The 243,793-nt window shown below is 38.1% G+C and overlaps 12 protein-coding genes across 21 annotated transcripts; 4 read left to right on the top strand and 8 right to left on the bottom strand.

Moving 5' to 3' along the window:
• The first annotated feature begins 5,268 nt into the window (after positions 1 to 5,268).
• LOC134679988 (pancreatic lipase-related protein 2-like) lies at positions 5,269 to 9,029 on the top strand. Its single transcript, XM_063538956.1, has 6 exons — positions 5,269 to 5,309; positions 5,998 to 6,184; positions 6,836 to 6,984; positions 7,520 to 7,765; positions 8,286 to 8,616; positions 8,935 to 9,029. Exons 1-6 carry the CDS (start codon positions 5,273 to 5,275, stop codon positions 8,978 to 8,980), a joined length of 996 nt encoding a protein of 331 aa, XP_063395026.1. The 5' UTR covers positions 5,269 to 5,272; the 3' UTR covers positions 8,981 to 9,029.
• A 27-nt stretch (positions 9,030 to 9,056) lies between these two features.
• LOC134679979 (sodium-coupled monocarboxylate transporter 1-like) lies at positions 9,057 to 20,714 on the bottom strand. Of its 3 annotated transcripts, none has more exons than XM_063538941.1 (13): positions 20,248 to 20,710; positions 18,100 to 18,259; positions 17,187 to 17,252; positions 17,003 to 17,054; positions 16,788 to 16,855; positions 16,173 to 16,327; positions 15,307 to 15,447; positions 12,844 to 13,062; positions 12,505 to 12,644; positions 11,926 to 12,053; positions 11,319 to 11,485; positions 10,777 to 10,954; positions 9,057 to 9,146 (listed from the first exon to the last, which is right to left on the bottom strand). In XM_063538941.1, the coding sequence occupies exons 1-13, from the start codon at positions 20,454 to 20,456 to the stop codon at positions 9,105 to 9,107; spliced, it is 1,725 nt and encodes a 574-aa protein (XP_063395011.1). In that variant the 5' UTR covers positions 20,457 to 20,710; the 3' UTR covers positions 9,057 to 9,104. The 3 variants fall into 3 exon arrangements, with proteins under 3 accessions (XP_063395011.1, XP_063395013.1, XP_063395012.1); XM_063538943.1 differs by having other exon boundaries at positions 18,100 to 18,248; positions 20,248 to 20,384; XM_063538942.1 differs by lacking the exon at positions 9,057 to 9,146 and having other exon boundaries at positions 10,814 to 10,954; positions 11,955 to 12,053; positions 20,248 to 20,714.
• A 1,634-nt stretch (positions 20,715 to 22,348) lies between these two features.
• Positions 22,349 to 32,562, bottom strand: LOC134679953 (sodium-coupled monocarboxylate transporter 1-like). The gene is made up of 14 exons (XM_063538905.1): positions 32,102 to 32,562; positions 30,527 to 30,686; positions 30,322 to 30,387; positions 30,073 to 30,124; positions 29,147 to 29,214; positions 28,524 to 28,678; positions 26,657 to 26,797; positions 26,143 to 26,251; positions 25,905 to 26,014; positions 25,573 to 25,715; positions 25,142 to 25,269; positions 24,583 to 24,752; positions 23,351 to 23,576; positions 22,349 to 22,467 (listed from the first exon to the last, which is right to left on the bottom strand). The coding sequence occupies exons 1-14, from the start codon at positions 32,311 to 32,313 to the stop codon at positions 22,399 to 22,401; spliced, it is 1,809 nt and encodes a 602-aa protein (XP_063394975.1). The 5' UTR covers positions 32,314 to 32,562; the 3' UTR covers positions 22,349 to 22,398.
• Positions 32,563 to 35,975: 3,413 nt separating this feature from the next.
• On the top strand, positions 35,976 to 41,500 carry LOC134679989 (exosome complex component RRP42). The gene is made up of 6 exons (XM_063538957.1): positions 35,976 to 36,124; positions 36,547 to 36,743; positions 38,718 to 38,883; positions 39,573 to 39,752; positions 40,230 to 40,450; positions 40,882 to 41,500. The coding sequence occupies exons 1-6, from the start codon at positions 36,068 to 36,070 to the stop codon at positions 40,982 to 40,984; spliced, it is 924 nt and encodes a 307-aa protein (XP_063395027.1). The 5' UTR covers positions 35,976 to 36,067; the 3' UTR covers positions 40,985 to 41,500.
• Positions 41,501 to 42,347: 847 nt separating this feature from the next.
• Positions 42,348 to 56,941, bottom strand: LOC134679981 (protein ref(2)P-like). 5 transcript variants are annotated; one of them, XR_010100421.1, is made up of 10 exons: positions 56,852 to 56,940; positions 56,023 to 56,200; positions 55,032 to 55,193; positions 53,688 to 53,866; positions 52,864 to 53,245; positions 52,171 to 52,539; positions 51,312 to 51,446; positions 46,104 to 46,250; positions 43,073 to 43,139; positions 42,348 to 42,525 (listed from the first exon to the last, which is right to left on the bottom strand). XR_010100421.1 is itself a non-coding variant. In XM_063538944.1 (9 exons), exons 1-9 carry the CDS (start codon positions 56,855 to 56,857, stop codon positions 42,377 to 42,379), a joined length of 1,707 nt encoding a protein of 568 aa, XP_063395014.1. In that variant the 5' UTR covers positions 56,858 to 56,941; the 3' UTR covers positions 42,348 to 42,376. The 5 variants fall into 5 exon arrangements, 4 of the variants coding, with proteins under 4 accessions (XP_063395014.1, XP_063395016.1, XP_063395017.1 ...); XM_063538944.1 differs by lacking the exon at positions 43,073 to 43,139 and having other exon boundaries at positions 56,852 to 56,941; XM_063538946.1 differs by lacking the exon at positions 43,073 to 43,139 and having other exon boundaries at positions 46,104 to 46,235; positions 56,852 to 56,941.
• Positions 56,942 to 58,418: 1,477 nt separating this feature from the next.
• Positions 58,419 to 59,939, bottom strand: LOC134679950 (uncharacterized). Its single transcript, XM_063538902.1, has 2 exons — positions 59,258 to 59,939; positions 58,419 to 58,822 (listed from the first exon to the last, which is right to left on the bottom strand). Exons 1-2 carry the CDS (start codon positions 59,937 to 59,939, stop codon positions 58,500 to 58,502), a joined length of 1,005 nt encoding a protein of 334 aa, XP_063394972.1. The 3' UTR covers positions 58,419 to 58,499.
• Positions 59,940 to 59,944: 5 nt separating this feature from the next.
• Positions 59,945 to 61,248, bottom strand: LOC134679951 (biogenesis of lysosome-related organelles complex 1 subunit 5). 2 transcript variants are annotated; one of them, XM_063538903.1, is made up of 4 exons: positions 61,191 to 61,248; positions 60,749 to 60,831; positions 60,471 to 60,659; positions 59,945 to 60,118 (listed from the first exon to the last, which is right to left on the bottom strand). In XM_063538903.1, the coding sequence occupies exons 1-4, from the start codon at positions 61,210 to 61,212 to the stop codon at positions 59,945 to 59,947; spliced, it is 468 nt and encodes a 155-aa protein (XP_063394973.1). In that variant the 5' UTR covers positions 61,213 to 61,248. The 2 variants fall into 2 exon arrangements, with proteins under 2 accessions (XP_063394973.1, XP_063394974.1); XM_063538904.1 differs by lacking the exon at positions 61,191 to 61,248 and adding an exon at positions 61,030 to 61,181.
• A 506-nt stretch (positions 61,249 to 61,754) lies between these two features.
• On the top strand, positions 61,755 to 151,070 carry LOC134679974 (arfGAP with SH3 domain, ANK repeat and PH domain-containing protein). 3 transcript variants are annotated; one of them, XR_010100411.1, is made up of 17 exons: positions 61,755 to 62,090; positions 83,399 to 83,471; positions 102,783 to 102,931; positions 117,256 to 117,510; positions 129,668 to 129,913; positions 130,633 to 130,894; positions 131,472 to 131,696; positions 137,694 to 137,916; positions 138,204 to 138,384; positions 141,946 to 142,227; positions 142,659 to 142,778; positions 143,945 to 144,131; positions 144,820 to 144,948; positions 146,737 to 146,846; positions 147,814 to 147,861; positions 149,205 to 149,590; positions 150,755 to 151,070. XR_010100411.1 is itself a non-coding variant. In XM_063538934.1 (17 exons), the coding sequence occupies exons 1-17, from the start codon at positions 61,965 to 61,967 to the stop codon at positions 150,953 to 150,955; spliced, it is 3,009 nt and encodes a 1,002-aa protein (XP_063395004.1). In that variant the 5' UTR covers positions 61,755 to 61,964; the 3' UTR covers positions 150,956 to 151,070. The 3 variants fall into 3 exon arrangements, 1 of the variants encoding a protein (XP_063395004.1); XM_063538934.1 differs by having other exon boundaries at positions 149,205 to 149,396; XR_010100412.1 differs by lacking the exon at positions 147,814 to 147,861.
• A 10,379-nt stretch (positions 151,071 to 161,449) lies between these two features.
• Positions 161,450 to 167,536, bottom strand: LOC134679949 (uncharacterized). The gene is made up of 2 exons (XM_063538901.1): positions 162,348 to 167,536; positions 161,450 to 161,562 (listed from the first exon to the last, which is right to left on the bottom strand). Exon 1 carries the CDS (start codon positions 166,727 to 166,729, stop codon positions 163,538 to 163,540), a length of 3,192 nt encoding a protein of 1,063 aa, XP_063394971.1. The 5' UTR covers positions 166,730 to 167,536; the 3' UTR covers positions 161,450 to 161,562; positions 162,348 to 163,537.
• LOC134680435 (uncharacterized) lies at positions 166,857 to 168,045 on the bottom strand. The gene is made up of 2 exons (XM_063539567.1): positions 166,935 to 168,045; positions 166,857 to 166,900 (listed from the first exon to the last, which is right to left on the bottom strand). The coding sequence occupies exons 1-2, from the start codon at positions 168,043 to 168,045 to the stop codon at positions 166,857 to 166,859; spliced, it is 1,155 nt and encodes a 384-aa protein (XP_063395637.1).
• Positions 168,046 to 173,994: 5,949 nt separating this feature from the next.
• LOC134679995 (probable hydroxyacid-oxoacid transhydrogenase, mitochondrial) lies at positions 173,995 to 186,794 on the top strand. The gene is made up of 9 exons (XM_063538965.1): positions 173,995 to 174,110; positions 174,429 to 174,507; positions 177,493 to 177,701; positions 179,886 to 179,973; positions 180,069 to 180,177; positions 181,661 to 181,974; positions 182,376 to 182,557; positions 185,415 to 185,685; positions 186,515 to 186,794. Exons 1-9 carry the CDS (start codon positions 174,058 to 174,060, stop codon positions 186,596 to 186,598), a joined length of 1,389 nt encoding a protein of 462 aa, XP_063395035.1. The 5' UTR covers positions 173,995 to 174,057; the 3' UTR covers positions 186,599 to 186,794.
• A 65-nt stretch (positions 186,795 to 186,859) lies between these two features.
• LOC134679977 (leucine-rich repeat-containing protein 15) lies at positions 186,860 to 229,910 on the bottom strand. The gene is made up of 3 exons (XM_063538939.1): positions 229,771 to 229,910; positions 192,940 to 192,981; positions 186,860 to 189,786 (listed from the first exon to the last, which is right to left on the bottom strand). Exon 3 carries the CDS (start codon positions 189,771 to 189,773, stop codon positions 187,182 to 187,184), a length of 2,592 nt encoding a protein of 863 aa, XP_063395009.1. The 5' UTR covers positions 189,774 to 189,786; positions 192,940 to 192,981; positions 229,771 to 229,910; the 3' UTR covers positions 186,860 to 187,181.
• Positions 229,911 to 243,793: the final 13,883 nt, after the last annotated feature.

The following is a 243,793-nucleotide window of genomic DNA, read 5'->3' as shown; positions in this document are numbered from 1 at the left end:
TCGGAATCCAACTGCAAAATATTGCAATTTCTTGCATTCACGCACACTTACGTACTTAAAGTCACCTTAAAGTCAGTGTCAAATGTCAGCAGATTCGTAATGTTACAGTAAACTAACCTAGAGGGCGCAACGGATGAAATGTTTATTGTTGAAAAAAGATTGGAAATTAAATAATAAATTCTTGTTTGAGCAACGATTAAGAATTACAAGGCATTCAGAAGCAACTAATGTTTTCGACCATCAACTGTCATGTGCTCGTGGCACCCATAGCCTCTATTTTGAAAAAAATCAGATTGTAGCTAAGATACATGGTTCAAACCCCGACAATGCCAATTTTTTTTTATTTTTTAATTATTTTTTAATAATATTATGGGAAGGTTTTCAAAGGATATAAATAATGATTAAAATAATTTAAAAAAAGTCATGCATGAGGCTAATTAGGATCGCAGAATATACATAAGAAGTCAACTATCGACGAAGTATAGCTGGTCAAGCAGATCTTGTCAGTAGAAAAAGGCGGCAAATTTGAAAAATGTAGGCGGAGGGATATCGTTCATAGAACAATTGGATTTCGTGCCTTTTTTTACTGACAAGAATTGCTTGACCAGGTATAAAATAAAAGTTTCCAAAATTTTATTGAAATGATATACCTACATGAAATAATCAAATACCTACAACACATTTACTTATAATAACTTTTAAAATAAGGCATATAAAATTACCAAAAAGATGAAATAAAATAAATAAATAAATACAAAAAGAAATGAGTCTTTGTTCGTGGTTTGAACCCTGTCATGCTTGTTCAACTTGTTAGACTTATACTCAATAGCTAAAAGCCACTAGACCATTTGACCATAGTAGACCCGGGCGAAAAATGCCTTCTTATTTAAGTAACCCATTACTGTCAAAAATATCAAGTTTGAATTGATTTGAAATATAATTTTTCATTGTCGACTTATTGACATCCAAACGTTGCGAGCATGTTGTACTTTAAACCATTTGGCAACGTCGCACGGGGAAATCTTCTGAAAATGTATGTCCTTTTATATTTTGATATTTATGGATATATGAGGATTCTTCCTTCTACTTATGTTGCAAATTGATTAAATTATCGAGAGAAAAATGCTAATGCAAAGAAAACACAATTTATCCGTTTCATTTCTCATGCTATGAAAGAGGGTCATTGTTGTTGTAAAAGGTGTGCAGGAAATGATACTTCTGCACTAGAGCAGTTTAGGATCCAATTCCAAGTAGGTACGATTTTATTATTCTTTTTACAATAAGCAATTGAAATTTGGGTATAAATGGATTTGTTATACAATTTCCATTCTGATATTTGACTCCCCATTCCATAAATAACGATACTTTTGGCCATATTGTTAATTGCAGTACCTACTCTCAAAAATACCTACTAGGGTAAGACCTCCAGTGAATGAACACTTATGGAATTATCCAAGTTTGAAAAATCATTTCTTAGCATTATTTTTTTTTTTCAATAATTATCTGCAATGTAATTAATCCTCATTTAATAAATAAGAAAGTCATTTCTGCGATTTTTTAATACTTTCATAGTTTTTGAGTTATAGCAGAATTTATCAAAAACTACCCAAAAATCCAATGAATGAACATAAAAACTAGTGAATGAACACCGCAAAACCCAGTGAATGAACATCATTTAGATCTTTTTAATCAGCTTTAAAAACATTTTTAACACTAACACCATTTCCAGCTCTATTCTAGTATGTATAGCGAAAGCGTTCATATATTTTTTACCCCTCCATATTGATTTCAAATAAATTAGAATATAATAAAATGAGGGTTATTCACCAGAACCTATTACATATTTATAAGATAAAGAGAATCAATCTTTAAAACAAGAAACAACGAGCATATTCTGATGAAAAAAGGTTAGGATGAGCAAATAATGCTTAAAATAATAAACTTGTCATAGCATTGTTCATATTATATAGAATTGGTAGACATCTAATAAATGAACACCCCAAATTTTGTATTGTTCATACATAGGTATGAAAAATCCAGTAATTGAACTATAGAAATTTTGTTTGTTCCAATACTGGCTGAATGAATCAGAATCGTTTTCTATGCAGGATCACAAAAGCAGTGGCGTAACTAGGGGGGGGGGGGGTTGGAGGGGGCACGTGCCGTCCAAGGGGGGGCGCCAAAATGGGCTAAAGACTACCTCTCCGCCTTGCCAAAGGCACAGCAGGAAAACTTTTGTCAGTCGTATTTACCACCACTGTGAAGTGTGAAATGCAGATGGTAATCTGGCCCACAGCTCAAAAGAGAAAGCCGATCTTTTAGGTACTCTTTTTTGCCTCGAACTCGACCTTGAAAGACGACGATAGCGCCCTACCGCCCACCATCCCGCAGTGCGAATACTCTATGCCAGAAACTTCTATCAAGCAGAGGGATATTCGGTGGGAGTTGCTATGCTTTCATTTTATAAGGCGAGCGGGCCGAGTGCTTCAAGAGTTGTATTCCGTGTTAGCGCGTCTTTTCCCTCAGGGGTCTCCTGGCGGGAAGTTACCATCTTATGGACTGTCCAAGAGACTACCTATGCAAATGGATCGCTAGCCCTTTGTCCGGCAGGCGCATATGAGCCGTAGTAGACGGAACCTACTCCAATAGCTGCTGCTGCATATCTGTGACACTGACATGTCTATCACTATGGTACTATGGTATGTCTATCGGACGACAATAGGTACCGGGGATTCCTATAAAGGCTGGTTAAAAATAACTACATTCCCATTGCCAGGGAGGTTTTGGGATTATACTGAGCAACTTTTACTACGGGACCAACCCCGAAATCGCAAAAAAAAGTTTACCCTCCCATAGAAAATGGACCAACCAAAATGTATGAACCAGCCAAATTTGTTTTTCGCGACTGAGGGGTTGGTCCCATAGTAAAAGTTGCTCATTATAAACCCAAAACCTCCCTGGCAACGGGAATGCAGTTATTTTTTAGCCATCCTGTATACCGGATACAGGATGTTCTCTACTGCTCGTAGATAAGTACAATGAGCTGTTGTCTGAAGAATTGTTTGACATGCTGCCTAGTTGCCAACGGTGACAGCTTGCCATCACTGCACAGCTCGCTGTATTAGGATAGGCAGAGTGTTTATCCTCACATCCTAGAACCTAAATGGTCGCGCACGCGCACTCTGCGGTTTAAGAGGAATTCCTTTCACAGCGGGCGGGAGGAAATTTGTCGAAAAAAGGGAGCTCATTCCACAATAAGTTGAATAAGTTCCCGTTTCTCGAGAGGCTACAGTATAGAGATCACCAAAAAAGAAGTGCATAAGTTTAAAATGGTCGGCAACGCGCATGTAACACTTTTGGAGTGTAGGTAGACGTCCATATGATGCGGTGACCGCTTACCATCAGATGGGTCGTAAACATGTTACCCACCGATGTACTAAAAAACACATATACACTGTATTTGTCTAAATTAAAAGTAAACTTATAAGAAAAAGTAACCCTTTTGTAGTTCATTTCGTTTGTGGGGCGGGAGCGCAAATTTGGTGCCTGCCCCGGGGGCCATATCCTCTAGCTACGCCACTGCACAAAAGACAAGCTCAATACCATTTCGTTTACATATAAATATAGAAAAAAAATTAAATCTAGATGACACCAGTAAATGAACACACCGTTCATTTACTGGTTTCAGAACATTTGAAAAGCCAGTATTGGAACTATAAAAAATAAAGACTTAATCACATAATACGCTGACAAACTGTACATTTATAGAATGTTTATCTCTTAATCTAACCAAATAACCAAACTTTGTACAGGTAAACATTAAATAACTTCATATGTTGCTCCAAACGTACACTATTCTTATCTGGGATGTAATTATTGCATACAAAACTTCAAAACCAGAAATATGTAAACTTCAAACGCCAGTCACATTCAAACTGGTCGAAATTGTCGAAAATAAATTTAACAGGGGTTGAAATTGCATAGGAAGTAGAGTTATTAAGAAAAAAAATACGACAACTGGTAGAAATTGCGATATTTCTTATTTTAGACAAAACACTTGATTTTGTTCATTCACTGGGGGGTGTTCATTCACTGGAGGGTTTACCCTATAAAAATTTATTTAAAAAAACACATGCATTTTACTTTCCTCGTATGCGAAATGAAAAGTAGAGTGTTTAACTCGGGTGAAAGGGAACATTTTTGAAAAAATATCATCAAGAAATGATCACTTGGTTAACAATCTACTAATGTTATTGTTATGCACAAGCAGAACATATAGAATCTTGTTTATTTACAAGAAGATGACATTTTTCTCCACATACCTATATATTTTTGAGGAAAATATAGCTAGGTATTTTAGTTTAAAAATCATTGTTACAATAAATATAGGCTTTTCCAGAGAACATTTATATTTCTGCCGAAACGAAAGCAGAATTCACAAGGCTTTTTGGTGGACGACCGTTACGCGAATGATTATTTGGACTGACCTTTCTATTAAATGTACCTATAGTTATATAAATGTATTTTATTGTGTAATAATTATTAAGTTATATTAAATCTGGGAATGAAATTATATCAGAAAGGAGACTCTTAAATGAGTATACTCGTAACATGCTTTGTGCATTAAATATATCTCCCTCTATTGAGTGAAAATAAAACAAAATACACAGGTAATCTGTGTTGCGGTTTTAAAGTGCCATCTATTACACCTTTGATAAATTAAAAATGATTGCTTGTCAAATGAAGTCGCCATGTTAGAATTACACCTACACTATAAGCATCACTCACACAAACAAGCAATGGGGCAAAATTTTACCAATATTCAAAGGCTTTTTTCTTAATAATTTTAATCAAAATCTAGTAATTTTTACGTTAAGCGAAGACAGAAATATATATACTACCCAAACATTACATATACAAGTGAAGAAACCCTATATAATAGGAGCTAGGGTGCCAATAAGTTTGTATGAAATTCGAGCAAGGAGAACCACCTTAAGGCCAAGATTTTAGGGGCGACAAGATATTAGGGGCGGCATTTGTGACAAAAAATTCGCCACTGTTAAAGGTAAGGTAAAATTAATAACAATTCAAAACTTGGCTAGAGCTCTACAGTGTACCTACGTAAATCTTTACAAAAGAAATAACATTCGTCATGTTATCATTTAATCAACATCGATAATCAATAGATAATCTAATTAACAAGGTACTACTGTAATTATAAAACAATGGAAATGGAATAACCTAGTCGTAGTTTCTATCAGCTTTCGTGAAAATGAAGTGGTTTGTCCTGATATCCGTCGCTATAGCAGGTAATTTAATATTAACTGATTGTTTGGCAGCATTTTATCATGGACAATTTATGCCCTCCTTAAGCCGAATAGCAGTTTCTCAAAAACAAATGATTTTGAAAATGGAACTGCAATAGAAACTAAAGTACCTATAAGTTAGCTATGAATTTTCTTTTGAGATAGCGCTATTTGGCTTAGTAGGGCAGAATACGAGTAGTCAATTTACTTAGCCACTCTTGTGAATAAAATGCAACTTTCTCATCGGTTTTTGAAGAATAATGTGAACCTTTACGAGGTGTGGTGAAAAATAATAATTCCATTTTCAAAATAATGCAACCTCACCAAAATAGTTAAACTAGTTACAGCATTTAAGAACAATAATGGTAACATTCCATTTCTGGCTGCAGCTGCACTACTAGTACTGAACGCGTCGCTGTTATTGTCAATTTCCATAGTAAAATGAACAGTAATGCAGCTGTCGTTGGAAATGGACTGTCACCTTAAGTGGGCTTCATAGCTATAAAGCTAAAAAAAAAGTATCATTACCTATTTAAAAATGTTTATATTAAAATTCGTTTGCTTACAAAAACTTACCTGTCAAATTAAAAACTTTAAAGTGACTTAAACGTGCTTAAGTACCTATGGTACCCGATTACGGAAAGGTATAATTTGTTTAAGTAAAAAACTTTCAAGTTGCAATGTTTGCCAGTTACGTCTGCGAGCGTCATCAGAGACCTTACTGAGGGTTATCAGGATGGGGACAGATACTTCCTCTTTCCGAGCGACGACGGGGACAACGTACTCCATCTCGTCGACGCACTAGAGCCCGTCGACGAAGAATTCATCCGAGACTACGCGCGAAACCCAGATAACAACGGCTACTGGCTGTTTACACGGTAAAATTTTACTAGTTGGCAACCCTGGCTGAATTGCAAGGATGGGACGAGTATTAAGGCCTCTACAGACCTTAGAAACAGGCTTACAGGCTAAGTTATTCTTATTAGGCGCAACGAATTCAATCGATAAATATTTGTATCTACCTTATAAATAAATAAATCGATAAATCAAATGCCGCAATCTAAAGTACAATGCAACTATCGGTGCCCTGCCTCTTAACCAGTTTGAGAAGTAAATTTTTTTGACAATATCTGCTTATTATGTAGTTTTGTAGAGCATTGTCTTTAACAAAAAAGTTGGAACTTCTTGTATAATAAATAAATAAACAAATAATTTCCATTGACGAATTTCAAACGACTCGACCAATTAATTCTAAATTATGCATCCACTTAGGTATGTACCATCAAACATTGCAAAAGTTAATATAAATATTTCCCTGTTCCCTAAAGGTAATAATACCGGGGTTTACCACACTGATTTTAATTGACATCAGAATAATATCCTCAAAAATAGCAATAGTCAGCGTGATAAAACAATAAGTAAAAGTTAAGTCAAGAAGTAAAAATTGTATAGGCCAAGGTCCAACACCCTTCTGTGCAAGGTTTCTGTGCAACTTTGACCAGTGTTAATTACCATTTGTTTTCATCCAGGGCAAATCCTCACGTGGCTCAATTGCTGCTGGATGGAGACGTGAACAGTGTGATGCAGTCCAACTTTGATTTGAGAAAGGAAACCGTTTTCCTAGCTCATGGATGGAATGGTCATGGTGGAAATAATATGAACGCACAACTCACTGAAGGTAAGGATGCCTCACGTTAGAAAGGGCGAGCCGGGACGGCACTCCGGGTCCGCACTTTGTCACTTCAGAGCCTCAGTGATTACTTAATGCTTTATGTAGAAAACGAAGTGTCGGACCCGGCCCGTTCATGTTTTATTGTTTGACACTTATTATATTTACATATTTTATCTTTCCTTCTGATCGTTTTGATATCAGTTGAATTTCTACAATCGACTATGACACTTAAAAACTTTGAATAAGAAACAAAATGTTGCTTCTACTGAAAGGTAACCCATAGCTAGGTATACGTCTAAAACGACTAAAGGATCCATAACAAATTATAAATTTCATTTTTATGTAGGGTTCGTAAAGACATGACTTTCAGAATTTCACATTTTTACTTTTGTTATCATGTCTTCACATTCGCACACTAGCGCATTATTACTAAGGTAAGTCTCTATTAGGTCAGCAGCTAAGGCTTAGGGAGAGGTTAAAAAAAGTATATCATCCGTATAGAGCTTCGCTTGGACCCGTTTTGAACGTATTTCTCTTCCAGCTTTCCTTCAAACGGCTGACGTGAACGTCATCGTCCTGGACTGGAGCATCCTCGCCAATCGCAACTACATCACGGCGAAGAATGGAGTCGCCGCAGTCGGCCGTGGACTCGGCCAGTTCATCAGCTGGCTCAGCAACGGCTTTGGGCTCTCGCTGGATAAAGTGCACTTGGTTGGGTTCAGTCTTGGAGGACATTTAATGGGCAACGCGGGTCGAGAGCTGCAAGGCCAAGTTAAAAGGATCACAGGTGATTTTAAACTCATATTCTCAACAAGAGTTTGATTGTTTTCTGTTCCTAAAACTTATGAAAATATAGGTGATATACTCGTATGTATATAAATGTCCACAATTTTGACACTTCCGAAAACTACATTGGGACCGAGTTTCGAAATTTCCCTCCAGTATTTCATTTTCTTTAAATTTTCCTAGCGTTTTCACTGGCGATGACCGTCATGAGCGTATGAGAGCAATTATGGATATGTGTGTGTTGTAATCCATCCTTTAGCAATCCTTTGGTAGAATTAGGGTCGGTTACACTAAACCATCTGTCAGGGTTAAAGCGTTCGCTAAATATTCTATGAGAAGTTTCATAGACATCTCCTGCGTGACGTTGATCATTCTGTTAAAAAAGGGTGGTCCAACTGGCCTTTAGTCTTATGCTATCGTAGTTTTAATCTTGCTCTCTGTTTAGCTGATCCAGAACCTAGCGTATCTCTGATAGAAATCAGCCTAACTGCAAAAAATATTTGTTTTTTTTTTTTGTTTAGCTCTTGACCCGGCCGGTCCCCTCTGGGGCAGCGACAACAACCGCATCGTCCCAACCGACGCCCGCTACGTCGAGGTCATTCACACCAACACCGCCATGTACGGCTACTCCAGCCCATGCGGCCACTCCGACCACTACCCGAACGGGGGCTCAAGCATGCCTGGTTGCTGGCTCAACAGCTGTTCACACTCGAGAGCCTGGGAATACATGGTTGCCACGGTCAAGTATGACCATCTATTAGGCAACGAGTGCGAGACCCAGAGAGATGCTAGCAGGGGCAGATGTACCGGCCAACTTCAGTCAATGGGCAATGGAGATATCAATAAAGAACAGTGAGTACACTGATTTTACGTTTAGTAGGTCTCACCATATAAGCGTAAAATTATTTTCGTTCCTGGCCGCTGCGTAAATTGATTAAGTATAGGTATAGAAAAAAAGGTGGAATGTTTTTGCTGCATTCTTATGCAATAATGTCAGTCCTAGGTAATTCGCAACTCGTGTCGATTTAAAACAATCCCTTCGGTCGTGTTTCAATTTATCGCCACTCCTTGCGGATTTTCCACTTTTCGCACTTGAATCGTAATGTAGGTACTATTATGAAACAAATGAAATTGATGTACCTATGCTACATATCAAATGTTTTTTTACAGGCTCGGCATCTTCAGAGCAGACACAGCAAGAAATTACCCGTACTAAATCATGTGATTAATAAAACTATTTTTAAATAATATTATAGCACATTTTGTACAAATTATCAATAATAAAGTTCCTATTATCATGTAAAGCTTATTTATTTACACCAAGTATAATTTTACGAATTTTATCTCTTGTGTAGTTCGACATCCCCGTTGTTCACTTTAATCTGAAATAAATAAACAAAAATTAACTAAGTATAATTACTGTCAGTACAAAGACTCAAAAAAAAAATTAAATCGGCAGCCTCGTTATTTATATATTTTACCTTAATTTCTAATATAATAATTATTATTTTATTACTCATATTCAAGCATTCATTCAAACGTAAGTATAGGCAGGTATAGGTGTACATTACTTTAAGCCAAGGATTTCATTTTTCGAACTCTAAGGTTATAAATATTTCTTATAATTTTAAGTAATTCTAAGGGTTATTACCCCAAGCAACAATATTTCTAGAAACAGATATATTTAGTTTATGACGTACTATATGTTTGATAACATAATCTAATCGGATCTGCACAGGAAGGTGTAAAATTTAATGTAATAACAATAGAATGCGATTATAATCCAATAATCTATTGTCGGCAATTGACACGGTTTTCAATAACTGTCTGATATGTAGGTATATAAGTTCGAATTAGCCACCTATTTGCTAAATCATTGAACACAGAAGTGGAATTGATTGCTTCTTGCTTGATATTTTGTATGAGACTAATATATTGTCTAAGTAATATAAAGGTGACTCCTGGTTACTAGTGTTAGATACTGTTTGCTTGCTTTTTCTTTCCTGCTAGAAGTGAATAAATAAAAATACCTACCTGAAAAATTACTAAAACGTTAACGATACTCATCGAAATAAAAATTAATACATTATTTAAAACCGATAGTCCGTTTCATTTGACGGTTCGCTAAGAAATAGTCATACATATGTGATAAAAACATACATAGTACCTATCTAAGAAATAGCTATACAATATATTTGTGACTGTAAATGTATTTAATTACGCGTTGTCTCAAAATTGACTGGAAAAAAAGTGACGTTTTTGTTAGAAGAAGCGTCACATATGACACTGACATATCTAATCCATATCGTTTCTAGATCTATTAACTGACTTAAGGTGACAGTCCATTTCCAACGACAGCTGCATTACTGTTCATTTTACTATGGAAATTGACAATGACAGCGACGCGTTCAGTACCGGTAGTGCAGCTGCAGTTAGAAATGGAATGTTACCAATACCATTATCTTAAAGTTCGAATTGGGCCGATAGTCATGATCTTATGTAGGTACTCGTTGGGTAAAGGTACCGCAACATGGATCGGTATGGAGATCCCTGGGGGAAGTATTTATCCAACGCACCGGCAGTGGGGACACACTCCTTTTGGGCAAACACGGCTCCGTTCGGCTCGGCATTACTCCGAGCAATTATTAAGCCCCCTCCAGACTATGCGCGTGAATCGCGGGCGAAGCCGCGAACGCGAGTGTGGGTGGAGTCGATTTCGCTGTCCGCGAAAATCGACACCACACTCGCGTTCGCAGCTTCGCGCCGCGATTCGCGCACGAGTGTGGAGGAGGCTTTAGGGTTGGCACTTGACGTCCTCTTGCGCGTACGACCACAGATAATATAATCACTTTTATTTTGACAATACTAAATATGTAGCCGAAAGGGATAGTGCCATACATTAGAAACCGATAGCATGGAGCACATGATACGTCCCTAAATCGCTGTCAAACTTCGGTTTTATAGGATTTGTCCTTTCTGTACGTTAGCTAACCGGCTAACAAAATGATATACCTGATATTTGTTTGCAATCCATCTTCTTATGAAAGGCGCGTAAAGTCTCAGCTCGTTGAAGTGTTTTTCTTTTTTCTTCTGCGGCCAGAGGTTGATGAGACAGGCCGCGACTATGGTTACGATGCATCCGAATGCAGTGTACCAAAAGTACGATATCCTGTATAAGTAGGCCACTTCACTGGAAATTTGAAAAAAGTTTATTAATAACGGCCGTCATCATTATAATTGCAATATAACTTCATCATCATCATCATCAAGCTATAGTAGTTCACTGCTGGACATACTTAGCCCTCCCCTAGAATTATTAAAATCTCTATTAAAAGAGAGATCGAAAGGGCCATACCTACTTTTTATTTCTACATTTTATTAAAATGTAAATAGATGTAAATAGACTTGGGGCTGATTTATACGGCGCGTGAACTCGCATGCGATTTTAGTTACATTGCGGACTGTTGATTACGTCAAATTCAACCGACCAATCAAAACCCGCAATGGTATGAAACTCGCATGCGAGTTCTCGCATCGTCTAAATCAGCACTTACTCCTCGGTCGCCTCCAGTACGGTTTTCTCGGGGAAGGTGTAAGTACAGTTGTGGAGAAAACGGGGTTTCTCCTCGAAACGCAGGGAGCCGCGCGCCTGCGCGAGCTGCGCCTGCGCAGCCACCCACCAAGAAGTAAGCAGACCAAACACCCCCCCGCTCAAGGCGCTCTGGAAAATATAATGTTATAAACGAACTATCGGCGCGATTCGGCAAATGAATTAGACATTCACTAGATATGAAATAGTAAAGATATGTGACGTTCCATGGCAAAGGTACCTTTATGGCGGCTGGCGCTTCCGCTATTATTAACTCCGCTCCAATATTCAGCCGGGGCAATGGTACCATGGAACGTCACATATCTTTATATAGTGAATCTCTAATTCATTTAATTGCCGAATCGCGCGTATGCAGGTACCAAACCATTTTGTTATTTTCTTAAGTTAAGCCTTGTACATGTGCAAGCCACCATCCAGTAAAAGCATAACGACTCTAAACTTTTTAGAGAACAGGAAACGCAAATTAGAAAATATTTACATCGTATTGTTCTATTACTACTTTATTTTCATTATACTTACCTAGAAAAGGACTCCAGTAGGTATATACTTACCGTAGAATCAATAAACGGTAAGAACAGACCCATGAGGAATACACCAGTCAGAGGGCCCATTGATGCAGATGACAAGCTCATCGACAATTGTAGAACGGATCCCAACTTCTCAACAATAAACACTAGGCCTATAAAAAATAAACACAGCTGTATACTACAACATAGCACGCAGTACTACTAAAACATGCATTGCGATTTCATTAATTTACAAAATTAAGAGATAAGCACGTACTCGTCCATACAAAAAGAGAAAATGTTTTCCCACTTCTAAATATGTTTAATTCTCCATGATTTTTTAGTATGTTATTGACACAATAAAAAACTGGGTTTATATGATATCAATTTTTTCAAAATTTGCAGTGCATAAAAAAGGGAAACCTATAAACCTAGAATTAATTAGTGGAAACCGTTTTCTCCCTAAATGGAGCTTCATAGAAAAAGTACCAAGGATCGCAAAGCTATTCTTCACTCTTAAGTATTTACATAAAAAGCCTGCCCTACAATGCGAAATTTTATTTACAAAAAACTGTATTTTATACATAGTTAGAAATCAATCAGATAATCAAAATTTTTACATACCGACACATACGCATCCAATAACTACAACCACGGCGCGCATAAGTATTTGTGTCTCCTTGTGTGAAGGCTGCCTGAAAAACGGTTTCCAAAAGTCCTCCAGAACCACAGCAGACATTGAATTAAGCCCAGTTGATAGCGAACTGAAACAATCGAAGCGAGAGAACATTTAATCTTAGAGGGAAGTTACCGAATCCTGTTTAACCAAAAAGACCTTACCTCAGGTCGTATAAGAAAGGCTTTAATAATAACAATATTTCCTACATTATAGGTTGAAACTTCACTGGCAAATTTTGGACTTTTGTCTTGTATGGCTGTGGCTTAGAAGGATATTCGACCAACCTGAGTGCTGCACTAAACACTCCAGCAACAAAGATACCAGGCAAGCCATTCCATTCTCCTAGGACGTCCATAACCAACAACGGCAAGATCTGATCCTTGGCCAGAGCCAGCTTGGAGTCCAGGGGATCGCAATCGTAGTATCTAGCGTATGCTAGCATCCCGCTGAAGGCACAGATTAACACTATTAGTGCTATTCCTCCTAGGAAACCCCAAACTGCCCTGAAAAATAATAAAAACATAGCTATAAAAATATGATAATTTGTCAAAAGAAAAAAAATGTGAACATTAGCTGTAAATTCCTACAGCCAAAGTCAGCCAATATTCCAATTACTTACCTTATAGTTTAATATTTTCAAATTATTAGTAACAGCACCAGTCATGGGACATTTAAGAGGAAATTTGGAGTATTTATGATATTTCCCTTATACATGTAAATGGTCTACCGCTTAGCGTGTTAAAAGATGAAAGTCCTGTCCGTCTTTCATGTTTTAGGCGTGTTGTACCAAAGATACTGCAACTAGTTTCCACACATTTAACAAATTAAAACTATGCTTTTTTTCTCCAGTCATGGACACCAAAGCTCCAGTAATGGGCCCCCGGTAATGGACGTGGATCCAGTAATGGGCCCCCTATAATGGACATTGCTCTATCAGTATAAAATATTGAAATGGGGAATAAGTTATGCCAAAAAAATCAATTTTTGGTATAAGCTTTTATCGTTGAATGTATTTTTCTTTCCACAGCCAATTATTATTTTATTAGATCCATCGAGACAATTCTAATATACCCAAACACAATTAGTTAGGGTTTATCGCGATAAAGTTCCCACGGCCACCTCCTGTCTCCATCGTCAGATTAGGTCCATGTTATCATAATATTGCATTATCATTCGATTTGCATACTTAATTACATACTTACACAAAATTTCAACTGAATCGGAAATCGAAAAGTGGCTCAATTTCAGCTACCAAGATTGGACCCACACTAACTAACAGGGCAAGTTAAATAAAAGTTTAGAAAAACGATATTAATTTATCCGAAGTCCGAGAATACCTCCTGATTGACATATTTCGTAACTACATTTTACTTCTGTATTGTTTAAACATGAAATTATGGCATGGCAAGCATCATTCTGTCAATTGTCCCATCATAGGAGGTACGCAGTTTTACAGCTCCTATAATGGGATTGGGCCAAATACCACTATTTTTTTACATCTGTGGAGTTGTCGCAGTCGGATCGTATAATCCGCCGTATTACATTACGGCTAGCCGTTTTCAAAAACAGGGGCGTTTTGAAATGCGGCGGTTTAACGATTAGCCGTATTGAATGCGGCTGAATGAGAATCCGCCGGAATGTATTCGGCGCCATACGTTCTTCAACACGGCTAGCCGTAATGTAATACAGCGAGTCATTAGCCGCCACTTTGACAGTTTTTAGTTCCCATTTTTAACACTCGTGGCGCTGCCTGACAAACGCTGGGGTGTCCATCAAATCTGGAGTTTGTCGGACTGTTTCTTTTCAAAAAAAAATTTCCTTCGCAACTTAACTAGACGGAGCCCCGCTTCGCGGGGCTCCTATTTCTGAGCGGTTTGCCCTTCGGGCATCTGAAGCTACCTAACGAACCTAACCTTAATTGATTAAGTGAGACGTCCGTGAAAACATTACACTTTGGGGAAAAAAGCGTAGGTAGGTAATTAGGTTAGGTTCGTTAGGTAACTTCAGATGCCCGAAGGGCAAACCGCCCAGAAATAGGAGCCCCGCTTGCGGGGCTCCGTCTATTTAAGTCGTGAAGGAAATGTTTTGGAAAAGAAACACATGTAGTGCGGTGGGACCATGGTAGAAATAAATTAAATTGCAAACATTGTCAAACTCCGGTTACGTAGGCGACCGAAAGAACTGGTCACTCTACAATGTACGAAGCGGCTAAACGTGGGCCGCCTTATTGAAGAACGTATCGCAGTGACATTCCGGCTAATCGTCGAACCGCCGCATTTCAAAACGCCCCTGTTTTTGAAAACGGCTAGCCGTAATGTAATACGGCGGATTATACGATCTGACTACGACAGAGTCACAACATAGGTGTGTTGCATACCTTATCTCATGGTAAATGCATTTAACAAATCACATTCTAGTTTTCATCAAGTATTAATTAATTAAAATTTAATAAATTAACTCACCTCTCTTAGCGAAGTTGTTAAGAATTCGTAGTGGTATTTTTTTTCAGTGACACGACAACTTTTGGGTTGACGCCAATTTCTTAAAAAGCAACCAAATTTAATGAAACTTCAAACTGAAACAGCTCTAGGACTCTTATTTATGATAATAGACAGCCAGTGTTTATAAACTACTTTTAGATACTTATTTTAGAGGAATTATGTTTTTTTGTCCCATTACTGGTTCCACGTCCATTATAGGGTATACTACTATATATGAAATTTTTCAACATGGTGATATTTGCTTACCTTTTTGACGACTTTAAATCCGGTAGGGACAGGAATCTCTGCATCATAGATTGATTGACCGCTATATTGCCAGTCCAATAAAACATGGACCCAATGGAGACGGACCAAATAGTATGTCGATCAGTCAAATCAAAGTGAAGTCTGAAAAAAAATCGTGTTAATTTAACCAATTAAGTATGGTAGAAAAAATGCTTTGGGTAAGGCAAAGTGGGTATTTACTATAGGTCAGATAAGCCTACAGTTTGCCTGATGCGGATGGTAAGAAGTTATTATGGTCAGCAGGATTGATTGAAAACTTGGCTAAATGAAGCTGATTTGCATTATGTTAAGTAAACTCGAATATATTAAAAACTAGTTTTAGTCCCAAAATCCCAGTAAGTACTTAACTTCCGCAAATCTTTGCCAACTGTCTGAGATAAGTGGTAGACCATTAGATTTATAATTATGTATAACCCACTACCCGGACCCGGGTATGTCCTTAAACTACGTCCAAGACCACCGGTGGACGGGCAGCAGCGTCCCTTAAATTCGGTGTACTCGACTGCGATCGCCAACCCGCCTGCCAAGCGTGGCGATTATGGCATTCACCCCCCATCAAAGGGGAGGCCTATGTTCAGCAGTGGACGTCTTATGGCTGAGATGATGATGATGATAACCCACTACTACCCCGATACTACTTCTGGTGCTACCTTTAGCCCGCTTTTGATTAGCTTTTGCCCACGACATTGAGCGGTAATCGTGAAGAGGTAACAGACATGCACACTTTCGCACCTTTATAATATTCGTATGGATTTAAGAAAACATGAGATTCCAGATTCAGGATCAAATCAGATCAGGAGGTTACGGACAAACAAACTAATATTTACGAGGGCATTTCTATCCTTCCTGTATTCCAGTTCCGTCGCCAGACCTCGCCAGGGCCACCAACAATGATTGTCCCTTTAATGATGACTAAAATCATAGCGCCAGTCATCACTATAGTTTGTATCACATCCGTCCAAACCACGGCTTTTAAACCTCCCTGTTAAATAATGAAATAATGTTAAAGAGAGGAAATAGCTAGAGTAGGTAGGTATGTACCAACTCTATGAGGTATTGAGTATGTACTCAATTCAATTGAACTTAGGTATATATATATAAGTTAAACCAGTTAATTTTTACTTACCTAATTAAAAAAGAGATAGCAACAGGCGGGTTAATGTACGAAAATCTATATGTTAAGCGTCTCTGCCTTCGCAGAAGACTCATAGCTACAATAACGTAGCTATTTGAGTCTAGATTGCAGTGAAGGAGTAAATATGTTGCAACTCTATTCCTATTTTAATACGGTTTAAATATGTTGCAACTCTATTCCTATTTTAATACGGTTTAAATTTCATCGAAATGATTAAGTATTATATGTAGGACCTTGGGCCTTAGGAGGATATACAGTGATCATTTAACAGTTAGTTTTGTCAGTTAGGTAATAAAAAAGTTCTTACCAATGATGTATAAAATATGCAAACAAAGCATACGATTGGTGTGACGATATGGATATTGACACCGGTTACTGAAATGCAACGGACAGGAGACATTATAATGAATTCGCGTTACAAAAGCATGATTCAAAATGCATCACTTACTAAAAGATTAATTTCCCGGAATTAATGATACCTAAAAGATGAAGTTACTAGGGACATACACTTAAGCAACGCACCTTGGTTAAATGCTAAAGCCGGCACGTATATTACAATGGGTAACCACGCCATCTAAAATTAAAAACATAATTATAATTTAATCACAACTTAAAAATCAGACATTAATTAAATTCATTAGTTCATTATTTCATTAAATACATGTTTGTTATTGAATTTAAGTTTTTTTATTGAACTATTACTCACCAAATAAAAACTAAATATGATAGAACCAAATAATCGAACCCGCTTGTTGTAACGAAGTTCTAAGTACTGAAATAAATAAGTACACATTTAACATACAATTATACAGAAGACACCTAAACAAAACAAAGAGGAACAAATCAGAAGAGCATTTCGAAATCGTTGGATCGTAATTAACTAATATTTCTAATAATGCATATTTGTACAGTTCAAGTTAAATTCGAATTGCGACCAATTGCGAAGACATTGACATAACAGTGATGTTTCGTGGGAAATGAAGCCGACAGCAATGTGGCGTGGCAAATGCAAATTGTAACCTTGGTAACATTCCATTTCTAACCGCAGCCGCACTACCGGTACTGAACGCGTCGCTGTCATTGTCAATTTCCATAGTAAAATGAAGCCGACAGCAATGCGGCGTGGCAAATGCAAATTGTAACCTTAATGGTAACATTCCATTTCTAACCGCAGCCGCACTACCGGTACTGAACGCGTCGCTGTCATTGTCAATTTCCATAGTAAAATGAACAGTAATGCAGCTGTCGTTGGAAATGGACTGTCATCTTTAGGTGACATTGGGATGGAAACTGCAACTGCATTACTGCCGCGGCGTTAATACGGCCGGTGTCACTGTCAATTTCACTGCAGTGGCGGTTTTGCAGTCTTTGCCGCCCTAATAAGTCCCAAGCCCTGTAGCCATCCCTTTCTCACCACCCATCATATCGACTCTATTTGAGTTATTCTTGCTTTTATCAGCGAAATTTTAGTCACAATTTGCCGCTTCTAATATATCTAGCCGCCCTAGGCCTGAGGGCCGCGTGAACGCTGCCGCTGTAATGTTGCAACAGTAATGCAGCTGCAGATGTCGTCCGAATGTCACCTTAAATAGTCCAAAGAAAATCAAAACAGTACACACCTCATAAGCCGATGTTATTTGCAAATCGTGTAATACTGGCATGAAAGTAAAAGAGATGACGACTGACATTAGGCAGGCCCCGATAAGGAAAAAGACGTACGATGTCCCGTATAAGTATAGCTCCGTCGGTGTACCCAGCAAGGAAATACCTGAAATAAAGCTGTAAGATATTTTAGTACGTATAGATGTGGTACTTAATCAAACTCCAAAGCGTCCATACTCTCAGACAGTCTAGCACAAGTCTAGCATGAGTTGCGTTCTCGCACGCTACTCTTTACATCAAGCGCGACTTCTCGAAGTACTGGACTCGCACGCGAGAACGCAACTTACGCTAGACAGCGTTTCGTTTACCTATAGTTCGTTTTTTTTAGCATTAGAAAGAACTTGCAAGAAGGTAAGCGATCTTGACATGTCTTTTAATTGAAAAACGCTTTTTAAAAATCAGTAACGATTACTTATGAAAGCAGAAGAATATAAATGATCGTATTAGATTCATAATTGTTACATATTTGTCGTAATTTATTTTTAAAATGTGTTTTTCAATTAAAAGACACATCAAGATTGTTTACCTAATTTCTAATGCTAAAAAAAACGAACTATAGTCCTAGTCAAACTTAGTATAAGTCGAAAACAGATGACGTTTTCCTACAGTGTACTGTAGGAAAACGATCCGTAATGCAAACGATCAAATCGGGGCTTGGCCAGATAATTGATAAAACAGTTGACGAATACCTGCTTCGAGGGAGGTATTTATTTGCAAGCGAAGTTGCAGCAGAACGGTACCTAAAGTTACAAAAGCCATTGAGCGAGAGCTTTAACGATGCTGCGATTTGATTGTTTTGCGTTTAAGTGTTATTATACAAGTTGTTGACTTTAAAAGTAAAACTTAATAAGTCAGTTACATAATTAGTAAATATTAGCTGTGTGTAGGTTGTTATGTTATCATCTCGTAGCATACTTGTTAAATTAGGATTTTAAAATTTAGTTGGTCTGAAACCAAAGCCATAATTCTGTTTATACCCTTTTTTTAATTTTACGGCAAGCTGCTAATCAATCATTGCCGAGTTTCAATAATTATTTAGCAGTCATCCTCGCCTAAAATACAATATATATTTTAAACGACAGTATACGTAGTTATGACGCTTTTTACGCATAGGAGAGGATTATATTTAATCTAGAGATCTTTATCACTTCTTAAAACAATTAATTATCGTATTACGATATACGATAGATAGGTATCTTAGTGTGATAATTTTTTAATAAATAGTAAGTGTAACGTAACACCGAAGTTCCCATTAACAATAACTATGAAGCTGTTGATGGTACTTTCCGCTCTTATAGCATCTTAGTAATTTAATTAATAATTTCAACACATACGATAAAAGTTTTCCAAATTTAGAGCAGGTCTTCTAAATTTGGACTCCCTCATTAAAATCAATGTACTCGATTAAAACAGCGAAGTTTTCAGTATGTACAGACTTTCCAGAATTTTCAAAAATAAATATGAAGAAGTTTCCTCTGACAATCTAGGTACTTACTAGACATGCACCGGATATCCGGTAACTATCCGGTATCCGGCCTATCAGGCCACTATTTTACTATCCGGCCGGATACCGGATAGTGGCCTTCTATCCGGCCGGATACCGGATAGTAACATTGCTTGATTTCGGAGTAAACAAATTGGATTTAAGAAACAGACACAGTCATAATCGTGCTTTTTTATTATTTTAAAACAATTTAATCATTCCACTGACTTGCACGCGCACTCATTTCGAACCTAGAAATGAGCCCGCGCGAACGTTTACTTGGAAACAGGTCAAACCTTCAGAATGCACACCTGAAAAACCGAAATGTTACCTACGAGTTCCGCCGGACGAATATCCGGCGGCCGGATACCGGATATTCGGCCAGTGTCCAGGCCGGATATCCGGTATCCGGTATCCGGCCAAACAACTATCCGTTGCATCTCTAGTACTTACATGAATTCGTTGAATGTAGAATCTTGCCATCCTAGCCGAATAGTTAGCGGTATCACAAAAACAATTTAATTTTTATTTGAGATATCGTTAATTGGCTTAGTTGAGATACCGCTAATTGGCTTAGCAGGGCTAAATAAGTAATAAGATCTGATGTGTTTAAAAAGCTTACCTTGCAACCAAAGAGAACGTAACAGGAACGATGCCCATATCCCTTCCACCCATCAAGTAATCCTGCGCAGATTTCTGTTTCTTTACACAGCCAAAATATAGCCCTATTCCCGTGCACACGCCTAACATTAAGACGAACACTGAATAGTCAATCATTGTGAAATGTTGAAATGACTTTCTAACCACTGAGACGTCTATTGGATCATCCATTTTGTGATTTTTTTGCACTATCTTTTTTTCTTATCCAAGACACTTCTGTTCCGTAGGGGACGACGCCGTATGAATGAATTTTCCAATTATACGCCCGCGATTTTTGTGCACTACTCTGATGGACTATTTTAAACGACAAATTGCTGATTTCCTGTCTGGAAATAGACCTCAAGCTGGCCTCAGGTTTGAGTGGGCGTGTAATCATCAAGACGATAAGCCGTCAACATACCGGTACTCGCACTTGTAATGAGTTGGACTTCCTTCGGATCAGGTGCTTAACGTTTCCTTTAATGCTTGCAAATGTGACTTAAAATAGCCCTTCTATGGAATAAAAAAATGCTTTCAAAATAAAGACATTATGTCATGAGATGAGGAGCCAATATTAATTCATTGTCATCATTCATTACGTCTCACTCACCTCATATTGAAAACAAACAAGAAAGAAGAGACATTTTACATTCTGAAAAAATAGTTTTCGTTGCTGGAAATCGTTGTAAAAAATTAGAGCTAGTAGAATTTTTGCATAAATATATTATGTTACGTATCTCTACTTCAGACTCGTATAGGTGTAACTTATTGGATGTAGTTTTAAAATGAAAGTGTAAGTAACTAATATATTGCATGGGAGCGGCTTTTAGGCGGCGGGTTCGTGTAACTCTTAAGCCCTTACTGGCTTAGTGCCTATTGAAAACTCCTCACTGCTTCACACATTTTAATTTAAGTGTAAAAAGCTGAAAAGCTAGTGAACAATTCCTTGATACGTGAAGACGAGACTAGGCGTGGGTCGCCCCCCTAATAACTACGAGATTGGCTGATGACCTTGTTAAAAGGTCACTAGAAGATATTGCTAACCGGAGGTGGATTCTAATTTAACAATTTGTATTGTTTTTGAACTGGTTTTGACATGGCCTTGACAATCGTCTTGGTTACAGGGCTAGAGGAAGATCGCCAATGAGACGGACCGACCAAATCAAAGCCAGTGTGTCGGCCACAGTAAGCGAATGCTCGCGGAAAGCAGTTCTACGGGAGGAATGGCGACGTGTCTTTAAGCAAGGCGCTCAAAAGTTTACATAATGGCCTCATGGACTTTACATTTTTATTTGTAAGCTTTACAGAGTGGTCATCGACTTTGTAAAGAGTGTAACGAAGAAGACTGACTCAAGCACGACTTTCCCGACTTGCACGATCCTACGGGTCGGTCACGACATTACGCGACTAGCGACGGCGGCAGCGACAACCATAGGTGGGAACAAAAGGTCCGATCGCTGTGTCCTGCTCCAACCCAACCTATGGTTATCTCTGCCGCCGTCGCAAGTCGCTCAATGTCGTGGCCGAGCCGTTAAGTTCGTATCAAAATAAGATCAAAACTGTAACACGTTGTTAAACTAAATCGGGCCCCAGTCGTTAGTCGTCATTGGGCACTGTTTATTTTTAGCTAGTCTAGTTTTTCACAGTGCTGGGATGCTGATCATGACCCCTTCTTGTTATCATTATCACTCTTTAAAAAATGATTCTGGGCCAACTATGTTTTTAAAAGCCGATAGTTCTTAGATCATGTCATTCATGAAGACGCGTGCTTTGACTCGTATTGACATATTATTAGAGGTTATATTTGACAAATCTGCGCGTAATCGTGGATGACACGAACTATATCCGGTTTTATAATAAATAGCGCCCGGTAGGTGTACTTAAGGTTTACTCGGATAATTTCGAATGTCGAAAACTGTCGGATAATTCCGAAAAGAGACTTTTAAATATTATGATGGAATTAAGGGTGATTTTCATCTGAATTTCGGAATTATCCGACATTCGGTATTACCCGAATACACCTTAATGCAATTTTTGGGGATAAATAAAAAAGTGACATTTTGGTAAACAAAAATGTAGAAATAATTTATTACAAATTAATTGCTTATAAATAATACAAAGCTTCATTACAAACTCAGCTCACTTCTTCGCATTCAGAGATGGGCTTCATATTTATACAGGACGAATTCACTTGATTGGCTTCCTGGCAACAAAAAAGAAATCAATTTGAATTTGAAACAAACACAACTTATTGGAAACCACGGGTGACCCTAGGGCTGGCTCATTCCTAGGCCAAAGAATAGGCATAGCTATTCAGCGTGGGAATATAGCCAGCCTTATGGGTACCCTTCCGCAGGGGACAGATCTGGGGGACCTAAGGTAGGTGGGTAAGTTTTATTTATTTAATTTATTAGTTTTAGTTGTAATTTATTTAGTTTATACTTAATTTTAATAATAGTTTCTATAATTTTGCTATTGAATAAATTACCACTTATTTCAAGTGTTCTACATCAGTTACTCGAGGTTTGACGCTTTCTTATTTTAATTTGTTTTATCATTGAAGCCATACTAATAGAATGACTAATATCAATAATTATATAGGTACTCGTATTATAAACTAAAGTAACAATTTTAGAGTTAGACCAAGAAAAGTCAGACTTCTCTCGATCGTACTCTAGTTTTCTGATGACATTCATCTCATACTTTCAAAAGACATATGTAGTATATAACTACTTATAGTACAAATATAAATAGATAGAGAAGAAGAACAACAATAGAAAAAGAAGTGTTGTTGGTTCTTTGGGGAGTCGGAGACAAACAACGTGTGCTTCTTATGGAGTAAGTAAATTGAGAAAGTAAAACAAGTACCTACATCTAAATTCACTAGCCTAAATCTTGATTACAGCGGCACCTATGGACTGTATAGGGAACTGTGTACCCTTATTGGATGCGTATCGATTATCAATAAGCCATCTAGGGCTCGATAAAGTGTATAAAAAGGGTCAGATAGATGGCACTGTTAACTGTACAAGTTAGAACACGACACCGCGACATGCGAGTCTACGTAAAATTTAATTCGAACTGACCTTATTGTTCCCGTAAGCCTTTATATACGGTTCTTCGCTCGGATGCGGCGGGTCCTTATAAAGCCTCCGCAACTGTGGCGCCAGCAGCTTCGGCGCCGGGGGTACGTACGCCGCACCACACGCGCGGTTCACGCGCGATACCGATGCGCCTACTGCTATGGTGACCAACATGCCGGCCAGGGTGTACCACATGTAGGATACTCGCAGGATGGGGTTTACTTCGTCACTGAGATAACAAATTGGAAGGGTTCATTAAACAATCAAATAAAAAAAATCCCCATAGCGATATAATTGTTTAACCAACTTGAAATCGTTATAGATCCTAAATGGTCATTCAAAATGATCAAAAAACCTAAAGATGATTTTCAAATCTCTATCAATTGATATCGATACCCATTTTCATTTTCAGTTTTCCACTGACATCTAAGTACATGCTTTTTAGGGTTCCGTACCCAAAGGGTAAAACGGGACCCTATTACTAAGACTTCGCTGTCCGTCCGTCCGTCCGTCCGTCCGTCTGTCTGTCACCAGGCTGTATTTCACGAACCGTGATAGAACCTAGACAGTTGAAATTTTCACAGATGATGTATTTCTGTTGCCGCTATAACAACAAATACTAAAAACAGAATAAAATATAGATTTAAATGGGGCTCCCATACAACAAACGTGATTTTTGACCAAAGTTAAGCAACGTCGGGCGTGGTCAGTACTTGGATGGGTGACCGTTCTTTTTTGCATTTTTTTCCGTTTTTTTTTTGCATTATGGTACGGAACCCTTGGTGCGCGAATCCGACTCGCACTTGCCCGGTTTTTTTTAGAATGGTACCTATCCGATTGTGACCATATTCGGACAATAGGGTATGGCAACTGTCAAAGGTTTGTATAGATGGCGCCATCATAGCTAGCCCCATTTTCTATGAGATTTGGCTTAAAAAAAAATTTGACGCAATTCTAGGCATTGACAGGGCAAGCTATGCTGGCGCCATCTGCTAAATAGTTCCACCGGCCAACCCCATTAGGACAAATATCGAACCACGCGTTTGCTTTCTAAGTGTGCCACAACTACAAAGGAACCATTGATGTAAACATTTCTTTGCACGATAATCATCAAGGAACCAGAGAGTAAAGATACTATTTGATTATATACCTAATCACAGTTTTCCGTAACAAAAATGTAAAAAGTCGCTGCTTCTTTCTGTAGATTTTTTTTTTCATAAGTAATAGAAACTCACACAATAACGGGAACGTCAGCAACAGCCGCAACAGTGTAGTTATACGAGCATCCCGCCGTGGTGAGCGGCTTGTGCCCGTGGGTGATAGCTCCTCGGGCGATGGCGAACTGCGCCGTCAAACACCATGCCGCCATCGTCAGCAAACCGCTTGCACCTCCTATCAGCGCACCCTGGAGAAAGAATCCTATTTTAAAATTTTTAAAGCACTAATACTAACACTGTTTTTTTCTGGGCGGAATGTTCGCAATAAAAGTTTACAATTGGCGATGCTTTTCAATACCGTAGCTAAGGTATATCAAGTCTCATAGTTGTATATCCATATTCTCATCGACTCGTTTCACAGCAAAGTGAAGGCAGAAGGGGAAAACACCCAGACATTGCTCCATAATGGAGTCAATAAAGACTACCTACCTACCTACTACCTATAGAGGAATCGAAACGAGCATGTTACATGCTCGCGGAGCTCGTGCGTAAAGTCTCGAAGTAGTGTCGTCAAGGTTTTTCAAAACCTACAAATGGATGTTATAAATGAATTTATCGTTGACTAAAAATTACTTACAGAGGCATCGACCCACGGCATCAGAATGCCCATTGTGAATACACCCAGCAGCGGGCCCATGGTCATCGCTTCTAAAGTCATTGTCAGTTGCAGAATCGTTCCCATCTTCTCCACGACAAATACTAAGGCTGCATACAGAAACAGAAGACATATAATTAATGAAACCTAACTGTTGTTATACACTTTTATACAACCGAACGATGGGAAAATCTTATACCTAATCAACAAAAAGGGCACGACAAAGGTTTTTGGACATAGATTTTTACGACGCTTAGGAACGGTCACGGGGAAATAGACTGGATATGTACATACAATACATGACTGACGCAGAGGACCTGGTTCCAAAAAAATCGCGCTGGCATTCGATTTAATGTGATGATCGTCGCGCCCAAAGAATGAACGTACCAACACAAGCATTGAATAGTCATTACCTACGCTTACTATGCCCAACAGCACAACGACTCCCCTCAACAGCCAGTTAGTCTGACTTTCCGTCAGTTGCTTCTTGAAAAAAGGCTTGTAGAAGTCTTCTAGCACTACCGCCGACATTGAGTTCAGACTTGTAGATAAGGAACTAAAAGCAAAGAAGATACACATTTACGCAGGACATAAACAATTTTGTTGTAAAAATGTGTTTTTAGACTATTCAAATTTAGCAGTTAAATGTTTCTGCCATCTCGAAACAAAACCCGTTCCAAAACCTAATTTTAGGGGACGATTGATCCTGTAACTTGAATTGCGATTTAAATAAATTTAGTCATACCTTAGAGCAGCGCTGAATATGCCAGCCACAAATACGCCGGGTAATCCGGGGATATCACCGAGGACATCCATAACAAGCAATGGCAATAGTTGATCCTTCTGCTTCGCCAACTGAAAATATACTCTAAATTAATAAAATAATCAGGAACGAAAATATAATAACTTCGTAGGCATATAAAAGAAACTTTGCAAGTTATGATTTATTTGTTTTGTTTTTATTATAAATAACTTATTGTTACCTTGGTCGTCAATGGATCACAGTCATGGAATCTAGCGTAGATGAGTAATCCGCAGTACAGACAAAAGCAGTAAAGAGTGGATATGCCGATGCAGAACAATATTACAGCACTGTAAACAAATGAAATGTTCAAATTAACTATAATTTCTTTTACAGTAGGTACATATGGTCCTGCTTTCCCACACTAAGTAGTGCGGTGCGGGAAACAGCACTTTCCATGCGTATGCCAAAAGTTTAAAGGGCCATATGTACTGGAAAACGTTGTGCAATACATGTGCGAAAAGGTAATTCGCAACTCGTGTCGATTTAAAACACTCCCTTCAGTCGTGTTTTAATATATTGCCAATCGTTTCGAATTTCCTCTTTTCCGCACTTACAAGTGCAAGGTCGTAAATAACTATTCCAAAACCGTGTTTGGTTCCTTAAACATTGCAAATTCGCACATAAGTAGAAATGAGTGAAAGTTTATTAGGGGGTTGCTAGTAAAAATACTTTATTAATTTTATTATACGTACCATTTAGCTCCTCGTAAGGTCGGCAGCGCCAAATACCGCTGGACCATGGTTTGGTTGACCGAGTTAGCCTGCAACCAATAGATCAGCCCACCGATCACGAGGTTCCAAATTGTATGCCGCGCTGTGGGGCTGGGGTCCCAGCTGTCGACAAGTAAAGTGGCATAAAGTGACCCGGAAAAGTAGGTAAGGCTTAAGTAGGTATCATCATCATTCATCTCAGCCGAAAGACGTCCACTGCTGGACAAAGGCCTCCCCCAAGGATCTTCACAGCGACGGGTCATTCACTGCCATCAACCAACAACGGTTTCCCGCGACTTTAACCAGAGCATCAAGTATATATAAGCAGTCAGGTTAAGTAGTCACGCTTAAGTACAGTTAATTAATAAAAGCTTGTATGTTGTATGTTCTAAAGTACGATAATTTTTTTATTTCGAGAGTGTTTTAAGTGTTTTTTGCACACACTTAACTCGAAAATGTATTTTACATGTTGTTACAACTTAATGGAAAATTTAAGAGGATACACAAACTGTAGGTACATGGACCTACTTATTTATTTGTCAGAATATACGTAACATGACTAGCGCTAGTTGCAGGTCACCATGTGACTACCACAAGGCTTCAAGGCCTATGTAGCCTCAACGTGTCAAATTGCGGCAGCTCAGTCGTGCAATAGGCGCCATGTCAACCTTATATTGCAACTGAAGGATTTTCCTATTATACTTAATCCAGTGGTTGATGTCATCGTTCAGGATGTGCTATTCCTATGAATATTTATAGCCACGTGGGCCGAACAAAATAGAGGTAGGATTTGATGATGATTGACCTAATGCATTGCATTTGTTCTAGATACCTACGTGGGTAGAAAAATAAATAAGATGATAACCGGCATCCAGCTGTTCCATATGCAAATGCATATCCTGTGGCTATTTTCAAATGACATACACTAAGGGCATTCGCATAGCAATCTAGATTTGTTGCCGCTGCCGTTTGGATTAATTCCATTTGAAGTTTACTAGTGAGACAACTCAATCAGGCAGCATATTTGAAGCTTATTGACATCACCGGTGAATAGGTATCTGCGTTCCACTGATGGGTACATGACTCCTTAAATTGCACCAAAGAGTTTTGGCTATAATTTTACATTAGCTCAATGCGTATTGCGGAGTTCACGAAAATCTATAGCATCTATCTTTTTGTATGATGCCACAGAAATATAAATTTCTCCTCTTCTCTTCCTAGTCGAATCCTCATGTCTCATCATGTGTCATGATTCATTGCCTTCCTTAAATATAAATTTATTAGGTGCCCAAAGCCTCGTAAAGGATGACTCACGTTAGGCCGGGCCATGTTCGGGCCGGAGCTTCCAGCGCATCGTTTTCTATGGAAAGCATCACCTGATCACTTGTCATATCATAGATAAGTAAGCGCCGGAAGCTCCGGCCCGGTCTAACGTGAGTCATCCTTAAGTCCCCGCGTACTTGTACAAGTACAAATTAAATTCGAGTTTTGAACTCTTATAGAAATACTTAAAAGAAAAGTTCCAAATTCCAAAAGCGCAAAAATTGATGGCTTGGGTCTTACGAGGATAGAGATTCAGATTCTGGATCTCTGAAAAAAGCTCATATGTATATATGTGTCATAAGCAGGCATCGTAACTTTTACAGCATTTTTGGTACAGCGGAGTGGTGTTAACGGAATCAGTATCAACAATTTCAACCCTAATGAATAATTAGCATTAATTACATTAATATTAACCTTAATTTACCATTTCAGTTGGAATTATCTATACCAATTCCGTTAACACCACCCCGCTGCACCAAAAATGCTGTAAAAGTTACGATGTCTGGTCATGAGGCATATGCCTTACTTCGGTAATTCTATCCTCCCTGAGTCCATGTTGCGCTGCCACACGACCCCGATGCCCCCCACGTCGAGAGTACCCTTGATAGCCACCAACGCCATTGCCCCTACCATAGCGGTGATCTGAATCACATCCGTCCACACCACCGCTTGAAGACCACCCTGGTAAAGAAAGAAAGCGTTAAAAATTATGCGCATATAATATTAAGGTTCATTTATTCATTCAGGCCTTTAACATCTTGACAGATGATATATGCAGCGTCTGTAAGCGAGGAACAACGTCTCTCGTGGCTGCATAAGCCAATGCTGGACCGGCATTGTCAGGTCAGATCGCGTTGGACAATTAAGTTTAGCTTTGCGAATTCGTTTCAATGGTCTACAGACAAATTTGACAGCATTGCATTGAACTTTTCCTAAGCGATAAAGTCGAAGCTTTCTTTCAAAATACTGAATACATATTTTATTTATAGCTTCTATCTTTTATTCTAACTACCTATAGTTGCGTAGTTACCCGACAGAGTGTCGGTTGTTATAATCATACGAAAATGGTTATTATTAATATTTAGATATTTTTAAAACTAGTTTCCGATATTTTACAGGTAAGTATATAGAGATAAAACAGACTCTTACCGCACTTGTGTAAAATATGCAGACCAAGCACACGATTGGTGTGATAATATGTATATCAACTCCAGTAACTAAAAAAGAAAAACACTAAACAGTTGATTTCAGATATTTATTCAAAATCAAAACACTTTTTATAGGTCTACCTATAGCATTTCATTTTACCTAATGAGGCTGTTTGTAAGGAGTTAACTACTGTAGTTAGCTAGGACTATAGAATTGTAGCTGCATGAAACTAATTTGTATTAAATTAATTGATTAAAAAGGTAATGTGTAAATTATTAGTTTTAGTCACAAAACGCAGCTAAGTACCTTCTACTATAGTTCGTTTTTTTTAGCATTAGAAAGAACTCCGCAGAAGCAAGTGTGCAGTTTTTATCAGGCTCGTTAAATGTTAATAATTATTGAATTATCTAATGTAGCATGGTCAATACATATAATTTACTTCAAATTGTTACCGCTAAAAGTGCCAGATATAGAACCACAAGCGAACTTCTGCGAAGTTCTTTCTAATGCTAAAAAAAACGGACTAAGAAACCTCTGCGTAACTTAATCTCTAACTAGGGTTGCCAGATCGAAAGCCGCTATTATCGGGAAACAATATAAATTTTTCGGGATTTTGGGACTTAAGTCGGGAAAAAAAAACATTCAAATTAAAGTAATTGTATTAAAAACAACGATATTTTACATGATTGGCACTACGTCAGCTCGCTCGCTCGACGACAGTTCGGACTTGAAATTATTGTTTTATAAAGTGAAGCTGTTTTTCGGGACAGCTTACACTTTGTCGGGAATCGGGAACACATGCTAAAAATCGGGAGATCCCGCCAAATCCCGACCATCTGGCAACCCTATCTCTAACCCATCCTAAGATGAAGGTAAGTGGTAGGTCTAAGGTCTGTAAGATGAAAATGGGAAAATATAAAAATCACCTTGGTTGAACGCTAGTGCAGGCACGTAAATAACAATCGGCAACCAGCCTATCTGTAGAAAAATAAAGATCATTAGTAGTGTACAAATAAAACTTTTAAAAAAGTAGTAAATTTAGTAGTGTACGAATAATAACATAATAATGGCAATGTGCGATTGAAATGGGGTTTAATGACCCGAAAATGTAAGTTATTTTTTTGTTTCATATATTTATTTAAGTACTAAATAAGAATATTTTAACAAACACTCACCAAAGTAAACGCGAATAAAAACGATCCAAATAGTCGTACCCTGTTGTCAAATCTCATTGATAAGTACTGAAACATGAGAAGAAATAAAAGAAATGATAATATTACTTTTATAAGATGATAGGTATATCATTTTAGAACCTAATATTTAGACAAGACCTAGTTAGTGCAGTTTAAAATATAAGCACTTAAGTTAGTACCTACTTACCTCATAGTTGGAAGTGATTTTGAGTTCGTGGAACACGGGAAGATAGACTTGAGTCATCACGAAGGACATCAGGAAGATCCCGCCCATGATGAAAGCGTACTGCGTTCCGTACATATACACCTCGGTCGGGGAGCCCAGGAGCGTTATTCCTGATACAAAACTGAAAATACCTATACTTAATTAAATCAATCTAAAATTACAATTGAACTGTTTGTGTTTGTGTACACAAAAAGAGGAATACGCACTGCTGGTGGCTGAACGGAGGATCTACCGGAAGATACTGGGACCCACTCGCGGAGAAGATGGCTCGTGGAGGATACGCAGGAACCAGGAAATCGAAGATCTAGTGGCCGAGCCCAATATAGTAGGAGAAACGAAAGCCTCAAGACTCCGATGGCTCGGGCACGTGGTCCGTATGGCTGAAGATCGAGCGGTTTGGAGAGCGTACTCGGGCCGTCCGGATGGTCGACAACCGGTTGGGCATCCTAGGTATCGCTGGTGCGATGAGGTCGTGAAAGATCTGAACGAGCTCGGTGCCGTCGATTGGACAGAAACGGCGCTAGACAGAGAAGCATGGCGTTCCTTAGTGTCAGAGGCCAAGATCCACTTCGGGTCGCTGCGCCACGGCAGATAGGTGGTAGGTGTGTGTTTGTGTTGGAACATAAGTAAAAAGCAAACAGGTTTTAAGCCTAATGCAATTAGCTGGCGACTCTTTTGTTGAGTCTCTAGTTTTTAGGATTCCGTACCCAAAGGGTAAAACGGGACCCTATTACTAAGACTTCGCTGTCCGTCCGTCCGTCCGTCCGCCTGTCTGTCACCAGGCTGTATCTCACGATCCGTCATAGCTAGACAGTTGAAATTTTCACAGATGATGTATTTCTGTTGCCGCTATAACAACAAATACTAAAAACAGAATAAAATAAAGATTTAAATGGGGCTCCCATACAACAAACGTGATTTTTGACCAAAGTTAAGCAACGTCGGGAGTGGTCAGTACTTGGATGGGTGACCGTTTTTTTTTTGCTTTTTTTTGCATTATGGTACGGAACCCTTCGTGCGCGAGTCCGACTCGCACTTGCCCGGTTTTTTATTTTCAAACTCTAAACAAATTAGTATTTTCTCTGATCAATCCGGATAGAATTCTACCCAAAACAGGTCATGGGCCCAGGGTACGCGAATAATTAGTACATAAATAGTTTCCGGCAAAAACTGTTACATTAATTCGAAAATGTCAACGATTTGGTGCTGGCGATGACCTCATCTTCGACATCGAGCTCCGGGATCGCAATCAACTTTGAAAAGCTGAGTGGAAATAGCAAACTATGGCAACTGGAAATTTTTGATGGGTATGTAAATAATGTACCTGATTCACGAAAACCGATTGCATACAGGAAGCGTCCACCGGCGTTCCCAAAGTCAGCGATGAGCGTCAACAACGGTGAACTCTTGCAAAAAAAGTGTCTAATTTCCACCAAAAATCTAATAGCTTGACATTAGTTCAAATTTCCGCAAAAAATTACGAATAAAATCGATCCAACGATTTGATTACAATATTTGTATGAGGTACCTACTCACCTAGCCACCAAGGACATAGCAACGGGAACAACCTTCATATTCCTTCCGCCCAGCAGGTAATCGCTCTGCGTCGTCTGCTTCTTCATGAAACCCCAATAAATACCAACTAGAGCACTTATTGCCAGCATGAACACAAACACTACGTAATCCACCCACGAGAATCTTTGCATTTGATGCACCATCTCATTTATATCTCCATGGAGGTGCCCCATTTTTGTTTCGTATGAAACTCTGTTGGTGATAAAAATTATTTACTAAGAAGGAAACCCGCGCGTCTTTCGATAGGGTTATTAACAGCTCCTAATAATCCCTGTACCACTAATGTTTTTTCCATGTAAAAAATATTGTTTCCCGATATCATGTCCTAGTCCACAAGGCGCCCTGAGCTCGAATGGCACAGACCAGCAATCTGGCAATCAAACAATTACGATAACTCGCAATTTAAAAGAGGATGTTGCGAGATCCCCCCACGGGCAAATCGGGAACTGACTAATACTTGAAAACAAGTGAGTAACAGTGACCACCGAATCCTGCAACCTTGCTTGTTAATGAAGACCTTGGCTTGATCAGGATTATGAAGACCATGTGGTCCCCGGTAACTACTTACGTCGTTCTTTGCCGGTGGTGTCGCTACTTACTAAATAAGTAGATAGGTACGATGATTGTAGTGTTGCTTAATCTTATGTGCCAAAAACAATGCGGGGGCTCAATTTGAAAAGTAAAGTCTATTCTGTACCTACATATATAGTTCATTTTTTTTAGCATTAGAAAGAACTTCGCAGAAGTAAGCTTGTGGTTCCAAATCCGGTACTTTTAGCGGTAATAATTTAAAGTAAATTATATGTATTGACCGTGCTACATTAGATAATTCAATAATTATTAACAATTAAAGAGCCTGATAAAAACTGTCCGCTTACTTCTGTGGAGTCCTTTCTAATGCTAAAAAAACGAACTATACTTAAAGTCAGGCCAATCGACGTCGTCGAAGTTTCTTTTGGAGCGATTATTTTCGAAAATATTCATTGATCAAGACTTACCTATGCAACGACACCCTACACCAAGCCGCGGACGGATCGACAGGCGGACATTGCGAAACTATACCTAAGTCGATCCAAGTTTGGACCTAAAGTGTCGTCCAATTATTAATGACCTTAATCACTTTTGAAGCCATTCATTGTGGTCATTCAAGGCAGGGGCGTATTTACCCCAGGGCCAAGGGGGCCATGGCCCGGGGCGGCAGGCCGCGGGGGGGCGGCAAAGTCGCCCCCTAGCAGCTTTTTCTGGGCGCCTTTTATAATCTAACTTAGCTATATAAATGGTTATCTGTCTATCTATCTATCTAGATTTTAATTGACATTTCAATAAATAAATAAACGAACGCTTCAAACCCCACCAATTGCTTAAAATATCTACCAACAAGTACCTAAATTAAGCAACATTTTCGTTCAAGAAGTATTAGTACGGCGTAGTGCCGGATTTACCACTAGGCTGAGTAGGCTGAAGCCTAGGGCTGCAGATTTTAGGGGGCGGTAAATTTGGGTCAAAAAAATATTTTATATTTTATTCAGTTCAGATAGGGTCGACCAGAATTTTGTCGCTCCCCTATTTATTTGTAAAATTTAAATAACAAGCATTATTTGTCGATTTTGCCGCCCTCTGTCATGTCAAGACCATATTGAGACAGACAGACGGCTGGACGGAAAACAAAGTGATCCTATATAGGTTCCGTTTTTTCCTTTTGAAGTACGGAACCCTAAAAATTTACCTACTATTTTCTCGAAAAAATTTCGCGCTCGCTGCGCTCGCGTTTTCACTTACCTACCTACATTATTTGTGACCCATCTGACTATATTCGGTGGTTCTTGTGTCTTCGTGGTATTGAATCTAAATTATTGAAACTAAATTGTTCCGATCCCATGCCGAAACTCAGTATAGATAGAGTGCTCTAGCTTGATATCAGATACAAATACAATACTTTTCATGACTTTCTAGCACCACAGAATGAGGGATAATGGCACGGCCTGTGTAATACGCATCCTTACTACTGTCGTCTGCATAGCAATGATTATCATTGATATGCAGCAATGACAGCACAGAACCTAGTGGAACGCCAGCGGTAATGTCCACACTATCGGAGCAGCTTCCGTCTACTATGCGGCTCATATGCGTCTACCGGAAAAAACCTAGCGATCCATTGGTATAGCATAGTCCCTCGAGCAGATTCGATGCCAGACCCGACCGAACTCCTTAGCTATATCCAGCCTGACTGTCAATGCCTCACCTTGATTCTCAATGGCCAAAACCCAGCAGTACCCACCGGTCACCGATCAGATCAGGCAAATATAACGAGGTCGCATCCTCAAGATCTCTCGCACTCGTCAGGAGTGCTGGTGGCCTAGCGGTAAGAGCGTGCGACTTTCAATCCGGAGGTCGCGGGTTCAAACCCTGGCTCGTACCAATGAGTTTTTCGGAACTTATATACGAAATATTATTTATTATTTGCCAGTCGCTTTTCGGTGAAGGAAAACATCGTGACAAAACCGGACTAATCCCAATAAGGCCTAGTTTCCCCTCTGGGTTGGAAGGTCAGATGGCAGTCGCATTCGTAAAAACTAATGCCTACGTCAAATCGTGGGATTAGTTGTCAAGCGGACCCCAGGCTCTCATGAGCCGTGGCAAAATGCCGAGATAACGCGAGGAAGAAGACCTTTCTGCACTGAAAAGAATTATAATTTGTACATAGGAAAACAATGTAAATGCCTATGTGAGTAAATGGTAAATGTTTATTTTTTTTTTATTTCACACCTCAAAGGTACTTGTTTTAGGTTTTTTTTTCTTAAATAAAATACTTTATCGTCACAGATGAAGGGGGGCGGCAAATCAAAATGGCCCGGGGCGCCAAATTTGTAAATACGCCTCTGATTCAAGGGCCTCCTAGCCTAGTCGGTAGTGACAGGCAGTGGCCTACGACGCAGGAGGTCCCGGGTTTGAATCCTGGTAAGGGTATTTATTTGTGTGTTCATCACAAATATTTGTTCCTAAGTTATGGATGTTTCCTATGTATATATATAAGTTTTATATATATATGTCTATATTATATAATTATATATATCATCGTCTAGTACCCACAACACAAGCCTTATTGAGATTACTGTGGGACTAGGTCGATCTGTGGAAAATTGTCCTAATATTTATTTATTATTTATCAACCCAAGAAAAATCTAGCGTGATTCCGGTTTTTTTGTACTCCGAATAGTGCCATCTAGTGTGAAATTTGGTAACCTGTTCATGAATAGTGCCAGGGCTATAACCGTGAAAATCGAAGTTCGCAAATTGCGGGGATTTTTCTCTGTCACTCTAATTACGCCTTCATTGGAGTAAAAGAGAAAGATCCCCGCAATATGCGAATTTCGGGTTTCGCGGTATGCCAGCAGAGCGCAGCACTAAAGCCCCACATTCACACTCCTACCGTGTAGGCCGCCTCGTAGTCCGCCCTATGATCTTTTATAACTAGATATGCCATAGACTAACATATCAAGCGAAAAAAATGATGCCAACGTCACGGCAGCATTAGTTACAATTTGTTTACAACTTCATACGCAAATGCGTAAAAGAGACGGCACAATTAAAAGAATACCTAAGTAAAAAAGAGACGACTAGTGTTTGTCACTTGCGCGTGAATTTGGTAAATCAGTGATACCATCATAACACGACGGCAAACAGTGAATATGGCGAAGTTTGTATTGTGCGAAAACCTGTGAAAATTTTATAAATACCAAACAAACGTTTTGGACCATGTCAAGTCAGAGTGTCAACGGTGTCAACTGTCAGTCTGTCAGTGTCACTCAGTCAACTGTCATATTCACATGTAATGTACTCAATTTATGTTGTCTTTACAAACGTAAATTCAGGTGTTAATTTAATTTCCTTGTTTTGTGCTATGCTCCAGTGCTGTTCCATTAGAATATGGCTAACCTATTATTGAGTCCATCGGAAAAAGTATTTATTCTTCACGGCGTACAAGTAAGTATTATTCCTAACAATCCTAACCTAGTCAAAACATGAATCAAAAGTTATTTAAATTAAATAAATAACACATGTATTATATGCTATTTACTTATTGCATGCTCTGATGGGTAGATTATGTGTTCTGATAAACATTGTAACATGTTTACTATTGTAAATGTACCATAATCTTGCAATAAAAACATTTTTGATTTTGTAGTTATGACTTATGTTGAATGCTCAGAAACTGTGTTCTCTACGCTTGCATGCTTTGCCCAATGGGTACACTTTACTTAAACGAGTGTATTTTATTTTATATCTATTGTGCTCTTGCTCATTTTATTAAAATTGAGTATTCATTTTGTTTTAACTACTAACAGTGCTATGGAGCTATAAGTTGTCTGAAAATGAGTGCATTTTATATTCATTATTTATTGCAGGATGATTACCGTTCAGATGGGCGATCAAACATAGATTACAGGCCCATGGAGCTAGAAACTGATGTAGTCAGCCATGCTAGTGGATCGGCCAGGCTACGCTTAGCCAACACAGATATACTTGTTGGTGTAAAAACTGAAATTTATGTACCAAAACCTGATAAACCAGACTTAGGAAAGATAGAGTTTTTTGTTGATTGGTGAGTTGTCAACAACAATATATGTACACTGGCATTCAAAAGTGGTGGTGGTGGTGGCGTTGACAGGAGGAATTTTTTTTATATTTATTGTATGAAAAATTTGATTTTACTTGATTATAATTAATTTTTTATGGATAAGTTTGCCTTTGTACATAACATTTTTATTATTGTTTTGTTAGTGTCCGTTTTATGTATACCTGTTTATGTCAGTGAACGCATATATTTAGTATGGAAACCGCCTTTAGGAACATTACCGTTCAAATTCTCGGGCCCAATTAGCACACATACACAATTACGCCTATATTCAAATAAGACGACGCGCTTACAGAGCCTGTAATCAAAGCTGGTAAACGAAATAATAGTCGTCTTTATTATACTAATGGTACATAGCTAAGTGTAGATGAAATGCATATAATGTCAATAACTACCAATCAGCGACATTAATCCGCTAATAACCTTCTTGCTGTACGTACTGGCCGCTGAGAGTTCGCGGTTCATATTTGATTAGAATATGACTTGGACAGGGATAGGTTTATGCCATACATTGAAGAACCAGTCAAATAATTCACGTATAATAATTTAATGCAGATTAAAAGATAACTAGTTAAAATGTTGTTATGAAATGACAGACTAACTCAACATAAGTAAATATATCATTGTTGTATAAATGTATTCCGCTATAATAAGTATTTTGTATATTTTAGTATCAATTTGTATGGCAGTGCGAAGTTACGTTCAAGTATAGTCTGTCCGTTTTTCTAAGATAAAGTAAGTACTGAAATGTATGGCGAACTTGATCTTAGAAATCGGACTGGCTATACAGTCTGCAAAATTTACATGGGTACACGAATCGGGTCAAAAATATTTAAACAGGCGGAGTCACAATAAATCCCCACTTCCAGTTCCAATGGAAATATTTTATATGTATATAGCCGGTCAAGCAAGTTTGTCATTAGAAAAAAAGGTGCAACATTAAAATTTTGTATGGGACCACAGCCATTCGCGCGCTTTCATTTTCTAAATTTGCCGCTCTTTTCTACTGACGGAAATGGCTTGAGAGAGAACCTACATATATGTGACAGTAGACGTAGAGGGTGGATTCAAATGATCAACATTTTCAGATAATGTGTGTATTTGTTAAATTAATCCAGTGAAAGCGCGATAGAAAAAAAAATTATCTACATAGACCGGGTATGATTATCTCACGGGTATATCTCGTGAATAGAACATATTCTAGATATCTTGACAGGCATCCACTCAATTTCATGTCTCTCTAATTGGACAGCTTTTTCCATAGTTCTCTGCGAATAGCATCTTGTGCGAATCTGAATGGAAAGTAATGTAAAATGACAATACCAAATTTGATTATTAATTTGAAATAACTAGGTAGTTTTTTTATAGCTCCATCTCATGAAATAAAAAAGGAAAATACAAATCTGTAAGAAGGAATTTATTACTACATTTATAATTATATAGAAAATACCTAAACTAAACACAAGTTAATAAAATGGTCTACTTTATTTGGCATAACACCATTCCTATTATCCTCGCAATTTAAAAAGTCGTATGTTGTTATGAAAGTCGTATGCAGTTGTTACGTTTTAGCCTAGCACGGTAGTATTGAAAATAAATCGTCATGTTTATTCCAAATTTTACTGAAGTTATATGTTTACTACAAGTGAAAAGTGATTCCACTGTCCTTAGTATGAACTAAAATAACTTCTGCACCACTTCACGACACATTAAGACATTTTTAATTACAAAAAAACGTTGTTTTTATAAATCAATTTAGCCATCCGTCACTGACTGTCATCTCGGTCGAACTGAAGTTGCGAATCGAACAGTTTGTAAGCACCGCCTACAATCGAATAGTTAACGTTGGGTCATAACTGAGCGGACAGAATACTTCCATGTATATCAGTTCGCTGGTTTATGTGCAATGAAGTGACATACATACATACATTATAATTCCAGCTCTGCAAATGCAACCCCAGAATTTGAAGGTCGGGGAGGAGAACAGCTGGCTAACAGCATAGCAAACCTCATGCAGCGAGCCTATCACTCCTCACAAGCATTTGATCTCAAGCAACTGTCCATCTTAGAGGGAAAGCAGTGTTGGAAGTTGTACATTGATGTTTTGGTAAGAACTTGATTCAAGTTATGTTTTCTATAATATATACAATTTTAAACCCAGGGTCTATACAGTTTGATTCAGCATAAAGCTTATAGATCTTTCTTGTTTAGACATTATAGTAGTGTCATTGACAATCTGTTTAAAAAAAAACTGTTTATTTTTATACAGAATTAAATACATTACAACTAACTAATCTTACATTTTTAAGGTTATCAGAAATAAGGCAGATAGAAGGGATTATGCATTTCACTGTGCATCTATTCTGTATTAAGAAACGTACACTTGGTACTTTTTAGTCTATGCAAATAGTAAGCAAGCATTGTGCACATTCCATATTGTCTAGAAATTATGCCTAATATATGAAGGTGCCTCCAGGTCTGATTAACCTTTTCGACGCCATGTCAAACAAAAAGCTGCCACTCGGATGCCATGTCACCGAAGTGTCAAAACTGATTGAACTTTATGCATATCGCACTTAGGTTGGTGTTGCTCTGTGGTCTGTGACGGATTAATCTGTCTTTGGCGTTAGATCTACGGCAGGGATATTGGCGTCCAAAAGGTTAATGTGAAGCTAATGCGTTATTGACCAATCATTTGCAAAAGAACCACATACACCTGTGCAGTGCATAAGAGGTTGAAACACCTTCTGACAAACCATATGGCATTATCACAGCTTTTTATATTTTCAATTCCAGATTCTTGAAAGTGGTGGTAACCTGTGTGATGCAGTCTCTCTGGCCGTCAAAGCGGCGTTGTTCAACACCAGGATTCCCCTCGTAAAGGCAGCATTGATGGACGGGGGAAATGTTGACTTGCAGCTGTCGGACGATCCCTATGATAGTAAACTGTTAGACGTTGGAAGTGCACCACTCTTGGTTAATATTTTTATTATATTTTAGCCTATATTTAAGGCCTGATTTCTCTTTTTTTTTAAAGGTCATATGACAGCCACTTTTATGAAAACTGGTTACTGCACCAATCCTTGGGATTAGGTTGCAAAAGGATAAAAAAACCCTTGATTGAGGAGGAGGGTTAACTAAACCCAACCTAATTTTGGGTTTAAAATTAACATAGCATCAAAGCTGAAATGTTTTAAAACCCAATAACCGGGTCCACACAGAGCAAGCAATGCGAGCATACGCGCGAGGCAATTTCCTCGCGCACAAAACGGCCAGTGTAGACATGCCTCGTGCGCGCCGCCTCGGCCGAGCTATTCAGGTTGTCTATACTTACATGGCGTTATTTATGCCTCGGACACAGTAAACCCGCCTAGCTCCTCACACCACTCCGTAAGCCCGCTTTCGCAAAGCCAACTTAAAACATTGATATCATGTTATTATTACAATACACAGGTAACATTATGCAAAATCGGGGACAAATGCGTCGTCGATCCATCAGCCGAAGAAGAAAGCTGCAGCGTCATCTCTCTCGTAGTTGGAGTTTCGGGTAATCCCCGACACTACAGCACGGAAGCCGTGGAGGCTCCCGAAGGCGGCAAGTGCACAACTATAGCCATGAACGGCCCGGGCAGCGTGGCGCCGAAGACGCTCAAGGATGCCATCAACCAAGGAATGTAAGTCCTAAACTGTGTTTGGAAACCTCTCTTTTGACTGGTGTTTGGGTTGCGTGGTAACTGCTAGTATTATGCCAGGGAGACCCTAAAGGCATTAAGACACCTGAAGACGGCAAGTACACTGTAAATTATGATAGTAATACCTAAGCCGTTAGGAAGTTCAAAGAATTGTACGAAGCTCGTAAATTAAATAAGACTCGCAGAATACTAAAAACTAGATATGCGACAGATTTCGAAAATTGGATAATCTCGAAAATAATTTAAAAATCACTTTTATTCTGTTGTATTGGAGTCCCTTTAAGAAATTATCCGTCAATTTTTTGTTGTTTTTTCTTCCTTTTGCAATTACCGGAATAAATTATTTTGCATTAGAGAAATGGGTTTTTCGACCATTAGCTAGACGAATTTTATGAATTTCATTCTCTTTTCAGAATTGCTGCGAAATCTCTAGATGAAGCTTTAGGTGACGCACTTCTACGAGAACGAAAGGAAACTGTCGGCTTAAAAAAGCATTCCTATGGATTTCTCAAATAAAATCTTAATTATAATAGGTTTTTTAAAAAACTTTTTTTGTCCCATAATACCTTTATTTAATTAAGTATACATTCAGATACATTGTCGTAATCTATAATTAACATTAACCCTTAACAATAGCATCACACTTTAGATATCACATCCATTCCTGTCTAGTACGTGGGCCATACTGAAAGGTTCTGGATTTTTTCTAAGTGGCCAATCCAGGAATTTTCAGTATGCCCTAAGTATAGTAGGCCATGCCAGTCTTTTCTTCCCTCACATCCAAATCTAGTTCATTAACAGCAAAGTAGTTATAGTAATCTATAGTGCGTAGTTGCTATAGCATTCGACACACCAAGTGATTACATATTTTAGATAATTCCAGAACTATGACTGTATGAACATCAAAGAGAAGATGACTGAATTGGGGGAATATCAAAACAATAAATCCAATATGTATAATCATATTTTAACAGTAAAGAAAAATAAGGAGTACCTAACTTCTCTTACAAATCAAAAGTAATTAAATAAAAAGAATAATTCTAATAAATACAGTGTAATCGTTGAATAAACTTAGGCAAGTAGATAACCTACATTATAATAAATGTATATGATTATTTTATAACATTCATTATGGAATTGTCACTGCACAACATTCAGTTGAATAATTGCATAAATACACGTCAAGTACAATCTATAATTAAAATCAGTTTTTAACTGTAACTTCAAACATCAAGATTCATGTGGAGTTAGTAATTACCAATTTAATAATGCTCAGAATATATCCACATAAAATGCTAATATATCTCGTTATAATGACGATACATATAAAGTTATGGATAATATGTACTTTATTCAAAATAATGCGGGATTATTCTTAATAGATGGCGTTATTGTCGCGCCACTAACTTCTTTCAGGCACTTCCTGGTTGATTAGAGCGGGGCCGCACTGGCGATTTGCGAGAGAGTTGAAAGCGACGCGAGCGCGTAGCGAGTTTGCTTCGACTGCGCTCTCATTCCAGTATGACAGTACGCAGCGAAATCGTTGCGAACTCGCGGCGAGATCTTTGCGCGCGCTCGCCTCGCTTTCAACTCGCTCACAAATCGGCTGTGTGGCCCCGCTCTTACGGAATAGATTCAAATACTCATTTTCATGTTATCGATGTAACGCCGTACTCTTTTCAGAGAGGTATTTAATATTTATGATGGTGGTATGTCATTGTTTGTGCTAGTCTCTGGTTTCCTAGGATAGCGGCCGTTTCCATACAAATACTACGACATCCATATTTAGTCATATTATTTAGTATGGAGACAGCCGCTATATGACGGCACCGTTATCCTAGGGTAACCGATCTTTACGGTGTTTCCATTGAGTGTGACAAATTACGAGGAAGTGCCCAGTTCGCCGCTTTACTTCTGCTTAGGGTTGACAGGGGTGAGCAGGTCGAGCACGGCGGCGATGTTGCCATCCTTGCTCTCGAGCAGCTGAGTGAGCCAGCCGCCATCGTTAGTGAAGCCCATGGACAGCATCTGCTGGATGGCGGCTTCGATGTGCGGAGCTGGGGAAGGAAGAAATCATATTGAGCAATAAAGTAATATTTATTTGAGTCTACAGTTCACACTAAACTATGGGTAATGGGTCTGTATCTGTATGCGATAAAAGGTTAACTTATTCTACTCATGAGTGGCAGGGACTATGGTCCGTGGTAGTCGCAGACTATCCAACGCATTTAAAGCGGTGGCGTGTACAGTCACCTGCAATAATATTTTACACAGCGAAAGTAGCTATTTATGTGAATCGCTCTTATTGCGCTACAAATAAAATCGTGTCAGATATTTATGTGGCATTCTTTATATAAAATATGATTGCAGTTGTACCGAGGATACTCAGGATACATAAATGCTGATGGGAAGAATCAGTGTCATTTATATTCGATTTCTAACCCTATACCAGCCCAATATAGTGCTTAGGGAGCAGTTTCACCAACCTCATATGGCGACTCCCATATACTCAATGAAGTAGGAAATTTGGGATGCAAAAACACTCAACCGATGTTAGGAGGTGGTAAAAATGGCGTGATCAAATGACAAACATATAGGACTTACACAAACGACGGTATAAGGACCCTATTCAGCATGATGCAACGGCAAGCCGTGGAAATTGTAACTAGTTCTATGGAAGAATAAAATAAATAAATAATAAATATTACGGGACAATCTTACAGGAAAGCTTAAACTATAAAGTTTATTGTACATAACTAGTTGTGGTGGTAGATAAAGATGAATTATACCAATATAAGACTTAAACCCGACGACAAAATTAAATAAATGATTAATTATCGTGAAAGAACATCATGTATATTAGCGTCGCGTCGTGATCATGTTATAAAATAGTATTGCCATAAAACTAAACAGTAAAAGTAGAACAAAGCGTATCTATGTAGTACATTTATCTTATCCGTTGAGGGTTTTCAGACTGTTATTACGATGACTATCAGTGATACATCAAAATACTAGTGACTCATGTTGTGATAAAATTTAATATTATTGAACGTACATAACAAATTTCGTTTTGTCTATGTATAAGTATTTTATTGTTTTCGGCATGGAAATGTTTACGTAATCTTTGACACGAATTTGTAGATGTGTGCCAAGTTTCGTATATTAAAAGACTTTATAAAATAAATATTATGGATAGCTAGCAACGGAATTACATAGGTAATAGATGTATGAGATTTTTCTACTTTTAGTTTATAAAGACCCATAAATGTTCTTTTGAAACGGCACTTATTGTGTTGTCCTTTTGCTAGTTGTATTATTAAGCTAGCCGTGTTTACTGTGCTGAAATTTGGGCTCACAACTAGTGTAATTAAGGGCTGATTTAGACGGCGCGCGAACTCGCATGCGATTGTAATTACCAGGGATGTTGCGAATATTCACATCCGCATCCGCGGAACATCCGCATCGGCGTCCGCATCCGCATCGGCGTCCGCATCCGCATAAAATCGATGCGGAACATCCGCATGATGCGGATGTCGACCAAGTCAGTAACAGGAACGTATTACCGGCGGTGCCGCCGGCGTAAGTGCTAGGTAATTTCGTCATTATTACCTATAACGAAATCGTCTATATCCCAAAAAGTCGGCCAAGTTACTGTTTATTAAATAAAACGCACCTATATTCACGTTCAAATACTAAACGTTTGGTTTTTTTTGGCTGCTTTTTAACTGATCACCAGATTTAATAAAATTTAATACCAAAAAAATATATTTTACCACCCTAAAATAATGAATGATCACCAAAATTATAACACAATTTTAATGTGAAATGATTACCAATTTTATTACATTTTACTATCCTTTTAAAGGAAATGACACCAAACTAATCATTATTAACCCAAAAATAGTAAATGATTACCAAATTTCAAAACCCCATTTTAATGTGAAATGATAACCAAATTTTTACATCTTGCTATCCTATTAAAGAAAATGACACAAAAATAATCATTGTACACCCAAAAATAGTAAATGACCACCAAAATTAGAACTCCATTTTAATGTAAAATTATAACCAAAGTTTTAAATCTTGCTACCTATCCTATTAAAGCACCAAAATTGTGACCACATTTTTATTAAAAATGTGCAAATATTTAATATACGGTAATACTATAAAATTAATTAATCCACTTCGTCACCTTTTTCTAGTAGCGTTTTATTTCTGTAACAGTCGCAGTTCTAACCCATTTTTCTAGTAGCATTTGGCTTCTGTATAGGTCGCAGTTCAAACCTAACCTAACCCACTTTTCCAGTAGCATTACTTTTCTGTAAGGGTCGCAATTCAAACCTAACCTAACCCACTTTTCTGATAGCAGTTTGGTTCTGTAAGGGTCGCAGTTCAAACCTAACCTAACCCACTTTTCTAGTAGCATTTCGGTTCTGTGAGGATCGCAGTTCTAACCTAACCCACTTTTATAGTAGCATTTCGTTTCTGTAAAGGTCGCAGTTCAAACCTAACCTAACCTACTTTTATAGTACCATTTCGTTTCTGTAAGGGTCGTAGTGCTAACCTAACCTAACCCAATTAACTGTTAGCAGTTTAACTTACTTTTCTAGTAGCATAACGAAATGCTACTAGAAAAGTAGGTTAAGTTAGGTAGGTTGTGCCGTGTGGTGCCGGCATCAGAAAAGAATAGCACCACCCCATCTCGTCCCGTGGGTGTCGTATAAGGCGACTAAGGGAAAACTGGCGACAGATATGCATACGAGCAAGGCTCGCCCGTATCCTTAGCGGGGTCCTTGCTCACAAGAGCGGTGCGCGCGCCACATCGAAAAAAAAAAAAAAAAAAAGTTAGGTAGGTATGCGGTGCGGGGTACGGGGCGTTGAGCGGGAGGGGCTAGTAATGTTGGCATCAGTTTACATTATTTGGTAATATGTATACATTTTTTGGTAATCATAGTGGTTTATTTAGGTGAAAATATCGCATTAATTTGGTCTTCAAGATTTGGTGATCATTAATGATTTTTGGTGGTCATTCAATATATTTGGTATATGAATACAATTTGAAGGGCAGTCGTAATTAAAACGGTGGTACTTTTGTATTTTTAGGCCTTATTTTTTTGGTGTTCAGTAATTTTTTTTGGTAAGCATGATTTTTTTATTTAGGGTACCAAAGTATTTTTTGGTGGTCATTATATTTGTAGCCGTTTTTTTTAATTAAAAATGCTAAAAATGTAATATTTGACGTTTTTTAAGTACCAAATCTTGACATCCGCATCCGCGGATGTGAGGCTTTAAATATCCACATCCGCATCCGCGGATGTCAAAATATCTGCATCCGCAACATCCCTGGTAATTACATTGCGGACTGTTGGTTACGTCCAGTTCAACCGACCGATCAAAAACTGCAATGTAATGAAACCAGCATGAGAGTTCTCGCATCGTCTAAATTAGCTCTAAAGTTAATGGTTTTTCTTAGTAAATAGATCAGTACGATACCGTCGATAACTGTAACATTTCCCAGTTTTGTAACAGTTAAATAATCACGATTTGCTTTTGTGCAATTTGAGATGTCGTGACAAAAAGTCCAATTTAATTCTACAATGAGTTTGTGTGTAGTTAATAATTATAATTTACTCACAAGGGTGACGCTGCGGCTGCGGTTTCGGGGTCTGAGCGGGTGCGGCGGCGGCGGCGGAGGCGGGCGCGGACGCGGACGCGGCAGCGGCGGCGGACACTGGGGCGGCAGCCTGGCTCTTGGGCACCTCGGCTTCTTTAGTATTCAACACTAGATATTAAAATCGGGTCAATGTTTGCATGATATGATAACAAATAAGACAAGTGAAAAAATTTGTGGCTCAGTGAAATGAGCCCGCGCCTTCCTTGCAAATCTTCCAATACGGTAACTTGGCAGCTACCTACTCAAGTTACAAATTTTAAGGGACGTAAACACTTAGCAGTACGTTTTTCTGCATACGTCAACATATATAGTTTTTAAAAATTTACAGAGAAAAGTATTATATTTGATACGTCTAACAATCTTTCACAGACCTCATAAAAAATAAATAAAATAAGCCTTTATTGCTGTGTAACATAATAATAATATAAGTATTAAGTTGCACTATGTTTGTTTTATACTACACTATATATTATATATCTAATTCCTTAACTAAGTGAATCGGCAACCGGTTTTCGCTTCTTCCTTTTTACAGCTTGTCTTTCGACATAGGCCTCCTCTAAACCTTTCCATTTTATCCTGTCTTTTGCAGCTCGTCTCCATGTAGGGCCAGCTATCTTTCTTATGTCGTCTTCCCAACGTTTAAATTGTCCTCCTTCTTTTCTTGTCCCGTCCCTCGGGTACCATTCCGTTATTATTTTTGTCCACTTTTCTGTTCTTTCCCTTAACATATGCCCTGTCCATCTCCATTTTAATCTTTTGTAAACATATTGGATGTTTTTGAATTTAGTTTTATTCTTTATAATTTGTAGACTAATCTTATCTCTGCGTTTTACTCCTAGAACACTTCTCTCCATTCCGTTTTGACACACTTTTATTTTGTTTAGTTGTTGTTCGGTCAGTGCCCATGTTTGACATCCATACGATAAGCATGGGAGGATACACGTATCAAATACCTTCCTTTTCTCTTTGATGGGCATGTCTTTGTCCTTCATAATTTCGCTCAAAGACCAGAATCGTTTCCAGCTATTTGTAATCCTTCTGTGTATTTCTTTTTGCATTGTATCTTCTGGGGCTATTAGTTGACCTAGATATATGTATTCATTCACATACTGTATTTGTCCATTATTTACTTTAATATCTACTCTAGTTGAGTTTGTCATCACCTTTGTTTTGGAGGTGTTCATTGAGAGACCTACCTTGGCACTTTCATCAGATAGCTGTTGTAACATTTCTTCTAAGTTACTTGGATCTTCAGAAAACAGGACGATATCGTCTGCGAAACGTAGGTGGTTAAGTTTCTCGCCGTATATGTTGATTCCATTTCGATCCCATTCCAAGTTTCTAAAGACCATCTCTAATACCGCGGAGAATAATTTCGGTGAGATTGGGTCGCCCTGTCTGACTCCTCTTTCGAGTGGAAATTCTTCCCCTGTTCTTTCCAGCTTAACTTGGGCCGTACTCATATTCAATTACACAAACGGGTCTACCGCGATATAATTTCATTGTTTTTACCTTTAATTCCGACGTTTCAGCTGAGTTGCATCAGCTGTGGTCACGGAAAGACTGACGTCCCAACAAATGTCAACGGAGATATTAATAAAACAACACTAAACTACCCGAAATTAGTTTATAAAAATGTTCGGGGTAGACAAAGAAATTGCAGCTACCCGTTAAAGTTTAATGTTTATTGTCCACGGCACGACACACAACGCTCACAGTATCCGTACACTGGTCCGAAGATATATCTGCTGGTTTCAACATTTGAATCACTGGTCCCCAAGTAGACGATAATTTGTAACCGTCCTCTCGATTGAAATTTTTAGGGTGTTTTTTGATTTCAATCGCCTCTCTCACGATCCGCGGATAATAGTGTCGCTCGTTGGAGAGGACTTTGGGTTTATGTAGCTCAATCCAGTGATTCGTTCCTGTTGTCAGCAAGTGCTCAGCTATTGCGGATTTGTTTACATGGCGATTTTTAACAGCTGCTATGTGTTCCTTTACCCTCTCTTGAATACTGCGCTTTGTTTGGCCAATGTACGCACTTCCACAACTGCATTCTATCTTGTAGACACCCGGATTCTGGTACGGAATGACATCCTTTGGGCTGCGTAAAAGACTAAATATAAATAAGAATCTGAAGATAGAATGCAGTTGTGGAAGTGCGTACATTGGCCAAACAAAGCGCAGTATTCAAGAGAGGGTAAAGGAACACATAGCGGCTGTTAAAAATCGCCATGTAAACAAATCCGCAATAGCTGAGCACTTGCTGACAACAGGAACGAATCACTGGATTGAGCTACATAAACCCAAAGTCCTCTCCAACGAGCGACACTATTATCCGCGGATCGTGAGAGAGGCGATTGAAATCAAAAAACACCCTAAAAATTTCAATCGAGAGGACGGTTACAAATTATCGTCTACTTGGGGACCAGTGATTCAAATGTTGAAACCAGCAGATATATCTTCGGACCAGTGTACGGATACTGTGAGTGTTGTGTGTCGTGCCGTGGACAATAAACATTAAACTTTAACGGGTAGCTGCAATTTCTTTGTCTACCCCGAACATTTTTATAAACTAATTTCGGGTAGTTTAGTGTTGTTTTATTAATATCTCCGTTGACATTTGTTGGGACGTCAGTCTTTCCGTGACCACAGCTGATGCAACTCAGCTGAAACGTCGGAATTAAAGGTAAAAACAATGAAATTATATCGCGGTAGACCCGTTTGTGTAATTGAATATGTGTACAAAACGCGAGAGTTTAAAGTGTTATGTTGGGCCGTACTGTTCGAGTAAATGTTTTTGAGTATTCTAATGTATTTGGGCTCTACTCCCTGTATTGTTAACGCTTTCCAGATGCTATCATGATATATGGTATCGAATGCTTTATTAAAATCCACGAATCCTAAGTAATAGACTTTATTATATTCCCTGTATTTTTGGATCACTTGTCTTAGGACGTGGATGTGGTCTATCGTGGAAAATTTGCTTCGAAAGCCCGCCTGTTCTTTGGGTTGATTTTCTTCGAGTTTGACCGTGATACGTGATAGTATTATCTTTGAAAATATCTTATAAATGTTTGCCATTAGACTTATTGGTCTATAGTTACTCATGTCTCCCTTGTCTCCTTTTTTATGTATTAGTATTATAGTTGATTTCATCCAATCTTTGGGTATGCTTTCGGTTGTTAGGATGTCGTTGAATATTTCTGTTAGTCTTGGTCCAATCACTGGTATCGTGTGTTTTAGTAACTCGTTTGTTATTTGGTCTGAGCCTGGTGCTTTATCTTGTTTTTGTGTGTTGATTGCTCTTATTGTTTCTTCCTGTAGTATATTTGGTACTGGTTCGGTGTCTGCGAATATTTCCATTTGGGATTCTTCCGGTAGTGTTGTTTGTTTTTGGTATAGTATTCTGTAATAGTCTGTGGCAATTTCTAGTATATCTTCTCTTTTGCTTGTACACTTTCCTTGTCTGCTTTTGATGTTTGGCATCCACGTTTTCTTTTTATCAAGTCGTTTTAATGCTTTCCTTAGTCCTCCAGTTTTTTCAATGGATGTTTTGATAAGGTCCAGTCGTTTATTTTTTCTATCTTGTCTTATATGCACGAGTATCTGTTTGCTTATTTCTGATATCTTTTCGCGAGTTTGCTTGTTTTTACCTTCTTTTAAGAGTTCTTTCCTCTTTATAATTAATTGTTTAGTTTCTGGAGATAGTATATTTTCTGTTTGTTTGTTTTGATTATTTGTATTAACAATTTGCGTTTTGAGTATATCCAGTAGATTGTCGTATCGTTCTTGAGTCGTCTTGTAGTTTACGGTCGCATGTCTGTTTATTGTAGTATTCAAATTTTCAAGAAGTGACTCCTTGTTTCCAGTTAATACCAAGGCAGTTTTATACTTATTCTGAAAATGTCTTCTTTTTGGTTTCTGCTTCGTTGACAGTGATGCTCTTACCATTTTGTGATCTGTATGGAAGTTAAGTTGTTGTACTGTAAGTCTTTGAAAATTTTTCGGTTGTTGGTCAGAATAAAATCAATCTCGTTTTTATATTTGCCATTGGGTGATGTCCACGTCCATTTTTTTGTCTTCTTTTTCTTGAAGAAACTGTTTAAAATACTAAGTTTATTTTCTAATGCAAAATTGACTAGTCTTTCTCCGTTACTACTTCTTTGGCCATATCCATGTTTTCCTATTATTTGTTCTTCCCCTTCATTGCAAACCCCTATTCGACCATTGAAGTCTCCCATCACAATTAGGTTTTTATACGAGTCTTGAACGGTTGCTTGTAAATCTTCGTAAAATTTGTCCGTCTTCGTGTTGTGATCTGAGTTTTCAGATTCAGTTGGGGAATACACTTGAATGATGGTCCACATCTCTTCTCTATGGTTATGTGTTGGAAGTTTAATGTTGAGGAGTGCTATTCTCTCATTGATTCCCCTTATTTCTTCTATTTTGTTTGCCCAGTGACTCTTGATCAGGAAACCGACACCAAACTGTCCCTTGGTTTCTCCAATGTAGTGCATTATATACTTTCCTTTGTCTTCAATTTCTTCTCCGTACCGTCTCATTTCGCTGATCCCGATTATATCCCATTTCATATTTTCTATGGCCAGTTCTAGCTCCGTTAATTTTTCTGGGGTCCGGAGTGTTCGCGTGTTCAGAGTCGCTATATATATGTCCGTGTTTGTTCCTTTTAGTTTACTTGCTTCTTCTTCTTCTTTGTTTGTTCCGTTTAGAGGGTCGCGGTCATTATCTCCCACGAGGACCAGTCGGCTTGGGAGAGTTCTTCGGTTACCGTGGTTTAATTGTTTTTTGATTGAGTCTGGTCGAGTGAGCTCCCGTTTTTTGTAATTATGTTATGATTATTAGTTTTTGGTACTTTATTGGGCTGAGATTGTGGCACTCTGTTCTCTCCGGAAGTTGTACTAAAATTGCTACAGACCTCATAATATAACAAAGGCTGAATGAGGATAATCAAAGATTGCACCCATATCCAAAGCAATTACACATTTCAAATATATAAATATATAATAACGGAAAATAAACAAGTAGATAATACAATATTTTATTGTATTCTAAATACGATTTAATTTGACCCTTTGACCGCAATATTGATGATGTATTGTCAATAAAGACAGAGTGACATGCATACAGGGATGAATTTAGAATTACCTGCGGTAGCCATATTGAGAGGCGGGTACAGATTACCACCGGAGATGTTGACGCGCTGCTGGAATTCTTCGGGAAGGTTGAACCCAATCGGCCCCTGTTCCGGAGCAGTTGGCTGCACATAAGCGTCCATCAGATCTGCACCGAAATGTGGTAATTAGGAACCAAGATCAAACTACAATGTGATAGTTCATATGAAGAAGCATTAATGTGATTAATATATAATCAATTTACATAATTGATTTGTTGCTTTCAGATTGCCTGTTTTGAACTCTATTCATTACTGAATATCTATAGCAAATAAATAATTGGGATAGATTTAAGTTTAGTTTAGAGATTGTTATTTTAGTCCCAATATAATATTTATTTGAATTTTCTATATAAGTCACTGCTAAAATACTCCTATTGCCAAACTCTAAATTTGTCCAACAGATATATCTTATCAAACTGCACAACGGGACTTAATCGCGTATTTAAGTTTTAAGATTTACCTCCGACGTTTCGAGGACGGCGTTGTCCCCGTGGTCTCGGAGATATATCTTATACCTTTAAACGAGCGATTCTTGTATATTTCGGGGATCCCGGAAACGGCTTTAACGGTTTCGATGAAATTTGCTATAGAAGTTTACAGGGCCGCAAAATCGATCTAGCTAGGTCTTATCTCTGGGAAAACGCGCATTTTTGAGTTTTTATATATTTTCCGAACAAAGCTCGGTCTCCCAGATATAAAGGGGCCCACTAATTAACAGTCCGCCGGGCGGTATTGGCCTGTCAGAACAAAATTTTGACAGGCCGATACCGTCCGGCGGACTGTTAATCAGTAGGCCTCTGGGATTAAAACGTAAAACTGAGATATACATACCCTTATCCTGATTGACCATCATCCAGTCATCAGCTTTATCCAAAGACGGCTCCTTTTTCACGTCATTAGAAATCACAGACTCATTGGACTTGACACTGGCCCTGTCAGAGGTGCTGGCTTTATCAGACTTGACGCTTTCTGCGTCATCAGTGGTCTTCCTATCGCCTTGACCTTCCTCTCGCATGTTCTGGTCACGAGGAGTCTGGTTAGCCAAGTGGGTTTGAAGAAGAGTCTGGAGAACGTTGAAGTCCAGTCCGAATGGGAGGTTGAACGGCAGTTCAGGGTTTGGTGTTGCAGTGGTGGACGGTTTGAAGGGGCACTCTGTTGGCTTAGGTGCGGAGTTGTCTGTTGGCTTCGGTGCGGAGTTGTCTGTTGGTATGGGGTAAACATAGAATATTTATTTCTCATATGTTTTGAGCTACATGGTTCAAAATATGAAATTTTTGATTTGTTATTACGCATCGCGTACGCGTGACCTGACAAATTAGGCCTAACTACTGAGGATAGTGAGGATAATATTTGTTAGTAGTTTCCATGTAAAGTTTAAGTAAACTTTCTCGCTTTGCGAGTTGTCTTACCAATGATTTTATGTTTCTGTTACATACACAAAGTATTATCGTAATTTGTGATTTATTGTATTACCACAAAATTTTAAATAGAAACTTGATATACATATATATTTGCTATACACACCTGGCTTGGCTTCAGCGGTTGGTTTGAACGGGCAGCCCATTGCCGGCTTGAAAGGGCACTGCGTTTCCGACGTGCTCGGTCTCGGCTCAGCCGTATTAGGCGGTGTCTGCTGTTCCTTCTTCTGATCCTTGTTCAAGTTGTCAAGGTCAATATCGCCGGCCAAGTTGGCGAACTCGTTCATGTAAGTAGCGAAGGTGTCGAGCCAGCTCGGGCGCGAGCGGCGGTCGCGGTGGTGGTCACGGTGGTGGTCGCGGTGATGGTCGTGCTTCTTCTCGGCGCTGCGGTCACGACGGTGGCGTTTGTGGGATTCTTCTTCGGCGTTGGTGGCGACGGATTTCAGGAAGTGGCGGGAGCGCTTGATCGCCGCTCGGATCATGGCACGCTGTAAGATTTTTTTTATATTATGATCATGAACTTTTCGATAGACGTCAAGCTTGCAGACACACAGTTTTCGTATTGGGACTATAGGGATTGATGAGAGTCAGAAATTGAAGCAGTAGCCATAGCCCCTTAGATATAAAGACTACAATCCCATGGAACACTTATCTAACGTTAAAGTACTAACCAACATGCTTGGAGCGGGCACGCGTACCATACCCTATGGGGTACCATACCCTATGGGGTACCATACCCTATGGGGTACCATACCCTATGGGGTATGGTATGCCATAAAATGCTCCGGATGGTTGCCGGCGGCCTCGCAGCGGGAGCACAAATCATAGTCGGCGCAAACAGTACATTTGTAGTTGTAGCAGTACAGACCATAGTACCATATATAAAGACTACAATCCCATGAAATAGGTAACTGTCCTAAAGGTACTAACCGGCATGCTCGGAGCGGGCACGCGCACCATGCAATGCTCCGGATGGTTGCCGGCGGCCTCGCAGCGGGAGCACAAATCGAAGTCTGCGCACACGGTGCATTTGTAGCGGTAACCGGTTACTGGGGACTCGCAGTTGTCGCAAACCACGCCGATGTGGTGCGCGGAGGGGCCTGTGATGCCTGTTCAACAAATATTAGCTTTTAGAACAAGAAATTTTACTAATTTTATCCTCTCAATTCCAAACATTTGAAAACTGAATTATGTCAAAACCTTTTACTGCCAGACGTATGTGATTTTCTATAGATGCATAAAATCTCGCGACGGCATAGCAAAATCTACTCGAAATAAAATTATTACATTTTACAGTCTCAGCACATTGACAAGAGCATGGCTTGTGTGTATCATTATATTATTCAAAGCAAAAACAACTATTAATTACTGTCAATGAGGATTTCTGACAGCAAAGTCAAACAAAAGGTCATGTTTGTGTTATTTGCGGTTGCATATAGTACATAAACAGACCAAAAAAGAATCTTAAAAACGCTAATTTCAAGTTTCAGTAAAGCAATTACAAGATGTTAAGCAATCCTTTAACTCAAGGGAAATTATTCGAAGTCATTGGCCTAGCGTATAATTTATAAGATTTATATGCGATTGTATATAATTAGAGCACACAATAATGATGGTCATAATGTTGCAAGAATGCAAGTGCATAATGCATAACTAACCGAAGGTAATAACATTAACTACGTAAGTAATTAATACTTAAATGGTATTAAAGCACTGTTGATAACAAGATCTCATATCAATTCAAAGTAGTGAAACAACTTTACCACTTAAAATACAAGAATAGCCACAGAAAAATAAATTAGCATATTAAAATCGGAATGACGTGAGCATCCTCATAGTTTATGGATCAAATTCACCTAATTGTGTATTCATGTGTAACAGCACTTTCAAATCTGCAACTTCATCTCTTGTATTTGACGCAAAGGAGTATCGTTTTGTGTTCATGAAACTTGTAATCTTACTTGCCTATTGTTTTTAGGGTTCCCACGGGACCCTATTACTAAGAGTCCGCTGTCCGTTTGTCTGTTTGTCTGTCTGTCATGCTCTCATGCTACAACAATAAATACTAAAAACAGAATATAATGAATAAATATTTAAGTGCGGCTCCCACACAACAAACAGTGATTTTTTTTTCCGTTTTTTGCGTAAATGGTATGGAACCCTTCGTGCGCGAGTCCGACTCGCACTTGGCCGGTTTTAGGATTTAAAGAACTATGAAGTGACACTGAGGTTAAAATTATAGATCCTGTAAAATCTGCATTAAAAATTACTTACCGCAAGAGACCTCCGGAAATGCAATTGTGATGTCAACATCCTTGTCCCCCCCGTCTTGGATCTTAGGTTTCACAGTCAGCTTGTAAATGTGGCCTTGGAGAGAAGACAGCGCTATCATCATTTCATCATCCGATGAAATGGAAACTTCATCACCATCCTCATCTGAACAAAAGGAGAAACTAGATAAGAATACAAATAGGTAGGATTCATAGGCATACTCCCCTTTTTAGTTAAATTATGTTTTATCCCTTTCTTATAAATACATCAGTCAAAATGACAAATAAAGACAAATGATTCGTAGCTAATTCAGGCCAATAACATGTTTATGAATAACACCATTAATGTGTAATATGCCTCGCATTATAGTTAGCTAATTATCTAAATTCTCCTATGTATTTTCATATACCTAACTTAAAATGTACTAGACATATTTAGGCAAGTATGGTTGAACTGAAAATCATACTGGCCAAATGGTTACAGGAAAAGTTAAAAGCAACATTAAGACTGTTTGTTTGGTTTAAGAAATCTCAATTTAATTATACAAATATTTTTGAGGCAGTTTTATACAGTATTATATTATAAATCTAATCTAAATTGACTTTGATGATTCATGTCATTTTCAGACTCGGAGTAATTAACAACGGAGACGCCATGTCTAAAATTTTCGGTACAAAATAGTCTGCCGTTTTTTGCGGGGGAGGGGCACATCAAATGTATAGGTACGTCATGTCAGATAAACGTCAGTCCATACATATGGTTGACCATTGGCCGCCTATTTTTGACAGAGGGGAATGCCTGTTAATGGCGGCTCCATTGTTAATTACTCCGAGTTTTCAGAGTCAGAAAGCAGACTGTGTTTACACTAAACCTTGTTAGATGCAAAATGCTCACAATGATTTCTTTTAGCCTGAAATGGCCAATGGAATCTTGTAATATTGACCTTTTTGTGTGATCCCAATTTCAAGTATATCAAAACAATGTTTTTTTTTACCTTTCCACATAACAGTGTAAGCCTTGCCCTTAAGTCCAGGGAAGACATCTTGCAGCTTGGCGTTCAAGTAGTGGAAACTGGTGACCACACTCTTCTCGATCCCGAAACGGCGTACCTCTGGGGGGCTGTCTTGGGACCAGTAGGTGAACACCTTAAATTGCACTAAGTCTTCCATTGTCTGTGAAAGAAATATTGATTTTAAAAAGTTACAAATTCAAGAAAAGTAAAATAATGAATAGAGAACCTGGAACATTAATTCAGTAGGCTATTCATCTGAATGTGGTAAAGTAAGAAAAACAGTGTTTTACAAATAAATAAATAAGTAATTGTAAAAAGTTAAACCTTGTCAGTAATTACCAGATGATGCAACATTAAGAAAGAGAGAAATCTATGATAACTCACTGCACAAAACTTACTGCGTCGAATTTAGTACTAATGTTAAGTACTTATTACTCTGAAGAGCAACTATTTAAAAATGCAAGTAAACAACTGGTACCACTTTACTTATGAGGCGCCATTTTGTTTGAAACAAATATTACAAATAAATTAACTACACTTGTCCAAGCTTACCATTAAATTTACCGACTTTTAAATGTTTTCAACAGAACAAAGAAACGTACAAAGTCCTCGAAATATGCGCGCGCAACAGGTATTCCAAAAAACCAAAACTATTAAATTATCGACTTGAAAAAGACACTACGTTTACAAAATCAGTAAAAACAAACAAGAAACGTGAGTCTTCCAGCACGGCACGGAGCGAATGTTGTTGTCGTGCGGCGCGCGAGCTTAAATATACGGTGCAAAATATTATGATTCATCAGATACTCACATACATAGAATGTTGGAGAACTCAATACGAGAGATAATCAATAGTTGTGCAACTAAAATGTCAAAACAAAAAGTCATGTTTATGTCGCTCCTTTACACAAAAGTTTATGTTTACAATTTCGTTAATTTTTTTATCAATAATTGAAACAAATAATTTACAAGTATAAAATGTGAATATTACAGAAACCGATGATCTTATTTTTGTCACGGCTTTTAATATCATATTAAATAAAACTCTATGAAAAGCCATCAGTTTTAAAACAAATTTTATCAGTTATCGTTAACTGCGCTCTGCGTAGATTGAAACTACAAAACTTTTGACCTTGCCCCAGAATCTAGCTGATTTAGAATTAAAAATAAACAATTTAATTTTTTTAGTACAAATAGTAGGAGATCCCCCATATATGGGACCTTCACCAATCTGTCTGACGGATGAAACTATGAAAGAAAATATGTTCCTAGAGTCTGGCTACTGAAATTTTACCTAAGTTATTGGCGGGAAATTCAAAAAATCTCGGGCTGGTCACACTTTGTGTAGTAGGAATTATAGGTTTGATACTAGACAATATTTTTGACAAGTAAGGTACCTAAGGAAATAAGTTAAATAAACGTTTACGTGCTCTCAAAGTCAGCTCACATAATTTCTACCACTATTTAAAGTACAGTCAATGACAAACACATATGTTTACGTTCCAATATTTAGATTTTATAGATATATTTCAGAACTTTTAGTTTATCCGTTTCTTTATACACTTGTCCTGTTTCTGAGATTCAGGCATTAATAAATTCACGTACTTAATCAAAGTAATAGGCAAATGTTAGAACTAGTATTTAAAGTATCAAAATATTTATAGAGCACCAACCTCTTAATTTGTTTACATTTGGTTAGGAGTTGTAAACATTGCAGTTTTTCGTTATACAACGCTACACGTCGAGTTCGCACATTGTCGTAATTATTTACGTGTTTAAATAATAGTTTGCGAACCTCATTCAGTATAGAAATTATTAATATTATTTAAAATAAACCCCTTAAATCCAGCAAACAATTTGAATGAATGACATAAATTGACAACTGACTTTTAGCTTTTTTTTAAATCATAGACAATTGGTGATACAACAACGAAATATCAGTCAATAATTTTTGGCTAGCCAGACTCTAAACATATATAAATAGGGTTGCCTAAAGAAATATGGTCAAGGCTATTTTTAACTTTTGAAAAAAAAAATTTTTTTCGGCCGATTTCACCGATTTGTCTGACGAACGAAATAAGTTTCACTGGCGCACTGTTTATTTCTTTAATTTAGCGCGGTAAAATGTTTAAGTTCGCGTTTAAAAATCAACTCCCTATTACTTACTCAGTCTATGATCAATGTAACCCCATTTTACGGTACCTAATTTTCAACTTTTGTGGCTCCTATAATCTGATTAGGTATTTCTACTGGGCTTCTCTTCAAATGTTTGCCAAACCTCGCTTTATGGAAGAGTTCTAGTAATATTTGGCCCCTACGTACTGAACCCCTCAGGATAAAAAAAATGGGATATGGCTGAAGAAAATTAAAATCAACAATATTTTAAATAGTTATTAATTATAATAACATACATCAGCAAAACATAAAGAAACTATACAGTAAACTATAGGAATATTATACTAATCTTGATGTTCCTTACTATTAACACTCTTATTAATAACAACTTTCTTTTGGCTTCCATACTTTTCTTGGTCAACAAACTTAGGAGGTCCTCCTATCTGTGTGGTTTCAGGAACACTTAGTTCTTCATTAAGCTTTTTGGCCAGGAAGTATATTTCAGCGAGAGCAATCACCAGAGCACACATTACTCCAAGGAGCAGCCGGAATCCAAAGTCAAGGTTACCGACCATCCATTCTATTCCTCTGAAGCCGAACAGGAATCCAGCAAATATTGAAATGATGAATTGGCCAATCGCAATCAGCTGCCTGTTCATCTGTTTTACTAAAAAATAAAACGTTTAGAGACTTTTAAATATCACAATCATTATGTACTTAATCAGTGACTTAATCAATAAAATGTAAACTGATTCATAGGCCTAGGTTTGATTGTGAATCATCATTACCCTAAGTAAGCTTTTTTCAATAGTTCCAGAATGTGTTTGAGGATTATCCCATATTGTGAAATAAGTAATCATTCAAAACTAGGTCTAGTTACTAGTGACACTAAAAATAGAATTGAAAATCAGTACATGTTAAGATTTTAGCCTTAAATTCTAGACATACAAATTTATATGCAGAAATCTTTGTATAACAATAAGATGTTATAAAGTATAAAATTCATTTGTATGGAAAAGTTTTCATTATGTTGGCACAGAGTCAGATTAAATCTTGATAAAAAATTGGGAAATATTTATTCATTCAAAAGTTAAATACTTACATTGGAAAGCAATGGAATCGTCAGGGAACCTGATCCTCACATTATCAACACCTTTTGTCATTTTCCTGTAATCTCTAGCTTCTTGTTGAGCCCTCAGTTTAACACACCTCTGTTCCAACACAGGGTTCCTTTTAATAACACTGTTCTCAGGCATTTCAATGTGAACTCCTTCCATAAGCTCATGTAAATACGGGGTGTCTGATTCAGTGCTTCTAACGGTGTTAAGATAAACATATAGCCAGTCTAGATCTGAAGTCTTTAGAAATGGACCATCTCTTTCTTTTTCATTATCATGTGACACTTTCTCAATTTCTGTTGTGTCTGATTCTAATTGTCTCTTTTTATCACCACTACCATCTTCTTTGAGCACTTTCTCGGGTACATTATCAACATTCTTGTCATTTTCATCAATTACCTTTTTCTCAGGTACTTTAAGGTCTAATTTTTTAACCTCTTCTTTAATTTTCTCTAATTTTGATACATCGGAATCGCACATGTGATATGCTTGTCCTATGTTCTTCAGTTTTACTTTATCCTTTCCTTTATTAGGTTGTGACTTAATGAATTTCAGAATGTTTTCAGGTATTTCATAATTGCTCTTTATTGTTTGAAGGAACTTAATCAGCTTTTCTGATGGGTAAATTTTAAGGCTAGGATCGATGAGAGATGATTTTTGATCCATTGTAATTATTTGGTAATATTGAGCTTGTGGTTTAGGTCTGCGTAGAGATCTCTCAGCTCTTCCTCTTTTTCTTCAAAAGCGTTGTCAATCCTTTGGCACTTAAAGTTCATATCATCAATGAACTGATCCCATTCCTTTTGCCTTTTTTCACGATTTTCAGCTCTTTTTTGTTCACAAGTCTGAAAATTAAAATTCAATTAAAGATCTAATTTTAAATTTATTTTACAGTAAAGTGTATAAATATGGGTGCATATAACTTACTCAAAAATATGTCCTATAGTTCTTAATTTACTGACATAAAAGCTATGGGACATATTTATGAGTATGATGTGTGCACCTATATTTTTACACTTGACTGTACAATAATAATGGGTAAACGGGATAGTCCTAATGCAGTCAACATCAAAGATGTGTTTACAGTAAAAATGTAAGATATATTTTTATCATCAATTATTATATTACTAATTGTGGCAGAATAGACAGGCAGTATAGGTGTCTAGTGCATGGCACACTGATATTAAACTAACATACCTTCTGTACTTCAAGATAATCAGTCTCAACTCCTTCACACAACTGGAGTGCCTGATTTAGTTTCTCACTGAGTACAGGTAGTGCAGCCTCACTACCCTTCTTTATCTTGTCGACCTGGCTATCTTTAATGTCAGTGACCTTCTCAAGAATGAAGAACAAATTCTCTACTTCACGGTCTCCTCGTTTTTCCTAAAATAAAGTTGAATCAATAAGACCCGAACAACTCATGTTATTTGCAATTAGCATTTCACATCTACTTCGAAAATTGTTGTGCCTACCTCGAATTCCTTTAGCATAAACTTTATTTCTCCATTTAAAAATGGTCTATGATCAAATAATCTGGCCCAAACTTCACCAATTTCTGAAATCAAAATCATTTTGACATCAACATTTGACAATGCTAGTGACCTAGTTTGAGGTTCATTAGCATGTTTTTTCAAGATTTACAAAATATTTATATAATGATTGCTGTCATCATGTAAATCCAAGATAAATTTCAGCAATAAGTAAGTAATTTAAAATTGATTATTAAATTAAAAACAAAAGGTAAATGGATGACCTGGTAATTTCATATAACGATACAACTATTGCATCATTAGTTAATTATTAGTCACTGGACACTATGAGGATGGAACTTGACCAATTTTTAAGGAACGTGATAAGCAAAATTGTACAGTTTTTCCTAAAGATAAATAAAAATTCTGAGCCCTTCGTACATACCTCGTGACAGTTCCGTCATCATTGGTTTACTAAATAGCGTTTCGGTCACTACTTATAGGAACAAGTCATGCGATTATTATGTACTAAAAACTACTAAAGATGGTAATATTATACAAAGAACTATGTACTTGATTTGAACATTTTCATTCACAGGGACTACTAGTGTTTTAACTGACTGTTTATTAATTATAATGTCACTACTACATAAATTAACTCACTAAAAACGAAACGCAATTAATACAATAATGCTGCCATTTATAAATTCAATTTGCAATGACAGATAATATAAAACCTCAAAAACAATTAAAACGGCCATTCAATTTATTTATGGTTTCTTTGAAAGAATTACCTTTCAGGTGAAATACAATTTACATTGATAAGCCAACAAAGAGGCTTGATATAACTTGAAAAAAAAAAACTTTGGTTTTATCGGTTTTATTTTACTTCTAGCAATACTGAACGAATGACTGACAAGAAATCAATTTAATACATTCATTCATTCGAAACAATCTCTCTCGTTCTTTCTAATCATTCTATCAATTTTCGTTCATTCATTTAGTGAGTTCATTCATCGCGTAGTAGATGGGTGTACGTTAAATTAATGGATTGAATTCGATATTGTTTTTATTTGCGCAGAAGTGTTTTGAAGGCGACAATGGTGGTTAAAGGTTTCGTTTGATTGTTTATTAACTGCATTAAGTGATGTGTTAAGCAGAACTGAATGTGAAGTTTGGGATTTTTTAGTGTGTAAATTGTGATAGTGATCAGATCACCATGCCGGGTCTTATAGGCATTGGTGAATTTATCGAGGAAACTCGCGAGGATTACAATTCGCCGACGACTTCCACATTCGTGTCGCGTATGCCGCAATGTCGGCAGACCATCGGTGCATTGGAAGAGGTAACAGTGTTTTTATTTGAATAACCGAATAATAAAGTCGAGATTCTACAGCTGGCATGATAAGGTGCGCCTGGCTTGACAGGAAATGCTTTGTGATTAGATTTTCCTTAATGAATTACCTTGATCATTTAATAGGGACGTCGAATAGGGTAATTGTGTCAGATACCGTCCAATTATAGGAGATGCCTACTTTGAAATGCTAAAAAAAAAATATTTAAGTAGTCTTACTTAAATGTGCTATATTTGTTTGTATTGCTCATATTGTCTATTTTAGGTTAATATTACGTGACCTTAAATAATATTTACGGTTTATTTTATAAAAAATATTTTTTGAAAAAGTAGGGTTATTTCAGTTTCCGTCCGCCTGTGAGCTACTTTTCGTCCACGTATGAGTCAGTTTTCGTCCACTGTATGAAAAAGTACTGTAGGGTGCATTATTGCATTGAAAATCAATTATACCTATCTTTATTTTTAGTTTGTATGTTATCCCATCAAAAACATAAATGTAAAAAAGGAGAGCCAAGTTCAATACAAAAATTATGCTTGGATGTGGGGTTCGCCGCAAAAAGAATGGAGATTTAAATGAGTGCCAAGTTCTATGCAAAATCCAAATATGTATTTATAGGAACAAAATAACATTATAAACAAGTATTAAACTCTATTTCTTTGCTTTATTGGATACCTATAACAATTGCTGTTATTTAAAAAAAATGCGAGATCTTAAAGCAGGTTAGATTTGACTTGGCCAGTTTTCATTACATCAATCATTTTATAAAGTTATTCAACATATATATTTTGTAATTCTGATAAAAACTGGCCAAGCCAAATCTAACCTACTTTAAGATCTCACATTTTTTTTAAATAACAGCAATTGTTATAGGTATCCAATAAAGCAAAGAAATAGAGTTTAATACTTGTTTATAATGTTATTTTGTTCCTATAAATACATATTTGGATTTTGCATAGAACTTGGCACTCATTTAAATCTCCATTCTTTTTGCGGCGAACCCCACATCCAAGCATAATTTTTGTATTGAACTTGGCTCTCCTTTTTTACATTTATGTTTTTGATGGGATATCAATACTTTTTGTAAAGAAAACTAGGCAGGTATTGAGATTTAATGTTTTTTCTTGTGTTTCCGCTGCATGTTTTTTACTTCTGTTCTTTGTATTAATTATGTGGTGCCACGCGCCGCCAACGACACACCGTGGGCCGGTTGTTTAGCGCGTATTACAGGTTTTTTGTATGGGGACCCCCCCCCTATTTTTTAACTTTTTTTATTTTAGATTTTTTCCTACGCTTACACACAATTACCGAGCTGGATTCCAAATTTCATCCTTCTAGGTCATCTGGAAGTAGGTTAGGTTTAGGTACTATATGTCAGTCACAATAAAAAAGAAATTTGTATGGGAACCCCCCCTATTTATTAACTTTTTTTTGTTTTTAGATTTTTTCCTACGCTTACACACAATAACCGAGCTGGATTCCAAATTTCATCCTTCTAGGTCATCTGGAAGTAGGTTAGGTTTAGGTACTTATATGTCAGTCACAATAAAAAATGGTTTTTTTGTATGGGGACCCCCCCTATTGTATAACTTTTTTTAATTTTTAGATTTTTTCCTACGCTTTCACACAATAACTGAGCTGGATTCCAAATTTCATCCTTCTAGGTCATCTGGAAGTAGGTTAGGTTTAGGTACTTATATGTCAGTCACAATAAAAAATGGTTTTTTTGTATGGGGACCCCCCCTATTTTATAACTTTTTTTAATTTTTAGATTTTTTCCTACGCTTTCACACAATAACTGAGCTGGATTCCAAATTTCATCCTTCTAGGTCATCTGGAAGTAGGTTAGGTTTAGGTACTATAGGTATGTCAGTCAGTCTTAAAATTTACGACTTTTTGACCTTCATATCTTTATAACCGTTTGAGCTAGCTTCATGAAATTTGGGCTTCTAGATGTCCTTATGGATATAATTAAACACACGTAGTTTTATGTGTTTACGTTAAAGATGTTTTGAGTTATAGAAGGGTCAAAAGTGGCACCAAGTGGTTCGTGTAATATTACACTTGGCGCTGGCTAGCCAGTTCCTTTGCTTGAACTTGGCTTGACACGCTGCCGCGTGTCTAGATATAGATAATTCTTAGTTAGTTACTAGCTTCTGCCCGCGACTTTGACTGCGTAGAATAGTTATTTTCGTGATAAATATTTATATATATTTCCTTCCTCAGGACGCAGACTGACAAACAGTGTTACATTCGCATTTATAATACATAATATCAATATAATAAGGATTCATTTATTTTAAGCTATGTACGTTACTAGTACCGACTTAGTTTTGTTGTATATAGGGTCATTGCGTTAGTTTTCATCAACTCATCGGAGCTGCCAGAGTAGCTGGACAATAAAATTTATCATGAAATACCCACTTAAATATATTAGTTATTTGTTTTCTTGTGTTAATTTATGTATAGGAAAAACTAATGCAGATGCATTATTAAGATAAACACCAGTTATAATTATAATACCTACATCTACCAACTTTTATTTTATTAATAATAGATATTTAACTTGTTTTTCTTAAATTACTAACAATCTAATACAATCTATTTATCAACTTTAGATAATATTATTTATATTATATTATTATTTGAGAAATTCAGAGTCTGAATATACATGCATGGTCATTCAATAATTTATTTTTTTGTAGGAAAAGATCTCTATGTATAGCCCCCTCCACACTCGTGCGCGAAACGCGGCGCGAAGCCGCGAACGCAAGTGTGGCGTCGATTTTCGCAGACAGCTTCGCCCGCGATTCACGCACATAGTCTGGAGGGGGCTTATGGTCATAGTCGTCAGGGAGTTCATTCTGAATTAATTAATTGACCATAGAGATTTAGGCACTGCAATTCTTTAGAAAAACAGCTCGTGTCGTGTATGATGTGCCTTATAAAGAATCTATGATAAGTAATATGTAAAATATTAATGTTAATAACAGCATAAAACAAATTAAAATTTCTAACACTAACGCCAAGCGCGCACCACGATTTTAATTTTTGCGACACGATTTTCGAATCGCGCTGTAATTTATCGCAGAAAATTCAGTGCGCGCACTGCGATGAAAAAGTCGACGATTTGTTCATTCTCGACATGGATGTCGTACCAGTAGCTTGTCGTGAAACAATATGCAATCGCTGTATGACTGAGTATTTATACCACAAAGGTGATCTCCATCTATTTCTATAATTAAACGGTCAACATCTAGCGTCTCATCTTGTAACTCCATTGGAGAAGCAGGTTCCGATATGTTGACGCTTGGAGAGCGAAATGCCGACTGAGGTCCCGGCTGCGATTTTATTATCGCAGTGCGCGCGGGGCCATACAGCTTCGTACGCTGCAATTCACTTTGCGACAGTCGCGTCGCGCGCTGTCGCGGAAAAATGTAACAAATCACGATTTTAAAATCGCTGCGATTTTTTTGTCGCATATGCGCGCACCGCCATATAAACCCATACGTTACATTTCTGCGACTAAATTATCGCGCGACAAAAAATCGTGGTGCGCGCTTGGCTTAAGGCCAAGCGCGCACCACGATTTTTTGTGTGTGTAACGTATGTGTTTATATGGCAGTGCGCGCACATGCGACAAAAAAATCGAAGCGATTTTAAAATTGTGATTTGCCACATTTTTCCGCAACTGCTCGCGACGCGATTGTCACAAAGTGAATTGCAGCATACGGAGTTGTATGGCCCCGCGCGCACTGCGATAATAAAATCGCACCCCGGACCTCAGTCGGCATTTCGCTCTCAAAGAGTCAACATATCGGAACCTGCTTCTCCAATGGAGTCACAAGATGAGACGCTAGATGTTGACCGTTTAATTATAGAAATAGAAGGAGATCACCTTTGTGGTATAAATACTCAAAGTCATACAGCGATTGCATATTGTTTCACGACAAGCGGCTGGTACGAAATCCATGTCGAGAATGAACAAATCGTCGACTTTTCATCGCAGTGCGCGCAGTGAATTTTCTGCGATAATGTAAAGCACGATTCTAAAATCGTGTCGCAAAAATTAAAGTCGTGGTGCGCGCTTGGCCTTACAGACGCCCGGACCGCGACTTGCGGTCCGGCGTACGTTCGATCGTGTGTAAGGTGATCCACCGTATGTACGTCCATTAAAGCCGTGTAACAGACAACCGCACCCATGAGAGCGAGAAAGAGATGGCTTTTAAGGACGCAGTTTTATAAAGCCCCACATTCACACTCCTACCGTCCTACAAACGGCTAAACGGTAGGACGGAACCCCCATACACAATCCTACCCAACGAGGCGGACTACGAGGCGGCCTACAAAGGAGTGTGAATGCGGGGCTTAAGTGAGAGCGAAAAACAGATACTTATTAAACCAGCATCCACACGGCCTGGTACAGCTATCAGTTCATGCTGTAGGATATAGAGCGAGATAGGGAGACAATTATATGTCTCGTTCTTGCAGGACTATTTTGTAACATCGTGTAAATACTGCTTAATAATCATAGACATTTCAATTATTTTAAAGCCCGCTCCACACTCGTGCGCGAGTTGCCGTGCGGAGCCACGAATGCGACTATGGAGTCGATTTCGCAGATCTGTGATCTCGACTCCACGCTCGCGTTCGCGGCTTCGCGCCGCGATTCGCGCACGAGTGTGGAGCGGGCTTAAGGTTAACTGGTTTGCAAAACAAGCGGTATCCAGACGGGATGATAAAATCGACCTATTTGATCAGGGATGAAATTGGCGTCAATCTCCAATTTAATCACCAATTTTAGATTTATGGTGATATTAGAGCCCTCTAAATTGAAAAAATACCCCAGAACGAAACTACTGGCGTCACAAATTATATAGTATTCTTGCATCTCATTTTATCGGTAATATCGGGCATTATCGGCGGTTGAATTCGGCGAGCCAAATTGTTGTTTGCGTCCGCACGTCCTGATTCGATCGAGCAATTTAATCAGATTGGCAAAAAATTGACTAGTCTGGATACGCGTTCTTACAATTGCATTATTTTTTTTTTTATTAATATTAAGGAGGGAAAATCTTAAGTATTTGACATTTTTTATATTAAGATTCGAGAAATGCTTGATGCTTAAATAATTAATTGCCTATTTTAACTTATTTCCTCGCATATTTGGAGGAAAGCACTATGCTCCGGTGGGAATAGCAATTCGTGGAATCGTCTCATTGTCGGACTCAGTTCAATTCTTTCATTTCGTCGAACAAAATCGAAACTCATCCACGAATTGCTATTTTCGCCCTCTGTAATCATGTAATAATAAATCTCGTCTACACCACTCATAGTACATGGACGGAAACTGAAACAATATTCAAAGCTATTTTTAGTTTTCGACCACGTATTTTAAATATGATTTTATTCAAGCAACAGTGACAAAATCGTGGACGAAAACTAAAATGTATAATCTTTAAGCAAGAAACATCATTTTAAGAGAAAATATATAGTAGTTTATAAGTCTTTTGAAGTGAAACGACCATAACAAATACTCACCTAGCTGTTCCAGTTACCGTCCGTGTGGTCGGAAACTAAATATTTTTCAAAATTAGTATGTCAGTACTCGTCCACTAAATTTATCAAAGATTATTATGAAAAAACTATAAAAAAACACTTAAAATTGCGTTTATTATACTTTTAAGTTGCAGTATGTGCCAATAACGTAACTTAAACTAGCTAAATTAATTAATAAACTTACCGTGAACATTTGCCGCCAACACTTTTTTTTTCTTGCAAAATGACGTTTTCAGGCTCTGGGTGCAATGCCGCCACTTACATAATTTTTATTTAAGCCGCTATTTGTCAAATAACACTTTTATTTTGGTAAAAATATTGCTTAGACATTATGGATTGCAACAAATCCAAACATGTGTGAGAAGGCTTGTTTCTATTCAAATTTTCCGCAATTCTTTGTAGCAACTCCGCCAAGTGGACGGAAACAGGCACTGGACAGCAAACAGACACAATTACCCTACTTTAAATGTTTTTGCGAAACAAATAAAATGACCTAGTCATTCACGTTATTCACGTAAGCAATGTTATGAATCATAACATAATATTAATTATGTAGGTACCTAAAATACCTAAATACGTGTAAATGTTCTGTTAACTTAGTGCTTAAAACGCTGTTTATCTACAATACATAATGAGAATAATGACCTAGTCATCAATACTTTCATTACCGGTAATGATGTCTGTAAATATTTCCTGAAATAAGAATATACAAACATATTTTCATACAGGAGGTTGATAGGTAAGTAAGTACTTACATAGAAGAATAAACATTTCAAATTTGTATGGAATAGATCCAATCAAGGAGCTTCTCTCCAATATATCCTATACTTTGTTTTTGTCTTTTATCATACATTCACGGCAACCACCAGAGTATCCTTAGGAAAGGGCAAGTAGGATATATGAGAAATGAGCACCATAAAAGCGTAAATTAGAACTTTATCGCAGTACCGATAGTTGTTGTCGAAATTGTAAACAGGTAGCCATACCCCGCAGGTAAAAATGTAGGTAGGTACTAGGGAATGCAATCTCGCACCAAGATTGGCGATTCGAGATCTCGCACGAAAAATCTGAATCGAGATAGGGAGTTTCGAGATTTCGGCGGTCACACTTTCGAGATCGAGATTAATCTCGACGAGATCGAGATTTGACAAAGTAATTAAAAATGTGTTATTTTGAGCAAATATTTTTTAGAATTCCCTATACATATATTATATACTACTTATTTGGTACGCCATGTTTTATTTTGAAGATATAAACAACAAATTATCAACATATAATAAAAAAACTACTTTTATTTAAAAAAAAAGATATGTAGCTCTAATTGGCATGTAATTATGAAAAAGTGGTAATAATTATTTTTAATTATACAAAATTGTAAGCAGAGTAACATGCTCTGTTGATATTTTTGACATTTTCTGCAACTTACAAAAAATGTAGGTTAAGCGAGCCAAATTCATAAATAATTATGACTGGGTACGTTAAGTACATCCGATTTTTCCGCACAGAGCGCGGCACAGTGCTTTTATCGTCAGCTAAAGCCAGCCGCATATAATAGCACTGCCTGAATAACATGAATCTAAGGTCAAAAAAATTACCCAAAACAAAGTAATTCACATGGATTAATCTTTCAATCTCGTTCGAGATCTCGAAAATATTAATCGAGATCTCGACCATGATTGCTAAAATCGAGATTTCCTGTCAACGAGATTGAATCTCGAACATTCGTGCGAGATCTCGCGAGATCTCGAAATTGCGAGATCGAGATTGCATTCCCTAGTAGGTACCTATTTGAGTAAAACACTTCTGGGTCTTCTGGCGTTTCATAAATGTCTGTTCTGTTAAGTCTAATAAGGCCTAGCTAGATAATCGCTTGTCCATCCATAATTTTGACGGCGAAAAAGTTTATTATCTGATTAATGATTATATCGTACAAAACTTCAAGCCATCTTATGGGCGCTAACTACGTCAACAGACTCGGCAGATTTCAAGCACTTACGTAGTATGCAACTATGCAGTATGCAAAAGAAAGTGCTTGAGGTTTTTGTCTAAAGCCGCGCTGACCGCAGTATTTATAAAAGATCTAAACCAATTATAATGCGGTTTGTACTAAACAAGCTGATTTCAGTTACGGTACCTACCTATGACCTATTTAATATTAATTGTGCCTTGGTCGCTAGCTTCTAACAAACGCCTAAGTACTTAATACCTGCTTAACAAAAAAAAAGTACCTAGATATGTACTGAGATAAAACTTTCGTGTTGAAGGACTGCCACTCGGAAATCTTTTACAAGTGATAAGTTAGTTAAGTACTTACGCCCTAAGTAGGTACGTACGGCACGTACCTACCTATTTGTCGTCACTTTATCTCATGGAATCAGAAAGTGACCATTACGATCAGAAAGCCGGCGTCCGACTTAGTTTGCAATTTGGAGACAATCGACCCACTCGTCAAAAATTGTGTATTAAGACCGATATTTTGACTATTAAAGGCAACGAAAGGTATTGCTTCTTAACCTACTACGTTATGTTTTGGCTCTAGCGTTAGGTGTACGCCCACCTATAAAATTGCAGGGCCATTTTATGATTTCATTTCATTCATAATATGTCTATGCAATATTGTAGCTCACTGTACCACAGGATAAATAATAGTACTACCGTACAGAAAGGAAACTTCCTACAAAAACGAAGTTTGACAGCGGTTCAGGGTCGAATCATGCTATCCCTTTCTAACATATAGCACTATCCCTTTCGGCTATTTAGGGTTGTCAAAAATCAAGTGATTATCTTATCTGTGGTCGTGCACGCAAAAGGAAGTCAAGTGGTGCCAACCCTAAAAATTGCTCGGAGCAATGCTGAGCCGAGCGGAGCCGGGTTTGGCCGAAGTCAGGAGTTTCGCACCCCTGACTGTACATCGACGATTGCACTGCTGCGCCCTATGGTGCATATTTTGAGAACTAATGAGAATGCAGAGAATGACTTATAATCCAGCCCCTCGCGTTTAACTGCTCCAAGCAGCGCTAAGGTACCTATAACTATAAATTTCCTAGGTTATGTGCCCCAATAAGTAACCTATTCATCAATGTGTAGATAGGACTATTGCAGAGCTATAATTGAGTGTGATTTCGTGATCATACGTGTGATTACAGCTGCGTAGTGTGGGCGACGGGAGCCCGACCTTGCCATCACGCCCCCACTGCAAAAATAACTGTATCTATACAATCTACAACTATCTAGTACTCCCATCTATCTAGTACTTACTCGATCAGATTGAGTAAGAAAAAGGAAACTTTTATTGCTTTTATGACAAAAGGTGTCATACGCGCGGTGCTTGATGGCTAGCTTAGAGCAAAATGTTATACCTACACCTAAATAGGTTTCAACGAGATTTTCAACTGTGGTTGCTCATATTTTACGTCTGAATGTCTGTAAAGTTACATTATTTTATCAGCAGTGGCTTCCATCGAATCTGGCTGACCCACGCCTAATAAATTCACCACTCTTGAAGTTTAATAATTTTCGGTTTAAGCGTCTAATGAAAGTTACTTAGCCCTCAACACAAACTATGTTCAGCTATTTCACTTAATCACGATGAACACAATATTTATACATAATACTATATATACCTATACACAGACAGAGCCCAATTGTGCAAGTTCGATATCTGAGAAAGATACAACTTCTCTATGCTTTACGGCCGGCTAACTCTAACGATTGTTATAACTTACTTGTAGGTAATGGCCTCTTTGCATTGTCTGCTAACTTAAACGTCATCTAATTATTTATACTTTACCTCTAAAAGGTCATGAAGAGCACAAGTTTTCTAAAATAACCGTTTTTATACGTTACGAAACTAGAACAACCAACAACTTGTCCGACCTTTCTTTACAAGTTTACAAACCTATAATTTATCGTTCATCAAGTATATTTAAGTATAATAAAGTAACATTTGGAGGGTTGTTAGTTTTTAATTACTGTTTAAGGGTAAATGTCACATGTGGTGGTATTAAGTGCCCAAACGTTACGCTTTACCCTACACGCCTACTCAATTAGTACGGGTTATTAAAAATTAAATACATATTCTGTAGTTAGAGCTTTTTTACAAAGGAATGATAAAGTCATATTCGTATAAGTAAATAATATTTTGGCAACAAGAGAGTTGATGAACTGTGACTTTATCTTTAGTCCATTAAATATTCGTCATTATGCTCACTTACAATATACATATTAGTCAGGTAGGGACATATGTATTATATTTGCCACGATGACTATTAGGGCTGATTTAGACGGCGCGCGAACTCGCATGCGATTTTAGTTACATTGCGGACGCGGACTGTTGGTTACGTCCAGTTCGACCGACCGATCAAAACCCGCAACGGTAGGTATGAAACTCGCATGCGAGTTCTCGCATTGTCTAAATCGGCCCTGTTTTATCTGTGGATAAAACATTCTTAGGACATTCAAGCGACAGAAATGGGACTGTCATCCGCGGTGATTGGTTGTTGTTACACTTCAAACTGATACAGAATACGGGTACGGAACTACGGAATACTAAACATTTTCTACATCATAGTTAAACTACAGTCAGCAGCAGAAGTTGCTAAGCGGGCGATGTGTTCAAAAAGACCTTGACACGCTCTTATTCTCTTCACAATAAAATCGCGTCAAGATCATTTTGAACACCTGACCCGCTTAGCAACTTCTGCTGCTGACTGTATACAAGTACATTATAGGAATATTATTTCTAGTTGTTAATTCCGTTTAAGGGTATGCCACATTTATATTAAGTACTCTAACGTTAGGCTTGCTATGTACTGTCCCCGCCTACTCATTTAGGCAGCAAAGGCAAAGGGTGCGGGTGGGGTTATTAAAAATTAAGCATTCCGTAATAAGGGCCTTCCTACGAATAAATTTAGAACGTAGTGCAGAACGGGCCGTTTTATGGAGATAATTATTGTCCCTATATAATTGTTCTATTATCTACTTTCAACACTTCACACTTAGGAAATGGTTAGGGTTAGGCTAACTAATAATGGAACTTTGAAACAAAACTTAAGTTAAACCAGATGCCTGAATGGCCGTCTTATACATATCTGGTTTTTTAGGATGTTGTATATGTCCAGTCGTATTCATATATAAAAATAAGATTATTATTTTGTCTCCGTTTTAAAACTCTCGGGTCTTTCGAGTTCGGTCATTTATAAGGCGTGCGTGGGGATATGGATCCAACACGTAGAGGCCGTTTGGAGAGATTTGATGTCATGTGGAACGACTGCTGGAACCCATTCACGGGTACATCAATAGATACCCGTGAACCGGTTTCTGCAGGCATTGGAAACTATTGTAAAGAATATGGACAGAGTACTGCCGGCCTAGCCAAGGTTACAATCGCTATCGCTTCGACAACGAAAAGCATTATGTCTCTCTATCACTCTTCCATATTAGTGCGACAGTGACAGTTGCGTTTCGATCGCTACGGAGCGTAAGCGATCGGCAACTTGGCTACGCGGCCTGGTCTTTTTGTTTCTAATTTTTGTGGAAAATTCTGTTTGCAGATAGATTTACCAGATGTGAGTGATTCATTATTGACTGAATGTACGCGTCGTTTTAATGCCAGCTAGGTCAGAAGGCCATAACAATCACTGCAGACGACCAATTGGAATTAAGTGACGATCGTATAACTAAGTTAGCATTAGCACTTAAAGATATGGCTCCGTGCCAACTACTAAACGGAGCAAACTTTGTAAATTGATACTTTATCTGTGTCGGAGCTGAACTCGCTAAGTGCTCGATAAAAACCAATAAAGAGATTAAAGTGTACGTGGATGAATGTAGTATTAGGCTGCAATAAGATTAACTTCTAGATTAGACAATGTGTGACTTAAATACCTGCGTATGTTTGCGTAGAGGCTCTGTTCCGCTTATGCGAAACATTTGGATTAACTTTCTCTACTAAAGATTGGTATTTTGCTCATTTATGATAAACAAATCATTTTAGTATTAATATCAAATTATATACTGCGTTTTGATAAAGTACATTATCGCGGTTGATAATTATTTAATGCGATTGTAAACAAATGGCTTTGTTTGTATTTTTGTTGAATTTTGGCTATTATTGCAATATTAATTTGTATGGAAATATAGTGTAGGTACTTACAAGCGCGATTTATAATTGTTTTATTGAACAATAATACTTATTATACTTAACACTTAAATGTGCAATGGCACGAAAAGTTAACCCTTATTAGAACTACTAATGACTAATATCGTCAGAGGCCCCAGTTAACGCATTTCCATTTTGTTAAAGATTATAAATTATGGTTCGTTAAAAGACTTGTAACTTATAACCTTGCTATCATACTTTCCTCCAACTTTACTGTGACCCTTGCATGTTGTAAGTTAAAACCACGATGAGTCACCACATGTGAATGCGCCGGGTCCCGCTGCCAAAGCCGACATGAAAAAGATGCGCATACGTTTTTAGAGTTCCGTAGTTTCCGTCCCATTACATGTCACCTTTAAACTTAAGTCATTGTCCTAGTGGAAATTTACCTTATTTCTGATAGCTATAGTCTGTATCTTTTGTTTGGTATTTAAATAAAAGTAAACAAAAAATTTGTTCATTTTCGGGTAGTTATAACATCCAACCAAATACAAAACCGCCTGGGCCCTATTTCACCAACGTGACAAATGTCGCATTTTTCGACATCACTGTTACTGACGTCACAGGCCTCCATAGGCTACGGTAACCGCTTACCATCAGACGGGCGGTGTGGTTGTTTGCCACCAACATATTAATTTAAAAAAAACTCCATTATATCGCCAGTAAATAAGTAAGGTTTACTCGGGTAATTCCGAATGTTAAAAACTGTCGGATAATTCCGAAAAGAGACTTTTATTATGATGGAATTTAGGGTGATTTTCATCTGAATTTCGGAATTATCCGACATTCGGTATTACCCGAATACACCTTACTTATTTTGCGAAGCTAATGACAATTGTCACAAGAAATACGACAATTGTCACGAAATTCCGACACAGAACTCATTTGCTGTCAAGAATTGTCGAAAGTTCTTTGAAATCTTGTGACAATTGTCATCATTATCATCATAAACATCACAAGAGAAATACCTGTTTTTTGCCGATGTAAAAAAGTTTTTTTTAGATAATACAATGATGGTGACAAAAAGGAATACGGCCCGCCCGATGGTAAGCGATAACCGTAGCCTATGGATGCCTGTGACGTCAGCAACAATGAGACTTGTCGAATTGTCGCACCTGTCACGTTGGTGAAATAGGGGCCTGGAATACTCACTGAACGACCTGACTTTTATCTATAGACCGACGTACGCCTGCCGCCCGCACCTTCCCCGCCACCCTTAGTCGTCCCGCCCCGTCGCCCCCGTACCGCGCAGGCGAGGACTCAGTTAAGCGGTCGGTCTATACATTATTTGATCATGTCATATGGCCTCAACTGGCTTAAGGAGCCATTTGAGGGTAGATTTTGTTTACTTTTATTTAAATATCTAAAGATACAGAGTATAGGTTTGGTTGTAACGGAGCTTGAACTCTCAATTAAGCCCGATTTAGATGATGCGAGAACTCGCATGCGAGTTTCATAGCATTGCGGGTTTTGATTGGTGGATTGAATTGGACGTAATCCACAGTCCGCAATGTAACTAAAATCGCATGCGAGCTCGCACACTGTCTAAATCAGCCCTTAGGGTTCATTTAGACGGTGCGAGAAGTCACATGCGAGTTTCATTTCATTGCGGTTTTTGATCGGTCGGTTGACTTGGACGTAACAGTCCGCAATGTAACTAAAATCGCATGCGAGTTCGCGCCGTCTAAATCAGCCCTTAGGGCTTTGAGCCTTTACGCTGGTTATCCGAGGCGATATGTTTATAAACAAGGGGAATAACCCTGCCCATAGCGCGTAACACCTGATGCAGCTGATAAATGAACCGGCATCCGCCGTCCGTGAGTCATTGTTCTTATGCGCTTTCGTTACGTGAGCTCTTGTAATGTCCTACACTCATTTAAGGTAAACTGCTAGATATGAACATATTATACCTTATACTGATAAACGAGAATAACTTGTATGTTAATATTACTACCATTATACCTGCGCAAATATACGCCAGTTACTAGCACGACGTCGACCGCCCGTTGGAAAGTCAACCATATACATACATATTATTATAACCGCTAGGGAATGATTTTTATGGGAAAAACTATCCTCGATGTTCAAGTAATAAAGTACATATCTGTGTGTTTCATTATTTTCATTATTCAGAAAGAATAACAAGTCGAATTAAAGAAAGTAAAATACCGATTCCGCGTTTCTCCCACAATACAACTCTAACGACTAATTGAGCCACTAGGCTGTATGTCGTGCCATAGAATTAGAGATACATATACATATACAAACATACAAACGCTTGGAATACATAACCCTTCTTCGGCGGTGTAAAAACATTTGAACACATCTATCAACACTTACATATTTTTGCGTCCTTAATAAACTAATTATGTGGAGGATTTGGTGCCAGAACTCCGGCTTGCGCTCATGTCGTGTCCAATACAACAACGTGAGTCACGATGATAAACCTGAACTCTACAATATACAAGACTAATTTATAAACGTCTCGTTATAGTTCCGTAAAAACTTCGTCGCTCGGTTGATTATAAAAACAAACTCTGCAAACGCATAATCGGATTCCTTTTCAAATCTGTTAACAAAGCGTTTTGTACCCGTCTCGTCTCTAATTCGATGTGCTTCAAACTTCCATTGTATTGTCTTAAGATTTTACGCGCGGACATTTTTTAAGACAACAACATATATTTTATTGTTTAGCGAGCCTTTGATGAGTGCCGGTAGATTTCTAAAATGTCCGTTTCGAATTGTTTTCAACCGTATTCTTCTCTGCTAGATATTTTTATTTTGTAGTTTAGAGAACACAGTAACTTCACTTCAACTACTACAGTCAGATGTAGTATCATTATCCGAATAATTTTGCATTTTTTTCTGTTGGTCGCATTTTCTGCTGACTCTCTCTCTTTTTTACTGCTTTTTATTATATCTCGCTTAAATTCAGCGCCATCGCAAACGCTATACAAGTTTAGAAATAATAAGTGTTTTAATGGTGTTTTTATTAATCGTTATTTTTATGTGAATATACACACACAGGGAACATTTGATTGACATTTTTGTCACATGCCAGAACCCAGAACCCTACATCACTATCCAATAGACAGAAGGGTAGCCTTAGTAAGACCCTTATATTAAAGTTTTAGTTAAGTTTGAGACAATTCCCTTGATGTTATTTTATTACCTATGAGATGTCACTACATATTTTGTACTTCCAAGCTTATAAATTTAGTATGATGTTACAAATCTTGGGTAACATTGTAACATCGATCTAAGTATAGATCTTTAGATCTTTTGATACGTGCCCACGTGTTCGAGATTTTAACTAGCCTTACACAAGAGCACTCAAAGGCATTATTAAATCAAAGTTAAAAAGTACTTACCTGCGACGTTACTTGAGGTGCCGTGCTCAAGTGCAAGCAACTTTATCACGAGGGAGTATGCACGGTGCACGGTGCAGTTTTGGCATGCATAAAGCTATTATGCAATCTTACTTTAGAAGCAGGTTTGAGGCTATAGAACTTTGCTTTACGTAGGTAGCAGTGGCGGCGCGTCCATAAAAGCCTATTCCCACCGGCTTGCCTGTTTTTGGACGTTTGAGCAGAGTTGTAAAGGAAATATGTAAGCCAAATTAGCCCCGGCTTGCCTATGGATATGTTTGACGCGCCGCCACTGGTAGGTAGGTACACATTATAGCGGAGTCAGTTATGAAGTTGACCCAAAAAAATTTTATTAAGCTATGAGCTTCATCACATATGATCTTTGAGTAATTCTAAGCATTTCAAGCCTGGGAGGCAATAAGGGGAGGGGGGGTACAAAGATGGCCGCCACCCGTCATCATTCAAAAAAATCTGTTCTGGTCCTGGTGGCTACTAGGGCAAGTTTGGTATCATTTTCGTATAAACCGGAGACGTAGAATTCATTGCTGATATTTGTTTTTTTCAGCTTCATAGTAATTTTACAAGAAAAACGTAAAAAGATGAAAATTTAGGATGGAGGTTTTTGCTTTGAGAGCTAATAACTTTTGTATAGTGGCCAAAAATATCATATAAAAAATACTATAATAAAGCGTAATTCATGCAGATTCTAAACATATACACGTTGAGTAATATCCTACTGCAAAAAGATGGTGAAAAAATTATTAAATGACCGCAGCGCGGGTAGTTGGACTTTCGTTTATCTTGCGGACCGTCGTTTATCTTACAAAATGATCGAGTACGAGTATCTACGTAGGTATGCTTACTTTGCTAGATTTTATGATGACGAATAAAATACTTTCATCCAGACATAATTCATCATACAGACATAATTTTATGCACTTTAATTTTAATGCACTTGCAACGATTTGAGTGGGGCCTGGTGTTATTTGACCGGTGTTTTCTGTAAGGTAGAGGTAAGTACGTACTTCCCCAGTTGGGCTCTGCTCGGATAGATCTGGAATGACATCCGCTGTGCTGTGCCCTACCACACAAAGCGAGATGACATTCACAGTGCCCATACCTCTCTTTTGAACGTAGTTTAAGGATATACCCGGGTCCAAAATTGGGTCCGAGAAATAACTATTATAAATGAAATTATTCTAATAAAATAGCGCTCTTATTTTTGATAATATTAAAACACTATTTATGAGAGAAATTGTACTACTTAGGAAGAAGCAAAATATTTATTTTCACGATAATTTTCATGCTATAACTCACTTTAAGTAATTTTATAGGTACTTACTTGTTGTTTTTTATAAATAACTTCAACCTGCACATAACATTCATTTGGATTTGATTTGGTTTGATTTTGTTTGATATTTTACATTTAATATTTGCTTCAGGTTGGTGTGGTGAAAAATTCTGTGTTTCACTCGGCGGCAAATTTTGTTTAACCCTCGTTCTATGAAACCCTTATAACGCTCAAGATTCCATTTTTCGAACCACTCACTACGCTCGTGGTTCAATTTTGAAATCTTTCGCTTGATCGGGTATCAATATTAGCACGAGCGGTTAAACAACAACTTTGCCCCCTTGTAAAACAAATAACTATTATGCGGAGAGCTTACATTTAGAAATCATAACAGCTATGTATATTTGTCATACTAATATAGGTTATGCAAGTATGACTTGGTGACAAACCAACGAAGCCCCGCCTCGCGGGGCTTCTATTTTCTGCTCTGAGGGATAAAAGGTAACTAACGAACCTAACTTAACCCAACCTGAGATTGCGGTTGTACATGATCTTATTTGTTAAGCGAGCCGCCCTCCTCTTTAGACATGGGGATTATGGGGATGGGGATTTAGGATGGGATGGGGACTGTGTGTATTTTTTTAACCTATACCAGAATTATGTCTGTGTACTGGAAACTGCGGACATTAAATATACAGAAAGCATTTTATTCGTCATCATAAAATCTAGCAAAGTAAGCATAGTTACCTACGTAGATACTCGTACTCGACCATTTTGTAAGATAAACTTCGCCTAGCGAGAGTCCAACTACCCGCGCTGCGGTCATTTAATAATTTTTTCACCATCTTTTTGCAGTAGGATATTACTAAACATGTCTATGTTTAGAAGCTGCATGAATTACGCTTTATTATAGTATTTTTTGTATGATACTTTTGGCCACTATACAAAAGTTATTAGCTCTCAAAGCAAAAACCTCCATCCCAAGTTTTTATCTTTTTACGTTTTTCTTGCAAAATTACTATGAAACTGAAATAAACAAATATCAGCAATGAATTCCACGTCTTCGGTTTATACGAAAATGATACCAAACTTGCCCTAGTAGCCACCAAGACCAGAACAGATTTTTTTGAATGATGACGGGTGGCGGCCATCTTTGTACTCCGCCCTCCTCGACTAGACGCACGCTTCTTATCGCCTCCGAGGCTAGAAATGCTTAGAATTACTCAGAGATCATATGTAATGAAGCTCATAGCTTAATTAAAATTTTTTGGGTCATATATGGCAGCGATCCGTAACTGACTCCAGTATTATATTTATGATGTCATAATTTATAATTGTTTTGTTAAGTTCCTTTCCTTTTATTTATTTGGAATAGTAACAATTAAATGTATTATTGACCACATGTATTACATTCAGTAAAGTACCGACTTATAAGTAAAATGCACTGATCGAGTAGAATCACACTAATAGTAAAATAAAATCACGATAAACAAAACGAAAGTCCCTAAACAAGTTGCAGCAGGTACCTACTTACGTTTTCTTACCAACTTTCTCTTTTAATTATGTGCGTACATATCCGATCTACGTGATTAATTTACCTTTAATACCACTTTGCAAACCTGCAACCCGTTTGATTTGTATAAATATAAAACAACCAACGTGTTTAGGCCCGCTGCTTTTCCATGAGGTTCGACTTGTATTGAAAATTAGTCATCTAGGTTCTTTCTCATTGGGATTTTCTGTAAAACAGAAACTCGACGCTCGTGTCGTGTTATACATGTATTTTTATATCATCCAATCAAAATCAGCACAATATTATACTAACTTCTGAATCCTGTAATGTATGCGAATTAAAAAATTTTGAACACCAGAAATGAACCTGTTCACTGTTCATTGATAAATTTATTAAGTATGGGATTTGATTACCCTCGAAGTAGTGACATTGAGACTGGTGAAAGCAGATAGAAACCCGTATTAAGTATTTTAATGTTAGTACATGAGGATCCTGCCTCAACGCATTCTGATGACTAATTTTATAGCAGTTTCGTCTTGCCATTCCTAAACATACGCTAAGAACCGACATAAAGTCTTGAAAGTAGTTTCAAACCTCCGATGCCACATCAGGTTACAAGGTCAACAACTTTCGCCGTCAATATTTGTGTTTGGATCGGGCACGATCTTCGCAAGTCCCTCTTTGAGTCAGTGCTTTCTTGTTTTGGTATAAGTACTCGTATGCAAAACCTTGTTACGGTTATTTGTGCTACAGTTTGCCTCAAAGTCAGTCTGAAGAAGAACTATGTGGGCGTAAGAGTTACAAATGATCTGAATAAATAAATATACATATGTACTTTTAAAGAGTATTGTATATTGTATTGTAGGTTATACCCTGTTACATTTGTTAGAGTACGTTGTTATTCTAACTTTACAGTTTATAGCAAACGAGACTACAATCGAATTTGTTTAATTTAATTTTGTATAGTTAGATCTAGAATCCATTCCAATCATTCCATTTATTATACATATACAATATCAAAATTATGACTATGACCATACGCAGTTTTATACCTACCAAAGCGATATAAAAATAACCCCAATTCCAATCTACTTTCAAATATCCACTCAGCCCTTTGCTCTATGAACTGAACCCGTATTCACTGTTTCGGAACGCAACATATGTGGAGTTGTTCATATTCGTAATTGGGTTGCTTTGAGAAACAATAAGTATAACAGCATTCGAGCAATTCCGGTGGTTTGTTGGCAACATTTTTGATTATTCGCTAGCGTAGCGCGTAGGTACGTTTTTGAACGTAGATACTAAAATTCACAAACAGGAAAGGCAAGTAATAACCTAATTCTACGTCCGACCCAATAATAAAACTACATACGCATGTCGTATGTAACAAGTAGTAAATGTAAATAAATCTTGTTAGCAATTGTGTCGACTCCTTTCGCAAGTGGCTTCGTCATGCGTCGGTGAATGCAACCGAGAAAGCGAATCTGCTTATTATCATTATCTTGTGCATAAACGTTAGCAATTACGTAAGTTCCGGTAATATATTCTAGTAATATATTTACAAGCCGGCTGACCCACTTGCCACTGGCTTTGTTTTTGTTTTGTGGATTAGGACCGCTCATCTTGTTAAGCATGTGTCCGCGCGGTACAAAGAGACTACCTAATTTACTGATCCCTTTGTACATATATTTTTGTAAGGCAAGTCATGGCAATTGCACGGGTGGTTCAAATTGAATCTTATTTATGACGTTGCTTTTGGATTTAGGTATTTTACCTACTTGACTGACAAATGGATGGATACTCGTGCCTCTACACTTATATTTTACCCGCTACTTATACATATTTATAAAGTATTTAACTTAAAGCATCTATTTCATTGTAATTTGGCTCTACCGGTACTATGATAAAAGTTCTTCGATTTACCAAACATTTTATTTCGCAAACATCAGTGGAGACATCTCATTCTTACACGGGAATGTACTTATAATTGTAACGGAAGAAATTGTATAATAATATTTCCAATACGTATAACTTGAATTGTAATTTACCAGATAATGAACATAAACAGCGATCAGCTCCTAAAGGTAGGTTGAAGTTTTAATTGAGATCAAGTGTTCAATTAAACGAATCGACTCGAGCATTCTCCAGTTAAAAAGCAATCGAATTGAGGTCTCGCACTAAAACAGCTTGCATTTTTATTACACTGAACTAAAAACAACCAATAACAGTTCACTGTAGCTATGCACATACGCCTTTTGCGTTAACACGGTAGTACATTTCGCTAAGTCAAAAAAGCCGTATGTCGCGGTGAAATTGAAATAGAGAAAAGACCCTTTGGTTTAGCTGGTATCATGCGATTTAGTTGCTCGGTTGCTCCATTCGGAGGGGGCTTTGATAAATCGCCAGTTGGGGCGACAGATGTTAGGCTACAGCTGAGGCCGCTTTAGACGCGTGGCCATTGTATAACTGTGATGCAGCGAGAACAATGACAAACTTACTTATTAGCGGAAGAAGAGTATTTAATTGATATAGGCAAGCACAGCGGAATATCTCGTTGTTTATTTTGGAGCAGAGCAGCCTGTCTGGGGAAGTAAAGTACCTGGAAATACTTATAGATAGAAGAAACGCCACTATTTTTGTTTAGATCTCTCTAGAAGTGTTTTGACAAAGAGGAACATGCATTTGGCTTTTAAACTTAGTGAATTCGATACATATCTAGTTTGTGAAATGGATATAACGGGCTATTATTCACTTACTGATACTTACTTCTCAAGCGAGCGGTTATTAGTTATAATCATATTAGGTATAAAAATAACGACATAATGAAATTATCAAAGGCTTTTTATTTATTTCTTTGGCACGTTATCGCATCATCTGTCATCAGTTCACTCATCAATGTCATCATCGCATCAAGTATAACAACGGGACTGTCACTTTACTTCAACTAATTATTGATGTACACACGATACGACACAGTAACACGTTATTTGCCCGTTTTTATCACAGGAAGTGCATTTGCAAATGTAAGTGACGCTGTCTCGAATCTCTGTCAACCCTTTTGACACCCCAAAATGTTTTAACACCCTAAAGTGGGGTTAGTAACGAGTGGAAGTTTATTTTTGGCCACGAACGCGGACAGTTAATGAAAAGCTGTCCATAAATCACCATAAGAAACAAAAAAGGTAACTAGTACTAGTATAAAACACACAAAATAAAATAGTTAGGTAGATCCGGCTTGAGGCTGATTTAGTACAAAGGCGGATTTTATCCTTTTTATGAGGTTGCTAATCCTTTATGTCAACTGTGTTTTTTTTATATATTGTCATATATTAAGAAATATTCCTATTATCTAATGTAATTAAAAAAAATCTAATAACAATTTGTTAAAAATACGTTTTTTCTTGTTTCAGACCTTGGACTTCGACCGAGATGGCCTAGCAAAGCTAAAGAAGGCCATAAAGGCGATACACAATTCTGGAAATGGTATGTATCCATTCGTGTTTTTCTCAGTCATAAGGCACCATTTTGTTCGCTATCTATAATTGCATCTTTTAGGGCTCCCACACATATGTCGACGCGGAATTGTCAAAATCCGATAGGAAAAAGCTTCATGTCTGCGCAAGAGCGAATATGTCGTCGTTCGGCTCGGCTCGCATCGGTCGGCGCCTGCCGACGCGTCGATATGTCTGGGGAGACCCTTATGCCACTATCGCGTTATTAACAACCGGCAAAGTAGCACTGTTTGCCTAAAATTCATATATGCATGAAGATATCGCTTTATAATTAATACATGCAAAAATTCTTATTTTTGTAATAACAGCTTGCAGACTTCAATGTTCAATTTTCATCTACCACAAAAGTATGCTAAAAATTCGAACTTCATGTTGCCATGGAAGTCAATATGAAAAATCAAACGTCCTGTTTTCATAGAAGTCAATGACAGTCACAATACGAATCCTGGTGTGGACATTCCTTCCCCGGCCCTAGTAACACGCTAATTTAGAACGCGAGACGCGTTCCGCTCCAAATATAAGCCAAACTGAATGCCAAGCGAGTTAAGTATGCATCGGACAGTTCAACTATTCCAGTCCTATCTATTCATATTGCTTCCTCCATCCCCTATTTTTAGTCGGAACGAGAGTCGGGAATACAAAACAGTAGATCCATGTTTATCTCATGTTCTGCCGACAATAATGCGGGCCCGTAATTCAATTCGTTTTATGGCTGATTCTGTTATTGCAAATGTTGTGACATGTCTGTAATCATGAATTGGCAATTGGAAACTTTTTTTCTAATGACAGAGGAAGTTGTCTGTGTGTGACGAGCACGTGATAGTAGCACTTGCTCGTCATAAGGTGAACAATATCAAAAAGTTGAATTTGCCTCATGTTATAAAAAATGTTTTCTCGTGGAAAGTTACACACCTTTTGGTCACTTATCTCAAAATTAAAAATTCGCGTGAAGAGTTGGATTCCCTTGGCGTTTTAGTACATATTGACTTGTTACTCTATATAACGTACAAAATTGCAATGCAATCAATATTTAAAATCCTTGTATTACTAAAAGTTACGTAAAATTAAAAATTAAATTGTGTAATCTGGATCTGGACCAACAATTATTTAGCAATTTTCTGCTGTATGACATGGAATTGAAAACACACATTTACCTTTGTGTTACTATTGTTAAAGCCATTACTGTAGTTCGTGATTTACCACTCAATAGTCAATACGGTAGCCTAGAGGCTGAACAGACTACTGAACTAGAATGACCCAAATATCGCAATAATAGGGTTGTCTGTAATTTACCACCGATATTGGGAAGGGAATTTAAAGCGCTCATAGTCACGCAGTGCTTCTTACTGATTACTTGATTAGATTCTATTGTAGTATTGGTTAGGGCTTGTGCACAAATGACGCGAGGTTCGATAGGGGGTGGGGGGGTCACGAAAAAATCACGATAGATCACGTTGGGGGAGGGGGGGGGGGGGTAATAAGGAAACCTCACGTGTATTTTTCTACAGTGAACGAAACTATGAAAAAAACACCTACCACATGAGTAGATACTTTTTCTTGGTTTCGTTAAACATAAATCTTCACTTTGCACTTCAAAATAGCGAGTCTATTTAACGAAAATAGAAAAATAAACAATATTTTCTATATACAATACAATTTTTCTTAAAATTAGGTCGAATGAAGAAATAAAAAAAATACACGTGAGGTTGTGTGGGGGTAGCCAAAAACCTCACCAAATATCACCAGGGGGGGAGGGGGGGTCAAAAAGTAGCCGAAAACACCTCGCGTGATTTGTGCACAACCCCTTAGGTTTCCGCAACTCGAGTTCTAGCGCTTATTTCGATGAAGGGATAGGCTAATCCAGCCTCAAGAAATCCCGTCAAACCTTTGATAAATATTCGACCTCGGGGAAATCTCTCAGAGATCTGAGCTGTTTTGCCCTGTAGATCCGTACCTACAGGGCAAAACTGTTGCAATCCAGTGGTAAATATGAGGTTGTCTCTTCTGTCTCGTATAACGTCTAATACGTGTTAGTTTTCATCTAATATTACACCTACTTATCCTATCGAGGCAATTTTAACACTTCAGATTGACCTCCTAGAAATATATCCAAAGAATTTACTCAGGTCATTTAAGCCTCTTTCTTGGTTTTAATTACCTTTAAAATGGAAATACATATTACTTTCCTTGAATATTTTCTTTTTTACCGACGAAATTATTGAATAAGAATATTGGTTATTCTCAAGATTGTACACATGCAGTTTAATTAAACACAGAGACAATTAAACGGCAAGCGTTCTAAATATGGAAGTATTGCGTGTCGTACTCACTTGGGCGCAAAGAACTTGAGCTCCAATTAGGGTATTATAAAGACGCCGTAAGTGCATGCAATACAGATACGCAAAGTGTATTTGTCGTAACTTTTTTTATAATGGTTATGCCGTATGAGTAAACGATTAACCAAAGAAATCGTCAGGACGTTTGAATTTTTTACCTAACCGTGATCCCTATTATTCATTCGACTTTGGAAAACCTAGACTAATATGGCGAATGAATTAAATAAGCTTGGATTAAAACAAGAATTGAATGTCTGTCCGCTGTCGCGAGTGCATTTCCCTTAACCAACTTGTCCAGGAAAGTGGGTCGCGTCTGGTTTCGCTCGCCACAGTACTATGTTGCTGCAGTACTTCAAATCAAGTTTCTAGACTGAATGCATCCTTGATTGCTATGAAATCTTAGATACACATTCGTTTGTTTAGCGCTTTGAAGATGATGCAACTGTGTTTACTCTGATTAATCATTCATTTAGAAGCTTTATTTGTGCATCAAGAGCAAACCGAACAAGTACAGTCACGGTCATAATATAAACATTTGATTACTTCTGGCTTGTGGTAAACGGATTTTCTGGAAACGTTCACGTTGCCAGACAGACGTTCGAGCGCTCGTCACTGTCCCATCCCATGTCATCTTTAAACATAATTCATAGCAATATTAGCTCAATAGTGGGACCGGATTTTTGTACTATAAGTTTTGATAATTCTAAAGTTGAAAAAGTGATACTTATCTGATATGGGACATATTTTTAAGCATATTTGCAATATATGATGAAAAGTTAGAACGAGCGTTAGATATAAATTAGGTATTTATATATTTTTAGTAATGATTTTTTAATATTGAATTAAAGTGCAATGTTTAAGTTCCATTGTTTATAATATGTATGACGCTTTATAATGTAAAATTATTAGAAATTTTTTTAACGTGCTTCTTTGTCAAACTACAAATTAGCTTATTATTTTGTCGATATTGAATTAAAGTTTAATAAATCCACAACAACATATCTCATTTTTTAAGTTAATAGGCACGCTAAAAAGCTAGAAGAATAAGATATATGCTCTAGAATTAATATGCGTTTCATGTCCTATAAGATCCAATATTGAATTAGAGTCTGTAAAAATAAGTCTATTACTATAAAATAATATACGCAGCCATATTATGGAAAGTAAGAAATTTCTGCGTGTAGCTTGCATTGTAATAGTAAAATCTAGTTAAAAAGGCGCGAAATTCATACATACGCCGCGCTGGTCCATCAGTCGCCGGCGCGGCGCTCGAGAGCCTATCATAGCCTACCTATACTTCGCCCCTCGCCCCACCTCCCGCTCAGTAACACTGTCTGTCTTTTCTTATCATTCATTTCTTTGTTTACCGTGCACAAATATAAATTAGATGCGGACATTACGTGAAATTAAAATATCTTATTACGTAAAAATACCTACAGCTGGTCAATCAGATCTTGGCAGTAGAAAGAGGCGGCAAATTTGAAAAATGTAGGCGCGAAGGGATATCGTCCCATAGAAAATTTGTGTTTCGCGCCTTTTTTTTGTGACAAGATTTGCTTGACCAGCTATATTTCATTATCTTGACTAATATTGTAATAAAAATGTACAAGATATTCACAACTATTTTTTACTATACATAGTTTGTCAAAGGAATGTCTCATTTCAAACATAGACAGAGAGAATCATCATACTATCTTTGACTTACACTAGTACTAGCACCCAAAAGAAAAGGATGAATATAGTTTTTTGTTTTTATTTACTGACAAATGGTTTGACCAACTATACCTATTTCTGGTTCCTATTGTCATGTCCTGTCCTATTCAAGGTCAATATCATAATATGTATATTATAAACCAACTGCTCAATATTACACGGTATACATCCTGAATATACAATAAGGTAAGTGAGGCCACTTACCTTATTGTATATTCCGTGTGGGCCGTATATGCCTATATAGATAGAGCCCACCTTAAATTAAAATGGTTTTTTTTAATAAACAGGATATGAAGTATGAAAAACTCACTCAAATAGGTTTCTCATTTATTTAAGCTTCTTCATTATACCAAAATAGTTATAAAAATATTACGATACTCTTGGAAAATATACCTTAAAAGTCCTATTATGGGCCTTATTGAACACTAGCAGTGTATTACTTAATCCCGCAAAAAATAATCATTTCGACAGTAGGTAATAACAGATTTTATTGTTTTTAACTTAAGAGTTATACATATACAAATAACAATATAGTTTTATAATTTTAGGTTAATTTTATTCTAAGTTTGTTTTTAATTATGTTTATGGTTTTATAAAATAAAATTTGATACTTCATAACAGGAGGATTTATTTATAATAAGTGAAAATAATTATTTTGGGCCTTAATAACTAAAGATATAAAAATTGTCTAGTTTACGCGAAAATAGTAGGTAACTAAACATAAATCTTTATTAGTTACAGTAGTATCATCTTTTAACATCTGGGGGCACGGCAGTGCCCCTGCCAAGACGAGCAAAGCATAAGGGCATCTACCTTTTCTCGAAGCGCTTCGTCGTGTTTTGGAACCCTCATAACTTGGGGTTGGATTATACCAGATAAACAAAGTTCTCGGACTTATTAAGCATATCAATTGCATAGCTCTTATACTTTAGATTTTATTCATATCTAAAAACTTCGATTTCGTCACTGACTCACTCACTTGATGATCATCAATACCGGGTACTTCCTGAAGTCCTCTAAGAAGCTGAAATTTGGTATGTAAGATAGTTTTAGTACACAAACAACAAATAAATTCAAAAACTTGAAATTAATTTTTTATCCCTAAGGGGATGAAGAGGGGGTTTAATTTTGTATGGGGAATCAATAATCGCTGAACCGATTTAGTTGAAATTTGGTATGTAGATAGGTATTGTTATGGGGAAGGATATAGAATAGATTTCAACCTCAAAGTTTACCCTTACGGGGTGAAGGCAGATTTCAACCCCAAAGTTTACCCTTATGGGATGAAGGGTTTATATAGGGAATCAGTAAGAAGTACATTGTGTAACAGATGCCCCCAGATACTTATTTCAGGATTTTTAATAGTAAATCACCCCCCCCCCCTTCACCCCCCCCCCCCCCCCTTGTTCACCCCTTTAAATTAGGGCATGGAAGATTGTCATAAGCATCTTACAAAAAGAAGTGAAATCCCACTAAAAACTTTTTGATGTAAAATGTTGCCCAAACGAAACCACTGTCAAAAAGTTATCAGATCTCTTGCCAAGCTTCTAACTCTAAAAGCCCTCTAACTTTACTAGCTCTACACCAAAAGTATGTGGCTTGGTCGTTTCGTTTCTACAAGAACTATTGTAAGTATAATACAAAAACCGCCCAAATGCGAGTCGGACTCGCGTTCCAAGGGTTCCGTACATTACACAATTTTAACAATATATTTTTTTTTAGAGAAAAGTGAGTAAAATGTCTTTAAAAAACCCGTAGGGATCGGAAAACTAGGTACTTAAGTCCGACTCACGCTTGACTGCACATTTCTAATAGGTTTTTCTGGCATCTATAGGAAAAGAGCTAATATGTGTATTTTTTTCATAATTTTAGACCCAGTAGTTTCGGAGATAAGGGGGGGGAATGGTCATTTTTTGCGTATTTTCTTAAATAACTTCTAAACTATTTATTTTAAAATTATTAAAAAAAATATCTGAGGTTCTCACAATGAGCCCCTTAATTTGATATATAACAAGATATAGTGTTTTTTTCTTCTATTTATCATTCATCTCAAAAGTGACCCCTTTATTTGAATTTCTATTATTTACTTTACATGTATGTTCTTGGGTTATAGACTTACATGTGTATACCAAATTTCAACTTATTGGTGCAGTAGTTACGGAGCAAATAGGCTGTGACAGACGGACAGCCAGACACACGAGTGATCCTATAAGGGTTCAGTATTTTTCCTTTTGAGGTTGAAACGTGCTATTTTAAAGGGGTTAAATAAATTGCAAAGCTCCGGCTTGTTCAAAGAAAGCTATAGCACGTTAGCACAAAAAAATGAAATTTAAATACTTAGTAAAAATGTGGTGTCTAAAATTGCTTGCTAGAGGAACCTAATTTGGGAGATGAAAAAGCGAACACAAATTATATTATAGAAACTTTATTAAACCTAAGATCTTGCCAGTGGTAAGTTTGTGATTTAATCCTAACCTGTGAATCTGTGTGAACCTTTAACTTGATTTGACGACACCTAATTTTAGAACTTAGCTCAGTGGACAGCTGGGCCGCTTAACAGGTCCAGAATAAAGCTTCACACAGAATTCTACTTATTTTAAGAACTAATTTATTTTTATACTAAATACTATGTACCAGGATTTTCAAATGTATTTATCTTACTTTAGTGGTTGCTCAAAATTCTAAATTTACTCTAAACTTTGCAGCTGGCGCTGATGCCCTACTAAATTAAATCATGGAAAGGACCGACCTCAGAATTTAAACGTTCCTCAGATGCAGCGGGGTGACAGGCTGCTTTCCCCGGTGAAGCTAGATGCTGAGCTGTGATATAGAGCTCAGGGGCCGCGCACGTGGTACCAAAACGACGTGGCAGAGGCAGATGGCGTGCTTAAATTCCTCGCTCCAGGAGGTCTCCAAAATTAAATTGACTTCTAGGATTTTGAAGCTTTTGAGATAAATTACTCAACGAATGAATAAGTAAATGGATAAATCCCGGCTCCTGAAAACCGAGAAAAGGTTATATTAGCCTACGCCCTTTATGGCCGCTAGAAAAGAGATGTAACCATTGGAAATTTGGCTCACCGCACTGGTAGCTGCTAAGCCTTCTGGCGGAGCGCTCCCTTCCCTCGAGCAGGAGTCTCTCTGCAAAGAACCAAAATCTGGTTAAGAACAAACCCACAACGTCTCGCGCCATTGTGGAGTTGATCACCACGAAATTTAATTTCTACTCACTCAGTGGAGCTTCCGAAGGACTCAAGCCGTTTCCATCTTTCAGACCACCATGCCGAAAGTGTGGTCTTCCCACAAATTGGGCTCTTGCGAGCGAGTGTCCCCAGAGGGGTTCCCAAATCAAATGTGCCTATCATTCTCGAATGATCTCCAATATGGAGTCCCTGAGAGCCCTATTAACAAAAGGTAGGGTGGCAGTCCCTTGAAGACACAAATCCCACGAAAATTCTGTCTGAATTATTTAGACAATATCACTCCTGAGCCTAAGAAATATATTTTTACCATTTAATCTAATATTGTTTCATTCCAGAGCCCCTTTGTAAGTCTGTAATTTCTATGTTTTGTTTTAAATCGAAATTGTTTTTTATCTTATAAATCCTACCTACTTCATACAAAGTTTTCCTGGAGTGACAACATAAATATCTCAAGTTTTAATTATTTTTAGTCATATGACAACCCCGACAACAGATAAGCATCGAGAGGTGCATCTGAATGCAACAGATTATGCATAGAAATGCAATCAATGAGGTTTGTTTTGGACACCGTTAAAAACGTTGAAATAAGAAGAGGTATTTTTCTTTTAATTATCAATCGACCCAAAATATTTATTTCAAATTTAGAAAAATGTACTACGTTACAATACCCCCCTCCCCGATTTTAAGGTTCAACGTAGGTGAACCGCTCGCTGTCCTCAGCGATTCGGATCCTACAAATAAGTTTATTGGACCAGACCAACAACACACCAAAGGCAAGAAAACTAACCCAATAAACAAGCTAATCAAATTGAGCAAAAATCTAACGCGGCTTCGAGATTTTGTCCCACAGGAGTCTAAGGACTCTACTCTATATATCTTGAAAAAAATCTAACGTTTCTACAAATATGGATCAACCGAATCTAAAAACCAACGACCAAAAAAGAAAATCTCGAACCCACGTTAACATACGGAAGGTGAAAAAAACTATGCGGCCATCTGCGCAACACATAGAAAAAAACCTCCGTTATACCTTACAAACCAGTGAACAAACCGTTGGCCTTCTCAGCACAACGCGGAAAAAGCTTGTTGTACTGAGAAAGCCAATTCCAACCGCCAGGACCGATGTTCAGCATTCATCAATATAAACTCTCCTTGTCCGGGCAAAATGATGAAGTCTGGGCAATAAACCATCACCCGACTCCAATAACCATAAATCCAAACCGGAAAACAATCCAACAAAATCTAAGTTTCAAACCATCAAAGTTGCTAAATTGAGTTTTAATCTCTACCTAAAAAATTTGTCCCCGACTGACTTGTCGGAGGAAAAGAAACGTCCCAAATCATGTTTCACACCACCCCCCAAAAAATACGGTATACCTAAACAAAATGAGGTACGGCAACATGCGAAATAGTACTATTAAAAAAATCATTAGGACTTACGCCTAACGACACGTGAATTAAAAAAAATACGCTAAGTTAAAAAAACAAAGTACTATTTCGATGTTTGTCGGGTATGGTAAGTACCGGACAAAGCGTAACAATGCGTTACCATTTGGTCATATTAAAGATAGCTCCGATGTTGGGGTTGAGAGGTACTTAGCAGGTGAGTGGTTTGTCGTCCTTGGCGGCACGACGACTGGTACAAGACGAGGGATCGTGCGTCCAAGGATAACTTTTCCAAACTCTAAAACCATACTAAGTCCTATAGTCCAAATCGCTCTGAGACTGAGCACAGCTTCGATCGCACCGCACATACATCACGCACTAACAGATTCAAACATTCATCGCCCATGCAAAAATAATAACGTAACAGTTTTACTGTTCGCCACGTTCCGAACAAAATTCGTGAATTAAATATTTACCGAATATTTAACACTACTAACGATCTCAACCGTTTTTTTGTTATGTTATGAGAGGTAGGTGATAGTGGTCGTCAACCCTGGTGGCAAGACGACAAGCCTAAAGAGACTCGGGGTCCTGCGTCCAGAGATAACTTCCACCTCAAAACCTAACTTCCATTTCCTACTTAAAAAAGGATAACTTTTCCGAACTCTAAAACCATACTAAGTCCTATAGTCCAAATCGCTCTGAGTGGTTTGACCAACTATACCTATTTCTGGTTCCTATTGTCATGTCCTGTCCTATTCAAGGTCAATATCATAATATGTATATTATAAACCAACTGCTCAATATTACACGGTATACATCCTGAATATACAATAAGGTAAGTGAGGCCACTTACCTTATTGTATATTCCGTGTGGGCCGTATATGCCTATATAGATAGAGCCCACCTTAAATTAAAATGGTTTTTTTTAATAAACAGGATATGAAGTATGAAAAACTCACTCAAATAGGTTTCTCATTTATTTAAGCTTCTTCATTATACCAAAATAGTTATAAAAATATTACGATACTCTTGGAAAATATACCTTAAAAGTCCTATTATGGGCCTTATTGAACACTAGCAGTGTATTACTTACTCCCGCAAAAAATAATCATTTCGACAGTAGGTAATAACAGATTTTATTGTTTTTAACTTAAGAGTTATACATATACAAATAACAATATTTGATACTTCATAACAGGAGGATTTATTTATAATAAGTGAAAATAATTATTTTGGGCCTTAATAACTAAAGATATAAAAATTGTCTAGTTTACGCGAAAATAGTAGGTAACTAAACATAAATCTTTATTAGTTACAGTAGTATCATCTTTTAACATCTGGGGGCACGGCAGTGCCCCTGCCAAGACGAGCAAAGCATAAGGGCATCTACCTTTTCTCGAAGCGCTTCGTCGTGTTTTGGAACCCTCATAACTTGGGGTTGGATTATACCAGATAAACAAAGTTCTCGGACTTATTAAGCATATCAATTGCATAGCTCTTATACTTTAGATTTTATTCATATCTAAAAACTTCGATTTCGTCACTGACTCACTCACTTGATGATCATCAATACCGGGTACTTCCTGAAGTCCTCTAAGAAGCTGAAATTTGGTATGTAAGATAGTTTTAGTACACAAACAACAAATAAATTCAAAAACTTGAAATTAATTTTTTATCCCTAAGGGGATGAAGAGGGGGTTTAATTTTGTATGGGGAATCAATAATCGCTGAACCGATTTAGTTGAAATTTGGTATGTAGATAGGTATTGTTATGGGGAAGGATATAGAATAGATTTCAACCTCAAAGTTTACCCTTACGGGGTGAAGGCAGATTTCAACCCCAAAGTTTACCCTTATGGGATGAAGGGTTTATATAGGGAATCAGTAAGAAGTACATTGTGTAACAGATGCCCCCAGATACTTATTTCAGGATTTTTAATAGTAAATCACCCCCCCCCCCCTTCACCCCCCCCTTGTTCACCCCTTTAAATTAGGGCATGGAAGATTGTCATAAGCATCTTACAAAAAGAAGTGAAATCCCACTAAAAACTTTTTGATGTAAAATGTTGCCCAAACGAAACCACTGTCAAAAAGTTATCAGATCTCTTGCCAAGCTTCTAACTCTAAAAGCCCTCTAACTTTACTAGCTCTACACCAAAAGTATGTGGCTTGGTCGTTTCGTTTCTACAAGAACTATTGTAAGTATAATACAAAAACCGCCCAAATGCGAGTCGGACTCGCGTTCCAAGGGTTCCGTACATTACACAATTTTAACAATATATTTTTTTTTAGAGAAAAGTGAGTAAAATGTCTTTAAAAAACCCGTAGGGATCGGAAAACTAGGTACTTAAGTCCGACTCACGCTTGACTGCACATTTCTAATAGGTTTTTCTGGCATCTATAGGAAAAGAGCTAATATGTGTATTTTTTTCATAATTTTAGACCCAGTAGTTTCGGAGATAAGGGGGGGGAATGGTCATTTTTTGCGTATTTTCTTAAATAACTTCTAAACTATTTATTTTAAAATTATTAAAAAAAATATCTGAGGTTCTCACAATGAGCCCCTTAATTTGATATATAACAAGATATAGTGTTTTTTTTCTTCTATTTATCATTCATCTCAAAAGTGACCCCTTTATTTGAATTTCTATTATTTACTTTACATGTATGTTCTTGGGTTATAGACTTACATGTGTATACCAAATTTCAACTTATTGGTGCAGTAGTTACGGAGCAAATAGGCTGTGACAGACGGACAGCCAGACACACGAGTGATCCTATAAGGGTTCAGTATTTTTCCTTTTGAGGTTGAAACGTGCTATTTTAAAGGGGTTAAATAAATTGCAAAGCTCCGGCTTGTTCAAAGAAAGCTATAGCACGTTAGCACAAAAAAATGAAATTTAAATACTTAGTAAAAATGTGGTGTCTAAAATTGCTTGCTAGAGGAACCTAATTTGGGAGATGAAAAAGCGAACACAAATTATATTATAGAAACTTTATTAAACCTAAGATCTTGCCAGTGGTAAGTTTGTGATTTAATCCTAACCTGTGAATCTGTGTGAACCTTTAACTTGATTTGACGACACCTAATTTTAGAACTTAGCTCAGTGGACAGCTGGGCCGCTTAACAGGTCCAGAATAAAGCTTCACACAGAATTCTACTTATTTTAAGAACTAATTTATTTTTATACTAAATACTATGTACCAGGATTTTCAAATGTATTTATCTTACTTTAGTGGTTGCTCAAAATTCTAAATTTACTCTAAACTTTGCAGCTGGCGCTGATGCCCTACTAAATTAAATCATGGAAAGGACCGACCTCAGAATTTAAACGTTCCTCAGATGCAGAACAACCCCGACAACAGATAAGCATCGAGAGGTGCATCTGAATGCAACAGATTATGCATAGAAATGCAATCAATGAGGTTTGTTTTGGACACCGTTAAAAACGTTGAAATAAGAAGAGGTATTTTTCTTTTAATTATCAATCGACCCAAAATATTTATTTCAAATTTAGAAAAATGTACTACGTTACAAGGTACGGAACCCTAAAAATAATGAATTTAATAAATTTTTCACCTTATGCCCATGTGGCGGTAGCGAAACAGCCAAGCCACATATTTTCACTAAGGTGTAGAGTTAGTGAAGTTAGGGCTTGTAGAGTTTGAAGCTTGGCTCGACAAGAGATCTGACAACTTTTTGACAGTGCGAGTCTTATGGTTTCGTCTTAGCAACAATTTACATGAAAATGTGTTTGGTGGGATAATTTTTTACAGTATAAATATTTATTCGTAACAAATAAGTATTATCTTTTAACATAATTTTGATAGTACATCTGGTGCTACATTACGACACCGGTGCTATAATAAGCACATTAAAACACTCCCTTTGGCCGTGTGTTAAAATTTGTCACTCGTTGCAAAATATCTATTTTTCGCACTTCTATCGTAAATACCTACCTATGTATTAACAAAAAAAATCACTTGTAAATAGTTACTGCCTTTAAAAAGTATAAGTGCCTCAATGTTATTAGACTTTTTGATTCTATAAACGTCTTTAGGTCAATAAAGCAAGTGATAAATTATTAGAGTTAGACCAAGAAAAGTCTGCAGCAATTTTGACAGCCCACGCAGTGCAAGTGTTATTTATAAGTCATAATTTTATAGAAGTTTCTTCAAATCGACCTTATTAATAAGAGATTAAAAATATTCAAAATTATCTTAAAATATTTTAATCTAATATTTCATCTCATACGTTCAATAAGGCCCGGGACTGGACCTTTTTACCTGCACTGACAGTGGGCCTTCTTAGCAACAAGTACAAATTCAGAATAATTGGGAATAATAGGGAGCAATTGTTATTTTTGAATGCTGGGCCTTGTTACCCGCCGGGCCTCATATGCCTGCACTTAACCTACCTTATTTGTTTTACAAGGGGAAAAGTTGTTGATTAACCGCTCGTGCTAATATTGATACCCAAACAAGCGAAACATTTTTTTTTATTAAATAGAAGGCAAACGAGCAGACGAATCACCTGGTGGTTAGCGATTACCGCCGCCCATGGACACCCGCAACACCAGAAGGGTTGCAAGCGCGTTGCCGACGCGCGTTTAAGATGGGGGTCTTTTAAGGTTTGAAGGTCGTATCGGACAGTTCATTCCACAGTTTGGCTGTGCGAGGCAGGAAGTACATTCACAAATTCAAACATTCTAAAATTGAAGCACGAGCGTAGCGAGTGGTTCGTAAAATTGAACCTTGAGCGTAGTGAAGGTTTCGAGGGACGAAGGTTAAATAAAATTTTCATCACATCAGCTCGTAAAGGCCCTCTTGATTGTTCCAAACGGATAAGAAAAGTGGCATTTAATTTGATGCAAATTTTGAGTTGTTTCCGTAGGTAAATTGGATCAGTTGGTTGGTAATATTGACTTTAAAATGATAAATATCGTTAGTTTGAAATTGATTTTATGATAAAGTAAATATTATCGGAGATGATCGCTCTTAAAAAATATATGTCGCTAGTCATTTATAACCTAAAAGCGCCAAATTACGCAAAATTATATTGAAATGACACCTGTGTATTGAATTTGAAGAATACTTTAACAAGGGTAGTTATCTGTATGACAATGCACCTAAAATAATTTTCAAATGTATCTATTATTTCTATACTTAACACGATAACGAATTCTACGTAAACGAAACCGCGGGCAATCCCTAGTACATATAGAAATAAATAAGGAAAGGTAAGTTTCCATTAGTGTACTGTGTAAAATAACTGTTTACCATTGATAATAATTTTATAAACGCTTTGCGTATTTTTAAGGTCACCGCGCTAACCGCTAGCCCGCGACCGTCGATCGCTGCCTCCTGCCCCGAAGCACAGCGCGGCGCGCGAAAACGCCGCGTTTGAAATGTAACTTAATATAAGCTCGGAATGCATACTTACGTATCAGTATTTAGTGTCGCCGTGATTTTATATTTCTAATCTTTTGTGTGAGAAGTAAGATCTTTATTATGACCGTGTAGTATTAACTCTACAAACTTTAATTCAATATTGGCTATACTGCTTAACCAGAAATCAATATCTAGACAAGCACATTGTCTACATTTCTAACTTTTTACATGTATACTAAGTTGATAGGTAATATCGTAATTTTGCAATATCAGCTACTCTAATTCTGTATTTACATAATAATTCGTGTTTTTACGTTCACCAGAAAGCAGCTGTTCCAGATTTCTAAAAACCGAATATTGTGAATAAATTAAAGTGTTATTGAATATGTTAAAGTTTTTTGTAACTTTAATTTTATATTTACATAGTTATTTAGCAAAAATTGAAATATTTAAATATGGCCGAACGCTCCACCTAGAATTTTCTAACTTTTTACATGAATGTTATTTAACATGCTCACAATAACATATCAAAAAAGAAAAAACTTTAATGTTATCAAAAGCCATTTTTGTTCCACCGCTGGTCTATATGTAGAGTAACGTAACCGTAGTTCGTGAACGTTATAGGGGACGTGAGGGTGTCATCTATTGGGCAGTAGCATTTAGCATGCCGAGCACCAGGACGTTATTAGTTACGTAAAAAAATGCTAACGGTTGTTGTTTTTTGCAAGTGAATTGCATGTATTTCTTTCTACACGTTGCATAAAACTTCATACCATAGGTATCTTACTTAAGAGTATGAAATAATTAATCGAATTGTACAGGAAGCTTTCTATTGTAAAGAATTGAATGTTATTTTACTTATACAGAAAACAGAAAAAAATCCCGAAGCGTGTACCTAATACCTGCTGCCAACCTATGTTTAGCGAATATGATAAATATTCACACGGATACACGGTTCCGAGGAGAATATTTATCGCGTTCAAAGGCTTTGGGATGCCCGGTCAATAAACTTATTGTAGGCGTGAAGCTCGTGGCTCAAGCCAATCGTGACGTGTTACCAATAGTAAAAGTAATCAAATACGTGATGTCTTCGTATATTCGTGTCGCTGGAATAAAATAGTACCTACAATCTACATATTCGTACAGTAAAATGTACTTCACTCCCAAACCAAACAAAAAAACAGTTCATTTATCTACGGTAACTTACCGTAGTTTATTATTCTTGAACTAGTATGTCTACAGAGACAAGCAAAATATGATTAAAGCAGACACATCGATAGCCACTAGCCAGACCTAACAACAAACCAACAAAACAACGCATTATGGTAACATTCCATTTCTGACCGCAGCTGCACTACCGGTACTGAACGCGTCGCTGTCATTGTCAATTTCCATAGTAAAATTGACAATAATGCAGCTGCGGTTAGAAATGGAATGTTACCCTTAGTGGTATTACCTAGTCGTCTTGATAGGAGTAATAATAGTCGTGCCGTTTTTGGCCATCAGTCAGGTGTACGGAATATTGTACTAACGAATGGCGTAGCAGTATTCGTCTATCTTCAGATACCTCAACAAATAGCTCTTTTATCTTCAGATACCTCCATATCAAAGAACGACGTCTCTACAAATACTCGCGGTATTAAAAACATTGCCGAAGCGCATAATCCATGTTGCAGACTACAGTCCTGCAATCCGTGGTTCAGGTTTAACTTTCCAACGTGGGTTTGTTTACTGCGGCTGCGCAAGCGCTGGAACTCGTCGCGCGAGTTCGGATTGCACGCAGCCGGCAAGGTCGCGCGCGCAAAAACGACCTAATGAAACCTTAAGCATTCCTATAGAATGACTTGTGTTGTGTTTGAGGAAATGTTTATGTTTTTTACTCGATACCTCTGTAAGTGGTCTAGTATTTCGTAGAATTTCATTCATCTCTGCCATGGATATCTTGTAGAATTGCTCCGTGTTGGTAAAACCGGTATATCTACATATATTTTGTAATTTCAGTTAAAAGAAAGTTGCCTGTTTTCATTCTCAAACCAGTATGTTAGGTCATGGATGTTGTGAAGACGTTGACAGTTCGAATAGCCTGATAAGATAAAGGATTCAAAAGAGACGTTGGGTATTAAACAAAAAATTGTATTTATCACTCGATGGTATTATACTGAATTCGCAAAATTGCACGAATTCTCATGGGAAACTGCTTGTTAACTTGCGCGAAACCTAGTTTTCGAACACGTATGGAGTTTTCCTCTTCTCGGAGACGTGAACTAGTTTAAGGTCAACCACATTTATAGCTTTTAAAGTTTTCCTCCGCCATTCTTCAAATATTGGCAACTAATATGGCCGTGTTAAAAGCAATATCACAACAATGGCACTTTTGGATCTCTTCCAAGACTCTAGCGTTTTATTGCATTTATAGTCTGCCGCCTTTAGATTTATGATAAACAGCTAAGTATGTACTCTTCCGCGTGGCTACCCCGCCTGTCTTTTGTTTGTTATTGTCCATCAATAGGGTTCAGCAGCATAATTGTCTTTGCATAAACTGTTTTTTGTCCTTGGCTAAAACGATAGACTCAAAAACTCAACTAAGATCCTAAAGCATCTGGAAATATTTGGTTTGTACCCCAGAAAACCGCCTTATATTTTGTCTGCTAAAATTTTGCTAGCTTTTTACTTCATTTTGGCAGAAGATGACAGTAGTTAGTTAAATTCACTCCGTCTATTATACAGAGTCCTTCGTCCTAATAGCCAAGACTGTTCCATACAAACGGGAGGAAAATGCCCCGAGGAGAAATTTAAAGGCGAGAGGCTCTCGCTCAAAATTTAGTATTCAGATGCCGTCGGGATTGAGCTAGCAAATGTGGGCCGCGACACGGACCTTCATTCAGCCCGCTATTTTCGTGTTTTACCTAAACTTGGAAGTTTAATTTAATTAAAGTTGATGTAAATAAATTAACGTTTCTTAGCTGTTAATGTTTCTTTCTACGCCAAATTAACATAGGTATTTTTACCTACCCTGGAATAGAAACGGTATAAATTAGCGACGTACACTTTTACGAGATTATTTACTTATATTCAAGTCAAATAATGGCGATATCGCTGAATCGATATTCTCTACTGCATATTTTCAATGAAAAAAGTAATTTCCTTTACCAATTATTGACGATTGATCGGATCTGTGGTTTACCATGAAAGTGCCACAAAGAAAATTAATGACATTGTTGTGCCACTGTTGGATTGACAGTGTTATGCTCGGAAAACAATAATAATTGGAATGGAACTGCTTATTCATGTCTTATTACTCATTGATAACGTCTCAACCTGTCATTAATATAATTTCAATACAGTACCTATTTAAAATGATAGATGAATGGAAAAAAATGTATGTGTGTTACAAAGGCGATATCCTTGGCATAATTTTTTAAATCTTAGTTACAATTTTGACCATAGCGACCATATCGCCCTTATTTCATAATACATAATAATAAGGCACTAATGTCCTTTCAACGCGATGCGATTTACAAAAACATGCCATTCATCTCTGAGCCTGAACACAATGAAAAACAAAACTCGTAACATGCAATGGTAAAACAATGGTGCATTTTATTAGCCGCAGTTTTATTTGCCACAACGTCGGATTCCATCTGTCCGTCTAGACGAAATCTTTTTACATTTGCTTTTATAGAATAACAATTTGTATGTTGACTGTAGCTTTCATTTACGCATCTGTTTATTTTTACGACGTGATGGATATAGTCACGAAAGAGTGTATCATGGTGTTCAATAAGTTGCCATAAATGTAAACAAATCAATTCGTCTGCCGTCGTCTCCATCCATAATCACTTAACTTTGTTTTTGTAAACATTACACATTAGATTGAACCTAACACTCATTAATTTTAGATAAGTATTAAACAACTTTTAAAAAGGAGGAGATTATATTACTCTTCTGTGTTTGTGCTTATTAATAAATTATTTATCTTTCTATATTTTAGGGTGTGTATTTTTTATGTAGGTTCGTATTTTATTACAACCTTTTTTTTAAAAGTCGGGTGTCTTTTTACCATGAAGGTCATGTGTCAAATCAAATCTAAATGCATTTGCAATTTTGGCTTCTTATTATATACAACGTGACACCCGTTTAAATTTTTCATGAGTGTATTTGTTTATTGTACCTCGGGTACAGGACCCCATACATTCCAAGAGTCTTCTCTTTCCGCACAGACTCTTTGCGCAGCTTGATAGTTTAAATTATTAGCGCTGTTTAATCCATTGTATTCATTTACGACCGAGATAACATCTTTTTTATCTAGGTCGGTCTTAAAAACAAAACAAGAGCCTTTTCATTTCCGCTACTATTTTAATAGATATACCAACGGCAATTAAAGCGTCAAAATTATATGAAACTCTTAATAAACGCTTTTAGAAAGCAAGAAGGAATTATTACAGCTACTAAGAAACTTACCCAGGCTTATTTACAACGAGAATTAATCCAGCTGCGAGACTAATTAAATGTCCAGCAAGGAAGACGGATTTCTTTGAGTTGGTACTAATTTATAGGGACGATGAAACTTTATAGCTGTTAAGTCTGGTCGTTGCGTAATATAAGATTTGTAACAGGAGAGGGATCTCTAAAGCAATTATCTCACGCCTTATTATTTATCATATTAATCGCTTTGTTAAGAGCAGAAAAATAGGTTTGATTCCGACCTAAGTGACTTTTTTTTTTAAAGAGGGGAAATGCTTTACGCATACCACCCCGGCGCGGGGACGGGCCGGGATGGTTATGTGGGACTCCCTGTTGTGGGCTAATGAGACCCCAGGTTTACCCACTAAAACCCCTCTGTTGCCGCCTCGCTGCTATACGGCGAGGTCCCAGGAACGCCGAAGTACTCTTCCGCAACCTAAGTGACCTAGCCTAACTACGACTAGTGTCTGCACTAGCCTGAATGTTTTCAAAGATAATGAGATTTCGGAACTTCGACAGGAATGTCTTGGAGATACTTAAAACACGTGGTTAAATTGCTAAACGACTTTGACTCTGCTATTTGTTTCTATTTCCACTTTTGTACAGTCGCCATCAAATATATTGGAACGGCCGAAGTGCTCAAAAATATCTGAACACGCACTCTAACGCGTTGATAATAGAGGCGTGTTCAGATATTTATGAGCGCCTTGGACTGTGCGCAACTGATTACGAGATTAAAATTTGTGTGTGATAAGCTGATAAAATGCATTGATATTTTTGTTCCAGCCCACGTGGACAATGAGATGTACCTCTCCCGGGCGCTGGAACGCCTGGGCGGGAACGCTCTCAGTAAAGACTCGGAGCCCGACATCGGAGCTGCATTCTTCAAGTTCGCTGTGGTCACTAAGGAGTTGTCCGCGCTTATGAAAACGCTGGTGAGTCCCGGTCTCAGATCATCTCAATTCTCAACTATTTACAAGATGGAGCATGCATTTTTTTAACTCAATTCGATGACTGCACGCGGTTGTAGTAAGGGTAATAACAGCTGTTCTCAAGTATTCATCCTCATCCATATATTAAGAAACTCGAAGTAAACTTTCTCGTAAGTACTACGAGTAAATTCTGCGACATACATATAGACTTTATATATGTAGCCTTGTTGCTTGAGTTGTCGTGCTTAAAGCGTTTGGGTCTGTGTAATACATAGTTAATTCAATTATGGAATTTGAACTGTCGTTAAAGTGCTTCCTCGCTAGAGATATCAAGTGTTCGTGTCCCGGAACTTGATACTAATTAGTGTTCTTCCGGGCATTAAACTATTCATTGGGTATTTACGTGCAAGAGCATGTCGCGTTTTAGATGCACAGTTTTTATTATGCCGAGTTTTACATTAGATTAGTCAATAATTTCATAGAAATAGGCATAATACCTATGACTTGACCTAGTAAGTAAGGCTCAATGTACATTACAAAGTATAATATTCATTGCAATATAAATAATTAGACCCTTTCATGAACTAAATTAAGTAGCATTTCTTTTGTTTCATTGTTTTTCAAACAACAAGGGTCTAATTAAAAACCCATCATCGACATATCAGAATCGGTTTTCGAAATTATCCGACATTCGAAATTGCCTGAACATGTTCTCTTTGCGCAGTGACAGCTTCTTTGTTTTTTGTGTGTAGTTTTTGCATCACTTTGTTGATACTGAAGTTATGGCCAACCGGCCAACCTAACACTTCCAATAAACTAGAGATATGTTACTTTAGCTACCACAAATACTATAAAAATAGGCTACTGTCTGTAAGAATTAAAATATTTGTAGAAAATGTATGTACAAGTATGTACAAGTATATTTACAATATTATTTACATAAATTTTACAAATTGCACTGAAGAAGGTAGAGAGGCAATAGAGAGTTCTCTCTCCAGGCGGGTGTTATGCCTGGGGACCGAAGTCCACTGAGAGTTGGTTGGAAGTTATATATATGGAAACTGACATTATAACTCCGTAAGCGCGATGTAGGTCTTACATACTAATTGCCTTCTAGACGTAGTATCTTCTTAGTAGTTTGTGCGTTCTTAGCTTCCTAACGCCATCTGTTAGAATATTGTGGCACGGCGTTGGCAGTGACAGCTAGAGGAGACGCCACATCAGCCCCCCTTTGAGCGGAGGGGTCAGCGACGACGTATGAAGTGTGCAGCGAAACCAAGTGTGGCGAGTGAAGATGCTAAGAGTCACAGGCGAGCAGAGCGGCTCAGAGCCAGTGTGACGAGGGTAGTTGCTCAGAGCCAGAGAGGCGAGCGGAGAGAGAGAGAGAGAGAGAAATGGCTTGCTGCGAGGCGGCGTCATCAGGATCTTGAGGTCTTCATGGCTGTCCAATGTCGGAAGGTCACTAATGTGGAAAGTATTTACAAGGCTATTTACAATATTTATTTACATAAATTTACAAATTCCGCTGAAGAAGGTAGAGAGGCAATAGAGAGTACTCTCTCCAGGCGGGTGTTATGCCTGGGGACCGAAGTCCACTGAGAGTTGGTTGTTCGCTGGTTGTTGGTTGTTGGTTGTTGTTGGAAGTTATATATATGGAAACTGACATTATAACTCCGTAAGCGCGATGTAGGTCTTACATACTAATTGCCTTCTAGACGTAGTATCTTCTTAGTAGTTTGTGCGTTCTTAGCTTCCTAACGCCATCTGTTAGAATATTGTGGCACGGCGTTGGCAGTGACAGCTAGAGGAGACGCCACATATTCTTTCATATACGCACATTCCTATCTTTACACCGTATAATCTTTTAAGATATATTAAATTATAATTATTAGGGTCTTAAACGTTACCGCCTATCCGCATAATATTAAACCGCAATTGGAGAAAGCAATCAAGATGAGTTATGGCACTTTCAATTTCAGCACTGAATTTTAGAACCAGTTTTAGCGGGATACCGTAATAATCGTGATAAAATTTGATTGCTTCGGAAATTATTAAAGCTAAAGACTCATAACGATGCAATAAATTAAATGACACAGTTAAATCAATCTCACTCGCTTGTGTTTTGCTCATTATAGTCATTATTTTAAACAGCGCGTTTATGGCTAGCGTTTCTCGGATCTATCATTTTAATCCGCTTTACAAAAGACCACTGTCATAAAATACCACTATAAGTACTTATTTTCTGATTTCTCTCACTGTGCGTAGGTGCGTATAGGTAGATATGTAGTGGTGTTATGATGATAAGGTTGCCTTGCCAGAGCTCCCAAAAATGCACTGTGATGTCGGCAAAGCGTCAATTGAAATAAGAACCTTGACTTTGAATTAGGCTTAGTGACGTGCATATAAATTGATATATCTAAAATTGCAGGCGCCCATAGGCTATTTTTACGGTATCCATTTAACATCAGAATGGCGGCCATATGATTATTTTCCAAAATAAATAAAAAAGGTTGTCATTGTAGTTTAGTTATTGAGCACTTTCTCACTGATAGAGTGAAGCGGTAGAAAACTGTACCGAACAACCAGTTCGCCGGCACTAGCATGTGCCCCAGTTTCGCGTGTTTGCACAAAACTGGTACTATCCTTCCTCGCGCCGAAAAGTTGTATCTCCATACGAATTTCGTTATGACGTACGGCTTTTTAGAATAACATTATTTAGGCCGCTAACCGGCAATGCACGCCTATTGTCCAACTCGATATTTTTCATCTGACTGGATAGTGGATATGGATCATTTGTTCCATATTTGCATAAACTGTTTGATACATGAAAGAGTAACTTGTGTTTAGAAAGCATAAAACGGTTCTTTACATACATTTTGACACTTAATCGCAGTCAAAATTGAACGACAGCTAATTTATATGTTTTGTTCCGCGAAAAACATTGTAGGTGTAAGTAGGTATACCTACCTACAGTACTTTAGTGGGCGAGGGGTCAAAAATATCATTTGTGGAATATTTCCGTTGGAGTTAATTCGGCTTACTTATTTCGAATCTTAAGAGATATCCTTAATTATTGTCTCAAAATAGATAAACCGGTGGGACTGTGTCAAAAGTGTCTAACCAATTTCCAATTTGACACGGTTTCGGGTAGCTTAGAGAAATGGAGTCCTATTTCACTAAGTGTATCTAAAACGGTAATGGAATTAAATGAACCATAAACCATAACACACAATTTGTAAACTGAATTAAACCCTCTGTGTGCCTACTATATAGTGGGTCTTAATTTAATTTCAACAGTAACATTTTGACATCATCCAAAGGTACTTAAACACAAACACAGTTATATCTTTTTTGATATTCTGAAGTCCAAGGAACCTGGTAGAACATAGAACCTAACAGAAGCTGGTAAAACTTATTTTCTCTGAGTAATCAGATTAGACTCTTTCTGAAATTACAGCCAGTTCAACCGACTGTTAAATGAAAAAGACTAAGTAAGAAAAGCACAAAAGTCCTTACAAATCCCTGTTGCTTCATTGTCATTCTAATCGCTTACCAAGTCCGGGCGAGTTAATCGCTCGAGAGAACCATTGCAAGAACATTATCTGATCATGCATAGTTGCTGCGGATCCTCGAGGTCTCATTACACTGGACATCTTAAAGAAGCTCAGCCAGTGAGAACACGTTCAGCCTTCATAATCCGGGCCGTGACGGAAATTGAGTCATTGCGGGAGCGACTATCTCCAGGGATCTATGGCGCGAGGAAAAGTGATACTTTCCCGTCTGTCTACAAAACGTTCATTTAGTCACCGTTGCTAGATTTTTACCCATATAAAAAGAACTTGGGATTGAGACAATTTTGTTTCAGTTTATGTCGCATCTGACTAAATAAAGGGATATAAAATTTATGGACAGCTTACTCGAATGTTGGAATGTATGATTACATTTGACTACCTTCTACTTCTTCTCAGTCACCATGACTTGTGTCCGAAATGTGAAATGAAATGTGACCGAACATAATGAAGTGGTCGAGGTCCATATAGGCTGCTCTCTGAATGAAACCACAAGCTTTCTTGACTGTGTTATACTTACTAGAACATATTAGGTTACTAGTAGTAGTAGGTACCTATAGAGGAATCCTAACAGCTTAATGGCAAAACGGTGCCTACGACAAGCGATTTCTGTATTAAAGTATGTCTTGACTCGTTTTTTATCGCCATTAAGAGTAAAAATCGTGAACATCCATTAAAACGGTACAAAAGTCTCGTTTTTCGACCGTTTTAAGGCAACGTGCCGAAAACCGCTATATTTCGCCCACAAACCGTTGGGCCGCGACTGAATTATTCATACATTAGCTATCCCAGTTCACCAGTTAGGGCCAGTTTCTAGTTTTCCCTTTTCACATTATTATTGCTCTAAATTACGAAGAGCGAAATTTACGCCATATGCAAAACAGGCCTTTTCTATCATATTTTAACAACGTAACCGTGTTATAGAATTTTTGAAAAAGCTATATTTCAATTGTGCTCGTGTGCTACTCTTTACTGAGCCATAACGAAAAGGACATTAACACCTACAAAAACAAAAATCACAAAGAAACTGCAACTTCGGGATTAGTTGCCAAGCGGAGCGGACCCAGGTTCCTCAAACAGCCGGGATAACGCGAGGAAGATGATGATGACAAAGAAACTGCAACTGATGCAATAAAAATATCGAAAAAATTGAAACAGTTCAAACTCAGTATGAACCTCTCCTTTACGAGCCGGAGATATCAACTTTTAACACCGCAAATGTAAAGAACATCTAGAATTGCATCAGCCTTTGAAATCCACACGATTGGAGTCGCAGGATCAGCTAGTACAAATATTAATTGTATAATAAAATATGAATTGTAGATTTATATGATTACATTAGCAGAGAAATAACATTTTCATTTGCAATGATCCTTTCTAGTCCCATTATAATTTTAAATTTGATTTCCTATGAATAAATCTTTTGTAAGAATAGGTACACATGATTTGCATAAACTCTTATCCGATGGCAGGCCATCCATTATACTCCCATGGCTTCGCCTTCCATTTTCTATTAACAAAGCCACATTAATTCTCTAGTGAATCTCGAAGCTCATTTCTGTAAATGTATTGTTTCACGTTAGATAAGCCGTATCGTATTATAATCGCTAACCAATGTAACACGATAATGATAAACCATCTACCTATCGCGTGTTTATTGACAGAGTAGTAAGTGTTAATAAAGACTGGCAATCTACATATAGTATTGCGTTTTTCTTCAATGCAGTGCGTCCCGGCTCTTTCCGATTTATAGGTGCTGATAGCTGATATTGCCAATTTGCCATACACGCTATACAAAATAAGTAATGAATTAATGATCCTAACCTAAAGTATGTCTAGCTACAAGTGATCCCTTCTGCGGAACCAGTTTAATGCATCTCCTTAAGAACGATCCTCTCTCTGGCAGCGGCGTGCCTACGGTTTCGGAGTAAGGCAAGCCGAAAGATATGTTTTCGTAATAAATGTCCAATCTCACTTTGAACTCAAATGAAGAATGAATGGATTTGCTAGCGTAAGTATCGCGGCGAGCTAGGCATACTAGGTACTACTATAATTACTAGATATAACTTTACAAACATATCAGAGGGCGTACCTTCTTTCTCTGTTACTCTAATTACGCCTTAATTGGAGTAAACCAACAATCCTTGTGTTTTATAAACGGCTGTACAAAATTTTCTCTCAATGCGACTGACTTTTCTGAGAATACACAAGTCTGGTGTTGGTTTTGGCGCTGACATGATATCCCGTTTTTCTACAAAGTTTAACTTGCCTTCGTTGAGTAATACGTGGACGCATCTCATACCGTCACAAGGAACAACGTCATCAATTGTTAACACTTATAAACGTCACAACAAACAAACAAATCCACATTCACTAAATAATTCAAATTCACTTAAATAAATTGAGCTTTCGTTGCTTCCGACTCTACTAAATAATAATACACTTGAAGTAAACGCGTGCCCGTGCGAACTTATGCAGCAAACTTCACACCAAAAGCCAGGCTTAAATCGCCATATAAAATGGCTATACATGCCAACAAATAGTTACATCGTTTTATGTCGGTTTGTAGGCTAAGAGCGCCTAGAGCGGGATGAAAAAGCAAGTCCGGTTGCAAGCCAACGAGTGCGAGCAGGATAGCTAGAACATTCTACGCCTGATTTCTTTCGCGCGGACGAGGCGCCACAGCGGCAAAAATTTGCAACACGCTGGCGCCGCGGTCCGCGCGCTGTTGCTTGAATTTAATAATACGGGTTCATTTGGCGCGCGGTTTAGAAATAATGATTTTATCACTACGTAATTTCGTTAAGGTAAATATTAAGGCAAGCCCGGCTTTTGGGCTTGTATGGAAGTACCGCCACTGCTCTCTGGCTACGGCCCTCTTCTTTTTTTTTAGTTCAGTTTTTAAAACTCGCTGCTGTTTCTTTGATAGCTGCCTGCCAACCTGGTCCTATCTTAGTTTTATCCAGGAGGATCTTTTTTAAATATCATCGACTGATCGGCGGAATTAGCAACTCTTTTGCTAAGTATCAGTATTTAGTATTTACTATTCACTCGTCTCTATTGTCGGTTAACGGATGTATATCGCGGACTTGTAGATGTATACCAGAGCAGGAATTTGAAATTTTGTTATTAAGAAATTCCGACGCGAATGATGCGGTTCTAAGAAATGTTAGGCATTCGTGTTATTTGATGAAGTATTTCTTGGATCTCGGGCTGAATACCTACATCACTTATGCGTGCTAAAAAATAGAAAATAACTTTTTGCACATGCACACCTCAATACTAAAAAATAATACAGAGAACACAGGAACTCAAGTATAGGAAAACAACAGGCAGTCTTATCGTTAAAAAGCGATCTGTCCCAAACAACCTCTAGTTATCGGAAACGAATAAATTATCCTAATAAATAATAATTTTTGGACCAAATCGTATCAATACTCAATACTGTCAGCTTTTTAATAAGCTTGTCTCCTACCTTATTACTTAGCGTTTTCTCCGTTGGTTTCTAAAAGAGCCAGGATTCCACTTCTCAAAAATTGTCCTAGACAAAAGCTATAAAACTGAAACTATGCCTTATTATAAGTAACAATCTGGATTCCTCATCCTAACATTGTATTAATTATTGAACAACTTGGTATTGGGAAATATTAAATGTTCATTGGTAGGTACTAAGTATTGGTACGAACCTAGGTTCGGTTCGAATCCAAGACCTCCGAATTGAAACCAAAGCAAAGCTGCTCCAACATGGTTACGAAAATTACCTGCATCGCGAAACAATAACCGTTTTATGTACCTATTGCCTTTCCTCGCATATAGGTTCCGAGAAACTCATTGGTTTATACCAGTTTACCAGTTCCTTTCAAACCCAGGCTGAAACCAAAGCGAAGCTCCAATACGTTAAACGAAAATTAACTGCATCAGTTAATAGCCGTTTTATGTATCGTCCTTCTTGGAACGTTCGACATTCGAAACGTTAACCGCTGACGCAAATTGCGTGGGCGCAGATTTACTTGCAAATGGGTCACGGCGATGACCCATTATTGTTACCTTGCCAGTTACGCTACACTGATTCGGGAGCGTGTCTGTTGATCTTCGTTGGCCTTGTGTACTAAATAAAACTAAATTTCTACATATAGACATTGGAATACCAGTATTTCCAGTGGATATTAAAATATCAATATTCTTAACTAAATCTGAATGTATAATGTTTTTATAAGGTGCAGGGGGGCAATTTAAAATGCGGGGTGATTTAAACTACTCGAAATATCTTCCATGTTTTACATTATTAACTAGGGTCACACACAACACATCTTTTCGCCACATATGTGGCACTATAGTTAATAATGTAAAACATGGAAGCTATTTCGATTAGTTTAAATTACCCCGCAGTCTAAATTGTCCCCCTGCACCTTAGGTGTTTCTACTCTTTCAAATAAATAAATGAAGTATTTTACATTTTGCCAATCAGAAATACACAACATTTGCCAGGCTGCGCAACAGGTATGGTGTAAGTAAACAAGAACATGGCCTACTTTATATTTTATCATAATGCCATTACGATATACCCATCATACGATGTATTTCGAAAGTCAAAACGAAACATACTCGGAATTTAATTAATTTTATTAGTTTATTACAAAAGTAATTGACAGTAAGTAATAGATATACACTGCTCGTTTGATTGGATAATTTGCCTAAAAATTTCAGACACGACAATAAAAACTGTTAATAACACTTTGGTTTAATGGTCTCTACCCTTAAAATGTATTTCGTCTCATCAGCTCATCACAGTAATTTGAAGATTGCCTACTGGATGTATCCGTCGTCGGCAACATCCCGGTCATTTACTCGTAAAATTAGTGCGGATGTGACTTGAAAAGACAAACCTTGTCTTGGTGACACAATCGCAGAATAACCATTGCTGATGTTTCAAGTAGTTTCAACATCATTATTGGGCATTCATAAGTATTTTATAATAATGTCGTAAAATTGCAGCCTCATTTCAATTACGCTGTTGGAATCTTCGAATTTAGAAATAAAAAGATTTCAACACATTATTTTAAAATGTATGCGGTTACGGTAGCCTTCGTCGCAAACTTTAATGTTTTCCACACTTAATCTCGAAATTCTAATTAAAGGACAGCCTACATAATTCGCTTACCAAACGAACAAGGCACGTGAGTCTAAAATTATTAAGAGAAATCCTTTTGTCATATGCCGGAACGCCCGGAACCTTACGTTTATTCGATATTTATCTGCTTATGAATTCTCTTGGGCATTCATCTTCCTTTTGTCAATATTGCTATTATAAATGACGGAAGGAAGCTACGCTACGAGAATACAAAGCGCTTACATTGTGTCAGATAAATCAAGCAAAATCGGGGAGAAAATCCATACACGGCGGGAAGAAGTTGATATCTCTTGGGAAAAAATTGAAGAAATTTGAACCTTTTGCAATTTACTTTTAAGTTCACATTTCTTCGGTAGAATATCTCGAGTTATCAAGTTCTTCCCGCCGTGTACGGAAATATGGCGAGCATTCTTATCACGATACACGAGGCTACACGACCCCAGGTTTATTTTAGGCCGGTTTTAAACGTCTTATTCTGCCTGTAAGAAAATGTGACCCAAATTAGCTGCAGCGCCTATAGTATCCGCAAACCAATCTAAGGGCCGGTGTATATACCTCTTTTAGTCTTGATCCGATCACGCAAGCGTGAAAGGAATTTTTACTACCCCGGTCCTCAGTTTGATTTGCGAATAGTATAACGCCATTTTATTCATTATTAAAAAGTAAACTTCACCATTACACCTCAGTATTAGTTTGATACATTTCGGCTTGTTTGTCAGCTCGGCTTTGCAATGTCCCGAACTTTTCTGCGCAGAATCCTCGGCCTGCCCTTGACATGGCGTGCAATCCTTTGTCCTTCGAACCCGGGGCCATGCTATGACGTGTTTGAAAACGTGCAGATGAAATATGAAGTATATAGTTATTCAGTGGTGCATTACTTGTTTATTTTTTTATTATATACATGTGTCATAAGTTCTTATTTTTTGTTAATTTGAGCATCTGAAAATTATTGTCGAAATTCAAGTTTAATAAGAGAAAATATTTTTTTTCATTTCATTTGATTTTATGTCCGACATGCGTAGATAATAGGGACCATCAATCGTTTAAAATCGCGAATCATAAAGATACTCAAAATCGTTTTCTAATACATACCTACTATAACCTAAAAATAACAGCTCTGACCTCTGACTATCGAAATAACATTTTACAATTTTATTTCTAAAGCCTTCAAGCGAGAATATAAAGCATCCCAGCCGTTTGTTTACTTTCATACGAAATGAAAACAAACTGGGTTAACCGCCTCTTTACTCACTCGTAAACGATTAATTACGAAACCAGACATAATGTACGTTCTGCAAAACATATTAATATCATCTTGAGCGTGTGACATCCACTTAACATACAATGGAGAGGCATAAAGCCGCACGTGCTCTCATTCCTAACAATGATCATTGTTACATCAACATTTCATTAACTAGAAATATTGCCGAACGCAAAAACTGCTTCAAACGCCGTGGAAAAGGCATGTGCTAAGTGTAGAGTTAACGTCGATCGTGATTTGACAACAAGCGTGCGTGTATTTGTAATTTGTAACGTTGTAACCGGTAAGTTTTGAGTCACAATACTTACTAGCCACTCACATGCTTGATATTTTTCAGTGACCTCTATTATTATAATAAAATAAGGGTGACAGCTGGTAGCTACAGTTACCAAAAGCATGTGAGTGGTTATGGCTGGCAAGCAAATATTCTTTTCCTGAAACCTGAACCTACATTTTGGCATTTATTTTGTAGTTATAGTCAGACCGTAAAAAGTCTGCAGCGATTTTGATAGCCCACGCAGTGCAAGTGTCATTTTAAACGTCAAATTTCTATGGAATTATATACATAACACTTACACTGCGTGGGCTAGCAAATCCGCTGCAGACTTTGTTTGGTGCGACTCTAACTTGCAGGTAACTTATTACTAGTTATTACTAATATTACTTGACAGGTTTCATAAGCCGTTAATATTTGCCGTCAGTGCCATAGTTGGTACTATAAGGAATACGAGTATCTATAAAACCTACTTAATTTTCTCGTAATTTGGGTTAAGCAAGAGTAATTAGGGCAACAAGTTTTAAATGTCAATGGAATACTTCACTTTCGGTAAGCAGTTGACTCATCTCAAGTAGGTAGGTAGGTACTGCACTTAGCAATTATTGTTAAGTCTCTTGGCCGCTATCGCATTTCAGTGGCATTGTCTCTGGAAATTATCCTTTGTTCCAGAACACTTTAACAAACAGCTCGTTCATGTTTCTGTCAAGGCTGAGATGGCACTTATACGGTATCCTAGGTTACCCATTGTCCTTATTGAAGCGACAACGCGATGCGAACTTCGAACATAATATTTTGACGAATAGATTTAACCCTTAATATGGCGCAAAATGTGGAAGGTCTGACTGTTAAGTTAAATCCTCCTCGAAGCTCAATAGTGTTTAAATTCTGTTTCGGAATAAAATGCAAAAAGACGGTCTCAGATAATGTCCTGCATCCCGTTGGCAATTTATGTTACTGTTGACCATGGTTTAATTAAACAAGACAATACCTTCTTGCAAAAAAAAATCACGTGCGACGATGTGATTAATACGCATAATACATAACAAACATTTGCAGTGACGTTGCATGCGTTGTTACTGTTGTTAGGGCCCTATTGTCTGTGTCAATATCTTCTTACTTACTAACCAAACCTACCTTATTAGTAGGTAGGTCTAATGCAAATGACGCATCATTGTAGTCTCTTAGCATCTCATATTTCATAACAAGCAATGACTAACGACTACACCATCCGCAATCGCATCATGACATGACGTTAGAGGTTTGATTTTTGTTGTTGTGAACACGATGATTTCTACTTGTTATCTTAGTATTAAGTCGGTTCTATTTTCTAGAGAGCTCACAAACTTATATGATACATAAAATAACTTGCAAAAACCAAAAACCCTAACGCCGTCATCATAATGACTTTTTCTCACTTTACGATTGCCAATACAGGCAACAGGTGACTTCTATTGATCCGTCAGACCTTGCGGGAGAAAAGATACTCAGAGATAAGAGCGATAAAACGTAATATCTAGCCTTTTCTGGTGATAAAGCGGAATATGATTGCGGTGCTCGATTCCAGTGTGCAATTTCACTGCATCGTGGAGATAAGGGGCTTGGGCCGTGTTACGGTTAGTGGCGTGAGAAGCGCCACGTTAAGATTATTTGAGAATGATACATGAGTATAATAGTTAAGATGACTACTTTATACAAGTATGGTCAGGTTAGGTTTTATTAAATTATTCACCTCAGACGTGCACTAAACTTAGTAAAGTAATGGTTAAATCGTATGGCACACCTCGTTTGTAGGTTTAAAATGCAAGGGTTAATTTCCGTTATCTGCTCAAAAAGTCAAAATGTCCAGATAAACCCAGCGGTTGACAACCTATATGCTTTATAATTTTAACGCAACTTTTCCACTCGATTAAATCGCGACATTTTACAAACCATTTGCCCGGCGTGTAATAATTAGCAGGTCGACAACAATGTCCAGGAAGGGCTTCATTATGTTGTACGTTCTACAACCCTTTATCTCCCCTCGACTGACAGACGCGTTCACTCCATTGATTCCATAATATGTCATGTATTTACCCTTTACTTTTTGAGTAGAACCAGTCTAACTCTGAACTTGGGGTCCATAACAAGAATGCGATATCTAAAAAAGCATCTATACTGGTTTACCTCTCGCCTGTGCTTGGATCGAGAAAAGATTTACACTCAGACCCTCTTTACAATAAGCCTCTCTGTATTCTTTAAGATCATTTACAAAGTTTATTAGGTTCGTACCTTTTTTAAGCCAGTTTCCCAATACTTCACATACTTTATGTAGCAAGGATAGGAGCTAATTCAACCGTGCTCCAAATATTAAAAGTGAATTAGGGGCAACGATGATGTATGCAACGACTGACGAGTCTTTATTTAGAATGTTACATAAAATGCTAAAAATACCTGTAAGATAGAAGATAAGTAAATCGTCTAAAATGACATGAAATCGGCGAACTCGATCCAAACTGCTACCGCTTTAAATATGCAAACTTGGGGACCAAGTAACATTTTCATTCAATGAGGTTGAAGTAAATATCTATCTCTATATGCATTCCCATTGGATGGGCGAACGCGGGCCAGTCGTATTGGACGAACCAAGGTAACGTGACTTCCAATCGTGGACACACGTAAAGGTGGTATTCCATCTGCCCATTTTCTTTTTCCAATGTGTATTTGCGTCTCACAATTTGCTTATTGAAAGAGTGACGCGCAATGCACATTGAACCAATTAATTGGACAGATGGAATACCAACCATATGCATATCTTATAGTTATATGTCCACGACAGAGTCCGAAACGAGGAGATCCGGCGACGTACCTAAGTAGTATTAGACACCGGCTGTCGGCGTAGGTCTAAGGATGTCGCCAAGATAGACGCCTCCTAGGCTTCCCTGGTAGCTAGGTCTGTGGGCCAAATCAGCACACAGACCTCCATCCAGATGGGCTTTGTAGGAGAAGTGAATCGGACTATTTAAAAATAATTGGAGTTGCCCTACGGTGTGCGCAAACACGCTGAGGAAGAAGATATTAAGGATGTCGAGATACGTAACAACAATGTACATCAGAGAGCGCATTTTTACGGGTTCTCCTGAATGGTCAAGCGATTGGAATGACGCCGTGACTCGAAATTGGTTTAACTTCGAGTTGGCGGTCGATTAGACTTCGCAACTCTCGCCCGGCGCTCATATTAGAAATGGCTGTTTCCTTGCCAAATCCTACACCTGCATATGAATTGGCAACGTTATTCGGTTCACGGTGCTTGGCGCCTATTCGGGCATTTTATTTGCAACTATCATTCCAAATTGCAGGGTGAAGCAACGCTTGAGTTAAGGCGCATACATACCTCATCGACCTTGGCTTACATAACATACAACACGATATGGCGATATATTTCTATCAGCCTCTACAGGAACAATAAACAATAAAGTTTCACACAAATTTGAAACATTTCTCTACTATTTTATTTAGTTGTGTTCTTTCTCTAAAAATAACATTTTGCGGTCGTATACGCTATACGCCTTAAGCCAACAGCGAGACGCTTTTGGAATGCAAGCGTTATGCAACGCATTGTGGCTGCGCCTAGGCGACGCTTCCAGACAATTGTGCTTGCTGGCAAATTACTGTTTGCTTGACTGGAAATTGCATATGTCTGGTGCACAAAGCCGTTTTATTCTCGGCTACATATTTTAGTGCCGTGAATAAATCATGGATTCGTTTACGGCGATGCACTCGCAATAAGTAATCTTAGTTGCTAAGAAATATCTTATGCTGAATGCAGCATATGGCGTAAACCGGAGACCAAAAGCTTTACCCAACATCAATGTTCCAAGATCACGACTCACGTCCGATAAATAATGAGATTAAGCTTCTCATAATGTAGATCCAGTATGGCGTCAGCTTAATAAGCCGATGTATCGGTATCAGGACAGGACAAGGTGGAGGGCGGTTACCATAATCAGTTATACCACCCACTTTACGTGCCCCCATATGATATAACAAGAGAGTCCTATAACGAATGTACCCAATAACCATTTAAGCTGATAAATTTAATTTTGTCCACAGATGCAAAATATAAACAACATAGTAATGTTCCCGGTGGACAGTCTTCTAAAGGGTGACCTCCGAGGTGTCAAAGGCGACCTAAAGAGGCCATTCGACAAAGCATCCAAAGACTACGAGTCCAAGTACCTGAAGATTGAGAAAGAGAAGAAATCGCAGGCGAAGGAAGCTGGTCTCATTCGCAGCGAGGTCACTCCCGCGGAGATAGCAGACGAGATGGAGAAGGAAAGGAGGCTGTTTCAGTTGCAGATGTGTGAGGTAAGTTATTCTTATCTTTTACTATCTTATCACTTATCAGCCGTACGACAAACGAAGCGCTAACTGCACAGTCGCTATATATCGTAGCTCGTAAGATGTTCAACGATATGTGAAGTTGCCAAGCCGTTGGAGTGCATAATCATGTTTGATTGTGCAGATATTTTAGAGCACCCTGTTCGCATTCGTAATACCATATACTAAAGAGCAGAATAGCGATTTATCACAAGGGTAATTAATTTGTATTGATCACCCCTAGGTTTCCGAATTCAGGCTCTGGACGATTAATCTTCTATCCTGAATTATACATAGAGTAAATACAAACCATAAATTTAAGTCACGGTATATTGATGCAAGTGCATAACGCACACGTAACGGAATGATTGATTATCTCTTGGGAGAAAAGTCGTCCAACATTAACGAGGTCGTCGTTTCATCAATATTCCTTTGTGAATAGGCTAGCCGTTTAGAATTTTACGACGTTTTAAATACACCTTCAGGCATTGCGTAGTGTCGAAATAAAGGTATATATAAATTAAAATGTCTGATTATAGACAAATAAATATGCTTTGTCTTTTTGACATCACACAACACTCATATACGCATTTTTACTAAGTTTTCTACATTTATGAATAACAGCATAAATCTACTTTTTGGGAACGTTGCTGTTTTCAGACAAGGTTCTTACTACTTTGTCGACTGATAAGGTGCTCGTAGCATAAATATGGAATTCCATTATTGACTGACGAATTAGCAGTTTTTGCTTGAAAACGTAATTAACTAACACCTTTATAAAACTTGTCGTTTGAAGTCTGTTCCCGTTTCTAAATTAAAAATAAAACTCTTATTCCGCAACCTAGTTTTCAAGCAGAAAAGTGCATCGGAGCTTTCCTGCTAACAACAAATTAAACATAAAAGCTGTTATTTTTATCGTATGTAGCTAGTTACTGCCGGACGTTTTAAACTTTTTATACAGCGTTTAACCTACATCCGACCCACCTAGTTCCGATGTAACGTTTCCATTTAATTTTATTGCGTACGTCTGTCGTGTACGTGCTGAAAACAAATTACGTTTTGATTTTTTTGGGCTGAATTTGTAGGCCATTATACTGATCTGCCTTTACTATTTAGTACCAATATCAAACTCACGAAAAGGCTTAGCGGTTCTTTAGATTCTTTACCAATGAAATTGCCCATGCATCTTTTTTCGCTATTCCGTGGTTAGATTCGTTTCATCACTACACCTTATAAAACAAAGTCCCCCGCCGCGTTTGTGTGTTTTATGTTTGTTTGCGATAAACTCAAAAACTACTGAACGGATTTTCATGCGGTTTTCACCTATCAATAGAGATCAATTCTTGAGGAAGGGTTAGGTGTATAATGTGTTAACCCGTGCGAAGCCGGAGCGGGTCGCTAGTACATATTTAGTAAAAAAAGTAGTCAATATGACCGCCTACTACGCCCCTAAATATCGCCAGGTACCAGGTACTACAGTCGTATATTTATAATGGCTTCTCTACACTATGGGCCAACGCCGGCCACTCCAAGGGACGCATTTATGCGTTAGAGGGAGCAAGTGATATTGCTGTCTCATTCTACCGCATAGCTGCGTCCCTTGGAGTGGCCGGCGTTGGCCCATCGTGCAGACCAGCCATAACATGTTCATGTTAATTGAATCAATTCAGCAAATGAAGTACTTCCACCGTTAGGGTCAACAGTTCAAGTTCGTGCCAAGATCGAAATCTGCGCTCACGAAAGTTAATCACAAACCTGTTCAGTGACCTTGTATTTGAATGACTGTTAATTTCCCTAAATAGGAAGCCATCGTATGAATAACGGGCCTATAATGCTCTCGAAACTAGTATTAAGGCCTTGTGTTTGACGTAAGTCGTATTTAGTCCCTCGCGTCTTCTAAAGTCCTGGATGGACTTTAATGATTGAGGTGTCGTTATTGATCTGTAGGTTATATGATAGATTTGTTCCTATAAAAACGTCACAAAACACGCCACTTTATCTCTTTGATCTGATCAGTTCATCTAGAATCGGAGATCTTCTACGTGCTCATTTGTTTTCCAGAACCCCAACTATGATCAGATATCCAAGGAATATCCCCGTTACTGACTAAGGCGATATCTTTGAAAGAAAACTAATTAAGCTATAGCTTTCAAATCACGTACAAAACAAAAACTGGTGGTCACGGCAGTAAATCCCTGGGACTAGCACTTAGCTTAAGCTTCAGGCAAGGAAGAAAGCCGGGCAATTAATGGTTAGTGCGCAATTTGCACTGGCTTCCAAGCGTACGGACCTGTTGGTCTCTACCTATGTGTGTGCACAGACATACACGAAACTAGTAGACTATCAGTGAATTTAAGCTAGTCAGGATACAAATCGGGTTACGAATGTTTAATAGTGTGCGTGAAATAGTGGGATACGAAGTCTTTCATGGCTAATAAAAACGCGGGTGTTATTTGTTAAAGATATTAGACTCGTTGAATATCGCTTTCGTCTGGCAACAATAGAGCACATAGTTTATAACGGAATTACCTATAAATTTCTAACCAGAAATGAGTTACGAGTGCGCATTAGGGCTGGGATCCGTGAGGATCCGTGAGGATCGTGCAAGGACGTCTCCTCTGCGTCTATTATGCAGAGTCTATTAAAATATGTCTGTGTCTGCCACTCCCCACTAACCGCGCCCCGGGGCCCACAATACGGCCCACTCATTAGGCTTCACTCACGATATAAACGCTCTACATATTTCACTGCCTAACAACATAGCCAGTTTTTTTTATACCCACCCCACTGTTTGGCATTAAGCTTCCTCTCAGAAAAGGGTTTGGAGTCTCTATACGATAGCCCAATGCTGATTTAGGGCCCCCCCACATCTGGCGTCTTTCGAGCGTCGGCGTCTGTCGGCGTCGGTCCAGCGCTATGGAAAATGACGTCGCTGCGCAGTTGCCTCGACGCTGCGTCGACGTTGCGTCGACGTCGGCCATAGAATTGTAGACACCGACGCTCGAAAGACGCCAGATGTGGGGGGGCCCTTAAATTTCTTGGTAGATATACTCAGGCTATCTTACGGCTTTTTACTATTCACTGATAATCGTCGAGGAACTCATTGGTTGGTACCAGTCAACACAGTGCCGGGATACGAGTCACTACCTTTTTTAAAAAGCCGGCGCCGTTTGGATAATAGTGATTCTTGTTGTAACCTTCTAACTAACAGTTTCTTGTTACCTATGCGCAAGTTTTTTTTACAAAACTTGTTATTTTCTTGTTAATCTTGGCCACGTGTTTAAAAGTACAGATCGTATTGCCCTATTCCATGTATATTAGTATATTATAAAACTAGGTTATCGTGACGTGACTTTATTATATTCATTATTCAACTATTTAATCATATGTGAATGACCGACCTGAATTAATCGCATTGTCTAGGGAAACACGTTTATCTCATTACACTTCATTCATAATGATAATTATGTAACTATTTACAAATAAGTACATCATTAGCGCATATAATTGTATCGCGTGCTTAGCTTTAATGGTTCTCTATCAGCAATTCAGTAAACATGATATGTTCTGCGGTGTATGTAAGTAATTAGTGTAGTTTTGATAGCATGGCTTACTTACCCACTAGAACAAACAAGCAAAATAAAAACAAATCACGTGCATATGCGGGGGATAAGGAATGGTGTGGGACGTTATACAACGGCGTTGAGTAGCCCATAGCTTAGTTCTTTACAGGATAGATCTGTAGGGTCTATTTTCGACTCTAAGCCAATTATCTGAGGTAATCGTGTATTTTATACTAAACCATATTTACTATGCGACCAACCCCGAGACATCCTTTATAAGAGTTATAAGTAAGTTTTTCTCGATTTCGGGGTTGGTCTCATACTTCTCAAAATGTAGTAAAAGTTATTCAGTATGATCCGTATATTCCGTATTGTCATCTCGCAGATTTTGTTTAAAATTACTGTCGACTATGTTTGGTGATAAACAGTGATTCTTGATTTGTCTGGTAACTTCATAATGCACAGTCAGAGGCCATAGAAGGTAGTCTGTGGTAGATCGTATCTCATTTTAGCAATTCATTAAACCAATCGAACGGGACGTCCTCATTTCTACTTATGATTAATGTGGGTGGTATGTAGCTGGTGTTTTTCCTTAATTTAACTAAGTAAAACTTTGTTTCCTAATTTTGATACGGTGATGAGATTTATGTGTTGCCCGTGACCCGTTTTCATTACTCTTGGAGGAGTTTTTTCTCGGTTTTCATCATGTGTTCAATTTTAGGCAAAAATTCGTACCTACGCCATACGTATAAGGCTATAATCGATTTACCTACCGTAGAGTTTCGTATCTTTGCCTGCGCTACCTATTTTCGCCTAGTTTGACATAAGTTGCCATTAACAAAATGTTTCTAATGTAAGCCTTACATAAAACTGCTAAATACAAAGTATTTTTCATGGGTGTCAATATTCTTCGACCATTCTGAGGCTAACTTCACACAGTTGACTTTTAGTGAGGTTTTTTCGCGACGCCGACCACACGTTTTTTTAAACCAGTGTTTTAACTTCAGTTTTAAACGGTGATACGGACCCGGTAATGTTAAACTTTTTACATGATTATATCCTGTAACTATCTCTTTTTCATATCATATCTATTATTTAATGGCTAGCTCACGTTTAGAAGTCACAATTGGATAAAACGTTGGTGAGGGTACTTTGCGTCCATCTTGTTGCCAAATTTCGCCTACCCCTAGGGTTGACAAATTTTTTGTACCACATTCATTGGTGGATGACATTATTTGTTTCCAAATCTAAATATTTTCTTATGTTTGGTTATTTTAGTTTACGCTATATGCAAATGTTTATTTCTACTCTTACCGATATTGAGTAGATACCAAATAGGTATTTTTATGTCTCACTTTGTGTAAATAAGGTTGATTTGATGTCAATTACGATAATAACAACAATTTTGCAATAATTAAACAATTTTGTTTTAAACAATATTTTTTTAACTTATAAACCATTACTCCCCTTTATTTGACATGTTGGTTAATTTTTGGCAGCCCTAGCTTCATTATAGAAAATGTATGAAAACAACTTCAGACTGTTACCAAACTTCGCCTACTACCCCGTTTTTTAAATATATGCCTAGTTTGGTGTAGTTAAGGTTCATAGTATATTAGCACATTCCAAGGAGATGCGACTTAACATGTGTAAGTCACAGAAAAGTAAGTATTAGAGGCAGGGCATGCCATAGGCGAAGATTGGGAAAAATACCCAAACATCGCCTATTGCCTTTGGGGCCATTTATTACCAACTTAACCAATGAAATTCAAAGTTTTAATGGTGTATACTGATAGTTAGGAATACTAAAAAATGTTTTTTCGCCTTAATGGATTAAAATGCTTTCAAATTTGAGAGATTTTTTGAGAAAAGTGTCAAAACCCAGGCGAAGATACGAAACTCTACGGTACTGAAATTCATAAACTTGATAATCATTTGTAACTTGTCCATTAATCGAGCGTTAGCGAATGAAGAACATTCTACAGGTCGCAATTTTCAACCCAGAGCATGTTCGATTATTACATACATAATAGCAAGGAGGTGGGGAGGGGGGGGGGGGGGTGGATTTTTGTTGGTCGTCAGATTTTGTTAATTTGTCAAAATGACGGAGCTATACATACCTATAATCAGTTTAAAGTTACCTACGCGAGGTCTACAGCTCACAGAGTCCAGTATTTATTAATTTTAATAAATAATCACATTGAAAACGTAATTATGCTGTTATGCGTCACTTAAATCCCGGATTGCAATGCGTATGACAGCCATATTGGGACATGCATTGTCTCGATTATTATTACAATAACTCTAAAAGGGCATATCTGAATACAATAAAATTGTGCATTAAATAATCACTTGCATTTTATTTGTTACATTTTAATTTGATAAATCTGAAAACTTGTTTCAGGATTTAAAATATTGGGTTAGCATGAGGTTGAACTACTTACCATAAAAATCAAAATACATATATTAGATGCATTTATCTGAGATGACGGTGTCTTTTTCGTATAAAATATTGCATAAATAAGTAACTTCAATTTGATATCTAAACCGAATTGATATGTCTAAGATAAAACAAAAAGTCGCGACAATTTTGATGAATGAGGTGCGTGTCGAATTGTCGATCTATCTTTTTTATGTCTTGGGTAAGAATCTAGGCTAGATTTTTATTAAACTACTACAAAAAAGGATGACTTTATATAGAAAGAGATACGTCGCTTGATTATTTTTTAATATTTTTTTATGTAAATACTTATTACCATTTTGAATTACAAAAATATTTCCGTTTACACCGAATAATATTTAAAATAACTTATATAGCGAATAGCAGCAAATCATATTTCACCAACTTTACTTCTTACCTTTTTCCACTGTACCCATAGTCGCGGTCATCAACTCATCACAAAGGCCGTTATACACAAACCGCATACTCCTGCATACGTTGAAAGGTCGCAGTTTGTCAGTGACACTGGTTTACAGTTACCAAGTTTGGTAATGTACGCGGACAATGGCTAACTTGTATTGTACAGACGCCATAAGATATATTGGAGCGGCCAAGGTGCGCACAAATATCGGAACACGCCTTTATTGTCTAGTTAGGCGTTAGATTAGATCGCATGTGCTGATACATATTTTGAGCCTCTTGGCCCTTCCTATGTATGGTGAAGACTTGTGGTGGGGACTTGTGTTCTTGTTCAATCCTTTCAACCTGAGTACTAGACAAAAAAGCTTGTAATTGGATGAGATTAGCTCAGGACCGGGACAAGTGGCGTCTAGAAGAGAGGCCTATGCTCAGCAGTGGGCGATAAAGGGCTGATATGATGAATTGTGTATTATTTTTATGCTTATTTTCTGAAGTTCTCATACCTAAAACCACTACCTACTACTACAATTGCAGGACTGCTAATGGTTGTTTTGTTGTTTATCCCCTTGACTCTTCAGATTGCTGCGACAAATGTTCTATCAAAATCTGAACATGTTAATACCAAAAGTTTCCTTACATGGAAGTATTTAGTCCGATTTCAAGCAAGCGATCATGTTACTACTGTAATCCAAGACTCGTTGCACATTGTATTTGATTACATAGCGTGCACGCCTAAAAACCTAAATGTTCAAACGCATAACTTTTCTAAACGTGGTTACTTACTTGCAAATTGTTGCATGTCAACACTTTATATGTTACATCAACAAATGAAGATAGGATATAATATAACTTAGTATATTATATCCTATCTCCCTTGCCACTCCCTTGTCTACTACCTATACGTAGTATACGTGCATTTGAGGCATGTTTTGTACCTGTCTAAAATATACGAGTATTTTGCCAGCAGCAGGCTTAAATTAAAATATGATATGTATTTTTATCAGCAAAACGGAACTGTAATTGGTGAAAAAGAACATCCACATAGTCATAATGTCTACAAACTGAAAGTTGTCATGAAAACAAATATCGCCGCAGTAGAAACAAGTTATTACCATGCACATGGAAATTGAAAGTTAAGTTCGTTGACATCGTGTAGCTTGCAAAATCGATGCGTCTGTCTCGCTAGAATGCCAAATTATCTCCAGCCGATGCCAAATGACTCTCAGTTCATGGACACTTTACGACATCATAGAGAACGACAAATCTGGCCTTAATTTATCTAGGGTAGCCTTATAGGAACAACAGATTCCGTTTTCATACTTTTACATTTACATAAAAAAAATAGCGAAGGAAATGCCCTGACGCAAGAGTGGTTTTTTATCATGAAAAAGAGGAAAGGCACTTACTTATTATTTGCATCCGATGCCAAATGGCAAATTCTTGTTTCATAACTCGACAAGAATTCTAAGATACCAAATAATTGTACAGAATTTGCCAAGTTTGAGCAGAAATTTTATTCTAAATTGGTTCTTAAAGACCGTATCGTTAAGTAATAGTCTCAAATTCAGCTCGATAGGCTTGTCCGGACTATATTTGCTGTACGGTATTAAAAACATCATAAAGTCCCTAAAATAAAAATAAAATGTCAAACCTTCTTAAATCGGGTATAGCTTAAAAATACCCTCAGATTATACTCTAAGAACATATTAGTAATACAAAATAATACACATGCCTACAGTTAGACAAGTTGAATTTTTTTAACATGGTTTTTCTACTGAATGAATTTTAAAGCTTATAAACCTATTTTTTTTTATTTAAAGCGTGGCAATGCCAAACAGTTCATCTTAATTCATGGACACGTACCATCTGGGATGACAACAAATCAACGTCTAGTCTAAATTTATCAATAGGGTCTTACGAGACGAGGTCGCCAATTGAATTGATGGGCTGATTGGATGCAGTTTATTCTCGCTGTCTAGCCAATTTGTATAAAGTTGGATGAGGTAAGAGAAACACTGGGGCAAGAGAAATACTTGTAGGGAATCCTTATACTACATATTTCTTGTACCACGAGCAAAATAAACTATGTTTCTGTTACCCCACATGCCCTTAAAGCCTTTTCATATTCATGCGTGTCTATTTCGACTGCACTTGATAATCCCACATTTGGTTATATTTTTCATTTTATTTATGCTTACGGTTCAATGTGAATTCTGCATAATATATTCGTTGATGTTACATCTATATATGTACAGCGCTCAAACAAACATTTTCCGCCAGCAGACAACGTACGACTCTCGCGTAGGACGTAATTAATTTAGATTTAAGTTATTCTCGAACACGGACACAAAACTTATTGTTTGGTTTTTTGTAGAAGGTCCCTGAGCATTAGTAAAAATATGAAAATATTTAAATCTTAGCCTAGGCATTATTTAGGATTTCCTAGAAACCCAGTCATAATTAGCTCCAACCACGAACCTAAACAAGTTCTTTTATCAGCATCACGAAAGAACCTACCACGCAAAGGTCTAAAAAGCAATTCCGAAAGGCCTTGCGTGATAGAGATTCAATAAACTGATATGTCACACATACATACATACCTAGTTTATCACTCGACTATTCTTTATGTTACTACCCTCAGGATTTACGTAGGTTCTTATCCACATTATGGCTCATATCATAAAGCTGTATGTTGGTGTGCGTAATTAGACTTCGTTGGTTCATCCGTTTCTATTATCTTTATGATGCCGGGATGTGATTTGTATTTCATATCGATAGCAGCTTATAGATAGCCTATGGAAGAGACTGGTCAGCAACATTAGGACATGATGTCACGATCCTCAGGATTGAGGGAACGACTGATGATGATGATGATCGATAGCAGGAGTTGCTAAGTAACTAAAAGATGCAAAATAATCTGCACACTTTTTCTTTCCTCTTGTTAATACGTAAATAAGTACCTATTAAAAATGTAGTATGCCCGTGCCTAAATAAAAAAAAATTGTTACAATATTTATCATTGCAAGTTTTATATAAAAGTTCTTCATTTCAGTCTTGGTTTTACTCGGCTAGTTCAGTATTTAGTCCAGGGATCTACAAGTTACATTGTGTTGGTATTATTGTTTGTCGCTCCGGCAGCAACGCCGCCTTCTGCTGGTTTCATTTCCTGGCCGCAAGTTTAATGTCAGGTCCTCTAAACCCAATCTGGCTGCACAAAGGCCGCTAATGTTGCATCTTTTATAAAATCGACACTAAATATGCACATTTTAGATTACAACTTCTATAAGCATTCCTATGTACCTGCCCTGCTTCGCACGGTTAGTCAAGTATTTAGTCCAGCAATCTACAAGTAATACGGCGTCGGTATTGTAGCCCCTGCGACGTTGCTGCGCTCCGCTGGTTCCATTTCCTGGCCGCAATCAGATCCTCTCCTCAAACTAACCCGATTTACCATTTGACTAACGGAGTGGACGTAGCGGAAACGACGGAGCGGGCGGAATAGGAATACGAGTAAGTCTGTCTACTAAAATGTTACTTAGATATCACAGTTTTTATAGAATAAACACTGACTAGTTAATTTAAATCCCCGGAGAGTTATTGACATAAACTGTAACTGTAGGTCGTATGTTGAAACTTTACCTTAAATAATAAACGTGTTGACAGCATGGTTCCTCGATGGCTAAGCGTTCCATTCGTTGACTGTTGTAATTTTTGTAATAATCAAAAGTGTCTTAAATATTGTACTAAGTATGTAGCAATTGATTAAAATACCAGCACGTCTAGCACATTTTTCCTCTACTGGCGCCACTCCGTATGTCAAATCGCGCTTGATGTATGAAATTGTGCGATTTCTCACAAGATATAGAGAAGACACCTAGTGAACAAAAGTCTTTATAATTAGGTATGTGTTCGGATAAAGGATTTCATTAATTGTTTGAGTACGCTGAGGTTATACAGATTATAGTGTTGATAGTACCTGTCATTCTTCGGCTCGTGCGTCATGGTTCTCGGAAAGTAAATTAGTTTCGTCGTAGCGTTTTTGCTGCTATCTCAAAGTCGATTGAGATTTTCTGCTAAATTGAATAAATCATTCTAAATTTTAACTTAAATCTTCATCGATTTACGAGATTATAGGTTGGTGTCGTAGTTTTTGCTGCTATCTCAATTTCGATGGAGATTATTTGTTAAATTGAATCAATCATTCTTTCATCGATTTACGAGAGGATAATATTTTTTCTCGTTATTATTGATATAGTCACACGTACAGCATATAATAAATTTATAGGTATCATAGTCTTTCCGAGTAACCTTGATAGGTATCAGATACCTTAAAATATGAACCCCGTAAAAGAAAAACACAAGTTATTCTTTAACCAAAATAAATGCGATGCTGCCCTTAAATACACTAAAAACGGTAGAAAATGGTTTAATGTTTTCAAAGAGATTCATTACAAACTGCAGCAGCTCATTTTCACTCCTCTCGAGTATATTTTACTGAAAACCCGACGTTTTTAAATAAAAAGTTCGTCTGTGATTCCGATTGGCGAGCCTTTGTGGCTTACAAAAATAAAATAGGAATGAAGCCCTATTGCCGGTGCGGTACGGGCGTCGGGTCGTCGACCGGCCTTGCGCCCGCCGCGCAGGGCCACTGCAGTTCTGACCCTTGCTTTGTTCCTGTGCACGCTCTTCCACCACATTTCACCTGATATTGTAAGGCTACAAAGACATGTGGTCATAAGTTGACAAAGGTGGATTTTCTCATTTATATTTTTATGGAAATAACAGCGGGGAAATGCCGCCAGCATCCTTGGTACAATGCCTCAGGGGCCTATTTTAGATTTAAGCTAGTTATTAATTTCGTTTAGTTGTACCACTCTATATATATTGAATGAATAAATGATATTTGTTTTCATGGATTTGTAGTCAAAATGATATGGTAATCAATGATGTTAGTCGTTAGTCCGCTCAGTAGGTTTTAAAATATCCATGCCGTATTTCCTAGATGTGGATGTCCGTACAAAAAACAGTATCAGCTAGTTAGAAAGGAAGGAAATGCGTTACTTGTTACTTTTATTTTAAAATGTAATTTTGGCCGGATGTTCATATCCGCCGTTATAGAACTAGTTTCAAATTTTGTAAGGGCAATTTCGTTTCAACGCACAGAGCATATACTTAGTTTGTTGTTGTTTTTATTTTTTATGACCCTATTCTCACGACAAATCGAATTAATTTGCATTTCAGAGAGAATAGAAATCGTAAAAAGGCAAACCTTAAAGCTTGGTCGTCCACTCGCCACACGCAATACCTCTAAGTTCCACACCATTTCACTAAGAATCTAGATAATAAAAGTAATAACTTTGTTACTTAACTAAGGTAACTATTACTATTAGTCTATGATACGGTAATCAATGATGTAAGGTATCGATAAGCTCGTGACGCCAGCCGGCGAGTCGCCAACAGTTGTGCAAGGTCGCGCACCGTATTATTATTGCACAACCGCAACTTCTGCGAGGATGCGCGTTTACGCGTCATCAAGAGTAATTTTAACTCGCGGAAGGGCAGCTAGTAATATTTGTGCGTTTCCACAGACAGTCCGCATGCCGCGTCCGGCACACGCGTCCCATTTGCCATATCAATTGCGTACTCCATTTAATGCGGCGCTAAAGCTGGCACGCTTCCATCTATAAAAAATTAAAAACTAATTTTAATCCCCTTGTTTTAGTACCTGATAAAGTTCAACGAGATAAAGACAAAGAAGGGCATAGAGTTACTACAGCATTTGGTAGAATATTACCATGCGCAGACGAACTATTTCCAAGATGGATTGAAGACGATAGAGCATTTTGGAGTATATGTGGCGGATTTGAGTGTACAGCTGCAGAAGATTCGGCAGCAGCAGGACGACGAGAGGAAGAGGTTGCTGGAGTTGAGGAATATGCTGCGGGCAGCTGCTCCGCAAGATAGGGAGGTGGGTTATAACACTTATAACAGTAATACATATAATTTTAGTGCTATAGTACAACGCGGCTGCATGCCAGAGGAAAATGCGCGGATGTCTAGACATCTAACTCCGCATTCGCGAGATGCTAACACTCAATTGCGCGGAGCGGCAGTTCACAAATATAAATACTAGTTCATGATTTGATTGGAGAAATTATAACATATAATAGTTACAGTCGTGGGAGGTGAAACCTTAGAGAGCATTCAATATTTTATAAATATTTCTATACTCTTAACTAATGGCGTTTATCATGCATTGATGAAAACCCCACGTATTAGGTACGTTATTAGTAGGTATTATTCAGTCACATGACAAGTACAGCAAAGCAACTATAAAATTACAAAAACACATATGTATTAATCTTTTAGGAGATAACTGCCTGTACGATAACTGCACGGAAGTGCAATAAACAGTTACAGTCATTGTGCCTGTTGTTGGTCGTACTTTTCTATTTGTATAATTATGTGTTTGTATTGTTATAATATCCTTCAGACTCATTATCGGCCAGCAAATTTTATTTTTCAGTCTTATCTTCAGTCTACTTATAAAATGTTCCACTTTCTCCTTTGCTATCTCTTATCTTAAAGAGGCATCAGATTAATATGTGTATAATTTGTTTTAAATCAAGCATTAAATTTGACTAACGCCACTAAAATCTTTTCTTTAACGTCGCTATCTCTTTTTAGGTAGCGTCATCATTAGGCGGTTACTCGCTGCACCAACTCCAAGGCGACAAGCAACATGGCGTCACGAGAAGCGGCTATTTGCTCAAAAAATCCGAAGGGAAAGTCCGAAGGGTGTGGCAGAAACGGCGCTGCCGAGTCACAGCCGAGGGCTACCTGGACATCTTCCACGCGGACGAAAACAAACCGCCCGCGAGGGTCAATCTTCTTACGTGCCAAATCAAAGTCGCCGCTGATGATAAGCGTGCGTTTGATCTAGTCTCATGTAAGTACCTACACTTTACATTACCTTACACTATGTTACTGGAGGAAGTTGGTGGTTCTATATATGGCAACTTGGGTACCTACTTAAGTTGGGGCACCGACCGTTCATCCACAAGGAGTCAAAAGGGTGAGGTAGACACGTTGCTGCTGAGTAAAAGCTGAAGGCTAATTGGATCATCTCTTTCTTTGCAGCATACGAATACACCGATCCTATTTAAAGTTAATGGTGGTCAACTATTTGGAAGGAAGTTTGAAAGTAGCTCCAGTAACGGAGAAAATGAGGAGTGCTAGGTTGTCGTGGTATGGGCATGTAATGAGGAGGGATGAATCCCATATAGGCAAAAGAATGTGGGGGATGAATGTTGATGGACGGAAAGCGTATGGTAGACCCAAAAAACGATGGATGGATTGTGTGAAAGAGGATATGAGAAAGAAAGGAGTGAGTGCTGAGGACACGGAAGACAGAGGAGAATGGAAGAGAAAAACATGTTGTGCCGACCCCACATGACGTGGGATAAGGGCAGGGGAAAGAAGAGAAGGTGGTCAACTATTTCTTAAATTCCATTTCGCAATTCCAGATAACCGTACTTACCACTTTCAAGCCGAGGACGACAGCGAGCAGCGAGCGTGGGCGTCAGTTCTAGTCAACTGCAAGGAGGGCGCTTTGATGAGGGCCTTCCACCAGCAAGCGGGGGAGAGCAACGACTCTGGGCATTCGTTGTTGGACCTACAGCGGTCCATTATCAGGGCTGTGAGGGCTATGCCGGGGAACCAAGTGTGTGCTGACTGCGGGTCTACCAATGGTACGTTAATCACTCAACTCAGTCACTAATTTATTACAAGTAAACTGATATAGTGTATTCCATAAGGAACTTAAAAGTATGTAAACAAAAAATCCAGTTCACACTGTCATTCAGCCAATGAGATACAATATTTTGTATCTATGGAATAGTGTATCAATAATTTTGTATCATGTTGGAGAAACGACTGAGTTTTATGATCCATATGGAATAGAGCAGGGGTCTCCAAACCCCGGCCCGCGGGCCAAATCCGGCCCGCGGCACGTTCTAATCCGGCCCGCTGGCACCCAAAGCGAATGCCCACTGTCCGACCCGTGGAAGCCACGCTCCAGGGGTTCAGCATCCATTGAGAGTGGAACTGTTCCTAACAACAGCAACCAGACACCCTCCCCCGGCGCAAAAACCGACGGTGGCCCGCGCGAAAGTTTCTGAGGCGCAATATGGCCCTCTGGTGAAAAAGTTTGGAGACCCCTGGAATAGAGTATAAGTAGTCGTGAGAGTGAGCCGATTCTGCTGATACTGATTAAAAATCCGCGTGTCGTATAATGAGTGCCATTACTTCGAATCGTTATTGATTGTGTAATGTGAATGATGTGATTATAATATAATATATATAATGTGAATGAGCTGAAAATGAGTCATACAAAAACACGGTAATAATCGTAAAGTAAATGAACTGGTTTGTTACAGAAACAATGATTCATGATCAACTTAGGCATCCTTAGGTATCTTTTAAAACCTGAGTATTCTACCACACAGTCATAATCATAACATAATTAATATTACCTACCTAAAAAGAGTGCAGTTAGGTACCACGTAAGACAATATTGAAACATGCAAACATACCTATATTTATACTTGTTTACCTTTGTTTAAAGAGTAATTATGTTAGCTCTACTATAATATTACGCCGCATCAGAAAAACGTGATGGAACATGTTTAAAACATTAAAATTGCGTGACTGTGGAATCGATTCTATTGTTTCGATTAACCTAATCGTTATTAGACAAGAAAAAACTCCCACTGAACCATCCGGAACAGTAGCTGATCACTTTGTAGCTCACCAGATACTTACACACTAGATGGAGCATTTAAGACGATTCCCGGTTCCATACTAATTATTTGGGGTTAGTGTTGCCATGCTCTAAAGTTCTAAATCTAGACGTGTCGTTTAAATGGCTGAATATACCGTTTTAGACGTTTGTATAAAAACAAAAACCTGAGGAAAGCTGGACAAGCCGAACTAATAACATTTTGGGCGGCATGGATAGGAAAAAACCGGACAATCCGGAAATGTCTGGTTAAATCTGAACACCGGGCTTTCTTAAACGGAAACCGTTTAAGAAAAAACATTTTAGTTGCATCCTCGTTTATGGCCTATACGCACATTGTAGGAGAAGATCTGATTTATCGCTGATTTTATGTGAGTAAGTGTAAGTGAGTTACAATTAGTCGGATGCGCTAAATTATGTGGCTCTGGGCGTAGTCCTTTACTATTAGAAGATCACCCTTGCAAGGCAGTGAGCCTCCTAACAAGCTCTATAATGCAGACTCCAAATGAGGAGGTCTATGAGCAGATCACTTTGTTACACACTACGCGATGCTTCAATTTCACACGCTCAGAGAGGCCATGACCGCCAGTTAACGCGTTATGAAACATCCGAATAGCACGCATTCCAGAGTAATCTGTTGTGTGTTTACAATGTTTCCTCCTATTGTTTGTGCGTGAAGACCACGCTCTTTGCATAAGCTCCGAGGAATTGTAAGGAAGCCTCGCTTGCCCGGCATACTACAGGTACACAACACGGCGCGCGCATACTGTCACTTCCTCAGTTTGAAAACGCTTACTTGGACTGTAACACTGAAAAACTGCTCGTTCCACAACACCGGAGCCCTAATAAAGCCCTGTCGCAGTGTTTATCCTCTCGCTAACTTACGATCTGATTCGAACTTTTAGATACGTCAAATATTACGATTAGATATGTCAGTGTCAAAAGTGACGTTTTTGTTTGAAGTAACGTCACTTTTGACTCTGGCATATATAATCCATATCGTGTAAAGTCCATTCCAATTTCCAATAGAACTTGCTAACTTTGTAAACAAAGGCCGTAACTTTGTTTTGTCACTGTTTCTCCTTGAATTTTCACATCATCTCATCAAACACCATTGAAACACATACACTATACACTATTAAAGCGGTCGTTACCGTAAAATACAACAATATATAACTGTATCTTGGATATTTCATTAAAAGTTTAAAATGGTTTCATAAGTTAGGTTATTAGGCCCTGATGTAATAACGTTTTTGTTTCTTTTACATTCTACAATTGTCTATGATGGGTAGTGTTGTGACTAAAGTTGGTGATATACTCGTAAAGCCGCTACACACTACGCGACTCACGGTCTGTACCTGCCAACGCGGTTATATACACTACGCGGTAGTTTGACAATTTTTTTTTCCTCTGATCGTGAAGATTCGTGATTAAAGAAATTAAAAATAAGTATCTACTTGTTTTTTACTTTCGGTATTTAACTATTCGATATGGTTTGACATAAACCGGGCAAGTGCGAGTCGGGCTCGCGCACGAAGGGTTCCGCACCATAAAGTAAAAAAAAAACGGAAAAAAATGCAAAAAGAAAACGGTCACCCATCCAAGTACTGACCACGCGCGACGTTGCTTAACTTTGGTCAAAAATCACGTTTGCTGTATGGGAGCCCCACTTAAATCTTTATTTTATTCTGTTTTTAGTATTTGTTGTTATAGCGGCAACAGAAATACATCATCTGTGAAAATTTCAACTGTCTAGCTATCACGGTTCGTGAGATACAGCCTGGTGACAGACAGACGGACGGACGGACGGACAGCGAAGTCTTAGTAATAGGGTCCCGTTTTACCCTTTGGGTACGGAACCCTAAAAATGGTAACACACTATCGCACCGCACCACGACTTTGGTGCGTCGCACCCATAAGTGATATATAGTTCGTTTTTTTAGCATTAAAAATAAGGTAAACAATCTTTATGTCTTTGTTTTTGATTGAAAAACACATTTAAAAAATAAGTTACGGCAAATATGTAACAATAATGAATCCAATACGATCATTTATATTCTTCTGCTTTCATAAGTAATAGTTACTGATTTTTAATAAGCGTTTTTCAATTAAAAGACATGTCAAGATCGCTTACCTTCTTTCAAGTTCTTTTTAATGCAAAAAAAAACGAACTATGGATGCGACGCACCAAGTTCGTGATGCAGTGCGATAGTGTGTTACAGCCTTAAGTAAAGGACTAAGTAAGACTCTTGCCCATCACTAGCAAATTCATCATTCAGAGACAATTTCAATATGGCGGTTTGTTTACATAGTTTGCAAGTTCTATTGAAATGGACTTTAGTCGTAATATTTGACGTATCATAAAGTTCGAATCGGGCCGTTAAGGGGCCCACTGATTAACAGTCCGCCGGACGGTATCGGCCTGTCAGTTATTCGGAACTGTCAAAATTTTGTTCTAACTGACAGGCCGATACCGTCCGGCGGACTGTTAATCAGTGGGCCCCTTTAGGCCCCGAATCTATACGGTTTTCGTGTTCGAATAATCGTGAGAATGTTTCGTATCGGATCCGAGCAATGGAATTTTGTTCAAATCATTGGAACTGTCTTGAATGCCAAGCACAAACTAACCTAATGCCTAGATTACATCAAAGTTTTCCCGGAATTTAGGACGAACTTTAAACCCATATCCCATATTTGGGTTATTCCCACTAGTTACCACCAAGTTCTTACCAGTGGTAACTACTGGGAATTTTTTTCCCACCTTTTACCACTGGGAACTACTGGGAAAAAAAATCCCACTGGGAACTACTGGGAATTTTTATTCCCAGTAGTTACCACTGGTAAAAGGTGGGATTTTTTTTTCCCAGTAGTTACCACCAAAATATTGTTAGAATTCAATACTAATAAAAACAGTATAAATAGTATAGTATAAATGTAGCGTGCTGTAATAGATAATAAGTGTCAGTTAGTGATTCAGTAAACTGCTTTAAAAGCGATCAAAAATATTAAACCAGATTGACCGGTATAAGTGTAAAAACTAAAATAGAAGAATCTCATTCTAGTTAAGTAGAATTTTTTATCCGGATTCAATTGATCTTATTAACTGTAAATTGTATTAGATATTTATACAAACGAACAAACAAATCAGTCAAAAACAGACAGAACTGATATCGTTTTATTATTTACAGCTACTTCATTCCGTTCTATTATAACACGAAGCAGAGTTGGAATATGTAGATATTCATAATTTGTAGTAAATAAGTAAAGGGCATGGTTGTTATTAAAACCGCTTAGGGCGCGCTTCGGATGGGCTGACTGCTCGGACTAACCAGCATAGGCTCGCATGTCAATTACGATCGGGTAGTACATCGCTCGGTCATGTTACGCTGGTCGGCTCGATTGCTTAAACACCCACGCTAGCGGGATGGTAATAACACTCTACCAGAGGGACATTAGGTACTATTCGTACACTTCTTTTTTTTGTATTTAACTTTTATTCTTTTGGAAAATATGTTCATTGCAATTGGAAAATATGTACCACCAAGCCGAGTTGGTGGTAACTAGTGGGAATTTTTTTTCCCAGTAGTTCCCAGTGGTAAAAGGTGGGAAAAAAATTCCCAGTAGTTACCATTGGTAAGAACTTGGTGGTAACTAGTGGGAATAACCCCCATATTTGAATGCAGTCGTAGAGCTCTGGGTACAGTTTCGTTTACCGAAGTTCGAATATTCAGTTTAGAACTAGTTCCTAGTTTGTTATTTAACTTTGTGAAAACGGATTAGAGGTTTAATTAGGCCACTGTGATACGTATGAGAAACATTTTATTGAAATACAATGTAATTGATAGTGTAGTTTTCAAGTAACAAGTACGTCACAACTTAATTCCCCGCAATTTCATTCGACTGTAATGTAAGCACATTAAAACATTGACCCAGCTTTTTCATACAAAAATGACAACTTTTATTATTATATATCAATCCCGAATACGGGAAAAAAATTTGGCTGTTCCATAAAAATCAGCGGCATCACAATAAGCCCACCTTAAGCCGAAATCCCGGAATGTATGAAATAGTTCATCATGACCAATTTATTTTATAGAGTTAACGCAGAGTATGGCCTGTGATTAAAATTTCACTCTGTTTTATCGCTTATCCTACGAACATTTGTTCGTATTTCAGAAACTTTTCTATTCTAATGGTATTCCTCGACGCCGCCTCCTAGAACTTTTAGAAAAATCGTTCGTAAACGACACTGTGGTAGAGTACTCTAATGCCGAGACCATGACCGATTAACTGTTATGAAACCACAGCCTTGACCACCAATCGTCGCAGGAAGGAACTCCGTTTCCGACTCGTATCTGCACTTTAATTACGGAATCGTTATCACCACTCGATTGGTATTGTTAATTGGTGCAGAAACTTTTTACGATTGCATGCATAATTACAATTAGGTTCATTTAAAAGTTAAATTAGAATTAACATTTTGTGCAGGCTGCGTACACATACCTTATTGATTTTGAGAACGGTGTATATTAACATATATAACGGTGTATAGTCTATACGAAATTGGCATGCTCAACTTTTTGTTTTATGCCTGTGTATACAAAGCCATATGTATTTACACAGGCATAAAATGAAAGGGGGCACAGAAGTGTAACCGACAAGTTCAAGTATAGCGTTACCTGGTATTACTATTTCTTAAAGTTGACGTGACGTGACGTGACGTGACCTGACGTGCGTAATATTGACTGTTGCATGGCAAGGATGAACGCCTGCTGAAACGAAAAGTTAAATGCTAAATTAACCTCTAGCCGCCCAGAGACCTATTAAAAGGTCTCCTTTTCCTTTCTAATTTGAACTTTGTGTTGACAAAATAAAATTTGTTTGACGTATGGGCGGCTAGAGGTTAATTCTTTTGATAATTGGTTAACATATTATTGTCTCATTCCAGATCCCACATGGCTATCAACAAACTTCGGCGTAATAGTCTGTATAGAGTGTTCAGGAAGCCACCGGGAGCTTGGTGTGCATATATCCCGGATCCAGTCCCTTACGCTCGACCGGCTCAGTACGTCGCAGTTGCTCATCGCGAGGCATATGGGCAACCAGATGTTTAACGAAATTATGGAGAATATGCTGGATGAGAGGGACAAGTTGACGCCAGAAAGCTCAATGTAAGTGGAGTTGTAGTATGAATTATGTAGGATTATCGATTTACAAATAAGCAGGTTTTTTAGTTTAAGTATCGTTGATATTAGGACAAGAAGATTCGAATTGTAACAGTACTCTTTAATTTCCAAGCAAAAACATTTGCTTTCTCTCTTTAATTCCCGTCCAGACTGCATAGTCATTCTCAACATTTTATTAGTCTTTTTTATCGAGAAGATAATTTGCTCTATTTAATACATTTTTATTTGTGTTCCATAATACAGTATTATCATTGCATGTATAATATTTTCAGGGAAGAACGGCTAAGGTTTATCCGAGAAAAATACGTATACAGAGCGTGGGCCGCGCAAACGTGTAGAGATGCAGCAGAAAAACTATCCGAAGTTGAACATGCAGTCAACAACGGGCACTTACAAAATCTGCTACAAGCGTACGCCGAAGGCGCGGACTTGGCTGCGACACTACCATGCTCAGTAAGTACGTTGGGCTAAAGTAGTTTAGTTATCGTCTTATTAAATATCTTAAGAACGGGTCACTCACGTATTTTAAGTCGAAAAACGCTCGACTTAAAATACGTGAGTGACCCGTTCTTAAGATATTTAATATGACTGTATCTCACGGAAGTTTTGTTATTAAAATAGTTATCGTTTTGCCCTTCAATTAAATGATTATTCGATGACCTATTTGTGCATTCTTTATAAAAATAAAGTTGATAATAAAAGAGCAAACTTGGCTGTGACTCTAACTTGCTCACTAAGTATGTGAAGCTAAAGTAATTCAATTATCGTCCTGTTGTTGTCCCTCGTGTACAACGGAAATTTTATAGCGTATTGTCTGACTTTATTGCGCATGTAACTATAATATGCTAATGTGGATATTTACTGCCAATTTTCCACATATGTACTCGTGTACGTGCGTACGTGTACGTGCGTGTTCGTACATTTTATGTACATAAAATGTACGAACACGCATTTGTTTTAAGTATATTTATGCCTTATGCTTCTAGCATTTCTAGGATAATGTTTTAAAATATTTTTTGCTCCAAAGCTTATGTTGCTCTTAGCAATGCACGCACGAGAACTTTCCAAAGTTGCGAAACTTTCCACATGAGAATTTCTCGGTAACTTCTGAGAATGTTCTCGAGAACGAGAATTTATTTATTTATCGTAGTTTATACCATGAATATTCACGATACTTTAGGTGTAGTCCTTACCCCCAGAAAATTGCGACTTTTGGTCGTCCGCTTCCGGTCAGAAAAATGTATGACGGGCCGGCCAAACGGTCAGACTTAGGTGGAAGGTGCTCGACCAAATGTCATAGAGGGACCCTGGCAGTATTTGACGCCGCCATTTTTTTTCAATATGGCTGACTTTTTTTTTTTACTTTTTTAATTTTGTCCTAGCGCGCTGAAATTTTGGTCACGGAATCTCGGGGTCCCCTAGATACCTATGAAAAATTTTTTTTTGGAAAATGCAACAATTTCGCGAAAACTGGCCACTTTTATTTTGTATGGCAACTTTTAAACGGTGCGTGATAGGTGGGGGGTGCTCGACCAAATGTCATAGAGGGCCCCGAGACAAAACAAACTGCATTAAAAAAAATCAAAAAGACCGACTTTTTTTTTTAATTTTTTCAAGTTGGTCTGAGCGCGCTGAGATTTGGCATGGCGGGAGATAGAGGCCTCTAGATTCTAATGAAAAAAAAAATTTTTTTTGGAAAAAATTGTCGAAAGTCGAAATGTTCTCTGAAATACAGTGAGAATTTAAGCAATTTATTGGTAAACTTATCACATCAACAAAATAGCTAACTGTAATAGACAATAATATATGCATAATAACATTTAGTTTTAAGTTATGCCTCTTTAAACTTTATTTCAAGTATATTCTCTTGTTTAAACAATAATTTCCATGTTGCAGGAATGTTCTGAGAACATTCTCGAGAACGTTTCCGCTTTTTGGGAATGTTCTGCAATTTGTACATTGCTAGTTGCTCTTCACTTATTAAGGAGTTTACCAAAAAACATATATTTATATAACAAAGATTTAGTTTCGAGGGAAATCTGTTTGAGTTCCGTTGAGTATGATTATTGTTAAGGCTGAAAATGTTATTTAAAAATCGAAAACAATGCGTATTGTAAGCTATGGATACTTTGAGTTCCCATTGTATTGTATTGTAGCTCGGGCGATTTTCCGCAACTCGACGTCTTGCGCCTATTTTGCGTGATAGGGGGTGGGCTAGTCTTGCCAGCCCAGCTCCTCGAGGAATCCTATCAAACCTTTGATGTTGAGTAGGACCTCGGGGAGGTCACTCGGGGATCCGAGATGTTTTGCCCTGTATGGGGCCAATCCGCTGCATTCCAACACCACGTGAGAGGCTGTTTCTTCTTCCTCCATGCATCCACGGCATAGGGGACTGTCTGTGACACCTGTTATAAAAAGATGTTTGTTAAAAAGTCCATGACCTGTTATGACACTGGTTACCATACTCAGTCGAACCTTTCCTAGTTGAAGGAGCGCCCTTGTGAGCTTACCGTTCATGCTAGGCATGGCCTGCTTGGCCTGTCTGCATCCAGTTTGGTTTAGCCAGTGTTCTGTGTGTAGTTTCCCTGTACGTGCCAGCAGCATTGAGCGTACCTTACTAAACGGTATCGGGAGGATCGGTTCCGGGCCTATCGCCCCCGCACCCGATCCTTGTCTGGCGAGCTCGTCCGCGGCGTCGTTACCTCGGGATCCACTGTGTCCTTTGATCCATTGTAAGGTGATCTTATTGTTCTGACATACCTCCATTAGTCGTTCGTGGCATTCGTGTATAAGTTTGGATGTGACTATATGGCTTTTTAGGGCCATTAAGACTGCTCTGCTGTCGGAGAGTATGCGGATGGAGGATCCTACTACCTTCCTTGCAGTGATGGCAGCCGCCGCGTTAATGATGCCCATGCACTCAGCCTGGAATACCGAGTTATGGGCTCCTAGCGGAGTGGTGATTGACATGTTCAGGTCTTCTGAAAAGGTTCCAGAGCCTGATCCGCTGTCTGTTTTGGACCCATCAGTGAAGATTCTCAGCTCCCGGGGATTGAGTCCTTCGTAGTTGTCGTCCTCAAATAATTGTATTTTGTACCTTTTGTCAAAGATGGCTTGTTTGTGAATTCGATCCGTGCCCGCCATGAGCACTGGAAATTCGCTGTATACTTTTTCCAGGCATGCTGTGTGAAGAGCTCCTGTGGTGTTAGACCATATATTGAGGGTTCGTAACCTTACCGCTGAGAGACTGGCCTCTTGTTGTATGTGTAGGTGCAGCGGTGAAAGGTTTAGCATGACCTCCATGGCTGCAGTCGGAGTGGACCTCGTGCAGCCAGTGGTGGCCGCGCATGCGAGCCTCTGGAGTCTTTGTAGCTTGTCTCGTACGTTGCCTAGGTTTGTTCTTGGCCACCAAACCAGAGCACCGTAGCAGAGTAGGGGGCGGATTATAGTCTTATAGAGCCAAAGGGTAATTTTCGGGTTGAGTCCCCACCTCTTACCAATCATCCTTCTGCACTGCCAGAAGACTACTCCCGCCTTGTCTATGCGTTTGTTGATGTGATTGTTCCAGTTGAGGTTACTGTCGAGCGTTAGCCCTAAGTACTTAACTTCGTCGGTCAGCTGTAGCTCAGTCTGGAAGAGTGTTGGTCTGGTAAAGTTGCCAAGTGCCCTTTTATTGGTGAACATTACCATTTCTGTTTTGGTGGGGTTAACTGATAGGTCAAAATCTCTACACCAGCGTTCTACGATCCGAAGAGCTGCCTGGGTGAGGTCGCATACTGTACTGGCAAATTTACCTGATATTAATATTGCCAGATCATCAGCGTAGCCTATTGTGTAGAAGTGTTCCTCGTTCAGTTTGGTTATGAGGTTATGATTGAGTTCCCATTCTCCGTATACTTTCTTTACATCCCAACTCCCAGAGCGCCTTTACTCCTCCAAAAAACAACCTTGAACTTTTACATATAAGATTGAATTTTGATTCTCTTTCTATAATTGCTAAATCTATAATTGCAGGACTGCGGCGAAACGGCGTTACACCTAGCAATCTCCCGTGAACTAGGCGACGGTTCCTTCCTCCACATCGTTGATTTTCTAGTCCAAAACGGAGGCGCCCAACTATTAGACAAAACCACATCTTCGGGCATGACGGCGTTACATTTATGTGCGGCGACGGATCGGACGGAGCCTATGAAGTTGTTGTTGAAGGCGGGCGCGGATGTTAGCATTAAAGATGGGAGTGGGAGGACGGCTTTGTTCATTGCGAGGACGCTTGGACATCACGCGTGCCAAGAGTTGGTAAGTGTTGGGAATCGCTTAATACACACTTTTCTGGCATACGATTGATATGGTATCTTTAATTTGGACGTCGGCCTGTGATGTGATCACCCCATTGTGGTGCCCAACTCTAAGATAAAACCATATTTTCGGGCATGACGTTACATTTATGTGTAGCACTTGTAGATGCTGTTTTCGACGATGGTACGTTTTTTGTATGGAAATTGACGATGCCATAGCCCTAAGGCAATCGCATAGATAATCAAATTGATATGTAGTCTTACCCATTGAGAATGTAGATAGAGTTCGAGCACGCTAAGTCTTTTATGCGTTCTAATCAAGTCCGAGTCCTGCACATTGACACTTCCGAATGGGTGCAAACTTACTGTAGAGACTCTAGTACTATTGTAAACACTTTTGATTAGTATTATACATGAGGTTTTTTGTTTTAGCTGGAAAATGTGGACAAACGGGAGAAAAGTATGTTTGAGAACATCAACATCGACTGGAATTTGTCGCATGACGATGGCTCCACTGACTTCTCTGATGACGATACCGTCATCGATGAAAGGGTAAGATTAGAGCTTATTCAACTAATGCAATGCAAATACCATGTTACTAGAATGATAGGGAAAACTTGAGGTACTAAAGAAGTTAGACAGGGTGATTTTATTATGTCTGACCATAGGGGTGAATATGCGGATCATACTGAATAACATTACTATAGAGCCAACCCATAAATCGCATAAAACATTATTAACATATGATGATCTCTAGACCAGTTGCGCCAATCACAGTTAACAGATTGATCAACGTCACGCAGCAGAGTTCTATAAAACTTCCCATACAACAAAATTTAGCGAACGCTGTAACGATGGCAGACGGTTTGGTGCAACCGACCCTGTACAGAAATTTATGTAAAATATTTTTCTCCAATATGCTCGGAAATGTTCACCTTACTATAGCAAAAATAGTAAGGGAAGTTCTTCGTTAGTGTCAAACTCTAATTAAAAAACATCAAACTATCGCTGTCCTGTTCTAGCGGACGGGAAGTAAAAAAACACTACAGTAATAACTTATTACTGTAGTGTTTTTTACTTTTTAATAATAAAAAACGCAAACGGCCAATTATTATTGCCGCGAGCCGTTTCTACACGACCCGATCAGCTATCATTTCACGTGTATGATCGTGCGAATACTGCTTAATAAAATCAAAGATTATTTTTATATATTTTTAAAAATCTCATCCGTGTTCATAAAGCTTATATAGTTTGTCAAAGGACTTTCTCATTTCAAACATAGACAAAGAGAATCATACTATCTTTGTCTTACACTAGTACTAGCACCCAAAAGAAAAGGATGGGTATAGTTTTCCTGGTTCTTACTGACTGAAAAGTTGGTTTGACCAACTATATTGCACAATTATATTGAATGAACGAATACTGAATGGCAGAATAAGTTTGTGACTTTAACTTTTAAAAATTAATTAAAGAGGGAAATTGTTTTGACATTTTGGATGTGAAGGTTTGATTTGAGTGATGCTTGATGGTTAAATAATAATTATTTTAGCTTATTTCCTCGCATGTTTGGAGAAAAGCACTATATATGCCTCGGCAGGAATAACAATTCGTGGATTCGTCTTCTTTGTCGGACTCCGCTTCGCGTCGTCCGACAAAATCGAAACTCATCCACGCATTGCATTTTCCCGGCCTCTGCAATAATGTACTATAAATTTCAGCAAAACGGCAGCGTGACTCCCGAAAAGAAATGCCCGCGCTCGCGGCCGCCCTCATACGCCGGCGCGGGCGAGCGCGAGCGGTCGGGCGGCGACTCCCCCGTGCTGCGCTCGCGCTCCTCCACCTGCGACTCGCTGCACCACCCGCCCACCCCCACCCCCGGCACGCTGCCTAGGAAACCTAACGTCTGTGAGTCTACAGCTTTTATCTTATAATTTGTTTAAATATCTTGCGAGCAAGAAGCGTAAAATTGACAGGAAATGCCCGCGCTCGCGACTGTCCATATGCCGGAGCGGGCGAACACGAACGTTCGAGTGGTGACTTTTCCGTACTGCTGAACACCTGCGATTAACTAAGCAATATACAATCTCCATCAATGGTAAGAGCAGCTTTTACTAGTGTCAAAGGAACTTAAACTTTCTGTGCATGCCATTCATCGCGAGAAGTCGTGGGCGCTGGTAATTTTTTGTGGGATTTTAGTCAGATGCTCACTGATTTATCGCCATGATGACGTATGTTTGCTGTGATCCGGTGATCGCATTTGATTCCCATTCGTCGTATTGTGTATGTGTACCATCATATATAACATGACACACACACTCTCTTACATGTACAGTCGACGTCAAAGAGAAATTTACAGCCAAAGTAACAAAAAAATGTTTACACGACCTAAATGCTATGACAATAAAGTCGTGTAAATAATTTTTTGTAACGTTAGTCGTAAAGATCTCTTTGACGTCGACTGTACCTTCTATATACCCTAGCATAAGTATCACATATCAGAATAAACCTATATTGCAGAGATAGTGTTAGTCTTCACGTCGCACGCCACATGGCGACCCTGCCAATCTGATAGTGAGTTTTTGGTATGTCGCAGACAACATCGGCAGCCTGAAGAAGCGCGCGGCGCCGCTGCCGCCCGCCGCGGCGCTGCAGCACCCGCCGCCGCACCCCGCCCTCCGCTCCACGCCCTCCCCGTCGGCGGACAGCACGCGCTCCTTACACTGTGAGCAAACACAGATTCCGCTTTATAATCATCATCACAGGCCTTTCCGTCTATTGCAGACGATTTATGCATTGCTGTTTAGACAACGGGTTTGGTGACTGTGGAGGCCGATACGCGAGCGGCATGACCTCCCACATTTTTGAAAGCTCATGCCACATTACTTTCTACGACACCTTCTGCTATCTAAAGCATTAAACCAGGCTTGGTCGCCTTCTCCCCTCCACAACACGCTTGCGCCGGCCATCACGGTCACGGTATAATAGTACATTGTGTATTAAGGGTTGTAAACAAGAAGTTAGAAACGAGTGTTAATTGAAGCCCGAAGCCAAAGGCGATGTCTTATTAACACGAGTTCGTAATTCCAGTACCGCCCGTTGCACACACAATGTTTTTCATCACACTTGTCAGGAAAAAAAGGGAAATAAATAAGTAAATATTCTGCCTAATTCCGGACGCACATTACAGCCCTAGGTCGAAATATAGGATTTACAGACGACGATGCTATGAGCAAGTGTGATGAAAATAATGTTTATTTACAGTATGATAGTCACATGGCAGCCACGTCAGCTTGTGATACTTTCTCGAATAAAAGCATAATAATGACCCATTTTTTAGATCGAGTTAATTTTAGTTTTTTTTTTACTTAAAATAGATGTAGTCCAGCTGTAATTTACAAAAAATATGGTCTGAAAAGTCTATTTACGTGATAAATTTTGCATGATAACGTCATAAGAAAACATTACCATTACATTGCGTAACTTTACCATGGAGATCCGTCCTCAACGTTACCATGGAGATCTGTCCACAATGTGAAACTTTATCGTGCATGTTGTCGGTGTTCATCGATTTATAAGACGTTATCACGTCAATAGTGCTAATAGTTAATGCAGACAAGCGCAGACCAAATTCACATTCAAGCGCATGCTGCGCAAGCATTTCCTTGACAAACTTTCTTCTTCGTCAACTTAATGATTCAAACAAGGTATATAAATATGTATAGTATTTATGTAAGTCTATTTGTATTAAGTATATGTGTAAGTTTATATTCATATAGAGTCTTGTTTACAAATTCATTTACTTTAAAGACACTGCACCTACTTAATCTTTCTGGTTTGACCCATTGGTTGACTGGTAGAGAATGCCTTAAGGCATTAAGTCCGCCATTTAATTTTGTACCTTCATGTATTGTGCAATAAAGATTAAAGTAAATAAATATAGTACATTATTGTCGAGGCTCGGAAGTAGCTACTTGCAGGCTGAGGATTCGTTTTAAACGGACGACCTTGGGAGTCCGTTTAATTGAATCCGAAGCCAGCAAGTAGCCTTCCAGCCGAGTCATATATAGTGCTTTTCTCAAAAATGGTGCAAGAAATATAAATATCATAGAAATATTTTACAAAAGCAACGTTCTTACATATATGTTTTGACAGAAAAAAGCCCTTGCCGCCTTTTTATTTTTTTAATAAAAAAATAGAAGTGTATTTTTCTGCCAAATATACGCCAACCTATTTGAGACATCTAAATAGTCGCGGTACTAATCATCTGTTTGGCTGTTTAATGGGCCTGTGCCTTCATTTGATAAGGGCATTTCAACTTTTAAAAAGTTTGGAACTCGATAAATAATGGAATTTGTATGCAACATTGCATTCCCAAAATCGAGACTGCAATGTTTTTAACTTTTTAATTTTTGACTGACCATAAACTACGCGCTTCGCGACCTATTTTTTAGATGGCAAAGTCGACTTTGCCGTCCATTTTTGAGAAAAATAGTTTCTGGTTGTTTGGCAGTGTCGCACGGCGCCACGAAGCCGCGTCCGGCGCAGCCGCCGCCGACGCCGCCGCCGGGCTCGCTGCTCAACGGCGCGCACCGCGACGAGCCCACGCCGCCGCCGAGGAAGGTACATGTCACATTTGATTCATACTTCACCCTCTTCAATAGACCGACCGCTTAAAGGCCTGTGCACACCGGCTGCGTGTGCGTGACTTGCACGTGCGCGTGCGGCGTTGTAGTATACAGATCCTTATGAGAGATGGCACACCGCTTGCGTGACGTGTGCGTGTGCGGTTCCAAACGTTTTAGCGCAGGCACACACGCACGTCATGCACACGCAAGCCGGTATGGCTCGGCCTTAAATTAGTCCTCGCCTGCGGTACGGGGGCGAGGACTCATTTAAGCGGTTGGTCTATAGAAGGTCCATTCAGAAAACCTACCGTGAAACTGTTCGTCTCTCGCTTTAATACGGAAAATAATAAGGAGGCAGATAACGAAATTTAGATTTTTGCGGTAAACAGGCCAGTGGAACTGATAAACGCGTGTCTTTTTGAAAGCCACGCTGATTGATATTGTGGATATGTAAATACTATATGCAGGGCACGAGTGATTACCGAATGGCGCGCAAGCGAAGCGTTCGCCAGATCTAGACTCATCCAGTGTCCATATGTATTTAAGCCGTCATTTCCTTTTCTTATCTTGTATTTTTATACATAATATTAATTGGATCGAATGAAATGTGGGTCTACTTGACTCTACACTTTTTTTAGGAAACAATAGATATTTGCTGACGGACTTTTGCAAAATGGATTAAACCGCGAACATCACATTACGAATCTAATGTTGGAGTGTTACATTCTAAATCTACATCAATAATATGGTATAGATAGATAGACATATTCCACCTATTCCTTATGAAAAAGGCTTATTAAATATCAGATAGACCTTAATATGTTCTTGTACAAACTTTGTAAATAATAACTGAATGTATCATGTAACACTTAAATTAATGGCTAAGAGTTCACATGAATCCTTCAGTGGACTGATCATAAGCAACTAACATGGAGTACAGATTATGTTTGTTTTTGCTTCAGAAAAAAAATAGATTGCACCTGGATAAGGCGAAAGCGAAACTGAGAAGGGTAACGAAAGAGAGCTTTAGTGTTACTCGCTTACCCCTGTTTGATTTCCCCAGACTTTTGTTTTTTATGTGATACCACAGGGCAATAGTTTGTGCGTTTGGACCGCTGCGCTTATTTTAATATTGACAATCACTTGATAGATCTTCTTTATAAAGCAAGCGAAGAATTTAGTACATTGACCTACCAATTCCTATCTCTATCGCACACGCGTAATCATATTGCTGTCCCGTTCATAATGTCGACGAATGCCACTGTGCGAGCAGGACAGTAATATAAGGATTCGCGTGCGATTGAGATAGGAAATGACGGTTCAATGTACGAAATTTTTCGTGCTTATTTTAGATTAGAAAGAGGTTTATAGTACCATCTTATGAATAAACTGGTTATCCTTTTAAAAATTGCTTAGGCTTCAGTGATTGTCAATATTAAGCAGGTAAAACCTTCAAACGTCGCAAATTTACTTTCGGAGAGAAACAAAATTATATTCGGTTTTGGACAAAATATCGTTATTGGCAAAAAACTCTCTTGGCAAGATTAGTATGTTTAGCAACACCATAAGTTATGTTTTATCTATGAAATAGTTAGCATTGCGTAGCTTATGGTTATAATTCTACCATTTTGCATGATATACTTGCTTACAGCTTAACCGTAACGATTCTAAGTTGTGATTTCAATTCTTAATATTTATTTTGCATTACCTCTCGCGCGATATCTCTTAGAAGTAGAAAAATAGATTATTAGTTACAAACAAACAAACAAATTAACGCTACATTGACTTTAAATATAAGTTACGGTTTAGTGGTGACATATTCGAAATAAATAACGATTGATTTTAGTGTTCGTGCCGTGTTTATAACAAACTTTTTGTGTGAATAATTAACAAAGTCACAAAAACACTACTAAAACACACAGCCTAGCATGATTTTATAATATCAGTAGGTAATTATACAAAATATAATAATCGAAGCATTTTGGTTACTTTAAAGATCATTTGATGTTCATAAATCATAAACATTGTAATTATGAATGTAGGCTTTTTGGCTTATTTAATTAAAAACACTTTCGTATCTACAAGAAAAAACACGCCGAATCACACATTTCTCTCTTTGTTAACACAGAAATTTATAATGGCACGATAATATTAAATATAATACTTTATTTCTCTTTATTCCAAAGAACATTTTAACTGTCGAATAAAAAGTTATATAAACACATTATTAATACATATTATTATTTTTACACAGTCCCAATTTTATAATCTACATATTTATGCAATGTCCTCTCGATTAAACCCGTCTTTCAATTAAATCTAAAACGATTTGAGCAATCTCCCATCATTCCAGGAATGTTCTAGTCAAGATTCATCACTGGAGTTGTGCGACATATCAGACGGATTAGACGACAGTCGACTCGGCGCGTTGTCGTGCGACAGCTCAAGATCGCGCGAGCGCGGCCGACGGAGCGACAGCCGGTCATTGGACGTTTCCGATACCTCTAGCGTGCATTCGAGGTCACCATCTGCTTCTATTACCATGGTATGTGCTGCTCTAGGGAGTAGACGTTCGAGCTGGGCCTTATATCAGACGGATTAGACGACAGCCGGCTCGGCGCGTTGTCGTGCGACAGCTCTAGATCGCGCGAGCGCGGCCGACGGAGCGACAGCCGGTCATTGGACGTTTCCGATACCTCTAGCGTGCATTCGAGGTCGCCATCTGCTTCTATTACCATGGTATGTGCTACTCTAGGGAGTACTCGTTCGAGCTGGGTCTTAGGGCCCCCCCACATCTGGCGTCTTTCGAGCGTCGGCGTCTGTCGGCGTCGGTTCAGCGCTATGGAAAATGACGTCGCTGCGCAGTTGCGTCGACACTGCGTCGACGTTGCGTCGACGTCGGCCATAGAATTGTAGACGCCGACGCTCGAAAGACGCCAGATGTGGGGGGCCCTCATATCAGACGGATTAGACGACAGCCGGCTCGGCGCGTTGTCGTGCGATAGTTCAAGATCGCGCGAGCGCGGCCGACGGAGCGACAGCCGGTCATTGGACGTTTCTGATACTTCTAGCGCACATTCGAGGTCACCATCTGCTTCTATTACCATGGTACGTGCTACTCTAGGGAGTAATCGTCCATGCTAGGCCTGTATCAGACGGATTAGATGACAGTCGGCTCGGCGCGTTGTCGTGCGACAGCACAAGGTCGCGTGAGCGCGGAGCACCGAAGTGACACGCGGTCTTGGATTTGTCGGATACCTCATACCTCTAGCGTTCATTTCAGGTCGCCATCTGCTATTCTTACCACGGTGTTGGCTAGGTACTAGTACACTAATCGCTTTAGCCTTCAGATCGATTCCTAACGAGGTAATCATTTCAGTAATTAAAAAGTTGAATATCGATTTTGGACGCAATCAATTGCCATTGACGACCGGTCTGGTCTAGTGGGTAGTGACGCTGCCTGCGAAGCCGATGGTCCTGGGTTCGAATCCCAGTAAGGGCATTTATTTGTGTGATGAACACTAATATTTGTTCCTGAGTCATGGGTGTTTTCTATGTATATAAGTATGTATTTATCTATATAAGTATGTATATCGTCGCCTAGCACCCATAGTACAAGCTTTGCTTAGTTTGGCGCTAGGTTGATCCGTGTAAGATGTCCCCAATATTTATTAATTTATTTTTTTATATCGTCGGGTGACAAGCAAAAGTCACTAAGTACTATCAATAAATTAAAGTAACAATGCACTTTATTACACTTGTAACACGGTTTATTGTCCAATAATTTCAATGGTGTTAGTTAGTGACTTATGCTTGTCAGCCGACGATAGTGAAGATTGACGACGACGAGTGTTAGTGAAGATTGTCTGAATCAGTTAGAATCTGATATTTCTGTTTCGCCAGATGGGTGTGGGCATGCGCCGCTGCCGCGCGCTGTACGACTGCTCGGCCGACAACGAGGACGAGCTCTCGTTCCGCGAGGGCGAGGTCATCGTGGTGATCAACGAGCGCACCGAGGACGACAACTGGATGGAGGGCCAGGTCGAGGGCACCGCCCGCCGCGGCATGTTCCCCGTCTCCTTCGTGCACATGCTGCCCGACTAGGCGGGAGGGAGACCGATCTAGGTTTCATAGTCGCTACCAGCTGTAGCTGTTCCTTTTAACACGCCCAGTGCAATCTAAAATGCTTAGCTCGATTTGAAAGCTCATTCGAATGTGTACAGTGGCATTCAAAAGTGCATCGATAATTGTCTACCGTAATGCCTTAATATTACGGTTGAAACATCTCCATGCACTTTTGAACGCCAGTGTACCTCATAAGGAGGATAATGTATATAGTCGAGTTTTCAAACGATAGATGATATTGTCAGTTGAGATGTCTATTTCTTTCTATATGTACACCGAGCGTAATCGTACTTTATTTATAGGATTTTTTGTGCAATGATGTGCTTGAAAATTAAAATGAAACTAAAACAATTTCAAGTAACGTGCATAACTTATTCGTATTATGTAAATAATTTTATTTAAATATTCAACAACCAAAGAATATTTCACGATTTTCACGCTACGAAATGCAATACACATTTTTCAGCTTAAATAGCATTGGCCGTGTTAAATGTGGATATATTATTATTGTGTTCCTTAAAATTTTTAATAAGAATAGCACTGAGAAAGGTCGATGCAATATCGTAAACTTGTCGTGTCATACAAAATTGGTTGTATTGATGTTGTGTTCAATAAAGTGGGTAAATTACACTATACGATAAACCCGGGCCCGGTGTAAGGGCCATTCCACACTAGCGTCTTTTGAGCGTCAGCGTTATAGAAAATTGCGTCGCTGCTTGGTTACGCCAAAGTTGCGTCGAGCATCAGCCATAAAGGGACCCAAAGGCCTAGCCAAGCAGGCTTTCAAGTCCGGTTCATAAGATACTGCCATCGTACAGTCGACATCAAAAATATGTATACACTTTTGCACCTTACTCCTCTGTAATAAGGCGAAAAGTGTAAACATGTCTTTGACGTCCACTGTACATCGTGTAGGCTAATAATCTTGTAATTTTGAAATCGTACGTGACTGTGTACATTTTTAAAGTGTTCAGGAGTGAATTAAAATGTATTGATAAATATTGTCTGAACGTAATTTTCTTGTAATTCAGGCGTTTTGACTTGTCTGTATGTGTGTTACACGCTCTGTAAGACTGTAAGCGTATGCTTTTTTCTTCCGCGCAGGCATGCCCTATCTTTGCTATTTCGTATTGAGACTTTAGCATATTTAACACATTCAACACCAAGAACCCGACTGTCGGGTACACTGTTCGTAGCGACTACGCGCTACATACGGCGAAACCGTGGCTACGCGCTACGAGCGTAACCCGTAGCACTTAGTGGTAATGAATGTGTTAAAGTCAATCATGTCATCGATTATATCTTTACATTTAAGACGATGAAGTCGTTAAAAATATTAAACCCCATTTTCGGCCCCATCGGGATGGAAATAAAAAAATCCTTCCTCGGTGAAGCTCTATAGCGTTTGAAAATATGTATATGTCGCAGTAAGATAGATATAGCCGTTATATAGTTATAACCCTAGGGATATAATTATATGACGTAACATAGTTATACGAAAGTGATTCATTACTATCTTACTAGGTATATAACTATAATACGGCTTTAGTTTAGTGATATAGTTATATTACTGGATTAAGTTTAGTGAAATAATTGTAAGTAGGAGTGCAGTGGTGCGGCGGAGGTATAGTTATATCCCTAGGGATATAGTTATATGCCGTATAGTACGTAACTACGTATTATAATCATATTCCTAGTAAGATAGTAATTGTAGGTATTAGGAGTGCGGCAGTGTGGCGGAGGTTTAGTTATATCCCTAGGGATATAGTTATATGCCGTATTATAATCATATTCCTAGTAAGATAACTATTATATATATTTTCATGCTGCTATTTTTAAGGGCTTATGAGGCATTGCGATCGATTCACGAAAGCTGGCGCGAGATTTGACAGAATTTCAATGAAAATAGCTGTCACTCAGTAGAAATCTCGCGCCAGCTTTCGTGAATCGACCTGTACTTTTACGTAATATTGCTAAAAAGTATTATACGGCATATAACTATATCCCTAGGGATATAACTATACCTCCGCCGCACCGCTGCACTCCAACCTACAATTATTTCACTAAACTTAATCCAGTAATATAACTATATCACTAAACTTAATCCAGTAATATAACTATATCACTAAACTAAAGCCGTATTATAGTTATATACCTAGTAAGATAGTAATGAATCGCTTTCGTATAACTATGTTACGTCATATAATTATATCCCTAGGGTTATAACTATATAACGGCTATATCTATCTTACTGCGACATATATATTTCAAATTTGAAGTTCCTAATTTCAAGGGATTAGGCTGTGAGTTGTCTGTTAATATCTAGGTAACGGGTGATAAGGTTTTACTTATTTACCGGGGGCCATAATTTGTCTAAGTACAGTCAGCAGCAGAAGTTGCTAAGCAGGCGAGGTGTTCAAAATTACCTTGACACAGTTTTATGTTAACAATAAAGTCGCGTCAAGATCATTTTGAACACCTCGCCCGCATAGCAACTTCTGCTGCTGACTACCTACGAAATATAAAAGTTTAGGGCTAGCCGTTGAGATTATCTCACTTAAAGTATGGTCTGCAAAGTTGGCCTAAAGCTGTTCATTTCCAACTATGAGCTTATTTTAAGTCTAGCATGTCTTCATACTCTGATCGTATTTGATATACACACTGTTAAAATAGTTTCGAAGATAAGGACTGTATCGTTTATTATAAATACAGATAAAACCTGGTCTAACTGTTGACGTGTGTATTATTTTGTATTACTATGTTCTTAAGGTATAATCTGGGGGTATTTTTAAGACATATCTGATATAAGAATGTTTTACATTTATTTTATTTTAGGGACTTTATGATGATTTTAATACCTTCTAGCAAATGTAATTCGGACAAGCCTATCGAGCTTAATTTGAGACTATTTCACCGATTCCTTAGTACGATTTAAAGAAACAAAAGGTTAATATGCTGCCAAAATATGCCATCTAAGTGTCCTTTTCATGATTGCTCAATTGAACATCCACAGAATAAATGTGGTGTATTTTATCTTTACATGAAAACGACTTTTTATGCAACATTTTGGATTCCCGTCAATTTCTGACGCCAGGGAAATGACGGAAACAGCTAAAAGAATCTACCGAAATCCAAAGCCTAACGGACATTCATGGCGTTGAACCATGGCTAGAACAGGTCGATAGAAACGCTCCATGATGGTTATATTGTATACCAAAGTCGGGGTTGTCGTAAGTAACATGCCATATTTTCAAAAAGGCCACCAAGCACAGATCCAAAACTTTTTTTCCAACTAAAAGAAATGATTAGACTATGCCCAGATGTTTCGCTTTACGAATCATATGTAATTGCTGTTTACATAGTACGATTTTTTTTGTGTAATACTTATCTTGTTCGCAAACCGTAAATTTTCTTGTAGTATTTGTCCGAAATCGTTGTAGTTACTCGGGAGGATTGGGTAAATATTGTCCAAACCATATGCTTTACGTGATCTCCCAGGACGAAATGTTACTTATTATTAAAGCACTAATTAAACTATATGTGTAATTTTTTAATAAAAACATAATACCAGAAAAAACGGCTAAGTAAAGTTGTATTTATAATAAACGATACAGTCCTTAATTCAACTGTTAAATCCTGTAGCGCACAATAACTTACAGTTACAAATGATTTTATAACTTATTACAACACAATAAGATATACAATTGCATGAGTTTTAAATGGTTGTTACTGGATACCAGCGCAGCAGTGTTATCAAGGCCAGTATATTACAGGGCTCAGATAAACTCGGCACACCAATTTATAATCAATGTGATATGTCACTCAATACCATTTATATAGTTATTGTTTTTATACGGGAATTTTAATACTCATACATTTGAACCATTCCAATTTTCATAATTGGACGTAGTTTAGCGTAAAAGATCCATCCTCTAAAATTTGTCATTTAAATAAACGACTTTTGCGTTTGACAGAAAGTTCAAATTTCACTAACAGATTTTTGTGGATTGGATCTTTTACCCTAAACTACGTCCAATTCATGAAATTAGTGCGTTAAGTTTTAATATTGCCTAAATTTAAATTGTCGCGAAGCCGTTACGTAGCTTTATATTGCTCTGATGACACCAAGGGCCTATTTCATATAAAGGTCATATTATACAATATTACAGTACAGCTGTGCTACATTACGACATCGGGTGTTATAATAAGCACAATACGTAACTACGTCGAAAATTTAAAGGGCCATATGTGCGATACGATGGGCGTTGTACGATACTCGTGTCGATTTAAGACACGTCGTGTTTTATCGGTAGTATTTTTCGCACTTGTATCGTAAATAACTATTAAGGGATAGTGTTAAAAACCGGGCAAGTGCGGGTCGGACTCGCGCACGAAGGGTTCCGTACCATAATGCAAAAAAAACGGAAAAAAATGCAAAAAAAAAGCCCATCCAAACCCATCCAAGTACTGACCACGCCCGACGTTGCTTAACTTTGGTCAAAAATCACGTTTGTTGTATGGGAGCCCAACTTAAATCTTTATTTTATAATGTTTTTAGTATTTTTTGTTATAGCGGCAACAGAAATACATCTGTGAAAATTTCAACTGCCTAGCTATCACGGTTCGTGAGATACAGCTTGGTGACAGACGGAAGGACGGACGGACAGACGGACGTACGGACGGACAGTGAAGTCTTAGTAATAGGGTCCCGTTTTACCCTTTGGGTACGGAACCCTAAAAATCATCTCTCTGCAGGATTATTTCTGGTAATGATTTTATATGAAACAGGTCCAAGTAGGTACTGTAAGTTTTGCCAGTAGCTAGTCCGTCCCTTCGCGGCTTTGTTCACTTCGGAAACATAAGTTTCGCGAGGGTTTTTGATAGATTTTTTTCAATTTTCCACTTTGGAATTGTAAAAATAATTGACTTGTGTAGCTTACATCTTTTGGCATACATTTTTCGACGTTTAAATAGCTTGTTCGAGATGTTATTGAATAAATAAACTTAGTAACTATTGAACCAATGTATGTTAAGAATTAGAAAAGCCTAGGATGTGAGACTTCAGCAGTTAAAAGGCAATAAATAAAAGCACCAGGAAAAATTCAAGTCAATGAAAATAGTTCTTTAGAATTAGTAATTAAATTTTACTATATATGTGTAGTGAGTAACTTAAGCTTCCTTTCTCGAAGTCAACTAAACACGATTACAATACGAAACTATAGTGTGTTCGATATAATTCAGATAGAGATTTGCCAAAAACTATGTGATGAGTAGTGGAAAATGATATCAGTTACAAACTTCGGACCAGTGACTGTTTGTTATCTAGTTTGTTCTTGTAGAATATTGAGGTGTCTTAGATTGTTGGTGCATGATGTCTACAGGGTTGTGTATGGTGAGAGAGATTTCAGTAGCTTTAATGCTTACAATTAATAATAATATAAACCCCGCAATTATGTACGTCGAAATTTTGCCGACTACTTGTTACATTACGAGCGCTTTCTCAGTTCATAAGTAAAATACTTGTAGATTTATAAAAATATGAATTTGTTTGCTATTTAATACGAATGTTATAATTACTGACTGCGCCAGTACGCAATACCCGTAACTGCATTAATTATAAAACGAATTTGAATTTAAACCTTAATGTCGGGCAATACAGTACACAATCGAACTAGTTTTCATGTGCAGTTACGGTTATGCGTAGCGGGGTAGGCGATTTCAAATAAATATTCGGAGTAGTTTTTTTTCAGGTTTTCCTGCGGCTTTGCAAATTATGATCAACAAGACCGTCGGCTGTAGCACGGTCGCATTTTTATCACATGCCACCAATGCCTGTCACTTTCTAACAAGTGGGTAAGTGCGAAAGTGACGGGCATAATGACAGGCGATAAAAATGGAACCATGAATATTCGAAGCAACGTAACTATATTTTTAATAGATTGTACTTTGATCTCTCTCAATATACATAACTAAACTTGTTGTAACTGTTAAATTTTAACGATTTCCACGTTTTCAAATAGATGATATAATTATCGAGATACAGATCTATTTCAATATTCTTAGCAATAGTTGTAGGCGCTATATTATGAAGGAACAAAACCTGTTATGCAGAAATAGTATCGACACATTCCCTAAACTGCTTATGATGGTCGTTTAGATTTACAAACAATGTTCTGTCATCTCTTTCGCACTTAACCATTTGCGAGAGAGAGGGAGAGATAAATTGTTAGCCTATATCGACCGTCATAGGTTTTCCTGTAACTACTTAATTTGTTTGTATATTGGGTTCATTTACTCGCATAGATGTTAAGGATTGCAGATTGTATAGAGTTACCCACATTACCGCATGCGATGCCATACTTTAGTATTATTTAAACAGTTAAAATGTGTATTTTATTAAGGTAATAAACTGTATGTTTGCTTGTGAGGTTCTAACAGGTCGAAGTGTTGTTTCTCCTTATTGTTTAGATTGATCACTTTTCGTTCCAAAGTGCGCTTCTCTTACGTTAGATGTCGCTACGGGGCATTAAGATGAATAGGAAGATTAGAAAGGAAAGATATATCTGGGTCATATTCTAATAAAACATGGTCTTCTCTTCCCAGAGTGACACAAGCCTACGTCACAATAACATGACCGCTATATATCATATAGCGCTGTCGCATGATAACGTAGGCTTGTGTCAGTCACGTGACCATGAAAAGACGGGAAGAGAGTACCGAGTAGGAGTATATTATTATACCATGCATCTGAGTCAAGCAGGTTTCGGTAGCTCTGTTGGTTTAGTGAGTTTAATCGATTAGATCAATGTTCCAGAAGATAATGAGTTCGAAACTCGCTCTAATTGTTTTATTTTTATGTTCCTTTAAAAATAGATCGACGATTTATCAAGCAAGCGGAGAAACAACACTTAGATTTGAGATTGGATCGCCCAGGTTGAATTTGCCATGATTGTACAGCCTTCTCATATTGGCGTTTATCGCGTATACTCTTCCTATTCGCAGTCAGCTTATTCGATTAGTTTTACCATAAACGGTTCCACATTTTTAAGGTGAGATAGGCAGAATCCGTTAAGTCGAATTTTTTATTCGATTTTATATGCAGCCAACATAGGAACGTGTGACTATATCTATATCCTTACCCATCTCATCTTAATTGTTAAAAATGCTTATCTGTATGCCATACGATCAGTTAATTTTTCGCGCTCACCACGATTTGCTATGTTCATTGTCCAGACATCAACAATGCTCAAAATGACGTGCACTCGATAAAAAAATACGGGAAACATTTCTACGTAGCTATTTCGGTTACCAAATTGTATCTATCTTGCATATTGACTATACTTCGTTTTTTTAGCATTAGAAATTAGGTAAACAATCTTGATGTGTCTTTTAATTGAAAAACACTTTTTAAAAATAAGTTACGGCAAATATGTAACAGTTATGAATCTAATACGATCATTTTTATTCTTCTGCTTTCATAAGTAATAGTTATTGATTTTTAAAAAGCGTTTTCCAATTAAAAGACATGCCAAGATCGCTTACCTTCTTGCAAGTTCTTTCTAATGTTAAAAAAAATGAACTATAGTCGAGTCGTCGTATAAAGATAGACGTCCACAGGGCCGCATCGCACGCAACGTATCAGTAGACGCACTTGTGTGACTAGAATACTAAAATCCGTTGCGTGCGATGCGGCTCTGCGGACGTCTGTCTACGTTTAAACCTCGTAACGTAAGGCCCGTACATATCGATTGAATTTTGAACCATCCTTAATTGGAACAGTTACTTTTCATTCGTTCGATTTTAGAACAAAAGAAATTCAACCTTACTTCCTACACCGTTGATTCGAAATTCAATTGACAATATTCTTGTATGGTGGGCCTTAGGAGATGGCGTACAGATTGTATGTTTTGCCCAAAGAATCATCAGACAAGTTAGAAGGAAAAAAATGCTTGCTCAAATACGGACAATGAATTAACTAATGGATAAATATCGAGCATAGATGCGGATCCATTATCACACTGAGGGCCTACCACGAATCATTTTCGACGTGTTGCCTCCCTGTCACACGTATGTACGAATTTACAAGTGCGACATGGAGGCAATACGTCGAACGTGGTTCGCGGACCGCGGTAGGCTTTCTGATGCGCTTTCGCACTCCAGACTCTAGGTTACCTAAAAGCGAAAATATCGGGCGCGGGAGATTGACTGTCGGGCATCCATACAATATTCAGTAAACAGGTGTATGTTTGGTTGGAAATAGAGTATCTAATATATAATTAACTAGGCATGAGTGAAATTCTAATGCAATAGATATAGTAACGGTGTATATAGATATCTTAGTATAGAACGTACGAACAATAGGCGTCTGTAGAATAAATCCATAATTTATTGTAAACTAGATATGTTAGAAAAGTGCTGACTTTGTCTTGCGTTATGTACTTTTCTATAGGTAGCTCATATGATATAAATGATATTTATTTATATATTGTGAAAATCTAATTGTGATGAAATATTTTAATGCCATTTTTAGCCTGTCAGTATGTTACTTATTGAAAAGTTATTTAACCAAATGATGCTAGTAGTGTAAGATGTTTTATTCTTTATTGTAGTATATTAACGGAGTTGTAGCTGAATAGTTTTTTCTATTGTGTATTACGTGAATGACAATCTGTATGAATTTATTAATACATCACTTCGATGTCTACAATTTGCTTTTTATTTATTTTACACTGAAACCCAATTAGAAATGAAATTTAAAAAATGTCACAGGAGGTGGTCCAGGGGGCCTACCGCGAAAACCGAAATTCGCAAAATGCGGGGATCTTTCGCTTTTACTCCAATGAAGGCGTAATAAGAGTGACAGAGAAAGACGCCCGCAATTTGCGAACTTTGATTTTCGCGGTTATAGCCCAGTTCCATCAGAAACGGGTAGTCAATCATTAAAACGAAACAGGCCGCGTAGCCAAGATGCCAATCGCTTACGCTCCGTAGCGATCGAAACGCAACTGTCACTGTCACACTAATATGGAAGAGTGATAGAGAGACATAATACTTTTCGTTGTCGAAGCGATAGCGATTGTAACCTTGGCTAGGCCGGCAGGAGCTGAGTTTTAAATATTTTAGGTAAATATACCCGTCTCGCTAACGGAAGCGGCACCTAAAAGTAGTGCGATAAGGACAAGGCGAAAATCCTGCGTAAAAATCTCAAAAATCGAGGTTTCGTACTCCTCTGTTTCCTCCTCCAATAGGTACTTAACCAATCGTAACCAAATTTGGAAATCTAAATGATTATGAAATTATCTGTGTCGGACCGTTTTGCTTTTTTGGCTAATTGATATCAGTTTTGAATGCAAATCACAATTTTAAAATGGTTGCGATTTTTTTGTCGCATATGCGCGCACTGCCATATAAACACATACGTTACATTTCTGCGACTAAATTATCGCGCGACAAAAAGTCGTGGTGCGCGCTTGGCCATAGTCCGAACCAGGGCTGTAACCGCGAAAATCGAAGTTCGCAAATTGCGGGCATTTTTCTCTGTCACTCTTATTACGCCTTCCTTGGAGTAAAAGAGAAAGGTCCCCGCAATTTGAGAATATCGGTTTTTGCGGTAGCCCCTCAGTATTATATTCTTTAGTCCCCTCCAGACCAAGGCCTGTTCACTTCCTAAGAAAGTTATGTCCCCAAATAATTGCGCATGTGTGCGCCTGAAGCTTCTATGTGTGCGTTGGCCTCCGAGAAAAAGTTGCGAGTAATAAAAATAAAAACATTTTTCTACAGCAACAATTATCCCAACTCTGATTAAATTATTACGAATTTTATACATAATTAATCATAAAACGGGACTTAAAACGCTTAAAACTTAATTACACGCGATTAAGTTTTATAATGAATATTTGCTTCCAACTGTCTTTATCAATATTCATAAAATATATGGAGGGTAGGTACGTCTACCCACCATAATAAAAAAATATATTTGTCAATGACTCTGTCCAACTGCTGTGGTTAAAGTTCATAACGAAAATTTTAGTTATTAAATCTTTAAATAATAAATACAACGTAGCGGTACAACCACTTAAGACTGTAAGTCTGTACCTACATAGATTACAGCAATGCACATAGAAAATGTGCTAAATGCGGATCAACGGCTGTTGAAGCAGCCAGAGTGAAATTTATACAGCTTTAGTGGGTTCAGAAGGAACCGAGTCATAACGCATCTGGAAAGCGTATTAATTAACCGTGAAGAAATGTATGAATGAATACAAGTTAGAAATCTGTGTAAAATGCCGTGTGTAAAGTGTAGTGTATCTGTGTGTAAAGTGTAATAGGTAGGCATGCCTTGTGGCCACCTCTCCCCCAGCCACCTACGGTATACAAATAAGACCGTAAAAGGGGGAAAGGCGGCCACTTATTATTATTTGATTTGTGGTGTGGGGGTGTAAAAGAAACAGAATGCTTGGCATACATACCTTCATCTCCTATGAAGGATTCTTTATCCTCGCTCTCTCTGATCCACTTCTCTTGGGCCAGAGGAGCCTCAGTCTGCTTCGCTTTACTTATGGTGGCTGGTTGTTTCACCCCGAGATCTGTGGGTTAGATTGCTCTATGAACATGGTTATCTCCAAACAATTAACCCCTAAACATATATCTGTACTCTATGACTAATGAGAACCATCTTACTCAGCCAGACTCAGAATATTCTAGGTCCTGTGCTCCTTGCACTGGATAATCTCCCTGTGGAGACTCCGATCCCTCTTGGTCGGAGAACCCGGATGGCCTATCCGGGTCAAGGTATACTTACCTCTAAAGTACCAAGCAGCCTAACCGGCCTCGCTCATCTCTAGGGAGCAGGTACATCAGGTCGAGGCGCCTGACGGCTGAAGTATCGCATCCACCCGGTCACGGTCACCGCAGCCGCCGCCCTCTTATAAGGTTGAGGTATCCTGCCGCACGTCGGCACACCTCTAGGGTCGAGGAGCCTGACGACTGTAACCACCGCACTCACCCAGTCACGGCAGCCACAGTCGCCGCCCTCTTATAAGGTCGAGGCGCCTGACGGCTGAAGTCATCGCACCGGGGCACGACGACCACAGCCGCCGCCCTCTTATAAGGTATAACCTTGTCCGTCCTACCTAAGATGGTCTTCAACATCTTCCACGACAAGGTCACATGGCAAACCAAATCTACTAAAGAGCCAATTGAATAGAGACACCATAACACCACTGCGAGCACCAAGTAACATAAAATACTTAGCTTTAGGCGACTCAGGACAGCTGTGGGCTTCCTCACTGTATATTACACTTTTATGCACTCGCACGCTTCGCGCCATACTGGTTCTAACCTTACAACTTGCCACGTTGGAATAACTTACCACAGTTCCGCTCAGAGGGCGCTGTTCAGTGTTGCCGCTAGGAAATTTGTATTGTGACATTAGATATTCGTGCTTGTCACGACACACCCCGCCTCAGGCAGCAACACGGCGACTAGATTGCTGGTCCATTCCTTGATCTTCTCAAGGGCTCTGAGAGCTGCCGCTCTCTTAGGTCTTGCTTCGTCGTGTTGTTCTTCTGGCGTAACTTCCTCTAGGTGGTGTGACTCGGGAACAGTGTGGTCGTAAAACTCGAGGCCAACGACCGCGAGTGGCTCTGGTTCGGACATATGCTTAGACTTAGGCTTAGGCTCGTTTAACTCACTAGATATAGACTCAAATATTTGTTTAGAGGAACACGGTTCCTCTTCTGGCGAGGCATGAGGCTGTACTTCTTCTGGTTGATCTCTTACTTCTTGAGTGGATATTTGCTCAGATGGAGGCTCAGTAACGTCTTTGAGGGATTCTATCGTCACGTCATCCTTGTCTGGTTGACGTTGAAGATCAGGAAGCTGCACCGGTTCTTCTACACTTTCTTCATAAGATGATATTTGTTTACACTGTTCTTCTCCATCTTCGATCTCTAACGGGTAGAGATGTGCGATAGATCTTGTATACTCTGTATCTCCTACTCGTACCGTGGCGACCCTACATAAACCGTCGGCGCCTTCCTTTGAAGATACTATTTTCCCGACTTTCCAATTTATCCTGTTCTTCGTGTCACCTTTAATCTGCACGATTTGACCTATCTTAGGTGCTAACTTTGATGTTACTCTAGGTTCTTTAGGATGGTGGGAATATCTTTCTCTCAAATTTAGGAGATACCTGTTTTCAAACATCTCTTTAAATTCTCGTAGAATTATCCGTGCTTTCTTCCAACCTTTAATTAAATTGTCCTTAGTCACCGTCCCTTGCGACGTTGTAGGATCCTTATCTGAAGTTTCCATAATGATACACTTTCCCATAGTAAGAAAGTCTGAAGGTTTTAGTACATGATCCGGCTCTGAATCTACGTAAGTTAAGGGTCTTGTGTTAAGAACTGCTTCTATTTCTTTCACCGCTGTTACTAGTTGGGTGTCATTCAACAAATGTTTCTGTAATGTTTTCTTCATACAGTTTTTAACCAGACCAACTAATCTCTCATAGAATCCTCCATGCCATGGAGCTAACTGTGGTATAAATTTCCATCTTATCTATTTCTCTACGCAGTATGGGTTCTGAAGAATCTCTGAGAGTAACTTGTAGTGAGCCGCATTATCAGACGTTATTAAGGTAGGTACACCTCTTGCTGAAATCATTCTACGTAAGGCCATTAAACCTTCTTCCGCAGTTAGGTCCTTTACAACTTCTAAGTGAATGGCTCTTACGGCTAAGCATGTGTAGAGGCTAATCCACCTTTTACAATTGCCATTCCCATTGTTAACTATAAGTGGTCCTAGATAGTCGGTACCAACGTATGTGAATGGTGAGCTATAATTGACCCTCTCTTTCGGTAACGCAGGAGTTTCTGGTAGTTTATATGGCCCTCCGTCATGCTTCATACATTCGGAGCACTTCCTCAAAATCTTTTGAACTTGGCTTCTTCCTTGAGGTATCCAGTAAGTTTCCCTTATCTTGTCTAACGTGTGACTTACTCCAACATGCTTATTTTCTTGATGAGTCTTCATTATAATTTCGTTGGTGAAATCTGAATCTTTTGGTATAAGTATAGGGTAGCGTTTATCAAATGACCAGTCTGCGTGTTTCATACGACCTTTACACCTCAGTAACTCATCTATGTCTTTAAATATGCCTAAATTCAAACTTAAACTAGTTACCTTTCCTTCTACCTCTAGAGGAAAGTATTCAGCTTGAATTTCTTTCAATTTTAGTAACTTATCTGGCATTTGATCATTGTCATGACTCGCTACTTCCTTTTCAGTTATACTGTCCTCCGTTTCCATCGGACTAACGTTGTGTATATCTGGATCCACTATTTCCATCAGTTCTTCGTCTTCTTGGATCCCAAGACCCTCCCCAACCAAGAGAGAACTGGTTGGTCCACCGCCGGAAGTTGTTGGCCACGTCTTCGGATCTTGAACTATAAATTGTGGACCACTCAGCCATTTCTCCCTGTCCTCTCTCGAGCAGGTGGGTCTGGTGCCGACGTCAGCTGGATTTAGCTCTGTTGGAAGGTATCTGATCTCCAGATCTTTATTTGTTTTGATCTCTTCTATCCGCCTGGCAACGAAGGGTGGCAATAGCTTGTCAGATTTGCACCATTCTTTGACGATCTGGCTGTCAGTCCATAAGACTTGCCTTACTATCTTCTGTTGGAGAAACTTAAGAACGAACTTTATCAATCTACTGCCAATCAGTACTCCTAAAAGTTCAAGACGAGGTATCTTGAGACTCTCCTGGTCCTTTATTGGTATCAGACGAGATTTACCAATAATGAAGCTTTTCTCCGAGCCGCAAACTAAAAAGACTGATGCTGCATAAGCCTGTAGAGAGGCATCGGTGAAACAGTGTAGTTGGTAGCCTTTTCCCACTGGTGTCTTCATGTAGCATCTGTCCACCGACACCTTCCTAATGGCTTCTAAGTTCTGTCGGATCTTGTTCCATTCTTCCGTTAGTTCGCTTGATAATGGTGAGTCCCATGACACTCCAGCTTTCCAAAGCTCTTGTAAAAAGAGTTTAGATGATAGGGTATAGGGTACTGCATAACCACATGGATCGTAGATTGATGCAATAGTCTTCAGTATTCCTCTTTTTGTGACAGCTTCTTCTTGTAAGTTAGGTTTCAACTGAAGAGTATCCTTTTTGATGTCCCATTCTAAGCCAAGTACCTTTACTTTATCTTCTTTACATGTATCAGAGACTTTCTTCATAAATTCCTTAGAATTTGAACTCCAATCTCTGAGTGACATTGAAATATCTTGAAAAGATCCTTTTAGATTTCTGTAGAGTTTCATCGCCTCATCCGTAGTGTCGGTACCCGAAACAAAGTTATCCACATATATGTCATTTGCTTTCTGTCTGACTTGCTGATCTTCTGCATTTGACAGGTGGTGCTTAATGGTCGCATTAAGCAAAAACGGTGATGAAATGACGCCAAATGGAACTCTACAAAACCTAAGGTATAGTAGGTTGTCTTGAGATACAGGTTTAGAGGTATCTTTGAGCCACAAGAATCTGGTTACATCACGATCCTTCTCGTGTAACGCCATCTGTAGAAACGCCTTTTCAATATCCGAGGTTAAACCTATCCTATGAGTTCTAAATTTTATAAGTAAGCCAGTGAGGTCTTCTAGCATGAGTGGTCCTCGGTACAAACATTCGTTCAGACTCTTGGTGTCCTTGCTACTCTTAGAGCTAGCATCATAAACTATTCTCATAGGTTTTCCTCGATGACGTACTCCATGGAAAGGTAGGTAGTGAATGACGTTACCTGTTGACGTTCTTGAAGAGGGTACAACTTCTATTATACCCTTATCTAATTGTTGTTTAAACGTATCGCTGTATGCTACCAACGTATCTTGATCCATACGTTTCAATAAGCTTGATAAACGACCAAAAGCCATTCCAAAATTATTAGGTAAATCCGGTGGATAAGTTATCCAAGGCCAGCTTACCGTGTAACGATTATTTAATTTTAAAGTTGTATCATTAAAATATTTGATGGCTTCTTCTTCTCTAGTTGCTCTTGGGGAATCGCTAATACCTATGCATTCTAGTTCCCAAAGGCTCTTTATGTCTCCATTACAAAGAGGTGGATCTGGCTGATGAAGCTTCGTTTCAATGCAAGTCTGAGTGTAAGTCACTACGTACGACTCGTCTCTAAGCTGTGGTTCTGCTCTACCACTAATTATCCAACCAAGTGCAGAGTCGATTAGAAACAAATTGCTATCCAGTTGTACCTTTTTCTCGTAAGTTATGTTGCAGTAATATTCGTTTCCAACCAAGATCTGTACAGGTCCGCTTAGCGACCCGTCGTCCGCTAGTGTATATGACTCGGGTAAGTTCTTCATCTTGACATTAGGTATATAACCTCTGGAGATATGCTCTACGCAGTTAGCCTGTATTACTATGTTCTTGTTTGTTCTAGATAATAGATGAAGAGTGACTATTGGGCTATGTATCTCTCTGGGAGGATCGTCGCCGAAGGTGAATACTACTAGATGACTCTCTTCTTCGACGGGAAGCTTTAGTTCCTTTGCAGTCCGGAATGTTACATAAGAGCGTTGGGAACCTGGATCTAAGAGAAGTCTATATTTAAATAGTTTATTCTTATCATCTATGGGGTTTGCATAAACTGTTGCCGTTTGGAGTGCAGTGATTCCCTCTTCTAGAACAGTCAGGACTGTTTCTTCTCCGTTGTATCCTTCTGAAAATTTGAAGGACATAATGCTCTATTATGCAGTACTTCACTATGGCAGCGAGCGCATTTTTTCTCACTCTTACAGTCCTTTGCCAAGTGATCCTGCTTGAAACAGATGAAGCATCGTCTGAAGAGACGCTTCTTTCTTTCTCTCAACGTAGAAGCTTCTTTGCATTGGTCATTATAATGATCGCCGCTGCAAAATACACACACCAATCCTTTCTTAATACCTGAAGAGCTTTGCTCCTGAAGAGATTCGGTCACACCCTTTCTTGAAGTTGGAGTTTGGTCTGGTCTGTTGTCTCTATTGTTATTTTTCTTGAAACCTTTGAACTTCTTCTGTACCGGTCTCTTATCGAAGCCTCCCTGCTGGTTTTGTTTACTCTGATTACTGTGATGTAGTTGGGACTGACTTGCGTATCTCGCGCGTTTCGCATTCACATGAAGAATCCCGACCGTACTAGCTTCCGAGTCCAGAGGGCGTTTCCTACTCGATATCCTCTCCGCATCCTCCTTGGCAGTGATTATTTTGTCCAGTTGGCTTCTCAGTTCTTGAATGGAATCATCCTTAACTTTAAGTTTTATCTCATATACTAGATCAGAAGGAAACTTCTCTAGTAGCATGAAGCGCAGGTGATTATGATTAACGTTCTCACCTAGTGATTCTAAAATCTTAAGGTTCCTTTCAATCTCGTTGAAAGTCCTTCTGCAATCATCCGCATTGCCTTTGGCCATCTTAATTTTATATAATGTGGCATAATGCGCATCTATGAGATGTGAAGTTTTCCCGAACCTTTCCTTCAGTATTGAAACCGCAATAGCATAGTTGGTGCTAGTAGTCGCCAGACCGTCAATGGCTCTTTTGGCATCTTCCGTGACTGAAGTCTTAAGATACGAAAGCTTGTCCACATCCGGCAGGTTCCTTGCATCGATGTTGCTTCTGAAGGCATCCCAAAATTCATACCACGCCAGTACATCCCCATTATACACCGGCAGCTGAAGCTTAGGAAGTCTGCACGAGGAGTTCGCTTCAGTCAGCTTCTCTGATGGTTTGCTTGATGTAGATATTTGGTCGATCTTCACCTTAAGTTCAGCTAAAGTCTCTTCTGCTTGTAGTTGAAGTCCACTTATCAAGCAGATTTCATCAGATGCGGGTGTCGAAGCCAGCCTAAAGTACTCCGTCAGATCTCCGTTAAGTCTTTTCAGTGATGCTTCTAATTTACCGTAGGTAATCTGAGCCTGTGCTAAATTTTCTAAATTAACAGTAACCGGAATTACTTCTAAGTCCGTTGTGAGTTTGTCGTTAATGAGCCTAAGCCTTGCTAAAAGAATGTCGTCCATTCTGTTGTTTGTCTAGACCGTAGTCTTGTCTAAGCCTGTAACGCACAGAAACAAACCCGTTTAACTTTAATTCCCTAATAATATGAACGGTCACACCAATAAAATAATTTAATATTTTAGGTTAATTAACCTTTAATAACTCCACATATTATTTATTTTAATAATCTCAAAGTATTTAAGTTTAAATCCAACTAAAGTTCTCTAAAATCCATTTAAGTTTGAAACTAAAGAAAGAAAGTTGAATTTCTTTTAATTTAAATTAATTAAAACCATTGAATTAATTATTAACCGATGTCTCTTTATTTGAAGTTGTTATGAAAGGAAGTAAAATAATAAATTTATGGTAGGCAACATAACATACACACTGACATACAAATGTGTAATCTTTGTTTATCATTTATTTATAGATTGCACCAGCCTAAGCCATGTCAAAATCAGCAAGTGACGTTGACGTTTATACACTGATACCACAATACAAAATCTTCTGTCACTAACTTAAGCTCACTCGCAGCATGATGAAAGTTAACGTTTTTATTTTATTCATTTGTTTGGTTTATTTATTTATTAACCCTTTATTTGGACTTCACTTGTTTGATAGTTAATTATTTAAAAATTATTTAGTTTTATTTCACTCATTTGTTTGTTTAATTATTGGAATACTTCAACAAAACACTTATTTTATATCTAAAAACACATAAATGTCACCACAATATCCTGTAAAGAAGATGTTAGCTTATATATATACACAGCACAATTACTATTTTTATAAACTGCAAACCCAATCAGAAAGGAATCAAGTTGTATTTCTAAACTTCCAATAAGATGCATGATGAAATAAAAATATACCTATTTACATATCTTAAGAACCCTAGAAAATGTTCAAAAAGGTTCTTTATAACTTGTGAAAATATTAAAATCGGCCATGTACGTCCGATGTTCCAGAAGTTTCTACTACGACTCTAAACTAAACCACACTAATACGAATCGTATTGGCATAATGATAGGGTCTATTTTCCTTTACCATATCTCACCTCGTCAATTTCTAGAAAGTTAAAATATTTTAATAAAAGAACGTAGTAGACCCGTATTTCCATGGTGATTCGCCTAAATATCGAAAGAAACTTCGCTAAATTAGATGATTTTCCTTGTTTGGTTGGACATCCAAAGTTAGTCCAAACTAAATAATCATGGCTGCCGTCGCACGCCGAAGCAAATGACGATCGCATTTTCTTGATTTATTTAAGAATTAAGTCGTATTGCTGTAAAGTAGATGCTTAAAAACTTACCGAGAAGTAGTCTAGTCCAGGTATTAAACAGTCTTATCCGGGGTTTTCGTCAAATCCGATGAAAATTTTGTCTCGTCCGGTGTGGTTGACGGAGGCGAGTTCACTGTACCTATGAACGTAAATGAAGACATTTTTGATGATCCTACTTATTTACACGCTAAACACTTCGTCGGTGCACTTTATATTACAATATTTGTCAAAATTACCTGTGTAATTTAAGGAACCTTCCTGGGGAACTCGCAACTGTTCGGTGACCTTCCGCCAACGATTTAAAATGGTGGGACGAGTACTGTACAACTTTCAATGTTGCCAAAGTCAACATAAATTCCCCCAAAATTTCTATAAACTGTGAAACGAATTTCGGACTCTTATCGGTAATTTTCGCAATATTTATGTTTATTCCTTATAAATAGCCATACACTTGAATTTTCAAAACTAAATTTATAATTCTAAAGTAAAAAGAAAACATGCGAGGTAAATTATAGAGTGTATAAAACCGTCTTTACTACGCGCATATTTCCTATAAGATACTTATTAGGTTATTACGACTAGTATTTCTCTTCTTGTTATATTCCTATAAATCAGCCAATCTTTCAACATGTTAACAGTTAATATGTCACAAAATTAAATAGATTACCTACTTATATCTAGGCACAGCTTGTTATAACTTAATTGTCTAACCGTCTAATTGGAAAATCAGTTCTCGCATAAATTTTCCAAGTCGAATCCGTTTAGTAACCGATTTCTTCATCTTCTTTAGTTATCTTGATAATTCCGACAATCCGTACCCTTCCGTTGATTTTGTGGGTAATCTTCTTAGTGTAGCAACACCTGCTCTCATCTTGCCGCCATTACTAGACACCTTGCGTAGCCTATTCTTGCTATTATGTTGGTAACTCGAAGGCACTATTACACAATGGTATTTCTCTTAACAATAAGTTAATAAATATCATACTTAATAGATACAGACAAATGCTGCAATAATTTTTATTTTTATCTCTCAATATTCTTCTTGATAATTTACAACTACATTTTAATTGTAAAATAAATCATAAATACAACCTCGACGGAAACGTAGTTGTCCTGTTTCCGGTCACCATATGCAATTTCTTCAAGTTGGTACTCCGTACATTCCGTACAATTGATATTCCGCTTGTTACGCGAAATAAAAATGTGACTTATTTACTCAAATTATCTTCAATTAATAAATACAAATGCCAGCCTCTTTATTTAAACGAGCCTAAATGAATGCCGAACCAGACTTCGTAAGAAAACACTTCAAACATATATTCGTAAAAAAGAATATCTCGCAGCTTCTGTTACCAGTAGCGCCATCTATGATTTCTGTTAGTAAAGATGTCTGATTATATTGAAATGTATGCCTTGCATTCTTTATTAATATTATAAGCCTTAATTCCTTATCTACTGGATCCCAGCACCTCCACCATTGTGACCACCTCTCCCCCAACCACCTACGGTATACAAATAAGACCGTAAAAGGGGAAAGGCGGCCACTAATTATTATTGTTTGTGGTGTTTGGGGGTGTAAGAGTAACAGAATGCTTGGCATACATACCTTCATCTCCTATGAAGGATTCTTTATCCTCGCTCTCTCTGATCCACTTCTCTTGGGCCAGAGGAGCCTCAGTCTGCTTCGCTTTACTTATGGTGGCTGGTTGTTTCACCCCGAGATCTGTGGGTTAGATTGCTCTATGAACATGGTTATCTCCAAACAATTAATCCCTAAACATATATCTGTACTCTATGACTAATGAGAACCATCTTACTCAGCCAGATTCAGAATATTCTAGGTCCTGTGCTCCTTGCACTGGATAATCTCCCTGTGGAGACTCCGATCCCTCTTGGTCGGAGAACCCGGATGGCCTATCCGGGTCAAGGTATACTTACCTCTAAAGTACCAAGCAGCCTAACCGGCCTCGCTCATCTCTAGGGAGCAGGTACATCAGGTCGAGGCGCCTGACGGCTGAAGTATCGCATCCACCCGGTCACGGTCACCGCAGCCGCCGCCCTCTTATAAGGTTGAGGTATCCTGCCGCACGTCGGCACACCTCTAGGGTCGAGGAGCCTGACGACTGTAACCACCGCACTCACCCAGTCACGGCAGCCACAGTCGCCGCCCTCTTATAAGGTCGAGGCGCCTGACGGCTGAAGTCATCGCACCGGGGCACGACGACCACAGCCGCCGCCCTCTTATAAGGTATAACCTTGTCCGTCCTACCTAAGATGGTCTTCAACATCTTCCACGACAAGGTCACATGGCAAACCAAATCTACTAAAGAGCCAATTGAATAGAGACACCATAACACCACCTGCGAGCACCAAGTAACATAAAATACTTAGCTTTAGGCGACTCAGGACAGCTGTGGGCTTCCTCACTGTATATTACACTTTTATGCACTCGCACGCTTCGCGCCATACTGGTTCTAACCTTAAGCCCCCTCCAGACTATGCGCGTGAATCGCGGGCGAAGCCGCGAACGCAAGTGTGGCGTCGATTTCGCAGTTTGTTCACGCCTTCGCGCCTTGTTCTCCGTTATTTGTCGGTATTTCGGCCCGCGTCAAAGGAGACGCGAAGCGCGAACTTGCAAGACTCCACATTACACAATATTTTGGCTCCTCTGTGGCAAGATAAATATGAATTATATTATGATTATATTATACTAAGCAGCTATATTTTACGGTTTTACAATAAAACAAAATGGGAAAACAGCTAAATCACGTATGATGCCATAGATAACTAACAGTTAAACTCGATCAGCTGATGCTTTTCCGCCATATTGCCGCAAACCAAACTGCGAAATCGCCGTGAAGTGTGCGAGTGTGGAGTCATACGTCAACTTCGCGATATGTTCGCTCCGCGACGTCGCGCCGCGATTCACGCACATAGTCTGGAGGGCGCTTTACAACTTGCCACGTTGGAATAACTTACCACAGTTCCGCTCAGAGGGCGCTGTTCAGTGTTGCCGCTAGGAAATTTGTATTGTGACATTAGATATTCGTGCTTGTCACGACATGCCTAATGTTATTTGTATAATACTGAAAACTTTGTGAATGCGCTTTATTAATGTCTATTTTTATTAAGTTGTCAGGGTTTAATTTTCAGTGTATATTTCTATATGTAAAACATAATACAATGTTATAAACATAAATATGCCTTTTATTTAAATCAATAGATAATACCACAAACAAGGGGTAATATTTGCATCTTTCATATATTTCGTGATATGAAGATAACAAATATGTTTATCAACATAATTACTATATACCTTTTTTTTTTATATGGCGACCCGCACCCAGGCCGGCGGCGCGGCTGACCAGGCCCAGGTTCTCAAGCGCCGCAAATATTCGTCCTTACTTAAGGACTACGAGTTTGCGGCGCTCGCGGTAGAGACACTGGGCCCTTGGTCAGCCGACATGCAGGCCTTTGTGAGGGCCCTGTCGGGACGGCTGATTGACGCCACAGGGGATCCCAGAGCTGGCGCGTATTTCTCGCAACGAATCGCCCTGGCGGTTCAGCGAGGAAACGCCGCCAGCGTAATGGGTACCATGCCACAGGCGGACCTGCTAGAGGGGGTATTCTTTTTATAATTAGGTTTTTATTTTATAGGTAAGTTTCTTTTATTTTAGTATTAATTTTAATTTCTTTGTAGTTTTAGTTTATTTTAATAAACTATAATACCAATACCCGCCAGGCTAAACCGGTTGTCAACTTTAGTTCCATTGGTACACATCGAGGGCGCCAGTAGTATAAACGTATAAACGGTTGGGGACATTTTTTTGTATGGAGTTACCGTTCTTCTCCTAGTGAGTATTATATTCTTTGCTCCAGACTATGCGCGTGAATCGCGGGCGAAGCCGCGAACGCGAGTGTGGAGTCGATTTCGCTGTCTGCGAAAATCGACGCCACACTCACGTTCGCGGCTTCGCGCCGCGATTCGCGCACGAGTGTGGAGGAGGCTTTTGGCTTGGATGGACGACGATAAAAAAAATGTCTCAAATGTCAGTCTAGTGTCACTACTGTCACTGTCACTGTCAAATGTGATGTGTCAACCGTCATTGTGCTATTTTGTGCTTGAGAACAAATTCAACAAGCAACAAGTGGATTTGCGTATTTCTGACGTCATTAATCAATATTATACCTACACCACTAAAAATAAGTCGCAAAAAGTCCTTATCATTGCTTGAAGTGGCGATGTTTATGTAACCGAACAGCGAACAAGCTGCTCTTACATAATATTAACCCATCATCTTACCTACTTGTTTTGTAATGCAAATAGAATACATTGCCGGAAAAAGTAATTTTCCACTTGTCGTTATCATTTGTTTTAATTAACTTAAGAGCTAATGTCAATCAACGTCATTTAGAGCATTTCGCTGCTATACTATATTTTATAGGGGTATATAGTGGTATGATATGGAATAACAATATCGCATGACTTGTTTATAGCCGCTTTCATCTCCCGATAAACAAGTTTCTAGAGTTGCCGCGCCCCTTATCTATTTTAAATACTGCTCATACTGCTGAGATTAACACATTCATTACCACTAAGTGCTACGGGTTACGCTCGTAGCGCGTAGCCACGGGTTCGCCGTATGTAGCGCGTAGTCGCTACGAACAGTGTACCCGACAGTCGGGTTCTTGGTGTTGAATGTGTTAAAGCATGTGTTAGTTGTCCGCGATATTTTGGGGAAGGCAGTCCTTCAACATGGCTAGTCGCAAAAGAGTGTTTGATTTATTGAGGACTGTTAATCAAGCAGCGTAAGTATTTTTCTTTTTTTATATTTACAATTACCAATGAGCCATTTTCTTTTTTTTAAGGTTGCCTTTAGATACAGTCTAATAGTATGGGATAAAAGCACATGTTTTCCGCACTTTCCTACGTCAGTATAATTAACAATGTAAAAGAAAGTTTATTTTTAAATTCTTTTTAAATAACTAAATTCTTATTGACGCAGCACAATTTTTACTTACAAAGTGATTTGTTTATTATTTTTAACCAACTTCCAAATCTCAAAAGGAAGAGGTTATCGATTCAATATATAGTATGTTTTTAATTGTTTTTTTTTGTTTTTGCAGATGCAAGTGTCCAGGACACGGTCACCGGGGTAATGTCCAAGTATCTAATGCAACCCCCATACCATCCACTGCATTTGAGGCAAGTTTACAAAGCATTAAATATCTTCACTATGTTCATTAGCTTTTACTTGTAATGAGCCATACTGGGGTGGATTTCAAAATCCAGCGAAAACTTATGGTTCGGTCTTTATAAAAAAAACTAGTAGGTTGTGCGAGTTGCAACTTTTTAATATGTTTTTAAGATCTTCATGTTCCTTCAATTACCATCTCCAATAACTTAATCGTTTTTTTTATATAAAATGTTTTATGTGTCTAAAATCATCACTGTCGACCGGAAAAATCTGAACCTTTTTGTTTGCAGTGAAAATTATAGCATACCTATCGTACGATTGCGATTTTTCTTTTACTTATATCTTTTCCATGTTGTTGTTTAACACATGAAAAAATATGCAATAATTCCTTCACCGAGAAAGTACATTTAAAAATATTTAAAATGTTGTCACGAATATTCGTCAACACCGTCATGGTAATGTCAATGTGAGCTTATCTCGGTGTATGAACAACGAAATACCGCTAAAGGTCCTTGCCCTATTTTTCACTTTGGTATAGAATGCCAAAAATGATTTCACTATAAAGTCATATCACTGAATCGTGAGAAATATTACGAACAAATTTGTAAAACGTAGTTTGTCACAACAGAGCATCATCACCGTTATGCTTTGGTTTAAAAAAGTTACAAATGGTATATTAGAAATAATTACTGAAATGAATGGCAAACTACATGAAGTTTATTGTGTAGCATAGACATTAACTACTATTATTCGTATTCTAGAAATAAAAACAAGAAACTCTCAAATCGTCAACACCATACCCATCATCACCGGGAAAAAATGACGACCGGTGATGATTTCATGTGTATGGTGATGACGGCTCTCAGAAACTTTTCTAGTTATTTTGCTATAATTCATTATGAAATTAAGCTGTATGTTTGAAAAACGTTCTCTATGTCTTCTAACACTATATAATGTCTACCTTATAAATGTAGAATAAATGTAGAAGAAGATATAACTATTTCTTTCACACTAGAGGATGCTTAGTTTTTAATTTACATTTTGACTGAAGTAGGCAAAATTTAGGTCATTTAGAACTTAGAACATACAAATGTTTTTTTTTTTATAATCTAATAATGTAAATCGTGCAACTTAGAGTCTGTAATTGCATGTTAGTCGTGTTAAAACAAAGTATTTAAACAAGCAACATATATTAAGTTTTAAGCGACCATAGGCTACGGTACTGGCTCACTATCGTGATGGCTTTATGTTTTTTGATAATATTATATTAATTGATGTATACAATTACAGCAATTAATAATTATACCATTGGGTAGTCACCGGACCCAATACCTAACATTTTGTAACTTATGACATGCATTACAAGTAGGGGTCTTGCAACTTATAAAACACTGATTATATATGAATGTTTAGCTATTAAACAACATATATATGGATTTAAATCAATATAGCTATTTTTAAAGTTAATTAATAAAACAACAAAAATACAAACTTGTGCAATGAATCAAACTATAAAAAAAAAGTAATATATCATAAAAATTAAGCTCATTGGTAAGCCAGTAATTTTATAATATGACATAAATACCAACTTATGCAGTAGATAAAAGAAGATGCGGGTTTAAACTGATAATAAGAGTACAATATTGTTAATATGATTTAACATTGAAAAAATCCAAAAAAATAAATGAATACATAAATTGCCTATTTCGGAACATAAATTATTTAAAATTATACAATAATAATACTTGTTATATATATATTTATATGAAAAAAATGTATTTTTTATAATATTCTAAAAATAATTTATGTAGCTAGTCTTATGTTCAAAAACATGTTATTTGTAATGTTTATTAAAGTTCTAAAGTATTACAATTAAAAAAAGTTTTTGTTTTTTTAATACGTTTTTAATACATATGTAAATTAGTTCCCAAATCGTCATTACCGTACATGCAGTGTCATTACCGTCTATAAAAGAGTCATTACCATACCATGGTTGTCATTACCATCTTGCGTTTTTATTTTCCGAAAGCGATAACTTCAAATATAAGCCACAAATTATTGTATAAATAATTAAATACCATACATATCCTCAATATACAGCCCCCCATTATTTTACCCAGCTAGAATCGTGTTAAATTAAACATTTAAAAATAATAATTTTTTGTATGGTGAAATTATTTGTGCTGAAATCCACCCACTGGTCTGGTAGAACTAACCTGTTCAAATATGTCCAAGTATCTAATGCAACCCCTATGCCATCCACTGTCTTTGAGCCTTTGAGGCAAGTTTACAAAGCATTTAACACCTTCACTATGTACATTATCTTTACTTGTAATGGACCATACTGGTATGGTAGACCTAACCTTAATGTGTTTAAAATAAAGTTCACTTGTTTCAATGCCTGCCTAGTAGAGAGTGACGAGCGACAACAGTGCCTAAGATGTAGCTTACTGATTCAGTAACAGCTTATTTGCTGTGGATTTAATGAGACAGTCACTACACTTAATAAAACAAACTCTCCTGCCGCGTCTGTCTGTTTGTGTGTATATTCGTGATAAACTCAAAAATACTGGTATTATTAGTATTATTACATTCTTTTTCGTTCTTTGGTTTATTTAAATTTTAATAAAGAGCATAGAGCATAAAGTAACTAAAAATATTGCTAGTTTTGGTTTAAAAAAAAAATGGTCCAAGCCCTGCATATGGCAAGATTACACTGTGGTTTTAGTATTTACATGCAAACCATACATACATACATACATACATCACTGGCTCAGTGACCCAAAGAGGATCTTGGCCTCCAAACCACACCATACATGCAAACCATAACTTGAATTTAATATTCTGTAAGTAGTTGGTCTCTTGGGAAGTCTATGAAATCTTGGGTGACCTGTCATACTTGCTTATGGGTTAGTTATGGGGCATTCGAGAACCTGGTCATTTTGCACAATAAAAAAAACACGGGAGGTAAAACCAAAAATCCATCATTACAGATCAAACACTCAACTGTCCGCTATGGCCTTGGAGTCACACAAGAGGTTGGATATGACTTGGTTAACCTAGGAGCCAAGAGTGTGTGCGTTATGACAGATCCGAACGTCGTTAAGCTGAGTCCTATGAAAGCAGTGCTGGAAGCACTTACGAAAGCTGGAGTCAACTATAAGGTGTATGATAATGTTCAAGTGGAACCAACAGAAACCAGGTAAGTCATAGGATAAATAATTTGTAAAGTAACATACACCATTATTAATGTCATTCTGACTGTATTAAATAGAAGGACATAGGTAGACTCCCTTTGTGGCCTAGCGGTGAGAGCATGCGACTTGCAATCTGGAGGTCGCGGGTTCAAACCCCGGCTCGTACCAATGAGTTTTTCGGAACTTATGTACGAAATATCATTCGATATTTACCAGTCGCTTTTCGATGAAGGAAAACATCGTGAGGAAACCGGACTAATCTCAATAAGGCCTAAGTAGTTTACCCTCTGGGTTGGAAGGTCAGATGGCAATCGCTTTCGTAAAAACTAGTGCCTACGTCAAATCTTGGGATTAGTTGTCAAGCGGACCCCAGGCTCTCATGAGCCGTGGCGAAATGCCGGGATAACGCGAGGAAGAAGAAGAAGGTAGACTCCCTTGCTAGGTGTGTGCTGAGAATAACAAAAATCTGTAATCATTCTCATGATGAGATCTAGTATGCTTAGAATAGCGGGCGCGAGGAGAGGTAATTGGTTATCGCAAACTCTGAGACTGTTTAAGGAATCAGTGTACGATATTCCTGTTCTTGGGATGCCATCCGACACTATGTCACCCAAATTTTGTCCACTCAAACTTTACTCAGTGGAAATCCCCAAACGGGAGGACTGGTCAAACAGTCAAATCAAGTGGAAAGAAGGAAGCCTGAGGTGGTACACTGATGGCTCCAAATCCGGATCTGAAGTAGGCTGCGGAGTATACGGTGAAGCGCCTAGGAAAAGTATCAGCTTAAACCTAGGACGTTTTTGCTCTATATTCCAGGCAGAGGTATACGCCATTCTGGAATGTGCGTCAATCAATCTGCAAAGCAACTACGGCAACCATACTATCTATATCCATTCGGATAGCCAGGCGGCACTCTTAGCCCTAACCTCCGATGTCACCACATCGAGGCTGGTTGAGAACTGCAGGCAACTATTGAACAACCTTGGAGCCAGGAACAAGGTTGTTCTACGTTGGGTCCCGGGGCATGCGGGTGTCGTAGGAAACGAGAAGGCCGACGAACTCGCGCGAGCAGGGGCTAAGGGGAAGAACTACAGTCCTGAGCCCTTTTGTGGTATCCCCAAAAGCCTAACGCGGCTCACCCTAAAGACCTACTGTCACTACAAAACCATTCAACTCTGGAGAGAAACAACAGGTTTGAACCATTCCAAAGCGCTTATCAAGGCCTTCAGCAAAAAGGCGTCCTCGAACGCCTTAGCGCTGTCTAGGAACCAACTGCGCAACTTGGTAAGGGTGCTTACCGGGCACTGCGGCCTAAATAAGCACATGCACACCATGGGGAAACGTGACATAGGGCGGTGCAGACTCTGCATGGAGGCAGAGGAGACGCCCTTACACATCCTCACAGAGTGCCCTTGCCTAATGCGTACTCGTGACCTAATCTTGGGCGGACACATATTACGCCCGGAGGAGGTAAAGTCTCTCGAAACCAAAAAGATCCTGCAGCTATTTGAAGTTGCAGGGTTGGATCGAGAGTTGTAGTAGGTGGCGATCACAATAGATCAGGAATGGTCGCAGTGATACATAGGCTTTGGAGCCTTATATAGCCCCTAATAAAGAAGAAGAAGAAGAATCATTCTCATAAAGAGTGACTGATAAATACAGTGACACCATCAATACAGGGTCATGTATAAATAATGTGTCCTTATCTCAAAATACGTATTTGGACAAAACATGCAAAATTATTAAAACTAAACCTCAAGGGCGTCACCAGACCGAGATGGCCAAGGGGAGGTGCATACATTTCATTTAGATAGAAAGTTTGTTCTCTAGGGGGACAGCTGCCTCCCCCCTCCCCCTTCCCCACCTTGGGGACGCCCATGCTAAACTTGTTAGTGTTGAATTAATATAGGTACCTACCATATTTTTAATATGTATGTAGGTACCTAGCCATGTCTTATTCTATTAACCTTCTCGACTCAAATGAGCCCTATTTGTTTTGTCATGGTATTTTATTATGCATTCTTTTTTCTACCTTAGTGTAAAGGTTACATTTAAAACACACCTCTCATTTTAATAATTCTCGTAATACAGACTGTAAGATAATTATGATATGGTAGAGAATCATGTTGTATGTATCAAATTAAACGTGTTAACCGTGTATGTTTTACCAATCGTGCATTTTCTTCTAGTTTCAAGGACGCAATAAAGTTCGCCCAAGAGAATGACTTTGACAGCTTCGTGGCGGTTGGTGGAGGCTCCACCATGGACACTTGCAAGGTATGTTTCGTCTAGAGATCTATTGGCTACTGTTCTGCCCGTTCAGAGAGCCAGTTTTCCTTCATTTGTAACATTGTATAATTTATTTTTTTAAGGTTGCCAACCTGCTGTCCTGCTATCCAGGCTCGGAACTGATGGACTTCGTAAACGCTCCCGTTGGGAAGGCCAAGCAGATCGACAAAGTCTTGAAGCCTATGATAGCTAGTCAGTGTTTAGTAACCCGTGTTTTGCTTATTTTATTAGATAAGAGAGTCACGCATGGGGTCAATATGGGGAAGAAAGATAACCCTTTGACAGTTAGACGGCCATAGACGCGCTTGGCTATAGTTTAATATTAAACTTCATGGATTTCGATAAGGTTTACGGTGGTGCGTTGGCGTGGCGCTAGGGAATGGAATCCGGTTATTATTTGTATAAAATTTCGGCAATTAACCGGTTTTTCCATATAATTAAAAACCGGTTTACATTTCCTAGTTGGCGCGACAATCATAGGGTTAAACCAGTTCACGATGTCGGATTGGACTAAAATTTTGAATACTTACATAATTAAGATCGATGACAATACAATATTTTGATCCCATTATGCTTATCCGATGATGGAGGCCGAAGGTGGTCTTATCTTTGTGATAAAAACGTGCAAAACAACTTTGCTTGTATATATGTAGTGCACATTTTATATGCAGATACTTACCTATAACTTGCCTATACATAAGTATCAGTGATCGGGGGTTTGGTTGCCACTAGGGGTAAAAAATTTTTTTTATCGTATGAAAAGGTAAATGTATTTCAAAAATATTAAGATAGCGTTTTTGTGAAAAATTCAATCCATATTGCGGCCTTACTCCCGTATCCATACTATAAATTCTACTAGATCCCGCGGCGTTGCAACCATAACCCGATCACTGATCAGTTTTTTCCGCACAATTAATGAGCTAAAACTGACAACTGATAGGATTGGTCCTAAACCCTCATAAATAGTCTACCTACCTACTGTTGTATTTACAGTTTCAGTACCAAACGCCCCATTTCTAATACAAAATGAAGCCGACTAACGGGTTCTTAGGTTCTGAAAGTGTTAATTAGTGCACTTATTATCTTAGCTAATTATTGATAAAAGAATCATAATGAGTGCTAAATGTTGACGGCGCCAGCTTTTTACGACTCTTATCTCAAGTGAAATCATAAGCATTATGATTCGTGCAATAATTGGCCTAATCCCAACGTATCTTATTTTTCTCTGGTTATAAGGTCACGTGTTTTCACGAAAAATAGTGCTTACGTCAATTCTTTCAGTTTGGAAGTCTAGCGGAGCACGTTTTAAAAATAGTCAGTCAGGAATGTTGTTTGCTCCCGGTACTTATTTGTTTCCTATGCAAAAACGCGTATTTGGTATTCCCGATTCTTGCTGTACAAAATCAGTGCCGAAAATATTTCTTATTTAGGATCGAATCAGGAAAGCAATAAGACTAGGAAGGAGGACATAATCTGATGAGTTTTGGATATATATAAGGTTTTCATGAAAAAGATACACAACAAATAAAATCACAATAAATAAATAAAACATTGTTGGGGGTTCATAAAGCCGACTTTTACTCATCAGCACCTTTTTGATAATCATAACAAAACTTGGTATATTTTGCTTGAAAACGCCATGACATTTCAGTGTAACAATTTTATATATTTCCAGTCCCAACTACCAGTGGAACCGGCAGCGAAACAACCGGCGTGAGCATCTTCGACTGCGAATCCATCAAAGCCAAGACTGGTATCGCAGGCGGCGCTCTCCGCCCCCTCCTGGCCATAATCGACCCTCTCCACACCCTCACAGTCCCGCAAACTGTAGCCAACTACGCTGGCTTCGATATCTTCTGTCACGCCCTGGAGAGTTTCACGGCGATACCGTATACGAAGCGAGAGCCTTTCCCTACTCCGGCCGCGAGATCTCAAGCTTATCAAGGCAGCAATCCCATATCTGATGTTTGGGCCAGATTTTGTCTGCAGGTATGTCTTAAGATTCAATATTTTCCTGCGTCTTTGAGCTTATACATATAAGTATTATTCTATTCTATTATGCCTTAGAGACTGACTGAGATAGTGACCTAATATCATTAGAAATTAAATTACTTAAAATCACTAGATGGCGCTGAGAAGCAAGTTTTTTATTATGTTTTTTACGTTTATGCCTGTACTAGATTACAAGAGTCCCGTTTTATGTTCTCGTTTGGTTCGTTCGTTAAGTTACTAATAGCAGTAAAATAGTTTCCAATCAATAACGCCGCTTACACCAATAAAGAGGCACGCGGCCTTGAATCGAGACTGTCAGTCTAATATTACTAGCCTCTGTACAAAACTCTACATAATAGTACTGGTGTATTAACATTGTGTTTATTGTCTTTTTACAGACTATCCAAAAATACTTCACCCGCGCGGTATACAACGCAGACGACGTCGACGCTCGTTCAGGCATGCACCTCGCGGCAACTATGGCCGGCGTCGGCATCGGTAACGCCGGCGTGCATCTCTGCCACGGACTCGCCTACCCCATCGCGGCGCGTGGCAAGAAGTTTATACCGAAGGACTATGGGTACGTAGCTAGGGTTTGCCAGGATACTATTTGCTAGCTTAGTGTACAACGCATCTCGGCGCTCGTTCAGGCATGCACCTCGCGGCAACTATGGCCGGCGTCGGCATCGGTAACGCCGGCGTGCATCTCTGCCACGGACTCGCCTACCCCATCGCGGCGCGCGGCAAGAAGTTTATACCGAAGGACTATGGGTACGTAGCTAGGGTTTGCCAGGATACTATTTGCTAGCTTAGTGTACAACGCATCTCGGCGCTCGTTCAGGCATGCACCTCGCGGCAACTATGGCCGGCGTCGGCATCGGTAACGCCGGCGTGCATCTCTGCCACGGACTCGCCTACCCCATCGCGGCGCGGGGCAAGAAGTTTATACCGAAGGACTATGGGTACGTAGCTAGGGTTCGTCAGGATACCTGTTATTTGCTAGCTTAGTGTACAACGCATCTCGGCGCTCGTTCAGGCATGCACCTCGCGGCAACGATGGCCGGCGTCGGCATCGGTAACGCCGGCGTGCATCTCTGCCACGGACTCGTTTACCCCATCGCGGCGCGGGGCAAGAAGTTTATACCGAAGGACTATGGGTACGTAGCTAGGCTTCCTCGGGATACCTGTTATTTGCTAGCTTAGTGTACAACGCGTCTCGGCGCTCGTTCAGGCATCCACCTCGCGGCAACTATGGCCGGCGTCGGCATCGGTAACGCCGGCGTGCATCTCTGCCACGGACTCGCCTACCCCATCGCGGCGCGGGGCAAGAAGTTTATACCGAAGGACTGTGGGTACGTAGCTAGGCTTCGTTAGGATACCTAGCTACTATTCGCTAGCTTAGTGTAAATCTATGGATTGGAAAGAAAGGATAGCTATGGTCACTGTGTCGCCACGATATCTCAACTCAACCATAGACTCCTCGACCCTATTGCGGCGCGGGGCAAGAAGTTTATAGTTAGTAATTATAGGATAGGGTACGTTGATAGGTTTATAAATAGGTATACCTATACCTACGTAGAGACTAACATCTATCGATCTATCGCAAACGAAAAATGTCTCTTATTCTGAATATTAGATTAAGCATTTTTACTATTTTTTACAATACAATGACCGCCTACCAAACATGTGACGTGAACTCGTTAGCACTTTCATACTCTGTACCAAATCTGTCTTTCTCAAGGTTAGTATCACTTAGCAAATCGTTAAATAAAATACCTTACTAGATTGACAGAGTGACGAAGCGTGGCTATACCTACAAGGAAAAAGTTCATATGTTATAAACGTTCATATATTTTCGCTAAGTAATTCCCCTAATGATTTATCCAAGTTTCAACCAGCGGATTCGTTCTGCTTATCTAGACTTTAACTCTTGGAAGATAAAGTACCAAAACCAGCAGGTTAAATTTTAGTAATCCTGCAGTATACATATGTGACGTTCCACGGCAAAAGGTACCTTATTATGGCGGCTGCCGCTTACGTCGCATAGCGCCGCCATAATATTGGAGCGGCGTTAATAATAGCGTAAGCGCCAACCGCCATAAGGTACCTTTACCCGTGGGACGTCACATATAATGCTACAAAATGTTTTACGCGATCTGTTGGTTTCATTGGTCAATATCGATGTCAGTAATAAAAAAACCGGGCAAGTGCAAGTCGGACTCGCGCACGAAGGGTTCCGTACCAAAATGCAAAAAAAAAAGCAAAATAAAAACGGTCACCCATCCAAGTACTGACCACGCCCAACGTTGCTTAACTTTGGTCAAAAATCACGTTTGTTGTATGGGAGCCCCATTTAAATCTTTATTTTATTCTGTTTTTAGTATTTGTTGTTATAGCGGCAACAGAAATACATCATCTGTGAAAATTTCAACTGTCTAGCTATCACGGTTCGTGAGATACAGCCTGGTGACAGACGGACGGACGGACGGACGGACGGATGGACAGCGAAGTCTTAGTAATAGGGTCCCGTTTTACCCTTTGGGTACGGAACCCTAAAAATACAGGCTAAAGTATGTTCAAATATTTTTGACTATACCTTAGTCTACCCATAATTCCAACATGCAAAAAACATAATGTGTCAAGAAATCTAGGTTTAGCTTACAATCGTATATAACATACTTATCGCAACTCACGTGCAACGTGCAAGTAAGATAAAATGTTATGTAAACATGTAATATAATTCTAAGAAAAACAGTCACTTCGTTTATGTCGTGAAAAATTAATAATTGGAAATTGTTTCCTTAGCACGACGCACGTGACTGCTGAATTCCATAATAGATGGCGTTAGTAGTAGTGTGCATCTATAAATTTTAATGTGCATTGCGTCTTGCTTCTCACTCTCTCATTTAGCAAAATGTGAGTCGCAAATACACATTGGACCAAGAAATTGGACAGGTGGAATACGGGGAATACCAACCTAAGAAACACTACGTATGGAAAAGTTGAGATCAAAATAAACTAAAAAATAGGTATCGAAAATTGTGTGTGTCGTCCAATCTATCATAAGAATTTTGATTTGATAGCTGAGTCGCGTTTTGATTTTTTTTTATGACATTAAAAGCAACTAGACATTGCGAATTTTAACATTAGGCAGGCATTGTAAATATCAAATTGACGTCATTTATACTGATGACAATAGGCTTCTTCCATTTAATCATGATTTGTGATCCTAACCAGGCGAGGCTCACTCCGCGATTTCGTCGCTTTGTAACAGGTAGATACAAGTACATCCGTCCCACACAAATTTTGGTGGCTAAGCCGTAGCGGTCATATCTGTCCTAATCGTAACAGACGCGTTTTGTTAGAGAGTGAATCTTCTGTACGTAGTACTATTATTTATTCTGTGCCCTAACTATAAATAAACTTGTTCTTTCTAGCAAAAAGCCCATGATCCCCCACGGCCTTTCTGTCGTGGTGACCGCCCCAGCTGTATTCCGCTTCACCGCCGTGAGCGACCCGGACAAGCACCTCGAAGCCGCCAGCCTGCTGGGAGCCGACACCACTGGCGTCAAACAAGCCGATGCTGGAAAACTGCTGGCTGACACCATACTCAAGTACATGGATATGATGAAGATTGAGAATGGATTGAAGGCGCTCGGGTTTTCTGGGGAGGATATTCCGAATTTGGTGAAAGGAGCCCTGCCACAGGTTTGTAATATTTCTCTTTCTTCTTGATTTAAATCACACGAGAGTCAAACAAGCCGATATTGGCAAATTGCTGGCCGATACCATACTCAAGTACGTGGATATGATGAAGATTGAGAATGGATTGAAGACGTTCGGGTTTTCTAGGGAGGATATTCCGAATTTGGTGAAAGGAGCTCTGCCACAGGTTTGTAATATGTACTTCTCTTTCGCCTTGGTTTAAATTACGGAGAGTCAAACCTGGCAAACTGCTGGCCGATACCATACTCAAGTACATGGATATGATGAAGATCGAGAATGGATTGAAGGCGCTCGGGTTTTCTAGGGAGGATATTCCGAATTTGGTGAAAGGAGCCCTGCCACAGGTTTGTGATACTTCTCTTTCTCCTTGATTTAAATTACACGAGAGTCAAACAAGCCGATACTGGCAAACTGCTGGCCGATACCATACTCAAGTACAAGGATATGATGAAGATCGAGAATGGATTGAAGGCGTTTGGGTTTTCTGGGGAGGATATTCCGATTTGTGGCAGAGGCCACAGGTTTGTGATACTATTATTTTCATTTTAAGTGGACTGTTACGGGACGGGAGTCTAATGGGCTGATAGGTACTGGAATGTATTGCTAATACGATACTGAAGTACCTACGTTCATTGGTTGATGATGAAAAATGGATCGAAGGTGTGAGTGGTTACCCACGCTACGGGGGGTAGTTTAGTTACTGAATATAATATACTTATCTACCTTGTAAGTAATTAAGCTATTGTTTCAAACTCGTTGCTTTGATTATTGAATTGGATTTTCCATAAGGAGTTAATGTTTTATTTTTCAGCAACGGCTGTTGAAAATAGCACCGCTGCCACAATCGGAAGAAGATTTATCAATGATCTTAGACGAATCAATGACCGTCTTTTAATAGGAATACGTACATATGTGATACATAAATGTAAATGTTGTTATCCATGTTTAAATAAATATATTTTTTTATTACACCGCTCCCACAATCAGAACAAGATTTATCAATGATTTTAGACGAATCAATGGCCGTTTTTCGATAAGAATAATAAATATAAATGTTGTTATCAATTTTGAAATAAATATTTTCAATATTACATTGTTTTTTAATATATCCTACTCAAGTTTATTCGGAACAGTTAGTTTACATGAAACAAACAACAAGATTTTAGTACCTAGTTTATTTTTAATAATTATAAGTACATAAAATAAACCTAAAACTAATTTGTATTATATATAATATGTATACCTTAAATTAATTTGTTGTAAAAATTTGACTTTTCATTTGATACTTTCATTCTTTAATTAAAACAAGTGACGCGCTAGATGGTCCCGATGAACGAGATGAAGCTACCGTATTATGAAATGCTCTTTTTGTTAGTAGTGCTCGACTAGCGCTTACAACTACATCACGTACTGCTTACGAAAATTACAGCAGCTGTTAATGTTGCATGTTCTTAATGTAAAAGGTGCGGCCGCGCGGCTCAGACCGCCTCTGGCACGATGTTGTTGTGGTGAAACGGACTGCTTTCATACATATTGGAAGCCTTCACTGTGACACTGTGCAGCGGCTGGTAGCGGTTCAGTTTAGGGGTCGCCGGACCCGTCAGGTCCTCCGACAGCTGCTGGTATACCAGACCACAGTCTTTCTTCGTGCGGCCCTGTTGACTCATGGCAGCAATTATGGCACTATTGTATCTCATTTGCTTATCTCTCCTACTGCACACTACCATAACTACCTTGGCGATGATGAGCATCAACAATATAGCTCCCAGGATGGCGATAAGGATAGGCCACAGGTACAAGTAGTGACCGTGCTCGCCTTCCTTGACCATGGAAGCTTCCTTAATGTAGGGGTAGAAGTCTGGTTCGGGGTCGCCGAACACGTTATCGTTGTCCAACAACTTAACATCGATTTCAACTTTGCTGTCCTCGCGAATAGTTGGCACGGTGGATTTGGCTTGTTTGCTCAGGGCGGGCTTCTCCTTCAGCTTGACGCTGAGGTCCATGTCGTTGCTGTCTTCGTCCTCGCCGGAGTCGTCCTCTTCGTCATCGTCGTCCTCATCTTCGTCGTCGTCGTCAGAGTCATCAGCACCGTCCAAATCATCATCATCGTCGATTTCCTTGTCGTCGTCAGTCTGATAAGTATCTTTTCCGTCATCGGCAATTTTGCCGTCGTCTAGGGTGTCCTTAAGGTCGAAATTACCCACATCGTCTTTGTCGATTCTCTCCCAAATTTCCTCATCCGACACGCTAGGAAGAGGCTCCACTGGGTGAATAATAGTGGAACCGCAAGTTTTCTTTGTAAGTGCCTCCCAGCTGTACGTTGTTTCCTCTTCCTTACCGTCTCTGGCCAGGTTGGCGATGCTGGCGGACTCGCCGTTAGATGAAACCTTCTGCTTGCTTAGCCACGTCATTAGATTTTCAAATTCACGGCCGCAAGCCAACGGATTGTTGCTGATGTCCAGAGTGCGCAGTTTTTTCAGATTTTCCACTTCAGGCAATTTGATCTCTGCAATCCGGTTATGTGAAACGTTCAGGAAGCTCAAGTTACCAAGAAGTGTTTTGGGATGATTCTTCTCCAACCTCCATAGAGAAGTCAACTCAGCATGGCTCAAGTCCAGCCACTGTAACGTGGGAGTATGAAGGAAAACTTCCGCTGAGAATGTTTTGATTGGGTTGCCTTGCAGATTCAGCCTACCGAGCTCAGTATTCTTTTCGAAGATCTTGATGTCAAGTGTCGTCAACATATTGTTGGCTAAGTTGATGTCCACTAGTTTAGGGCAGCGCGAGAATACTTGATTACTTATTGACTTGATTTTGTTGCCGGACAGATTGATCTGAGAAAGTGCGGTGAAAGTCCTTAGTGCGTTGTCGGAAATTTCTTCAAGGCCACAGTTTGAAGCCTCAAACAAGTACATATTGAATTGATCAGCGGAACAATTGAATCCATCTTCTGGCAGCTTCTTCAGTCTAGGGTTATAAGAGATTTTGAAAATATCCAGCTCAATGTTTTCTTTGATAAGAATGCTTGAAATGAAGTCGAGATTATTATAGGAGAGGTCCAAGTAGTTCAGTTCAATCAGCTTGTGGAAAGCTTGGTTGTGTATCTTTTCAATGTTATTTCCGCTGAGGTTAAGATTGGCAATGTACGTCATTCCATTGAACATAGATGGCCCGACAAACTTGATGTTTGTCTGACCAGCATTTAACGTAAGCAAGTCGGAAACTTGTAAGTCATATACAGTATCAATTGGATTCCTTTGAATGTGGAGCGTGGCAAGCTCGGTATTTTCCGAGAAAATGTCGTTGGGTAGAGACTGGATGTTATTATCGCTCAAGTCAAGTTCTTCCAAGTCTAAGAGCTTCTTGAACGTATCGGGATCCATTTCTGACAAATTATTGCCAGCCACATTCAGGTACATTACACTAGGTAGATTTTTGAAACTGTGAGGGGTAATGTATTGCATGTTGCAGTAGGATACATCAAGCTCCTGCACGGATGATGCATTCAAGAAATAATCCTGTGTGTTGGGTGCAGGGAACTTCAGAGGGTTGTTGGAAAGAGTCAACAACAACAATTTCTTGTTGTTCGCAAACGTCTCAGGGTGCAGACTCTTTAGCTTATTGTTGGATAGGTTGACCGCATAAAGGTCCTGCAGGCCATGAAAAGCGTTAGGGCCGATCGTGCCAATCGTGCTGTTCACAATTTTCACGGTTGCGATTTGGTGAAGGCCGAGCTTCTTGAAAATGTAATCGTCTAGATTAATGGGGAATCTTGGGTCAGCGTTTTCAATCACTATGTCTGTGATGTCATCGCCGAATTTCTGCGTGCCAATTTCGAGACGGTTGCATTTGGCTATTTTGTATCCTTGTGTGGCGGTGCAAATGCAATCTCTAGGGCAGGGCTTGTCCTCACTGAAGAGAACTTTCTGGTCGTCGGCGGTCTCGTAGTCGTCATACTGATAGAGGAAGTTGTCGTCCTTGTCAGTCTTGGCAGTCTTGTTGGCGGGCTCGCTGAGCGCCAGCGTGCACGCCACCAGGAGCAGTAGTAACTCCCGGAGCCTCGTCCCCATGTCGTAGCGAACTCTGAAATACGAAAAATATCACTATTAGAACGGAATCGATTACATCAAGGTTTTTTCTCGAAACACGCGGTCGGTCACGTTACAAATAACAGTGCTTAACAATGGTATTTCCATTTCGTACTATTTTTCAACTTTTAGTTTACCAAGACCAAAGAGCACAATGGACTTAATATGTTGTGTTCAAAACAAGAATGATTAATATTCTTTTGTTTAACAGACATATAAACAAATAGCATTAAAATCTATTTGCAGATGCGGGATCAAATAAATTATGCTGTTCATTTGTCTTGTGTAGAGGAACGATAAATTGAAATTGTGCTTGCTTGGAGAATGCGATAGTTAAAAACAGCTGGCAGATGAGTTAGTGTAGATGTACCTAGATAGATATAGGTATGGCGCGTTATAAAACAGATGGTCCTGGCATTGTTCTAGTGAAATCTTATCTGCGCTATGTATGTCCATCTGTCAGTCTATCGGAGGAGATATGTGACACTCGGCAAGCGATTGTTCTCTGCTACTTAGTAAGGTCACTGTTTTACAATATATTAGACAAAGGGACAGTTATCGTGGATGGCATAGATTGCGTCTCGATTAGGTATTAGTTTTTAAGTATTTGCGAAAATAACGAATCAGAGCTATTATGGGTTTGTTTAATAATAATCACGTTTCGAATATGATCTAACGTTGGTCTACAGCGAGGAAAATGACAACTGGTTGACCTTAACACAAGCACGAAACAATGCAAATCGTATATTGCAATAAAATGTCGCACATATTTTGCTTCTTGATTAAGTACCTATATCTACATGTTCGACAAATCTATAGCAGATGTGATTACGATTTAGGTACCTACATATTTGTTCATTGCACAAATAAAATGCAACATGGATAAAAAGCGGACTTTATAACATGGAGGACTCTATAATCATCTCTACCAGCCTGCCTTCCTTTTATGTAGGTATCTATGCATATATATAATACTAACGTAGTTTAACTACATATTAAGTTCAAGAGCTAAGTAAGTTTAATAAGAATCGTCCTTTCCAGTTAAAACTATTGTAGGTAAGTACCTATTACTCAAGTGTTTTAGAAATTTCCCTTAGTTTCATTGGTAGCTACGAGTAGAGTATTTTAGTTTAAATAACCATTAGATGCTAAGTTGTAATTTACCCTTAAACCAACCTGATTAGTAGGTAATTATTTATTCTCGCATGGTGTGTAAGGTCAAAAGTTTCTTTTGTATTGTGGAAACTAAATAGAAAGTCTAACTTTTATATTCACAAAAAGGGCTCGTCTAAAAAGTTCTTCACATACTTAAACGATAGGTAGTTACTTAATAAGCGCCGTATAACACAGCTCTTCCTTCTTCAATACTTTACAAATTTAGTGGCCAAGCCAAGGTAGGTACCTACCTTAGCTTGGCCACTAAATTTGTAAAGGGTACCTACACTAAGGGCAGAGAAAATGATTTGTAAGGAACTGTTTGTGCAAGCACTGCAGACAACTTTACACGTTCACATGCAAGTGTTTTAAAAGAGAAACTATTCGCTGAATAATTACAAGTTGAGTAATGTTGTTTCAATTCGTAATGCCAACCAAATATTTACTGTCTAATCTGTCTATTAACTATGCGTCATTTTGATGAATGGTCCAAAACAAACCTTTGAAGATTATAAATTTTAAGAGTATTGATCACTAATTGCACTAAGAATAACAAAGAAAGTTGACACTTTTTAAAGAAATACTATTTAGTTACGAGTATGGCGGTTCACTGTTATAGAACGCATCGCTCTGAGGATTCAGGTAGATAACAAGAGATTAGATAGCGGTGGGCGCCGGTCCACCCACCTTGAATCAACAATGATACATTCAAGATATAATTATATATGTAGGTATGTATTGGACGTGCAACAAGTACCACAATACATTAAATCGAGTGAAACGAGACGGATAAATAAAGAAAATAAAAGAATTTTGGAACGTTTTTAATCATTACCTAGCGGGTTTGAAAAAAATGCAAACATTTTTGGCTAGGTATCTATATTTGTGCCTAGCGCTCTAAGGAATTGTTTTTTTCAAAACTTTTGATATTGAACGATAATTCTTGTAATTGTTGATGTTAATTCTTTCCAAAATTACGGGTGACAATTTAAATAGGTAAGATACTCAATAAATCAATACCTAACAAAATAAATCTAACTGTGAACGAGACATACCTACAAGATATACCCACTGCTAAATAATAGATGATAAAGATGTTTGTTAATATATCTACCTACGTGACGATCGAATCTCATGTTTGAGTCATGTAACTAGTTTCTCTAGAATAAATGTTTTACGAAAACAATTTTAGTAAACAAATGTGACATCGTTTTACATGAGTTTATATTCAACTTGCAAACGAAACCTTGCAAAACTAGACCAACTAGGCAACTACATACCTAACGTTAAACAAATATTATATTACAAGATTGATTGGGTAGCTCAGGCGTATAAAATAACAGCCTAGACTAGGTATTTGGCATATTGATGATACCGAAAGCTAACTTACAACACCTTTCGCATATTAAACACTAGTCGTTAGATAAATGATTCGCTTTGCATACAATCGGAACTGGGGGCCTATGCTATGTCGTAGTGCGTGCAAAAATGCAAATCGATTAACCGGCTGCATTTAATCGGGACAATTTATGAATCACTTTTATATACCTGGCCCAAATCGGACAGTGACGTAAGAAATCTTTATTCCTTCGATGAAAGTCTGTTGAACTAAATGCATATGATAAAGTAGGTCTCAATACCGCAATACAGAGTGTTTGGTTTAATACAGGTGTCATGTTGTGGATTGAATTTACAGAGAGTTAAACACTGCACTGTGCTATTATTCTCCATTTCATGCAGCTGTGGATTTTCTTTTCTGCTACTAGCTGCCCAGGATCGGAGTCAGTAGAAGAAAAAGATTCGAGCCCTAAACCCCAGCAGGTGGTAACAGGATGGAAAGAAGAAGAAGCTACTAACACTATAAAACTAAGCGAAAATAATAGTGTACCTATATAGGTAGTGTAGGTATAAAGGTATTTAAAAAAAATCTCATAAAAAAATATAAGTGCGTAAAAGAGCTATTACGCGTCTAATTTGCAAAAACATTACCCACCTTTGACCTTGTTCAGCCAAGCGGGAACTTCTTTATTGCAACCTGCAACAACAAAACCAGTTATTAATCACATGCCTTATGTACAAACAATTTTATGGCAATCACATATGTGGCGTGATACGCAACTATTATTATAAAACTGGCGCGTACTTTATAAAAGTGAAAACAGAACCAGATGTCAGAGGTCGGTGGCCTGGTGATGAATGTTCCTTGTTCACGTTTCAATTGCTTTGCTCTATCGATTTTGCAGAAATTATATGTATATTAGGGTTCCGTACCCAAAGGGTAAAACGGGACCCTATTACTAAGACTTCGCTGTCCGTCCGTCCGTCCGTCCGTCCGTCCGTCTGTCACCAGGCTGTATCTCACGAACCGTAATAGCTAGACAGTTGAAATTTTCACAGATGATGTATTTCTGTTGCCGCTATAACAACAAATACTAAAAACAGAATAAAATAAAGATTTAAATGGGGCTCCCATACAACAAACGTGATTTTTGACCAAAGTTAAGCAACGTCGGGAGTGGTCAGTACTTGGATGGGTGACCGTTTTTTTTGTTTTTTTTTTGCATTATGGTACGGAACCCTTCGTGCGTGAGTCCGACTCGCACTTGCCCGGTTTTTTTGTATACTTTAAACGTGATGATGAGGTGATCTAGCTCGATGTCTTTGGTATTTGCTTGCCTATAAAGTTACAAGTAATCGCCATACAAATGATAATTAAGTACCTAACATAGAGCAGCTAAGGCTATTAGTAATCAAATTTATAAATATAGAAAAGAGAAGAGGTAAAAGTATACCACCCTGTGGAACGCCTGAAGGGAGCTCTAGCCAGTCAGAAAAGGTCTTGGGATTCAATTTAACAAAAGATAATAATCCAAACAATACCTATATATACAATTTAACACACCACATTAGGTAAATACGTATCTATGTATCTTCTAATTTAATAGTTCCAAAGACAACTCCGTTTTTCGTCAGGCCTTGAATAGTTGACATACCTATTAGATCATATTAAATCTGCTTAAATGAGCACATTCGATAGCGATTCGAGCCGTAGGACAGGCCTAGTCAACTTGTGCAAGTACTAATACTGGTTCTAGCTCGCTTCGGGGCGTCGCGTCGTGTCGTAAGTAGGAAGAAATATTAAAGGATACTTTATTGCGTAGGTATTATAGTATCACCGAGCATGTTAGAATTTATGAGTTTAATATTGTTGCAGGTAAATCTTTAGACTCGGGCGTTTGCTTGACCTAGGTACCTACCCACGATGTAGCACTGTAGCAGTAATATTATCTAAAGATGATAAAATTTTATAATAAAAATACCTCTTAGAACTAAACCCAAGGAGTGAAATCTATATGATAACTTAGAAAAAAAAACGAAACATGCCTGCGAAGTTTCAAAGTACTATAAGTACTACAAAAGTACTTAGTACTGTATTTAATAGTACTAGTTAGCGTAAAAAGCAGCGAAATTGTACAATTACGCGTTAATTGCAATGAACGAAGTCAGATGCAATACAACGCAGTACGAACCGTTACGCAGTACTTAGGCTTATAAACAGTTTCGGAGCTGAGAGTCGGAAGTGTCGGAACGGAACCAGTCGGAAGTTTGTGGTTAAGAGGAAGCGGAGGATTTAGTTCCCTGCGGTTGGCGTGTCCCCGGGCGAGGGTTACGGACTTTAACAACCCCTATCCCTATTAGATATTAACATTTCGGCCATCTTCCGTTTTATTAACCGACTTCCAAATCTCAAAGAAGGAGGTTATCAATTCGGTTGTATGTTTTTTAACCGACTTCCAAATCTCAAAGAAGGAGGTTATCAATTCGGTTGTATGATTTTTTTTTATTTTTATTTTTTATTTTTTTTTATGTTTGTTACTCCATATCTCCGTCATCACTAGACCGATTTTGAAAATTCTTTTTTTGATTGAATGTATATGCATACAGATTGGTCCCGTTTTTATCAAAACCCCGTTCTGATGATGGGATCCATGAGGAATCGAGGGAACTCCTCAAATCTTAAAGGCATACATATAGTGATTTTTGGGTTTTTATCAACAAATCAAGCATATACATCCAAAAAAGTGACATTTGATGAAGTGGAACTGCTGATGATGTTCAGAATGGAACTCTTCAACGACGCATAGTTCACGGTTGGCGATTTGTCCTCTACGTTACGTTTGTTAAGCAAGTTAAGTTTTTAAGCCACATTTTTGTCAAGCTCGAGTTCTGATGATGGGATCCATGAGGAATCAAGGGAACTCCTCAAATCTTAAAGGCATGCGTGTAAGGATTTTTGTATTTACATCAGAAAATCAAGCATTTTCATTGAAAACGGTCGCATTTGATGAAGTGGAACTGCTGATGATGATCAGAACAGAACTCTTCAACGACGCATAGTTTACGTTTGGCGATTTTTCCTCTTCGTTGTGTTCGTTAAGCAAGTTAAGTTTTTAAGCCATATTTTTGTCAAGCTCGAGTTCTGATGATGGGATCCATAAGGAATCGAGGGAACTCCTCAAATATTAATGGCATACGTATAGATTTTTTTGTATTTTCATCATAAAAACAAGCATTTACATTAAAAACTGTCGCATTTGATGAAGTGGAACTGCTGATGATGACCAGAACAGAACTCTTCAATGACGCAGGGTACACGTTTGGTGATTACGAATTTCGATTTTGACTTGGACTGGGACCCGGACTCGGACTCATACCCGGATCCGGTTTGGACCCGGACCTGGACTCGGACCCGGATTCAGACTCGGACTCGGAACCGGACTCGGACCCGGACTCGGACCCGGTCTCGGAGCCGGACACGGACCCGGACTCGGACCCGGACTCGGACCCGGACCCGGACTCGGACCCGGACTCGGACCCGGACTCGGACCCGGACCTTGATCCAGAAAACCACTATGATACCTCAACTAAATAAACAACTATGATTACCTACCATAAAATTAATGTAGGTATAAAGTAGAGATGCACCGGATATCCGGTTACTATCCGGTATCCGGCCTATCCGGCCATTATTTTACTATCCGGCCGGATACCGGATAGTGCCCTACTATCCGGCCGGATACCGGATAGTAACATTGCTTGATTTCGGAGTAAACAAATTGGATTTAAGAAACAGACACGGTCATAATCGTACTTGTTTATTATTTTAAAAGAATTTAATAATTCCACTGACTTGCACGCGCACTCATTTCGAACCTAGAAATGAGTCCGCGCGAACGTTTACTAGGAAACAGGTCAAACCGGCAGAATGCGCACCTGAAAAACCGAAATGTAGGTATAGTTCCGCCGGCCGAATATCCGGCGGCCGGATACCGGATATTCGGCCAGTGTCTAGGCCGGATATCCGGTATCCGGTATCCGGCCAAACAACTATCCGTTGCATCTCTAGTATAAAGTACGATGATGCCAATCTTACTAGCCCCTCCCGCTTAAACCCCCGTACACCGCACGGCATGCGCCATTAAGTGGGTTAGGTTAGGTTTGAACTGCGATCCTCACAGAACCGAACAAGGATTAGGTTAGGTTAGAACTGCGAGCCTTACAGAAACGAAATGCTACTTGAAAAGTGGGTTTGATTAGGTTCGAACTGCGATCCGCACAGAACCGAACTGCTATCTGAGGAGTGGGTTAGGTTAGGCTAGAACTACGACCCTCATGGCTCCTCTTCACGATGGGCCAACGCCGGCCACTCCAAGGGACGCATTTATGCGTTAGAGGGAGCAAGTGATATTGCTATCTCATTCTACCGCATGGCTGCGTCCCTTGGAGTGGCCGGCGTTGGCCCATCCTGTAGAGGAGCCATTATACAGAAGTGAAATACTAGTAGAAAAGTGGGTGGTTTTACCTCCTTTTCTACATAGTGTACCATCTACAGTAATCTTTCATCGGCCCCCATGGAAGTCGGTTTTTTTTTCTTAAATTTTTTTTTTTTTTTTTTAATTTTTTTTTATGTTTGTTACTTCATAACTCCGTCATTACTGGACCGATTTTGAAAATTCTTTTTTTGATTGAATGTATATGCATACAGATTGGTCCCATTTTTGTCAAAACCCAGTTCTGATGATGGGATCCATGAGGAATCGAGGGAACTCCTCAAATCTTAAAGGCATACACATAGTGATTTTTGATTTTTTATCAACGAATCAAGCATATACATCCAAAAAAGTGACATTTGATGAAGTGGAACTGCTGATGATGATCAGAACGGAACTCTTCAACGACGCATAGGTCACGGTTGGCGATTTGTCCTCTTCGTTATGTTTGTTAAGCAAGTTAAGTTTTTAAGCCACATTTTTGTCAAGCTCGAGTTCTGATGATGGGATCCATGAGGAATCAAGGGAACTCCTCAAATCTTAAAGGCATGCGTGTAAGGATTTTTGTATTTACATCAGAAAATCAAGCATTTTCATTAAAAACTGTCGCATTTGATGAAGTGGAACTGCTGATGATGATCAGAACAGAACTCTTCAACGACGCATAGTTCACGTTTGGCGATTTTTCCTCTTCGTTATGTTCGTTAAGCAAGTTAAGTTTTTAAGCCACACTTTTGTCAAGCTCGAGTTCTGATGATGGGATCCATAAGGAATCGAGGGAACTCCTCAAATCTTAAAGGCATACGTATAGAATTTTCTGTATTTTCATCATAAAATCAAGCATTTACATTAAAAACTGTCGCATTTGATGAAGTGGAACTGCTGATGATGACCAGAACAGAACTCTTCAACGACGCATGGTACACGTCTGGTGATTACGAATTTCGATTTTGACTTGGACTGGGACCCGGACTCGGACTCATACCCGGACCCGGACCTGGACTCGGATCCAGATTCGGACCCGGACTCGGATCCTGACTCGGACCCGGACTCGGATCCGGTCTGGGATCCGGACACGGACCCGGCCTCGGACCCGGACTCGGACCCAGACTCGGACCCGGACTCGGACTCGGACCCGGACTCGGACCTGGACTCGGACCCGGGCTCGGACCCGGACTCGGACCCGGACTCGGACTCGGACTCGGACTCGGACCCGGATTCGGACCCGGACCTTGGCCCGGAAAACCACTATGATACCTTAACTAAATAAACCACTATGATTACCTACCATAAAATGTAGGTATAAAGTATGATGATGCCAAACTTACTAACCCCTCCCGCTTAAACCCCCGTACACCGCACCGCATGCGCCATTAAGAGGGCTAGGTTAGGTTTTAACTGCGATCCTCACAGAACCGAACAAGGGTTAGGTTAGGTTGAAACTGCGAGCCTTACAGAAACGGAATGCTACTTGAAAAGTGGGTTTGATTAGGTTCGAACTGCGATCCTCACAGAACCGAACTGCTATCTGAGAAGTGGGTTAGGTTAGGCTAGAACTACGACCCTTATGGCTCCTCTACACGATGGGCCAACGCCGGCCACTCCAAGGGACGCATTTATGCGTTAAAGGGAGCAAGTAATATTGCTATCTCTTTCTACCGCATGGCTGCGTCCCTTGGAGTGGCCGGCGTTGGCCATCCTGTAGAGGAGCCATTACAGAAGCGAAATGCTAGTAGAAAAATGGGTGGTTTTACCTCCTTTTCTACATAGTGTACTATCTACTATAATCTTTCACCGGCCCCCAAAGAAGTCGGTTTTTTTTTTCTTAAAAATTATGACTATATTGTTAAATTAGTAAAGCAATATCTGGGAGACCGAGCTTTGCTCGGAAATCATACAAAAACTCAAAATATAAATAAACAAAATTGCTCGTCTAAAGGTATTAGATTATTGACGATAATTTTGCGTCTGATTTGTTGTAAGATTTTAGAACCTGTATCTATAAGTAGGTACCTCTAATCTGACAGCGTATCTATCGTCCGCGGTTCGTGTAAATTCTGAACCTTAGTAAATATGAATAAGATACGGTATGTCTGGCTTCTGAAACTTATAAATATATTCCAATACAATATAAAAAGGTTCCAACATATTGAGAACCACCTTCTTTTTTTTAAGTCGGTTAAAAATACGTAGCTAACTTGCGTACTAGATGCCTATTGCATTAGTCTGCGTCAGTTTTGTATCCCATTTTAGTAAATACGTAAATGCAACAAAACAAAACTAATGCAGTGCGTAGCTTATCAACATCTTATGTAGGTAGGTAACTACCTAAACTCGTACCTAGTAAATACTTAAAATAAATATTACCCAATCTTTCATGGCGATTGTCACAACACTGTTGCAGTCGTAACTTCATAGAAATACGTCATCCGATATTGTTTAAAGAATGATGTCATAAAGGAAATTGAACCATGAACAGAATCGGGGATGTATACCCAAGTACCTACATATTTATAATTAGGTAGGTAAACATCTAATGATACTTAACTATACCGAATAACCGAATAGAGGTATTGTATCAAAATTAATATTGGTCTTCCATAGTAGCTTCTTCCCCCGTCATCTAGTCCAGCGGTCGGCAACCTTTTAGCAGCCAGGGGCCACATAGTAGTTAAAGAAGTTGACGCGGGCCGCACTTTGTTAATGTTTATGAATTTTATCAGACATTGTCGTTTGTCAATATTACATACAAAATAGCCAGGGACGCTCGCGGGCCGCTTGTTGCCGACCGCTGATCTAGTCTATCTCGCGTGCCACTAATATTATTTCGTTCTATAGGGGATACGTAAGTTTCATTCGAATGTTTCTTGCCTGGATATACCTAATAGCCTATTTCACAACAGCCGTCGAAAATGAATCTAATCATTCATAAATTTGTTTATTTATCCGTAATTTATGTGGTTGTCAGTGGTTAGCAAAATTTATTTTACTTTGAAGGCGTTACTATTCAAATCAGGACAGCGCCTCTATATTAGTTTTAGAACTAGCATCGCCTTGAATGTAGATAAGGTCGTTAAATGCTCCGGTGCTGGCCATGTATTCTCTTGGCGATACTTGACAAATTCTGTGCAATCCAGTGTAACGTGACCTCTTGATACTTAATAACTATGATAACTTTATTAGTGCATACGTACTTAATATACATACTTAAAAAACATAATTAAATAACTAACCTACAAAACTTAAACTATATCTAAAAATAAATAAAACTAAACTTAAAATAAATGATTATAAAATATCCACCTGCGGCATGGTGCCGTAGATGCTGGCAGCATTTCCTCGCTGTATCGCAATACTTATTCTTTGCGCGAGGAAGCTGCCAGATCTACGGTCACCAGTGGCGTCAGCTAATCTTTTTGATAAGTCCTTAAAAAGGCTAGACGCGTTCGGACCCCACGGGCCAAGGGTCTCGACACCAAAAGGTACGAAATTGTATTCGGGGCCGAGACCCCTATATTTGGTCTTTTTTAATTTTTCGTTAATAACTATGATTAAGTGAAGAACGCTGATATACGGGTTACGGATCAACTAGCCCACGCTTTCGATGCGATTGGAATGATTGACACGCCTGTTTGTGCTTAGACAAATATGAACCAGTATAAGTTTGAACTACGAAAGCTCATGGATCTTTGTATCAAGGGGTCAAATTATGCTTGCGATGAGCACACATACAAAGGTATAATTTATGAAAAGTCTGTAAGACTACCGTCTGGCCTGACGCAACGGTATTTAATAATTGCCACTAAAATCGGACTATCCACCAACGGTTTGTAATTCATATTTCCTTATATGTTAAATTTATTCATTTTGAGGCTTACGTTTCTCCATATTTATTTTAGTATTAGTACTCACTAAGTTCTGGCTCAAATGTTAGTTCATGCAAATAACCTAATAAACTATTATGTTACTTATTTAACGCAAACACAATGTTACCGTTGGTAACAGCGAACATTGATATTAAAATATCAAAGTATTAATTCAGCAGCCTAATGATGTTTTTTTATTGCAACCGGTCCGTTTTGATTGACATTGAGGCAAATAGGGTCATTGCGCTAATTTTCGTCCTGCTCTAGTTTTCGTCCACTTGACAAAATTTGAATATAAACCTTCATTGCTGCACAAATTTGGACTTATATAATAGCAATCCTTAATATCTAAATAATTTATCTACTTAAGCAATTAAATTTTTAAACAATTTTGCAAGTAGCAAATTATAAATGAAATGTATTATTCCGGACACCGGACGGTAAACTGACGTAATTACCCTATTTCGTTAATAAAGATATAAGTGACAAAGTTATACAAAGGCTGTTTCATTTCAAGCCCATTCCTTACAACTTTCCACTTTTTCTATTCTGATACATTGTAATATTTGTAATTCAAATACTTTATATATACAATTTTTTCCTATCTTATCTCAACAAGCCTTATCATTGATAAATTCTAGTACCTACTTACTAATGCTATCGTCCGAACAATTGTTCAATCAATGGGCCAATATCAAAATAGAATACCTATATGGATACTTCTATCTGGTACCTTGTAATTGATTAGTTCGCACAAACAATAACAATAAAAAAATGTGTGACTGTGATTTTTCAGTCATCGCAGACATTGCAGTCAACTTCCCCGTAACTCCTGAGGGCCTACCGCGAACTACGTTCGACGTGTTGCCTACCTATCACACTTAGGTAATAATTTACAAGTGCGACAGAGAGGCAACGCGTTGAACGTGGTTCGCGGTAGACCCTCTGAGCCTACCGACGCCGACGCTGCAACGGAACAACGACGCTTAAAATTAGTTAGATGACCACACGAAACAGGAAATATTCAATTTATACAAATCAATCCTTCCAAAAATCAACTATTTTACTTAGGTTTGCTAGAAAACTCAATTTCTCGTCTCGCTCATTCATGTTAAATAATTTTATTCCAACCATAATAGCGTGAACATATTTGGTGCGACTATTATCCTATTTGCCAAGCGGTTTATGCTGTGAGACAAAAAATAATGTAGGTATCTCAAGCCGCAGGTCATTCAATTGGGACAAAAAGCGTAGGCGATACAAAACGATCGTCATCACTGACTTACCTAATTACATGACTGTCTAATTTACCGTCTCATTGTCTATGATTTTCCAATCGATTCAAGCGTTTTTGCGTTCATGTCCCTAGTCAGCGTATGGCTACTTATGGTCGCTAGTATTAAATAGGTATTTTAACGGATTTACAAAGAGTTACATAAGATATTATGTAATACAATAATTGGTAAAGATGGGCCTATAATATGTTAAACTACCTTTTTTCTTTTCCAGCTTTTTAGGAGAGATAACAGAGAGGCAGAGGAAGACCGAGACATGCATATATTGACCAGGCCAAAGAGAAAATTAATGTAGTGACACTAGTGACGTATCAGGAGCCGACAAGAGCTAGGATCTTAAGAACAATGATGATGATGAGCTTTTTAGTAAAATGTTACAACAAAATGGTTCCTATAGTGGTTTTGTTGCGGTTCTAAGTTTTCCCCATGTTTTTCCTATGATACAATTCTAATTATGCATTAATCGTCCGATTTTCCTCTGCCTTCTAGCTGTCCCCAATAATTAAACAACAATTTTCATTTGTTTATTTAACAACAATACCCCTCGCCTTGACTAACGTAATGTCAGAATTGGCGATATAGGTACTTGTAATAGGTACAGGTACATAACGGACGTTTAGCTTCCTCCTAGTCTTACTCAGCTACCCAGATTTTATTCTAAAAAATATTTTGGTGAGGCAGTTGCATACTCGTGAGGCATCTTTTGATACGGAAAGCCATGTATGGCCATGAGACTAAACAACTTATTCGACTATGTGACTAGGTAACTCCGAATATGCGACAATAATATTTTATTTAATGTTGTTGTATATATAAGTAGGTACTTAGATCTCATGTTGATATTTCTAATGAGAGATGTGTCTGTTGGTAACTTTGCAAACTCAGCTATATAAATACCCTGTATTTTTGTTTGTTTGGTTAATTAAAGGAAGCATGTATATTATAAATCGGTGACTACATATAATGAATCTAGAAGGTTATAGGTTATGCAGGATCTCAGAGCAAATTAGGGCAGAATATTTAGATCCCTAATCTGACCGCGACTCAGTGATCATCTTTTTATGTCCTTGTTTTTGCAAACGGGCAGGGCGTATGTTGTAGTTTTTCGGCATTATCAAATTACTGCCGGCGACCACCTGGTACGTCCATATTATGTTCCATTCCACGTAATATATGTTAATTTATGTTCGGTCTCGTTTAGAGACACCGCCGGCGTCTGGTGACTATTAAAATTACATACGTTCCGTTTTCAATTGGGCACAAAAAGCTCTTTTTTGACGGTGCTGTGTGTAACGACAACGACAATACATCTTTTGTTTATTATTGGTTACGACATTAAGAATAATGGTATTGTAGTAAACTTTTGCTTGTAAAACGAAGCCAACGAAGGATTTTTTACCTAAATGACTAAGAAAGAGATTAAAATGTTGAATTGTATCGTATGAAAGTTTATTTTAGTCCCACAACACAACATAAGCCTTCTTGAGTTTACCGTGGGGCTTAGTCAATTTGTGTAGAAATGTATGTTTATTTATTTATTTATTTTAGTGCCCCGTACAAAACTTTACTAACGGATAACTTATTTTGGTACATTCGAAACGGCTGCTTGACGCATAGATAACTTATGCTTGAAATATGAAGGCTCTGTATTGTATTTGTATACATACTTGTGATTATGACACAACAACCCTGCTTTTCCTCGAATCTTGCAATTTTCTGCAACTTGGAACTTCATTATACCTAATAGATAATCGTAAAAGGACACGCCGCCAGATGAAGTTTGTTCGCTTTATCTTTAGTATGCGTTTAAAATTTTTAAGATAACAATGGGTGTAACGACCTAAATGCGAAGTCCTTGTACTTAATTTTCGTCACATGGATGATTATAATAAGACATGTGTGCGTATAACAGGTGGCTTGCAGGTGACGCCCAGACAGAACTAAAGTAGGCAGTTGAGGAGACAAATAAATAATAACATCTGTCTACCCCTATATGTATACCACTTTGCGTGGCTGATCAATGATGCAAGCGACTTTAAAGGTTTCATTCGGATGACGACCGCAGCAGCATTACTGTTGCGACGTTTCTCACTAGCGAAGTTACTGTCAAGTTTCTTGATAAAATGAGCTGTGATGGTCATTGTTGCATTACTACCGCGATTAGAACGTTCAATCCATCACTAATAAGGAAATATTGGCAGTGATACCCTCGTCAACGCCGCAGCAGTAACTTGAGAATAGTAATACTGCAATTGCAATCCTATGTTTATTTTAAGAATAGTCTCAGATTCACAAAATACAGCGCAACGATTAGATGCAAATACTGTTAAAATCGGAGGCGTTGCTTTAGCATTTTAAGGCTAACATTTCTCTTAGTGATTCGCGACTTATGATACCTTTGTAACATCTTGACGTTAAACGCCAGCTTTGAAAATCTCAGCCCAAGCCCTGCTTACACACACATTTACGACTCAAATGACGAGCTTTAATACATGTATTGCGGCCGGAAGTTTAACACAAAACTCGGTTTCGCAAGTCACGTTCGAACCCATGCACGTCAGAATTTACAGAATACCTGTCCGGGTGTCGCTGTCGACGGATACGTCTGGGAGGACATCATCATGATACATATCCTGAGTGACAGTCTTTTACATATTTAGTCTCTGGTAGTTGTTAAACCAGTTCCGTCACAGCCTGGGCACACGCCATGGTGGTGTCTGTCTCCCACTGATGAGGACACCTCATTATGTCGGTCTGCATTCCGAATTGGTTATGCGACAAAAAAGAACAGTAGATTTAGCCTTACTTGGCGATCAGATGGTTTGTTAATGAAAAGGTCACCTTAAAGACATTCATCAAAATTAAAGTAGCTAATTATAGTAAATGCATACGGCATAATGCATACGGCGCATTACGAGTAAATGTAGGTATACCTAGCTACCACTACCATCAGTATGTATATCCTTAATTTTCTTAGTGGTAGCGTTTTGTTTATTCAATTAGGACTAATTTATATGCACATATACATATGTTGCCGGGTGATTGCGAAAACTGCCGTGTATTATTGCTTAGTCATTCTATTTAAAAAATCTCCAATTTTGATGAGGTCACTACCTATAGTTCCTAATTAGTTAACCAATCATTATTAGATAGGTAACAATTATTTATGACAGTTAAATTATAATTATGGACTGGTAGATAGAACGGTGATGAGATGAATAAGTTAACCGACTTGATTTTAAGTACATTAGGTACTTGTACATCTCAAAACATTTTTGCAGTAAAATAGTTGCGAGACTTGCATATATTTACATGAAGGTACTTACGGCTCGATTCGGGAAATGAATCGTATCTGGTTAATCTCTAATTCATTTCCCAAATCGCGCCGTTAATGTTTTTGATGGGATACTTGATACTTATGACTTCGCACTCGCACTTCGGGGTTTAATTTTAAATTAGAATAAAACTTAATTAGTATTTAAAGTATGCAATGTAAACAATGCACGCATTACCAAATTTTACCTGAATATAAATGCAATACCGTCTTAATTGAGTGAATAATTGGTATGTAGAGCGAATGTGAGCATGAGTCAGAGTCGTTCGACTGGTAAACTACAATTTATAAGTATGGGTTAGGTCACGTATTCCAATTGCCTGCTTTTCGAGCTTTGCTTTTTGTTTTATACCTTGGGGGTCTAGTCAAGATGACAATCGTTGATGGTGAATGCTAATGGAAACTTAAATAATGTATGACAATAGTCACGTGGCTTTTCCTAGCATCTGTCATTCCGATATGTTTTTAATTTTCGTTTGTATAGCCATATGAGCGTGTCACATATTTTTGCGGCCTTCGAAGAGTAATATTATTGCATTATTGCATATTATTATTGCGTATTATTGCATATTATTGCAGGTGACTGTAATGTGTATGGCTCAACCCGCGGTCACCTTTAGTAACTTTTCCGTCATACTAAGGAGGTAGGTATATAACGGTAAATAGGTATAGGTATTAGTATACGTTTCATCACCGTAAGCAGAGCCTAATCAGGCTATGCAGCCGGGCCAGATGTCACTTCATCGAGTCGAATGTGTATTATAACTCTGACTTCGAGCACAGAATAAATAATAGTACTAAGTACAGAAGACTCACTCTCTAACAAAACGCGTCTGTTACGATCAGCACAGATATATTATGGCCACTAGGTGGCGACAGCGCCTCGCGCGGCTTATGCCAACCCCCAAAATTGGGGCCAAACGGATGCACTTTTAGCTACCTGTAGCAAAGCGACGAAATCGCGGAGTGAGACACGCCTGCTTCGAGCTATAAACTACATATCTATTAGGTACTTAATATGCGTAGTTGGGGAGAGCATTTGGGCTAGTTCCTTGAAGCATTGGACTTGGTAAACATTTTGAATAACACTAGTACAGCTTGTATAGGAGTAGGAGCGTATTTGGCACGCTTTAGTAACGCTTGCTTACTTTGCACGCTTTTGCAATTACATACAAACGTATTTACCTACTAGACTTCCAGTTAATATGGTATAATTTACAGTAGCTAGTAGTAACAGTAAGAAATACCTTAAAAAAATTACCAAGTACCTAACCGAAACTTTGTACAATAAGTAATAATTAATATCTCTGTAGATAGATTGAGAGAGATTGATGAACAAAAGAAGAAAATAGGTATCTTTATGTATTATCGATAGAAGCAAGATGGAATGTTAGATGAGTCGATATGCAAGTAAAATAAATTATTTATGGCTCTATAATATATATTTACTGGTATCCGTTGAAGATAAGCATAAATCTTGCGGGCTGACCTAGTTGTTCTACTGTTCCTCAAATGCTCTCTAAAGACCTAAACTAACATAAGGAATACGACGAAGTGCAAGTCACTCGATCGAGGTCGATACAATGGCTCATTTTCCCTCCTGAAAATGTAGTTATTTCTTGTCATCAGACGATTATGGATACCATAATAGGTATTAAATCTGTCAGGTGTCAAAAGTGACTGTTCTGTGAGGATATGATGGTCGTTCTTGTCTACGTGACAGCGTGATAAAACGGTGTCCGTCACTTTCTATCCCGCGGTGTTAAAATTTTACAGTTATTTTATCACCTGCAAAAAACCATCCATAATTCACCGGCTGGTTGAAGAAATGTTGACAGATCATATCCATTTACCGTTTGTTAACAAAATACACTCTGAATAGTGCTCCTGTAATCGAGACGGATCAGCTTCTCGGACATTATTCTGAATTGATGCCACGAGGCGCATTTAGAGTAATGTAAATGGAAATTAGAAAACCCTAAAGCGAAATAAAGCCACTTATTTACAAAGATTTCAAAAGTAAGGAAAACGTGCACTAAACGCCATTTGCGCACCAACGAACTGTACGTATAGTGTACACTAAGGCCCGTCTTTACGAAGTAATATAATTATACATTATGTTAATGCTTATTTATGAGAATAAGTGCATAATAAAGAACCGAAAGACTATAATTTTTGTTATAAAGGTCACAAAAGATAATTATCAATAACAGTTATGTATTAAATACGGTGTGATTATCTTCCAGTAATCTAGTTCATCAACAGAGGAATACCTGTACTTACCTACACGTCAGGACCTGTTGTACCTACTCTGTTTATAAAATTCTCTATATTTTTTGTTATGATACAACATATTTACAGAAAGTAGGACCATGTTGAAAAAGTTCTTAAGAAACAATACCTACCAACGTAATTGGTGTGAGTTCAAAATCGGGCATCTAATTTCCTCAAGATTATTAGATAACTCTTGCTCTTACGTCAGTTCGCATTGACCTTCAGATTTTTTGTGCAAAACGTTCACAAAGCAAGCTTTACATAAGTACCTCTAGGTCTTCATGACTCAGACGTAAGCACCCGCTTTTCCCCGCAAAAAACCCGTGACGGCGATAAACTGAATTCATTTCATCGCAATCTAATAAATAGGTACTCTGAGGTTTCTTTTAAAGATTGAGATTCTTTTACTTTAGGTATTTACAAACGCAAATTTGATCTTATTTTTTCGCAACTGTATTAAAAAACGTCGTTCGATATACGTGCGGAAATGTCATTCTTCACTCATCTCGAGTCTTGCCACGAGCCGTAGGCGAGTAGGCCGTAGAGAGATATCTCGGTACTCGTGAAGTAATGACATACAATGTACTTTCCGCACTAGCATCGAAATGTACTATTCTGAGTGTAGAAAAAACATGCATTGCATTACAGGGCAAGCTGGAGCTACAGAAGTCATTGTGACAAGACTCGACGACACGTGCGCTTATTTCCATGACTGCCATAATTGAATCGATAAAATGAAAAATAATGTATTTATTCTTTAGCTTGCGGCAAAGTGATGTTGAACGTGTTACTTTCAGTATATTCTAGCGTTCAAGTTCAAAACAATATATTCGACCTATATAAATTTAGTATACCGTAAACTCCTGTAATTAGGTAACTAGGTTCATCATAAGTCCGGTCTATTTAAATCTCAAAAACGGCCGTGATATGATGACGTCACGGCTGGGAAAGTCCGGCTTGGGACATATAACTGGTTATGAGCCTGCTTTCTTTGACTCCGCTTTGAGAGCCGTAAGTACATACTATTTTGATTTGTAGCAAAGAGCAATGAGCATTAGAATTTCTCCCATTTACTTCCAAATATAAACGGAAATATTTGAACAGGTTTCGTGTTTCTCTAAATTTTTAAGTGCTATTTCTATTAAGTATTGCTTTTTGTATTATATGAAGGTACTGAAACCTCCACTTGGTCGTTTTATATGGTCGAAACAACGCTTTTCTTTAGGTAATCATAGGCGCAGAAAAATAACTTAAATATGCACCATAAGTTAAATAAGTATAGTCCTTTTGAACATCGTCAAAATGCAACAGATGCTCTGAAAGGCTAACTTCCAGACAAAGAAGAGTGATTCTGTAAAGGGTTTGTATCCCTTTAAAGATAAAGACACGTTCGCAAGCGCTAAACGTGTTTTTGTTCTTAAATCTGTAATCCAACACATGGCGAAATATGCATTGTCGATGCATTATCTTTTCTGAACATATTGCGCAACTGCACCTCTGTCGACCAACTACGTTATACAGGAAGCGATTTTTTTAACCCCAAATAGTGACTGGACAGGGAAGGGACCTAACCAAAATGATAACCGTACTTGCATCGACAAAAGCTAAATGAAAAGTAAAAATGTATCGGGATGTCAGAGGGCCTATTGCAAACCACATTCGACGGGTTGCCATTCTGTCCCACTTACAAATTCGTACGTAAGTGTGACAGGGAGGCAACACGTCGAATGTTCTTCGCGGTAGGCTCTCTGATGGTACGAAAAGTCACGTGATTCAGTACATTAAAGTTTCTATTGGCGTTTTCTATTAATGAATGTCATCTTGGCTAGCTCCCCTGTTGTATTATTAAGCGACTCGATCTTTTTATTAAGGCATTATTAAAACGTTAGTAGAAATGTAGATAGGTACCTACTCAACTCCCCTTCTACCATTATGTATTCTTATGCCACCATTAACGTACCTTCATTATAATATGAGCCAAACAAAAGATAAAAGACACGAGTTTTGACATAAAATAAATGAAATCCTGTAACTAAACCAGTTAGGTATAAAACTATAAATAGTTATAAAGCGTACCGTCATTACATTGTATTCCCAACAAATAGGTTATTTAGGTGCGCGGCATTGTGTCCACAAATGCCGTGGCACCATAAATCCAAGGCCTTGAACCGATATGCCGTGGGCCGTGGGGCATAAAACCGTGTACCATGGCATATAAATCTAACAGGATATTGACCCAAATCGGATAGGTCAGATGCTGGGGACAGCCGAATTAGTTTGTCTGGTGAACTTTTGACCGCGAAAGTGCTTATAGCCTGGGCCAGCTTTGTGTTGACTTTAACACCTTTTCAAAGTGTCCCATAACTACAACTACATGTATATTTGATTATGCGTGTGTGTGAGAGACTCAGTTATTCATAGGCAAATTTGTGGTGCATAAGCTGGCCCAACTCTCAGTAGCTAGGGGACCGTGGAATTGAAAGGCCAAAGTTTGCTTTCATATCTAGGTACTAAGGTAATTGAAAAGGGAAACGTTTGTTAAGAGCCCTTCAACGTGCACACTAGCGCCACTGCTAAATAATCGTGATTATTTGAATTTCACGAAAGATATTCAAAAAAGGGGGCCGCTACGGACTGTATTGTGTATTTAAGTACCTTTTGAATACATCAAAATAGTTTTTATATTGCTGGATTCGTCGATCTAGGAACTCAAAACAAAAACGGCCGTTTTTACTTTGGACGCATAGATTGACAAATCCAGCAACATAAAAACTAGTTTGATGTATTCAAAAGGTACTTAAATACACAATACAGTCCGTAGCGGCCCCCTTTTTTCAATATCTTTCGTGAAATTTAAATAATCACGATTATTTAGCAGTGGTGCTAGTGTGCACGTTGAAGGGCTCTTAATACTTTTCTTAGTTCTCTAGCCTCGTAAGTCCCCGCGTACTTGTACAAGTACAAATTAAATTCGAGTTATGTTATGTACCTACTCTTATAGCAATAAAAGAAAGTTCCATTAAATTCAAAAGCGCAAAAATTGGCTTGGGTTTTACGAGGCTAGGTCAATAAATTAAGACACTTTATAATAAATTCTTTATCTTAGTAGGGTCAGTAAGGTCATTTAGCATGCACTTTAGTCTCAGGCGATGCCGCTTAGCACGATTGTTCCTTAGGTCAAACAAAGTTGATCTGGCCCGGTAGCCAGGAGATCGTACCATGTAGACCCCCCAAAAAGGGGGGGTGAAAGAGTCGGCTCCCCAGGTCCAATCTATGCTATATTCCTTCCCAGTCTTAGCAACTAGGGCAAGTTATATATCATTTTCGTATAAATTAGGGACGAGGAATTCATTTTTGAAATAATTATTATGCCTTTCCATACAAAAAAAATGATTTTTGTACAAAACATGAAAATGTTATGTCATTTTTTGTGACAATTTTGGATGTTACAATCACAGTGTGGCGATTTGCACTAAATAAAAAATTGAACGATGTAGCCCATGTATTCTTTATTCTGGAAAATATCACTTTATAGTAGGCATTCATACATTTTTTTGTAATAAAAAAATAATTTATAGCGCCTGGCGGTAACGATTTCCATACAAATGGAACAATGCCCAAAATCAAAGATTAAAAATGTTTACTAAAACACTGAATTTGACATTTTAAAAGTTTAAATATAATGTTTTAATAATTTTTCCATGCGTTTTTGCCCTTTTTTGGTACAAATTTGTTGTTTTTATTTTTCTTCCATACAAACTTTCTCCCCCCCCCCCAATTCCCCCCTTAAGGGTAGATATTTTTAAATTTGTTTTTATAACTAACTTATACCTTTTGTAATTAATCGATGTGCACACTTTCAGGTTAAAATGTTCAGTAGTTTAGGATCTACATGTGTTTGAGCTAAAGACATTTTATTTCATAATATCCCATACTTACATTATAATATCTAACAAAACTCTGCTTACTTCCAGACATCATACAATCATAAACATATAAACCCCTGAAGATATAAAGCTGAAATTTTCAACATCAATTAAATGCGACAGGTTAAAGTTTAAGATAAAATAGAATTTCATAAAATCAACGCTTAAGGAGGGGGGGGGGGTAAATAGGGGGGAGAAAGTTTGTATGGAAGAAAAATAAAAACAACAAATTTGTACCAAAAAAGGGCAAATACGCATGGAAAAATTATTAAAACATTATATTTAAATTTTTAAAATGTGAAATTCAGTGTTTTAGTAAACATTTTTAATCTTTGATTTTGGGCATCTTCGGAAATGGCAGGCATTTGTATGGAAATTGTTACCGCCACGCGCTATAAATTATTTTTTTATTACAAAAAAATGTATGAATGCCTACTATAAAGTGATATTTTCCAGAATAAAGAATACATGGGCTACATCGTACAATTTTTTATTTAGTGCAAATCACCACACTGTGATTGTAACATCCAAAATTATCACAAAAAATTACATAACATTTTCATTTTTTGTACGAAAATCATTTTTTTTGTATGGAAAGGTATAATAATTATTTCAAAAATGAATTCCTCGTCCCTAAGTTATACGAAAATGATATATAACTTGCCCTAGTTGCTAAGACTAGGAAGGAAGCATAGATTGGACCTGGGGAGCCGACCCTTCCCCCTCCCCCCCTTCTTGGGGGGTCTGCATGGTACGATCTCCTGGCTACCGGGCCAGATCAACTTTGTTTGACCTAAGGAACAATCGTGCCAAGCGGCATCGCCTGAGACTAAAGTGCATGCACTTCCATACATTTGTGTTCCTTACGGACCCTACTATCTTAGCCCTGAGAGGTGTTACTTTAGTAATAGTAAGTAATACATTCACGGATTCGTATCCATTTCCTGGAAGGATTATTTCAGCGGCTTCTATAATGTTTGCGGTATGTTCCGGATTTATTGTTGATATCGATAGCAGTAACATACCTACTCGTACCGACTGCTGCTAATATCCACAATAGTTATTTACGATACAAGTGCGAAAAATAGGAAATTAACTATTCGCACGTTTTACAGTTTTACAGTACGTTTTATATATGGCCAGTAAATTTTCGCCGTAGTACGTAATATGCTTATTATAGCACCTGGTGTCGTAATGTAGCGCCAGATGTGCTGTCAAAACACATTTCTACTGAGTATAACACAAAAGTAAAAATGTAACAAATTCAAAGCGTGTAAGAAAATGAAAACGTCAACCCACGGAAAATATTAACTAGCTCTGTGCGTCAACCCATCGATAATTGATATTACATAGTTAAATGATGCAGACTTGCGAATATGTGGGTTAACTGCTAACTACTATTGGTGTGAACACATAAAATGGTGTCGTGTTTTCGCCCAGTCTTTATTCCGCGCGAGTTTACGAGGGAAAAGTAGGTGTTTCGTAAGCTGATGAAATTTCTTTACAGCAAAAGGTAAAGCGTGAAATATGAGAATGCACTATAAATAACCCGCATCTATGCATAGCAAAATCTATGCATAGCAATGCATGTATAATGAATTTGCTTAGTCATAAATGACATTATATTAGAGTAGGTAGGTATCTGACAACACCGTTTTTCACGGAGACATTTAACTAAAATGTCATTGAAGAAATTTGCAATGTTGACATTTAGGTACGCTCGTTTTTGGAATTTATTTTAGCTTGACAATAGCACTTGGCACTAACGACTTGTCGATTACTTTATTACTTACTAGTTTTACTAATCAATAAAATTTAATTGTCAGTCAAGAATAATATGGGGGTTGGGTATGGGTGGGGGGGGGGGGGGGTTTGTTAAGTAACAAAAATCGAACTAAAGAAATTATATTAGTAAAACCCGACTGCGCAATCAATTCGCAAGCAATTTTATTCAAATCAATGTCACTCCCACAAGTCTCACAACTGAGACGAATCAAATTACTATGTAATCCGTAAAAAGGTGTAGGCCGTGTCGAAAATTTTGACAAATCCATACCTAAACACCTACATAATATGCTAGAAAAACATAATCCTTCTACGGCAATCATGTAAAAAGTATCGAGATGCAGGTATGACGTAGATAAAATACCTAAGTCTGCTTATTGTCTGCCCAACAACAATACCGTAACATCGGGGTACTTTGTCCCAAAATCAAGATACTTTTTACTTTTCGTTTGAGCACTTCAATTTTAATCGCATTATGACACTTTTATACTCATAGGTATTTAATTGTGGGTATAATCAACTCATGCACATACGTAAAACTTAATAAATAGACCTCTAAATATTTTTTAATTTTTCGCAAAGTTTGAGCCAAAGTTGCGCTTTCAAGCGGGTTTCTTTGGCCATCGATTTTTCATTGAGTACAACGTAACGGTTTGCAATAAAAGCGCAAAGAAAGCTGTTTAAATTTATTACACAATACACATGTATATCAAATAAGGACATAGTAGTAAGATTCATTTGTTTTTATTACACTAAAAAAGCAAACTAATCAACACAAAGTAATAAATCTATTAAACATGGTTTTTTAATAAAAACTTTGCCAAAACAATCAGAAAAACCTTCTAAACTTATCGATCATAATCATAATCATTAGAAATAGTTAACGTGTATAACTATAATTATCATATGAAAAATTAGTTTTCCTATAGAATTATTTTACTAGGTAGGCACCTAGTTAACAGTCGACTGTAACTAATCAGTCTTAAAAATTGATAATCATTTTATAAGATATTAAACTTATGCGGCAGATGTTCTTTATCTTTGTTTTAATTAATTCCATTACAATCTAGAGAATCTGTCTTTGAAACCTGAGCCTGTGGTTCATCCAGTGCTCCAGCACAGGACGAACCACTGGCTGCTGTTCCTGGGATCGCGATTTATAACCTGCGTCAATAGTAAATTGTCTTTTTAGTTAGCAGATTGATCTCGTGCCGTTATGAGAGCTTCAGTAGATGAAGCGAGACTATATCTGCGTCGCTGTTCTCTCTGAAGGAAATGTTTTCCCATGGGTCAAAGAAACCCGAAAACGATAGCCAAAGAATACTTTGATTTTCAATAACATATACTTCTCACAATAATGTCTTAAATTCTATGATTTATATCACATTAGGATCCTAGATACATATCTGTTACGATTAATAACAATCAAACACTTAAACTTATTTGCTTTCTTTGTTTCGAGAAAAAGTTTGCACATTATAGAATCGCGTAGTTTATAGGTAACAACTTGTGACCGAAATTATGGACTGACTAATCAGCGTTGTTAACGTGAAACTGTTTCTACCCACCGCCCCATACGGTCATCTATCGATGAATAGCGCGAAATACATCGATAGGTCCTGACGTGCAGCGTGACGGGAAGTTCAATCTTTTTTTCGTTTTGGGACAAAGTAACCCCCATGAGCTAAAGTACCCCGATGTTACGGTAGTGGCAATTATGGGTATCGACTATGACGTCGGAAAAAATCACACTAGCACTAGTAGGTGTCTCTTGCTTTAAAGGAGGATGTAACAAAATATCACACTAGTTCATGGAACTATAAATAAAGAGGAAAACGATAATAGTATGGTTATCTTTATACAAAGTTCAGAAATGACTTAGGAACCTTATAAAATGAATAAAGGAATGAGTGGCATTCATCTTTAAAAAAATGATGAAACCTACGCCTACGGTTCATTAATCCGACTGCACAGCTCACTAATACGTCGCCTAGTGAAGGGATCTATCACTTGATATAAGGGTAAGCAATAACGACTATTGAGTTTTGAGGCAGGGTTAATCGAGTGACAACCCTACCGTAAACGCGAGTAATGGAGCTCAAATGCGGGTAGTTTGAAAAATGTCGTTACTCTTCCTCATTCCTCAAGAAAAAGTCACGTCAAAAACGTCAGGATAAATGCATATACATACTGATTCAATCCTGTTTTGTTAAAAATATACTCTGCTAAAACTGTAAAGTGTAGAAATCGATATAAAATAAAATCTAATGTGCAATTAGATCAGACGATGACTCACTTACTTCAATAGCAAAAATTTAATGTTTCTTGACAATGGCAACGTTTCGTTCAAACGAACTGAAACGTGACTTATTTCCCGTACAGATAACAAACTACAGAACTGTTTCTTTCAGCGGCTCTGCTCTCTTCCGTGCCTTTGTGGATCGTTTGTTTTCAAGACCTTGAGCCGACCTGTTTGCTGATTGAAAGGTAGGAAAAAGCATCAATGCAATTTATACGTAGGTACAACTCACGGTATTTTTTTTTCATATGTAGTTATAAATTCATTTGTATCTCTAACAACTTGCTTAGTTTTTATTATGTTTACGGCTAAGCCGCAGAAACAATTTATTTATACAGGGTGTAATTTTTTACGTGATACAAAATATGTTTATCTAACTCCATAAACAACTAGCAATTGAATGCTCCTACTCTCGTTGAAATCAGACAATTTTTTTTTTAATATTTTTATTTTTTTTCGTGATATTTTTTGTACTTTTAAAGGATATTATGATATCAAAACAGCTTTATAAGATATTTAAAATGTAAAGTGAACTAAATTACTTTTCAAAGTAGCATAAATCACAAAAAATGTTTAATGACTTGTGATTTACGCTACTTTGAAAAGTAATTTAGTTCACTTTACATTTTAAAGCTGTTTTAATAACATAATATCCTTTAAAAGTACAAAAAATATCACGAAAAAAAATAAAAAAAATAAAAATAAAATTGTCTGATTTCAACGAGAGTAGGAGCATTCAATTGCTAGTTGTTTATGGAGTTAGAAAAACATATTTTGTATCACGTAAAAAATTACACCCTGTATAGGTAAGTAATTAAAAATATATTAGGATAGATTGTATTTTTAAAAGAACAAGGTCGCGGGCAAACGTTAGTAACATAGTAAAATAATCAAAGAGATTAAATTCCATTGCCTGTTACGCTTGATGAATTGTTATGAATTCTCAATGAAATACCGTATGCAAAATGACGACAATAAATTATTCTTGCACAGAGCCTAATGCTAATTTGGCATCCACTCTACATAAGTATAGCGTCATTAATGTTTAAAATAATGATTTTTAAATGAGCACCTATAAATTATAAATCTTATTCCTATTGTGATAACATTAAATTTTAAAAGCAATATTATATAACATGATCGTTATTAATTTCGTTACCTACCATACCTACCATAAGTTGTCTCACAATAAAATTGAACTCGTCGTGAAAAGTTAATTTTCGGGTTAAAGATATTTATTATCCCTTCGGCCGCGTACGCAACCAGACTTTCGTAACCAGTTGCGATCGAATACTTTTTCGGTCTTGTACGTAACTGGTTGCGATCAAAAACTATTTTGTTCTTTTTCGTAACCAGTATTCTCAAAAGAAATTAACATTTCACTTAATGAGACTTAAAAACTATTTACATACATGCCATGCAATTGCGCCCGTGAGCATTGAATTTATACTTAAATTATTTACATTATTTACAAATATCACAATAACAAAATTCACACAGACAATAGTGGGTAATTATTGCACTTGTACTTGTAATTTTCATTATTATATGTAGATGTCATTGTCATGTAATAGGTACATAAAATAAAACATTAGAACTTTTACACGGCTTATGTCAGACATAGAAACAGCTGGGTGTTGCTAATTCAAAAATAATTCCAGTCAAGGACGGTTGAATATTGGCGCCAACGACAATCAAAAAGGCGCCATTGAGTAGGTAAAGTGGCTACAGGTGTAAATCTTCGGATATCGTGTCCTGAATAAATGATAACGTGTTGTATTATGCCTGCTAATTAGCGCGCCTGCGGTCTATTTAAATTGCTTTGAGTGAAATATATGTAGATGGCGTCATTCGCGAAGTATAAAATATATCTGTGACCACTAGACACTAGACGAGAATTACAATTAGATACTCGTAGGAAGGTTAAGTTCGTGTATATTGTAATTTTAAAGAACTAAGTTAATGCCATAGCGAAAAATGGAATAGGTATATTGAGAAATGTAGAATTGAAAATACAAAATAGGTATTGAACTAAACTGTAGATTGTGCTTTTTAACAATGTTAATATAACAAAATTATTATTATATTATAATGACCAATAAACGAATATAACGACAAACGACATTTTTTATTATGGCTTTATTACTTATTTATGTATATTGAATTAAGAAGGTACAAATGACTCATCAAAACATTGCGGACTCCTGATTTATCACATAATAATTACCTACCTACATCGATTAGTAGATAGACGTCGTTTTATTATTCGATTGGTGTTCATGTTCAATGTGATCAAAGGTGCTATTAATTTATTATAAGCGATGACGAGTCATCCGTGAGCCCTAGTCCACGAATGCGACAAAGAAAGACATTCGAACTGTAAAAATTTGTTGTTGATTAGCTAATGATGCATTCCTTAATAATCGCAGCCTACCTAAGTATCTCGCTCGAAACAATATTTAAGTAAGAGTAGGAGAGCGATGTCAAAATGAAAATAAATGGACATAAATTAGTATGTTCGAATTGGTTTCCTGGGGTCGACAGGCTGTCAGTATTACCTACCAATGCGAGCGAGTAAATTTCATAAGTGATTCAAACCCTAAATATGTACTTTGACGACATATTTGTTGAGTACCGTGAGTAGTATTAAGAATGTCGAACTTTTTATAATGCCCAATGGGGAATTAGTAGATTCGAGTCCTTGATTAAGGAAGATTTTTTTTTTTAAATTTCTTGAAAAAGTGTTTTTACATACAGAGGTATCGTTAAAAAAATTCAAGAAACGTTACCTTTAAGTACATACAATTTAAGGATTAGATACTTAAATAGAAAATGCTCCAAATATTCTCGTTCACGAATACTGAAGCAGTTCCATAAGACTTTTTAAATTGTTTTAATTTAGAGTCTTAAAGCTGGAGTTCCTCTGTGTAACTTACCTAACAGAGAGCGCTGTTATGGTTTGTCCGAGCTTCAGTCTCGCCTAAATACCTACTCGGCAATGAATTACCGTGAATTGAACACAAGGCTCTCATCTCAACAAACAACTAATAACCTTATTTACGATTACGACTCCATTGATTGCTTCATTGTGTCCTAATATTCAAGATGTCTAGATATGAGGTAAGCCAATTTTAGTTTTTTTTTCGAATCTCAATTCTTAGATAGCTACCTGTCCAGTGGCGGATTGGCGGTCTTTGCCACCCTAGGCGCCAGGCCCTGTAGTAAGTACTAGCCGCCCCTTTATCAGGACCCACCATATAGACTGCCGCCCCTAATGTCTGGTCGCCCTAGGCCCGGGTCTACTGGGCCTTAAGGAAATCCGCCACTGTACCTGCCTGTGTTCGGGGGTAGGTAGCCCTAAAAGCTGGAGGTTTGGAGCAAATACTATCATCTTTCTCACAATTTCTTGATAATCCTATTGATCAAATTTAGTGTGGTTCCCAGAAATACAAAAAGGTAAAAGGTAACCAGTAGCAAGATTTAAGAAAAAGCAGTTGCATTGGATTAATGTCAAGATACCAGATTTCGCTAAGAATTAACTACATACCTACTTAAAAATTATAGTCAGGTGACACAAAAAAACCGACCATCTAGTGCGCGTAATGTACTATCTACCTATTTAGTAGGCTAATAATATGTAGGTACATACTTATATCTGAAATCAAGAACCACTAAAATGCAAGTTACCAATATGACACAAAAACAGTTGTTGTCTACATAATATGAAAGTACCTACCAATTTATTTTTAGTGCTGACACTAAAAATAAAATGAACATTAAATTAGCGCAATTTATGTCAATAAAGAGATGGCTCGTTTAATTGGTCAAATATGGTACCCTCACCTGCCATATTTGACCAATTAAGCGAGCCATCTCTTATTGTATTAATATTCCTTGCTCATCCTTTACCTATTTGACAGCCTACTTATGGATTCCACTAAGCCATAACAACAGGAGCCTCACGATTACAACTGTATGTTTGAATACCTGTGTGTAGGGTTCTAGTAATAAGTAGGACTGTTAAAATTACCTGAGTTTTTTTCGCGACTTTATCGATTTTAAACCCGGTTTTTAGAGAACTAGCTTGAAGTTTACTGGTGCTATAGGCGATTAAAGGATGACTCACGCTAGACCGGGCCGGGCCCGAGCCGAGGCGTCCGACATGTCATTTTCCATAGAAAACGAAGCGTCGGAAGCTCCGGCCCGGTCTCGGCCCGGTCTATAGTCTAACGTGAGTCATCCTTAGCTAGATGCTACATTTTAAGTTCTTAAGCATAAAAGTAATTATAAAATGTAAGTATTTTAATTAAACACATTAATAGATACAGTCAAAAATAAATACGGGCAGTACAGACATAGAGCAATAGATAGATACCTATATTTAGTTACTATATCTATGCCCTACGGATATAACGGAATCAGGAAACTCATAGGTATTCCGTCTACCTACAGCGAGCTACCAAAGTACATAGGTACCAACTTAATGAATTAATTCCTTTCATTATATAGGCATGCACTTTTGCAGCCGTGTGTTGGTAGAGTCCAGTACCTGCAATAATATGTTACACAACGAAGGCCGCAAAAATATCTGACCCGATCTTATTTGTAGAGCCATAAGAGCGTGTCACATATTTTTGTGGCGTTCAAAGAGTAACATATTATTGCAGGTGACTGTACATCACCATCAAATAAATAAACCCCTTCGCCTCCTTAAATTCCAACACCTTTTATCCTAAATGGAATAAAAGTAAAACTACGAGTAACTAGTTCAAATAAAACTTTATCAATTCGATTTGAACGAGGCAGAAGAAAAAAAGTAAATTACCGTTGAACGTTTGGTCGATAATTTCGAGAGGCCATGGGAATGGTTCCCGTTACTTGCCTCTTATCTGCAGTTACTTAAGTATTGAGTACTTAACACCGGCGGTCAACAATATCGTATTACTAAGTGTTTACTGAACAAAATTGTAAATTGTTGAGTTCAATCGAAATCCACACCTTGATTGTAAAATTTGTAAACAAATTACGGGAAAAGAAAAATAAGAATAGTGTTATACAGTCTGTTAGTGGCCAATCCTAAGAATAGGAAATAAAACACTAATTTACATATAACTGTTGTAGGTAACGATTAATTTATCGTCTCAATGAGTACGTATTACAACTAATTTACATAACATAAATCCGATAAAATCGGAAATTCATTATTTGACGGTAAAGAATATCGACTAAAACTAGTCAGGCGGCCTCCACGGCTTGCTTAATGTTTACCTTATTACTTATTGCTACCAACGCGCACAGAAATAAAAACACACACCCACAAAATAAAGCTGCCAAGTTAGGCGAGTCTATTTATCAATGGGATGTATAGCTTCAAAAGGTCTTTTAGAAATGGTCGTAGAACAAATGCAGCGTGAGCGCTGGCGTATCACTCCAATCGCGCTGAGTCTCTGTTTATGAGAAGGCTTGGGGAAACCATTGTAAGTTCTTTCACTAAGATGTTACGGATCTCAGGGTCATATTCTACTGGTTTCCTCAAGTTCTTGACTCACTTGCGTTCGCGCGAGTAAAGGGAATACATCGCCTGAACACCCATGAATGTGTTTGTACCCGTAGCTAGTTCTTCCTTATTAAATGAAGCGAGCGCCCACAACAAAGACCTCAATATCTAATACTTCTGAGTAATTTGTATCCGGGACCAATAATTCCTGCACATAATTTACAAATTCTAGTTCGTTTTCGGTCTCTAATTTTAGAGTAGTTAAACAATGAGTCAATGATGCACACGGCCGATTTGGGCTAACTCCGGTCGTTTGCCTGTGAGTGAAGCGCCATCATGTGGTCCTTTGTTTGCACTATTTAGACTGTAGACGCGTGTTTCCGCTGGTGCATTAATACCTACAAAAATCAGACACGGTCAAGGGAACGTGCGTGCTGTTTCCGATATCAACAAATGGAAATCATTCTACCAAAATTTTATTGAGGATTGATCACAATAAAAACATATTTATGTACGCAGTTGCGACGTTGACAATGAAATGATATATACTAGTAACTACAAGTTTAAAACATCAGTTACTGTATTTAGAGAACTTGAGAGCTCTTAACGGATCTCAACTCAGTGTTTCTTACATTTCACAATAGTTCATTTCACAAACAAATCTGTTGAGCATAGTCATGCCCTCTGCAGTCTCAATATTGTAAAGATTCTTGGAAACGTCTTGACAATCATTGAATGTTACATAACAAGCTACACCTCTTTCAAGTTCAGTCGGAAGTGTTTTTGCCGCGGTTCATAGTATTCGGTTTAATTTCTCACGTGATCACTTCCTTTAGACGGGGAATGCATGACGGCGACGGGGCGGTGACGCAGAGCGAAAGAAAATAAATAAAATGCCTCGAAGTTGGGCAACGATTTAGCGGATCTTTAACAGGATACTAAAATGCTAGCCTGGTTTCCAAAGCTCTAAGTTTTCATGCTATTGTTGTATGCATTGGACACTTATTTTTGTAAATCCCGAGTTCAAGACCCATTTTAATGAGCACGTTAGGTACGTTGCTAATTAAGTCAGATAGGTACAGAGATTTAATTATTTCGATACATTTTCCATGAAAATGCAATTTACGTCGGTGATTTGTTAATTACTACTTGTTAATGTATCGACTTTAAGTGCATATTTACATCCCATATGTAACTACAATTTAAAATCATCACACATTATTCTTATATGTGTATTATGAGGTGTTCAAATTAATAAGACTAATATAGGTGTTCCTTTTAGTGATGTTTGGCAGTAACCTGAATCTTATCTAACTATTCCGAGAGCCGCTCAGGGGATCAAAATATGTTGTTTTTATAGTGCTTCAATGTTTGAACTAGAAATTCCACGGCGATAAGTTGCGACGCGCGGTTAATTTATATCGAACAGTGTAAGTGTCCGCTCCAAATTTTAATTAGTGTCGTACATTACATATTGGTGTTGTTCTTAGTTGTTGACAGGATATTTCTAATACATAAACTAATTATAGGCATGACTAAGCAAGTATGTACTCAATAAGACCAGTGCGGCAAGAAGGCAAAGTTGTAATTGGTCGCTACTTTATAAGGTATAACTGGAGCACCGTACTGAGAGGAGACACTGATAGGTATCAATAGTTACTACTACCTTTGAATACTTATATTGACATTGTACATTGACGTTTAAATATTTACCTGGTTTTATTTGACTTTAGCTGGTATAGAATGCCTATTCTTTGTTGTGTTTAGTGCAATGTAGCAGTCAATCCTGGTAATCCTAACTTTGTGTACTGATAACCTTGTATGGCCTTTATTAATATTCATTAATTACTTGTAATTAGTGGAAAGGTCAAAAGAGACATAATTTGCGAGTAATTTATTAATATAAATGTGGTATAACATGTTGGAAATGTTGTCCGCTTCAGCTTAGTTGACTTGGCGCACTAAAAAAATTGTTTTGATTTTTTATCACAAGCAAACAGTCTGCACTGAGGTTAGTGCCGTGTTTATAATTCAGCGTTATCAAGATATAGCTGATTGAGGTTATCGGAATACCGGAGGATAACGAATTCAAAACACAGCAGCAAATAACCTCTGGGAATACCGATAGTCTGAGTCAATGGAAGTGTTAAAAATGTCATGTAGATAGATACAGATTTATATTCATAAAATTGCTAGCGGAAAATACCGTCCGACCATGCGAGATTAAAGGAAATGTGCTCATTCCATGCCTCCGGAAATGCCTATTTGATTATTTGAGGAATTGCATCCCATCCCTTGTGCCACCTGGTTGTATTTTCCCATGGATTATGAGATTGTAGGTACAGTCGACGTCAAATATATGTTTACATTTTTCACCTTATTACAAAGGGGTAAGGTGCAAAAGTGTATACATATCTTTGATTTTGTCTGTACGAGTAAGGTAAGTTTTTTTGATATTGGTGAGCAATAAAGAACATTTGTATTGTACTTAAGATGAGAATGAAAAGTCTCGTGATGTTTTCGTGTCCCGTGAAGCTTCGACTTACCTACTGTCGTCTCGTACTGTCGTCGTCGTGTGACTTCGATTTCCAGACGATTCGATTTTTATTGAATCGAAAATGAAAAGTCATTCACTGTGATAATTAAACTGTCGCGAGCTAGTCGGTAAAGCAGCTGAATCATCCATGCAATATCCGTTTGCCTTAATAACGCCTCCAATTTGCAAACTTTGTAAATACCTTGTAGAATTTAATTCGTCTTACATAGGTATATTTTATTCTACGATTCAGTATTTATTTCTTACACCGCGACTAAGTAAATATTGATAAGTTGTGATAAGTGATAAGGATCGGAGTCCCATTGCACCATAATAAGTATATACATTAAATATGTACCTACCTACATACTTCTATACATGGGTACATGTAATGAAACAGTATAATATGATTTCGTTGTGTCCAACCATATCCCGAGATGCGCATAACGTGTGTCTTATTTTATAACCTTTTATACCCCAAAATTGCAAAAAATAAATCAGCTGTTCCATAGACAACATCGAGATGTAATTCACTGAAATCTATGAAACAGCTGATTCTTTTTTTGCTATTTCGGGATTGGCTTACAAGTACAGTACAGTTACCGTTGTAGTTTGACTTACATGCTACACAATCACCTTTTATGAGTTTTTCTTATATATTTAGAGTATGGCTGGACATAAGAAAATCACCCTAAGTTGTCTATATCCCATATGTATTAAGGAAGTTTGTTGGAAGGAAAAGGTGGATAGACTATGTGAGAGATGATATGAAATGAACGCATGTGAATGATGAATTGACGGGCGACAGAGAGGTGTGGAAGAGAAAGACATGCTGCGCCGACCCCAAGTGAATGGGACAAGGGCAAGAGAATGATGATTAAGGAAGTTTGTTGTATACGTATAATAATATTTATTTAGTTGTTTTGGAGGTAAGTATTCGCTTCAAGAAGATTAATGAAACGTACCTAATAAAAGTGATCATTAGTTGTCATCAGCCCATCGTTTAATTGGCTGTTATAATAGTTCAATTAAGTAGTGATATTGTTTGTTATCTACGCTTTCACGGCTCCACGGTTAGTTCAGATTAAGATTTACTAGCATTTTTATAGCGTGACTCGTTTAAACTTTAGAAAATTCTAAGTACCTGAAATTCGGTCTTATCGTGACAGTTTAAAATTTTAAATTTTTTAGTTAGATTTATTTTATCTATCGCTGGAATGCCTGGAATATGCAAAAATGATCGAGAGACAGCTTTCTGTTTAGTCAGGTTTATTTCCCATGTAACCATGTAACCTTTAGGTATAAGTAGATAAAAAATATTTCCTGGCAGTTATTTTAGCGGAAGCACTTACAAAATACAATTTTCTCGGGGCCAGGGACCCTTCATTTTCTTCTCCGGTCGCAGCCGAAAGGAAATTATGTTGAACTTAAATGAAATCACGCGACAAAATGCATTTAGGTAACGACTGCAGACGCTTCATAGAAAATGCTTCTAAAAGAAATGCAATATTTTGAGAAGTAAATCGATATCAAAAACGGTTTAGAAGTTTTAGAAGTAAGTACGAATAAAACTTTTCTAGGAACGACGATATAAAGTGATAAAGCTTTCTCGTATTCAAGCGAAATATGTAGGTAGGTACATATTCATCCGTACACCGTGTAATATTGGTGTGAAAGTAAGCAAAGATTTGTTTGATAGTTGACAAATTACACGCAAGATAGCGCTGTTACGTGGATGTTAACTGTAAAGTTTCAATGTACTTAAGTACATACGTACACATTCAACCTTATAACGGGCATAAAAAATAAAATTAAAAAAAAATAAAAATAAAATTAAAATAAAGGGCATATTTAGATATCGTATTTACGGGAGAAATGACCATGGTGGTCACCAATTATATATGAGTTTGAGTCCTAGACTTTCTGATCCCCACCTGATCATATTTAATTGTTTGTCCTAAACTAGTTAATTTGCCTACCTTATTCTAGTTACTATGTTAATTGCCCACCTCCGTCAGATTTGAGGTCAATGGTACATATAATTACATCAACTGACCAGATCTTATTTAAATAGTTACGTTTAAAAATAATCTAATTTTATATACCCATTAACAAAATTGTTTTTTATACACATTGACTTTATTTTAAAGTAAAAAAACCTTTCGTTATAATTATACCGCATCTATGAATAGATACATTTCAATTCAACATAGCCATAGTCGATACGAATAGGTACCAGGTAATATGTTTGCAAGGCTTTATTTAGAGCTTACGTAATGTTTGGTGGATGACCTACGCCGCTGTTTACTAAGTGACTATAGCTACATATATTGTATCGCATTAATGTGAGGATTTTACATACGAGACCCATACCGCCATACAATACAGTCACGACGTCGCTTATTAATGTTAATCTATTCAATTAAGAAACGATACCAGATTTTTAATTTCATTATATGTATATAACTAGGTACTACACTTTTTAGTCCGGTTACGTCTACGTTATTAAAATTGATCAGGTATGCTAAAATTTGGCTTGAAAGAGTCAGTAGGTATACTAGGTATACAAGCAAAAACTTTAGAAAAATATTTTACGGGGTGCTATCGGGGTGATAGAACAGGACTGGTGTAAGATAGAATGATTCTGATAGCATAGAGATGCCTTTTCTCCAGTGAAAACTACTATTAAGTATGGTGCTCAAAATTAATCTAAGTTTTGAAATGATTCCACATTCCACCAAAGCAAGAGCGTTTATTATATTATGTACAAATGCAAAAGGTCCTAAATGATTATCAGATACCTTTATTGTTTAGTACCTTTTAGCTTTAGTTGGTCAGAATAAAGGTTTGCCGACCTGCGCCGGCGCTGCAGAATGCCTGGAATGCTCCTTGCGGTTCTCGGAATAATGTCCGCCCATTCCTGCCCTTAGGAGCCGCATTTTGCACCATTAGCCTGTTCCTGCGCGTGATTCGATATTTTAGTCCAGCTATTTCCGTTCGATTACCACTTAGCACACCTGCTTTCAATACAGTTTTCTTATACAGCTAATGCGAACTTGCGAATGTCTTTGGCTTCTGATTGATACAATTACTTTTAATTTGCTTCGTTTATCCGATCTCCAAATTGCGAGCAAAGTTATATAGGCAAAGACGTTTTTTCCGAAGGGATCTCATCTGGACTAAATGCCATTTACGTTGTAGTCTTGAAGAATTACGCTTATTTTAATATAATTGCGTTTTTTGTCCGACATGGCTGCTTGGCTACGCTACGGCAAATGAAGCGAGTTTTTGCAGGGCATCATTTTGCGATGGGCTCTGTATCCATGGTTTTTGCTTGGCAACAGCCGAGGCACCTAATTGCGCCGATTGATTGTGTCTTGTGATCCGTCGACAGATTACTACGAGCACAGGAGTCTAAATACTATGACGTAACATTCTTATTGCGACCACAATCGCACAATGTCATTTCAATTATATAGGTCAATCAAGCATAGAAAACTGGGGATTAAATTACCTACCAAACAGAATGGATAAGAAATACCATGCTTTTTAATTACCATTCCGAAGTTTCACCGTAAATCTGACAGAAACTAATCTTTTAGGAAATTTTACTTAAGATCCTAATTCCTTTTAAGCCAGGATTAGCAAAAAGCATTAGAATGGATCAGATCTCGTAGATATGGTTGGGTAGAATGAAGTGCTTAAGTGTTTGATATTATCGGGGGAGTTCGATGGCCAGATGTTAATGTATGTTATCGTCTTGAGCCAAAATGGCATACGTTATTATGAAATTCGTATAGAGATACAACTTTTTGGCTCGGAGCAGCGGTATAGGGGCACATGGTAAATGCAAACGGGAATGGTTTAGCAGAACGAGCTATAGAATAACCGAGATTAATGCTAGAGCGAGACGGATACATGAATGGAATCAATTCAATAGAGGAACGAATGATTTACGAGTAGTTATTGAGGCTAGGCTAGATTGCAGGCGTTTAAAAATAGATTTATACGCAAGGTAGCAACGGTTTCAGCAAAATATGTTAGATGTTATATATTTTTCACGGATAGGTCCTTAACTATACTTTGTATCTTTAGGTACTTAAGTAAGCAAATAATTTGTACATTTTCGGGTAGATAACATTTATTGATTAACCAACCAAATACATAACCGCTTGGATCAGTCACTGAACGACCTGACTTTATCCCACATTATTTGATCATGTAATGTTTTCATCTACCCTCATTTGGCTTAACAAGCCATTTGAGGGTAGATTTTGTGTACTCTTTTTTAAATAGCTAAAGAGACAGACTATATAGTAGTAGACGACTTATGCTTGGCTAATATGGTGAATGGTGATCCACTCATAAGAAACTTTATGTCACTGAAAAACATTTTTTTAACCAACTGCGTTAAATAATGATTAAACGCAAAATAGTAAAGAAGGAAATGCCATTTCACGAGCATCAGTCTGTACCCACCTTGGGTAAAATAAACAAAAGAGGACTGTTGAAAAAATCGGATCTCGGAACAATACAGACTTCTGACAAATACTTTGCGTTACAATCGTCCGTTTATTTCACAATGATTCTTGGGACAAGGAAAGACAGAGCGACATTTACGTTGATTTATGGTTATATTCTAACAAGAACAAAGACCAATTTAGAGTCAAGATCTTCAAAGAAGCTAAGCTACCTAATAGAGCGTGCAGTATGTTTAAGGTTACGTGTATTTTGTGCTTTTCCGGACTGCATAAATAGGGTCCCAAATTCTTTAGGCTCTGTTGAGTGACAACGAAATTTAAATGGGATCTTTGGAGGAAGCTTCGCTCCATCAATCATCAAATTAAGGCTTTGAAAATGGTCAGTGAGGTGTAGACGGCGGTGGGCCTTGACAGCCGACCGTCACTTCCACGACCGCCAGAAGGCCGCATCTTCTTTACACCTACACGCAACACTACACCTTATGTCGTCACCATACAAATCAAAGTAACACTTACGCAATTTTAATTTTAAATTCTATCGTCATGAGAACAGATATTTGAGAAGCTTTGAATGCCGCTCTCTTGAATTTCGCTCGGGAAGACATTTTGTAGGTTAACATTCTTAAGTTACTGCGACAGAGTGATTGAAATGGAAAATTTACGAATGCGCTTATAAACATGTGATCATGTGATGGAGCGTTTGGAAGCGCACACACACTGCACACAGATAAGACCGATGGTACCTGCATTTATTTACCTAGGTATACGTATGTTACGCAATCATAGCCTATGTAAATGTCTTTGTACCGTGTTTGTCATTGGATAGGCATAGGATTGTACAATGTAGAGTCGGATAACACAAGTAACTTTGCGCTATGGCTCTACGTACTGGTAAAGGTAGTTATTATTTGTCGTTTATGAGTCATTTTACTCTTCGTTATAGGTATAAGGTATGCTTCTAGTTCTAGGTATAACGGTGCTTTTGAATCGTCGCAATTTCGTTACGTGATTTACCTCTTAGCATTCCTTCTAAATGATTTAAGATACCTACCTAGTAAGAGGTACATAAAACATTGATCATGTGATGATCTTAAGTACGCGCAATTAAATATCGTTAATTTAATGCTTCTTATAAATAAACTATTGATTAGTTTTTAATTAGTATTTATAGTTTTCAAGGAATCAGAATGTAAAATAATAATCAAACGAATCGTGGTAGAAGTAGGTAATAAAACATTGCTTAAAGACGTGACCAGCGATTAAGGCTTATTGCTGAGGTATATGTTGCAAGAAGGCGACAAACATTATTTCAACAGATAAGGCACTTCGAAGAAAACGCTCTCAATCCCAAAACAATACGTTTAAAACACAAAGACACTGACCATCAGTGACCACGAATATTTATAAGCACTCAACACAAACAAAGAGCACAAAGTCACATTTACACTTCACTAACTCTGTCGTTATTTACCAAAAATGTCACATTCTGTATACTTATAATGTATAGAGTTATAGGTGCGCGGGCGCTGGCGAAGGCAGCGCCGCGTTGCGTCGGCTCAGAGCCTCCGACTTAAGTACTTACATACCTATATGCACGCACCGCCCTCGGTAAATTCTTTGCATAAATATACGTGAAAGCTTCACCTCACGAAACGGTTCAATCGCACTTTTTTAAATCCACGAAAATAATACAAACTTACCTTAACACTGCGCAGTAATGATGTTTTAGCACGATCGATGGCACAACAAGCGAAAAGTAGACACAGTCACGTTTGTGGATACGAGAGTAATGGCGCCGGGCCGTTCCGTCTCGTCGAATGCTACTCACAGACTCGGAAGGCTAAAGCCTTGTTTGTTCGGTGACGCGAACCCCAACAACTCCGTCCCTTTCTTGGCTGCACCCGCGCCGCCCACGCTGAAAGAGCGAGACATGTTTCTGACAGTGTCGCGGTTACCTGTGGTAGAGCGCAGCAACCTACATCATCGGTACGGTGCCTCAAACAAAGTCTCGTGTTTGCTGTTCGTCTCCAAAATGCTGCAAAACGCCGTCATCTCGTATACAATGATAAAAAGCATAGGGAAATGCCTATTTAGAATGAGGTTACAAAGGAAATGATTTAGCAAAGGTTGGTAGAGATGACTCAATTAAATGGAAAATACCTGAGAGACACAAAATACAAAGGAAAATGCTTGAATTATTACTGAACAAATACAGTTGTAAAATGGCTAATTGGCATCAATCATTTGACGATATAATAAATATTATGGAAGTTTCTTGTAGTGTGGATAACATGTTATAACAAAAGTTATAATCATTAACATCAAACTTATAAAAACTTTAGACCTACTAAATAATAAGCTTATTATCTTTTTATTTCTGTAGTTTTTAACATTTTATTTTATAGATATCTAGAAATAATTTGTATTAATTACGATAAGTATGTAAAATCATAGTAAACTATTTTAAACTCTTATAATGTACTATCACTAACGACAGATGTCGCTGTATTACAACGCCATCTACTGGAAAATATGAAAGCAACTAGCTTTACCAACCGCTCTACTTGGTAGAGCTAAAATGATTCACGAGGGCGCGAAACAGTACGTTGTCGTGTTTTAGTAATGCGGTGTACTTCTAACAGAGGGAGACGCTACTGTATTTTCAGTGAAAACTTTTAAACGACTAAATATGCCAAGGCCAATAAAAAAATAAAAAAGTTGACTAATTTTAGACACTAACCGCTCTACATAATTTGTCGCAAATGTATGAAACTGAAAAAAAATGAAGCGTGATCTGATAAAACAAAATGTATGATGAAGTAAATAGTACTGGTATCAATAACATGTAACTTGGTCGCCCTACACTGCAACTCTGTAATAAGTATGTACATCGTTTTTTGCTCCCCATAATCCCCATACGTATGGTTGGTATATTGGTCTAAACCGGATGCCTTTGCTATATTTAACAAATTGTTTTTGTTGCATTTATTGTAGGTAGGTACCGACTTAGTACAATAATAACAATATAAAAAAGTTTGGTTTATGTTACTACGTTGATATAGTTATTAATTGACTCAAAAAGCTAATTTCCGATTTCACTCTACAACGTATCTGCAAACCCAATATACAGGGTGATTCATGAGACGTGAGCAGGACTAATCCTGCCCACTCAGTAACTGATAAATAATCTATCACCGTCGTATTTAGGTGAAACAACCACACTTTTTCCTATTTTTTAACTTTTTGGCAAGGGAAAATTTAATTCTCTACAATCATGGTCACCCTACAAGACCTAATTAATAAACATAAAACCTCTTTAACCTCTTTAACCGTAATGACAGCATTATGATTACGAAGAAAATAAACTGTCAAACTTGAGTGAGATACGAGTTTTCAAAAGTAACCAGTTCGTGATGACATTCAATTTGACACAGAATATCGGTAGTTTAGTATTCTAACTGTAGGGTGACCATGCATGTCGTAAATAAATTAATAACTTTTTTTTTCGACACGACTAGAAAATTAAAGTTAACCTCACTAATACTGATACGAAAGAGTTGCTTATAATTTACGAAATGCGCAGTGTTAGTCCTGCTCACGTCTCCTGAATCACCCTGTATTGGACATAATTTTGTTTAACGTCATTTATAATCGCGTCGTTACGTCTGTTATCTTTAACACGGCTGTCATGTAGTCATGTCAATCTGTCAATTCGATATTGCAATGTGGTAGCGGTAATTGTCGTAATTGAATAGCGACCAGTTTTGACCAACAATTTGCATGATGAATGCCGATTGAATTTATTTAGTGATAAGCAAGAATTAAGTAAATATTCTGTCTGTAAATTTAATTGAATATAACTATGGATAATACATAGTTATAATATAATAGTAATAGTATTGGCAAAAATCGAGTTCTTCCTTTGGATAGCAGGTAACCGATAAAAGAACGGGTAGTGCGATCACATTGAAAAATATATATTAAAACACCTATCAATAATTTATTTATTTACTAGGAATAATAATTGGTTGATATACATACATAGACTCTCTTCCCCTGACGGACCGACTCTAGACCCAACTTGTCCAAATATCCGTCTATTGCTTACTTTCTCTCTCATCTTAAATGATGGATTTACTAAAAATATTTACGGCTCGATTCGGAAAATGAATTAGATCTCTACTAGACCTCAACAACTTACGATATGGATAATTTAAATATATTTGTAAGATAGATATGTCAAATTTGACGTTTCCGCGATTCTGGAGGTCCTCTTGAACGATTTCGACAAGTTATGACTTAGATATCCAAGTCACATCTAGTCGATATCTAATGTAAATCTAGTTGATCTCTATATCGTCTCTAGATCTTGTGATTATCTCGTTTCCCGAATACGCGTGTTAAACTCTAGCCCCCTAGGCCCACTTGCACCATTCTACTAACCCGAGGTTAACCGGTTAAACCTGAAGTTACCATGGTTACCAGTACAATTTGACACTTAACGTTTAACCTCTTAACCCCGGGTTAGTGGGATGGTGCAAGTGGCCCTTATTCATAAACATGCTACAAACCTCAATTAGCTAATATTCGTTTGTCTACATCTGTCATTTTGACTTATATATTTGTAAGAAAGGGACAAAACATAATTTAACTAAATCAGGCCCGTAAAGTTTTATGAAAAAGGGGGTAATTGTTTAATTTTGTGTTTTAACTAAAGCGTATGAAGCAAACATTAAAACAATAACAAACGAAACAATACACGAACTCAATTTTGAGGAAATTAGTTTATATAAACAATTTGTTTATATAATTGTTATTTTGTTCCTCAAAATTGAGTTCGTGTATTGTTTCGTTTGTTATTTTCCTGAATCATAATATGCATTTATGTTACGTAATACCACTATATAAAAATCTCTCCAAACTGTATTTATGTTTACAGTTGAATCAGATAGTCGGTACAAGTAGTGGCTTAACAGCCTCATATCAGATAAAGCATCGTTTTGCACCCAGTTCACCATTAAAACCATAGTGACATCGACATAATTGCCACCTTGGAACTGCTTTCCAATACCGGCCATTTCTCATTTGCGACAATAAATTGACATAACATTACCTTCTTATTGGGCTGTTATTTCCATCGCTGACTAGTTTTTGACTCCGGCGAGTAAAGACCCTTCTGACTTGGTAGGGGTGGTTGCTAAAAATCATAAAAATGTTTTTATTATGTTTCATTGCAATATTGTGGCGGTGACAGCTGTCAGTTAAATTTAATTTTACGTTTGGATGAAAAAAATAGCGGTATGGTGACACTGTCACCTTTTCATATGCAAGTTGAAATAAAAATAGCGACTTTAGCACCTACAACAATAGCTCTTCTACACCTACAACAATACCTAGCACTTCTTAAATAGTAAAAATAAATATTTACTCTGTGGCTTTATAGAAAGTGTTTTTTTTTTGCGGAATTTTTGGTACGCCGTAGGATGAGCCTGCTTGACTTTGCTCTATAAAGCTATCGAATCCATTCAGGGTCTTATAAACGGATATTTTACAACTGTTACATTAAGCTCACAATACAGGGTGATCAATCTAAATGGGTCAGTATGGAGAAGTCAGAAACTATAAGAGATAGCGAAATCTGTTCTTAGGAACCATGGCTCCGATTTTAGATTTAATAATAATGGCATTCAATTTTTTTTTAAATCTATCATACATAACCGGGATTCGAACATGGTCACTATTCTTGTTGTTTGTTTGTATGGAAACTTTTAAACGATGCGTGATAGGTGGGGGGTGATCGACCAAATATCATAGAGGGCCCCGAGACAAAACAAAGCACATTAAAAAAAATCAAAATGGCCGACTTTTTTTTTAATTTTTTCAAGTTGGTCCGAGCGCGCTGAGAATTGGCATGCGGCGAACCTGAAGGCCCAAGATTACAATGTCAAAAAAATATTTTTGGAAAAATCCAAAATGGCGGCGGACACGGGCAAAGACAAATTTCCAAGTAGGTTAAGCGAGCCTGAAGGGCGAGCTTCAGGCCGGGAGGCCGAAGGCCGACCCCGGTGGAGGGCCGAAGGCCCGAAGCCTCCACCCCGACGCCCAAAAAGCGACTCCCAATAGGAAAAGTGTTGGGTCGTGTTTAAGCTCCAACTTCCCCCTCTCGTGTGACGCTTCGGGCCTTCGGCCCTACGCAGAGCTCGGCCTTCGGCCTTCGCAAGCCTCGACGCTTCGCCGTGGGGCGTTCGGCCCCCCGGCTTCGGTCATCAAGACAGTTGACTTGGTAGAACGCTGGAAGCACCGAATTCACGCAGTTCGGCCTTCGGCCTCGCGTTTTGGGAGTTGGGGTGGAGGCTCAGGGCATTCGGCCTTCCACCGGGGTCGGCCTTCGGCCTCCCGGCATGAAGCTCGCCCTTCGGGCTCGCTTAACCTACTTGAAAATTTTACTTTGCCCGTGTCCGCCGCCATTTTGAATTTTTCCAAAAATATTTTTTTGACATTGTAATCTTGGGCTCCCAGGCTCGCCGCATGCCGAATTTCAGCGCGCTCGGACCAACTTGAAAAAATAAAATAAAAAGTCGGCCATTTTGTTTTTTTTTAATGTACTTTGTTTTGTCTCGGGGCCCTCTATTGACCATGTTCGAATCCCGGTTATGTATGATAGATTAAAAAAAAAAATTGAATGCCATTATTATTAAATCTAAAATCGAAGCCATGGTTCCTAAGAACAGATTTTGCTATCTCTCATAGTTTCTGACTTCTCCATACTGACCCATTTGGATTGATCACCCTGTATACTGGCTCTGAGGCCTCTGAGACCTCTGAGGCCTCTGAGTAGCACACACTGCTACGCTCGGGCAATAGCAATATGCCTGGCTTTGCGTTGCCGTTGTAGGCAGGTTTGCACTGTATGCATGTAAATGTAGGATACGATACGAGCGCATTACTTAATTGCATAAGATTTTTACGACTGGTGAGTTGCACATTGAAAAATACTGGGATGCATAACGCAACGGTTATGTCATTGTAAATCAGTATAAAAAATAAACATCTTTTATTTTCGCATTATATATTAAACTGTTTGCGTCCGTTTTTCGGCAGAATTTCCAATAATAAAGTTCTTAATTTAGAAAAAAAATTCCTACTTACATTAAATGATTTCATCATCATCATCATCATCTCAGCCATAAGACGTCCACTGCTGAACATAGGCCTCCCCCTTTTTTGGGGGGGTGAATGCCATAATCGCCACGCTTGGCAGGCGGGTTGGCGATCGCAGTCGAGAACACCGAATTTGAGGGACGCTGCTGCCCGTCCACCGGTGGTCTTGTACGTGACGTAATGATTTAGAAACCAAAATATCTAAGAGTATATATTTATGTAAAGCTTTTTATTTTTATTACTAGTTTATAATTAGGTAATACAATGTTATGTCAATTTACATATTATTAGGTACAGAATGAAAGCTTATTAATTATTCAACATAAAATTACTTGAATATTCGATATATATTATTTATTATTTCAATGAAATTAAAACCATTTATATTTGGAGTTTCATTAGATAAACCAATGGATGGTTCAGCTAGGTACCGTATATTTCGTACAAATAATTTGTTTTATGTTTAATTTAATTATGTTTTATTTATATGTATGTATATTAACATTGTATGTATCTGTATTATAATATGCATAATAAATCTATAATTTGTAAGTATATATACGATTTTGAATGTAACTCGCAATGTTTCTTTACGGTGTACATTATTAGGTGGTTAATGTATATTTTAGGAACAATTATGTCATCAACAAAGTATGCCTGTTACTTCTGACACGTAGTTAAATATTAATTACTGTCTCTCATTAACCTTTCCAGGGATTTAGCCGAAATAGAATCTGACTTAAGTTTAAAAATACCTTCATTATTACTAACCATATCAAAATCAGTAAGTAATTACTTTGTTACTAAAAAATAAAAATAAAACTACCAAGAGCACGTTTTCAGTGCTGGCCTGCTGGGTTCCGTGGCTTGTGTTTTATCAGCAGGTATAAACATATTGATCGTGTATGTATACCATAGGTATACCTCATAGCGTGTAAACGTCGCATTGGCGTAAACTTAAAGCTTGTTTTGTTTGCATTGAAACCTCAATCAATTCAAATTAAAAAAAAACAAATTCAATTGCACCTGAGCTTGACATTGCCTACCTCAGGACATATTCCACAATGCAGAATCGATGAAATGTGTTCAGTTTATCGTTAAACAAACCCATAGGCAGCAAATTAACTTTTCATTGAATCTAACATTAACGAACTATAAGGGATGTTCGTTGCAACCGGCCCTAAAGTAACCTATAAATGCTAAAATGTCTTAAAGTGCCTACCTACATATAAAATGTGTCCAAGCTATGAATTTTCCACGTCAACCTGCAGCTTGAAGTCACAAAGCCCGGCTTTCTCCGTGGGAGGCTTATTCATACCAGCACGGCTACAAACAAAACGTTTCGCACACTTTAAGTTTGTTTCTAGTATATTTAGACCCTTAGTTTCATACAAAATTTGTATAATTTTTGATACAAGCTTTTATTGCCGACCGTATTTGTTATTCCAGACATCGTTTAAGTATAGCATTTTTGGGGCAGCGGAGTTGGTATAGATAATTACAACTGAAATGGTAGATTATAAGGTTAATATTAACGTAATTAACGCTAATTAATCATTAGGGTTAAGAAGCAGTGGTGGCCGAGTGGATATGACGCCCGACTTTCAATCCGGAGGTCGCGGGTTCAAATCCCGGCTCGTACCAATGAGTTTTTCGGAACTTATGTACGAAATATCATTTGATATTTACCACTAGTTTTTCGGTGAAGGAAAACATCGTGAGGAAACCTGCATACATCTGCGAAGAAATTCAAAGGTGTATGTGAAGTCCCCAATCCGCATTGGGCTAGCGTGGGGACTATAGCCCAAGCCCTCTCGCGCATTAGAGGAGGCCTGTGCTCAGCAGTGGGACGTATATAGGCTGAAATGATGATGATGATGATGAATCATTAGGGTTGAAATTGTTTATACTAATTCCGTTAACACCACTCCGATGCACCGAAAATGCTATAAAATTTACGATGCTTAAATTACTGCACAGCCAGTAGTTCGGTAGGTATTACTTGGTTGGTACAAGCCTTGTCATGGTAGAATAAATGTAGAGCGGCTCTACATTTATTCTACCATGACTAAGCTCTACTCGAGCCTAAGTAAAATTGTGCCTTTGAATTTGACAGCTGAAGTAGATGGCGCTTTAACGGCGTCATATGTTTTGTAGTAACTGAACTGTCAAACGTCTAATTTTGACGGCCAGGGTTGCTGCATATGATACGGAGCTTCACAGCGCTATATATCTATATTTGCTTCATTATTTTCTTAGACTTAACGTATCTTCAACCCTCTCTAATCTCATCATAATTATTTGCTTGTAATATTAGATCTAAATAAACTTTTTTTTAAGAGCCTATGTAGTGACCCACTGCTGGGCAAAGGCCTCCGCCCTGGACTTCCAATCTTCCCGATTAAATGCAACATCCGTCCAGTTGCTGAGAAATGCGTCTCGTCCCGCCATCGCCATCTCCTCTTGGGCCGACCATGCCGGCGTTAACATTCACCCACGCCGTGGCTAGTTTAGCCCACCTCTGTGATGTAAGGAAGGTCTCCCTTCAGTTTCCAAAATAAACAATATCTAAAAATAAATGTTTATTGGCGGAACGGTCAGAGTGAGCTTTGCTAATTTCCTTCCAGTGTTCCTGGCAGCCTATGAGCTTCATTGTCACCGCTCGCAGTTTCACTCAATGGACTCCGAAATAGACTTTCAATCTGTTCAACAATTTACTCTACCGTAGCACCTTGCTAAAAGCAAAGAGAAATTGAAATAGAGGCGGAGAGTAACAAGTCATCTCACCAGTCAGTTACAAGGATACAAGGCATAAATAATAAGTAAAAGTATAAAAAAAAATATAACAATAAATAAGTTAACAAGGCGCTTACTCGGGATACTTTCTTAAAAACAAGTTCTGCTCAAATCTGTCAATTTCCTTGATGAGTGACGTTCGCCGCTTTATTACTGCCGCGAATATGACGTTCGATCCGTCATTCATTTTATCAAGGAAATTGACGTCGACATCAACGCCGCCACAGTAATGCAGCTGCAGTTGAGATCCAAAGTGTACCTAACGTATTTTGGACCAACCTGTATATATGTAAGCGTCATATTTGGCTGTGGTATGATGACGATAAATATTATGGTGATGACGAATTAACTATGTATTTCTTTTAACCGAGTAATATGCAAATATATATAATATACCCGGGTATGTCCTTAAACTACGTCCAAGACCACCGGTGGACGGGCAGCAGCGTCCCTCAAACTCGGTGTACTCGACTGCGATCGCCAACCCGCCTTCCAAGCGTGGCGATTATGGCATTCACCCCCCATCATGCAGGTCTAAGGGGGAGGCCTGCTGAACACAGCAGTGGCCGTCTTATGGCTGAGATGGGTGGATGCAAATATATTCTAGTGCGGTGACAGGACATTAAACTACTTTACCAACCCGTACATAACGGCTATCGGTCTAACGTCAACATTAATGAGATTACCATTTAAAAGATATATTAATCACCCCAGGGCTAAATAGGCTAGCGCCAAACCAACAACAAGTTAGCGAAGAAAGCTAATAACGATCAAAACATTCTAGACGTTCTTATCTAAAAAACGACTAAGCATGTTCACATGCATATGGTTCTTATGTCTTTATTAGCTTGACTATGTATTTGGGACTCAATTTAGCCAGTCCGCTGTTATAAGCCATTAACGATTAACCTAGATGATACTGTGTATTTACCAATCATACACAGCGTCCAATAGATCAAGCCGACAATTATCTATATTTACATACCGTGCTGTTATGTACCGTTAAATGTATGTGCGAAAGTTTTCGTACGTTCGGCATAGACTGGATGAACTTTTTATTGGCAACTTATTTTTTATCTCCTCAGTTAACACCCCTGTAATGGATGTGGCATTATGAAATGTAAGCCACTAATCCTGTTAAATAAAGTATTTGAAATCTGTTTTTAAACACTGGCATCATTTTACAACAAACTAGAGACGAGCTGCTTATGATTGTCATTTTATTAATTCTGGTCTGTTTTAAAATAAATGGCACCATACTGTCCATAACTAGAGAAAAAAAAGTTAATTATATTGAAACCAATGGCGACTCGACAATGTCGAAAACATACAAGGCACTTAACGCGCAAAGCGGTAGAAATTTTACAGGTTTCATTAAAATAAGAGAGAGGGATATTTTTCAGAGCATAATAAGCTAGGTAACAACAGGCGGTCTCTTATAGCTATAGTCCGTTTTTTTTAGCATTAGAAAGAACTTCGCAGAAGTAAGCCTGTGTGGCTCCAAATCCGGCACTTTTAGCGGTAATAATTATAGGTATATAGGTATAGTAGATTATATGTATTGACCTTGCTATATTAGATAATTCAATAATTATTAACAATCAATGAGCCTGATAAAAACTGCACGCTTGCTTCTGTGGAGTTCTTTTTAATGCTAAAAAAAACGAACTATAAGAAGCGATCTATTCCTGATAACCTTTGGTTGTTTGTTTTATTAATAATACCAACGCCTTCGTAGACGAACGTCATATATTAATTTAGTATAGCACCTAACTAAAATGACGTAAATATATAAATAAAAACAAGCTGTAAAACTATTAAAAATACTGCTAATTAGGCAAAACTCGCGTCAAATATTGCGTACCGTCGACGTCAAAGATATGTTTACAATTTTGCACCTTACTCCTTTGCAATCAGGCGAAAAGTATAGACATATCTTTGACGTCGACTGTACAACGAAGGTGTGGTTGATTTTTGCAAAAAACCCATACGTCAACGCAAGTCCGAGAAGTTTTGCAAGTCCGTCCGTTGCCACATACGCGCACACGCATCCTGCCGTGTGTTCTCATCGGTTACGCGAGCACAGATAAGACTAGCTCTAGGGGAACGAGGGTTACATGACCTTTTAATGTCTAGAAAAAACAATTCATTCTATCACTTTTGAATGTATTTTACTTTTCTCCTATGCCTATAATAGAAAACCACTGTTGTGGAAGGCAATATAAATTATGATTTTGGAAAAAAAAATATTTTTTTGATCTAAATTAGTTGTCAAGCGGACCCCAGACTATGAGCCGTGAGATAAGGAGATGTTACAAAAAATGTTATTTTTCACCCATAAGACAGCGTCATACTATAAGAAAGCGTCATACTGTTTTGCCAAAAAGACTCACTCGCCCGCATACTGTAGGCGTTTTAAATCACTGCTATACAAATCTAGGATACCAGTGTCGATTCCGTCGACCAAATTTCTGCTCTTACTCTGACATAAGCTTAAGACAGTGAACAGAAAAGGGACAAAAGTATTCGACGTCTATATGTTACACAGTTGCTAAACATGAACAGGTTGTTTATTGAACTGTAAACAGGAGATCCGTGACCCCGACGTGCACATGACGCACAAGAAGCTGTTTCGTTTTGCGCACGATGGTAATTAATATTTTTAAATATTAATACATTTTTAGGGTACCTGAATTGTATCTGTATAGTTAAATTAAAAGTAGTGGTAGTCTCTACCATTCATTTCGCTCTTTCAAATATTATCATATATTTTCTGTATTAACATGTTGTCTATCCCTAATCCCTAGTTGTGATAAAAACTTATGTGATCTATGAATATTGTATAAGATTTTTTTTATAAATGTATAATAAAGAGACCAATATAAATATGTTCATACAACGTCGTGTTCATTACCATTGATGTAAAATAAAGTTAACTTAGAAGACAAACCCATGTATGTATTTTGTAGGTAAGTATATTTATTTAACGTGCACATAAAAGGTCTTTCAAAATATCGACTCAGACTTTCCTTACAACCCCATCTACAACGCAACACAACATTGAATGAAAACTATTTATTATTACGCATTTAACTATGCTTGGATATTTAATTGTGCTTTTGTAGCAACTGGATATCCCGGTCCCCTGCAGTTTTGATGAATTTATAACCTAGCTTTGTAGCTGCGCTTTGGAACCTTTACGATATTTGGCTAGGACAAATAGGCAAGAAGTACCTATGAGGGGAGACAAGGTGTAAATTATGTACTAAGTATAAGTACATACATCTCTTATCAACGTTAGACCTAAATGGCTCAAGCAATTCAGAATATTATTTGTATACAGTTGACTGGACTGCAGTCTGCAACTGACTAGACAAAACCACGTGCAAGCAATTAACCTAAAATATTGTTTGTTTCGCATTGGTCAACAAAATTGAGAACAATTACGGCGTCTGTAAGCTAAACTGTATTGAAACTTGTCAAATCTGGATTTGCTGACACTGATAGTACCTAAGTACATAATATTTTGGCCAGTTGAGGTAGCCAAGCCTTTTAAATTGATCTTAATTACAAATCATTCATCGACTTGTCTTTACCAAATATTTACTTGTCTCTGTAAACTTATATGACCGCACTGTCAACACAGTTTCTCACTTAAAATAATACTCGACTTTTACTTCTATAAATAAGCCAACATTTGCGTGTCATAAAAACTTTATAAGTATGTTAACGTAGTTGTGTCTAGACGGTCCATGTGTCCAGTATAAACAACTAACGTATGCGAAGGCACTACTAGACATGATCACAAACATTAGAAGAATCTACAATAAAGAAAGCGAGAGTTAAATTTAATATCGTTCGTACACACCGCAGAGTGTCAGCCAAGTTTGAAAAGCAAAAAGGCCCATCTTCAGACACATACATACCTAGATAACTTAATCCATCGACTTGTATGATTTAGATTTAATCTAGTCAGGCTCTGAGACCAAGTGTAGGTAAATAATTAGTACCTACTTATAGTATTAACCGGTGAAATTAAAAAATTAAGACGTCAGAGAACACTATAAGCTCACAACGAATTTTCAAAGTCCTGATTGGTCAGACTAAGGAGAACGTGAGAGAAAATATATCGTCCGAGATGCGATTCATCATCATTCACACAACCTATTAGTCACTATTAGTGCTAACTTGTTTGTCGGCGCGAAATACCGACACATATTCTCTAGCTTACATAAAAACAAGCTAATATATCAACTTATAATACTTAGATTTAGAATGTTTTTACTAGATGTTTATTTTTAGCTTACTTTCTTCAAGTTATTTGCCAGCCGTTTTTGCCAAGAATTTATTTTAGCATACTTTCTTCAAATCAAGTTTCTTTCGACAGATACTTAATTTGCAAATAGTTGCAATCAATTTTCGGATAAGCGAATAAGGACGTGTTCTGTACATAGAATACAGTAGTGACAGAATTTGTTATTTCACAATATATAATTTAATTATGTATTTAAAATTAGGCACAGGAATCATAACAGAAGAGTTGTTCGGAACTGTCAAAATTTTGTTCTAACTGACAGGCTGATACCGTCCGGCGGACTGTTAATCAGTGGGCCCCTTTAAAGTGGCCTACGAGGTCCTAAAAATATTTATTGGGTAAGCAGGCATATTCTATTATACAATATTTCCCCTTTTGTATGAACCTCTGTTGCAGTTGGTGTCACGCCTGCGCGCTTGACCCAACAAGGGTGTTATTTGCTTAGTTGCCATTTACAGAATTTGACAGTGAGGCACTGGTCCCACCGCGAGCTAGTAAGCTATGAGCTATCGGCTATAAACACGAACAAAAGATAAGCACTCCCGTGTAAATAAAAGAGACACGGCGATATTTATAGTTACTCGCCCAGCGGTGAGCTATAAATATCGCCGTGTCTCTTTTATTTACACGGGAGTGCTTATCTTTTGTTCGTGTTTATAGCCGATAGCTCATAGCTTACTAGCTCGCGGTGGGACCAGTGCCTAATGTTTATCGCGGTTATCACGCTGATGCGGATCCGCACAACTCCGTATAATTAGCGATGTCCCACTCGCACGCATGTCGGAGTGCGGATTTGGATCCAAGAATCTAATTCGAACGTAGGTAGATTTTGACATCAAAAAGATGTAATTTTTTAATTCTTCGTCTTCTTGTGACGAACAAGCACGAGCGAAATACACGTACGGATCGTAAGTAACTAAATGATATCATTTTAATATCAAAATGTACGTTCGAATGGGCCTCCAGTGTGAAGATCGCCTATTTTGATCTGCCTACCTGCCAGCCTCTCGTGTGCGTAAATGAAATGCAATCGCTAATAGACCAACCCGTTAATTTGGCCGCCGAAACGGCGCCTAATCATTATCTGAACAAGATTTATTAAGCAGATACTGGATGTTTTTTTAGATTTACAAAGCAATTAAAAGCTATCAACTTTTCTATCATGTTAATTTATTAGTAGGTAGTAAGTAAGAAAGAAAGAAAATAAATTTATTTACTATCGTAATTTGACAAAAGGTATTATAAAATAACTCATACACAATACGAACTCCAACCTTGGCTGATATAACTGATGGCCACTGTACACAAAATAAAATGAAACGTTATCAACTGCAAAGAGCCGATTTTTCAGTCCCCAGTTAAGCAGACGGATCGGATTTATTTCATTGTTAACATGATTCTCCGTCGTCGACATCGAGAATCGACAAAAAGTCAATTTAGTATCATAATAC

This window comes from Cydia fagiglandana, chromosome 3 (assembly GCF_963556715.1).
Source record: "Cydia fagiglandana chromosome 3, ilCydFagi1.1, whole genome shotgun sequence".
Classification (NCBI taxonomy): Eukaryota; Metazoa; Arthropoda; class Insecta; order Lepidoptera; family Tortricidae; genus Cydia; species Cydia fagiglandana.
The sequence above is the reverse complement of the archived record's forward strand: the minus strand, read 5'-3'. Positions and strand labels throughout refer to the sequence as shown.

Bases quoted from the DNA above. Each gene is read 5' to 3' on its own strand.
- LOC134679977 (XM_063538939.1), bottom strand. From the start codon at position 189,773: ATGGGGACGAGGCTCCGGGAGTTACTACTGCTCCTGGTGGCGTGCACG.
- LOC134679981 (XM_063538944.1), bottom strand. The intron at 52,540-52,863 runs GTGTGTATAGCA...CCATACCAACAG, and splicing joins AACCGCTGAAGCCAAGCCAG to ACAACTCCGCACCGAAGCCA. The intron at 42,526-46,103 runs GTGAGTAAATTA...TTCCTTCCCCAG, and splicing joins GCAGCCGCAGCGTCACCCTT to CTCCGCACATCGAAGCCGCC.
- LOC134679979 (XM_063538941.1), bottom strand. From the start codon at position 20,456: ATGGATGATCCAATAGACGTCTCAGTGGTTAGAAAGTCATTTCAACAT. The intron at 18,260-20,247 runs GTAAGCTTTTTA...AATATCTTACAG, and splicing joins ACGTTCTCTTTGGTTGCAAG to CTTTATTTCAGGTATTTCCT. The intron at 11,486-11,925 runs GTAAGTATATAC...TATATTTTCCAG, and splicing joins TACCGTTTATTGATTCTACG to AGCGCCTTGAGCGGGGGGGT.
- LOC134679951 (XM_063538903.1), bottom strand. From the start codon at position 61,212: ATGATGACGGAACTGTCACGAG. The intron at 60,832-61,190 runs GTATGTACGAAG...TTTTGATTTCAG, and splicing joins GATGACGGAACTGTCACGAG to AAATTGGTGAAGTTTGGGCC. The intron at 60,119-60,470 runs GTATGTTAGTTT...TTTAATTTTCAG, and splicing joins ATTATCTTGAAGTACAGAAG to ACTTGTGAACAAAAAAGAGC.
- LOC134679950 (XM_063538902.1), bottom strand. From the start codon at position 59,939: ATGGATCAAAAATCATCTCTCATCGATCCTAGCCTTAAAATTTACCCA. The intron at 58,823-59,257 runs GTAAGTATTTAA...TTTATTTTTTAG, and splicing joins CGATTCCATTGCTTTCCAAT to TAAAACAGATGAACAGGCAG.
- LOC134679949 (XM_063538901.1), bottom strand. From the start codon at position 166,729: ATGTCCTTCAAATTTTCAGAAGGATACAACGGAGAAGAAACAGTCCTG.
- LOC134680435 (XM_063539567.1), bottom strand. From the start codon at position 168,045: ATGGACGACATTCTTTTAGCAAGGCTTAGGCTCATTAACGACAAACTC. The intron at 166,901-166,934 runs GTATTAAGAAAG...TGTATTTTGCAG, and splicing joins TCAGGAGCAAAGCTCTTCAG to CGGCGATCATTATAATGACC.
- LOC134679995 (XM_063538965.1), top strand. From the start codon at position 174,058: ATGGCTAGTCGCAAAAGAGTGTTTGATTTATTGAGGACTGTTAATCAA. The intron at 174,111-174,428 runs GTAAGTATTTTT...TTGTTTTTGCAG, and splicing joins AGGACTGTTAATCAAGCAGC to ATGCAAGTGTCCAGGACACG. The intron at 179,974-180,068 runs GTATGTTTCGTC...TATTTTTTTAAG, and splicing joins CCACCATGGACACTTGCAAG to GTTGCCAACCTGCTGTCCTG.
- LOC134679989 (XM_063538957.1), top strand. From the start codon at position 36,068: ATGGCTAACCTATTATTGAGTCCATCGGAAAAAGTATTTATTCTTCAC. The intron at 38,884-39,572 runs GTAAGAACTTGA...TTTCAATTCCAG, and splicing joins AGTTGTACATTGATGTTTTG to ATTCTTGAAAGTGGTGGTAA. The intron at 39,753-40,229 runs GTTAATATTTTT...TACAATACACAG, and splicing joins TTGGAAGTGCACCACTCTTG to GTAACATTATGCAAAATCGG.
- LOC134679953 (XM_063538905.1), bottom strand. From the start codon at position 32,313: ATGGGGCACCTCCATGGAGATATAAATGAGATGGTGCATCAAATGCAA. The intron at 30,687-32,101 runs GTGAGTAGGTAC...AGGTATTTTCAG, and splicing joins GCTATGTCCTTGGTGGCTAG to TTTTGTATCAGGAATAACGC. The intron at 25,270-25,572 runs GTAATGACTATT...TTCTGTATGCAG, and splicing joins GTTGGGCATAGTAAGCGTAG to CCTTAGTATTTGTCGTGGAG.
- LOC134679974 (XM_063538934.1), top strand. From the start codon at position 61,965: ATGCCGGGTCTTATAGGCATTGGTGAATTTATCGAGGAAACTCGCGAG. The intron at 144,949-146,736 runs GTGAGCAAACAC...GTTGTTTGGCAG, and splicing joins CAGCACGCGCTCCTTACACT to TGTCGCACGGCGCCACGAAG. The intron at 147,862-149,204 runs GTAACGAAAGAG...CCATCATTCCAG, and splicing joins CGAAAGCGAAACTGAGAAGG to GAATGTTCTAGTCAAGATTC.
- LOC134679988 (XM_063538956.1), top strand. From the start codon at position 5,273: ATGAAGTGGTTTGTCCTGATATCCGTCGCTATAGCAG. The intron at 7,766-8,285 runs GTGATTTTAAAC...TTTTTTGTTTAG, and splicing joins CCAAGTTAAAAGGATCACAG to CTCTTGACCCGGCCGGTCCC. The intron at 8,617-8,934 runs GTGAGTACACTG...GTTTTTTTACAG, and splicing joins GGAGATATCAATAAAGAACA to GCTCGGCATCTTCAGAGCAG.